The sequence below is a fragment of the Uloborus diversus genome, chromosome 1 (genome assembly GCF_026930045.1).
Source record: "Uloborus diversus isolate 005 chromosome 1, Udiv.v.3.1, whole genome shotgun sequence".
In the NCBI taxonomy this organism is placed as follows: domain Eukaryota; kingdom Metazoa; phylum Arthropoda; class Arachnida; order Araneae; family Uloboridae; genus Uloborus; species Uloborus diversus.
This window is the reverse complement of record NC_072731.1, coordinates 68456087-68744444: the sequence shown is the minus strand read 5'-3', so window position 1 is coordinate 68744444 and position 288358 is coordinate 68456087. Positions and strand designations below refer to the sequence as shown.

General features: G+C 33.1%; 3 protein-coding genes across 3 annotated transcripts; all 3 read right to left on the bottom strand.

The window, feature by feature from the left end:
- Positions 1 to 65862: 65862 nt before the first annotated feature.
- LOC129224301 (motilin receptor-like) lies at positions 65863 to 76976 on the bottom strand. The gene is made up of 3 exons (XM_054858773.1): positions 76944 to 76976; positions 66674 to 66843; positions 65863 to 66313 (listed from the first exon to the last, which is right to left on the bottom strand). The coding sequence occupies exons 1-3, from the start codon at positions 76974 to 76976 to the stop codon at positions 65863 to 65865; spliced, it is 654 nt and encodes a 217-aa protein (XP_054714748.1).
- A 37998-nt stretch (positions 76977 to 114974) lies between these two features.
- Positions 114975 to 224259, bottom strand: LOC129224203 (uncharacterized). The gene is made up of 4 exons (XM_054858657.1): positions 224033 to 224259; positions 124268 to 124401; positions 117637 to 117694; positions 114975 to 115099 (listed from the first exon to the last, which is right to left on the bottom strand). The coding sequence occupies exons 1-4, from the start codon at positions 224073 to 224075 to the stop codon at positions 114975 to 114977; spliced, it is 360 nt and encodes a 119-aa protein (XP_054714632.1). The 5' UTR covers positions 224076 to 224259.
- Positions 224260 to 258073: 33814 nt separating this feature from the next.
- On the bottom strand, positions 258074 to 282392 carry LOC129224001 (uncharacterized). The gene is made up of 7 exons (XM_054858431.1): positions 282374 to 282392; positions 282045 to 282305; positions 280835 to 281072; positions 278074 to 278218; positions 272070 to 272261; positions 260987 to 261148; positions 258074 to 258209 (listed from the first exon to the last, which is right to left on the bottom strand). Exons 1-6 carry the CDS (start codon positions 282390 to 282392, stop codon positions 261056 to 261058), a joined length of 948 nt encoding a protein of 315 aa, XP_054714406.1. The 3' UTR covers positions 258074 to 258209; positions 260987 to 261055.
- Positions 282393 to 288358: the final 5966 nt, after the last annotated feature.

Genomic DNA, 288358 nt, shown 5'->3' with positions numbered 1-288358 from the left:
CTCGTGCATCATGCGCAGTCGCTGTGGCAAATCTGGGATATCCGCCATTTGACATCGAGTACATTTATATAGATCTTCTGACACATTCAAATTTAAAATATTTAATGACTTAGTTTTCTTTTTTTTTTTTTGCTTGGTAATAACATGCGTTATTTTGTCGTTTTAATGAACTTTTAATCAAAACTATGCATTAAACAAGACAAAGACCTCCATCAAAAGAAAGATAAATCTCCAAACAATTAAAATCATCCCATAAAACGTAAAATAATATACGATTTAGGAAAAAAGTCATTAAATAAAAAGTGAAAAGCTAGATTAAAATAGCTCGCAAGCTGTAAAACAATTTAAAAAACCTTCATGAAAATGTTGAATAATCCGTCAAATATAGAAACTAATAGAATGTAATAGTTGTAAAATTCTCGAAAAAAAATGATTTAAAATATAGTATTTTATTATCCAAGAAGAAGAGAGGATACAAGGATTGCAATAAAATTTAAACGACCCAATTCTCGTAAAACGAACATAGAATGATGGAATGGTCAGAAAATAACTTGACGTAAAATTAGGCTTGCCATTATTGTTCCTTAAAATGTTTCAATTGAACATTTTCTGACTTGAAGTTCTCAATTCTAAAAATACAGACAAAGTAATAATATCAATGCAAAAAGATGTGATATCTCATCATAAACAATCCTGTTGTTAAAAATTTCCCCGCCAAGAAAACCTTTAATTTTTCCGCACAAAAAAGGTATTCATCCTAAATCCAAAAACCCTCAGCCTTAAAAAGGTAAGGTATCTAGTTTGTCCACCAAGTATCTGCCAAACTATCATCCTCCCTGTTCTCCTCTTTCATCACACCTTCGAATATTTTATACATTGTCCAAAAAGCAAGATGTCTATTTCTGGACTTCATATTGATCAATATTTAGTTTGTTTCTGAAGAAAATGTTTCAAAATGTAGAAAATTGTGAAAAACCCTCTTTACCGAGGTAGTGGGTTTTTTCAAGTATGCCTGCCTGAAAAAAACCGGAATGATTTTTTCAGACTGGTCCCGGTTTGACGAACCCCGCCTTTGATATTCTAATGTGTTTTTGGAAAAGGAAAATATTTTAAATATCAGTAGATATTCCGCTCTAAATATCTCTCTAATTGATAAATAATTATTCAAAGTGTTTATTCCTGTCGAAACATGACAACAGAGTACTGAATAGATTTCTAAATTGAAGTAGGGGATATTTCCCCATTAAATCTGAAACTAAAATCATTTCCGTAAAATCAAAAATTTTAAAATACGAAAGCATTACAAAACTTAAGATCCAAGTCTTTCCAAAGTTTTTTTTTCCTGAATTTTATGCACAAATAATTGAAGAGATAAAAATTGGGAGGAGAATCGAGTAATTATGGTCAACTCGTTACTTTTCGGAACTAAAATCAGTAACCTAAAATTATTATTATTGTCTACAATGTATAAATATTGCCCATATCTAAGTAATACGCAAATTTGCTTACTATATTTTTTTCATGTATGATAACATGAAGTAGTAGGACAACAACGAATTAAAAATCACAAAACGTCAATGACTGCACAAATTATGATACAAGATGTTCACCGCAAGAACCGAAATGGAGATAAGCAAATTTTTTGTTTCTCGTGTGCTCAACCTTGTGCAATATAGACATACCGAAATAGCATTCAGAGCTCCACATTAAGAAGGAAAATGCTAATGTATGCATTAATTTAAGTCAATTGTTTTCAGTGTAAAAGATAGCGCTTTTGAAGAGCATGTTTAGACACAACAAGTCAATAATTTTTCCTTTTAGATTCTCAGCAAGACGGATTAATTGTTTCAATGAGCAGTATAATTTCACCGCCACCATAAGATGTAATAAAGAATTCCATATTCTTTTTGGTCAGAATTTATTTTCCCTTCATTTGAAGCATTTTTGACCAGTAGAGCTTGGCACCTTTTTAGCTCTGGCGCCGTCGTGCTTCGCACAATCTTGCACATAGGGATGGCGCGACCCTGGAGATATATTTCTATTAAGAATTAGTGCACAATTTCACGTATGTTCAATTTTGCAAATTTTCTGACATCACAAACAGTTTATTTTTTATGTAGTAGTAAAATTGAACAACTTAATTTTGTGACATACTGAAATGGAACGTGCGATTTATGGAATGGAAAGCCTATTTTAGCATTCTGCAACTGAGAAATATCTTACGAAGTGAACTATAATTACTTTATATATCTAAACCCGAATAAAGTTTTTTTGATTCATTTTACATATGCATATTTTCTTACTTTTAGATAATTTTAATAATTTTTCCTTCAAGGAATATTACTGATCTAATGAAACATTTCGAATGTACGTGAGTATGTCACGCAGAGAGAGATCCTGTAACAACTGTTTTAAATGAACGAAATTGAACCTCTGATGAACGGATCATTCAAAAGAATTCGACATTGCCCACTTCTAGTTGATTGGGTAGAGTGGTTGGATTCAACTTGCTGCCACCGCTACCTGATTAGGCCCGTCATTTAGGGATTCATGGGGTGGTTCGTTGCCCCCCCCCCACACATCACGGTTTTGAAAAGAAAATGCATTTACATTTGGGTGGGAGTGAGTTTTGCTGTTTTCCGTTGAAACTTCCATTGAATTTGCACTCTTTGCCCCCCCCCCCCTGGAAAAATTTGTAATCGAGGGCCTGCACGTGGTGAGTCCTGAGTCATTTCAGCATAAGAGAAATGTATGTAAAACGTTAAAACGGATGTTTAATAGTACACTGTTGTGCAAAAATTAAGGACGAGACGGTTTTTTCAATATAACTTTGTACAAGAGCTTTCCAAATCAACACCTTTAATACCGTAAGATCCCCAATACGTAATGACTATTTTTCCTGTAATGTAAGCAACACTTACTAAAAGAGAAATCAGAGGGATAAAAAGAAGTTTTATTGAAAAAGTAGCATGGAGCGCAATGCGACTGAAGGCCGAAATATCCCTGTGATGGGTGTCCAACAAGAAACATCCGGTCTTTAGTAGGGGATATGATCTCCCCCGACTGCTAGGCAGGTTTCACAGCGTCTGCCCATGCTGAGAATGAGGGTGTCAATGAGTTGTTGAGGCATTGCTGCCCATACGTCTTGCAGCGCCAATCGAAGCTCCCGAATCGTTACTGGTGGTAAGGTACGAGCTGCCAAGCGTCTGCCTAGAAAATCCCATACATGCTCGATGGGATTGAGATCCGGAGATCGTGCCGGCCAATCCATACGTTCAATATCCTCACTCTCTAAGAGCTGTTTGGCAGCTACTGTGCGATGCCATGGTGCATTGTCGTCCATGAAAAGGAACTGCGGACCCATAGCGATTCTAAAAAGACGCACATATGGAAGAAGAATCTCGTTACAATAACGGGTCCCGTTGACTGAACCTGCGTCGAAGATGTGAAGGTCTGTACGACTACCAAGCATGATGCCTCCCCAAACGAGAACCCCTCGACCTCCATACCTGTCCCTTTCAATGATGTTCGAGGGATGATTGCGGCTTCCCCGCTCTCTCCAGATGAGTATGCGATGAGAATCGCTACTCAGACTGAATCTGCTCTCATCTGTAAAGAGTACTCGTCCCCATCCATTGTCTCTCCAATTCCGGTGTTCCTGGCACCACAGAGAACGCCTTCTCCGATGGGCAGGCGTTAGAGGTACACACCGTATAGGGCGACGTGCAAACAGACCACCACTATGCAGTCTTCTGGCCACGGTAAAACGTCCAGTCACCTGTGTCGAGTATCTAGCGATTTCTCCCGCTATCTGCCGCCTGTTTCTTCTGACCTGTAAGACAATATACCGGTAATCTGCGGGTGTGGTTCCTCGTGGACGACCACTACTGAACCCCCGATAGCTGTTCCTGTAGTTTGAAATTGTCTCCAAAGTCGTGAAACGATGCTGTGAGCAATTCCGAACTCTGTAGCCACACTTGTCACACTGCGGCCTTCCTCCAACTTCCCAATGATTCGACCTCGGGTAAAAGCATCCAAATGTCGTCTAACAGATTGATTATTCGCCATTTCTTGCTGAGGCAGCAACTCGGTGTGATTTTAACTGCTATATGGCGTGCAATCTCTTTGCCAGAAATACTGATCTTACAACATCGACAACATGCTTTATACTACTCAGACACTCCCCCATTACGTCTGCCTGCATATCTGCGCATGTGCTACCGTACATCACCTTACTTAATCTCCTGATTGGTCTTTCTGTCCGCTCTGCCTCTTCGTTCAGCTGATATGCTAATTTTTCGACTTCGTCCTTAATTTTTGCACACCAGTGTATATTTTTACAGCTTTATGTCAACTTATGAATTTTTGAAATATGACTTCTACTTTAACAATGGTATTTTAAGGTTTTCTGCGCGAATACAAATGATCTACAATATGCCCTCAAGTTTTTTATGTACATTTCGAAAGCTACAAAGTGCATCGTGATACCATTAGAAATGACCTAAATTACTTTTTGAAAAATAAAAAAATTTTGAAAAAAAAATAAAACCGACTTCAAAATTGCTCTAAAAAGTGAAAAATAATTTTATTCTTTAAACACCATCGATAATACTTTTAAACATAATTTTTGAAGTTGGCGCAAAAACGATCGATAAAATCATTCACAGCCATAACTCAACTACAAGTATAAATTTAACCACGTCCAGTTTCTTCACTACCACATGCATTACGCATTGATGACAGCATATTTGAGTAACGATATAAATGTTTCGTTCCTAAGTTTAGGATGATTTTTTGATAAAAATGTGAACGAAGCATGGTTACAATGGATTTTACTTTTTGTTTTTGCGCCAACTTCAAAAATTATGTTTAAAAGTATTATCGATGGTGTTTAAAGAATAAAATTATTTTTCACTTTTTAGAGCAATTTTGAAGTCGGTTCTATTTTTTTTTCAAAATTTTTTTATTTCATTCTTTTTAGTGTAAATGTAGATATTTCAGTAAAAATAAGAAGTTACCTAGTAAGAAGTGCGGATCTATATTACTGTATTGCTTTAGAAAAGCCTTTATTCAAAATTATCATTACAATTACTATTAATGTTACAGTTATATGGCAGCAAACTTTTGTAACAATGGATTTCATACTGTCGCGTAGATGAAGATAGCGAAGACAATGTGAAAGCCAAATGAAGCGAATACTCGTTAGTCTCAACTCGATATCTTTATTCAGAACCACGAATGAACGTTACATCTCCTTATATGCAACTTGAAAAAGTACTGGAACTTTCCAAACTTGAAAAGATACAGAAATTAATAGAACATTCGAGAAAATACGGGAAACAGTTGAAACGAAATTTTAGTAAAATTCACGTTGTCCTAATCGGGATTTGAACCCGGTTCGCTCGTGTGGGAGACGAGAATTCTACCACTGAGCCACCGTTATCCAGGATGAAAAGTGCGAACTTCGCTACAATATCATTTTAATCATTTAATAGGGAAATTTACTGTTTTTTGCCCAGAACAAATATGGTCAAACAAAGTAATGGGACCTAAGTTGAGCCATCCTCTATCCATTAAAAAAAAAAATCATCGAAATCGGTTCACTAGGTGAGACGCTATGAGTGGACAAACAAAAAAAAAAAAAACATACATACGGTATGAACTGATAACCGCCTCCTTTTTGAAGTCGGTTAAAAAGATATACGTCTTTAAAAATTGCCGATTTTTTCTATTTTTCCTCAACTTGAGGGCTCTTGCGCGATTTCAAAAATTGTTTATAATTTTTTCAATTATTTTCTCCGTTATTAGGATGCCAACGCGCAAGTTTTCCTAGCTATTAGAAATTGATTAGGGGGAAGAAAGGTGTTTTTCGACCCATCCTAATGTTTACTCTTCATGCTTTGATTTGAAACTTAAATGGAAATTTTACTGTTTTTTAATGACTTGATATATTTATTTGACGGATTATTTCCATTTTAGTTTTTACTTCTAATGTTATTTAAAGGTTTGTTTTATTTATTGGGGGAATTGGTTTACATTTTAATGTCTTTAATTTATTTAACGGCATTGGATCTTCAATTGTCTTTCGAGTCGTCACATTTTTGCTCACGAATGGATGGTTTATCACCAGTTACGCCGGCATTTCAAATTTCCTCCCCCCATTTACTATATACGGGTATGATTGAAACTTAAAAAACAGGGTGGGGGGGATTTTGGAATCGGCGAAACTGGGGAGACATCGAATGGATTTGTTCTTCAAACCAATTCAATTTTGGTGTGTAAAACTTAGAAAAAAATTCAAAGCTGTATTTAATCAAATAGAATATTTTTCTATCTTTTGGAGCTGTAATCGAAACGCATGAAGGTTTAAAAAAAAAAAAAAACATTACATTGTTCTATGTCGCGGCACTTCATTCTAGTTAAAATTCAAACCTACGGGAACAAGATCCTAGATGTTAATCATTAAAATTAATTCATTTTTCTGCTTTTCAATGCATTAACATTCGGATAAATATAAAGGAAAGCTTTTTCCTTTCTCCATCTCATCCCCAATAAACTCAGCTGATTTAAAGCCCTGAATTGCTTTTACTACAAGGGGAGGAATTCCAGACATCGAATTCTTTGTGCGGGTATCTGTTGTGGAAGTGGGCTGCTTTGTTTTTGTTGAACTTCTACGTCATGTAGGCTTTGATAGTCAAATATGACGATAACGGACTATACCGATGCGGAAAGGAAATGAGATTTTTTTTTTTTTTTTTTTGCTTTGTGGGTAATATAACTCTACATTTTTTTTTAAATCCAATTTTCACTTTCTAAAAGCAAAAGTAATTTTTAAAAAAGTGCATGCTATAAAATCAAATAAAATCAGAAATAAACATTTTCTTCCGTAAAAACGTTAGAAAAGATGAAAAATTACCAAAAATAAATATATATGTAAGAAATTCTTTTAGAAAAAAATAAAACTTTGATATACGGGTTCAAATTTTCTTTTTCATTTTTTAAATATTTTGAACGAGTTAAATTCGCAAAAGGATACTTGAGTACTATCTAGGGGACTTCACCGTTGTTCTACAACAATTTCTCTGCAAGTTTTAGATTTGGGTATGAAAATACGTAAAAAAGTAGGGCTTCTCCCGAAGTCCTAGGGTTAATCCGAAGCATTCAGCTTAGTTTTGTTGAAATTTATTTTTGAATTTTTAGAGCTGCCATAAATTAAAGGGTTGCTTAAAAAACCCATTTTTCCAAATACCTCTAAAATATCTTAAATGAAAAAGTGGAAGCTCTCCTTTTCAGGGAACGTAGTGCCCAGTGGTACTAATAAACTGTAAAAAAATGAAAGTTTTTGAAAGTGGCATTTTTGAAAAAAATAAAAAAAAAAACTTTTTTTTAAAAATATTGCGGAAAAAAAACTAAAGCACAAATCTTAAAAGGTTGCATATTTTTTTTAAACACGAAAAAATATCTTTTTAATTAAAACAAACCGCAAGAAAATTTTTTAATGAATTTTAACATATTTTATATTAAAAAAATGGAGACCATCATGCTACGCCCCTTGTTGAATTGAGATAGATTATACCAAGTGAATAAAGAAAAATAAATGATGTTAAATGCATATGGTCATTTTTCACGTCAAATTGTCTAATGCATGTGCCAATGTTTTTCCGATTTTGTCCATTATTATTATTATTATTATTTTTTACAAATAGATGTGCATGAGATGAGCCGAAATAATTTTTTTTAATAGATTTTTTGAATAAAAATTACATACTGGAGAATTTTTTCTAAAATTCGAATTTTGATCTTTTTTTTTTTTGGAAACACTGTATTGGCATGAATTTAGAAAAATCTCTATTTTCTATCTCTTTATTTTTCAACCAATTAACCTAAATTTGGTATCAATTTCAAGCAAATACTTTTCTTTTTTAGTGTAAATAACAGAAAGTGTTTTGTGAACAGTTGGGTGTTCCAACTCCTTATCTAAAGTCACTTTTTATGATTTTCGCTTGGGAGATTAAATAAGTCATATCTCCGGAGTACCAACTGATCTGCATCAACTTTATATTGTAGCATATTTAAATCATTTTTTCGCTATGCTGAAAAAAGTAGAAGAGTGTTTTTTGTTGTTTTGAACTTTAAAAAAAGTTTGTTTTGCAGAAAATACAAGTTTTCTATTACTTTAAAACCCTTTTAAGTTTAAAAAAGCTCAAAAACTTTCAGAACGATAAATACTGGACTGTCAAAGGATAAAAATCGATTTGTTTCAAAAGCTAAGCCCTAAAAAGATGTTTCTTGCAACTTTTCTTGCATAATTCGTAACGGTAACAACATATTGCGAACGACTAAATTTATACAGATGCAATGATTTCTGAACTACGAGTAGGTACTTGGGTTGAGCTTAGAAAATAAATTTTCCAAAATGACACGATTCTTTCCTTTCTTATTGAGAAGAAATTGTAGGAATACGAAAATTCACAATAGCGGGATGTTTGCAATCTAATTGTTTTGCCTTTGTTGACAACAATGGTACTGATTTTCCACCGATTTCTCTCGCTTGAAGAAGGAGTCAAACCAAAGTAGTCAACCATCCTCCTCGCAAAGCTATTTGTTGTTATGGAGTTTTCTAACTTTTCTATAGACTGTTTCGCTATACCCATTAAATATACATTAGATCAGCTGTTTTTAAATATGCATTCCTCTTAAATAAATAATAACGGAAATATTTATTCGATTGATAATCCGTGGAACAAAGTTTTACGTACATTTTTTGTAGATAGTTAAAGATGTTAAAAAAATTACTTTCAAATAATATCACCAGAAGTACAGCTAAGGTTTGACGAGAAAATAATGATTTGTGCATATAAATCTCGATCTTATTTTCAGGATGAAAAAAAGTGATTTAACCGTAAATAAAGATCACATTTAAGTAGAAAATATTAATTCATCCGCAAAGAAGGATCATATTAAAGTAGAAAATAGCAATTCAACCGTAAATAAGGAACACATTCAAGTAAAAAAACGCAGTTTAAACGTAAATAAGGGTCAATTTTTAAAAAGAAAATAACAGTACAATCGTAAATAAGAATCACATTTAAAATAATATAGCAGTAGCAACGTGATATAAGACCTAATTTGCACAGAAAATAGTAATTTCAACGCAAACAAGGCACGTTTTATCAAATAAAATTGCAATGTTAAATAACTAAAATTAGGATTTGAAAAGCAAATTGCTATCAGAACTCAAAAATGAGCGATATTGTGATGGTATAAATATTTTAATTTTAATTAGTTAAACGTACTCACGGTGTAAAAGTTGAAACTTAAATTCACCTTTTAAAAGCTTTTAATTTTTTCAGGAAATCATTAAAACGCTTTGTAAAAAGTATCATTTAGAGACATTTACTTTTATTCATGCTGTTTAGAAGTTAGGTACAAAAAAATATATTCATCATATCTGCGAATGGGTCAAGTATCCCTAGAGCTAGGGAAACTTGACCCAACACCAAGGGAAACATGTCCCTCCTCATGAATGTTCGAAAACTCATAGATATAGAAATCAAAAATGCAGGTTTCATGATGTTTTTTGCTTTAATAAGTGATACTTGAAGTGAATAAACAAATGTTCACTCCTGAGTAGAGATGTAAAATTTCCAGAAATTTTGAAGAGGTAGAAAAAAACCTGTTTTTTACCGGTTTTTTTTCGAAAAAAAATGGGAAAAAATGGAAACATTGATTTTTTTATGAATAAAAATAGAGTTTCTTAACAGCTCTATGCTTCTTGGAACATATAAAAGGATAAACATTAAGAAATATATTTGTACTCCACACATATTCTTTTTCTGCTTGACAGAAATACACATAAAGGTAAGTTTAATTAGAAAAAACTATTTTGTTTGTTCTATGACTGAGAGCTTTCTTGTCCAAACACCAGATATAACTCAAGTCATCGTTCAACCAATAATATTAAATAAGATCTGTCTAATCATAACAATTATGTACATTTCCTATTTTAGATTGCCTTTGAAATTTGAAATAATAATTGATTTTTTTTTCTTTCAGACATGTTTATTATTGTTTGAAAGAAAAACAAGTATGCTTTCCCTTCCTTACATTGTAACTTTACTGTCTGAAAATGAGAGTTATTGAGTTTTGATTTTTTTCAATCCAGTATTAGACCAAATCAAAACTAAATTGGATTTTCTTTTCCTTCCAACAGAAACCCCAAACCAAAACTGTGTAATGGTTTCTAAAGCTGAACCAAAACTTAAACTATAGTTTCGGTTCATTCATACGGCCGTGCTAACCACAGTTGTAAAAGTAGTGATACCTGCACTTTTGAGTAAAACTGTTAAAAGTTATTATAACCAAGTTTTTCTCTGTTTCGTATTTTACTTAATAAATGAAATGTTTTAGGGTCATTTGATCAGGAACTTTTTTTTTTTAATTCTGAAAAAAAAAAAAGACATCTGAATCAAATATACGGAAGAGCCGAACTTTAAAACACAATATCTCAGCTTGAGCTCAACTGCAGATTTCACTTTTGTGCTTAGCACGACAGTATACAGGGTACGAAAAAAAAAAAAAAAAAACACTCGGACAAAGATTGCATCACCGAATGGAAGTAAAGTAATTTCATTTTAATAAATGTCTTATTTATTTTTATCTCTCACTTTATAAGAAAATAATTTACAACATATCTCCTAGTTTATGTATTGTATTTCGGTTTTCTTACAATTTTAAGCAAAAGACCTACTATTTTAAAGTTGTTTAACCAAGTAGAACGACAGTTCGTTTGCTTGTTGTGCCTCGACAAACGGTATTTGAGGCTGTATGCCACTTCAGGTGGCTTGGAAATGATAGTCGATATCCGAAAAGTACAAAACCGAGCAGTGAACATTTTAGTTAATCGTCAGGTCATCCCAAAAGTGAGTTCAATGAAATCATTGGGTTTCTACGAGAGAAGTCGTCCGTAAGATGGGTATTTGTGACCGACAAGTGCGACTATGGGCAATAACAGCTCGAACAGAAGTTTTACGAGTTCCAAAAAGTTCAGTTATTCGTATGACTCCAAAGATGCCAGAAACGTTTGAGACGGGACGCTGGAAGAGATACCTTTCACTGATTTACCGTTCAAGCAGCTCATAACCCCAAGAACAATAGGATTTTCTCTGTAGACACTCCAAGCACCTTAGAAAATTTCAAACATTGCCAAAATCCGAAGTTAGGATTTGTCTGTGATGGAATCAGCACAAGCAACAAAAAATCTTTTTTTGTGGATGAAGGCCATTAAATGAATCAAAAAAGTGTACCAGAAAGACATTTAAGAAGCTGCTGTACTTCTGTGAACTTAAGAGCACTTCAGCACAGCAATGTAGACAGGACATTTAAATTTGACTCCCCACCAGTTCATACGGCCAAAAAGACAAGAGTGGTGCAAGGCGCCTTGTTTTTGACATGTTATCATCGTTAGAGTGGACGCTCTACTCGCTAGACCTCAGTCCCATTTATTGCACTGTATGGCCTGTTTTAGAGTTAAAGATATACCCTAAACTACACCTAAGTTTGGACTCTCTAAACCAATTGCTTTATAGGGAATAATTAGGATTGATTAAAGGATTTGCGGCCCTTGAATGAAAATTGCAATAAGCAGTAGCACCTCTGTATTACTTCAAAAGACGGCAGTTTGAAAACAATTAATTTATTGATTGCTAAAGGTCTTCGCATATTATTATTTTTTGTGATTTGTTAAATTATTTATTTTTAATAAAGTTACATGGCAAATTGCTTGCAGCAATGCAGCACCCTGTACATTTGGTTCGCACAGTCAGCAGAAACACAGTTCTGTGATTAAATTTATGCTTGTTTATTTTATGAAGAAGGAAAATAAATTCATCACAAAGGATATTGGTTTAATTGTTTTTTCAAAAAGTATTAAATGCTTTTTGATCTACATGCAAATTATATTATCACACAACAACTTGCATTATCAAAGTTAGACAGTATTCTAACATACAAGGAGGGGGTGGGGAGGAAATTGCATCAGAATTTAAGCATGAGAAATTTCTAATCACTTTTTGCTGAAAATTTCAATTAAAACTCGCTGAAAGGTTGAAAAAAATCAGTTTTTTAATTTTTCCATAGTGGAAATCTACTCCATCGGAAAAACCGTTTTTTTTTTCGTTTTTTCCGAAATTTTCCGTTTTTTTTTCCGATTGTTTTCATTTCTACTCCTGAGCTGAAGTGTTACATTTCTTTTAAAATTTATCTTATCATCAGCAGAAAATTAGATGTCTAATTCAAAACTTTATCAGCTCAGACCTAAAAATTATTTCAATTATTTTATTAAGAAACAAATCATTGGGCTTAAAGATCATTATTATTTTAGTTATTTGTCAAATAAAAACAATTTATTAAACCAAAATATTTTAGTTATTTTTTAAATAAAAAAACTTTTCCCATCATATTCACAATATTAAAGTTATTGCTTCAACAAAAGCAAATCATTAAGGTCTAAATCACAATATTTTAGCTATTCATAAGCAAAAATTCATTGATGAAACATCAAATTATTCTTTGGGTCAAGTCTCCCTAGTTAACTTGGGTCAAAGCTCCTGAAGTAGCTTTCTCTTGTTTACCTTAAATTTTTAGCAACTTAGATCAATAAAATCAAGTTATTAGGCCTAAATCATAACATGTTATCGATTCAAAAATAAAAATTCATTGAAAAAACATCAAATTAAAAAAAAAAAAAAACAATAAATTAGTCTTTGGGTCAATTCTCCCTAGTTAGTTTAGGGTCAAAGCTCCCCAGTTAGCTTTCTTTTGTTTACCTTGGATTTTTAGCAACTTAGACGGAAGTCATATAAAACTACTGTAGATCAATAGATAGCTAGAAAAGTGACTAAAACATGTCTACTTTTAAAATTCATTTCTCTCAAAACTGGAGGATAAAATCTAAAAAATTCCAAAATCTTCAAAATTTACTTTTTAGGTGCAGTATCATTTATCATTGAATTTCTTGAAAGTCACTGACAATTCTGAAGTGACTTATCTCTGTAAAATACTGTTGTGTAACTGGTCAACCAATAATATGGCTACAATTTTTCCTAACTATCCTTTTCATAGTAAAATACCTCATGGATCAAGTCTCCCTATGGGGTTAACCTCCCTAGTTTCCCCTACGTAACAACCATGAATAAGTAAAATTGGGTAGAAAGTGAAGAAGGGCGCATATCTGTATTTAAATTAGAATTTGAACTATTTTATTACTACTAATACACTTTTGTATTATAATTACCTTGAAAAAATACTTCTCTGGAGGAAAAAAATTTATCTTTAGTTGCTTAGGCATAAAAATTTTTACCATTCCAATGTCTCGGCGTTAGACGAATAGTGTTATTTTGTCTATTGACATTTTCTGGTCGCATTTCACAAAGTCAGGCCATCTCGTCGTCGTGATACTATAGTTCACTTTAAAAGCTAGCTAAACAGAGAACAAAGAGAAACAAATGAAAGCTAACCAGTTTTATTTCAAAGCAAGTTAAAATGTTTTCCACGTTTACCTGTGTTTTACATCATTAAAGGGGAAGGTACTGAGCACTTTGGTCAATTCTAATATTTTCTAGCTCCGAAACCTTATATCGATAGAAGAAATTATCTTATATCTATAAAACAATTTCTTGATGGTTTACCTTTTCCTTGATTATTTTTCTGCCAACTCTTTTTTTATATGTTGACTGTCGTCAACTGCCATGGCCAATAACAAGTTCTCGAGACTGGGCAAAGAAGGCATTTCCTTGAATCACTGGATTCACGATGTTTAAGAGATCTCGTTTGGTAAATGATTTGTAGATTGTATACCCTTTAACAAGTGTACATGTCCATGTTTCACGGAAGATGTTTTTTATACACAGAAACAGGATGAAGCACTCTTTTTAAAGATATAACTTACAAGTATCTTCATTGCATTAAGAGATTCTGTGTGAAAAAACTATGTAGTTGTAAAACTCGTTAAGCGCAAGTTAACCAGCACTAAGACTTAAACCTCCTGGATTTTAGACATCGAGATCAACGTTACAGTTTTTTCTGTATTGTTCTGAAAACATCCATGAAATAACGAAATCATTTTTTTTTTAATTTGTTTCTGTAACTTTTGATTGAATTCTCTACAAATTTAATTGTTTTATTTTTCAAAGACAATCAAACCTTTTTAAATAATTCGTAAAACAGCCTGTTGTTACACTCAAATTGATGAAAGTATTGTGAAATTTGTTTGTGAATCAGCAGAATATTATTTCGTGAAGAGGCAAGAGAGGGGAATAATATGAACAAATTTATGCTCGGGTATCTCAACGCCGAAGAGGCTCAAGAAAACCTAATTCCATTACATAGAAGAGGAATCTTTGTACTTCATCAAGTTCATGTAATGATACAAGGATCTAAAATTTTATGCAACAAGTGATACGTCTGCTACTGTGGAATTGCCCAATATCAATTGCAATTGCACCTTTCATTCCTTCAGCGAGTCGATAAAATGAGTAACAAACGGGCTTAGGGACTAAACCCTACAGGTTTCGCGTTCGGTTGCTCACCTAACCGGAACATCTGCTTTACACCCCAGAGCCCCCAGTCTTGTAAACTGAGATGGGCACAGTAGGCCTTGGCTCTTATGTTCTGTTGCGCTACTGAGTTCAGTTTTAGTTTTAGTTTGCTATTACTGTGATCGAGCAGTTAACGTCACTTGAAGAAAATGTTTAAGTGAAAAGTATTTTAATTAACAATTCAAAGAAGACAAGGTAAGAAAGTGAATATGACCTTTGAAGTATTATTTTCCGTGATCCGAAAAATAGATTTATTTTAATCTTGAAAATCACTGTTCATATGTGCGTAACATAATTTTCCCAATGTCGTTAACGATTTTTCTCATGAATAACTGCTTCATTTCCGAATCTTCTGACAACGCTTACTTTAATTGATTCTGAAATATCCCTCATTTGCATTTTAATGGCAAAGGAAGGAATTCAAATTTTAAAAACACTTCTAATCGAAAACGCACCTTCTTTATATCCCTCCCTATAGCATTTCGATCGAGTAGAACAATATTTTCTGAGATACAATAAAATGTTCGTCGTGAGGAACTCTTTTACTGCTGTGGTGAATAGTCCTTAAAATGAGCGTTCAAATAAGATTTTATACTCAATCAGTTTTTTCAATGGTAATGATGGAAGTTTATTTTACTTAAAATTCAACTTTAACAATTCAGAAATCTTTCTAATCCTTCTTTCCTATGCTATTGTAGTTAAATTTAATGGAAAACGATTGAAACATAAATAAAATGTGAGCATAGTCTGGCTTAAAATCTCCAGGAGGAGCACCAGAGGAAGTATAGGTTTTTACGTTCGATACATTTTTAAAACGTTTTCTTTGTTTACTAAATTTTAAAGATACTTAAAGACAACTCGACCGAAACAATCATGTTATCTGGGGAAAGACTTTTTACAGAAATATTGAAGGAATAGATTTATGTGTTTTTTCTTCTTGATAAATGATGAATGAAATATGTTTGCACTAGGCTTCTGCAAGTTTGTTTGTTGTAACTTTTGTGGGATGATAAATTCCGAAGTTTTATGATTTAAAAATCGCTCGTAATATAAACCATCTGATTTTTTTTTTTGCACTTTGAAGGAAATCACATTTGATAACAATATTTCTCGTAAAAAAAAAAATCTGATAATCTGAAACAAAAATGCAATAAAATTTTGAAACTGAACTTTCATAATAGTTATTTTCTTTTCTTCACTAATAATAAAGCTGAAAATCGCTCGATCTGGATATCAGGAGGATGTCTGGATTTCTGTGACGCGCATAGCGCCTAGACCGTTCGGCGGATTTTCATGAAATTTGGCACAAAGTTAGTTTGTAGCATGAGGGTGTGCACCTCGAAGCGATTTTCTGAAAACTCGATGTGGTTCTTTTTCTATTCCAGTTTTAAGAACAAAACTATCATAAGATAGACGAGTAAATTACGAAATTATCATAACGTGGAACCGTAACATGGGCACAAGTCAATAGGCGAGATACGAAATTATCATAACGTGGAACCGTAACATGGGTACAAGCCAATTGGCGAGAAAATTCACCATACAATATTTGTAAATATAGGGGAGACCGGGGTTAGTTGTTACACGGGATAAGTTGTTACATTCGAATTTAAAAGTAACCGCCAGGAGAAACTGACTTTCCTTGCAGTAGATGATAGATCTCACCCATCTGCATTCCCTGACAATCACTGGAACGCTTGCAGTCAGTAGCATGGAGTGCTCAAGGAAAACGGTTTTTTGAGTCTGGAAGTAACTTTTCTTTCCGTTGTTATTTTTCTATTTCTGGTGAAACCGTTGCAGATAACGAATTTATTTCTATACCACGTGCAAGCGTACATTTTTAGGTAAGTGATAACATATTTAAAAGTTTTGGACAAAGATATAATACCAGTAATATGTGCCAAGAACTAAAGTAGCGTCGTATGGGGCAAGTTGTTACAATTTTGATGGGGTTAGTTGTTACAAGTAACAACTTGCCCCATGCAAGTTTTAATTTAATATTATGTTTACTTTTTAAATGTGATATGGTGGGGGACTATAAAAACAAGACGGACAGGGGCAAAACACCTAAAGAACATACCTGGATGTGACTAAAGAAGTAGTTGCAGGTAGTACATTAGGAAAGGCAGCAGCTAAATTTCATGACACTAGAGAGATTCTGCAGTAAGATGAAAAATGCTAGTGGTGGTAAGTAGTATTTCTGATCTGTTTTATTGCATGATTTAATTCATATAAAGTACTGTAGTTGGATGACGATACTACTAATAATAATAATTCTGATCTCTTTCATTCTATTATTAATTTACTCTTAATATGTATGGTTGAATAAATATTAATAATAATTACAACAATGATAATAATAATAAATAATGTATTGTTCGAATGTAGGTATTTCTCCAACGCTGCAGGCAGTGCAGAAGTGAAGACGGTTCGCAAGCGGAAACCACAGGTCAGCGCCATTTTAACAGATACACCAGAAAAAAATGTTTTGCAAGCCGAAGCTGGGAAACAAAAATCTGTGAAAAGGAAATTCTGTCTACCAGAGAAGAAATCAACAGACACAGAGGCCAAAAAAAAAAAAAGGAATACAAAAAGGTGCGTCCAAACAGTGAATCCTTCGGATGAAGATTATGAAGACTCGTTCTGCATAGAAACTGGTTCCAAACCGTACTCAGAATCCAAAAAACCAACTAAACGGCTTCAATGTCGTAACTGACAAATGGGCACTTGACCGATGTGCTAAGTTTAATAAATTAGCTTGTGAAAATTGTAATTCGCGAACAATGATAATGATGATGATAGTTTATTAGAATAATTCATTAATGAAGTAAATTTGTAAAGCCAAAAAGTTTTTGATTTTTAACGTGGTTAAGAATTTTTAAAATTTAACAGAATAAACCAGAAAATGTGTAAAATTCATTTCATTACTAAATATATCTCATGTAACAACTAACCCCATATACTGTAACAACATGCCCCGTGGTAGGGTAAGTTATTACAATCTACATCTCTTCAAAAAACTTGAAATATTTTGGAGTAGTGGCTTCTAATCATTTTTAAAAAAATATGTTATGAATGAAAAACAACTGAGATGTATTTTAAAGTTTCCCCATTGTAAATAATTGAAATAGTTTAGCGTAAAAAAATATTGAAAAAATTGTAACAACTAACCCCGTCTACAGGCAAACCAAAAGACTTTTTAATTTTTTATTACGGGCAAAGCCGTGCGAATACCACTTGTTATGAATAAAAAATCACTTGACGTTTTGATTACAGTAGCATGACCTATAGTTGAAAATATTATGAACTGACTCAATTCTACAAAATTCTGCATAATACCGCTTTAGAAATTCAGAAACGGAATTATTATTATTATTATTATTATTATTTTGAAACTGATTTTTGTACATTTATAAAAATGACGAAGAAATACCAAAAACAATGGAAGCAAAATCTCAATCATTAACTTGGGGGTGGGGGGTGTAGGAAAATAGCTCTGCCGTTTATTTTATAAGAGGGGCAAGTTTGCTGAGACAGTTTATTCTCGGGAAACTCCAGATCTACGGAATCAATATCTTAGATGTTTATCGTTAAAACCAATATGTTTTTCTCGTTTTCAAAACATCTCGTTTTCATTTCTCCAGTTCATCCCCTAAAAAACGCTGCCGGTTCAAAGCCTGCGTTGCTCTTACTACCAAGGAAGGAATTCCTGCAGATATAATTCTTTGTGCTGGTGTCTGCTGCGGAAGTGAACTGTTTTGTTTTTGTTTAACTTCTACGTTATGTAAGTTCTGACAATAACGAACAGCGCCGATGGAGAGATGAAATGTTTTTTTTTTTTTTAATTTTGCGGTTTTTTTTACTTTACCGTTTTTTTTTTTTTAAATCCAATTTGCTCGTTCTCAAAGCGAAAGCAATTTAAAGAATAAGTGAATGTTATCTTCACTAATAATAAAGCTCAAAGTATCTCTGTCTGTAGGATGTCTGGATCTCTGTTACGCGCATAGCGCCTAACCGTTCGGCCGATTTTTATGAAATTTGGTACCAAGTTAGTTTGTAGCACGGGGGTGTGCACCTTGAAGAGATTTTTCGAAAATTCGACTTTGTTCTTTTTCTATTTCAATTTTAAGAACATTTTCCGGAATGAAATTATCATAAGATGGTAGAGTAAATTACAAAATTATCATGACGTGGAATGGGCGAGCGAATGAACATAGCCAATTGGCGAGAAATTCGTCATCCATTAGTTGTAAATATACAGGTAAACCGAATAACCTTTTAATTTTCAACTACGGGCAAAGCCGTGCGGGTACCACTAGTAAAAACATAAAATCAGAAATAGACATTTTCTCCCGTAAAAACGAAAGAAAAGATTAACAAAAAAACCAAAAATAAATACATATAAATAAGAACAATTTTAAAAAGAAATTAAGTTTTGATATACGGTTGCCCGTCCATCTGTTAATTACATTCACAAATTTTTAAGTTTTTCTTCTCTTTTTTTCATTTTGGACTCGCAAAAAGGGCACTGTAGTACTATCAAGCTGGACACCACCGTTGTGCAATGACATTTATTCACAAGTTTCAGATTTGTGCTTAAAATTACAAAATAAACTAGAAATTCTCCAGAAGTCAAAAGGGCAATCGGAAGCATTTAGCTTAGTATTGGGTGCACTTAGCCTAATAAAAAGTAACTTTTCTTTCTGGGTTCAAAAAAAAAAAAAAAAAAAAAAAAAAAAAAAAAAAAAAAAAAAAAAAAACGCATCAAACTTTATTCCCAAAAAAGAATTTTTGCGATTTTGTTAGGGAATAGTTCTCTTTGTCATTGTAGACTAGAAAATCACCCGTCAAGGTATGACGGGTGAAAATTGCTTCTACATTTGAATGAAGCCATTGCCTATTCGGTGACATTTTGATAGTTGAAATTTCAACCCTAACTTCAGTGGATGAACTACTCTAAACACCAGTTGATATCATTAATTGTTGAGCACTTTTTTTGTTTTTTCATTCTCCCAAATTTAGTTTTACCAGTAAAACAGATAAGTTACCAGATCCAGTTCAGCCTTTTCAAAATAAAGCATTTCCTTGTGTTTTAAACTTTGTTAAACATAAATAACTTAATTTTCGGCGCTTCAACAATGAAATTATGCCGTCAAGAATGCAATGGCCCAAGTTTCATTGTTGGTGACGTCAGAGCGTTACTCGATCACTTATTTTGACTAGCATATATATATGAAGAGTTTAAATAAATCTGGATATTTGTGAAAATATGACGAGAAAGTAAAGCAGTGAAGTGTTTTGAATTTTTCCTTCTGGTGCTTATTTTTGAAGCAAATTAAAAAATAAATTACATGTAGTTTTCATCAATGAGTTTTAGTCAAGATGTTATGTAACCGTTGACTATGATCATTTTCAGCGTAACTTGGTTCCTCAGAACAAATTAATAATGAATATGAGAGTAATTTTATGAAAAGAACTTCTGGGCAATGTTGTTTAATGCATTAACTTTCTAGGTTTTGGACGATAATATCAAATAAAGAAATAAATATTTATTAAAATATTAAATGATAAAAAAGTACTGTTAACATTTTTGCAGATTCTAAAAGAGTGGTTGAAAGATTCACCTAAAATTTGAATTAGAGCTATTACTAAAAAAATATTTCCTTTTTACGAAAAAAAAAAATGTCTATGATGGCAACCTCCGCAAGAATTTTTTTTTTTCACAACCCAGGTACCAAAATACTATGCGTAGCAAACTGCCGTTTTTAACAGCATCATAAACCGCAGAAGCTTAAGTATAAACTAATACAAGGTCCGGCTATTAATTTCCATGACTGACAGGACTGTAGGAGAATGAAAATCCAGAGAATGGCACTATGGATTGCATAATGAAAAGCGTTTTCTTGCGCATGTTCTCTCATGCAGTCAGCATCATTCTAAAGCAAGTAGTTCTCGTGGAAAGGCGCATGAAATGTAGCTCTCAAATTCTTCTCGTCAAAGTGAAAATGGAGCAAAGAACCAACTTTAAATTTTGCTTCAAATTGGGCAATTCAGTTGCAGAAAGAGACAAAATGTTGAAGCGTTATCCCCAGGTTGAAGCGTTAGCTCTATGCCGCCCCTAGAAAGATTTGAAATATGCCGTCCTCTTCCCCAATTAATAATGTAAAAAGGAAAATAAACGTCAATCACTCAAGAAACCAGTACTGAATAAACTTAAGTATAGTACAAAATATCTTGGTCAAACTCCAAGTTGCGATTTTGCCCAAACGCAACGACACTTTCTGAAATCGACATCCGCTTTTCGTCTTCACCTACTGTTTTAGGCTGGTCCATTACCATGATTGAAAAACATTTGATCATAAGATATGTGAAAGTAATTATTATTAAATTACAAGAAAAAATTGTCTTCGTAGAAAATGAAAGAATGGAAATATTTTACTTTCAAGAATAACAAATTAATTTTAAAAATATGTGGTTAAAGCAAAATTGCCACCCCAGAAAATTTTGTCGCCCTAGGCAGCTGCCTACTCTGCCTGTTGGGAAATCGGATCGGGCCATTAATCGGATCGGGCCAGCGAATAATGACCTGACAATTAAAAACATGATCAGGGGTGAGTTGTAAATGGAGACAGTGCATGCAGATGGAATAGGATTTATTATTAGTTGGTAATATCTTCATGTCCTTGATATGACCAGTGCGTAGCCTAGCTATTGTAGAAGAGAGGTTTCTTGGGTAGTGAAGGTCGGGGATTATTGCCTTGATGAAAAGCCGATCGTAGTTCCACCATCGCAATGAATACTTAGCCAAAGTGACTGGAATCATTATGTAAGGTTTCGTGTGTATTGTCGTGGGAAAATTTCTCTTTACTAAAAAATTCATTTTGCCATTGAAGTCAATTGTTTTCTTATAGATATTTTGAACTTATTTTGAATTCGATTCTGTCATTATAAACCAGGACTGAGGAGTCGGAGGTAAAATGACCAGCTAAGACTCCGACTCCTGCAATTTTAGAGACTTCAATTCCGACTCCTTTACCATAAAATCAATCCGGCTTCAAAACTGACTTCGCAGCTCCGGGATAGTAGCGGACTCGGAGAAGAAAATGACTGACTCAGACTCGAGGAATTTTAAAACCTTTGACTCCAGATTCCAAAATGAGTTCTACCCCACGACTCCTACTCCGACTATGCTACCCTGTTAGAAACCAATGCTCTGTTTTACTTTGTTCAAAATTTGTTTCCCTGATTAAGTTTTACATTTTCTTAAGCTGTTTAAGCGTAGAAAGATTTCGCAAAACATGAGGGAAAGAACATATAACTACATATTTTCTGTGTTGATCAATTGTTCAAAACTAATTTATTCACATTTTTAAGGAAAATAATACTTTTTTGCACTCTACTTCTGTATAAAAATAATCAAACAAATCTATAGATAAATAAACTATTCAGTTTTTCAGTAAAAGCTTACCATTTTATTAATTTTTAGACTTTTAAAATTCATCCATACCTGCGAAAGAATTTATGAGGATTTTTAAGAAGTTGATACATTTTAACGTACAAATATCACAGCATCAAGTTTTTGTAGCATCATTTGCTAAAATATGTTGATATAAAAATGTACGTAAAGTTGCCGAAAATTATATAGATTCTCCAGACAATTTTTACCGAAAACGTCTTCTTTCATTGCATTTTTTAATAATAAAGTATAGAATCGTTATATTTTCAAAAAACAAATTCTAAACAGGAAATTATATAGCTTTTCTGCTTAATAACTTCCTAATTGAAAAAGAAAAATTAAGTTTTTCACATTTTAAGGGGTCTAAGGACCCTTAACCTTCAAAATTTTCGATTTTCTGAAAAAAATATATGTTATGCATAGTTTATTTCTGAACAATTGTATGTTTATCTGGTTTATATTTATGAGCTGAACCTAAATTTATTTATTTTTTAAAATCATTTATTTATTTATTTATTTTGAAATTTAATAAGTTAATATCGAAAATTTCCAAAATTTTGTGAAAAATATATATTTTTTAAATATTAACTTTCATTTTTATTTGAAATTTAGGTTCAGATCATAAATATATACTAGACAAATATGCATGAAAAGTTTCACGGAAATATATAAGAAACTTTTTGAGATATCATGCGCGCAAAACGAGAAAACCAAAGAAACCGGCACCTGAGAAAAAGAGGCTTAAACAGCTGCTGTTAACATAAATCTCTATGGGGAAAGATTACGCATTTTTACGATAACTTGAAAAGATTGTGGCTTATGGTAATAAATAAGGTATCAAATTGTTCAGAATTAAACTATGCATAACGTATATTTTTTCCAGAAAATCGAAAATTTTGAAGGTTAAGGGTCCTTAGACCCCTTAAATTAGGTGCAGCTATATAAGATTCAATGTGTCTGTGCAAGGTAGATATATAAATACGAAGTACCTAGCCGTGTAATTTTATTTCTAATGTTCTTTTCCGGCCAGAATTAAAACTTTCCATTCCAAACTTTTCGAAAAAAATATTAAAAAGTTAATTCTGTATTTAAAAACACTAGAAATGCTTTTCATTCGACGAAAATAATACCTTTCAAAAAATTTTCCTATATTTACACAAACATGTTTTAAATTGATATATTTTTTTAGAAATTAATTCATTTTTATAATTAAAAAAACAACTAAATTACCAAGGCGTTATTTGTAGAACAAAACAATAAAATTGTTTATCGTTGCCTTAATTAATCTAAAAATTTTACAAATTCGTCAAACTTAATTTTTACAGTTAAAAAACTAGATTAAACTACTTTTTTTTCTTTAGTTTTATAATCATATTCTGTCATAGAAGGATAGCAATGGATTTAAGAGGAGAAGTAATCTATTTACAAAGAACTTGATGAAATGAAATAAGAAATTTCTCTGAAGTTTTTTTGAAAGAAGTTAAGTATTCTTAAAATTGCTAAAAAGAGATGTTTGTTTTAAAGCAATGAATTTCTAAAGAATTGATAATTATATTTTACACTAACAAATTCGTTTGGTACTTTTTTACTCACTTTTGTTGACTTATTTATTTTCAATTCTGAGTTCATAATTGTTGTTGATTGTTTGAAAAAGTTAGGAGAAAAACATGTTTAAATATTTGGTCCTGCTTTTCGAATGTCTTCCCGTTTTACTTCCTTTTACAAAAAGGAAGTATTGTATTCGCAAGAAAAATTTCACTCAAAAATCGGCCTTAATTTCCATTTTGCTCGCCCCCGAATGAATATTGAACTTTTTTTTCAACCCAACCACACGTGGATATAGGGGTCTAGTTGTGCACCTCCCCTTTTGTGTGCATTCGGATTTTTCTAAGGGGGTCTTTACACCTCTTTGGGGTAAAATCATTCTTAATTTCAATGCAAACTCAAGTGGTGTTATAATTTGGCAAACACAGGGCAATATATCGCCAAGCTATTAGTTGCCAAGCTTTGTCGCCAACTTGGTGACACATTTGGCGTTTTTTTTTTTTTTTCAAGTCCGTTTTCAATTTGGCCATATTTAGAGAGTTAACCATTGAATCACATTAAAACTGCCAATATTGGGAAAATTTATGTGTGTGAAACGTTTTCTTTGCTCCGGTTCGCAGCAAACTTGGGGTGAAAATATTTAAAGTGTTTCTGTGCTATCTCCAAGGCCCTATTATCATTAAATTGGAGTAAAAAGAAGTCATGTGATGCACACATCAGCTCGTTTATAATTAAGTTCTTATACTAGTTCATAGGTTATAAGAAAGAAAGAAAAACATTTAAATAGCATGAGATTTTTTTGTTAAATGTACAATAAATCAAGTTTATTATATCTTATAAAATGATTTTAAAAAAAAAAACCTCTCTAAATATAGCATGTGTATTAGAACTTAATATTCTGGCTTAGAGGTTTAAAAATATTTAAATAGCATGAGATTTTTTTGTTAAATGTACAATAAATAAAGTTTATTATATCTTATAAAATGATTTAAAAAAAAAACCTCTCTAAATATAGCATGTGTATTAGAACATAATATTCTGACTTAGAGGTTTAAAAATGTTGAAAAGCATTCAAGATTTCATGTTATTTTTTGGAACACAAAGTACTAATTTACAGCTATGAAAATCGTTGCTCGTATTGATAAAGTATGTTTTGCAATGTCGTAGAAATTTTTTTTTTATTAATAACAATATATTTTTTTTTCAATTTTTATTTTGCAGCATTTCCGTGACCTAATAAGTCCATTTCAATAGCGAAAGAACGAGGTTAAATTTACAAAACGTTTCCAATAGAAAACGACCCTTCTTTTACTCCACGCTTTTAGTAGTTTTATCGCGTAATAAAATGGATAAATTATTCTCAGATTCAATAAAATACTAAAAGTGAAAAATTCTTTTATTGAAATACTGAGTAGTTTGGCAGTACGAGTTTGAGTAAGCTTTTGTACTCTCTCTCTCCGTTATTCTAGTTCTCTTTATTTCCTTGAATGTGCATTTTATTTAAAATCGAGCTTTAAGATTTTGAAAATCGTTTCAAACTCTGTTTTACTGTTGTAATTAATTTTAATGGGAAGCGATTGAATCACGAAGAAAATTTTAGAATCGGAACGCTCTCAGAGTTTTGTTGGAAATCTTAACTTCCTTCGGTATGGAAGAAGTCAAGATTTTTTTTCCCCGATTCAAATCGTTTTCACAATGTTAACCTTATTTTCCAAATGTTTTAGGCTCTTTAAAGTAAACTATTTTGAAACAAGCCTTTCATCCGAAAGTAGTTCTCTTTAGATAATGGTTAAGGAAAACGTATAGATTGTTCCAAAATACTGAAAAAAAAAAAAACTATTTTAAAAAATTATCATCGTTATTGATTTTGCATTTTTATGGGGAATCCAGAGAAACCCTTTAGGCAATTTTCATTTTAAAGGCTGTTAAGTTATACCACGCAGCTTTTTTTGTGTAAATTATAGAAACATTTAAAAGAAAAATTGCAATTATCCCTTGTCTCAAGCTAAAGATGTTGTGAGTCTCCGGCTTGAATACTATTCGTAAAATGAAATTTCTCGGAATCTTGAGAGCTCAGGTGCTTCCATTCTGTGGCAATTTGGGTACGAAAATTCTGGAAATGGTAACGGCTGTTCGTCGATAAACATCCCCCCCCCCCTATGTGTGTGTAATCATTCTTTTACCAAGAAACAATACTTAAATCAAAAGCAGTGTATTCAAGTTTCGAAAGACTTGTGTAAAACTTCTGCTTTTTAGTCGTTGTTTTGAGAGTAAGAGATGAAAATAATAACGAAGCACATATTGTGACACGTATCGAACAGTTATCAAGCTAACTGGTAAAAATTTCCTTACGTTTTTCCTACTAGGGGTTTTCCCCTTTCAGTGCCAAATCTCGAAAAGAGGGGGTGATACTATATGAAGTAACAAGGAATGATGAAATCTTCCCATTTCATCCTATATTATTGCACAAAATCTCGACTTCAACAGCCGTGACTTCACAGTTAGCCAACCATTGCTTTCATGCAGTCATGACTATTTTTGTCCTTTTAAATTAAATCTTATGATCATTTCAAACCAAATAATTTTTTTAACCCGTTTTCACGGAAAATCTTTGTTTTCAAATGTAAAACCACATTTCAGTATTAACTTTTTTTTTTTTTTTTTTTGCAATTGTTTTTTCTTGACCTGATTGTCACGGAAAAATCTAACGCCTACTTTTGCTTACATCTCAGTAACTAGTCTATTTAGAGACTTCGGGACTTTACTAAATGATTTGCTTAACTTTAAGGTACAACTTAACGTTAAAATAAAATTATTATATTGGTTAGAATGGAAAACAGCAAATTTCATGTAATTTGCGCATTAAATGTTTAAATATAAAACCCATTGTTACAAATTTTGTTGTTTTATAACAGCAATATTAATAGTAACCATAATAAATTTTTTTTCAATGCATCTCTGGAAGAAGCATGAAATTTATCCACTATCATTGCCTTCTTAGGATTTTTATTTCCATCTATGCTAATAATCGAAAACGCGGCTAAGTAAAGAGACATATTAGGATCTTTATCACGAGTCACTTTTATGTTTTGAAACATAAATTAGTTTAGTTTGAGAAACCTTTAATTTTTAAATGATTTTAATTAAATTAGTAAACAAATAAATCCACGAGAAGAAGAAGGATTAATTTTTAGTGCCAATTGCTTAAAGCTTTAGGCACGTATATAGCTTTTTTCTTTTAGTGTGGAGCATTTATATGAAACTTAAATTAAATTTAAAAAAAACCGACTGGGCCGCAAATGTAGAATTAAGAAGGAGAATTAAAAACCCCTTTGAAAGCCTTGAACTATTAAAAATCAATTACAAGTATTTTATATGTTGACAAATAGAAACTGGCAGCAGATAAAAATTTTCAATCATTGAGTTTAATTTCCTTGTCGGCCAACAATGAATCCAGTTACCAATCGCATGAATAAAGGCTTTGCTTTATTTAAAATCAACTTTAAAAAAACGTTATAATTCGAATTCTATATAACATGGAAAATCTAAACTCATTCTGTCAGACACAGAAAAAAGTACTCTTTATATTGGTACTAAATTTTTTTTAAATTTTTAAATATGTTTTCATAGCAAAAATCGCGAAAAACCTTTCAGAGGTTTTTAATTAATATCTTCGTTGATTAATGTCGTCCAAAGACGCAACCTAGCTAAGAACACTTTCGATCAACTCTCCTTTCAAACAAAAAAAAGTTTTTCAAAATCGGTCCATCCGTTTAAGCACTAGAGTGCCACAGACATATAAACAGACACGTTAACCCCCTTCTTTTGTATGTCGCGGGTTAAAAAATACTAAGCACTTTTCATTTATGCACTCAAAAGGACACAATTACTTTTCTGTGTCAGAAAGTACAATATTTAAGTATCCCTGTAGTTTTCAATTTTTCCAAGAAAATGACTTCACAAACGAGGAAAAGTGCGGCTCAAGTCATTTCAAACCAAACTTTCCCAGAAAAATATGCATGTTTCAACACTCAAATTTATGACAGTAAGTTAGATAATGATAAGGAAATTATCTACCTGACTTGAGCCACACAATTCCTCGTTTGTGGAGTCATTTTCTTGAATAAAATGAAAACTACAGGAGTCCTGGACTGTCATTTTGAGTGCATAATGAAAAGTGCTTAGTATTTTTTTTTTTTTTAAATCTGTTATTTTGTTTTATTTGATTACTTTTCCCAAAGTTTGCGATAAACTCCTTATTAAGGGTCAGCAGACCCCCAAAGGGTCCATGGGTCATAATTTGGGAAACCCTGATGTAAAACATGCAGAAAAACAGAATGCTTTGATTTGATTTTTATGGGTGTTCTCGAGGACAATAAATAAAAAAACAAATAAGCAAATACAAGAGACAATCAAGTATTTTTTAAATCTTAAACAGAGCTTATTACTTAAAAGTTTTTATTTAGAAAAGGAAAAAAAGAAAAAGAAAACGGATTGAAGCCTATATTTATACAGTTGCATTATATCTACTCGTTTTGAAAAGCCTTAAACTGAACAAGAAATTCTTTGATTTTTAATTTTTTATTTAACTTATCTATTTATTTATTTTTCAACGGTTGAAGTTTTACAGTCTAAGAATTTCTCCTTCTTTTGTGCTTCAATTTTTAGTTCGGTGATTATATTTTTTTCCTGACGACTGTGATTTTAGTTTTTCTCGTACTTCTATTTTTTGTCTATCTATCTATCTATCTATCTATCTATATCTCTATATCAATGTCTATCTATCTATACTGCCGTGTGCAGGTAAAGGGCAATAACTGCAATTATTTATTTATTTATTTTTTTTTTTTTTGCATTTTTGTCATCTATTGTACTTTAACTATATTGTACAAGCTCGCTTATTTGGTTTTCTCTAAAAAAACAGCGCGAAAAAAACGTCTAGTTTCAACATTTTCCTATTGTTAATATTGAATACCCCACACATTTCTCCAAATATCTCGAAAACTCATTTCGACAGATACTGCCGTTTACCTGCACACGGCAGTATCTATCTATCTATCTATAAATATATCTATCTATCTCTATATCTATTTCAATGTCTATCTTTATCGCTATATATATCTCTCCATATATAGCTATATATCTCTATATCAATCAAACGATCAATCAATCTATCTATTTATCTATTTATCAATGTATCGATCTATCTGTCTATCTGATACGGTGTTGAACATTATATTAGTTCGACACTTACATTTTTTCCCTGACGACAGAGATTTTAGTTTTTCTCAGGCGTCGGGTGTATGTCTATCTAACTATATGTATGTATCTATATTTATCTCTATTTCTACAGATGTATATTTATCTATATCTATACCAATCTCTATATCTATCTATCTATCTCTATATCTATTCATCTATATCTATCTATAAAATCTCTGTACATCTATTTCTATCCATCTACCTACATCTATCTATCTATCCATCTACCTATCTATCTCTATACTTATCAATCTGTGTGCTCGCATGTTTGGAGAGAGTACAGAATTTCAGAGACACTTGATTTATGAAAAAAATAATTCCAGTTACTCCTAACTTAGCTCAAACTAATGATTTTCGTTTTATTAGTAAAGCTAGATATTATTAAAGCTAGATATTATCCAAAGTGCAACCGTCTTTTTCCACGATCGTGGGACATTCACTTGAAATATTTGAAGCGGAAAAAAAAAACATATTAAGCTATCTTATTTTTATGTGTTACTCAATGACGCGATTGCTGTTAGAAGCAAAAACTTCAAAAGTCTTTTCATCGAACTCAATATAAAAACAGTTTAGGTGAAAACGAAATGCATTCCCGAAGCGAGAAACTGCCAAAAGCAGCTGACCAAAATAACAAGCATACAACAAAACGCGACAGCAGAAAAGCATCTTTCCAGATGCGAATGTTGTTTAAGCCCTATGAACTGCTAAAGACCGCCTTCGGTAGAGAAGTCAGAATCAGTCGTTATAATCAATAAAACTAGCCAAGGACATCCTTTTTTCGTTCTTTTTTGCTGCTTCTCGCTTTAGCTTTGTATGATATAAATAGGTCCTTATTCTAAAGGGGAGAGCTTTTTTTTTCTTCTTCTTTTGACCACTGACAACAGCGCATACCTTTTATGCCATTGATTTGCTTCAGAAAAAAAAATCTTTTTGAAGTATTCTTCAGCACTTATTCCTGTGTTTGTACCATCAAGTTTTGATTTATTTTTAATTTGTCGTATTGATGCATGTACATTTAGAACTGCTTACTCTTAAGTTAGAAAAGACGGATAGTTATAACTGCTTGTTAACTAACTATTCAAAGGTTTAAAGATTAACGTCTATATATAGTGCCTCCCAAAAGTGTTCGTACACTTACGACTTTCAATGAAATAGGACCAATCCATTGGTTAGAATTAATATTTCGGAATAGGTATTTAATTATAAGATCTATGATCAATTTTCAGCAAAACTACATGAAAAATTTTTTTTTAATATTGAAACTTAATTTTAAAAAATTAAAATCCAAAAAGTGTCGAAAATTTTTTTTTTTACAAAAGTCTTCGTACACTTTCAAAAAATGTCTGCATGTTATTGAATAATCTCACTTTTTATTAAGTTATTATTTAGTAGAATATCATGCAGTATCAACAACACCTTTTAAACGTCCGAGAATAGATATCATTCTTTTTTCTTTCTTTTTTGCGTAAATTCTGTGTTCAACCACACCACACTTCAAGTCTTACTGTTTCTAACTCTATTTTTGTTTCAAAGCCGTATTTTCGTAATCTAGACTCCAGATATCTCTATATGTGTCACATTAAGTTCAAATATGGAGATTGAAGGGTATTTCTAAACTTTATGACAATTTTTGCGGGACTAGACGCAAACAATAAAAACCGTGTGCCTCTTATCGTTATCTTGATAAAAAATAAAGTTGTTTCAGATAACCTAATTTTTAGCTAACAGTTTAAAATTGGTTTTTAAAATATTTCAATGAACAGCATAATTCATTACTTCATCAAAAAATTCCAAACTATCAAGTCCTGATGCTGATATGCACCCTCACACAAAAACACCTTCACCGTCCTGATCAACTGGTCCAACTAAGTTATTAAGATTAAGTTCCTAATTTTTTCTTCTGTTAACAATTATACAAAAATTTAGCCAAAAATGTTGAATTAATTTTCATCTGTAAGTAAGACGTAATTCCAAAACGTTTTGAGCTTATTTATGATTGATTTAGCGACGAGAAGCGTAAGCTTCCTATTTTTCGCACGGTCAAGGATATTTTTGCGGGAAGAGGTCTCATTTAATCCAGCTAATCAGAGAACTTGGTGAACAATTTTAGGGGAAAATTAAATGCCAAAAATTTTAACTTAACTTTGCAGAAATTTTTTACAGCACTCAAATGTGTATTTTTCATAAATTTTTTAACTTTAAATCTCCGATCACACTTTGTCAACTTTGCCGGTTGACCTTTTCTTACCTTGTTTTCGGTTCGATTCTTTTCTTTAAAGAATTTTATCAAGCACTTTACTATAGAATGAAATTAATTAATTTAGAGACATTTCAAACCAATTTACCACTACTGTGAGGAAAAATTCAAATTTCGAATGGTGTTTGTGTTTTTTTTTTTTTTTTTTTTTTTTTTTTTTTTTTTTTTTTACGAATACCAGCCATTTTAAAGTAATAAACAGAATATCAAGGAATAAATAAACAAAAAAATTAAACTTAAATGACTTTTAAGGGTCAACAAAATGCAAAAATAATAAAAAGTGCCATATGATAATTTTAATCATGATTTTATTCGAAAATATTTGAGTGTACGATGACTTTTGTGGCTTATTATTTCTGTGTTTCTTCGTATTTTGACCCATTTTAAAAAGAAGATCCGTCAATATTTTGAAAAAACTACAAGGTTTTATTTAGAATGACAGAGAATGATGTGAAAAAATATTGGAATTTATATTCGAATTCAGTTTTGCGTTATTTTGGTTCCGCTAAAGAATTTCAAAGTGTATAAACACTTTTGGGAGCCACTGTATGTACAAAACTCGGGAAAACTGCAAACCATTTTAGAGAAAAAAGATTATTTGAACGTAAAGTCTTAATTTTGACATCGAATTTAATAATTGCTATGCTTCATTTTGTTTCCGGCAACGATTAAGTAGTAAAGGTCAAAATTCTTTCAAGATAAAATTTTATAGTTGTATTATTATTTTTGTTTAGCAACGATGAAAAAAAATTTTTTTTTTCTTTTTTGCATCATTTGGTTAAAATTGCGTAATTTTATACAATTTTGCTTAGAAAAGCACAGATAAATCATGACCCTAGGGCAATGATTGCGAACCTGTGACACTCGAGCTCATTTTAGGTAGCGTGAATTGCTAACAATACAAATTTCCATGGTTGCGTTTGCAAAATTTAAATCGTAAGAATAAGGCTTAAAATATGAATACAAAAATTGGACTGTTTGCATAACGACGCGATAGTAATCGTAATATAAGTGATAATTATGCCACTTGAGTTTCAAGTGTTATGCTTTTGAATAGTTATATTTTTTTAAACAGCTGTATCTAAATTCTGAGAATCAGAAATTTCAGAGTTGAAGGAAAAGATATTAGCAGCAGCAAAAATTTAATTTCAGTTACTTTATCCCTTCACAAGCGAGAATTTCCTGCCTTTTTCCGAGAAGTTAATTCCACCTACAGTGTATAATGTGAAGTGTCGGGGTAATGTATTTGACTGATTTGTGAAGTGCTCTTAAGAAATCAAGGCATTTATAGAGTACGGATTTTTGTACTGTAAAGCAGTTTCGAAACGTTACTGGTTATTTCCGTGAAGCGTTTCGAGCGTTCACAGGTTTTCTCCTACTTCCCCTTAAAATAAAGTACCTTTGAAAAAAAGTTTCTTGAATTGCTACATTTTACACGAATGCAGACTTTTCACTTTCGTGAAAAATATTTTTAGCTACCAGTTTAAAGATTGAATGACCGTATCATTAAGTCTATCAGCTTTAGCTCGATTACGGCACTTCCAGATTGACTACGCTTCCAATAGGAGCGAATGAGTCGTTGGATATCTGCAGTTTTACAAGGCAAGGAGATATGCTTGGTTCTTACTTGCAATTCTCTATTAGTTTTAGCCATGGTTGCTTTAACGCTGCTGTAGCTTTTTTTGGTAAACCAAGAAAGTTTCTTAAAGGTTCCCAGAACATGACTGGCTTTAACTGGAGAGATTACTGAATTCTTCAGAACTATTCCAGGATAATTTCAGGAAGGTTACTGAATTTTAGTGGAAAACATTCCTGATTTTTGCAAGAAATGTTACTGACGGAAAATGGGCATATCAACTGCCTAATATTTTCCAGGAACGTTTTTGAATTCTATTTACAGTGTAAATATTTCTTCATATCATCATTGTGAATAAAAATGTTTCGTATTAGTGCATATTTTTAGAAAAATCAAATAGAAATTTTTGTATCGTGGTGTTCTGTGTAGCAGGAAAAACAATCTAGTAGTAAAATTTTCTTCGCAATTACTGGTATCAGTAAACGTTAGAGGAAAAAGTTCTTTTACAGCGCTATTGAAATGATACGTTCCAATTAGCAAATGCAAGAAAGTCATAAAATCTGCTTCATCAATGCTTTGTCCGCCGTTGATAATAAATCTTTTAATGAGGTAAGAGCTACGTCAAGTTCTAGTGCTTCTTAATCCATTCATAAAAATATTCATAAATGTTCTTCTTCATTTATTTTCATCCATCAAGAAAATGAATGGATGAATAAGTCTTTTCTCATTGTAATTGTAAATATTTCATCAAATCAATTTAACACGTTTTGAGTGTAGCGTTTGATTATCGCTCTAATTTTAGCAGCAAAACATTATACAAAATTTGTTTAGTTAGTTTATTTAATATATTTATTGACGGCTAGTGACTAGGGTTCGACCAATGGCATTTTTTGGGCGATGGGCCGATACCGAATGTTAAGCGATTCTTTAAAGACGGCCGATGGCCGATTGTTTTTTTCCAAATGGCCAATGGCCGATTGCCAATGCCAATGGCTGATGGCAAAAAAAAAAAAAAAAAAAAATCGAACGGAAATAAATTGCTAAGATTGTGCAGTGGCGGCTCTAGGTTTTATGGGGCCCTGGGCAAAGTTAAAAGATGTCAATGATTATATTAATTATAGGGATGTCCATCGAAAAAGTAATGTACCCCCCTCCCCTCCTCCACTGCGAATGAGATCCCTGAAAAAAGTGAGAAAAAAACCCTAGAAACAGGCTCTTACAGATTTCAACGACTCAGTTCCAGCCATGCCTTCCACCTGGTTTCAAGGACCACCTTAAATGCGATAAAGAATAGCCTTAGTTTTAGGGAAAATTTTTGAAACATATATAGATGTAAAATTCTGTGCTTTGAGGCCTTATAAAGCATAATTCAAATTACAAAATATCAGGGAAAAAATAGGTAAACCAAAATTTTTTTATAAGTTTCACACTCTTTTGCAAATGAAGAAAATGCAAAATGTAAACGTTTCGTTTGTTCGACAAATCGTCGACACTGACGACAAAGAAGTGAGAAAAGACAACGCATCGTCATTTGCATTTTGGCCAAAATCGATTTGAATTACATTTATGGTAATTAATTTTACGCTTTGATGTTAAAGTGCATAAGATGATAGTCTTACATGCTGAGTTACGTGGCTGTAACTTAATGATTAAAATAGTGGCAACAGGTTAAAGTTCAAGATCAAATGTAATTTAATTAATTTAAATAATTATTTAATGTAATAATGTATTAATTATTTAATGTAATAAGAGGCATTTTTGAGCTTTTGCTCTGTTACAGCATCTGTAATAGGGTTTAAAATCCCGAAATCCAGATCCCGAATCCCGCGGAATCCGGCATGATATTCAGCGGGATTAATTCCGCGGGATTTTCACTCCTACAAATTTTTCCATGCAAACGTTTTCCAATTTTTGCCCCTCATAAAATGATTATTTTCTCAAGCATCATCTGAAGTTTGAAGCACCTTCCTCTTATATCTGCAAGAAGAACAAGGAAAACTTTGTGTCTCACATGATGAACGGGGATTTAACAATTAAGAACACAATAAAAATTGAGTATATTTTTCTGAGATTGAATTGGTATTCTCATTGGTGTTCTCTGTCATGAGGATACATATTTCATACGTTCAACAGTTAAGAAAATGCATATAATTTAAAAACATTTTCGAAAACCATTACTAAAATTTAAAATCCAAAAAATAACGCTTTAGAAAAAGTAAGGAAAGTGTATTACAGTTTGCAAAACCCGCTGGGGTTTGCCTTAATGCAATATTGGAAAACTTCTGTAAGCTTAAAGAATGCACTTAAAACTTTTAGCTTAAAAAAGTGCACAATTTTTTTCTCCTAAGAAGAAAGCAATGTAAAACCTACCTAATTTATATATTCGGCACGACTCTAAAAGAGATGACATAAACTTGGATGAAACACAGGAGGACTCGAATGACAGTGCAGCAAGTTAAGCTGCTCAAATTTTTGAATGTCTCTTTAAAGTGAGAGGTAAAATTAGCGAACTTATCCAAAAACTTTTACAGAGCCTACGACTGGGTGCAACCAAGAATCACTCACCCCTTGCTGTAATGAACCAAATGCAATAATTCAATGACCAACGTTCATGAAGAAACAAAGATATTCTTAATGCAAGTTAAACTGGATGCCACAAAACACACATTCAATAGCCATTGTTCTTCTCCGAAATTTGCAGTTCTTGAGCAAAAACATATTATAAGAATAGAAAACTCTATTTCAGAAGGTGGTGCAGATAATGGGGATCTTTTGCAAACTGTCCACAATTATTTAATCTCAGTAAAGTCAACTACAGTGGAACCCACATCACGTGTTTTCGTCAAGCGCATTATATTTTGAGCAAAACTCCTTTCTCATCCTATACGAGCGATGCTTTGTTAAGACGTATTGGACTTTTTAGGGCACACTTTTGAGTACCAAACAATAATTACTAATTAGATTGTGATTTTGTAGTGCTCTTCAGTTGGTGTACGGAATTTAAAGAAAAAAAACGAGAATTTAAGCAGTCCTTCCTAAAAAGCGTAACTTTTTCTATTTTTAGAAGAATAAAGTCAATCCCGCGGGATCCCGCGGTGACTGACTCCTTACAATAGCGAAATCCCGCAGCGCGGGATTAAAAACCCTAATCAGTAATTGTATTTGCATTTCTTTTTTTGCCTCCGAGAAATCAAAATGACATGCCTACACTTCTAAGTATAACCTTTTAGTTCGGGTTTTCAAAAAATAGTTTTCTTGAAAACTTTATATTGTTAAACAGTACGATGATTTAGAAAAAGTCAAGGAAGAATTATGGTATTTATGAAAACACATAGCAGCAGTTATATATAACAAAAGTTTAGCAAAAAAAAAAAAGTATGTTATTAATTGCATTCCATCCACCTCACCAGTCACATTACGAGTAAAAACCATCTCATCAGTAAGGGTTAATGTACATATATTTTCTTTGGCAGAGGTTTTCCTCAAATAATGTTCATAAATAATCGAACACTTCCCTCAACAATCCACATTTTACCTGTAGAGAAATAACTAGCATCTAACTATTCGAATCTGCTCAATCATATGGAGCAAAAAAGGAAAATTATTAACTGGACGAAAACCGCGACGCTCTTAAATTTTTTCCAGAACTTCGTTAGACGCTAGGACCGTATTCATTTCATTAAATTCTTTCTTCAAGTCATTTATTAGTCTGTCTGGAGAAATGCATTTTGGGGAATTCATGATACCGACAAATGAATGGGTAGAATAAACAATGAAGTAGAGTCTTATATAAGTAATTAATAATAAGCAGTGGTTAGAGCAGAGGAAATGACAGGTTCTTTGCCATGGCAAAAAACGGCAGTTTTGATCATAAGATGAAATCACTTATAAGCATAAGTGTTAGTTTCAGATATAATACCAGCTGAATATGTAAATGGTGTCTTAAAGTGCTGGGAAATACATTAAAATACCTAAAAGTAAACAAGTTTTAGCAAGTTAGTTATTTTTATATTTTATCGTTTCTAATTAAAACATTGACAAATGATGCAGATAAAATATGCTAATGTAGTGTTTCGAAGTTTCAATTTTTGCTGTGAATGTATCGAATCTTGAAAATGTCGATAAAGCTTGTATTCGATTTCTTAAAATTGTTCATTCAATGTGTATAATGATGACCTCGAAAACAATTTGAAGGAAATCGAATAAATGAAATATGAAGGGTCCGAAAGGTTAATACTTTTTTCCTTACTTTATTTTTATTTATTTTTTTTTCACGTTTCATTTAAAAGGAAATTCTTTTAGTGTGAAAAAATTTCGGTCCCTTCTGTTTCGTATAGCGTGCTCGTTTGTACAGTTATAAACGTTTAACACAAATGCAAAACAATAAACAATAAACAAAATATTAATATCTCAACAGGTTTAGTGACAATTATTCTAAAAAGTAGACAAAGAAATTTTGTTAAAAGTTTTCTTTTGAATATTAGAAAAACTCATACATATGATTTATCATTGTTATTTTGGATTACGTAAGTTATTATATTTCTTTCTTTATTTATTTATTTTTTGCATGACAACAACAGTTTTGAAGTTGAAGAAAAGCAAATAAATTTCCTTCCATTTTGATATGTCAATTACTAATGCGAAGGAGCAATCTGTGCTCATTTCAAAGTGCTAAATGTTCTTAAATGAACCATAAAGCGATATTTCTATCTAAATGTAGTTTTAGGCTTGGTTCATTTAACAAAGTTCTACAAAAAGGCTTTCAAAACAATTTAATTACAGAATTTATCTGAAAAATTGCCTGCCATTTTACTTACGTAGTAAAGTTGCAGTTAATAAGTTTCCCGGAAAAAGTACGAAATATTTGTAAGATGATTTAATGTTTCCACAAATTCTCGGAAGACAAAACCTTCTTAAACTTACTGATTGCATACAATTTATATTTCAATTTTTAAAACCAAGTGTTATAGTAGCGAAAAGATAACTTAAAAAGCAAAGACTTGGGGGGGGGGGGGGGCACAGTTTCTAATTTCGGAGCGAACCAGTTTTTTTTTCATTAACTACGTATTTTGGCTGCCATCGTACTTTTTATTTATGCCTGACGCTTCAATGGATTAATTTTTGTTTCCTGAAAGCAAACGGTGACAAAAGAACAAGTATAAAAAAAAAGGCGGAACTGGGGGGGGGGGGTGGAAACGTTCTTTATATTGAAATAAACTAGTATCTTTAAAAATAATTCAATCTTTTTCTATTATTATTTTTAAAAGGATGCTTCCGCACCGAACCACTAAAAACATAATCGCATAAAAAGATCTTTTTCGAACGGGGGAAAAAAACTAATTACTCATTGGATTTTTAAAATTGTATTTCTTAAGTTTCCTGTTTTTCAAATAAATGACTGCTTTAAAATACTGAAGATTAAAATCATTAACAAAGGCATTTCCTTGCTTCCTCAAGCTCTTTTAATATGATTAAATGTAATAGGGATTAAAAAGAGATTTAAAAATTAAAAAAAAAAAAAAAAACATTTAAAATATTAAGAAGAAAAGCTATTTTCAAATGTTTTTCAATGTAACGGTGTAGCACCATTTCTGAAACTAATAATCCATGTGTGTAGGAAGAAAGCTTAAAATTGTTAAATATGCTCGAAAAAAAATTCGAACAACTTTCTTTGCATAACTTAAATAATAATAATGTAAGGTATTTGATCAAAACTGAGTTGTTCTGTTTTTAAAATCAAAGTAAAATCTTTTTGTCGAAATATACGTGTATGTGTGTGCCTAAAGACAGGGGAAAAGAAATAACTTGGACACATATCATACATTACAGTTTTAATGCTAATAAAAACCTTACGAGCAAACTTACAAATAAAAGCCGTGCGGATACCGCTAGCATTTTATAAAAGAGCACATTTTTGGCAATTAGGAACTGTTTTCTTTTTATGATACCTTCATTGGGGTTTGAAACACAACGGAAATCTCGATAAAAAAAAGAGAACTTCTGAATCTCAAAGTCACTCAATGAGCTCTTCCAAATTACAAGAAAGGCAGAAAAGAGCTCTTAAAAGAGTTTAACGAGAGCTATGAAGGTCGGACAGGATAAAAGCAAGAGCATTTTAGGTACCTAGCTAAATTGTTCATATATAACGCATAAAATTCAGTTGAAATCTTAAAAATGAATGTTCTGTAGAACTGTATTTTTAATAATTTTCCAACCCTTCAGGCAAAGTAGCAAAATAAAAGAAACACTTTTACTGTTTTTTCATTCTTTGAAGTTTTGTTCTTATGTTTTCTATTATTGCACTTGCTGATTCTAAAATGTAAACAAAAAGAATTAAAAAAAGTAAGTTGCACGGTTTTTTTTAAATTTTCACCACATGTGTGTTTATAATTTAACATTTTGCATGCTTCAATTTACTACTTTTTGCAGGTACGCCATGAGGCAATTCTTTTTGTTATTTAAATTCTGGATATTCTGATTGCTTGTAGAAATATTAAGTAAAACTTAAAGAAACATCAACACCATAAGTATTACTTGAGCAATTGTGTTTTTATTTTGGTTAACTTTAAAATAAAGCTTCTGTTCTTATTGGTTTTTTGAGCAATCACGATTGCTTTATTGCTTTCATTTGACTGTTTTTGGCGTGCTATCATTTTTCCCACCGGCGCGGCACCACCCTCTGCCAGCATCACCCGTCGCGTCGGCCGGCCTCACAATACTGCTCCTCTAATGAAAACCGTCTCTAGGCTGCGTCCATATCCTACACACACACGCATACATACACGCACCAAAACACATGCACACACAAACACATACACAAACACCACCATACACACACATACCCCTACACACATACACAAACATATACACACACGCATGCATACAGACACCTACACATACACACAAATACACACAACTGCCCACACATTCATGCCTGCACACAGACACAAACACATATGCTTACACACACATACACATACCCCGCCCCCACGCACACAAACACTCATACACACAACTACCCACACACTCATGACTGCACACAGACACACATGCCTACACACATACCCCCCCCCCGCACACACACACATACAAACACACACTCGTGATTGCGAAAAACATAATTTGAATTCAAGATGACAAAGTTCAAATTAATTTTTTTTTTTCATTAATTGATCACAATTTTTCTACTTCCATTTTTAATGCATACATCATCTTGATTGCAACGCAACTCGTAATGAAATACTGTTTGACCACGGATTGTATGGAATTGGAAAACATCCAGTTAAGGCGACTCCATCTGAATGAGGGAAAAAATAAAAATTTTATGCGCGTATTCGGGGCCATCGCGAAGTCAGTCGGTTTCCCTCTTTCTACCGGGCCTGCTTCAAGATTTAATTGCGCAATCCACGTGATCCCATACTTTTAAGCGCTTCATCCCTTCTCTTCAAACTTACAATTCGATATGGAGCACGAAAGTCTTAAAACTTCAGTATCTTCAGTTGATTTTGACATATACACAGCAAACAATAGTTCTCATACATATTTCATTGAAAAAAATCAGAAAGCAATATAAATAGTGCAATGGTATTTTTGATTATCATCATACATTTAAGTATTTAACATATGTACTTTTTATGTTTTGAATTGTAATTATTCTTTTAAATTTTAATTGAGTGCGACAAAAATGCTGTAAGTTCAGATTACTGCCGTCAAAACTTAAATAAAGAAAACAGATTATTCATTACATTTTTGAAATTTGTGAGATACAATAATCTGAAAATAAATCTTTTGGTAGTTGATCAGTTTAAATTTGGTGTTTAAAATGACCAACTTCGAAAATTCTGACCTTTTAAAATTTATTAACATTTTAGAAGTAAGATCCTGATTTTACAAAATTTCGTCTTTTTGCTTATGATTATGTTAATCTTATTTGGTCGAAATAATCTGAAAATTTCAACCAGAACGTTCAAGAATAGAGTAAAATTCAGTGAGAAATTTTTTTTTTTCAAATAATACATAACACATTTCGAGAGTACACACTTTATTTACAAACACAAAAAATAGCATAAAACAGCTTTAAAATTGAACAAATTCAGTGATAATCTGTTACTAACGATGTGACAAAACTAATAAGCACAAAAGTTACTAATGTACCCATAAGCTACAAACTAAGGGTTTGTGTTCTAAAGTTTTCAAAAATTTGAATATTAAAAAACAATAACAATGATCGTAAAAATGTAAGTTCAGAGGAATTTGAACATAATTCCCCAACACATTTATTAATTGCAATAATGGTTGTTTATGTGAACTCCAGCCAAGTTTCATATGAAATCTGAGATATAACTGCCTCTTTAACTATTTTATGGAAAAAAAAAATTCATGAGAAATTAGAAATGTAATCACATGAGGTTTCTAATTAACCAATTCAAATCCTTAATATGACACTTGAGACAGTCACTATGATACTTGAAAGTTGTTAAGAATGAAATTCGTATTTTTGTCTTTAAAGTACTTTTAAGTTTTTAATAGCAAACACTTGGATGAAATTATTTGCGATACACAGTACATTGTTTGAAAAATTATGCTGTGTAAACCTGTTGGCTTATTATGATTATATATTTAATAAATATATAACCATTGTATATGTTCATATTTCATAGTAAACTCAGAAAAATTAGAAAACGCATTTTGATCAGTTTAAAATATTTGATATCTATTAGGACTTTATTTTTATGAATATATTTCAAAATCACCCCCTATCGATTTCGTACATTCAACACAGTACTTTAAAACTATTGAAACTGAAAAGGTCTATTTAAACATACTTGTGCTTTAATGTGTACTATTTACACATCGTGTCACACAGGTACCTTTTTTAAAATCTTTCCGCATAAAATTAGTTAAAATAAATTCAATTAGACTCATCTTTAAAAATGACCTAAATCTTACATTTTCAAACATACCCTCACACGTTTTTTACGAAATATAGAATAAATAAATTAAATAATACTATAAAAAGAAAAATATTACTTACTCAATTTTTAAGGCATTATCTCCTGTTAGAATTTTGAATTTTCTAATTCTCATCCAAGTCTGCATGTCTGTAACGGACAGCAAACTCGACTCGAACTAAATGCTCTTTGTAAGCAAACGCCGTGGGATCACTTGGATGACTCATCCCAGGAATTCGCTCGCTTGAAGCAGGCCCGGTAGAAAGAGGGAAACCGACTGACTTCGCGATGGCCCCGGCGTATTCCACTCACTTGAATGAGACTCTGGTTAATTTAAAGGCTAACATACATCTGCAAAATCTGACATCCCTGAAAACTAATAGATGCTTCCATTTCCGCGTGTGAACCGGATGTTTGCCTTTCCATACAATTCGCGGTTAGGCAATAAATGTGACCACTTTTGATGCACAATGAAATAAATGCCATCCGAGCGGGTCAGTTGCTTTTAGAGGCGTCAGAATAACCTTAATTAATGTGTTTTATATTTTACTAGTTGCGTTGCCCGGCTTTGCCCGGTCTACCTTGAAAATAAAAAATTGTGTCAAGTGACGTATATTCAACAATCAGGCGTAAAAAATAAATAAATAAAAAAAAACATCATGATTTCCCTTCCAAACAATGACGACAGATATTAAAATACTTTTAAGAAATTTAATCCCGAAAGATGGATTTAAAATGCGTAACCATGGAAACACAAAATAAAGGAATTAAAATGCGAAAGAAATAAATGGTTCACAATTTTAATGGAATCGAGATTTCTTAAACTCGATTTAAAAAGGCTTGTAACTTTTTTTCCTTTCGAGATAAAAGCTTATTTTTTTCGACTATAGGTCGAGTTAGATCTAGAGTAAAAAAGGTCGCTTTTTCTGATGGAGGCTAAAAGAAAGCTGTGGGACAATTCCTCCACTTTTTATTGATTTATTTAATGAAGAAAATAGTGCCTAAATTTCAGCTAAGCCTAAAAAAAAATTCGAGCTAAAAACGCAAATAACTCTCGCCGTAAAAAAGTTAGAGCATTGAAACAAATTGCGTAGAACGCGGAAAATTCTACCCTTTCTAACGATATGTAATATCGTAATATGTAATATGTGTGTATATGTATATGTAATATGTGTGCAAGTAATTTTTCACTCCAATATTTGAGAATTTATGTGAAAATTGGACGTAAATTGGAATAAAAAAAGAACTATTAATCGAATTTTATTCGAACTGGTCTGCAAACCTTTTCAGGACTTAAAGGAACGAACTGTGAAAATTTCAGCACAATCAGCCGGGTAGTTCTTGAGTTTTGCGATTTCAAACACACAGACGCTTTTTGGGGACTTCATTTTATACTTTGTAGAGATGATGCAAGGAAAGGAGGTTTCACGTATGTGAACCTCAGGACTGAAAGATGTGGTACGCCAGATCCTTTGTCGTTAGAAGAGAACATTTACCATGGTTGCCTACTAACCAAAGAGGGAGAGAAAGTCAGGAAAAATCCTTTCAACCAACTCGATACGTGTTAGGCAATATATTCCGAAAGTGTTCTCAAATTCTCCTCTCAAAGCCTCTATTGTAAAGCCGGGATTTGAACCCGTGACTTCTGGTTACATCTAAGTACGTTAATGCTGAACAATAACTCGGCTTCATTGAAACTGATTCTGATTCCTCGTTTCAACAGTAAATTTTTCTCTAAATCAACTGTTGAAACGAAACGTTTTGTCAACCACTTTTTTCAGGTTTTCTTAGATCTTCTTTGCATGGGTATAAACGTAAAATATTCACCATAATTATAATAAAAAGAAAACCTCCAATTTTTTTGCATTTCTCTTTTATTACAAAAAAACAACAATCTTGTTTATTTTCGAACATGAAAATATGCATAAAAACTAGGTTAAAATCACTTATTACAACCCTAACCGTTTCTCTTCTCTCTCTCTCTCTCTTTTTTGTTTCCCAAATATTGAAGAGCCGAAAGAAAATATTTTTAAAATTCCTAGCTGCAGCTGAGTAAGATTTACAACTACACGCAATATACAAGTTTCGTTCATCTAATTCTGCCTTAACCCTGCCTTAGAGACGGAAACTCGCCGCTAAAAATATCCAAGCTTTGCCTTCAATTCACGAGTCGAACCGCACCATGCTGTGGACAATCGCTGGTGAGATAAATTCACTTCATAAATTACCAGTTTGTTGGCACTCTCAGCTTTAATAAGAGAACATCTGCCTGTGGCTTTGTTATTCACTATTCCTAACTGAGGAGTTCTAATAAGAACAAAGTTGCCGTCTCAAGATATTGTTACAAATTCTGTAGATAGTAATTATTTTTGTGATTAATTTGTTTAAACTTGGCGTTTACTAAATTATCTGCCATCTAAAATTATTGTAGTAACGTAACCTGTAAATAGTTTCTTGTAATGAGTATACAGCCCCTATACATTCAGCTGAAGTATACGGTCCCCTATTTTTCATTGATAAAATTTGAAGGAAAAGAAATAAAATAACGGTCTACGATTTTCGAGAAGCATTTGGAATCTTGTGGAATATTTGAGAGCTCTTTTTTCGGTGTGTATAAAAAGCCGTTACGCATGATAAAAAGTTCAGTTTCAAGTTAGTTTTTGCTTGTGAATCGTTGCAGCGGAACGCTGGAGAGCATTCATTGCTCTGTTTTATGAAGCCTTTTGAGCTGTATTTTTGCGTATTTGGAAGTAAATACGTGTGTAACCGTTGAGTTTACGATGTTGAGAGATATTTGCTTAATTGCTGATGATTAATTTAGCAGTTGTTGACGATCTTTCCTGTACATAGTGTAAATAAATTTCCTGTATTTTTCTCACGAGCTGTGTCGTCCTTTTAAGAAAGTGGAAGTCGCACCGGATCCGTTACAATATGGGTAACTGGGCTTTCTGATATATTGCATGCAATAATAATAATATAAATTTTCTTTTATTAAAAAAAAATACCAGTCCTCTTTATTTCCCGAACATGAAAATATTAATGAAAACTGGTTTAAAACTACTTTAAGTAACATTAATAACTGCTTTTTTAAACATTGAATTACCGAAAGAAAATATTTTTTAAACTTCTAGTTACAGCTAAATTTGTTTTAAAGAAGGCATATCCATTAACTACTGGTTTTCTTTTTGAAATAATTTTTCCTCGAACTTTTTTTTTTCTCGTTTGAAGATAAGTTTTCTTATTAAATAAAAATAATATTTAAAAATGCTCGAAATACAAACAAAAAATAATTTTATAGAAATTTTCTTTTCATACATGTCATTAGGCTACTTTCTTAACTCATATACAGACATTAGGTTTTTTCGGCTCGAAATTAATAAAGCATATTTCTTATGCTATACGGAGAAGTACTGAATCGTCTTCGAAAATATTAAGGAAAAAAATTAAAGTGTTTTATTAATGCCTTAGTTGACGTTTTAAAATGATCGTAAAATCATCTCATTGCAATAACTAAATTTTAAAACTAGCTTAATGTTATTTTTTGCAGCAATTAAATCTCTACTTTGAGGCAGATGAATGAATTTATGAGGTGAGGTTAGCGATTTACTTATTCAGATTGTAATTAAAGGCGAACTTTCATTGGAGTGTTTTAAAATGGATGGACAATTTTTGCTTATGTTTAAAGACTACATTTGATTTTAAATATTTCGTTGCAACTTTACTGCATTAGTTGAGGATTCATATAAAATATTTCGTTTCAAAGAGGTGGCAAACTTACACTTCGAGGGCAGTGGAAAATAGAATGAGGGCTACTGGAGTTGGATGTTGATAAATTCTTATCCCATAAATAAATGTAAATGCTATGACAACAATGTGACTGCTACAACTGGGTAAAAAGTGAAATATTTATTACGTTTTCTTTACCTTTTACCGCCCAAATTGTTGTCTCTTGTAGAAAAAAAAAATTATAGAGTAAACCGACTAGTGAATAACCATCTCATAATTTATTTGGAAAAATAAGGTTTTGAAGCAATTTTCTTTGATTAATTAGCAATAGTAACAACATTCTATACATTTACTGAAAGAAAATGACTATTGTTCTTTCCTGTTCCAAAAGACCAAAAGTAATCCAAAGTTTATCCAGACTTAATATTGACCAGTAAAAAAAAAAGGATATTGCGAAAATTAAAACATCTGTATCAACAGTGCGAATGACAATATTCCTGAAACCGTTTTCTACCAATTCATCCTTCTCGAGCGTGCTTCCTCTTGGCCAGCGCAAGTAACATCAATGAGGGTAGAGCTTGCACATTTGTTATGGTACTTACAGCTAACGTACCTAACAGCAGTGCGGCGATTGGGGCTTCATGTTTTTACCTTTGAACATCGGTATTGGTGAATTTTGTGAAATGGCTGCTTGATCCCTCACCGCGCAAGAAAGCATTGGTTATATGTACGTTACACCAAAATACCTTTTCACAAAAGGAACTTGCGATAGAATTTTCTATTTCCCCAAAGACTGTCTGCAGAATCCATGTTTCTGTGAAAGAAAACATACTCAAAAGTCCCAAAGAAGTTGAGAAAATGTGACAGAAAATGCAAGAGGTCTCCAAGAATGGAAAGAAAACTTATTTGGATGGTCAAGGCCAACAGAAGAGCAACTAGTGAAGACCTCACTAACAGTCTGAAGCATATGGTGTGGAGGTGGACTCACTATTGGTCCAGCAAAGACTCATCACCAATAGGATGCCTGCTTGAAGGCCACGCAGAAAGGCCAAAATCATCCTAGATAAGGAAAAGAAAAGGACTTAGTGGTCTCTAGAACATCCCTTGCACATATTTGTCCCCTATATTTGACCTTATACATTGAAACCTTCTAATGGCAGAGAACTGATTTTATCTGAGACAGCTATGTTGCACTAAAGATTAAAAGTCAAACTAGAGAGAAGTGGGGAGCAAGAATAAGAAGACAAATACTTTCACACGATACTTTACTTAAAAATCAGGGAGGTTTTGTAAGAAATTCAAATAACAAAGAAGGGTTCTTCGTTCTGTTTGGTACGTTAGTTGTAAGTACCATAACACATGTGCATGTTCTAACGACTTTTGGTGAAGATATTAAAGGAAATAGAGTATTGCAAAAACTTCCCTCATTGATGTTACTTGCCCTGGCCCAGATGAAACAGGCTCAAGAATGATACTGCATCTTGAAGACATGGTAGAAAACGATTTCAGGAATACTGTCATGTGCATTGGTGATACAGATGTCTTAATTTTAGCAATATTCTAACTTTTTTCCCTTGGGTGGTTAAACTTTGGATTACTTTCGGAACAGGACCCAGCAACAAATTCATTACAGTTCATGCGATACAAAACGCTATTAGAAAAGAAAAGGAAAAGAAAGGCTTTACCAGTATTTCATGCCTTCACAGTTTTGTGACAGCATTCCTAGCTTCAATGAGAAGTCCAAAAAGTCAACTTGGAAGGCATGGATGATATTCAAAGAAGCAACTGTGACGTTTTTCAATTATTTTGCAACCTCAAAGTTCTATACCGAGCAATATTTTTGACATTTTAGAAAGGTACGTAGTAGTACTACTGTACTATTCCACTAGTAATAGCGTAACTGTAAATGATGCAAGGAAAGAGTTGTTAATGACAAAAAATCGGCCACTTGAAAGTTTGCCACCAACAAAGGGTGCCTTACACACAGCAACAAGTATTGTGTAGTGCTTTTCAGGCTGGACACATTTGGGGACAAGCTCACAAACCTATCATACGGGCACCATCTCCAGGTGAATAGGGTTGGATGACAAAACCGGGCATCTGAAATGGTCGGAGTAACCGGGAATTTCTGATTCATGCATTGAGCTCATGAAGTGCACCTGCAAAATCTGCAACAACAAGTGTAGCTGCAGAAGAGTTGGTCTGTCCTGCACACTATTATTGAAAAATTAATGCAAAGATGAAGTAGTGTTTGACTAACGACATAGTATTCAGTAAGTTACCGCCCTATAGCCAGGGCTAAGGCAGAAATACACGATATACACCGCCAGCTCAGTCAATTCCAGCCGAGGACTGCAGTTTCGTATTTATTAGCACTCATCAGCCCGGCATAGGAAAGAGACTGAGCTGGAGGCGGAAAACCTCTTAATTATACTTACTGAATATAATTGCCTTGCCTTCAATCTTCGAGTTGAACCGAACCATTGCTTCGGACACTGGTCTGGTTAGTGCTAATTCTGTATTAGCTACCAGTTTGTTCGGCACTCTTGGCTTCCTTAAGAGGTTTTCCACCTCCAGCTCAGTCACTTTCCTATGCCGGGCTGATGAGTGCTAATAAGCACGAAACTGCTGTCTTCGGCTGGAATTGACTGAGCTGGCGTTGTATATCGTGTAACGACATAGTACTAATATTTTTGTACATATTTGAATTCAATATTTTTCCTATTTTTATATTGGTACTTTGAAACCACGTAATCTCTTTTGTAAGTAATAAAATTATATTTAAAAAAAATCACCAAAATGAACAGTTAGCTTATTTTTAACATACAAAATGAAATCTGTGATCTGAAAAAACTATAATTCGATATAAAAACCTCTTTTGTACGACATATGTTTAAAAAACTCTAATATGGGTAGTCATTTTGAAAAACGCCACCATCTTGGATTTTAACGGTTTTTGAAAGTGCCTCTAGGCCTTAATTTCATTTTATAGTCATAAATAACGTTCCTACCAAGTGGCATCTTATTATCTTATTTTGCAGTTTTCCATTGATTTTTTTCATTTAGCTCCCCAGCCATTATATAAATAGCAAGATATGAAGCATGTGTGTCACAAAATTTTGTAATGTGTTTCAGAAACGCGAGAACCATGGTTTTGACACTTTTGGTTGCAGGATGCAGTAAAGAGCTGAATTTGACAAATATTGGCATTCCTTCTCCCTACCCTCTCTCATTTGTGGTTTGTAGCCACACTTTTCAAGATTTTCAAGCGCTAGAAAATGAAATTTATTTTTTCAAGTGCTTTTCTCTTTTGGGAATGAATCATGCTAATTTCCGAGAGTTGGGGGCCCCTAAAAAAGCGGGGGACCTAAACTATAGCTTGCTTAGCTTGTAAGTAAATCCAGACCTGCGGCCAGTAGAGGGTAAAACTTATCGGATCTCCCCATTACAATTTGCTTATGGACTTCATGAGCTATTTGGGTTAACAACATGAACATACACCGCCAGCTCAGTCATTTCCAGCCGAGGACTGCAGTTTCGTGCTTTTTAGCACTCATCAGCCCGGCATAGGAAAGTGACTGAGTTGGAGATGGAAAACCTCTTAATCAGACGAGTGACTACTCGTCTGGTCTGCTAATTCTATATTAGCTACCAGTTTGTTTCGTTCTCTTGGCTTCCTTAAGAGGTTTTCCATCTCCAGCTCAGTCACTTTCCTATGCCGGGCTGATGAGTGCCAATAAGCACGAAACTGCAGTCCTCGGCTGGAAATGACTGAGCTGGCGGTGTATTTCTGCTTTAACCCTGGCTAATGGGCGGTAATTTATTGAATAAACATAAACATAGTTTTGAGAACATACAGTTAACTGAATGTGCTGATGCTTTAATGTCTTATTATTCTATTGTCTAAGGAAAGGTTGGAAAATAAAACAAAATTTGAATAAATCCAAAAAAAAAATGAATTCTGACATTTTGAATTCAAATTAGGCATTTCGTAATCCCGAGTTGCGACAGGGTCCTATTCATTGGAGTTATTGTTTCTAGCAACGGCTCCTGTCCCCCCAAGCTTGCCCTTCCTCCTGGGTGGTTACGTTTGTATAGTTGTGTATGTGTTCGCGTAGGCGCGGGTGCATGCATGTGTAGGCTTGTGTGTGTGTGCGTAGACCTGTGTGTATGCACGTAGGCGTGTGTATATGTGAGTGTGTATGTGTGTGAGCAGGACATGGACGCCTCCGACCAGGAAAAGTGGATTCCGACGCGCCTGGAGGCCGGTGGTCCAAGCTGAAAAAGGAACCACAACACCAAAAACGATCAAGTGAGAACAATAAGCAATCGTGATTGCTCAAAAACCTTCAATTTTTTAAAAGAAATTAGATAAACTTGATGGTTGTAGTTTTTTTGCTAACATCTTAACTTTTCCTCGTAGAAGATGTGCTTTAGTAAAGATTAAACCAAGCTTACTAAGCAAAATATTGACAAAACAGCAATGACCAAAGATAAGCAGAGTGATACATGCCATAACAATCCTCATATATTAGTGAATTCACTAATTGAGTAACTTTCTTGACTTCGCCAACAATGAAACTCGCGCCACGGGATGTTAATTTAATAATATTTTCCAGGAATGTTTGACATGCAGGGAAATGCTTTATTTTGACAAGGCTGAACTGGATTCGGTAACTCAACTCTTTTACTGGTAAAACAGACATTTTAGGAGAATGAAGGAACAAAAAAAAAAAAAATGGTATCTGCTGTAGTTTATGGTTAATTCATTGGAGTTGGGGTTAAAATTTAAACTATCAAAATATCACCAAACAGTCATTTGCTTCGTTCAAATGTGGAAGCAATTTCCCCCCTTCATGCCTTGACAGACGATTTTCTAGTGTTAAGAATAAAGGTCCAACATTTTACCAAGATTTCTATTGACCCCACGACTTCTAAGTAATGTAAAAAATGTGCTTTGTAAAGAATTCAACTGCTTTTTAGAAATTATGGTAATTTTTCGAACGCATATTTCTAATTTTTCTTTTGTAAAAAAAATATAAAACAACAAAATTCTTCCAAGAAACATGCTAGAATATTTTAAAATTATGGCGTATGAATACATTTAAAAATATCTTCTGAAAGAAATACATAATGCTGATGCATCGTTTGAGAGTGTAGATATTTATAAGTATCAATTCTAACAATTCAAAATGTATGAAGCGAAAAGCAATAGTTAGAAAATTTATGATTCAGTCAATTCCTATCCAAACGAAGCGATATAAGAAACAGAAGCAATGCAATTTCAGATTCAGATAGTGTGATGAAAAAATATTTCAATGCACTTCAAAGATGAAAGCTTTAGAATATCATTCTCAACTAATTCAACCTTTTGGCTGCTTTCATCTGAGATGGCACTAAGAAAGAACTTTGAGTGAATTACTTTTTTTTTTCTTTTTGCACTTAAATTTCGAATTGGAGCATCTTGAACTGACGTTTTCTCCGTTTTGCTTCTCCTTTTTTTGCAGGTGTAATAATTATCAACTAACTCATTTTAAGTGAAAAAGGATCAACAATGCTATGTGCTAAAATGTGCAGTGGCATGAAATAGTTAGTAAAATAAAAAAGTTTTAATGTTCCATGTTTTTAAAATGAACTGAAAAGTACACTCATGTTTGTGAAAATTGCAACAACATGAAGGACTGATTCGAAAAGGATAAAATTTATCACACATATTACTCATAGTGCTACAAATAAACGATCAAAATTACAGATCACTGAAATGAAAATAACTGGCGTAAATTAATATCGAATGTAGTTACCCCACGCAGTTATGCGAGCCCGTACACATTTGGTATCGAATCATAGAGGTTCTCAATGTCACGATTGGGAATAACATCCCATATGGTTTTCATCTGAAGCCAACTGCCGGACGAGACACATGGGGCGAATCTCCGACCAACGCAATCTGAGACATACTGAATGGGCGTCATATCCGGAGAACGGACAGGCCAAGGAAGTAGCGTAATCTGTCGCGCACCGAAGAACACTTGGATGTTACGTGCGACATGTGGACATGAATATTCCTGCTGAAACACTGCACATGGGGAAGCTCTGACGAAAGGGTAGTACTTCCGGCGTCACAGCGTCCCTGAAGCAGCGCTCGCTATTGAGGTTACCCGTAATTCGGACTAGATGGGACTGCCCTTGATATACAATAGCGCTCCAGACCATGACGCCTGGCGTTACGCCGGTATGATGTCGGAATACACACTCTGGCAGGTGACGTTTTCATGTATAACGTCTGACGGGTACACGTCCATCGTTATAGTGCAGATCACGGAAACGCGGGAGCGTCCCGTGTAAGTTTAGTTACTTTAAAAAAAAAATAATATTATTTATTTTTTTGAAATTTTATAAGTTAACATCGAAAATTTACAAAAATTTTGGGCAAAAATATATTTTTTTAAATATTAATTTTTATTTTTAGTTAAAATTTAGGTTCAGATTATAAAAATATACGATACAAACATGCATGAAAAGTTTCACGAAAATATATAAGAAACTTTCTGAGATATCATGCGCGCAAAACGAGAAAACCGAAGAAACTGGCACCTGAGAAAAAGAAGCTTAAACAGCTGCTGTTAACATAAATCTCTATGGGGAAAGTTTACGCATTTTTACCATCACTTGAAAAGTTTTTGGCGTATGGTAATAAATAAGGTATCCAATTGTAGTCAGAATTAATGTATGCATAAACATATATTTTTTCCAGAAAATCGAAAATTTTGAAGGTTAAAGTTCCTTAGACACCTGAAGTTAATAGAATGAGGGGGAAAAAAGAAAAAAGAAAAAAAAACCAGAAAATACTTTCAGTTTCTCAAACAGTTATTTTGTAATTATTTTTTTTTTAAATGTCCGATTTTTCAAACAAGGCTGTGGACTTTATGACGTCCAAAAATGATGTGCTTTGGCGCGTTTCACTGGCGCCCTGAATGTTTACTCTTGCTGCCTACCGTGTTTCAAGGCTATGATAATTCACTACGGAATTAAATATTGCGCTCCACGTTTGCTATCAGCCATATCGTTGCCCTTACATGTGAGTAAAGAAGTGAATTAAATATAGCACTCTTCGCTAATGGCAACAGTAAACGGCAGTTCATCATTTGTAATGTCATGCGCTGAAGGGTAAAAAGGAAATTCATTTTTATGAGAATATTGTTACGAGTTCGACTACTTCAAGAAATTCTTTAATGACGACACAGTTCGTGAGAAAAACACAGGATATTTATTTACAGATATGTACAAGAAAAGTAGTAAACAACTGCTAAATTAACCAAAGCATTTGGCAAACATCAATGAACACCGTAAACTCAACGGTAGCACACGTATTTACATCCAAAATACGAAAAAACACGGCGCAAAGGCTTTACAATAACAGAGTTAAATGCTCCCTTTCCAGCGCAGCGGTTAAGACCCAGACGATTAAAAGCCAAACTTACTCTCTCTCTCTCTCTCTCTCTCTCATTCACAAGCCGCCCGGCCTTTTATACCTAGCAAAGAAATATCCAGAAAATCCTACTACGTTCTACCAATTTCTCATATTTTCTCCTTATCCATTCACGAATCTTATCAATCAGAAATGTGGGACCGTGTACTGCATTCAAATGTAAGGAGGATGTTTATTCCTTACAAGAAATATACAACTGCTAAACTAACCATAGCATTTGGCAAACATCAATGAACACCGTAAACTCAACGGTAGCACACGTATTTACATCCAAAATACGAAAAAACACGGCGCAAAGGCTTTACAATAACAGAGTTAAATGCTCCCTTTCCAGCGCAACGGTTAAGAACCAGACGATTAAAAGGCAAACTAACTCTCTCTCTCTCTCTCTCATTCACAAGACGCCCGGCGTTTTATACCCAGCAAAGAAATATCCAGAAAATCCTTCTACGTTCTACCAATTTCTCATATTTTCTCCTTATCCATTCACGAATCTTATCAATCAGAAATGTGGGACCGTATACTGCATTCAAATGTAAGGAGGATGTTTATTCCGTACAAGAAACTATATACAGGTTACATTACTAACTAAGATAATTTTAGATGAAAAATAATGGAATAAATGCCAAATTTAGCCAGATTACAACAAATGAATCATAAAAATAATTACTATTTACAGAATTTGTAGCAATATATTTATGAAAAATAGCGTAAAATGTGACAAAGGGGAAGGGAAGGGGAAGAGTGAAGTGTGACACTTTGTAACAAGGGGGGGGGCAAAAGTGCGGAAAAAAGTGTGACATCATTTATGGACCGCCCCTATAAGATTTTCCCCGACATAGCGATGAAGCGTCTGATAAAATTAGTTTCACCTTTGCAAGCGGAGTTAAAACCTCAAAATAGCTTTGCATAGAGGATGCGAGGGAAATGCACAAGGTTTCTCTGTGCTGCATGTTTGAAACTCATTGTACTTCAACGCAAATTATGCAGTTACTTCAAGCAAGCGGTATTTAAAAATTAATGCTTTTACCTAATATACGTATTCTAGAACTAAGTAACGAAACTGTTGGCATTCCTTTGAAGACCTTGTCGTTTCGTGTAAAATTTACATCTATTAAACAGATAGAAATTTTGTTTCGTAGTAGATGCAGTTATAGAAAATGTACGAATTTTACTGTATGAAATATTAGACAAAACTCTAATTAAGAATTCAAAATTTGGGAGACTGGAATTTAATGCATCAGAAATATTTAAACTTTTGAAGAATACTCAAGAACGCTTCTATAAATATCTGAATCAGTCTTCGATTCGTATTGTATGTTTATGTGCTATATTTGAAGTAAATTTTGCTAGAAAATTGCTTGTTATCTGAATATAGACAAACGGTTTTGCATCATAAGATTTCTAAGTACTGTCCGACCTCGAAAGCTGCGACTAGCACCGTTGAACGGTTCTATTTTAAAAAGGGGTGAGAGCTTGATTGTGCCATGGCAGCATTTCTGCTTTACTGATAAGGAAGGGGAATAAATTTAAAAAAAAAAAGCCTCAACTCAAACCAATACATCTAATAAACGAATCCAACGGAAAACAAAACAAAAATAAATAAATAAATAAATCCCCTCACACATTCGTTATCTCTTATCAATATCTCCCCTATTTTGATAAAATCAAAAGCGACCTGATGCATGCGCAAATTTGATGACGGTCGCGGTTTGAAATATCAAACAGTAGCTCAAGTCCGAAAAATCTTTCTAAATTTTTGTTTCAATCAAGAAAATTGCCTCTTTCTTTCTGTTATGGTACGAAAAATTTATTAACGGCGATGTGCAGGGAATTTTTTAAACTTTTTGCACTTTTTCGTAAAAAGTCTGAATCATAATTGTTTTCTCAATCGTCTTTGTTTTTCATTTTCTTTCTTTGCTCTTCATTTCATTTCTTTCTCTTTATATATCCGTGAATATGAACTTCATCAGTTTGGCAACCTCCCCCGCCCCTCCTCACTTAAAAAATTACTTAATGCATAAATTAGTAACAGGGACAAAGCGAGGGTGTTGTTAGGTTGATAAGAACACCACATCCTTGATTTTACGACATATTATCAATGCAAGTAACATCAATATGTGTTCAGTAACTCTCTATTCATTCGCAACTTCTTGTTCCAGGTTCATAGTAACCTTAGAAAAGTGTTTCGCATTTCTCTTATTTTTTATTTTCCAACTTCTAACTAAGAAAGTAATGATCATTTAACAATGCTAAATTATTTATGTAGAGGTTTAATATAAGAAATAAAATGTTTTTATCACCCGTTGTCCCCGAGCGAGCCAAATTTCTGTTTTTAATGGTCTGCCAAGACGGAAAAAAATGCCCTAAAATTCCTATTATCCTGCAGTATTAAAAGGTAGAAGCCAATATCAATAATTAGTGGTTGCGATTCGGGGGAGGGAAGGGGGGGGCAACATTTCCCGCTTTTTTTATGGTTTATTTATTTATTTTATTTTCTAATTTAGGAACCAAAACTAAAAATTTTGCATACAAAAAAAAAAAAAAAAAAAAAAACAGAAATGTCAAAATTTTCAGAACGTAATTATTTGTTTTTCTTTGTATATCTGTTTACGAGACATTTAACGCAATCAGTAATTTTTAATTTATGTACTCATTGTTTAGATATTAGTAAATTAATTGTTTCACTTAAAAACAAGCCCTACTTGTTCAATAAATTATTACCAAGTGTTTGTGACATCTCAAAATACTTTAGGGCAAATAATGTAAGCCTAATTCATGTCTAAGTGTTTCTTCGAGAAAATGAATTTTGTGCAAAATTCGTCAAAATCTTAATAAAAACGCGAGTTATACTGTCTGACCATCGATTACATGGAAAGGCTAATATCCGGTTTATAGGCGGAAATGGACGTATCTATTAGTTTATAGGGATGTTAGTTGGTTTGCTTCAGATGTACACTTTTGCCTCTCTATTATTTAGCCTTAGTTTCGTAAAAATGAAAATTTGATCACAGCAACACTTTTTAAATCTTAAGTATATTCGATCTATATTCTCACGGCAAAAATTGATTCATTTATTCACAACAAGGTTTTTGAGCTTACCATTTTGCTTTTACGTTCCTGAACGAAAAGAAAATGTTTTCTTTTCTTTTTGTTATTTCCATGGTAACTATTTTTGTTTCCCCTTATTTTACTTTTGAGAATGCAATAAATGAATAAGACACTAGTGACATTATAAAACACGTGCATCAAAATCCCATTGTTATTTTCCCTTCTCCCCTGCTAGATTCATTCAGATGGAATCGTCTTTACTTGGCAGATTACCAAATTACATACAATCCATGGTCAAACAGTAAGTAACTAGATTTGCATCTATTTCCACTCATCTGCTCTTAAAACCAGCAATAGCAAAATTTTGTACTTTTCTTTCCCTTTCTCTCTTTTTTTTTTCATTTTTATTTATTTATCTTTTTTTGGTACACTAAAAATCCCATGGCTTATAGTTGTCGTTTTCTTCTCTTTTTTTTTTGCCCCCCCCCCCCACTTTTCAGTCCACAGCGCCGCCTATGTCAATAATGTTTTACAAATAATTGATCCCAGAAATGTCGTTTTATCTATTCTTCTATCATCACCATGAATATTTATTATCGAATCCGATCAAAGAACAGCTGTAGATGACACAGCTACGGTACACTTACGAATCGCGTATGAAGTCTTTTCAGAGCAGCTCAAGCGATACATTCTTACTAGTGACAATATTTTTTGTATGCAGAGTTCGATAAAAGATGGTTGCTTAAATGAGACACCATTTTATTATTATCTCATTTGAAATTTTCATTTTCGTAAATCTGAAAACTGCAATGTTTTTACGACAAACATGTACCTTTTTAATTTCCTGCACTTACAATTAGTTACTCAAACGATTTTCATTTTAATTAAATATTCGATGACATCCGTACTTTTTGGTTTAATTACATAAATAATTTTATAATTTTTCAAATGTTTTAGCGACATAAAATAAAGATTGACAAAACGCCATGGTATTAATGCATTAATGAACGATATAGGTGAGAAGCGTGTTCTATGGGATACTCGGGAAATATCGGATACCGAAGGATATTTTTGGCTCCCTTTCAGAGCAATTATCACGTAAAAAAATAAACTATTCATAAAAGACTCCAATGACATCATACTGCTGTGTAACGGTAAACGGCAGTATCTGCAGACATATGTTTTTGAAGAAATGCGTTATGGACTCAATACTAACAATAGAAAAATGTTGGAGTTGAAAGTTTTTTTTAGCCATTTTTTTTTCAGCGGAATCCAAATAAGTCAGCTTGTGCAACAAAGCTAACGTACAATAGATGACGAAAATGTAAATAAATGAAATATATGAAAAATTTGCAGTTACCGCCCTTCTCCTGCTCACGGCAATAAAGTTAAGTAGTAGCTAACCGCTTGATGTTTTTGTAGCACTAAAAAGAGAAAACTGTTTTCGGATTCTCAAAAGTTTCTACAGGCAAATTTTCAAGCATTTTAATCTACTACACGTGTGACTTGAACATTAATATTGAGCATAATATAACACAAAGAAAAATTTATTATACTGTGATTCTATGCAACAGCTTAATGGTTTATTTCAAAGACAGTTTGTCGACAGTGATGTTCCCATACACTTAAAAATTCAGGAAGATTTTCTGGTAATTTTTACTGTAAAATGGTGGACTTATAGCATCGCTGATTTTTACGGAAATTTATACCGGAGAAATAAGCGATCCCAACTCCAATTGGTTGCTGTGGCCTACCGAGAAAACCGTAACGTTTTACTGTAACATTTGATTTTTACAGTAATAGTTACTGGCGATATGGATGCCATTAACAATTACCGTAAATTTTCCGGAAAAGTTTTAACAGTGTAGGGTATACTCCATATACGCACTATACTCTCAAACATTTTTTAGACACATAACGTATACCCTCAAACTTCAAAAACTTTCATATTATGACGTATTGTGTATATGATCACAAACACATATTGTGTGTAATCGATTGCTGAAAAAATACTCTCAGAAAAATTGATAGGAACATCACTGTTTGTCGGTTATTATGGAAGGCTAGGAACTTCTTAATATCCTGCGTAACCCTGTTCGTCCAAAATTCCCGAAGGGGATTTTCCTCACGCATCTTATGTAAGCAAACATTCTCCTACCTACACACGCTATCTCCAACAGCCAGAAGTCAAGAAAGTTGAAATGTCTTCTACAACAACCAACTCCCCGTGTACAAAAAGAGCTAGAGGATCAATTGAGAGGTTTCGAAAAATAGAAAGAACTAGAAGTTCCAACAGCAAAAGAAACCGAACCTTAGAAGTTTTTCAATGGTTTGAACCCCAAGGATTTCATACTAACCTCCATTTACAACTTTTTTTTACATTTTTTTGAGCAATCACGATTGCTTATTGCTTTCACTTGACAGTTTTTGGCGTCCTATCATTTTATTTTCCCATCGCCACCCTCCACACCATCACCGTCGACCGGCTCCTCACGGTGCTGCTCCTATAGCGAAAACCGTCTCCAGGTTGCATCCATGTCCTACACATACGCGCAAACATACACAACTACACACGCACACACAGGCACATATACACACACATACACCTACACACACATACACATACACACACGCATACACACAGACACATACACACACGCATACACACAGACACCTACACATACATACACACACACACAAACATACACGTACACACAACTACCCACACATTCATACCTGCACACAGACACAAACACATATGCCTGCACACATACACATACCCCCCCTCCACACACACATTCATACACACCACTACCCACACACTTATGCCAGCACACAGACACAAACACTCATGCCTACACACGCATACACATACCCCCTACACCAAACACACATACCCCCCCACACACAAACACACACGCCTACATACAAACTCTCGTGATTGCGAAAAACATAATTTGAATTCAAGATGTCAAAATTCAAATTATTATTATTTTTTTTTTTTTTTTGACAACAAAACGAAGGATCTTTTTTGCGAGTGACGGTTTATAGCAATTAGTTGTAGTATTTCCTCATTGTGATTTGGGAGTTTTGGGCTTAGTTAAAATAAGAAATAACGTACAATTGCACAAAAATTTTAGATTACTGCATATGCACATGATTCGGGGTTACGAAGAACACCTTTTCCAAATCAAAATAAGTTAGCTTACGAATGATTGGAAAAGGGGCTCCGTGCAGCCCCAAACACGTGTATGTAGTAATTAGCAATTTTGTGCAGTTATACGCTATTATTTCACAGTTTACATTTTTATGCACAAAGGTATTTATTCAACTCATTTATATTATTGATAGAAATGTAAATTGTCCTCCATAGTATCCTCCTCTCATCTGCCTAATTTAACCATTTAATCAATATTCTCACACGCATCAACTTCTCATAAACCTAAAAAACTGCGTTTTCTGCTGCAAGAGAAATGTCCTCCATTAAAGAAGCCAATTCGTCATGTTACTCAACTGCCATAAACTTTCTCACTCTTACTCATCACATTAGATGCGAAAGTGGTACCAGAGAAATCTTGCGAAATTTTAACTCAAAATTATTCTACGCTAGGCAAGTATTTAAAACAAGGACTTTTAAAGCAGTAGTAATTACCCCGTACAAATTTCCAAGCGTACCCTCGTAGGTCATTAGGCTAGGAAATGTAAAACACAGACACTCGAGCGTAAAATGAAAGCTTTGCTCTTTGCAATCCCAGGAAAGAGACTTTTAAGTTGTTTTTCAACGCCACATTAAGTACAAATATAGCGTAAAGGCTGTTTGAGTTATTGTGCTTTCAATTGATTTATGCAGAACTTTAAGCGATATAAAGTGTAAAATTAGAATATACTCCAGCTGATGTGTTTTGTTAGCTGCTGATCTGGTACTTCTGTGTATAACTTAGTTTATAAGTTTGAAAAAAAATTGCTAGCTAGATACCTGGCACTGTTTCAAAGTGGTTAGACTTTGACCTCTTACCGATAATCAGCGGGTTCAAACTCGGTTTCAGTCGGTAGATTTTAATAAATATGAAATTAAAACTTAAAAATTCACTGTCAAAGTTATTTCTGCAAAAATACAAATATCTGCTGCAATTTTCACGACGTATCGAAACCTTTTGAGCCTCAGCAGTTCACTTTTGTACTACACCCACCAATTAATTCGATTTGTAGATTTGTTTACTTGCTTATTTGCATTTTTCAAACAACTTTTCCTATCGTACTTAGTGCTTCGACAAATACCTTTAGAACACTAAAGTTCCTTCCCATTATATTAAGCAAAAAATAAATCATCAAAGGCAAAAAATATTTTTTGCAAACAGATAAAACAAAACAAAAAAAAAACAATAGAAAAGAGAAAAAACTCTAGTATTTAGATTTTTTTCTTTTGAATACTAACCTAATCAAACACAATAAAAGTTACCCAGGGAAGACGAATAGGAGGGAAATGAAACTTGAAACTTCAGAAATGAGGGGATTTTTTTTTTTTTTTTTTTTTTTTCAGAAATACAAACATAAGCGAATATGATAAGAGTTATTGAGGAAAGGGAAAACGAAACATGAAATTCTAGAAATGAGAGATTTTTTTTTAAATAATTAAACAACATAAAAGTTATTTAGGGAAGAGAAAATGAAACATGAAACTCTAGAAATAAGGGAAAAAATATCTTTTTTTTTTCAAATACAAACATAATCAAACATAATAAAAAGTATTGAGGAAAGAGAAAATGAAACATAAAACTCTATTATTGAGAAAAAAAATCTCTCTTTCTTGAATTCAAAACATAGTCTGTCTAGTCGGACACAACAAAAGTTGTTGAGAAAAGATAAAACAAAACATAAAACTCTAGCATTGAGAAAATTTAATTAAAATCTATCTTTTTCTTAATGTAAATAATCAGACGCAATACAGTTACTGAGGACAGATAAAACGAAACATAAAACTCTAGTATTCAGAAAAACACATTTCTTTTTTTTTTCATTTTTTTAAATACAAACATAATCAAACTCACTAAAAGTTATACAAGGAATAAAAAAGAAACATGGATCTTCTGGTGTCCTTTCAAATGTTTTCTACATTAAGCGGAACTGAAGGAAAAATAGTTTCGTTGATCAAATTTTAATGGAAAGATGACTTGACACACCAACTAATTACAACACATTTTCCTCACCTCTGTCCCCTGCTTTAAACCCTTTTCACTTTTGATTTTAAGAAAGTTATTTCATTATTTTTTATGCTTAGTGATATTATATCACAGAAACGTAAACTTATTTTCACATTTTCATTGCTATTTAAAAACTCTTACATAATTGTACAAGAAAAAAATCAATTTTCATAAGCTTCTCGGTAACATAACTGATGAAATGCTTCTAGACAGACTTTCTTGTGGCGCATAGCAAAGTGACCGTTTCTGAGACTTTTTGTTTTTAAATATAAATCTCAAAATAAAAGTTATTAGCATACGTGGGCCCCATAAATGCAGTTCCTTACTCTTATGAGACACACCCACGGGGCAAAAAGATTGTAATCACAGCACGTAGTGGTACAATGTTCGTGCCTTTCTTTGAGTATTTCCAGCAAGAGATTTATTCGCATAAAATAGTTTCTCATAATTATACAAAGTTTCTTTTTGAACCAAAACGTTGTGTGAATATTAACTACGACATGGTCACAAACTAGTTTAAATACAGTTTATTTTAGAAACTGAATTTATTTTATGAGCAAATACGAAACAATACTAACAAGAACAGCATAAACGTTAAAAAAGATGCCCGTGTAATGTCTTTCCTTCTTCTATTACTCTGGAATTTTTAGAACCGCGAACTTCAAAAGTTCACAAATGTTATTCGTTGCAACGGGACTTTGGTTATAATGCAATTCAAGCGATGTAATTGAAAATAAATCGGGAATGAAAATATAGTTCATTGAAACTGATATTTTGTTGTATTGGTATTCGTTGTTCCGAGATTTCTCTGCATTTCTGAAAGAACAAGAAATGTGTCTAGATCTAATAAACAACGTTGCTCTTCTATATTTCTACAATTCACATTCTTTGTATCAGTTTTTCTACAAGCTATAACATTTGTTCAGCTTTTCAGAGTTCATCTAGGCGTACAACGGTCAAATTACAACAAAACATATTTTTTTATCTAAAACATAAGTTGTTAAATTTAAGAATGCCAGAAATTTAATTTTATTTTTTAAATTTACCAGAATCGATATTTTAACTTAAGTTTAGCACCAATACTTTTAGAGAACCATTTAAAAATAATAAGGTTAGCTATTTTAGAACATTTACACCTTAAAAAACAATAAAAAATACGAAAAAACTTGTCTTTCTGAAAAATGCCACCATTATTTTAATAAAAAAATCATTGAACACGGTCTTCTTGATTCATTTCTTGAATCATTAAACTAATTATACTGATTGATTCATTTGAATCTTGATGAATTGAATGTCGTAATTACAGTAGGTAAAAAGTCTTTCTTTTTATACAAAAATGCTAATCTGCTTCAAAATTATTTTTAACAGCAGAAGAATTATTGTCAGCGTTATAATATACATTGACAAATATATATTAACTAGAAAATCACAAGTCAAGATGTTACGGGTGAAATTGCTGCTACATTTGAACGAAGCCATTGCATGTTAGGTGATATTTTGATATTTGAAAATTTAACCATAACTTCAGTGGACTAAACCTAAAACCAAGTAGATAGCGTAAATTAATTAAGTTACCGGATCCAGTTCAGCCTTGTCAAAATAAAGCCTTTCCCTGCATGTCGAACATTACCAATAATATATATATATATATATATATATATATATATATATATAGCGTAACTCGATCAGTGAATTCGCTATTATATATTTGAGGATGTTCAGTGAGTATGTATGCTTAGTTCTTGAATTTTAATTTTTCGAGAAAATATTTTGAGTTTTGCCCAGAACTTATGAAATCATTATTTATTTATTACGAATCGAACTGATTTTATTCTCTCAGTCTTTGATTTCTTCAGTTTTTTAAGCGTTCTTTACTTAAAAAAAAATTAACTTAAAGGTAATTTTTCAAGCTGTGAATGAAAAAGAAATACCCCATTTAAAAGCTGAATAAATATGCAGATTAAAATGAAAATTAGAAGAAATTTACCGATTGTTTTTAGTTTTGTTTCTTTTTACAATTAAGCAAAAAAAAAATATTGCCTTTTGAATAAGAAATCTATATTAGCTGTATTGAAGTGCATCAAAAATAATTTTAGAACTTTTTAAAGCTTGAATTTAGAAAATATACTTTTCTCTTTAATCTAATAAAACTCATTTTAGCATTATTTACTTTAAAAAATATTTTTATAGGACATTTTTAGTAAAAGAATACTGTGCAAAGATGTTTCTCATGAATCATTTACAATTTTATGAAGAACGAAAAATACTTTTTTTTTTTTTTTTGAAGAGATGAAAGAAAATAACGGAGATGCACAAAAAAAAAAAAAAAAAAATAAATAAATAAATTTATTTAGTAACGAAAGTTTTTTTATTCCCAGTTTGTAAGTGTTATTTTCAAATTGAAAGCTATGACAAGCAAATAACTTACAATGACATCAACAACTTGTTGGTGATAAGTTGCTTTCGGACTCCTAAACGGGTCATTATACGAAAGACATAGGTTTTTGAAGTTGGAATTCATGAAAAAAAAATTCTTCAAGTTTTTTTTAAGTTAATTTATATTGTTCCTTTTTGACACCTTTTTACTCTCACATAGTCACATTCTTTATTGGTTATTTTGTAACTTTCTTTTGTAGTTAAAATTTTGGATGTGAACAGAGGGTAACGGATATAAATATATTTTTTAATGTTATTTTTAAACTTTTCATTTAAATAAACTTGCATCTTGTATGAAAAACACGATTTGAACTGATTAAAATGTACACATCTTTCTAAAAATGGATTTTTAAAAAACATATATGCTCCATTTCTGATGGTATATCCTCCGTTACATCTATACTGTAACGGAGGATACTGAAACGGAGGATACAAATACATATGTTTTTCTATGCATATTGTGTTGATTTAGGATTAACGCAACATGTTATTTAGAATTTACTTTTAAAAAAGTGATTCAATTTTAACTATAAAAAATTTTTTTGTACACAAGCAGTTCTTTCCTTTCTTAATCAAGAATGGAGGATACACAAAGTTAAAGACCTATTTGCTTTCAAAGAGAATGATGCTGAAATTCTTTCACACTTAGTTGTTTAGCTTCACTAGGAAGACCTAGAGTTGAAAAGGGCTAACTTGTGATTCTAAACCTCTGTAATAATCTGCCAGTACTGCCATCTATAAGAAATTCTATTACTTAATTAAATCCTAAACGAAGGATACAAGAAATACTGTGACAGTGGTTCTAAAGACTATTAATGTTATATATGTTTTTATTTTATAACATGATTCTTTTAATTTATTTTAAAAATATATTAAATGATTCAAATTTTACTAGTAAATCTGTTATATTTTTTTGTATTGAGTAAATAAATTAAAAAGTACATGGGAAGAAATGTGTTGAGACACGTAACGGAGGCATACAAGTATCCCTCCGTTCAGTGAAAAAAAAACATTTTAAAAATGTTATAACATTATTAATTTGTATTGATCACTTTCAAAATTTGTTTTTTTCTAAATCTCATAAAAAAAGTGTTTAAAAATAAGCGTTTTTGAAACTAACTACCCTGGACCTAAAAAAGCGCGTTTTTTTGTAGAATGACCCAAACCTGTCACTCTTTCATAGCAAATGTGATGCCACATTTCCTTAATTTTTCTTTGAAATACAATTTATAATTCGAGCAGAGAAGGTAAAAATCAAAGCCTTCACTCTTGACTGATCCGATATTGACCCGGAGAAGTACCTGATTGTTCGCAATTGGTTTCTATTGTTTGCGATTATTTGAAATCAATAAAGTAATTTAAGACCGATAATTCTTAGTATTTCCAGTTTCATCAAACCGCGGTTTTTGACCAGTTGTGGCTTTTTTCATTCTCAGTAAAGCAGTTTTATTGCAATAGTTTATACATACGTATATTAATATGAAGGTATGTACATCAATATCCTGGCCAAACTATGGTCAACTTTCTGGTTATGAAGGAGATACTTTATTGATTATTACACTTATGCACTTTTAAAAGTAGTAATGTTTCCTCGAGTTCAAATTTTTTATGAGATTATAATGAATGATAACAACATTCTTCTCAGAAATTTTAATTCAGTATTGAAAACGAAGCTCACAAAAAATATTGAAAATACCTTGGGGATGGAGCTTTTCGGTCCTCTCTAAAAGCAATGACGGCAATCCTCATATACTTATATGCATATAATAGCGAATTCACTGATTGAATAACGCTCTGACGTCATTAACAATGAAACAAGCGCCATAGAACGATAATTTGATAACATTTTTTGGTAAGGTTTGACATGCAGGGAAATGCTTTATTTTGAAAAGGCTTAACTGGATTCGGCAGTTTTTCTAGTAAAACTGTAATTTAAAGAGAATGAAGAAACGAAAAAGTGGTCAACAATAGTCGCCATCTATTGGAGTTTAGGGATAATCAACGAGGGTGAGGGTTCAAATTTCAACAATCAAAATATCGCCAATCAGGCTATTGCTTCAAATGTAGAAGCAATTTTTACCCGTCATATCTTGACGGGGGATTTTCCAGTTGTGTGATAACGATAATTTTCTACAAAACACAAACATTCGTTGTCACATTCGTAATGAGAACGTTTGTTAACAATTGAAGGGATTAGGTACCTATTGGAATATTTTATGAATACTACTTAGATACTAATAATAATATTTGATACTGATAATGTTTACTACACACCATTAGTGTAGTGCCTAATAAAGCTTTCTTGTTAAATTTAGTCAGAAAAATCTTTGGGACAACATTCGGGGGATTGTCTTGAACGCTGCAGTATAATCTTTACGGAGAATAGCATAAATAAACGGATTTACCGCAGACGACATGTAAAAAAGTACTGTACAAAAAATATTCCATAATGGTGGAATATTCAAACCTGTAAGTATGTAAACATTTTTCGATACAACGTAGGGAGACACACACACGTAGTACGTTATAACGAGAACCAATGTGGTTATAATTGTTTTCTTCATGTTCTCATTGTTTTCAGATGACTCATTCATTCGCATGACAAATACTTTTTTTCTCTCCCATTTCAAGGCTGTAGAAATAACTAACGCGTTGCAGATTATCATGAACAATCCGGGAATGTAGAAGCCGACAACAATTGACGGAACTGAGAAAAACCGAACTTCATAAATGCGCCAATCAAATGCGCATTGTGCTTCTTCATAACTGTAATGGGTCCAGTTTAAAGAAAATGCCAATATGAATGAAAAAACGGACAAAACAGAAACAAACCCGCACAAGGAATACACTCTTGAAGCATTCATCAAGTTGTGATATTTCAGTGGACTTAGGACAGCAACTGCTCGGTCAAAGCTGATAAGTGCAATAATGGAAACAGAAGCGAAGCAGCACGTGTAAGCCACTCCGTTGTGGAACTTGCAGAGGAAGTTACCAAACGGCCAGCTGTCAGCAGCGACAGAGATACCAGAGGGAATGATTGCAAAAAATCCGGCGATCGCATCGGCCATCGACATGTAGACGATGAAGAAATTGCTTGTTTGACTATGAAGAGTCTCGTCTGCATACGAAACGAAGACCACAGCCGAGTTTCCGACAATGCTTACCACACCCACCAAAAGGGTGAACACTGAGCTGATCACCCTTACTGAAAGAGACCGCCGTAGTTCTTCGGGAATGGTGTCGTCGTCGAAATGGTCATAGAAAAATGTGACGTTTTCCATATTGATGTCTATTTCCTGCAAAGGAAAGAATACGTTAGAAGTATTACAGATTAAAAAAGCAAAACCGCGTAACATAAACCCTCGTAAAACAAGGGTCTCTGCTGTATTAAATTTAAAGATAAAACTTTCAAAATGAAGTTTTAAAAACTTTAAAAAAAATTATTTATTTATTTATTTGTGATTCCTGAAGGTTTTTAAGAAGTGGAGTCTTCGCCTTCTTGCACCGGGATCTTTAATCCTCACATATATATAATAGCCGATGATCGAGTAACGCGTGTGTTTCAACAATTAAGCTCACGCCACGACATGATAATTTTATAACATAATTTGGTAATGTTTAGCATGCAGAGAAAGGCTTAATTGTGACAAGGCTGAACTCGATCCGGTTACTTATCTGTTTTATTGGTGAGACTCATTTGAGGGGAATGAAAAAACGAAAAAATGGTCAACAATGAACGCTACCTATTGGAGTTTAGGGTTAATCCACTGGAGTTAGGGTTACGATTTCAACTATCAAAATAACATCAAACAGGCAATGGCTTCGTGCAAATGTAGAAGCAATTTTCAAATGTAGAAGCAATCCGTCAAAACTTGATGGGTGATTTTCTAGTTTAACAGTAAATACGTATCATTACCTGTTTTATTACAGCCTCTCCCTATAGATATTAGTTACAGCAGAAAAACGACTTTGAATTGTTTCAATTAGAAAAAGAAACTTCACATTACTTTCTCCGAGAAGAATTTAACCACGATTAACTATTACACACGAGCTTTTATAGTCGGTTATGAAATCTACACGCAGGTGGTTTTAAGAAAACGATGTGGTTAGGGTTGCAGATGTTCATTGGATTTCGTGAAATTTTAAACCAATGAAATATTTATATTTCCTGTTATTTTCATGAATCTAATGTTCGAATATCCTTTTTCATAGCACTAAAACTAGAATGATTATTAAAGACAGTTCTTACATTTTGCAACATTTGTTTCCATTTTTTTTTCTGGTTTAGCAATTATTTATTTCTTTTCGTTCTGATTTTCAGATTTCCTTTAAACATTCCGTACCGGAAAATGTATTTGAAATGTCAAGACAAATCGATTCAGTTTTCGATGAAATACGAATGTAATTACCTCTTTGATTCATCAATATAAATTCAGATAATATTTCTCAAAACGTACAAAGACTTGTTCTCAGGAAAGCAGTTAGTTATAATAAATTTCTTTCAAGAATTCTGCCATATCTATTCAACTATCATTGTTTAAACGTTCTCACAGTTATTAATACATGAAATAGTTAAAAGTATACTTTTTTTAAGTTAATTTTTTCTATGATCTAGCGATGGGCATACTTAATTTCACACGTGTCAGTAATATGCCTTATAAATTGGGCCAATTAAATATGGATACTTATTCCGGAAAGTCGCTGCTTTCTTTTTTTCGATGTATTTAAATAATCAAGAAGTACAATCATCATAAAGGTTATTAGGTCTTCTACACACGAGGCGTTTAGTTGAATCACCTTTTCGAAAAAATGTGCCTGTCAACTAGTTGACTGACATTTTTCGTCGTGTTCATACGAGAAGGGTTGTTTGGTTTAAACCACGATTTAAACCAAGTGTTTTTTTTTTAAATCACGTGGTTTTCTTTCCTTTTTTTTTTTTTTGAAAAACTGAATTTTTTTCCTCCAAATGTTTCCATGAATTTTATGTATGATTGGAAGATTTAAAATCCAATTAATGGATAGTAACCGGCAAAGCTTTAGAGATAAATTACATATTAATAAACTTGCAAACTTTTCTTTTTAATGTAATGCAAACTTGCTAAATAGTTTTTCTTTTCGTTCTTAAATCAATGCAACTTTTCTTATTATATACATAACTATAAGGCAGACCAACTACGTTTATCTAAATTAGATAGGTAAAAAATCCTAGTAGTTAGTTGTTTTTATCGATTCAATATTTTTTCTTTCATTTCTCATGTACATTTCGAAGTAGCCCAAAAAGCATATTTTAGCCAAAATTTCCTTTTACTCCCTAATTCGCTTGATTGCTTAAGAGTTATAAATTCTGAATCATTTAAGCAATCTGTAGTCTATTAACCATTCATTAACAATTAAATCATTAAATGTTCATGAATTTCCAAAAATAAAATCGTTCAACTTACAAATGTTGCTTAAATACCTAATAAATCCGATTTAAATAAAAAAAAAAAAAAAACTGGTTTAAACCAAAAGACCGTTTTTTTTTTCAAAAAATCAGTTTTTTTTTCCAACCTTGCACACGAGGCAACTTAGTAGAATCAATGTTTGCTCTAATAAACCGAATTTATTCGAGCAGCTGCTCCACAACACTGTTAAAACTGAACCGAGTTGACTCAACCAGTTGACTCGTGTGTAGAGTAAACACGTGGCAATATCTCAAGTTGAATCAACTAAAAAGTTGATTCAACTGGCCTTGACAAGAATGGTAGCGGGAAGTGCCTGACGGAGTTGACTGTTTGAAAGACCGGGCGATTCCTTCACTTTTCTACGTGGTTACAAGTGACGGGCACAATCGAGTTCTAATAATCAAATCACTCAATTATTCCAGATCATTGGAGAACTCGATCATCACGAGTTCTCGATTATTGGATCTCGCATTCTCGATTATAAGATCTAAGATTCTTGATTATCAGATCTAAACTTCTCGATTATCACAACTCGATTTTCGTATTTCAAGATCTTGATTATCATATCTCGAGTTCTCGATTATCACTTTTTTTTTTAAATTTAATACACCATCCCTTTGTACATACTCATTGTTGAATATGTACAAAGGGACTGTTAGAGTTCTTGATTATCACATCCCGAGATCTCGATGCAAAATAATCGAGAAGTTAATCGCTCGAGATCTCGGTTTCGAAAGGTCTCGATTGTAAACTACTCAATTATGAGAAGTACTGGATACCCAAGTTCTCGATTATGCCATCACAAATGGTTACACATCTGGATAATCGTCCATTCGAACGGCCCCGGCGTTGCCTCTAGGCTACAATAAGCAACGCCAACAAAGTATGTTAATTAAAATGCATGAATTCTGCACAATGTTCTTGCTATTTGATGGCAGTACTTAAAAAAGGATCTTTCATTGAATGATTTTTTATTCATAGCTTGTTTAAAGGCAACTAAAACTATCATTTTCTGAAGAGAAAAAATTGCATACATCGGAAAGTGTGTGTGTTCCTACTTTTAATTAATTCTATAGTAGAAAACTATAAAACATTCTGCTGAATTCCTTAAATATTTTGCTTTTCCATGTGAGCTTATCAATTTCAACTCAAATCTTTCTTTTTCTGATTCAGGACACTATCATTTTAGTTTTGCTTCTCCGGGAAACACTCATTAGTCCAAAAACAGTTATTTTTGCAACATTTTTTTCTGTACTATGCCACGTGTTTAGAAGCAATTAATACAACTTTTTAAAATTTATCATTCAAATTTGGTTTTGCTTCTGAGAAAGTAAAGTAAACCCCTTTATCTTATTAGTAATTTACCATTAAGGTGTCTGTAATGGCCCTCAAGTGTATTATTGATGGACCATTTGACTCATAACTTGTTCTTATTATCAGGTAACTAATTTCAGATAAAACATGTAGAAAGTCTATCGAAGCATAAAACAAGCTGCAGAAACAAACTTATGGCCAATTTGCACCCGAATACTGATCATAAAGATATTTACAGCGTATATCGTTGTGGTATTTTTATTTCTTACCAATCTTAAATGATGAGAAATGTAATAATTTCTGAAATAATTACGCAATACTGCGTACAATAGAATACTTTATCTAAAAATTACTTCATGAACAGAACATTGACGAACACAAGGCTCAAAAGAACAAACCTCTGATTTGATTTATGATAATACACATTGGGGTATACAGCTATTCTCAGCGGAGAAGCTCGTACCTCTAATAAGCTACAATCTTTTCCCATATTTTATTTCCAGGACAATACACATGAAAGATGTACATTACATAAGAATGAAGGAACACACAGGGCTACAGGCGGGAATCGAACCCGCGCCTTTCTGCTTACAAAGCAGTTGGCGACACCACACGGCCACCGAGGCCCCAACAAGCCTTTATTTACAAGAACGGAAGCTTAACTGAACCAGTGTTGGTGTTGCCAAACTAGAAGTTTAAATCAAACATCACAAATACTGATACTATATAAAATGATACAATATATTACAAGAAATAGTTATCTGGAAGCTTTGCTTTTTTAGTTCATCTATGAATGTTTTTTCCTTAAAAAACGTGATTTTACAAAAAACCAATTTTTAATGTAAAATTCGCTTGAATTAAGCCTTGAAATTGAAAAAGTTAATGAAACAAATTGCAAACGATTTTTAACCATGATGACGAAAATTAGTGCCTCTAAATAGATATTAAAAACAACGAAATAGACTCTCGTCGTCATAGTAATTTGAAAAATCAGAGGAACATCGAGAAAAAAAATATTAAATGAGGATAAATAGAAATTCGCAATTACTCAAAGTAAAATTTAAAAAAAAGAAAAAGAAAAAGGTCACGCAAGAATAGAATATAGTAAAAGCATTTCTTAGGGCTGTTTTCTTGAAATATATAACAATACATCACAAAACATTTTGAAGGGTATTTTGTTTCGGTTACATGATTCAGTTGTCCTATATTCAAAGACAACGTTCAATTTGTCTGCTTTATCACGTATGTTTCGACGTTTTATTCCCGCAAAGCTGAAGATTTAATGCTAGTTATTTTTGTTCCTCAAACTTAGTAGTGCATACTAACTACACGCAATGTGCAGCACTGCAGTCACGAAGGCTGAGAAATGACTTCGCAGAAAAAAAAAAAAAAGCTTCTTATGAGATAAGCAACTTCACTTATTTTTGTAAAAATGTGTATTCTTCCGCGGGCAGGTAAACGGCAGTATCTGCAGAAATGAGTTTTCGAGATATTTGAAGAAATGTGTATATTTAATACTAACTATAGGCAAATGTTGGAATTAGACGTTTTTAGCGCCTTCTTTCAGCGGAAACCAAGTAAGCAAGCTTGTACTATTAATGTAACGTAACACAGAAGGCTAAAATGAAAAAAAAAAAAGAAAGGAAAATTAAAAACGAAAAATGTTCAGTTATTGCCTTTTACTTGCCCACGGCAATATTACTGAAAATCTGTAAAACTCTCTAAAACGTGTAATGGAAATGGGGTCGTTTCCAAAATTTTAAAAGTATTTTTTTCTGAAAGAGCATGCTTAAAAACATAGGATCTGACAATTTTTTTGATAAATTTGTTTATCTATACATATAATAAAATAAGATGTTTGTGTGTGTGTGTGTGTGGCGCGCATCCCGGGAAAACGGTAAGGCCTAGAAAGATGAAATTTGGTATACAGATGCAGTTTTTGCTGAAGATGTGCACCTCGGGCTTCGATTTTTGATATTTTAATTAGAAAAAAAGTTATTTAATGTTTTATGTGATTTTTAGCACTTTTTAGCACTTTTAACCTCACAGACCCCGAAAAAACCACGCCAGACGAATATTTTTTATACTATAGTGTAGGAAATTTAATTTTAAATATGATAAATGAAAAATTTTTGAAGGCAGAGCAATTTTTGTATTTTTTATAGATTTTTGAAAAAACCTTTAATTTGCATTTTTTTCTGGGTTTAGTTTTTTCGAAACCCATCCTGCGAAAAGTATTGAACCCTCAATTCTAAAATTTTATTTGGTAATAATAAAAACACTCTGCTCCCTTCAGAAGAAAAAAGTTTTTAAAAATACGCAATAGTTTTTTTTTTACAATTTTTTTAATGCAGAACGCAACGCGAGCTGTTCGCTTGCCGGCTGAGTTCCGAATTTACCTCATCAGGTGATCCAACTGAAATAGTTTGCTTTTTCTTCACCTTTTTTTAAATTTTTTTTTTTTTTTTTTTTTTTTTTTTTTTTTTTTTTTTGCAAGCGTTACTTTTTGCCACATAGAGCCTTTTTTTTTTTTTTTTGCGGGCTATTTTGATTAAATAAATCAAGTACGCGACTTTTTGCATGATCTGTGTTTTTGTTACGGATTGGTGGTTATGTTAGATAGATACAGAAATAGAGATTGAGTGGACAAAAAATGCTTTTTTTTTCGAATTAATACTTATTTAAATAAAAAAAGATTGTTAATTACTGTCAGAGGTAGATATGCATAAATCGTATAGATAGATAGATAGACAAATATAGAGGTCGATATACAGATGGACAGCAAGAAAGAGACATGCCCGTCATTTAAAAAACTTCAACGGGGTGTCAATGCCCCCTCCCTCACACACCATGACTTTGACAAAACAATGCTTTCACATAAAAGTGGGAGTGCTTTTTGTTATTTTTCGACAAAATTTGCATGAAGAGTACGCCGTTTGTGTCTCCCCTCCCCTCCTTTAAAAGTATTCCAAACGACGGAACTGGAGATAGGTCTAGAAAATATTTTATTCAAACTACCAATGATATAGACAGATATAGATTGATTGATAGAGCCACGAAATTTATTTAAGCAGCCGCCGAGGGCGGCAACATTGGCGTAAAAAGGCGAATGATAATATCGATACATAAAGAAAAGCATTAATACCGTCGCTAAAATGTCTAAGCAGCCGCCGAAGGCGGCAACACTGGCGTAAAATGGCGAATGTCGTAAAAAGGCGGACCAGCTGGTCGCCGAAGGCGGCTAGTGTTTAATATTTTTAAAAAGTTACTTAAATCGGAGCGCTTTCATTGCTTACGGCTTCTGCCGATGACATCACAAATGATGAAATGCCATTCTGTGTTGCCATTCACAGTGCAAAATATTTAATTTGCATCTGTATTCACGTGTATTGGCAACGATCAAGTTGGTAGCAAGCGTAGAGCGCAATTTTAATTCGCTGCTTGATTATCATAACGTGGAAACGTAGTAGAAAGAAGCGGCAAAGTGCATCACTTGTGATGTCATAAATACCACGCCTTGTTTGAAAAATAGGACATGAAAAACTGTTGGGAAAATGAAAGTATTTTCTCGGTCTAAGTTTTTTTTTTTTTTTGCTCTTTCTATCCATTTTAATGACTAAAAGTAGTACTTTTGACTGACGGAAATCATCCCATTAAAACAATAGCACGGCATTTTGTATGATGAAAAAAAAAAAAAAAAACGAAATAGGTAAGAGAAGTTGGGGGAGTGTGAGTTTATCGAATTGACAATCGAGCTGTGTGATTGCACTGCCGTCGAAGGGTAAAATGCAGTAACTGCCACTGCTTCTTTTGTTCTCTTTTCTTTTCTTTTCTTTTTTTTTTTTGCATTTTTGGTCATCTATGATATTTGATCTTTATTGTTCAAGCTTGTTTCTTTGGCTTCCGCTTTAAATAAAGAGCAAAAAAAAAAAAAAAAGTTTTCCTTTTGTACGTATGGAATTCAAAACGCGTTTCTTCAGATGTCTCAAAACTTCATTTCTGCAGATACTGCGATTTACTTTCCCACGGCAGCATATGCTTTACGATGCTTGCTTATGTGATTCTTAAATACGAATAGAAATGTATTTAATAGGCGCATCAGTTCCGACAGCATTCCTTTAGGTTTTCTGCTGATCATAATGGGGATATTTTAATTAAATTTTGTTATTAAATAAATCCCTATTTAAGAGTATATTTTCTTTTTGATTTATTGTTTAAAATTTTTAGTATATACTTGAGCTCAAAAAAAAAAAGCTTTGAATGTAAATTACAAGCATGAAGTTTATATCAGTCACTTTAGGTAATACAAATGGAAGTTAACTAGACAAGCTGAAGCAACTCTGAACCAAAATGTGCATATTATGTGATTAAAACACTGCTTTTTGAATGGGACATTCTCAAAAAAAGTAGGATATTCATGAATGATGGTTTTAAAAAAAAATCAGATTTTTTTAAAAATCATGTTTATATTTATTTCATAAAACAATCCTAGCTTAAGTAGTAACATGTTTGCAGAGCTAAGTAAAGAATTACCATTGTGCAGGAAATTAAAAGAAAACAAGGTGCGTACCCAAATAGAACTAGGAAGACCCTCAGAATTGCTGATGATGAAGTGTTATTATTATTATAGACACGTTTAGTGTGACGTCAGGGGTTGCCAGAACACAGCCTTCAGAAACACGGGGAAGTTTCCAATCAAGCCGTTGCTATGTGCGTCGCTATGGGAGAATCAGCATAAGATCTTCGTACGAATAGGGGAAAGTGATGTCTAATTGATGGTTTTTTGCCAATAAAATGCTTTAAATATTTTTTTTAGTGGTTTCAAGTTACATATAAGCCACCCGTATACATCATTTGGAGAGTATCGATAGTTTTTACATGTGAATCGGGTTAAAATTCGGCAAAACATAGACTTATGTGGAATACAAGTGTTTTTTCTAGAGTTATACACTCTTCTTATTGTTATTTCTTTTTCTTTGGGGGGAGGGGGACAGGTCCGCCATTTGAGAGGGTCAGGAGAGGCACTGCCCCTCTCATGCTTTTGGAAAATAACTGTATATCTATAAATTTGGCGTAATTTTTGCTGTTTTTCGACGCAACATACATTGACTATTTGCCTTTTGCACGTACCCTTCTAGAAAATTTGAAATATCATGCCTTGGGGGGGGGGAGGAGATTTTTCTTCTAAAATTTAGGGCAAAATTTTATTATTATTGTTATTATTATTTGAGGAAGAGGAGTAGTTTTAATTGAATTGTATGCATTCTTTTCTTTAGAAGACGAGAGGCCACGTCAGCCTAGTCAGATACCTGGAAGGGGGGGGGGGATTTTTTTCCATTTGTTCCAGTAATAATGCATTTTTGTTTTATTCGTATCTTTCTCGCGTGCTTTTTTTTTTTTTTTTTTTTTTTGTATTCCCACGCGGGGGATTTTTACTTGACTCTACTTGTTATACAAATTTTGTATATCAATGTACATAAATATATATTGAAAATTTCAGTTTTTTCTACTATTTGCAATGCATAGTTCAATTAAATTCTTTTTTTTTTCTTCGGGGAGAGGGGATATTTCTTCTTGCCGTGCGTAATTTTAAGTAATTGCTCTTTGGGGTGCAAGGATATACATCTTAGTTTTTTTCTAGTTTCAATGGGAACTTTATCAATTTCTTCAAGCTAGTTTTTATTCCTATTCGGAATAGAGCTCAATTGGAGTTTAGAGTTATGAGGGTTCTCGCAGAAGAAAAACTTTTAAATTAAAATATCCCGATCAAACACGCATAAGGTCAATGTAACCTCCCACCCACCCGAAAAAAAAGTAATTTCAATGCAAACAAGCATCATTATCGAGAAAAGTAAAACTCCTCCTTCCCCCAACAAAAAATAACTTATACCTTAAAAAAAAAAATCCCGCCCGAAGAAAATAATAACAATCAAATTCTTACTAAGCTTTAAACAAGATTAAAAAAAAAAAATCCCCCTCGTCCAGTCATTTCAAATTTTTCTACAAGGGGGGGGGGGCAGGGCCGCGCCGTCCCTATGTGCAAGATCGTGCGACGCACGACGGCGCCAGAGCCAAAAAGGCGCCGAGCTCTACCGATCAAAAATGCTCCAAATGAAGGAGGGAATAAAATTCAAACCAAAAAAGTAAGATGGAATTCTTCATTATATCTAATTGCGGCGGTGGAATTATACTGCTCATGAAAACAATTAATCCGTCTCGCTGAGAATCTAAAAGGGGGAAAAAAATCTTGACTTGGGTCTAAACATACTATTCAAAAGCGCAATCTTTTACACTGAAAAGAAGTGACTTTAATTGATACACGCATTAGTAATTTCTTCTTAATGTGGAGCCGTGAATGCTATTTTGGTATGTCTACATTACCCAAGGTTGAGCATATATGAGGAGCAAGAAATTTGCTTATCCCTATTTTGGTTCTTGCGGTGAATATCTTGTAAAATAATTTGTGCAATTATAGTTTTTTCTTGTGATTTTTTAATTGGTATTAATTTACTTCGGCTATTAATGCATAAAATTTTTTATGCATGCTATTGCACGCATAAAAAAAATACGAGAGCCACCTTTGCATATTATTTAGATGTGCGTCATATTTAGAAATAGTAGGTAAAAATTTAGGTTACCTTTTCAGTTCCGAAGAGTAACGACTTGACCATAATTACTCGATTCTCCTCCCAACCCTCTTTTATTTCTTTAACTATTTGTGGATTAAATTTAAAAAAAAAAAAAAAAAAAAAACTTTGGAGAGACAATGTATTTGTTGTAGATATTAAATGCTTCGTATGCCTTTTGTAACGGTTTCATATTTTAGAACTGTTGATTTTACTGGAAATGTGTGTGTTTGTGATTGCAGTTTCAGATTTTCAGTGGGAATATCCACTACTTCAATTTAGAAATCTATTCAGTATTATGTTGCCATGTTTTGACAGGCAAAACTTTGAATTATTATTTATCAATTAGAGTTTATAGAGATGTTTAGAACGGCGCTAACTTTGATATTTAAAAATATTTTCTATTTCCAAAAACGCATTAGAGACTATCAAAGGCAGAGTTTGTCAAATCGGGCCCAGCACGAAAAAACCCGTTCGGTTTTTTCTCGGGCAGGCATTGCATGAAAAAACCCACTACCTCAGTATAGTGGGTTTTTCATAATTTTCTGCGTTTTGAAACTTTTTTTTCAGAATCAAACTAACTATTGATCAATACGAAGTCCAGAAATAGAAATCTTGCTTTCTGGACAGTACACTGTAAAAAAAATTCGGAAACGTTTCTGAGTATATCGTGCAGCTGCGGTTCATGAAATTTTCGAAAACGTTTCTGAGTATTTCAGAATTCTCTTTCTGTAATGTCCGGAAACGTGTCTGAGTATTTCGGAATCCTCTTTCTGTAATGTCCAGAAACGTGTCTGAGTATTTCGGAATCCTCTTTCCGTAATTTTCAGAAACGTTTCTGAGTATTTCGGAATCCTCTTTCCGTAATTTCCATAAATGTTTCTGAGTATTCTGTGCAGCTGTGGTTCATGAAACTTTCAAAAACGTTTCCGAGTATTTCGGAATTCTCCAAACAATTTTCGAAAACGTTTCCGAGAATTTCGGAATCCTTTTTCCGTGATTTTTTCTAAAATAGAATTCTTTATTATAGTATTGCATACCATATCAGTTTCAATTCTTTCATATCTAAGAGCAATAATACAAGCAATTTTAGAATCATTCGTGGATTTTTTTTTTTGGAATTTCTAATGACAAATAGCATGGTTAACAGCATAACATATGCACAGTTATAAATTTTTGAAAAATTATGAAATAATCTACTAGTTTCATTCCTAATCACAAAATCGTCGGGGAATTGGAGTGGGGGTACCTTCTGAAAAGTGGGGATTGTTTGTTAAACAATCTTAAACTTCAGTTTTTCTCTCAATATTTTCAAGACAAAACTATCAACATATTGTATTTTTAATGCAGAACTTAAAAACATATCTTGTATCAAACTTGATAGCTTTTATCTTCGGATAAAATTTGACAGGACTTACCTTTACTGTAAAAAATCTCGGAAAACTCTCTGAATATACAAAAACGTTTTCCGTAATACACAAATTCGTACGCCCTCAGCAGTTTACTGCTATAATCAAAAACCTTTCCCGTTTAGCAAGAAAGTAAGAGTCGACGCATGCGCAGCTCACACGGCAATTTTATAGTCCAGCAGCAAATCTAAACTGAAACTTTCGAAAGCACGCAATGAAAACAAGTGCTGACTCATGTATGCGAAGTAACACTCATCAAGGGGATTAGTAGAAGTTTTGTTCCTCGCATGAATTCACTGAAGATAATTTTAAAGTCTTATATTTTCTTGCTTATGTATTGTCATGAGATTGAATTTGAAGCTATGTCACTTATTTTTAAGTACGAAGTGCAAATTCTCGACGCATGCTCGCGGAAGGAATACAAACTGAAATCAAAAACCAAATAACTGCCGAGAGGACGCCATGAAAATAGGTTGCGTCGCATAACTTGTGTAGGTAATTTACTTTTTTCTTGGATACTTTTCTTCTTTCTACCAAATGGGTAATTTTTGTTGGCAGAATTTTATTCTGTCATAAAAATCACCTTTTTGGTGACCAAAGCCTGCAAAAGACCACCACCGACGAATAGGTAAGTCGCTTTGCAACTCTATTACTTTAAAGAGATTTAGTTCATATAAATCTCGTTAAAAAAAACTATTTTCCTCAGTATCATTTTTTCGTTGTGAACTATTGCAATTTGAAAATATTTTACATTACATAGAACACATATTTAAAGTGCAAGTGTGTCTAGTTTTATTCTGTAAAATTTATGAATTGAAGATTATAAAAAACTTTAAATAAGTGTTATTGTGTACTTTGTTTTTATGTGTCAATCTCAGTCATATTTGGCTGAACATTTATGTATCAAGCATTATGAATTAAATGTTATAATATGCAAATTGTCAGGTTTGATAGTTCGTCTTTAAGGTTGCATGTTTTCATTCTCTTGTAAACAGTGTAGCTAGATTGTATGAAGTAAAAAAAAAACTATCTCTTGTAATTAGGAACATAGTGCTTCAGTATTATCTAAATGACGATATCTCTTTAAATATTTGCATTAGCGAAACGCTTTAAATTAGTTAAATGTGTATTAATTTCTTTAACAAATAGATACATATCTTCTATATATATAGAAATGGAGTTTGGTAAATTTGTTCCCTAAGATCTCAAAAACTACCCGGCAGATTTGGCTGAAATTTTCACCGTTTGTTGTTTTTGGTACTGGGGAGGTTTGTAGACCAGTTCGAAAAAAATCCGATTGATAGTTTCTTTTTTATTCTAATTTGTTCAAATTTTCGCATAAATGCCCCAATATGACGGTGAAAAAATACGTGCACATATTAAAATTGTGTGTCCGTCGAAAGCGCTTATTTTTCTGCTGAAGATGGCATCTGTTAGAAAGTTCTAAGTTGTATGAAAAACGAGTTATGACCTTTTTTTGGTCCATGTTCGAAGGCTTTCCTCAACCCAATTCATTATTTAGTGTATCATCTCAACTCTCAGTTCATAGTTAGAATTGTTGAATGTTTTTGTGTTTCGTCTGACTGTTTGAGGCTTTTCTCAAGTCAAATCTTAAAGTAAGGTTTTTTTCCCCAAGATTGGCTAATAATACTAGATTTGGTTGATTATTTTCCATTTAAACGGAATTTTAGTGTAATTAAAGGGTTTTTTCTTTTATTATTTGTGCTGATTGGAATTTTTAATCACTATCCGATCCAACAGCAGAAACCTCGCCAAAATTTATGCAGAAAGATTTCAGTAGCGGATGCATTTGGCAGTTTTTTCAACTGTCGCGGTTTTTGAAGTCAAAGACTACGTAATAATGTTTGTCAGCTTTCAATATGTAAACAAAATATCGTCAATCAAAGAATCTTTAAAAACTTTTTTTACTGTAAAATAATCCAGGACCTAAATTGGACAAATCCATTAAACAGCACAAAAGCTTCAATTAATGTGACTTTGTGCTTTAAATTCAAACCGTCGCCAAATTTCACTACTTATTTTGGAAACATTACGGATGAAATTGTTTAGCGCCATTTTATGGTGACCAAAAGTATCTTAGCATATGGCGATAATCTCTTTAATAAAAATTAGTAACATACCGTTTTACAAAGTAAGGAGGGGGAGCATTATCCAAGGTATCCCAAAACGATTCCCGCAAATTCGGTAACATTTTAAATCGCACCAAGAACCCACAATAATTGAAATTTTCCAAAATAACTAAAGCACGTTGAAGGGGATCACGGGCGCGCGGTTACATTTTTTTAAACGTTCGTTCTTCAATAGACATACAGAGAAGGTAAGACTCCATGTAAAAAAAAAATAAGTATTAACTGATAAATCTTTTTAAACATGTGAAGTTTAATTTCATATTTCGGAAATTCTTCAAATTTGTATACGCTTAAATTTCGTGTTTTTGTTTCTAAATGAACCATATTTTGCTCTTTTTACTTACTGCTACTTTAGTTTTATAAGTAAGAAAGAAGCTAGATTTTAAATCACGTCAAAAAGGTGTGTTTTATGTTCTTTCACATAAGACAGAAAACAAATGCAAGTAACGATTGTTTCTCATAATTATTGCTGACCCAGGCAACGCCGGGTATTTTTGCTAGTATGTATTTAAAAGTGTCTTCATTTTTTTCGTTTTACGAGCCTCAATTTTACCAAAAGCAAAAAAAAAAAAAGACTTAATAAAATTATTTTGTATTTTTACACCATATTAAAGTATTTGACTTATAATTTATATGATACTTTGATTTATAATGTATATGATACTTTGATTTATAATTTATATGATACTTTGATTTATAATGTATATGATACTTTGATTTATAATTTATATTATACATGAAATATTATTTATCTCAGCAGAGCTTCATTAGTACGATTTATTTTAGTTGCAATGTACCTGCCCTTAAGGGAAAGAAGCTGCAAATATAACAAACAAGAATTATTTCTCAATAATATATTTTTGTATATATATGAAATACACAAGCATTGAATAGCAATGAGAAAAAGAAAATTAAAAGTAGCAATTATTAGAATAAAGTTGAAAGGTTGAATTCGGAGCTCATCAGCCGTGGAAGATTTGATAAATATGGTCATAAGACCAAAAGACATTAAACTATTTACTAAATAGAGAGTTTTTAAGCTCTAATATATGCATTACATTGGGCCAAACGCACCATATGCTTAACTATATGCAATAAACAAGAGCTTAAACCTAAAATTAAAAGTAGGGGTTTTTTACCTTGGCTAAATTAAGAAATAAGTCCCTATAATTTGTCTTCCTCAGGACAGTACCTACTGCATGCATACTAGTTTAATGTAGGACAGTCAGGAAGAATGAGTCAGTGGCAAAAATAGAACAGCTGCATTTACATGCCAAAATAAAAAGTAATATTATTTCGTGTCATTGTTTTAAAAGTGATCATTTTTAAAAAACTATGTTATTAATATACAATGTACATATATGGGGAGAAGACGAGGAGCGTTCATCACGCAGACTGTGCCATTGACATTTTCAGGGGGTTGCTTTTTCAAGGGGGGGGGGCGCTTCATAGCATTTTATGGGTGCACCATCACTCTTATGGGGGGGGGGATTCTCGTATATATGAAATGGAATAATCATGTAATAGAGTTCAATGTTTTAATAAATAAAATGTATAATGCATTTTGCGCACACTAAAAATAAAATCAGTAACCTATTTTGAATAAGTATTTATATTTGTGATGAGCTGGAAAAGGGCAAGAACAGAGGAATTAACCCGAATGGTTCCAGCAGGGGGACTTGGTGTCATATTTAAATTCATCAATTTCTCTGTTGGTACTTTTCGGTACACTTTGTTCGTCAGAGAAATTGACTTGAGGTGAACGAATTCCGGAACGCGAAGGGTAGGTAAGTCCTGTCAAATTTTATCCGAAGATAAAAGCTATCAAGTTTGATACAAGATATGTTTTTAAGTTCTGCATTAAAAATACAATATGTTGATAGTTTTGTCTTGAAAATATTGAGAGAAAAACTGAAGTTTAAGATTGTTTAACAAACAATCCCCACTTTTCAGAAGGTACCCCCACTCCAATTCCCCGATGATTTTGTGATTAGGAATGAAACTACTAGATTATTTCATAATTTTTCAAAAATTTATAACTGTGCATATGTTATGCTGTTAACCGTGCTATTTGTCATTAGAAATTCAAAAAAAAAAAAAAAAAATCCACGAATGATTCTAAAATTGCTTGTATTATTACTCTTAGATATGAAAGAATTGAAACTGATATGATATGCAATACTATAATAAAGAATTATATTTTAGAAAAAATCACGGAAAAAGGATTCCGAAATTCTCGGAAACGTTTTTGAAAATCGTTTGGAGAATTCCGAAATACTCGGAAACGTTTTCGAAACTTTCATGAACCACAGCTGCACAGAATACTCAGAAACTTTTCTGGAAATTACGGAAAGAGGATTCCGAAATACTCAGAAACGTTTCTGAAAATTACAGAAAGAGGATTCCGAAATACTCAGACACGTTTCTGGACATTACAGAAAGAGGATTCCGAAATACTCAGAAACGTTTCTGAAAATTACAGAAAGAGGATTCCGAAATACTCAGAAACGTTTTTGAAACTTTCATGAACCACAGCTGCACGATATACTCAGAAACGTTTCCGGATTTTTTTTACAGTGTACCCTTCGCGTTCCGGAATTCGTTCACCTCAAGTCAATTTCTCTGACGAACAAAGTGTACCGAAAAGTACCAACAGAGAAATTGATGAATTTAAATATGACACCAAGTCCCCCTGCTGGAACCATTCGGGTTGATTCTTCTGTTCTTGCCCTTTTCGAGCTCATCACAAATATAAATACTTATTCAAAATAGGTTACTGATTTTATTTTTACAGTGTGCGTAAAATGCATTATATATTTTATTTATTAAAACATTGAACTGTATTACATGATTATTCCATTTCATATATACGAGAATACCCCCCCCCCCACCATAAGAGTGATGGTGCACCCATAAAATGCTATGAAGCGCCCCCCCCCCCCTTGAAAAAGCAACATCATATACATTATAAATCAAAGTATCATATACATTATAAATCAAAGTATCATATAAATTTATAAGTCAAATACTTTAATATGGTGTAAAAATACAAAATTATTTTATTAAGTCTTTTTTTTTTTTTTTTGCTTTTGATAAAATTGAGGCTCGTAAAACGAAAAAAATGAAGACACTTTTAAATACATATATGTATTTATTTGTTAAACAAATTAATACACATTTAACTAATTTAAAGCGTTTCGCTAATGCAAATATTTAAAGAGATATCGTCATTTAGATAATACTGAAGCACTATGTTCCTAATTACGATAGTTTTTTTTTTTTTTTTTACTTCATACAATCTAGCTACACTGTTTACAAGATAATGAAAACATGCAACCTTAAAGACGAACTATCAAACCTGACAATTTGCATATTATAACATTTAATTCATAATGCTTGATACATAAATGTTCAGTTAAATATTAACTGAGATTGACACATAAAAACAAAGTACACAATAACATTTATTTAAATTTTTTTTTATAATCTTCAATTCATAAACTTTACAAAATAAAACTAGACACACTTGCACTTTAAATATGTGTTCTATGTAATGTAAAATATTTTCAAATTGCAATAGTTCACAACGAAAAAATGATACTGAAGAAAATAGTTTTTTTTAACGAGATTTATATGAACTAAATCTCTTTAAAGTAATAGAGTTGCAAAGCGACTTACCTATTCGTCGGTGGTGGTCTTTTGCAGACTTTGGTCACCAAAAAGGTGATTTTTATGACAGAATAAAATTCTGCCAACAAAAATTACCCATTTGGTAGAAAGAAGAAAAGTATCCAAGAAAAAAGTAAATTACCTACACAAGTTATGCGACGCAAAATGAATTTACATGGCGTCCTCTAGGCAGTTATTTGGTTTTTAATTTCAGTTTGTATTCCTTCCGCGAGCATGCGTCGAGAATTTGCACTTCGTACTTAAAAATAAGTGACATAGCTTCAAATTCAATCTCATGACGATACATAAGCAAGAAAATATAAGACTTTAAAATTATTTTCAGTGAATTCATGCGAGGAACAAAACTTCTACTAATCCCCTTGATGAGTGTTACTTCGCATATATGAGTCAGCACTTGTTTTCATTGCGTGCTTTCGAAAGTTTCAGTTTAGATTTGCTGCTGGACTATAAAATTGCCGTGTGAGCTGCGCATGCGTCGACTCTTACTTTCTTGCTAAACGGGAGACGTTTTTGATTATAGCAGAAAACTGCGGAGGGCTTACGAATCTGTGTATTACGGAAAACTTTTTTGTATATTCAGAGAGTTTTCCGAGATTTTTTACAGTGTATATCAAATATTAAAAATTTAAGTTGCGTAATAGCCGTTTCCTATTTTTTTTTTTTGTTGAAGTACTTATTAGACATATTATTGCTTATTTTAATAAGCAATAATTATTTCAATGATTTTTTTTTTAATTGTTGGGGTAAAATGCTTTGATTACTGAAACTGGACATCTCTCTTTTAACAGCAGCTCAATGCAAACTTTCCAAGAGAAAAAGTCAGTTTTCAAAAGTGAGTTTTGATCGCCCCTACCTTACATCCACCCTTACTCGAAATAACTTCGAGATATGAAGTAAAAACGTACTGTGCTCCAAAATTAAAACTTTACAGATTGCTTTTCTTTTATAAATTGAATACTGAACGTATTTTTTTTCATATTACATTTGTCTACAAAACCTCAACGCAGGCATTAGCTATATTTTGCTCGAACCTTAATGCATAAAAGCGCTCAAAAGACATTGGCACGATGGCGCCGATCAGGCTTGGCACGGGCCTGGGGGGGGGGGGGAGTTGCAAATCATATACTACAGTCAATTCACGTTGCATCGAAAAACAAAAAATTACGCCCAAATTTATAGAAATACAGCAATTTTCTGAAAGCGGGGGAGGGGGGCAATGTCTTTCCAGACCCTTTCAAATGGCGGAACTATACTCCTTGTTCTCCCAAAGAAAAAGAAATAACAATAAGAAGAGTGTATAACTCTAGAAAACACACTTGTACTCCACATAAATCTATGTTTTGCTGAATTTTAACCCGATTCACATGTAAAAACTATCGATACTCGTCAAATGATGTCTACAGGTGCCTTATATGTAACTTGAAACCACTAAAAAAAATTATTTAAAGCATTTAATTGGCTAGAAACCATCAATTAAACATCGCTCTAACCCTATTCGTACGAAGATCCTATGTTTCTTCCCGCGCATAGCAACGGCGTGATTGGAAACGTTCCCCGAGTTTCTGGCAACTCCTGACGTCACGACATCACCACTAAACGTGTCTATTCCCAATACAGTGTAGCAAATGTTATTTTAGAAGAAAGATGTCAAAACTACTTGATCTTATTTTTACAGTACTTTTTGTTGCCTCATTGTTCATTGTAGTTTACTAGTAGAAAAAGTTTTTTTTTTTTGTTTTTGAAGCTCAATTAATGTTATTCACGAATTCAAGAAAAAAAATGTGTTGTGCACCGTCTTTTTTTTTCTGTGATTTGATATCCTAGAAAAGAAAAAGATTGTGGCGCAATACGGTCATGGTTCACATTGTTAGCACTACCGTATCCTTAATAGGACGTGGTGGCTATGATTTTGTTCTGCAACTGTGCACGAACATGCACAGGAGTGATCAAAACGCATAAAATAACGAATTATCTCGGCCCCGAATCTGAGTATTGATTTTCCCCCTATCCATTGAAGTAAACATGGCATTTTTAGGCGATAATTTTGAATTTATCAATTGTGCTTAATATTGATTCTATATTGATCTGAAAGATTTATTTTTTTTCGTTTTGTTTGACAGTACTTTTTCTTTCGTGGTTGGCCTTGTTAGGGATTGAATTGTCAATGAGCGTCATAGTAAACTTTGAACGATAGGGTGACCTTATTTGTCAAAATTACTTTATTCAACGTTAAATTGCAAAAACTTGCAGAGAACTGCATGCACGTATTTTGGGGTAATGTCGTCAAAGCAAAGGAGCTGGACTTTTGGATAAAAAGAGAATTCATTTTCCGTACACTGTTATAACCAGGGGTTCCAGACGAGTGAAAATATTCCCTCAAAGGTGAAAGCATAGTGCCTGAAGGAACAATGCAGGCCAGAAAATAGAGCAGAGGAGCCAAAACAGCATGCAATCGCAGAAAGACTCATTGCGCATGCGCTTTTTGCCTTAGACATACATTCAACCACCTCAATATGGCGGGCAAATAATGATTGCGTTTGTGTGTCTTTCACATTGAATGAAGTACACTATTGGATTAAAACACAAGTTTCCTAGGATTAATTATCCGAAATTACAAGTAAGTACAGCTTCTGATCACTTTGTAGCTTTTAGGGCTTTCAAACATAGTTAAGTGTTTAAAAGTGCATTTATTGCTTTTCAGTAACCGTTAGTCTCAGAGGCGTAGCTAGACCCGACTTTCGGGGGGGGGGGGGTGACTTATTTTTTATATATATATATATAACCCAAATAAGCCCAACTCTTTTTTTTTTCAATGTTTTGGAAAATTTAACTTTTTTTTCTTTTTCCTCCATTTAATTTAAAGTGAAACTTTCTAGCAACGGGTCTAGTCAAAACCAGTCTATCCAAATAAGGGGGGAAAATCAAATATCTGATGAGCGTGTTCCGTTCATTTTAGTGTGACTGCTTAATTTAAAGGCTAACACACATCTACAAAAGCTGGCCTCCCTGAAAGCTAATAGATGCATCCATTTCCGCCTGTAAACTGGATGTTTGACTTTCAATATCATCGGTGGTCAGACTATTTTTACTAACTTGGTTCGCACTAAAAGCATGAAATAAAATTTAAAAAAAAGACTTCTTGATTATAACCTGCAAAAAATGAAATGTCTTTGATATCGTTATATTTATATGTTGCTTTTTATATGTATTTTCATTTATGCTGATTCTAAAGCAGTTAATAATAAAATTTGAATTTAAAAAAAGGGAAGAAATGTAGGCCGTACAAAGTTATTTGCACAAAGCTGCATACCATCTGTTCTCCTCTCAAGTTTTTATTTGTAATTTTATTAGCTGCTTTAGAATTTACATGAATATCTATTTGAGGGAGCAACAGCAATTTTCGAGTGTTATAAACAGAAGTCTTGTTTATTTTCTACTTTTTAATGCGAACCAAGCTAACAGAAATAGTACAGAACAGTCTAGATTCATTTCGTTATTAAAAATTTTATTCCTGTACTGCTATGCAGTTTTTCTTTTAAATTAAAATAAAATTTCCTTCAGATGGGTTCGATGGGATTAATGCTGCTTCAGCAGTTGTACTCTTGGCTTCCTTAAGAGGTTTTCCATCTCCAGCTCAGTCACTTTCCTATGCCCGGCTGATGAGTTCTAATAAGCACGAAACTGCAGTCCTCGGCTGGAAATAACTGAGCTAGCGGGGTACTTCATGTATTTCTGCTTTAGCCCTGGCTAATGGGCGGTAATTTACTGAAAAACCTTATGCCTCGAATTCCGGCTATGCTATCATTTTCGGATTCGAAGCCCAATGATCTTTAAAGCAGCAAGCAAAAGCATGTTTTTCAACTCGAAACAGAAAGGGCTGAGGGGGGGGGGGGGGCAAAAAAGGGAGAAATGCGTTCCACGAATAGGTTTTCTAGGAAGATTAACAAAAGGACAGACGTTTCGAGCACTTTCTTGGATCAAGAGTAAAGGGGTTAAAATCACAGGTTGAGTATTAGTTGCATTATGCATGAGTATTTCAAGTTAATAGTTAAAGGTCATTCAAATTAAAAATTATTTTGCTCTGTTATCTGGTTAAGTACTGTTCTTTGGTTGCTCACTTTCTTAAAATTATGATTCTTTATAGAAAACCGAAATGATAGGAATGAAAAGAAAGTTTAAGATTTTTTCAAGTAAAGAAAAAAGGAAAATCCTAGAATATTGGCCAGGTTAGATTTGCAGCAATTGCTAACCTCAAAAAGATAAATAATTAATAAAAAAAAAAAAAAAAAAAAAAAAAAATCAGGCACCAAAAAAGCAATAAAAGACATTTCCTTGAAAAAGATATGCTTAAAGTTTCTTTTACTGTCAAAATGATTCCTTAAACTCGCAATGAAACACTTAATAATGTAATAATAGAATAGAGACCTAACAAAACTAATAAAGAGGAATTTTGATCAAAAGCCCATATTTTCTTTAGTATCGATTCCAAATTTTCACCATCATATTCCAAATTTCTATAAAGTTTCTTAAAGCCCCCGTATTTTTAAAACCTCTTTATCTCGATTTTTTTCCTTCCTGTGAAATTCGAAAAATACAGATTCAATTGTATGTAATATTCCCACTGCGCCGCTCATTAAATTAAACATATTTAACAATTTGCAGAATTTATGACAAAAAAGGCTACATATGTGTGGATTTTACAAATCAATCTTATTTCTAAAGCGAAGTGTGAAATTTCACTCAATTATCAAAAAAATGTCACGGCGGAGTGAGGCGTCTTTACGCTTGAGAGTCACTCATGGAGCTGATTTTCAATGGCATTGGGGGGGGGGGGGGGGGGCGAAGTGAATTTTTACCCATAGCTATTCAGAAAAAAAGCTGTTTTGATTTTTTTTCTTTTTCTTCTCTTTTTCTTTTCTCTTCTTTTTTTTCTCGTATCTTTTTTTCTCTTCTCTTTTCTTTCTCTTCTCTTTTCTTTCTTTCTCTCTCTCTCTCCCTTTTTTGAGACAAACATTTCGGGGGGGGGGTTTGTCCCCAAACCCCCCCCCCCTTTAGCTACGCCCCTGGTTAGTCTTCTAGTTCCCGTTTACCGTTACTATCGTGAAATTTCTATCATTCAAAACGCTACTAAAAATATCTGTCATTACTTTCTTGAATACTCGATAAGCAGCTTTTATTAATCACCAAAAGAACCTTAATAAAAATGTTTCTTGTGCTTCGTAATTATAACAGAAAGCTAGCGAGAGAAGAAAATATCTCTCAGTCTAGCTTTTTTTTTTTTGCTTTCTCATTCAAGTGTTAGAATCATTTTCCTGTTAGCGGTTGATGCTCGATAGCGTTAGAAATTCCTTTTGGTTTTTTATTTAACTGGTTGAAAAACTTTATGTACATTTTACTTTGTTACTCTTGATTTACGTTTATGAAACGATTTTGTTCTTCCGTAATTGTAATATCCCTGAATATTTTTGGCTCATCATGTAAATAATCCATAAGTACAGTTATGTTTCATTTTCGGAATGCGTCATGTTTTAGTAAATGTACAATTTCTCACTATGTTTTAAATAATTACTCGTTTTTAAATTATAACGTATTTGTGACAGATCTTTGATACCAAGTGGAGGGGTAGATATTTATTGTTTTATTAATTTTTAACTTTACTTTTTGTTAAAAAAAACCATCAGAACCCTGAATTTTTTCACATGTTTTTTAACGGCCCCAGAGTTATTATTCATATTATTTATTTTATGAATTTTTAAGAAAACGATAAAGATTTCACCGGTCCGCAAAGTTTTTCATTTGCTTTTACCGCTCCCGTGGGTCAAAAGAGGTTGAGAAACACTGAGTTAGAGCACGATCAGATGAATTAAAGCTATGAGCACTTCTTAACTATGTTGAAAGCTCTGAAATATGATCAAATGCTGTAATTACATGTTTTAATCATTCCCAATACCGAGTTCAATGTGAAAATGTCCAAAACGTAGAATAACATAAATCAAAACAAAACTTAAAAAAAGAAAAAAAAATACACAACTGTATTCAAAAAACGCACACAATACGGGGGAGGGGGTAGGAGGATCTATAGTAAGGGTGCCATTTCTCTCTCCGAAGGTTCCTTTTTTTCACTCCGGCTGTCTAGTTTTTAAATGGTGCCTGTTTTTCACCCTATTTAGAGGTGCGATTTCGGCTCCGTATTGGGTGCCGCTGGTGAACAAGCGTTTCTCCCCTGAAAGGTGCCGAATGCATCCTGTAGTTTTAACAGTGTAAACTGCAGCTAGTACATCGATAATTGTATTAAAGAGTAGCGAATGCAGGTGGAAATGCTATGAGCTTTTGTTGAAGTGAAATTGAGTGATGATATAATAGTTATTTCGCCCTATTGAGAAAGCAGGCCATATCTCAAATAGCATCTAATTTTATTACACTACTAATTAAATTAGCAAATACTAATTTCGAGGGCGAAAAAAAGAAACTGATTTTTCGGGAATCGCAAAAATCATTATATAATATTCGTTTATAAAAATAGCCTGTTTTTGATCCGACGTATTTTTTCGGGGAAGGCAGTGTATATATTTGAAAGCGTATCTGAACAGCCAACTTTTACTTCACGTAGGCCCCTTTTAAATAGCACAGTGACTAAAATGGGCCACATCTGAAAGTCGAGAGTGACGATAAGGGTCTTCGTCGCGTGACGGTCACGAGCAATCACTGTAAAAGCATTAATAAGTTACAGCAAGCTACAAGTGGGCTGTTACCTATTGATTAACAATCTACCTGTAGAATTAACAACCTTGAATTAATAGCAAATCACCCCGTGGTAACGTCATACCTTAACGTTGCAGTAAGGTAGAGCCGCTATATAGATAGGCCGACGCATCAGCTTGAGCTTAGCCATTTTGGATCGGATTTTTTCATTGTTTCACTGCTTGGGTTACCACAGCAAAGTTTTGCATTTCGCCAAATTTGCCGAAAATAATATTTTATTTTATAAACAATTCATGTGCCATTAATAATTACTCACAGTGAGCAATCACCAAACACGATAACTCTCCAGAAAAGGCAACCACTCAAACACGCGCTCCGATCCAAAATGGCTAATCTTAAGCTGATGCGTCTGTTCGTATATATAGGGCTCTTACAGTAAGGTATCCATAACGTCAGAAAGTGACCAGTAGCAAATTAATTCTTGCATTGAATCATTAAAAAACATGTAATAACCATCACTGCGTAACTCCTGTGTAAAACTTCACAATTTTGTCACATTATGAATGCAACCATAGTCACTCACAGAGGAGTTTCAGTGACTTACATGTTGTGATAACGGGGTGATAGAGGTGAGAAAATATCATTAAGATTCACTAATTTAATATGTTTCAGACTCTCTTCGATTTTAAGCTACGCTGCCTATTTCAGCATTCTTAATTTGGCCCGTCATTTAGGGAGTCGGCGGGATCAGCCCCCCCCCCCCCGCCCCCGACTTTGAAAAATTAATGTTTTTACACAAATGTGGTTTTTGTTGTTTTCTGAAAAAAATTCTATTTACCCTCCCCTAGAACAAATATAAATGAGGGGCCTCTTAGTAACATTTATACATTAAATTTAAGGACTTCTATGAGCTATATATAAAACGAGTAAACTTCGGCATCTCGAATGTTACAAACAGCCATTTTGAGTGAAAAGTTTGGGACTCAAACTGAAGTCGGGAAGCTCACAGCTTTTTTTTTCATTAAAAACATGCTCTCAACCCTGCAAAATATTAGCAGCTGAGAGCAAAAATGGTGAAGTTAATAAAACAAGATTTTGAGTAATTGAATGATTAAGTAATCACTTTTGCACAAAACATAACTCGATTTCGTGGGTTGTGGGTTGAACTTAGGTTTAAGTGGTTGAACCTAGACGTACACCACATTCGCATGAAGATGAATGATGTTAAAACTAAAACCTGACGGCGAAAATACAAATTATCAAAAAAAAAAGAATTACACTACTTTTTCCTCTTAACTTCTGATAAATTTGCATGCAATTTCCCTTTAAACCTACAGAACACATGATGAATTTATGTTAAGCTAAACAGCATGAAGTGGCGCTAAGGACCGCTGCAGAACCTGCAGCTTGAAGTAGATTCTGAACAACAACCATATGATTGGATAAGTACTAAACCGACTAATAATATCCATGGTCTTAACGGGATTCCAAAAAGGCTTGATTGTCCAATAATGCATGTATTTGCGTTCTACCGTTTGTGTCTATTGCTATCTTTTTTGAGCAATCACGATTGCTTATTGCTCTCATTTGATTGTTTTTGACGTTCCTTTGATTTTTCCCACCGCCGCCCTCCGCACCATCACCGTCGACCGGCTCCTCACGATGCTGCTCCTATAGCGAAAGCCGTCTCCAGGTTGCATCCATGTCCTACACACACACGCATACATACATACACAACTACACACAAACACATACACACATATACACCTACACACACATACACAAACACATACACGCATACAAACACATACACACAGACACCCACACATACACACACATACACACAACTACCCACACACTTATGCCAGCATACAGACACAAACACACATGTCTACACCCACATACAAATAACCCGTACACACAAACACATACCCCCACACACAAACACACACGCCTACATACACACTCGTGATTGCGAAAAACATAATTTAAATTCAAGATGTCAAAATTCTTTTTTTTTTTTTTTTTTTTTTTACGCCATTACTATGTTTTTTCTTCTTCTCACCTCTATCAGTCTTGTTTCGGATGTTATGCCTGCTATAATCACGTTTTGCTTAGCGGAAATACTAATGATAAAAAACCAAGCACATCGAGTTATCTACACCCGATAAAATCAAAAGGAAAGAAGCGCAATATATTGACTGCGAAAATATATTTGCACTGACGGGTTTTTGTCTTATACGCAAGATTTCTGTTTCAAATACTATATGTTCAGAAACTTTTGAGAAATTTGTTGGCTGTATGTTGATTTAAGCCTCTGAAAATCAAGTCTATCATTGAATTATCTTTAACCACTCACTTGACTTACGCAAATTTCTACTAGAAAGAAAAATACAAGTTTCCCTTTTTTCCCTTTCAATTCATTACTTTTGAACAATTGCTCTGTGCCGAAATCTCCATCACCCTTTTCTAGGGAGAAGTTTTACTCGTACTCCCCCCCCCCTCCTTTTACCGATTACTAGTTTTATATTAAGAAATTTTATGTTTTGAAGACAGGAATGCGAGTATCAGATTTTGATTTTGCTTCTGTGCAAAATTATTGAGGAAAATATTATGTGGCTACTCATACAAACTCACTCACACAAACAGTTGAAATGATTTTTTCTCTCGTGAAAGAGCTTAGCCTACTTTCAAATGAGAATTACTTAGTACAACTTTATTTTTAAGAAATATCTCTGGTACTGAAATATCATAAACAAAGTTCAAACCCTAATACATGAAATGTTAGTATGCTAGGGAAAAGGAAGATAGTACTATTGCACTGTCTAGTAATCTCTAGCTTTGAGAAACACTTGAAACATTTTTTGTGAGCTAAATGAAAAGTTTGAGAATAAAAAAACTAATGATAAAAGTAATCATTCATATTTGTTGCTGGGTTTCATTGAGTTCAGAAATACAGTATGAAGTAAAACAAAGGAAAAATAAACCACAAAATGTCACTTTGAGCTCTAACATAGAGGAAAGATAATGTTGAAGTAGTGGAAACTCTATTCAAATTACGAGGGAGAGATAAAAATTGGTATTATCTGAAAATTCTTCTGTTGAGTTTTTAAATAAAGCAATCTCTTAAATAAGACTAATATTTACATTGAAATAAATTGTTTATTTGGCTTCAAATTTTGCAGCCTTTGTAGTGCTGCAGTTACTTTATCGGTATATTTATTATTTTTTTTTACTTTTTCAGATTCGAAATTATATGTTGGGAGAGATTTTTTTGCAATTATGTTCTTCAAATAACTTCTCGTAAAATTAAATGCTTTAATGTAGACAAAATAGCTTTACTTGAAGTTTTCCAGATAGTAAACTCATTAATAATTCAAATTTGCGAAAAAATAAACCTTAACTTATTTGCGAAACTGAATTTGATACTGCATATTCTATATCAGCAATCTCTATTTTGAGATGCATATTTTGTTGTTTAAAATCAGTTTTAAATGTTAAAAAGCTACGTTTGACATAATTGCCACCTCAACAGATTGAGAAAGTATTAATATTATGCTAGAAAATCCATGTCAGTTTATGTAAAAATGGACTTTTTGTTATCTGTTTCACAACATATTTAATGAAACAAAAATTGTCTTGCAAATAAATCTTTTAAGTAAAAAATATTTAGAAGTACTTTGCACAGGAAAATTATTTGTTTAGTTCACAAATGCACACAACACACAGCGCTCTACAAAATGTTGCTCTCAATTAATTTTAAATTGTTACTGAGACACACCCAAATGGGCAACTGAGTCACGCAAATCTTGTCAAAGAAAATAATTGCGTCAATTACGACGGTAAATCTACACTATTAATAAAACATGGCAAATTATTGCTATCAGTTTCACACAGCACAACGAATTATTATTGCTGAAACACAAGTTAAATCATAAAAACCCGAAAAAACTTTCATCATCAATATTGATGAAAATTTTACAGAAAAAACCTACATAAATTCACTAAAAAAGTAATTTTGTGGCCACAATAATGGAAGGTCAAAACGAAAATGTCACTGCTAAATGAAAAGCGCAGTAAAGAAGAAAGTAGGGCAAAAATGTTCTTAAAAACTAGAAAAATTCTTTAAATTTATCGTGGTTTTTTTGAAAAGCATTAATTAGAAATCTGAAACCACCATATGTTTTAGCAAACTTTCCCCATAACTTTAACACGTTTAGGACTCGCTGCCATTTTCAAAGAAGCATGAAGTCATTTTTGTCGAATGTTTTCCCCCTCGTCTTAAAGTGCGACAAAAAATTGACTCAAATTCAATGAAAAGCGTAATTTCTCATTTTTAATGTTGAAAAAAAAAAAAAAAAGGACTCGATTAACTGAAGTGACCATCTTCGGTAAATCGGAAATTCCGATAAAAGAGGTAATGAAAAAATAGCTGTCAGAGCATAGCAGACGCTTTAACTCTGATCTGAAACATGTTCACGTTTACAAAATAACTGCTACAATTTGATGTTTTGGTATAAATTGAAATAATTTTAAGCAAATTTGTGCAGTGCATGTCACACACTACAAAACATGTACTGTAAATTTAATAAGACATAATATAGGGTATGTTCGAATAGAGTAGTCGGTCAGTCGTGTTTAACCAGTGACTAACCAGGTGCATTATAAGTGAAACATCCTATGGGCACTCACCGCACTAACCACTGACATCATTAAATCAACCGACCGGTGCAACAGGTTGCTCTATGCGAACATATCCATAGGAAACAATACTTTGCTTTCACATTCGATCTCCTTCGGCTATAATGACATTTTAAAAAATATAATTATTTACTGTTCCAAAAATTTACTGAAAAAAACAAGCAACCAAGCAGCAACCAACAAACTCGGCAGGCATGTAGTTTCGTAGGAAATGATTTAAATTTCGTCGCCAGTGACGAAAGGGTAAACGCGCTATGTGCATACAAGATGCGCAGATAGGTACGATTGAAAGTGAAAATTTGTGTCGAAGGGTACTCTTCAAACGAAAGTGTCCAGTTTTAAGGACTTTTTAAAGGGACGTACAGTAGGCCTCAGAGAAGCAGGTTGGTTGAACGCGCGTATATGCCGCCACCTCGGTCAGAGCAATATGGTAGTAGCTTAGTGTAGGTAAAAATAAATGAATCACTCCATTGCGGTTGGTTAAGGCATTCTAGAAACAGAAATGAACGCGAAGATCGTACATCATAAGAGCGGCCACTACCGTATCAACACGGTCGCTAACATTTTTTCCATGCCGTTTAACACCTTCAGAAAAACCGTTGGTATCAAGAAAAACACTCCTGAGTAGACTGAAAGACGCTGGTATCTCGCACCGGCGTTCGATGCGATGGAATGGATTTTCGTCGATTGGACTTCCGCTGCAGTTGACTAGCTGGGTTGCGACAGACAGTAGGCATGCTATCTTCAACGATGAATCCCTATTTAGTCTCAGTGGTCATAGGTAACTTATTTTACTCCATATTACGCCGTGTTGTTGCCTTGTATAGCTGCTAGAGGAGGTTATACAACTTACGGTTTTGTCACCTTTTTTATGTCATAACTTCTTAATAAAACACTCTTTTGTTCTGAATTTGGAATAATTTTCTTATCTTGTTATAGACCACATTCATTTTAAGTTTTGTGAAGATTCATCGTTTCCTTCTGGGCTAATGTATTTTTTTTTCATTAAACCAGAAGAAAACATTGTAATGTATTTCAGCTTCTGAACACGATTCAGTTTCGCGACTTAATCACGCCCAAAGATTCTGATTTTGAGCTGCAAATTTAAGTTTATCTCCAAGCATTAGAAAACATTTAATGAGATTCAGAAATAGCGGTAAAAATAGCTGTTCGTAGCTCCAAAGTCTAAAGCGTCCTCTATAAGATTTTTTTAAAACTACATCTTCAAAATTTATTTTCAAGAAGATACTGATAAAAAGAGTAATTTTTAGCAAAAACCACAAACGAATCGACTAATTTTTCCGTTTTTTATGACAATTTGAAGTTTTGGACAATAACTTTAATGGTGCTTATCTCCTTCGGAAGATGTTTAGGACCTTATTTTAGCCATTATATTTTTTGTCCTGATATGTACTATCACCCCTTAAAGATTAGCCCAAGAGTTCAGAAACACCCTGTATTATTAGTAGATTCCTGATTCATTGCGCAGTGGAGAACATTCGCAGCGTTCTATGCGACTTGGAATAACTGATTTTTTTTTCAAATTTTCATTTACAATAAACGCAAAACAAGAATGATTTACAGCAGAAGTAAAGGAAATCAAGCCCAGGTATCGGCAGAAAAACTCTTAATTCATCTATTCCTCCAGCTCAGTCTCGTTTCTGAAACTTTACAAGAAAGTGCCTCAAGGTATAGATAGCAGAAACAAGGATCAGGGGCCTTACAATGATTCTATCTAGAAGGGAGTCGTTAACGAGAAACCAGTCAGGAAACCAGTTTTTCGCCGTGCGTGACGTCACTTTCCGTGACGCACCATTTCTCCCTACCATGAAGCTATCCTAAACGTCTTGCTGCCGACTTTAGCTGCCGAGAAGGACCATTCTCGTTTTCACCCGGGTGGCAGGTGGTGAGTTGGCTTTCTCGGGAGGTGAGAAGTGCTTCCTAGTCAAGATGGCGGTGGCAAGAGAAGCGGTGGCTGTTTACACTTGCGTAGTGATGGAAATTTTACAATTGTTGGATTTCTAATGCTCGTAATTTTGCAAGAGGAAGAGTCTAGGAAATATTGCAGCCAAGTTACTTTTGATAATAGTAATATTATTATAGGAACATGGTTTTCATTAAACACTGACGCATTGTTTAAATCGGTTAGTAATTTAAATTAAATATCTTCGGTTTCAAAATACTATGAACATGTTTTTCGTTATAAAGTGGTACGAACATGTTTTTCTTAGGCTCATTCCCCGAATATGGATGTTTTTCAATGAACATTAATAATGATGAGGGCAAATAGATACACTTTTTAACAATTTCGATCGCGAGAAATGACTCATTTCTTGGTTTACATATTGGTGTTTCCGCCTTTAAATTACATGTTTTGATAGTTTTGACATGCATATTGCTGGATTCAATTTTGCGACGTTAAGCAACGTTGCTCTACAGATAGACGTTTTCTAATAACTGAGAATATTTTTACAGACCCCCCCCCCCTTTATTTTTTGTACATGTAATTTTGTCTTAAAAATAGTAGGGGGTCATTTTAATAGAACCTCAAGATCCTCAGAAATTTTTCACCAACCAAATATCTTTTAATTTTACATTTCATAAAATATCAAGCTTTATTTTTCGAATTAAATTGCATTCAGTTTTTTTTCCGCAGTAAGTTTACGCATTGTTTTGTTGTAACATCAGTACAAAATCAACGTGAAACACTTTTCATGTAATTAAATAAAAGAAATAAAGTTTAAAACCCACAGCACTTTTCATGTTAAGTTATAAGTTATACACTATTCTAGCCAAATTGATTTGCTGGACCACTGTTTTTTCATTAGAAGTAATGAGAAAGGGCATTGTAGTCCATTCAAAACGATCGTTTTTGAATTCCGCAGCTTTATTATTTATCCATTATTCTTCAAATTTGCATTAAATAAAAAAAAAAGCTTTTTTTCTTTTAAATATATTTCACTATGTCTATTTGAAAGTCCCTGATTGAGTAGATGGGAGTAAAGGCTATAACAGTAGCCTGACTAGCTCCCTCCACTCAGAAAAGAGCTTAATTTAGGGCCAGTTTATAACATAAGATAGAATTAACAAAAAATAAATGCATAATCATACAAAGAACACATCAACATAAGCAATGCAATAAAGTACGTCCAATTTTATAACGGACCCAGATATACTATTACAATTATGCTACTTTATCCTAAATTGACTGCAGTAGAATTGAGTATAAAATTTTTTAGCCTTCTCTTAAACAAATTTCGATTATTAATGGTTTTTAAAAAATTGGGTAAGGTGTCCACAATCTTGGTCCGTAAGTGCTAATGCCGTAAAACAATAGATTTGTTTTTGCGTTAATAGGTATAATGTTTTCACGGTTTCTAGTGGAGTAATAATGAACCAAAAAGATTCTGTCAAATGGTTCTTAAAAGCCCCCCTTTTTTTTTTTGCTTTTCAAAGATAATCAAGAGAGAGTCCATCGTTTATTTTTTCAAAAATATACCAATTACTTACAGTTTTTTTTTTAAATTATTAAACAGATTCCACCTAAATATCTGGCTCATGAAAGTTCATGCCAAAAGAGAATTCTTTGGTGTACACGAAGATTAACAATCGCTAATTTCAAACCAAAGCAACCGTGCTTCGCAAACGCAAATCTGCATTACTAATTTTACGATACATAACCGTAAGGATGAGACTACATTATCAACAATTTACGGAGGGGGGGGGGATAATCTTAAAACTAGACCATTGTCAAATTTTATTCGGTTACTTACCGTGAAAAGGTTTTGAAAGCTGATGTATAATAAACAAAAGGCAAACAAAAAGGCGCTTGGCATTTTAAAGTATTGTTTCGAAGGAATATTTTTAAAAGAAAAAAATATGCCAAAAATAAAATTAATAAAATGCAAAATGCGTAAACACAAAAGAAAAAAAAGTTTAAAAAAAAGTTGGTTATGACATATCAAGAAATGTATCTGCCAATTTGTTTGGCCATTAGGTAACTCCTCGGATCCCGAAACGCCGTGGAATTAGAAGTTGCGGATCCCCATTGCTGTGGATGAAAAAACTCAATAAGTACGGGAAACCGCAAATGCCGTGGGAAACGGAGTTGCAAGCCTCTTTTGCCGTTGGAAAAAAGAACCCCAGTCCGACTGAAGAGATTCCTTTCCCGCGTCACGAGTAGTTCTCGGAACGCTGGAAAAAGAGACAAAATACTCACTCGATACAATGGTGGTAAAAGCAAATGGGAGGAACCGACTATTTTCTCGGTTGTTCTCGCTTCTCGTGAGGGAGAAAACGTCGTCACCAGAATGGGCCGTTACTTACGTTGTAGGGCCCCAGGTTTCGTACCGGAACTGTTTTAAACTGTTAACCGCACTGTTAAACTACACTAAAATGTTTATGTTATTCTATGAGAAGCGAATTTCACGGCAAGTTTGTTTCAAGTGCCAAAAAAGTCATGCTAGTTTATCATGGACGAAGCTCGGAGGTTTAAAAAGAGGTATGTATGCAATTTAGTTTTTTTCACATTGAAAACTCGAAACAAAGTAAAAGTTATGTATTAATGCCCCCCGTTTTGCCAAATGGGGATTCTGGTTTCGTTAATGAGTTACTTACTTTTAACTTCTAACATCTTTTCTTTTTAGTGAAACGGAAACGCATTTTTGCTTAGCTGATTACTTGGCCTTTCAGCGATTTTACTTGCTACTCTGAACGTTTTTTCCTTTAAAAAATATTTCAATTTTTGTCAATGTGTTAGTGATTAACTCCTTGATAATGAAGGAGAAAAATTATCCATATTTAACCCTAGAACTACAAATCCATTTTTTTTAACCTGTAAACTACAAAATGTTATAAATATTTACCCCATGGATATTTTTCTCGTACAATTGTTCTGAAAGCTGTAATCTGACTCACAAGAACATGATTTTTTTTTTTTTTTTTTTTTTTTGCTTTTTCGTGTTGAAGTAAATGGTGAAAAGCGAATTCAATTTTATCGAGGTTTAGTGGGTGGAAATACGATTTGAATAGCTAAAAGTGCTGACATCTTGGTTAAAAGTGCCGAGAGCCCAGTTTAACTGGGATACATATCCACCCCGGTTTGTAGTTCTGCAGTTAAGTATCTCTCATTTGAATTTGTGGTAAGATGTTTAGAGGGTGAAAGAAAGATAAATAAACTTATCGAAAAAACATCAATAGGACATTTCATTTTATTCAGCGCAATTAAAAAAGTAATAGAAGTTACGCATCTCAATCTTATGTCTAATCTGTAAAAATTTAGACAGCGAAATTAACCAAAACTTTTGAATAATGATTGTGTTTTTATAATCGTTAATCATAAACCATGTTCATGCATATCATTATTTAAAGTGAAAAGAATGGGTATGTAGATAAGCGATGTTTTATTTCTTTTGAGTTTCAATTACTAAATTCATTATTCAAGAATGTGGGAAATTTCAAAAGGAAATGCCCTTACATTTTTTTTTAATGACCGTGATAAGGTTGCCAAATAGTCAAATGAATTCTTGTATGTAAATCAAGATATTTGCGACGCAATAGAAAAAATACTGGTGTAGAAACGAGATTTTGTTAATAAATACCAAATAATCTAAAAATGTAATTTTTTGTCAATGAATTGTTTTATGAAATATCAGACTTATTCATGGTGAATATAAAGTACTTTTTTACTTAATAAAAACAGCATTGTTTAATTTGGTTGAGTAGTTTCAAATACAGAGAAGAAGAAATTTTTAAAAGCTCTATCAAGTGTATGAGATTTAGCATCGAATAATAGGAGTTTAGATGTTGTTTTTTTTTTTTTTTTAAATTATTATTATTTTCCTATTAGGAAAAATAAGCACGCCCGATAAAACCAAATATATTCATAAATTCAGCAAATTCAATTTTAATGACACTTTCTCCAAGAATGAATTCAGAGAGTGTATTTTGTTCTTCCATTTGCCTTTGGTGGAAAAATAGAGAATATTAAAAACATCTTTTTAAATGTTGTAGCAGAAATATTCTTTCATTTTATGATTTCTTTCATGTACCTTGTGTAAAGGCACTGCATATTTCAGTTTCTGATATAAATTTTGCAGAAACGCATTTATTGGATGCAGGATTTATTATCAGAACGTGAAGTCGAAAGCTTTAAAAACATTTGCATAAACATAAAAGAATCCTTTATGCATTGAAAAATATTGCGTAATATTATTGAATTTTTTAAATATAGTTATAATTTCAACCCATATACTAGACTTTTTGCGTGATTTGTCTAGTTGGCAAAACTTTTTTCTTTTCAGAAAAACATACTTTTTTAATCTTAAAACGGGAAAGAAAGTTTTTTAGATCGCAATAAGGTATCCTCTTCTTGACATTCTCACAGGAAGTAGTGCGGCCGACCAACAGATTGTTTTGTCGTGCTTTGCAGCAGCGGCTTTCAGCTACTGAATATACAAGACTAGCACGAAAGGTGGACCACATTATGAGAAATTATATTTTCAAAACTATTTATCAAAATAACTGCTACATGAAATTAACGAACCAAGTTTTTTTCAACAAAGTTTAATTTAAAAAATTATAAATTTTTGAACGCGTAGTGTAAGTGTACAATGAGTGAGCTTTCTGTTAGACGACAAACAGCTAATTTGTAAAATCAGGCCCTGACTACTGAATAGGCAATCAAAAGCGTGATCAAGGGCACCCGCTGTTTAGGGGTCCCGGCTAAAATTGTGTTAGACAATGGTTGATATTGTAACTTTGACGAAAAGAGGACTTCAAGAAAGCGATTCTCCTCTAGCTTCCCGATTTCTTAATCGATCCCTGTTTGTAATTAATTTCTTTCCACTCATTTTACAGTATCAATTTGTTAATGGTTCTTAATGCTCTACAACTGCGTTTTGTCATCGTGGTAGTCTTACACGATGTTACAGCAGTCTTTACGAAATCACCGAGCATGTAAAATGGACTGGACTATCGATTGGTGGCTAATCATGTAACAAAGTCATACATTGAGCACTTACAACCAAAAAAATCATAGTGAATTTTACTTTAATTTCGTTTATTAATTACTTTAATATGTGTGATAGTTTTGAAAATATAATCTTTTAAAATCTGATCATTCTTTTCTGTTAATCCTTTTCTCGCGCTGGCAATACAACAATAACGCAAGCATGAGACAAAAACATAAATTCAAAATTGATTTAAGGTGTAACAGTCAATGACATGTGCGTTTCCTAATCCTTTACAGCTTTAAAGAATAAGCTACTGAGTTTTTTTCCTTTCTTTTTTATTTATTTTACGTTTTTTTAATCTTATTTTTTGCTGTTGAAAATTTTTCAAACGGCTCCTAAATTTTTTTTCCATAAACAAAGATATTTTGGATCGCAATAATTTATTTATGAATGTAGGGGAACCCAGGGCGAGATGACGATGCAAGGCTAGATGAATAACGTCGTATTTAAATTCTTAGAAAATAGGTTCTAGCTCTATGCATGTACTGGTAGGAAAAGAAATGCGAGAGGCCCTACTAACTAAATCAAAACATTCGTAGAGAATTTCATCCATTGTTGATCAAGTGTTTAATGTTTGAAGACCCTGCGAATCTAATTTTTGTTCATGGTTTAATGAGGTCACAATAGTTCAAATTGAGTCACTTTTTCTTTCTTTAACTGCTTTAAATCATGTTTAACATAGCTTACTTATGCAGTGTACTGCATAACTGATTGAAGTTCAACCAAATTAAGTAAAATGACGGTTCGTAAATCTCTGTCACGTGGGAAAAGATGACGAACTCGGCATCTATTGCAGAGAAAATTATACTGCCGCTTTAGGATTTCCAGAGCACATCACTCATCGATTTCAATCATTGTAATTTACATTTTTCGGACCATAAAAAAACTTTTTTTCGTCACGTCCTCGATAATGCTTTTGCATTATGTAGAAACAAACATTTATGGCAAAACATATTTCTCATCTTCTTAGTATTACTTACTGCTATTTTTTGTTAGGTAATAAGCAAAAATTGTAATTATGCATGCTAAATGCTACATTATTACATATATATATTTTTTATATTACCGGTCTGAAACGAAATCGTCATCTTGCCCGTAATAAAAGTTATCTTGCACCGTATTAGGGGCAAGATGACGAATAATATCATTTTTCAAAAATGTCTCGATATGTCATGAAATTTTAAAATCATTTTCATGTTAATCACGACGCTTTATAAATTAAGAATTTCAGATAACAAAGTATCAGTGTACTTTTTTTACGATATGGGGGAAAAATGCTTATGTCGTCATCTTGCTCCATGTTCCCCTGCTACTGTAGCATTTAAACGATTCTTGTTACTTCACGGGAAGTTCTGCAGCCCTATAGGAAAATGTTTTTTACTGTTCTGCCCCCCCCCCCTCCTTCCGCCTCCGATCATTTCATACTGCACGTGTGATTGTCTGCAGTAAAATTATTTTCATAAGTTCTTCTTTAAGGGAAGTGTATTGATCTTGTATTTTGCAGATATTTATGATGAACGCTTAGTGTTTTAAAACCATTCATTTGAACTCAGATCTGTCTAATCTAAAATAATCATTTAGGTTATTATTTTTATTCACTTTTTGTGTAACTGACATTACGCTGTCTTCTAAGTTTTTAGATGCATGCATGAGCCATTTTCCTTACGGTTTTTTAAAACGGGAGATGATTTTTATCAGCTATATAAATTCCAGGTTCTAGGTTTGAATTTCATTTCTGCTTCACTCGCCATTTTACATAATTCTATTATGCAGCTTCTTTACAGGTCATGTAAGATTACCTCGTCGTATGATTTTCTGTTTTCATTTCCACCGTTTGTCACTTTATGATTGCTTAAGTTTTCATTTATATTTTATCTCTTTTTCATTTTTTCGAGGGATGCTGACATGGGCAGGTAAAGGGCAGTAACAGAAGATCTTTCTTTTGCATTTTTGTCACCTATTGTACGTTATCCTTATTGTACAAGCTTTCGAATTTGGTTTCCGTTGAAAAAATGCGTAGAAAAAAAACGTCAAATTCCAAAAATTTTTTACACTTAGTATTGAATCCAAAACGCGTTTCTTCAAATTCCTCCAAAACTCATTTCTGCAGCCGTTTTACCCATAGACTAATAATAAGAGTAGACCGAGCTATGGCAACCCTTTTGCTGCTCATTAACTAAACCATGTGACTGGTGGATATCCTAGCAACAGCGGGCGTTGATCGTAGCAGACGATCAACACCCGCGAGAAATAAAATAAATAAAGTTGATGGAACACGGAAGAATGATCTTTTATGGAGTCCGATTTGTAAATTTGTTATTCTAAGATGTAAATATTTTGTTAATGTAGTGAGTTTTTCGTTTTGATAGTACTGTGCACTTTCTTTAGTCAATTTCAATAACTCTTTTAGCAGTTAAAGATGCAAGCGCCGAAAAAGAATCGGCAAACGGTAAGATTTTTACCTACAATTTCAATTTAAGATACCGATTACTACATTTTTGCGTTAACGTAAAACGTTCACGCCATTCCATTCACGCCAACGCTGACTTAGCACTTCCAAATGAAATAAAAGTTACTGAAAACTGTGATCAAAAACTAATTACTAATGTCAAAATAATGCAAAACTAAAAGAAAAACAGTTCAATCTCTGCACCTTTCCAAACTAGAGATAATGTTGCCATCTAGCAACCATGCCGCCAAAGTTTTCGCCAAGCCTTCCACCAGTCACATGATGTATCCATGGACCAATTTTTTCATCAGCAAGTCTGAGAAAGCTCGGTCTACTCTTATTATTAGTCTATGGTTTTACCTGCCAAAGCAGAATAATTCTCAAGATAAGCTGAAGTATATAAATATAAAAATAATGATAGATTTTATCCCATGTCTTATATAAATAGATAAAATACAAGAATTTCTATGCAACTCCGTTTTTATTCTTTAAATCAAACACTTTCGGTCCAAAAAATTTTACGGCATATATTCAGCTTTTCTTTTTTCTCCAAAAACCGGTAAAGTGTTTTCAGTTAACCATGCATAACTTTTGATTTTTTTCATCTAGACACTGAAACATTACAACCATTGGTTTCAACTAAAGTAAAAATGCTGTACCATCCCGAGCTCTTAAGAGCGGACTAATACAGCGTTTAGGGTTTTTTAGTGTGTTGCGAGAAAAAGTCAACCTTTTTCTATTTTAGCCCACGAAAATAGTAGTCTTTCAAAAATTATATTGTCCAAATTCTTGAAATTTTCCTGCTTCTGTAACCAAGGAGCATCAAGGCTCTAAAATCTGAGGACGCATGTTCTGATATAGATAGCGTATCAGGCCTTTTAAGTTTTCAATTGTCTAGAGCATCTGGTTTTCAAGTGTCTTCAGAAGACACGTCGCTCCGTATCGATTTTCAGTTCTTGAAACTAGTAGTTTCACACGAATTTCTCGGTTCCAAGAGCCAAAATCAAGGTGCCAAATTCAGAACTTTGAGAACAAATGTTTTTAGAAAAGATTATGTATCAGACAGTGCAAATAACGCTCCCATAACAAAAATTTTTAAACTAATACCAATACTGGTGTTATATAGAAAATACTCTGAGATCAGTAAAAAAAGTAAAATAGTTTTACGGGAGACGGAAATGGGTCACTAGAGCCCAAATTTTGGGAATCTAAAAAAGTACCTAAAAATATCTTTAAAATTATTTTTAGCTTCTCTAAAATGTTAGTAAATGCCATTAAAACTTTTTTTTTAAATGCTAATATAAAATCTTAGAGCAGAAATTAGAAACTGGAGAGAGCAAGTAGAATCATTGCCTTAGAAAATGCTGATACGAAGGTATCAAGTCACATGGTTCAGCTTCGACGAATGGGAAGCACGTTTTGCGAGAAACGAGTGGAAAAAACCTTATGTTTTTCAATATTTTAATCAAATATTGAAAAACAAAATATATCTAAAAAAATATATCTATCTTTCAAATATATCTGATGACTTGGGATACAGTCTTCAAGATTGGAAGCTTCACTCTCTCCACCTTTTATACCTTCTCAATGAGTAAAATAGGTCGATGTATTCAACAATTTCTTTGACTTGCTCTTGTTGCTTTCTCGGATCTCAGATATGCTCGCTCTTAACTTATTCCACACTGCACGCTTTGAAGATCTCAAAGAAAGAAAGAAAGGAGAAAAAAAAATCCAGTACACAATATCTAACATCCAACCTCTAGCATTACTTTCAGTTTTGATCTCATGAATTCAAATTATGTTTTTCACAATCACGAACTGCGATAGAACCCTACTAGTTGGATTTCTTGTTCCAACAAATGGTTCCTATGACAATCATAACTGCGAAAACATAATTTGAACTAAATGCGTCAAAATTCAAATTAATGCCATGGGGTGAATGCTAGATATAATGTTCAGGATGCTAGATGTTATGAGCTGGAGGCTAGATATTATGTGCTGGATGCTAAATGTTATGTGCTAGCAGCTAGATGTTATGTGCTGGAGGCTAGTTATGTAATAGATGCTAGATGTTATGTGATGGTTGCTAGATGTTATGTGATGGTTGCTAAATGTTATGTGATGGATGCTATATGTTATGTGATGGATACTAGATGTTTATGTGTGATGGTTGCTAGATGTTATGTGATGGTTACTAGATGTTATGTGATGGATGCATATGTTATGTGATGGATGCATATGTTATGTGATGGATGCTGTTTTCATATATAGAGGATTGTGTAGAGTCGAGAGGGTAGGGTATAAATAAAGTCGATTCCGGAGGGCATGTATGCCTTTGCCTAGTAGGAGCACCCACGCGGCGAACCTCAAAAATGACTCGGAACCCCAAATCCATCAAGTGAGGACAGTTAACAATTCGTGATTTCTCAAAAAGAAATTCAAATTCTGAAATTAAAAAAACGCAAAACGAAAGAAATATTTTATTTTGAAAGCTCCTAATTTACTACAAATGAGAGTACAGCTAAAATGCACATATTAGTAACAAGTGAAAAAATTAAAATGCCATGTGTATTACATACAAACTTTCACAATTTTAATTCACATATAATTCCGGGTTGCAAAAAAAAGTGACTTCTGAAAAATTTCGTTTACAATGTGAAAGGAAACTTACCGTGAATGATAACAAATAATTACTGAAAAATTGCACAAAATAACAAAATACATAGATCCACTTTTTGGCATAAGTCATGCCAAAAAGTGGCATGCCAAAAAAAAAAAAATTAACTCATATCGTTAAGAAGTTTGATGAACGTTGAAATGAATATAATGTGAATGAAGAATAGAGTGTTTTTTGTTTAAGACGGAAAAAATTTATTTAAAATTAATTGCTTTGTAAAAATTTTAAGGAAGAGTTTCTGATTCTTTGGCTAAAAAATGAGACAAATTTGATGTTAAATATGGTCCTATGAGCGTAAAAAATTTAAAAGGAAAATTACAAAATCATCTAGAAATGTAATTCGGTTAAGAAAAACTCTTGTTTGCAGTGTTAGAATTCTGTACTATAAAATAATACATTAAGACTATAAAATTATATTTCAGTCGAAAGATAACATTTTATCCTTTAGCGCCAGACATTATTAATAACGCTTAGATATATAGCGCCATGCACTATTCTTACTCCGGTAAGTAATGTTATTGTTATGGTAGTATATGTGTTTCTGAGCAAATGTTTTAAAATGAAAAGCTGCCATAAATTAGGAATATTTACGGAATGAAAAATTGTGTAAGTTTTATTTGAATTTTGAAGGCTTTCTTTTTTATGATGATTTACCCTTTTAACGAAGATAAATGAATCTGGCAACTCAACTTGAATTCCTAGCCTTTACTGTTTAAAACTTTTAAAAATGAACGTAAATTGTTCTAGTTTTTAATTTAGAGAAGGTTCTGCATTTTTATCTTAAACATGCGTAAACATATTAACAATAATAGAAACATCCCGACGTTTTTAGCTGTTACAATTTGATTTTAAATGACATACAATCTCGAAAAACATGTCGATATTTATTTGGTGAAAAGCTATTATTTTTTCAAACACTTGAAAGTGAAACCACTAAACATTAAAAAAGTTTCAAAACATTAAACAACTGAAGCGAAAATAAATATGTTTATTGTTGACGCCTATTTTTAAATGAAAAAAAATAATAAAGAACACATTTTTTTTTTGTTGTAACTTTGTGTTACAAAACCATCAAATTAATATTTTACCATTTAGCTAAAGCACGGTACTTTCGATTCAGAAAAAAACGTAATCCTCAAGATGTCAACAACAATTCCATATACTCTTAATATTTATAAATATATAATGGATTAAAAACATCTGAAGACATTTAATGTGATTTAAATTATGATTATTTAGTTTTGAAAAGCAATCGCATTTTCCGACAGTCAGTTGACACCAAACGATTTCATCATAAGAAGCTTTTTATGGATTACATTTAAAATAACTTCGAAGTTTAGAACACCTTGAATTTAAATAAGTGCTGTAATGTTATGCAGACATGTCAACGTACTTTATTTTTAATGCAATACGTATGAGAAGTTTGACTTTTTTTTTTTTTTTGAAAAATTGAGAGGAATAATGTTACATCAGTGAGTAAGTAAATAACGTTAAAAAAATTTAAAAGATGAAGGAATATAATTGAAAGGAATATACATCGTGAATAAAATACAAATTTTCAAGGAAGACAGAAATATATTTCGATGCTACAATAGGGCATTTCCATCAGTATAAAAGTGTTCAACACACTTCGTTGCTGTAACCCACTCACAACTGTTTGTTGTTTTGAACACTTTTGAACTGATGTAGAGGCTCTATTGTACTCTTAATTTTTGCATCTTTTGACAGTTTTTTTTTTTCATTTTTCAAAATTTTATTTTAAACATTTTAGCAGAAATCATTTTTCACCATTTTTCATTTAAATGAAAGAATAATTTTACAAATTTCTAGTAACGTATGTTTTGCTTTCGTTACATAAATCCGAAAATTTTTTTGATGTGGATTATCAATCGTATAATTCAAGAAAACTTTTATTACTTAGCCTTAAAATATTTCATAAACGACTTTTGACATTGCGACCTCTTCTTGTGATCTTCAGACATTCTAACAAAATATCCTCTCATCGGTTTAGATGAATCAAAAATTCCAATTTATGAAATTCATTTTTGTTTCCGGAAAGAGACTACAGTTAAATCGTTCTAAAACATTTAATGTTAAAGACCACGAAAGAAAACCTTTTAAGATCGTGCAAATAGTTTTTAAGACTGCACTATTTATTGCTCATAAAAGCTGTAATAGATTTTAAATCTATCATTTGAAACTATCATTTTATTTTCGTAGTTTTCCTGACTTTCAAAGTTGATTTTCTTGCAATCTATAGTTTATCATACTCTAATTAGTTATTTTCTCATTCTTAAACAGATTACATCTTACTAATCAGTTTTAAAAAGTTTATTAAGCAATTTGAAATTTGCACTAATATTACTTTACATGTTTCTTGGACTTAGACGGATGTGTTTACGCCAGACGGTACTCACATCTTTTTACATTGAAAAAGCAAATCTTTATAAACTCGAAACACGAGTAAAAAAATTTACAAAAATTTTGTGTTTTTTTGACATTGTTCTTTATGTTCCTTATCATAATCACCATGAATTGCCAATGTAGAAGGCGTAAAGCTTGCTATATTCATTTTGTAAAACCTTCAGATGGAGATATTTGGCGTTATTTTTTTATCTCAATTCTCTTTTGGCAATAATTTCGGTTTCGGTCGACGGGATAATACATGAGTGCCTATCAAAGACTGTCTGAAAGCTTGATTTTTACATTATCACAAGTTCCTTTATTCCATAAATGTAAGCACATTAACTTCGTATAACAATTTTATTCCTTTGGAGCAAAAATTTTTATAATACATGCATGTATACATTTTTTTACATAGATTATAAGACATTTATATGAAATCATATTGATCAATGAAATTGTAGAAATACAAAGTTATATCCTCACATCAGTTACATAAATAATATTCAGGGGAGGGGAACAATAATAGGGGAAATAAATAAATGCATTCCAACGCAATCATAGGAAAAAGTCATGTAATGAATAAAACTTCAGCTCTTATAACAATAAGTTGAATACAAAAAACGTTTTGTTGTCCACGAAAGATTCATGCTCCACACTATTGTGGTACTATTGACAATTTGGTATCCCCACACCGGTGGTAAAAAGTTTTGTTATTCTGAAAATATAACACTTGGTGTTAAGCACAAAATTTCCCCTCGTTTTATATCATTTTATCCTTTCCGGTACATTACTGTTAAAGGTAACTTCACTTGGTTTGGCTACTTGTTAACTTTCTACCTTGGTGACAACAGAAAAGTGGTTGGCGATATCTACAAGTTTGTGGAAACTCTATAATTTGGAAATTGCAGATGTTTGAATGTCGCCAACTAGTACATTTTTCGTTTACAATAGCGATAAATGAACTGAAATCTCCAAAAGTAAAAAAATGTGCCAAGTGACGTACCTTTAACAGAGAAGTACCTCTTTTTCTTGGGAAAAGATTCGAGAAATTTATTTTAATTTTTTTTAAATTTCCATAACTAAAATATTTTACTCCGTCACAACTTAAAGCCTTCTGCTATAAATTTTCGTTGCAGATTTGTAAAAAACCAAAAAGCACGTCTGGATTAGAGCAGTAACTCGGGAAAATTTGCAACAACCTTACCCATAAATCTTCAACACCAAGTCAAGAAGGAAACGAACTGTGCATGGACTCGACTTTGATTATAAGAGCTTTAAAAATTACTTGATGCAATTTTATGTAACTCACGTTTAATACTTCTACAGCAATGTTTGTCGTCCGTAAGAACTTGAAGTAAAATTTGACGTGATGAAAGTTATAAGACAAGTTTATGCATTGAGAAAGCTGAGCTATGATGTAATTGCAATGAAAGAAATTACGTGAAATTCCTTTCAACACTACTGATAAAACATTCCATAGCACCTCATTAGACATAAAAGCTTATTTTCGACCAACCGAAAGTTCATGATCATTTTTCCGTCTTTTTCATTGCTGATGGAAGTTTCTTAATTCTTGAAAATATAACGTGTAATAATGGCTTATTTTTCTGTTTTGTTTTCATTTTGTTATTTGGTATAAGAGTTACCGTTAATGTGCGTAAAAAAAGACATTGCATCAATTCTCTAGGCAATGTAATGAAAACATTATATTTAGAATAATTTTTCGCAAAAAATCGCTTTAATATTTGAAATACTGTAAAAATTAATCGGAATCCAAAATCGAGTTTGGCTAATAGATATGTCAGTGCAATACGAAAAAATATATGAAATCGAAAGTGATCAAAAGAAAAACAAGCTTTGTATTCAAAAAAAAAAAAAAAATCTAAGATCCGTACTGACATATGCATATGAAACTTAGTTTATGTACCGTTTAGTACATAAGTATGTTCGAAAAGATGATTTTAAGAATTATTTATGGGGGAAAATGGCACAGGGCGAAGATCAAATTTATCTTTCATATACTGAATCTGATATCGTTACCTTCACCAAACTACAACGAATTAAATGGTGTGACGTACTCCTTTCCACGTGTCCCTACTGCTGGTACACCTTGATAGGTCACCAAGATTTACGTACGGCGCCGTCCAGTCTGAGTAGTGAATAGGCTGGGACACCGTTAGGTCCTTTGGTGGTGTCGCACCTTTTGAATACAAATATTCACGGTCGCGTGTGATCTTGTGCCGTGATGCCGAGTGCAGTGGGTGGGTGTAAAATTTTTGGTGCCTGTGGTCAAGCAAATGAAATCGTTTCCTGATTTAGCTACGATCGTAGCGCCAAGAAGTCCACCAATCAAAGAAAAAAAAAAATTAAAGATGGCACGGGCACGCCTCTTGTTGGTTCCGGTGCCAAAAAAATTTTTGTGGATCGAGGAGAGGACACCAGGACTCCGTGGTGTGGAGTTGGGAAATACATCAACTGTCTCATGGGGTAAGGGACAAAAATCTCTACAAGTGCGAGATTGTGTTCCAGAGGCTCAATAGGGTTGTTTCCTTCAGTCAAAAGTAATACTTTAGAGGTGAAATTGATAGAATAAGCGAAAAGAATAGCATGGTTCCAGAAAATACTTTTATTTTCCCAACAGATATTTTTCAATTATTTTTTTAAAATGTCCAACTTTTCAAACAAGCCGTGGTCTTGACTACGTCGCAAATGCTGCTCTTTAGCGCATCTTCCCACCGCATTTCCACGTAATGATAATCAAGAAGCGAATTAAAACTGCGTTCTACGCTTGCTATCAACCATATCGTTGCCAATACACGTGAGTAAAGATGCGAATTAAATATTTGGCTCTGTGAATGGCAACATGAAATGGAATTTCATCATTTGTGATGTCATTGGCAGAAATTTAAACAATGAAAGCGCACAGATTTAAGTAATTTTTTAAAAATATTAAACTTAAACAAATTACTTAAAAAAATGGTCAGATCCTATGTTTATAAGCATGCTCTTACAGAAAAAAAAAACTTTTAAAATTTTTGAAACGATCCCATTGTTGTAGTGTCGCATTGTTATTACGTACGAACTGTTCGTAATTTCCTACAAAGTTCTCCGTTTGAAGCAAAGTGTAGCCGAAGAACCGTGTATGTTCATTTTGGTGAATACGACTGTAAATAGCGTAAATACTCACATATGAAAATAGTCCAGATTGCACTCATAAATTTCTAGTCCTAGAAAACTGTGTTGTTACTTGGCAAAGCGTAATACAACCATTCCACTACGCCACAATGGGCAAACATGTCAGCATTGTATAAGTATTTGCGACCATATTACACAGCATGATTCTTGCTTTTTTATCGACTGCACCAGTTATCTACAGGTTATTGAACAATAGTTCTAGCTAATCCTGTACATGACTTCGATAGGACAGTTTATGAACCAAACTCCGTCAGAAAAAGTACCTGTTTGTGACCTTGGCATCAATTTGAGAAGCTATTTAAATTATAAAAATGCTATGCTGAACGTCTGCCTATTTTCTTATTCGTCACATTGCCTAGTAATCTATAATACAATGCCTTATTATTTACATTTTCGGTAAAACATAAACCATCCATCACAGTTCATCACAATAAAAGTACATCACATCAAGTATATTCTTTTTCCTTTTTACAGATAGATTGTTAACACTGCTAAATGTATCACAAACATATGTGTGATATGTAAAACATAAATAAAGGTTTGAAAGCTAAGATTATTTTATTGTAAGGTATAAATGCAAGATTAGAAAAGTTTGATCTTCTCAAGTATTTTAATGAAAGCTGAAACTGATGCAACTAAAGGGTACATAAGTTCATTCTCATGTTTAAAAACTTCTACTAAGATGTTTCTTAAATTAAACACATATTTCCCATATAAATGAACTGAGTTTTTACAAATACAGCTGAAGTATGCATTTTTATGTTAGATAACAAATTTAGGTAATTTACAATTTCTATAGATTTATCCAAAGTTCATCAAGTAGAGCGTTCGAAATTTGTAGTTCAGTGCCGTGGTAACGTAATTGCTAATATACTCGTAGTACTACAAATATTTTCCCAGGCTGTTATTGGCACAATCTGAAAAAAAGTAATGGTGTTTTTTTTTTTTTTTTTGTATTGTTCAGAATTCCCAATACATTTTGGGGGATTTGTGTCCCCCATTGTGTGAGAATTCATATTCCCTTTTTGTTAATTGTTCAAACTGTTGCTATTGAAATCAAACCGTTTCAGGGATTCTACGATCCTTCACGAGCCCTCCCTTAAAATGTACACTTGGTTTTTGCATGCCCTCCGAAAATATTGCAGCAAATAAAAGTTTCAAGCAACCGTAGATCTTAATTTGTTTTTCATCAATGATTTTGAGGGGAAATGTAGACGAAGTAGTTTGATGATACTGTCAATATTTATTCAAAAATGTTAAGTTGATTTAGTGCGCAAATTGGGGCTTGTAACTGCATTGCAGCAGAGAATTTATTTTTTATCTCTCTGCTGACAGCATTTTGTTAAATCACAAGAACAAACTTATGAGCACCTTAGTTTATATTGTTTATACTTTCATTGTTTTTTAACAATGGCAGCTGAACTTTTCTCTACAAGATTGCGATCTATTGAAACAAAAAATAGATGAAGCTACTGAATATATACCACAGTATACATAGTTTATAACAAAAACTACTATTTGTAGTTAATATCATGCAATAATTTTTATGTTTAAACGCACTGTACTGTAAGGAAAGGTGGTGGCACTTGTGCATTATAAGTCGTGTTTTGCTCATACCATGCTTTTGTTTGTTTTTATATGACGTCATATTCTACGTCATGCACCATGTTAGAAAGACAATAGATAACATGTGCCACAATGTCCATGCTCGACCAAATTCAGGAGCAGTGTTGCAACCGTCTTCTTGACAGCAGAAAAATTCTGACAACTCTTGAACTGCAAAAACAGAAGAAGAAAGAAGCCGCTATTATTTGTTGTTTAAATAACTGCAAAAAATATTTCATCACGTAATATTAACTAAAACAAACAGAATTAAATATGCAAGCAAAACCAAAAAGCTCAGTTGCAGCATCCTGAAGGTACAGCTTCGGTCCTGTTTTGGGCTCATCAGTCTGGAATAGCCACAACTGAGCTTCAGGCAAATAACCTCATATACAAGCAGAGCAACTACTTAGAAAAAAAGTGTAAAATGTTCTTGTAATAACTTGTAATGTCATGGAAAAAGTGTCTCATCATTTATCATCTCGAAACAAATTAAAGTTAAAGTGATGTCGCAATGTATAGAACACAAGTTTGAAACACCTTCTTATCAGCAAAAGTGCTCTGATAACGCTTGTATTGCATTTCAAAAAAGACATCTACATTATTTGTAGCATATCAGAATCGTGTCGACCAACGCCATATGGTCGCTGAGTGGTATAATAACCGAATCTCTCATCATCTTCATCTTTACTAATAAAAAAGCTCGAAGTTTGTCTGGGTCTCTGTCGGGATATCTGTCCAGATCTCTATGACGGGCATAGCGCCTAAACTGTGCGGCCGATTTTCATGAAATTAGGTCAAAATTAGTTTCTAGCATGGGGGTGTGCAGTGCACCTCGATGCGATTTTTTGAAAATTCGATTTTGTTCTTTTTCTATTCCAATTTTAAGAACATTTTACCGAGCAAATTATCATAACGTGGACGAGGAAATTTCCGTAACATGGGCGAGCAAGTGAACAAAACAAATTCGAGGGAAATTCATCATCCATTATCCGTAAATATACTGGCGAACCATATGACCTTTTAAATTTCTACTACGGGCAAAGCTGTGCGGGGTCCTGTAGTTAAGAATGTAATTCTCCACACAAGACGACGATGCTCACTGCCTATGCTATTGAAACTACAGAAAATGACTCGCTCACTGCAGTGGATTGATACTCTTCTCCGTATTTCCAACAAAACTCACACAGTGCCTTCTCCAAATACAGGAGGTTGATTTGCCAGATCATGCAGCATTAGCTCAACTTTTTTTTAATGCCACAAATAGTGCTTTAGGAACGTTATAAGTAAGAAGAGACAATACTAATAAAGTAAATAAACAGCTTAACACCAGTTACAATGGAATTGTCATTAACTCAGAAATTCGGGGCCGTTGTGAAAAGAGTACATCATACGCAACATTGCCTCTAAAACAGCGCAGCGAAACGCTAGTAAATAAGACGCATAATAGAGGTAAAAACAAGGCATTTTTAAAAGAACATATTAGGTCCATTCTACCGTCGCATGCAAAACAGTCCGACTCGATAATTTCCCCAACATTTTGTTGCAGATCTTAATATTTTAATTAAATATGTGAAAGCACGTTTTTTTATCTTTACATTTGATAGAAAGATACTCGTAACACAGTATTATTTTGTCATTAAGCTACTTTGTTGCGTAAAATGCAATTTATTTGCATGCGTGACGAGCTGGACATCCAAAGTCAACCTCTTATTGTTTGCTTTATGAGCTCATTAATATTTTTACTCAATTAATATAGCAATGACGAAACAAATTGTAGGTTTTGAAAGCTAAGGTTCCAAAGTAAAGGAAACATGTCTAATTTGTAGAGAGATAATGATTTAAACCGTTGTGTGAAAAAAAAAATGTGTATGGCCATTCCATTGAAAACGGTCGTTTTGTCCCGCACGTTACGGTTTTTTATATTTCATTAAAAAGGCAATAACGACATTTTTTGCTCAAGAAATCACACATACGCTTGTGATATCTTAAGCAACTAAATTTTGTTCATAACCTCTTTTAAATGATTATTTTTAATGAAATGTATCAAGCGTCACGTGCGGGGGACAAAAGAACAGTTTTCCGTATGAGAGTTTCTAAATAAACTTAAAAAAAATTGTTTCAAGTATGTATACTAATTGAAAACTTGTATTCCTGTACATAATAACGCGGAAGGAGACTATTCGGCAACAATACCTTAATTTTAGGAATTATGTTTTGGGTGTCAGCTTTAGAGCATTCTACCTTAATTCCTTTCTGAATGCTTTTTATTGTGCAATTTCACGAGAGTTTCAATTTAGATATTCATTTCTGAGTTTAAAGCAAAATATTTAAAATATTACTGCACTGCTATATGCATAGTACTGTCACGCGATGCAAAAGTATTTTACCTTCAAAACTATTACGATTGATGCAAAAACAATTCTTGAGATGCAAAACCATTAAAACAAAACAAATTTCTCTAGAAAAAGATAACGTTTGGTTTCTACCTCTGAAGGCTGGTACACAAGACAAAAACTCTTTTTTTTTTAAATACATGTCTGAACTTATATTTTATTCCATTTTAGGTCAGGTGGAAAATATTCCACTTATCTCGCTTTAAATTGCAGTTTGTGAATGTAAATAACACTAAAGTTAAAGGGCGTACGAAAAATAAATGAAACAAGCATGTATGGGATTAGCAATAATTTAGTAAGAAAACAGTCTCTTACCTCCCGATTTACACTCATGAGCACAATCTCTGACTACAATTCCTTCATTTAGATACTTCTGAAAAAAGAAAAATTTTCCATGCATAATTCATTTGAATTATCTACACAGACTAGAAAAAATGAATGAAACTTTTTTTACAAGTGTAACTGGCGCTTACTGCTAACTTTATATCATGCTCTGTCTGTTGCTTCATTCATGCGGGCGTTCAGTGGCTATTTTAATTTAGCTTGTTAATTTTATGAGGTTCTTCATGTTTTCAGAAACATCTCCTGTGCTTTACTCACTTTCGATGACGGTATATGTAAACTACTTTTGACTTAAATGCATGTGGAATATTTTACTCTGCTTCGTGCTTTTAATTCTATTTCCTCAATTTCCTTCATTTTTTTCATAAATTTTTAAATCTTTTCAACAAAAAACTCAAGTTTTTGTACTTAAAAATAAATCACCCACTAGTAAAAGGCGAAAGACAAAATCTTGGATATGTCTAGTGCAAATGGTAATACTATTATCTGTTTTGAAGAAAAAAAAGATGCTCATGCGTTTACTGGATTGTAGTCAGCTATCTATGAACTGGTACGAAATGCAATCCATACTGAAATTGGTGGTTTTGAAACAAGTTTGAGACTTAGCAGCCATAAAATGCACTTTGTAATTGGTTCAGAAGTAAATGAGTATTTTTTTAATTTAAAATTTTTGACTAACTAGCGCTTTATTCTCTGTAGTACAGTGTTGTACTATTATGTATGTTTAACACAAGAACAGTCAGATTGCTCATTTTGATTGTAAAAAAAAAATACGCTCAAAATTTTTTGGTTTTAATTAATTTGTTTGATATTTTTTTTTTTTCTAAAAATCAATAAGCATCTTCCAGAAAGAAATTCATCCATTTAATCTTATTTTGCTTCTATGAAATTTCCAAATGTACCTAGAACGGTCAACAGCGGTTAAAATGACCATGGGTTACTTTTTTTAAAAAATTGGATTATTTCATACGAAAGGCAGCAAGATGAATGATTTTTGATGTGGGACCTTTAAATACATATTTTTCAGAGAAATATTCACTTGCGCAGAGTTTTAGAATTTTTCTCTTCTTTTTTTTTCCCACGGCGTAAGTCCCATTTCTTCTACTGAATTTGAACTGAGCCTACGTGAAAGATGTTTGAAATGTACTCTCCATTTGTTTTTGCAATTTGTTCCAAGTTAAACTGTATAACTTTTAATTCATATTGCATCTAACTTAAAATGATGCTACATCTTTCTTAATTATGCATCTTTCATACTGCATCTTTTGAAGAACGGCAATTTTGACCGTTTCCAGCCGTTCCCGGTATAACGGAATATCGGTCTTCCGATTATTGTGTTTTCTTATTTTCTGCTGAAATACTGTTTATATTTGGGACATTCTATATAAAATCAACAAATTTCCATATATTTTCATGCCGCACCATATTTGATTTTGATGAAATTTGGTAGGTTATATGTACCAATATTCTGTACTCCTAAACTGTTATATTTTTTCTTGGAAAAGTTTTTTTCCTGGTAGAACCCATGTCAATTCTAAAGGGGGCGTAACATAATGGTCTCGGATTTTTTTAAATTCAAAATAAGTCAAAATTCATAAAAAATTAAGAAATACATTTTTTTTTCTTTTTTTTTTTTTTCTTTTTTCCAAAAAAATTTCTGGGTCGAGATACAGGACGCCAAAGATGGCGGCCCTGTCATGATTTCTCACTTGGAATTTTCGTCCAAATTTTTGAAGTCCATTATCTCAAGAACGGTAGAACATATTTTGTTGCGGTTTGTTTTATTTAAAAGCATATTTTTCTTGTTTAAAAAGCATATGCAGCATTTTGAAATATGTGCTTTAGTTTCTTTTCTAAGGTTTTTTGAAAAAAAAAAAGTTTAAAATATTTTTTTTTAATTTTTCTCGAAACTGTCAATTTTAAAAAATTTTATTTTTTTAGTTTATTAATACCACTGAGTGCTACGTTCCCTGAAAAGGAGAGGTTCCACTTTTTCGTTTTACAAATTATAGAGGCATTTGAAAAAATGAGAGTTTTTACGGAACTCTTTACGTGACGGCAGACCTAAAAGTTCAAACAAAATTTACGCAACAAGTGGCCAGAGATCAATCACTTTTAATTAAGTTATATAGCGAAACTCTCATTTTGAGTTGCCATTTTATCCAGGATATTGAATTTTTGCGTTTTACGATTCTTTCGGCGCTACGCTGAAAGATTGCGTGGGGAAATGCAGCGAATCGGTTGGAGGCCGCGTTCTTATTTTCATAAAAAATAAAACTTCTGGATAAAGTGGAGACTCAAAATGAAAACGTCACTATGTAACTTAATTAAAAGTGTTCTCGATCCACTTGTTGCGAAAAATGTTTTTGAATTTTCTGGTCTGCCACTACGTAAAAAATTCCTTAAAAACCCTCATTTTTTCAAATTCCTCTAAAATTTGTTGAACGAAAAAGTGGAAGCTCTCTTTTTCAGGGAACGTTGTGCTCAATGGTACTAATAAACTAAAAAAAATGAAAAATTTAAAAATTGACATTTTTGAGAAAAACCAAAAAAAAAAAAATATTTTAAACTTTTTTTTTTCGAAAGACTGTTTACAGAAAACTAAAGCACATATTTAAAACTGTTGCATATGTTTTTAAACAAGGAAATATATATTTTTAAATAAAACGAACCTCAACAAAATATGTTCTACAATTCCTGAGATAATGGATTTTAAAAATTTTGACGAAAATCCCTAGTGAGAAATTATGACAGTACCACCATCTTTGGGGGACTGTATCTCGGACCAGGAATTGTTTTGGGCGAAATAAAAAAAAAACATATTTCTAAATTTTTTACAAATTTTAACATACGTTAAATTCAAAAAAAATCCGAAACCACCATGTTACACCCCTTGTTGAATTGACATGGATTCTACCGGTTTTTTTTTTTTTTTTTATCTTTTTTTATTTGCTCCGCGGATGAGTAAAATTTGGTATTTTCGATCCTTTTTCAAAAAGCTCTATTAAATTTATTTAAATTAGTAAGAAAATCAAATACGTCTTATTTTAAAGATGAAAGAATGAACTTTTATGAACTTTTATGCAAAAGAAGAAAAGCTTTAATTTAAGCCTAGTTAAAAATTTTTGGCTCTCAAATCATGGTTGAAAAAGTGCCGTTTTCGTCCTTTTGAGCCTAAAAACGTCGATGAGGGACTTACAGTAGGAAGCTAATTTTTTTCCTGTTGTAGTTAGTTATGCATACTAGAAGCACAGAAAAAATAGGTTGATACTAGTAGTCCTTCATAACGAAAAATTGCTTAAGAAAAAATGAAAAATGGGCTTTTTCACTCCCCAAAAACTGGATGTTTGTTAGGTGAAAATTTTTTGAAAATGCTAGAGTAATAAGCCGTTTCATTGCCTTTTAAAACGCAACAAACACTGTCTTGTTTTTTTTTTTTTTTTTTTTTTTTTTTTTAGATGCAGAACAGATGTAAACCTTTAAATGAAACATTTGTTTTTGGCAAAAAATTATGTTTTGTAAATATAGTTCATAAAAATTGGAAGCAATTTGTTGTTTAAAATTACATTTTGCAAATATATTTCAATGAAACATGATTATATGGAATTTTTTTAAAGTATTTATCCATTCTAGTTGGCTAATGTTAAGTAATGTGCAAAAGTTATTATTGTATTACTTTAAAGGCTTATATATCTTCTACGCCCTAGAGAAACGAGACAGTTTTTGTTTTGTTTTAAAGGACAATGTAACGGCATTTTACCCTATCATTTTCATATTTTTAACACTTTTTCGACAGGTTGCTTTTGGGGAGTGAAAAAAATTTTTTTTTTTTTCATTTTTCTTAAATTTAAGCAATTTTTTAATATTCTTTTCTGTACTTCTAGAATGCACAATCAACTACAACAGGAAAAAAATAGTTTCTCACAATAAGTTCATCATCGGCTTTTTTTTCTCGAAATGACGAAAACGGCCTAATTAGAAATTTTTCGTTGTCAAATCGTGGTTGAAAAAGTGCCGTTTTCGTCATTTCGAGCCTAAAAACCGATGATGGACTTACTGTAGGAAACCAATTTTTCCCCTGTTGCAGTTAATTGTGCATACTAGCTAGTACAGAAAAAAATAAGCCGATACTGGCAGTCCTTTATTATAAAAAAAAGTGGTTGAACTTAAGAAAAACTGAAAAAAATGGGTTTTTTTACTCCCCAAAACCAAAAGCGACCTTTGGGGAAGGAGATAAAAACTTGAAAATGCTAGAATAAGAAGCCGTTGCATTGCTCTTTAAAACAAAACAAAAACTCTCTTGTTTTTCTAGGGTGTAGAGGAGATATAATCCTTTAAAGTAATACAATAATACCTTCTGCACATTACTTAAAAGAGACCCAGCAGACTGGATAAATACCTAAAATATACAATATAACCATGTTTCATTGAAATATATTTGCAAAATGTAATTTTAAACAACAAATAATTTTCAATTTTTATTAACTAGATTTACAAAGCACAATTTTTTATCAAAAACAAATGTTTTATTTAAAGATTTATGTCTCTTCAACGCCTAAAAAAAAAAAACGAGACAGTTTTTGTTTCGTTTTAAAGGGCAATGTAACGCTTCTTACTCTAGCATTTTTAAGTTTTTATCACTTAACAAACATCTCGTTTTTAGGGAGTGAAAAAGCCCATTCTTCCTTTTTTCTTAAGTTTAAGCAATTTTTTCGTAATGAAGAACTACTAGTATCAACCTAATTTTTTCTGTGATTCTAGTAAACATAACTAACTACAACAGAAAAAAATTAGCTTCGTAAGTCCCTCATCGGCGTTTTTAGCTCAAAATGACGAAAACGGCACTTTTTCAATCATGATTTGACAACTGAAAATTTCTAATAGGCTTAACTTAAATCTTATCTTTTTTCAAACTAAAAGTTCATTCTTTCACCTTTAAAATAAGACATATTTTATCTTCTTACTAACTTAAATAAATTTAGTAGAGCTTTTTGAAAAAGGATCGAAAATACCAAATTTTACTCATCCGCGGAGCAAAAAAATAGCTATATCTCAGGAATAAAATTTTTTCAAGAAACAAATATAACAGTTTGGGGGTACAGAATATTGGTACATATTATCTATCAAATTTCATCAAAATCAAAAATGGTATGGTACGGCCCATTTGTTGATTTAATATGGAATATTTACTTTTTAAATTAAAGAAAAAAAAAATCTTTTTCTCTTTTCTGGTACATTTTATCCACCTTCTAGCTGTTGTTACATACAGGACATGTTAAAAGCACAATTTGTTCTATAATCCGAACGATTTGAATGTCCGAACACCACCAGGTTCCAATTAGTTAGCATTAAAAAGGTTGTACTGTGGCAAAAATATTTTCATTTTGTCTTAATAAACATTTTGCTCCATAGCTATAAAATTCGGAAAGCAAACTTTTAAATTGACAGAATTGTTCATTATAAGTGTTTTGAGTGACATAAGACGAGTTCTTGCTTTGAAATCTCATTAAATCAAAGCAAACCTTCACTAAATACACTCACAAATGTCAAATTTATACATTTATACGGCTGTTTCATTAAATAGAAACTAACTCTGTCTGAACTGCTGCCATTTTAAGAGTGTTTTAGGGGAAATGCAGTGTTCATTAAAGTCGAAATATCATTATGTTGAAAAGTTTAAGAAAAGTGGATTACTTACTTCAGAGGTTATAATACCGTCGGACTGTCGGGATAAGTACGACACCTAGATAACTGCAATTTGGGAAAAACAGAATGTTTCCCCTTCTTTTATATTTTTTTTTTTTTTTTGTTCGAAAAAAGACGTAAATACTTTTATTAATAAATGGTAGTTTGACTTTTAAATCAAGTCTTCAAATTACCCAAGTATTGTTAAAATCCGTTATTTTCGTTCGAGTTTTCTTGGAAGCAGTATGAAATAGAAACAGGATCCGTCGTAAAGACACACATTGGAGGTGAAAATTTTGTTTTTCAGAGAAAAATTTTAAGTATTTATCAACCACTTTTGAATAGCATAAATTGTTTTTATCATTCATTTATGTACATAAAATTATGTACGTGCATCACTGTGCATCATATTCATCCTGAAGAAGAGAAGTTATGTGTAAAAATGTATATATACCCTTAGGAAGAAAATAAAAGCCAGGATGCTAACAAAAACTAATTCTGCTAAGAAATATTTTTTTTTTTTTTTTTTTGCACAGAAGTAACGGGAAAATAACCAACGTTTTGTAGCACAAATATACAAATTGTTGCAAACACGTGTTTCGTGGTTTCAAGGAATTGCCTTTTCAATACAAAGTAGTGAGCTTTTGGATGGATGGTTTCAAGGAATCCTTTTTCAATTCAAAGTAAGAGCTTTTGGATGTAAAGACGTCCATCCAAAAGCTCACTACTTTGCATTGAAAAAGGGGTTCCTCTAAAACCAGAAACACGTGTATGCGTTAATCTGTATTTATGCTATATAACGTTGGTTATTTCCCTGGTTGGTTGGTTTCTGACTCTGCTATTTGATATATTTTAATCAGGCTTATACATTTTCTGATACTTCTTTATGTAACACATTAGTAAAGATATAGAAACTTACTAGACAATATCTGTCCTTTTTGTGGCATTCTTTAAGGTCAGTTTCATTGTAACTGTAACAAGGGATCACAGAACCAGCGCCATCTGGCGTGTACTTTCCACATCTGAAACACTTGAGTGCAACAGTCATGGATACTGAAAAATATATAAGAATTTTTATTGTTAAAACGAAAAAGAAGAGGAATATGATAGCTGAAATATTATAAAAGTAAAAATCAATAACAGTTTCATTTTTCCTGAAAGAAAAGGAAATTAATTTGGATATGCCGTATGAATGGGGAAAAGCAGAGTAATATTTTTATTGTACTGTTGACTTAATCCCAGAATCTTGTCTAAATGCAACAAATATTCTGGGCAGTAACCAGGCGGGTGAAGTGGAACCAGGGGAGAGATAGTGGTGAATAGAATTTTTTATTTATTTATTTATTTATTTATTTATTTTGGTGAAACTCAAAATTTCACATTGATGAGAAGGTGTCCCCTAAACTAGCATAAAACGAAAAGATATAGTATATGCATTGCAAAGATGGTCAAAAAAAGATACAGAATAAAGCTATTGGAAAATAAAATAAGAAATAACAACATTTAATTGCACAAAATTGCAAATTATGGCATAAACGTGTTTTTAGTTACGAGGACTTGCTTTTGAATGCGAAATATGTGTGCTTATGGATAAAAAGACATTCGACAAGAGCAAAATCGGATATCTTCATTCATAAGCTCACTTATTTTGAAATGAAAAGAGGTTCCTTGTATTCCTGAAACACATTTATGCAGAAATCTGCAATTTTGTGCAATTAAACATTATTATTTCTTATTTTATTTTCAAATACCAAGGTATTTATTCAACTAAGATATTGAATGTTTGAACTGAAGAAGAAAGTGAAACAATATGAAATCTAACTTTTTATACGAACCCTAGGTCCCCTAACTTATATTTATGGAAACAATCTCCCTAACAAACACAACACAACACAAAACATTTGACATTAGTACGACAAATATTCATCGAGATATAAAACGCCGCGTTTTTGTTCCTTACACCGCTTTAACGCTATAGCTATAAATAACACTTTTTATTGGGAAATATAGAGGCTGACAAGGGTGTAGAACTGTATTTGTGAATATAATGTTTTTCAAATTGTTACGAACTTTTGTAGTGCGTTTTTACGTATCCTAGCATAATATGGTTGTTGTTCTTTTTTTTTTACTTCGTCAACTTGTCACTCTTTTTAAAGGACGATCAGTTTCTCTCATCTTCCGCGCACAGTTCCTCAAAATTTTAAACCAAAACATCTCTTTGAGATTCGCTGCAAATATTTCAAATTTTTTGTACTGAAATTTTTCTGTATATATTTTCTTTCAAATGAAATATTTTCATTTAAATAAATGTAAACAATGAAAAAGGAAATTAATGCTTAAAAAAATTTTGCAACCATGTAATACTTCTATAGTACTAAATGATTAACAACTAGTTAAATTTTCTCTTATTATAAACAGATTCACTGGTAAACAAAGATTTTGTCACATAAAACATTTATAGTGTTTCTAGGGCAATTTTTGACGCTGATTCCAAACATTCAATCAGAATTTTTCCATCATCCACAGTTTTCGTGTAATCATAGGCTTTAAGTGATTTTTTCCGGTGTTTTCCTTTATCACGTGATGATACAAACTAATAAATAACAATTAAAATCTTGTCATAAAGACTAGAAATATGGAGATAGGTTTGCTAGTGCTGCAATGGTAACATGGTGGTCCGTCTTAATGGCACCCATTTTCATGATATACGCTACTTGAATTGAAACATTTTCAATATTTTTATATTTGAATGCTAACAAAATAGTTAATAGATTTTTACTCTAAGGAAAATGCTTTAGTATACCCTAATAATATTGACTCTATAATGGATATGTTCATATTTTAATATCTAACTGATGTGACTTGGTATTAACTCTTTTGAAACTAGTTTAAAAGAAGTACTACTGCATGATTGAAACACGTAGCCTTCAGTATCACCAGCATATTCAGTCAAAATGAAGGAAACATAAGGAGATTTGTAAGTTTTCTTAGATAAAATTTTTGAACAACACATATCATGGGGCAATTATTTCTATCTAAAAATTGAATTAAATAAATTTTATGAACAGTTTGGTTTTAACACAATGCTATTTTCTCCTAAGCAAATGGGAAATCAACGGCAAGAAGATTTTTAAAAAAAGACTGGACAGGCTTTTTATATTAAATTAAGACATTAAAAACTTTGTAAAGACTTTGCAGCACTGGTGCTAAAATTGAATACTTAAAACCAGAATCGTGCAACGTATTTTATTGCTGTAAAACTAAATAAACGTATCTTTGGGGGATCCCCATTGTCCAAGTAAATAAAATTCTTGCTGATTAATGCTAGACACTTAATAGGGATGTTTCTGATGCCAAGTATAGAAAGAAATGAACAATAGCTAAGTTTTTAAACATCATTTTAGTATTAATCATGCAATTAATCATGCATGAGAATATGCGCATTTCTTTCAAACTTCAGTACAGTGTTACAAAAAATCTGCGGGTGACGGAGAAAAACTGTTGGCATATTTGAATTCAGCGCATCATTTTACTCATCAAATATTTTTCTCCATGTGACAAAAAAAGTTTTTTTTTTTTTTTTTTTTTTTTTTGTAGACTAGTGTTATTTTTTATTTTGGTTCAAAAATGCGTTCGCTGATAAATTACTGTTTATGCAAGTTTCGTGTTCTTTTATGAATGCAAATTATTTGAATTTCTTTTATAATCATACTGTAAGATAGTTGGACTTGAAAAAGAAACAGAGGCTTTAAAATAAACTTTTTAAGTATAATTTTTGTTTATCATTCAGCAGCATATTATTGAAAGAATTATGTATGCAAAGCATATACTGACGCACTTTTCATACTATATACATTAACTCATTCATTAATTCATTAGGGTCTGGTGGGGGAAAGTGGTCAATGGGGTAAAGTGGTCATACGTCAAATAAATGTTCGAATGAATGTGAAAATTTTATTTTAGAGTAGGGCAGTTAGAAACTACATTTTGAATACAAAATTTTGCAACTGGCAAAATTTTATTGGGTAAAAAAAAATATTTTGTGTGAATATGAAAAATTTTAAAATCTAAACACCTATTTTAACTTCCTTGGGAAATTTTGTTTGTTAGAATTAGGAACAGATTGACTGTACAGGAAGCTTCCTACATGTCTCAAGAACTCTTATTCATTAGTAGTTAGCTGAATCTATTTTAGGTAATTTTTTAGAACAATTTAAGTAAGATGGGGTAAAGTGGTCATAATATTAGGCTTAACGAATATTGTTCTTCTAATGTCACTTAATCTTTAAGTATAAGGCCGATACAGATTAAATATTAGTTTTACTTAATATGTATTGTTTTTACAGTAAACGGGGTTAAAAATACGAGTAAATGCTTATATATACGCATAAATACTCGTGTAGGCACGTACATAGGCGTATTCACATAAATGCGCCAATAAATACGTGTATGGGTATGTCCAAGTATTTTTTATCCATACAGATATACATTCTACTATACATGTATATGCTCACTTATACTCATATATACATGAAAACTTATATACTCAGGTAGACACGTAATATACGCGGTCGTACTCGAGTAGACATTTACATACAAGCATAAGAAATACAAGTATACAGGGTGAGTTTAAACTCTTGAGCAAATTATTAAAAGGTGTTAGAAGGGAGGATAAGAAGCAATAATCATAAGGAACATATAGTCACAATCACAATGCTGACGCGCTACATGCACGCAAAGCCAGAAACTGATGGATGCAAAAAAAGTCATAAATTTATTACACAAAGACAATTTTACACAACATTTTTGGTCTCAAGAAAGTTTTAAAGCGATTGATGAAATTTGCGGCCTGCAGCTGTAATAAATGTGTTCGCAATCACAAAGCACTCTCTGTTGCAATAACGAGACTTTTGAAAAACTTTCATCAGCCGCTGCGCCTTTGTTGCGATGCTACTACAAGCCGTAACTTTTAACAACTGCTCTAAATATTTCTTAAAAACTAAAATATTAGGTAAAATCATCTTAGTGCAACAAATTTGTGCCCTGCTTTGCATCCATCAGTTTCTGACTTTTTGTGCATGTAGCGCGTCAGTGATTATAACTGCCTTATGATTCTTAACTTCCTATCCTTCCCTCTCACACCCCTATGATTTTTGCCCAAGAGCTTAAATTCACTCTGTAGGTCGACATGTATATAAGCGTATATTCTCGTGATACACACATGTACTGGTGCATGCACGTAAATGTACGTATATACGTCTATACAGGTATATGGTCGTGTTTACGCGAATACATGCATATATACTCGTGCTTCCATATATATACGTGAGTAGATACATACTCCAAAGACGCACTGGATGTATCCACGAATTAACTCGTGTATACCCGTATATGTATGTATGTACACTTATATATGCGTATATACGTCTACTTTACACATATATACTCAAGTATGCACGTATTTTCTTGAGATACAAGTGCATACGAGCATATGATGTTCGTTTATACGCGTATATACTCGTATACACATGACACGTGTATACACGTGACACGTATGTACTCATGTAGACACGTATACACTCCTGTAGGTAATCACGTATACATGCTTATGTACTCGTATATATACTTATACTCGTATATACACGTATATACTTGAGTAGGCACGTGCATGCATATATCTGATGTATACATGTATCTGCTCATATAGGAACGTGTTTACTCGTTTATAACACGACACGAATATATTCGTACACGCATGTACTCGTGAATATACTTGTAACTATAAAAGCAACAGAAATATACAAGTTTTAGGGTTATTTATAATGATTTTGCTTCTATTTTTAAATATAACCACTTTACCCCATGCTATGACCACTTTCCCCCACCCCATGGGGTAAAGTGGTCATAAAAACATAGGGAAAAGAAAATGCTATAAAACTACTAAAATCAATGTTTTTCTTCCTAAAATTCAATGTACCGTGTTCTTTAATAATGCAATGTAAAATAACAATTAAAAAAAATTGAAGTGTTTAAAGAATTTGTTGTATTTATTATCCACCTAAGTTGAAAACCTGCGATTTTATGACCACTTTACCCCACCAGCCCCTATGCAATATACATTCACCTTGTAAGTAAAATTTATCTAGCTACTTGAATTAAGTTCTGAAATGTTAATTGAATTTTTGGTTACCCTTTCGATTAAAAAACAGTGAATGAAACAAATTGAAAAACTGTTAAAAGCACTAAAACCGTCGGATTCTTTTATGTTTTAACCGCGATGGTAATAACAAGACCGATTTTTGAAAGGGGGGGGGGGAGGCTGATAGAAAGAGTCCTTGAATATATCGTCGCCTCAGAACAACAGTAAGATGTCTTACTGTTGATTCCAGTTTTAGATGTTTTAACTGTTGCTTTGAGGCGACTATATGTAAGAATTAAACCATTTTTAGAGGGATGCTACATCATCACTGCACTCCTGGTGAGGGGTCAAGGGAAATAAATAAGAACCACTAGATATATGGTATAGTTAGGCTCTTGTAACTTGTTGCCTCACTGATGAGCATGGACGAGCTCATTTGTGTTTCGGCTAAAAATGAAGAAATTCTTTAGATTGTCACGACGCCAGTAATAGTTATCGCAATGCAAACCGACTGTTCTCACCCTCGTCGTAACAGATGGAGTCGATAAAAAGCCGGTTCTGCTTCCGCTTTAAAAGAGAAAGCAGATCGAAAGTCAACCCATCAGAGCCCGGCTGCATTTTTTGGCATTTTTAAATACTTATTGCAACCAAATTAGTGAATTACAATTAGGTGATTCTTCTTCTTTTACATTACATTAGAATTTTAATAGCAATGAGATTTTAAGAAATTATTATAATGTTTCTGTCATTAAATAATTTATTTAGTATTTTCTGATTGCAATGTGCAATTAAAAAATATATTGAAAGCATTGTTATATTTCTCCCTGTTCCAATTTCAACACGCATAAACGAAATATGGACTTAAATAAACAAGCGTTGTCACCGCACTCTTTGAATTGAACTTAGATAGATCCCTGCACTCATATCTTTATTTTATGTCTCACGCATTCTTTGACGGTAGAGAAAGCTAAGTATCGCCATTTCTTTCTTCCAAACTTGAATGGACCCTCCCTCGCTTGCATTCTAAACAGAGAATGCGATTTAAGATTGCTATTTTAGGAAACTCAAAAAGGATATAAACAGAAATGATTTCACGTATGCGAGTCTGTCAACTATATTTTTAAACATGACTTGAAATATCTATCTATTGTAAAACTATTCATTTAACATCCATAGTTTACTCCCTAACAAATTCATAAATCCATTACATTGTATGTGTACAAAGTGCAACTGGAGTGCTTCAACCAATTTAGAAGGATGATAAAACCCATGTAGACAATCAATAATTACATAGGATAGGAACATATGATCTCAAACGAAATGCTGACGCACTGCATGCATACGAAGTTAGGAGCGGTTCCAGAATTTTTTGTAAGAGGGTTAATGGCCAACGTGTTATACCTCCCACGTATAAAAGGATGATGGCATACTCCGTAATGTGCTACAGACCCCCCTCCCCCCAGCTAAGGAGATAAAATCCCTTTCAAATTTCTACCTCCCCCTAAATGTTTCAATGGCGCAATCTGTGCCATGGATCATATTCCCTCACATTTTCATCAAAAATATCTCTTTAGGCCGACAAGTATACAAAGTTATCGTAAGCTTTGTATATATGAGATTACAGCTATAAAATAGTTGGATACATCTACATAAACATTTTATAGCACACAGAAAAGTTTGAAGTGAAAGAAAGCTCTGAAAAAACTTTAAACTCATTAGAAGTGATTGCTCTTTTGAAAATGAAAAAAAAACTCAAAATAGCTGTAGCTCATTAAACGAACCCTGTCATATCTTTTGAATTTTGATGCGCTGAGAAGAAATATCTTACAGGACGAAGTGAAAAAAGGATAAATATTAATGCCATGTACTATTTCTTCAGATCTAAAAATTTGAAGTGTGATAAAACAAATTCTTGTTACGGGGTTAGCTGACCTTTTAACCCTCCTCTCCTGCGTCTGCTCTTGTACGAACTCAGGTACTGACGGGTGCGAACTAGGTCAACAGTTTTCTATATAAAGACAATTTTTTCATTATTTTAAATTTTGAGAGAGGTTTAAAACGTTTGTCAAAAGTTTCGGCTTATAGGTGTAATACATGCGTCGCAACGACAATGCAGAGATCGACGAAAGCTTGTCATAATGGCTCGTCATTGCGACGATCGGTGCGTTGTGTTGTCATTCCAACTAGTGTATTGCAGGTGAAATGCGTAAACTTTACCTGCTTTCAACCCTTTTCTAAAACTAAAATGTTGCCCAAAACCGTCCTTGTGTACTTGTCATACTTTTTTACTTTTGTGTTTATAATTCTGTCTAGGTTTCGCGAAATGATGTACGTAATATTTAACTTGCATCTTTTGTAACTTCGTAATTTGTTTTAGTTAATTGATGAGGTATGCTTAATTTAGGACTATTTATCTCAATTATTCTACTTTATTTTTATAAAGAAAAGTTAAAACTTTTTATAGTTATGATTAAACGAAAGTCAAAATAATAACAATAATAATAATAATAATAATAATAAGTAAAAAAAAAATTTTTTCAGCAGGGAACCTGGAAACTTACTGTATTTCAGAATGGTGAGGATCCAATACTCAACCACATCACAAACAAAACATAATTATCTTCCCAGTAAAATTTTAAAGTTCAAAACTAAACTGCAGCACTGTCGCGTCTATCATTTTGCGTTTTTTTTTTCTCATATTAAAACTTAAAAACCGAAAACCAAATTGCAGCACTGTTACAGTGTCATTAGTAAAATTTCATTTTCACGTTTTATCAAAATGCGTGATTTGGAGAAAAGTGCCGGTATTTTTAAGTTTTAAGAATTTAAATCTGTCCCACACAATTAAAAATAAAGTAAATTAAGATTTTTCATCATTATGCTATTAAGAGGAAGTTTAGCGGAAAAGATCCATCCAAAAATAAATAAATTAAACCATGGATATTTCTTTTTGATTTTAGGCGAATCAAGTTTAAGAAAGTTAACTGTTACTGGGAGTGCTATTTAATTAAATTTCACTTTCCCGCTTCCTCTTTTTCCTTCTTCTTCTCAGAATTAATTCGGTGTTAAACTTCACCCGTTAATTTAGAAGTTTTTGATTCACCCCCCAGCAGTTGTAAAACTCATTTTGATTCCAGCTCAGACTTTCCCTGAATTAAAGGCTTCCAAAATCCTTAGAGTATGAAGTTTAAATTAAATGATTTAAATTGCGCTGAAAACAATCATCTAAATCCTGGTTTAAAAATAAAAAAAGGAAATTAATTACTTTATAGATAACAACAATGAATTTTTTGAATGAGAAATTGAAAAATTATGCGTCATCATCCTTAACATCCCCCCTCCCCCTTTACAGTTAAAATCTGTACTTCTACTACTTAACCCTCCAGCGGGCGCATGTTTTTGAGAGATACACTGGGAAGTAATTTCGTTTCATGACTTAACGCGAGATGACGCTACGAACGTCTGACTTAAGTTGTTTTTTCCCCTTCCTTCGACCAATTTTTTCATCTTTGTAAATTTTCCAGACTTCAGTAGGTGGTATGCAAATCTGCTATTTGGGTAATTGAGAGATACGCGCGACTGCTTGGGTAAGTTTTTTTTTTTTTTACATATGATTTTCTATTTATTTTCTTATGTTTGGCTTAAATTTTATCCGTTTTCCCGGAATGGAAATGCGTTTAAACGATGCTTCACAGCAATTAAAACTTGAAAAAAAAATGTAATAAAAGCTTATTTAGACAATCATACGTATTTCTCAGATACACTGCAAATATTCTATCCTAAACTCAACTAAACATAAAAAATCCCAAGTCGTAATTCAACATGGTAACCTCACTAGACTCATTACGATCAGCTGCGATCATGCCAAAAATTTCTATCTATGGAATAGTGTATCTGAGACATACACGCGGCCATTCATGTTAGTATAAATGCCGCTCCCGTTGGAAGGTTAAGATCTAGATTAATTTCGGCATTTATTTTGTTTGTCCATCTATGTTTCATGATAGCTGAAAATTGAATTTGAATAACACTTTTAGTACCTGTGATACAGCTCGTGAGCTTTTGAAGACAAAAAAAAAAAAATATTTACACATAATTGTATGTGTAAATGCATTGTTACATATTGAGACAGTGCAAAGGGAATACGAATTGAAGCAAAGGTATAAGCGGACATTTTCAAATTTCGAGTAAAACGCGTTGAAAGATAACGTCCTAGGTAGGCTTTCATTGATTTTTTTTCTAAATCATGCTGTATAACAACTCCTACCACTATATCTCTTGCCCCAAGGCAGAGAAGAGTTCCCTGACTATTTGTACGGATTATCTCCAAATTTTTAATTTTGCCACTTACACCCCTTTGTTTCTCACTGCCTCAGATGTGTATCATCTTCTTCGTTCTGAAGAAGATAAATTATCATTTTCATGCACATACTAATATTTCCGTACAGCGAAACCTCGCTGACAAACACAGTGACTTAATCGCCAGACCGCTAAGCTTCGAACCCCAGCGGACTCCGTATCTAGTCCCGAACAAGACGTTTCAGGCATATTCACAACAAAAGTGGACATTTTAATGAAGAAAATAGGTTATAAACAACGAGAACACTAACAATACACGAAATGCTTTGATTATACAACGTAATGCGTTGATTGTTTCAACCGGAAGCTATAACCATTGAGAAAAGATAAAATGGAGAGCGTGAAGATCAAGCTTTAAGATCCAAGAAGATTCAAGAAACCAAGACCACAAGTCACGTGAAAGATTTTAAAGCAAAGATGTGGAAGTAATCCGGTTTCTCTTGCTTTTTCCCGCAAACGCAACATCCATTCGTCGTTGTTGAGTCACGTGACTTAGGGTATTTGGGTCAGCTTTTGCTAAGCCAATGATTGGACTTGCTCCCTCTATTTCAATTCCTGCTTTAAGGCAATAACCAACAGCTGTACTCTGCACATTACACGCAACCAGGATTTTTAAAAAATCTTGAAATTGTACGGCAAAACTGATTGGCATCCATGTTGCGAGTAACTTTTACCGTAAAATCAAATGATACTGTTAAATTTTACGGTTGAATAAACGAGAGTTAAAAAAGCAATATGTGAGCAGGGGTTCGGCAGGGACATTCGTATCAGCAGGCGGCTTTGCAGGCCACCATACCAGTTGGGTACATCGAGTGAGGAAAAATCAGCTAAAAATAATCTTCAGAAAATCTGCAGAAAAAATTTTTTTTTGAAGTATTTTTCAAGATTTCTGTAGATTTTTAGACAACAAGCAAAATCTGCTTTTTGTCTTCAAAATAATCTGCAGAAAATCCACGCAAAAAAGTTTTCTTTTTAGTCTTCTTTTAATATTCTGCAGATTTTTTAAAGGTAAAAAAAATCTGCAAATTTTCTTCAATTAGATATACAGAAAATCTACACAAAAAATTCTCTTACAGTTTTCTCTAAATAGTTCGCACGTTTGTAGATATTTTATAGTCACTAAAAAGAAATCTGTATTTCAATTCAAATTATTTCTTAAAGTTTTATTACAGCATAAAAGTTTTTCACACTTTAATTTTTTTTTTTTTTTTTTTCAGTTTTTAGAAAAATAAGCACATTTCTTTGTTTTTCTTATTAAAATCAGTAATAAATTACTTAAACTTTTCCCCCCAAGAACTTTTATTTATATTTTGATAACTTAAATTGAAATTTAAAAGCATTTCAACACGTTTGAAACATTTACCAAATAAAAAATGTCTGTTTATTGTATTATACAAATAATATGACATGAAAATCAATTTTAATATAAGTGCATGATTCAAATCAAATAAAAGTGAAATTACAATACATCATTTTTTTTTTTAGAAAACAAAACGATATTGAATAACGCAAGTTATTACATGATTTGAAAGGGCTTTCAAAAATGTCATTTTCAAGAAGGATACGGATTAGAACAGAGTCAAATTTGTCTCACTTGGAGAAAAATCAGGAAATTGAAATTAAATAAGAACAAATATGACTTGAAATAATGTTCTCGAACGGCGCGCCGTTCGAGTACAAACGCACCGAACGCCAAGCCTCTTACCGTCCACGGAGGCCTCGGTCCGTCCCGCAATATTCGGGTGCCACAAGCACAAGGCTACGAGAGTAGATTACCCCTCGACCAGGTGACGCGTATTGTTTTTTTGCTCCGTCACGGAAACAAATAATTAGGGAAATTTTAAGTTCCATCATTGGAAACCCATAAAAACATATTGGATTCATGCCTCGGTTCACAAAAAGGTAAGACACTTTAAAATTCACCAATTGTTATTTGATTAAATTAACTTTTATTTAATAAGTATATTAGGGTTAGTTTGAAATGTTATGCCTAATCGGAGGTTTTTAATTTTTGAAATTTTTTCTTTTTCACCGATTGACTTAAAATTTTGAGCGAACAATTACGTTGTCAATATCTATTAATTAAAAAAAATGTGTTACGATGTCTCAATAATAACCAGCCTAATTAACTTAATTACTTTCCACCACGTGGTCGATTTGGAGGAATTTTTCGAAATTTTTAATTTTTACAAATTGTTCTATTTATTATTTCGTCTTGAAACTTTATACTAATTTTACAATCATAGCGATGTATTTTTGTGACAAATTTGGTTTAATTATTTCAATTTGCATAAGCTTAAATTCAATAAAATTTAAAATTTCATTTTGGATGTGTAGTTCAAGTTTTAATTATATGTTTTGTTAAACAAACATGAAACACCACTCTGCAGTGAATTTACTCATTTTTATTAAAGAAATGTCGAAACTTAAAATTAAAAATGTTTTCGGATTTTTATTGCATTAATTTCATTTGTTATTAATTGTTATCTACTATTTTTAATTTGCTGGGTACATTTTTTGCGGTTTATCTACAGATTTTCTGCAGAATATTTAAGTATATTTGAGACATGCTTTCTTCACAAAATCTGCAGAAAAAAATCCGCAGAAAAAATCTGCAGAAAATTTGAGCATATTTGGAACACGCTTTCTGCAAAAAATCTACAGATAAAATCTGCAGATTTTCTTTAGAAAGCATGTTCCAAATATGCTTAAATTTTCTGCAGATTTTTTTAAAAGATTTTCTGCAGATTTTTTTTAGCTGGGAAATACGGTCTTATGTGCTTCGCACTGTAAGTCACGTGGTGTATCAATTGGCGCTGCAATCGATTTTTTTCGGCGTAATTTACTGTAATTTTTTTCTGTACTGTAAAAACTCCATTTTACAGTAATATTTACCGTAAAAGTTTTCTAAATTTTTACCAGTGCACGGATATCAAGAAAGAAAAAAAGCGAGTCGAGCGCATGTGCGACTTTTTGTCACGCAAATAACAACATAGCGGAAAAACAAGTCATTTCCGAAACACAAAAGTTTGCAGATCAGAATTTGAGAGCCCTCTCATAGAAGTTTCACCTGAATAACATGCTTCATGATTGCAGCCTTCTTTAAAAGAGCAAAACTAAAAACGTTGAGAGTAAAAAGATAGGTCAGAATTAGAAACGGAAATAAAACGCTTACACAACGATAGCTGTAAACGCATTCTTGCATTTTCATTTTTTTGCGAATAGCAAAGAAAATTTTCTCCGTACGCCCAGAAGAGAAAAAGTGGAGACCAAAAGGAGAAAATCCTATTTGAGAAGAATTTGGGAGTTTCATGCTTGAACTCGGCCCGAGTAAAGCTGCTTAACAATATATAGCTAAGTTATTTTGGTCGTTCTGCCCTTTTAGCTAAAGATAAAGTCTTTAAAAAACTTTCTCAACAATTTTCAGGAACTTAAAGCAATTGGAATCACTGTTGCGGGAATTATGCTGAGCTTAACTTTTAAAGCATTGTGAGTAAGGTGACTTTTCTTTGAAACTTTCTGCAAATTTGGCACAACAGTCCAAAGCAAACGATATTTTAATAGCCAACTATCTGCCCTACCTAGTTTTAAGTGCAAGATTTTTATATGAAAAAAATGTCATGCTCGAATTGATGCCTAACGAAAGAAAAAATATCAGTGTTCTAAAAGCAATATAATATGCATAGCAATAGTAATAATATAAGGGAACGCAATAATAAATATTAAAAATATTAACTCCATCTGGACTTATTCGTTTTTAGAAAGAAGTTCAAGTGTTTGAAAACAGAATTTGTGAGTTAAATATGCAGTTTTTCAATCACTTTTAGTTTATACGTAGATCGTTTTCATATATACGTGTGAGTTTTCAGTGTCCACAACCTATAATCTGTTTGAAATGGTAGGAAAGGGTTTGAAGCGTTAAAAGAAACCTAACATTATGTTTATTTTGACCTCGTTTTACGCAAGGAGCTTCTTGAGCTAACTATCTTATTCGATCAGAAGATACACTCATGTAGGTGAAACTTACAGCACCAAGAACGAATTATACAAAAGAACCGAAATTCACAGGAAATGTATAACAGGATAAGATATGCAAATGATTAGAATTAGAGACGCCGCGCTTCCTTGGTCCGAGAAACGCCCTCTGAACTCCGGCGTAGACTCTAAATATAAAGGGCTGCAAAGGTTTTTCGATATCATTGTATGATTATCTGCTGATGGTAGATGATTCTCTAGTACTCAATATGACTCGTCCAAAACGCAGAGCGTCATACGAACGAGTAATGGAGTTCGAATGGAGCCGCATGATCGGCAAGCGTGAGGGTGAACTTACATTTTAGATGAACCAGTGCCCGCACGGGGCTTAATGTGGAACTCTGATGCGTATTCGTAAAAGATGGACAGAGGACAATAAAATTAGCCAAAGAGCTCGCCCCAAACCGTACAACCAAACGACGCCACGGGATAATTAACACCTCACCCACCTAGCTGTGATGGATCGTATAGCGTCCTCTCTTACCCTAACACAACGTTGGAGTATGGCTACAGGTGTCACACTTGCTGTTCGTCAACGACTGCTGCGCCAGGGCCTGTATTCAAGGATTCTCCTATACAGGATTCCCTTCACCCTCAACCATCGTTACTTCCGGCTTCAATGGACCCACCAACAAGCCCCATGGCGTGCAGACTTGGAACAGGTCGTCTTCTCGGATGAGTCCAGATTAAATCTGCACTATAACGATGGAGGTCTATGCGTCAGACGTTACACATGGGAACGTCACCTCCCAGAGTGTGTAATCTGACGTCATACCGGCATAACGCCAGGCGTCATGGTTTGGAGCGCTATTGAATATCAAGGGCAGTCCCATCTTGTCCAAATTACGGGTAATCTCAATAGCGAATGCTACTTCAGGGACTCTGACGCCGGAGATACTACCCTTTCTTCACAGCATTCCTGGTGCAGTGTTTTAGCAGGACAATGCACGTCCACATGTCCACATGTCGCACGTAACGTACAAGTGTTCTTCGATGCACGACAGGTTACGCTACTTCCTTGGCCTGCCCTTTCTCTGGATATGACGCCCATTGCGCATGTCTTAGATTGCGGTGATCGTAGACTCGCCCATACGTCTCGTCCGGTAGTTGGTACGGATGAATTTTGACTTCAGACTGAAATTATATGAGATGCTAGTCCCAATTTAACATTCAGCAATCCTTGAATTCGATGCCAAAACGTGCACAGGCTCGCATAGCTGTGCGGGGATGCGACATTCGATATTAGTGTACGCCTGTTATTTTTGTTTCATTGAACTGTAATTTTAATCGTTTATTTGTAGCAATATGAGTGATATGTGCAATAAATTTTATTCCTTTTCAATAAGTACTTGATATTGTTGCAATTTTCACAAACATGAGTGTATCCAAAAAAATAATAATAATGAAAATAAAAAATCGCGGTGTGTGAACATGATGATACGTTTTTTAAGCTGTTCAATATTGACCAGATTTTTTTTTCAACTCAGAAAACAAATCATGAGAGGGAGGAGTCCCTCCGAAAGTCTTCCAAACTGAAAAAAAAAGTTTGAATCAGATTTTGTCATAAGGGAGTCGTCTAGAAATGATGTCACGCTTTCAGAGGAATGGAGGTTTGTGTAGTTGTGACATTTTGTGACAATGGGGAGGAAGAGGATAACAAAAAGCGTGACATCGCGCATTCTTTGATAACAAAGTACTTATGAAAAACATCGTGACATGCGACAAGGGGAGGGAAGTGGGTAAGGTGAAGTGTGACACTGTATGACAAAAGCGAGAATGGAGTCGAATATGAAGAAAAGTGCGACATTTTTTATGGACAGCTACTTAAGTTAGTTAAGAAGAAACGGGCAAACAGACATGTTTTTCCATATAAATGTCTACTAAAGTGTGGGGGGGGGGGTATTATGAGATCGACGAATTTTGTTAAAAATCACTTAAAAAAGGATCTATAACTGCATATATTCTCATTTAAGTTCAGCTTGGCACCATGAGAGATTGCGCTGACAACACAGTAATGTAGTTAAGAAATATTTACACAATATTTAATGTAGTTAAGAATTGTGAAGTTGACAGCGACTAACAGCTGATAAGAAAAATACTTACAAATGTTTCTTTTTTTTCACAATAGTTTTTCCGAATATAGGAAGTAGTTAGAAAATGTACTGATAGCATACCAACGTAAATAACAGCAAAACAAAGTCATATAAACTTGGGATTTTTTTTTTTTTTTTGTAAACAATGCTGTGGTATATGATGTTGTTAGACCTGTGAAAAGAATATTATTTATATCCTTAAAATGTTAATATGGCGTTATAAGTAGTATTTAAGTACTATTTATGGAATTGTGAAGTGTAAAATAAAACACATTTTATTGACTTAAAGTGTTTTGTCATGTTGCAAAAAACCAACGGAAAAATCCGTTATTTACAAAAGTATTAAAAATTTTCGCAACGTCTTTTGCTGACATGAGAGCTGTTACGTGTGATGTGTTATCTGCGAAACTTTTAATAATTTCCTAGATTAAAAAAACTCAAGTCAAAGAAATAGACCCTTGTCGCTCACGTTCTTTTCAGTTCTAAGTCACTGTTAACTTCATAATTCAGTGTAAATGTTTCTTAAGACTATATTATAATTTTGTCAACACAATAACTCACAGTACTACACTGGAATGGAATGAGTACATGTATAGTCATTATTCTTTTTTAAGTAATTTTATGTGTAATCTAATAATACGGCAGACTATTTCAACATTTTCAAGCTTAGAAGATTTTAAGAAAACTTGTTTAAGATTTAAAAAAATCAAGATTAGAATCACGATTTTTAGATTTGAATCACATGATGCATTTAAAAACTCCTAAAACATTGAACTTTACTGTTCAACTAAAAACACTGTTATTTGCTAACTAAACATTTATTAAAACAATTTGCAATCCAATGCTTATTGACGCATTACATCTTTATTTTTATTTAAAACATTGGAGAGAGTGATATTTCATGGTGTGGCACTCTCTTGTATACTCATGCACTCTCGTTCAATATTTTTCTCTTCTTTTTTATAACTCAAAGTGAACCAAATCGAGAACGATGTAAATTTTGACAGCTGTGACGAGCTTAAAGTAATGAGCCATTAAAAACAAATTTCCAGAGATGAAGAAATTTAAAAATTGTTTTGCAGATGTTTAAAACAAGACTTACTAGTACGTGTTTTTCCGAAAAATGGCTTCCTGTTTTTTTTTTCTCCAAGAAACTTGGATTTTGATCGAAAATATGCAGCAATTTTTTAACACAACTACGTCATATATCCTTTTATTTTTATTTGTTTAAGGAGAAAAGACATTAAAAATAAATGCACGGAGCTGCCCAGTTATAAATTGAAATGTTTTTTTGTACTTTCATTCCACTTTCTGCCCTTAAGTATTGATCGCTTTTAGGATTAATTTAAATAACTCGCTTAGCCGTAATTTTAATAATGCGTACTCATGCATGGGTAAATTAAAACTATATTTTATAATACACGTGTGAAAATAATACTGTTTTAAATTGATTAAACAATACAAAAAAGGTGATTAAACCGTGCTTAAGAGTCATTTTTTTTAAAGCTGGACACTTTTGATAGTTGATGTCTTCAATTTTCGTAAAAATTCCAGAATATGTTAGTGGTAATATGTTAAGAAAAAGTGGAGTTTATTTTTCTAAAAAACTGATTCATTTGTCTTTGAGTAGGAGTCAAAGTTTAAGGTCGTGAAAAAAAAAAGAGCTAAATATATGATTGCTTTGCTTCAAAAGCAATGAATGAACCTAGCCAATTCTTTTAAATGTGGATACTACTCCACACTATGTATATGCTAGCATAAATACTTTGGTGGATCATTCATGGCTTTGAGGACAAAGGTCAATTGAAACTGCTACTTTTTATACTTTTTTTGCCTTGTTTAGGCCCGGATATCTGCTAAAGCCGTGAGTAACCCTTGGAAATAAGTATATGATTAACTACACACCACAGTATGATACTAAGAAAAATATAAAGTAGCTTTTGTTTCTCTTGGCTTTAGTAGTTAAACGGTCTCAAACTCGATGATTTTCTTTTAAATGGTCAAGTTTAAAGGTCAATAACTTTAATCGCGACGGGTCAACAACTTTGGGACACATCTGTATTTATAGTCCGAGTGATGTAGTTTAAGTTGATAATTTGAAACAATAATAATCACAGTTTTAGGTCAATTACTCTAAAACACCTGAGTCAATAACTTTGAGCAAGAGTTGTAATTATGCTCTATACGTGGTGTAGTTTTAGATTCATGACCATGAGATCTAATCATCTTACTTAATTAAACGGTCTTAAAAATGATGATTTCAGTATAAAAGAGCGTTTTTTTCACGAGTTTATTTACGTGCTACGCAAAATCTAATGAACTCAAACTCGCATAAATACTGAAATGATTCAACAGTCTAATGTACTTTAAGCTCCCAAAATTTCGTGTCTCCAGTGTGATAAAATTTTCTGTTACCTTGACCACAACATGGTGATTCTTCTCACAAATCTGAGTCGCCATTAGGAGCACTGTGTTTTGGATATACTAGATCCTCAGGGTTCGGCTCTCGGAAGCTGAAAATTAGCATCAGGTTAGTTTCAAAGACATCTCTAAGCCTCTATAAAATTTCATCCCATTCGGGGATGATCGAGCGGGGATAGTTTGAAAAATCAGCTCAGTTGACGTGGAATCACTCTGATGTAATCATTATGCACATTTCACATGCATCTTTTTTATTGTCTCACAAACCTGTTTTTTTTTTTTTTTGACGTTATATTTATATATTTACTTTTGAGCCTTATTGAATAAATTTGTTTATTTATCAAAGTTTATTACTAAGCAGTGCATATGCAAATTCTACTGTAATTATGAACTCAATCTCTTACACAATTGCAATCCTCTTCCTAAAATATATCATTGATTTATGATCATTATAAAGTCAAAAATAACGAAAGAGACATGTGAATTGTCACAATGTTACACAGGGTGATTCCACGTCAACTGACCTAAATTTCTCAAACTGTCCCTGGTGGATCATGGGATGAAATTTTGTAAAGATGTAGAAATGTCTTTGAAACTTACCTATGCAATTTTTCAGCTTCCGAGATCCAAATCTTGAGTATCTAGGATCGCCAAAATACAGAGCTCCAAAATGGCTGATCAGATTTGTGAGAAAAATTGCCATGTTGTGGTCAACGTTACAGAAAGTTTTGAAACACTGGAAGCATGAAAGTTTGGAAGTTTGAAGTACATTTGGCTGTTGATTCGTTGTAGTATTTATGTGAGTTTAAGCTTATAAGATTTTGAGTAGCACACATATAAGCTCGTGAAAAAACGCTCTTTTATGCTGAAATCATCATTTTTGAGATCGTTTAATTAAGTAATATGATTAGATCTCATTGTTTGCTGACTTGAGCCTAAAACTACATCACGTAGAGTATAATTACAGCTCTTGGTCAAAGTTATTGACTCAGGCGTTTTAGAGTAATTGACCTAAAACTGATTCTTTTTGTTTCAAATGATCAAATTTGAGACCGCGTAATTAAAAAAGTTCATTAGTTGCCATGGGACCTTACCTGGACCTTAAACTACACCATTCTGACTATAACTACAGCTGTGTCCCAAAGTTGTTGACCCGTCGCGATTAAAGTTATTGACCTCTAAACTTGGGCATTTTTTAAAAAGCATCGACTTTGAGACCGTTTAACTACTAAAGCCAAGAGAAACGAAAGCTATTTTATACTTTTCTTAGTACTATTTTTTGGTGAATATTTATTCATATACTTATTTCTGAGGGTTGTTCACGGCATTAGCAGATATCCAGGCCTAACCAAGGCAAAAAAAAAGTTAAAAAAGTAGCAGTTTTAATTGACCTTTGCCTCAAAGTCATGAGTGAGCTACCAAAATATTTATGCTAGCATGTACCTAATATCAATTAGTATCCTTATTTAAAAGAATGGGCTCGGTTCACGCATTGCTTTTGAAGCAAAGCAATCATATATTTAGCTCTTTTTTCTCACGACCCCAAACTTTGAGCTCCACTCGAATGCCAACCAGTCAAATTAGAGAGGAAAGAAACTTCATTTTTTCTTATCACCATACTAGTAAAATATCCTGAAAGTTTCAAAAAAAATTGAAGGTGTCAACTATCAGGCTCCCATTCACTTTGTCCAGCCTAAAAAAAATGATTCTTAACTTGCTTGGAATCTTAAGTAGCATGCAAAATATTTTGCTGTGGTGCGCAGAAGAGGTGGGGGATTATTTTTGGGAATTTTTTTTTAAGATTGAGCAATTTCTTAAATCGTTTTCGATGCATGAGTAAATAAATACAAAAACGAAGAAAAAAATAAAGAAATACGCACACTGAAACAGTAAAAATCTATGCTCTCATCTGCATAAATCAATTAGTATTTGCTTCCTTCTCATCAGTATGCATTTTATTCCCTTTTGTAAACACGTTGTTAGAGTCAACTTATTTTTATGAAACTAAATACTTTTGTGTCCAGAACTATAAAAGCAAATGGCGATTCTTTGCGGCAGTTTTCTTCTCCAGCATCATACTCTATTTTTTTTTCATTCCTTTACAAAATTTCAGCTTGAACTTTTCCTTCTGTGACCTTATTCAAAGACTTAACTTCGTTATTTTTCAAGAAACTAAGTATCGTTTTCACTAATCTCGTAGGAATCAAAAAGTCCTGAGATGATGTTCCCCTGATCTCCACAGTAACTTTTAGTTACAGCTGCCATTTTATAAAGCGAAATATTTCTTGGTTGTGTCCTTAAAAGAACTAAATTAAATTTGAATATATTACATTTCAATATTTTATTTAATTTGAAAAAAAAAATCCCATCATAAATAAATTTTATTTCTACTTCTTTCAGAATACATTAAAATAGGTGAATAGAAAAACACTTTATATATTTTTTAAATATACATTTTTTTATAGCAGACAACTAAGAGAGGGTATGTTGGAATAGAACAACCGGTTGCACCGGTTGGTTGATTTGATGACGTGTGATGACGTCAGTGGTTATCTCGTTGAGTGCCCTTCATGTATTTCCTTTCATATACGATTAGCTAACCGGTAGCTCTAGTAGAACGAGCCTGATTGGTCACCGGTTAACCGGCTGCTCCACTCGAACGTTCCCACTGACTGATGTTGAATTTTCATTTGATAACGTACTGTTTTCAATTGATTTAATACAAAACATCTCAAGTGCGCAAAAATATAAGGTGAAATACCTGGCCCGTTTACAGAAGTTATAAAATCCCTCATAGTTTCAGGCTCAAAATCAAATAAACTCAAGTTGTTTTATTAAATAAGTAAATTCATAAAATGATGATGTGAAAAAGTATTTGGCAGAACATAATTGCAATTTTAAACTTTCAAAGTTCTAACTCAATCAACACATTTCAAATCATCTTTTCTTGAATTCCTACAACCTTTGAATTTAGCGATTTCGCTATTAGTCGACTCATTTGATGTTGCAAATTATATAATTTTACTTGTGGATAAGAAGACTGTTATTAAAATTATTACCCAAAATTAGAAAGTAATATGAGGGCAACATTTAACAATAATAACAGCATTTTTCAAAAGTGTCATTTTTTGTTTAATCAACTCATTTAAAAATATTCTCAAAATGTTAATCCATGATGAGCTTTAACCATAAAAATGATTTACCTTTAAGCCATCTAATCTTTTCATGGGGCATACCGTTTACTAATCCCATAGCTTATGCAAATTGGATTTTTTAATTAAGCAGATTTTAAAAAGCGAAATGAGGAAGAAATTTTTAATTAATCTTTTGACGAAAGTGCAAGGGTTTTTAAAGGGAACGTGCAAGGGTTTAAAAGACTCGTAAAAGTTATTTTCCTTTTCTTAAATATATATATTTAACTAAGAGGGTCTTTAGTGTTAAAGCAACAGCATGTTGAGCGCTGAAAAAGGATGCGCTTAAAAAATTGAAGTAAAAGAACACAGCTTCTAGATCTTTGAAAAGATTGATAATTTTACCTAACTAGGTTTTTGAAAGAAAACACGAAAAAGAATCTTAAGATTTGAAAAAATGCTTTTTAAATATTAGTTACAATATGCTGTAAATTAAGGTTGTATTTATGAGAAATAATTGTTTTGAAAACAAAATAGGTTTAATTAGTAATTTTAAAGATGCCTACGATACTTTTAAAAGTTGGCAGAGTGAAACAGTTTGTAAAAATCTCACACATTAAAAACTGGTTTAAACTATACTGCTGTGGCCAGGTAAAGGGCTGTAACTGCAAAATTTTCATTTTTTTTTTTTTTTTTTTTTTTTGCAGTTTTGTCATCTAACGTATGTTAGCTTCATTGTACAAGCTTGCTTATTAGTTTTCCGCTGAAAAAAAGCGCGAAAAAAAATGTCTAGTTCCAACATTTCCCTAGTGTTAGCATTAAATTCAAAGCACATTTCTTCAACTATCTCAAAAACTAATTTCTGCAGATACTGCCGGTTACCTGCTACGATATTTTTTATGTTATTTATCACGCATATAGTTATTTATGTGTATGTACATATATTTCTGGCATCCACACACATTATAGTGATTAGAGTGTCTTTCAAAAATGGTTTTTGGACATAACTTTTGCGTATTAAAGAAACTTCCGGTGGAAACTTTTGAAAACGTACTTCGCTATGTCTTTATTGATTTGACTGGAAACACTAATGATTAAAATAGAACAAAATGCACTGAAATTTACAAAAAACAAATAATGACTTCACGACCTAATATATTAATATTAACTAATGCGTTCGGGAATGATTTACTAAATATCAAAATCAAACAGAACTTTAATATGCAACAAGTATATTTACGTAAATACAAAATTAAAATGCATCAGTACATTATCTAGTTACATTTTACACAGTGATACTCAATCTATTTTACATTCTTTTGTTGATGTCGCTGCGCATTAGTTTGATGATGGCTCAATATGTTGATAAAGTTTGACCATGGAGAGACGGCGGACGATCGGGAAGCGGAAACATTTTTTGTAATAGGCTGTTTGTTCTTAAGCGAGAACGCGCCTCTCACTACTCGTGTCTTTCTGACTGATCCTGCCTATTACAAATGACAGAAATAATGTTTCCGCTTCGAAGTCATCCGCCATCTCTCCGTGGTCAAGGTTTAAGGCCGTTGTGCATTATTATTTTGATGTCTCTGCTCAACTTTGATAATGTCGCTATGCGTTGTTTTGATAACGTCATTTAATATTAAAAACTATCTATGTCAATTATTTTAGTGTGCATTACTTTGGTAACGCGTTCGCTTAGTTCCATTCCAACTTCATACAATTTTTTATAAATAAAATGCTCTTTATGTAATGTACTGTTACTGTACTTTGTAATGTACTGTACCAGAGGCTTTTCAACTGGATGCCGTAGAAGAGGCGAGGGGTGCCGTGAAGTGTTTACGATACCGATATATTACATATTTATAGTGCAAAATGAGCTCATATAGACCAATAAGGTCATCCTGCCATTGTTTGATGTAGCCCGGTAAAAATTTGCTAGTTCTTGTCTTCATTGTCATCAGAAAAATTATCTGATGATACAGTTTTATCCACAAGCATGTAATTACCAGGCAACAATGTAGTAAACGTTATTTCAGAAGAGTGATGTCAAAACTACATGATCTTATTTTTCGATATGTTTTGTTTCTACATGGATCGCTGTACATTACTAGTATGAAAAATTTATTAATTGTTTTTGAAGCCTAACTTATGTAGTTGACAAATTCAAAAAGAAAAATCCCTTAAAATAAGTCCCCAGAGTATCGGATGAAGGGTTATGATCTTGTGTTGTATGTGCAGAAGTGACCAAAAAAAAAAAAAAGTATCAATTGCCCCGAATTTGACGGCTTTTAAGGTTATCAAATGTGTTTAAATGTTTATGTTTTTGCTAGTATTAAGGTTTTTTTTTTTTTTTTTTTTTTTTTGTCTTCAACTCGGCTTGAAGTAATCCTTGTCCAGAATTTTTCTTGGAAGGAACCCATGTTTCGCCCATATAAATCGTCTTTCTTTGCTAAAACTGCTAAAAAACATAATAAAAACTTCAATTTCCCCTTGGTTTAGTTGATTTCTAGTTTTCATGAGTCATCTCGTAAATATAGATCCAATTCAATTATAAATGAGCAATGTACTAGTTTATGAACCATAAGGTAGCCTCAATTTTCACACTTACCTTAAATAATAGAAATAGACTGGAGTGCCGTGAGAAAGTTCTTAATATTCAAAGGGTGCCGCGAGTTAAAAAAGTTTGAGAAACTATGTACAGTACAGTTTTAAAATACAGAGAATTTTTAATTTTCTACAAACGTAAATCGGATTAAATGAGAGTAGTATGAGTAAGTTTTTCCACTAACTTCTTTAAAATTCCAATATAGGACATGTTATTATTTTTTACGGAATAAAAACAAATTGTTTCTGTAAAACGAAAAAAAAAATACATTCGTGAAAGAAATGCTCCCTAAAACTTCTCTGTTACAGGAAATATCGATGACGCACCGCACGGTGTTGAACTGTCCTAAGCCAATTTGCATTGCAATGAAAAAAGTATAAATTTGCTTGCTTTCTGAAGAAAAATAGGTTGTAATTTTTTTCTATTAAACTCCCGCCCTTATTGCCTTTTCAATTTTATGTTCTGATATTCTTCCTTCTATCAAAAGTTTTAATAACTCTTGGAATACGTTAATCCATTGAAGAAAAAAAGTTAGTGTTGATATTAGTATTACGCATTTCTTTATCAGTGATATCAGTCAGTATAAAATCAATAATTCGCGAGAGTAGAAGTGATAGTGAATGCAAAATCTGAAATACTTCAAAGGTATTGCTCAAAAGAGCTCTCGTTGTTACATATTGAGTTAGCAGTTGTTCTTTTTCGATGTAAAGTTCTAAAAGAACAACAAATACAGCTGCTATTTTGCTAAAAAGAACTTTTTTAAGTCAAAGGTGAAAGTGGGTGTCTAAAAGAATGTCTTCCAAATGGTGGATTGTCTTCCAAATTAAATTGTATTGAAAATTCAAGATTTTTCGAATTTCGACACCATTTTACCATAATCACAAAATAGTATAGCGAAATCATTAATAGGAATGAATCAGAAATGTAATATGATTTAAAATTAAGAGTGTTGAGAAAAAATTTTGAAAAGTGTAACATTTTATTTATAAAAAAATATAATTTAAAATAATTTTTGTAAATTTGATAAAAATTTCTACTGACATCAAAACACTTCTTTTCATTTCATTTGATTACTAATTTCAGTATTTTACATACCACTTTTACCTTCTTTTATACCTAATAAAAGAAAAAAATATTGTTTTCGTAAAAATTTTCAAATTTCGAAGGATTTGCACGTTTTGAGATGTGCTGAGTCCATTTTGACCATTTTCGGAAAATGTTTGTCTATCTGTCTTTGCCTAGTTTTTTGAGGCCGCTCTAGAGCAAAAACTACTACATGAAATCGAACGAAATTGGGTACACTTATTTGAATTGGTGCTCATTAGGTTTTGACACCAATTTCTGCAAGGGGGATGGAGCAATTGAACCTGTTTTCCGTTATGCATGACTACTATATCTCAGGAGGTAAACGGTGGAATCAAGCAAAAGTTGGCCCACGGGAAGACTCGAAAGAATGCAGGTGCTACTTCAGACTCAATATTGGTGCTAATATGTCAAAGGGTGGTGGAGCAATCGAACGTTTTTTCGTTGCTTGTGACTGCTAAATCTCAAAAAGTTATGAACAGAGTTTAGCAAAAACTGGCCCACAGGTACACTTAGAAGGTGCAAGAGCTGATGTGATTTGGCGCCAATAGTTTCAAGGGAAGTGCTGCAATCGAACGTTCTTTCGTATTTATTACGATTGAATAAAAATAGCTTAACTAATACAACAACGTGAAAGAAACATCACTTTTAAATGTTTTCCCTTCGTCTGCCCATGCAAAACTTTCATGCGATTCAATTGTTGCAGACGATCAGAGAAACGTCAATGATTTGAAATTTTTATCTGTTGCCATCTTCTATTCGTTAATTAATAAAATACTTGCAATTAATTTAAGCAAGGCTTATCAAATGATTTTCAGTTTTCGCTCATAGATTCTATTTTTGCGAACAACAGATTTTTGTTGTAGTGATAAAACGTTAAAACCAAGAATTTAAAGTTAAATATAGAAGAAAGTTCCACAACACACTAGTTAATTAAACGTGTTTTGTTTCAAGGTGGCTGTTTAGAAGGAAGAAAATACTGCTTTGAAGTAGTCGGTTGATCCCCAAAAACCTAAGTATTAATAATAATAATAGTTAAATTATGTCGAAGACGGTATACAGAAGTATCTCGCCAAGTTCTGGATAAACTTTCTTTCGACAGTGTATGAGCGATCTATAGCAAAATTCAAACTGATTGAATTGAATAGATGTACAGTGAAACCCCGATTTTACGTCCCCCGAATCGACGTTTTCTCGCATTTTACGTGTTTTTCATCAGGTCCTAGTTTCTTCGTATAAACGGTTTCTTTCCTATTCCTAACCAGTTTCTTCGTATTCCTAAACACCAGGATTTGCAACTTCATGTTAAAATGACCTTTGAATGGTATCTCAACTTAGTATAAAATGAAGTCTCCAAAAAGCGTCTATTTGTTTGAACGCACTAAACTCGAGAACTACCCGGCTAATTTCGCTGAAATTTTCACAGTATCTTTATTTTAGCCCCGAAAAGTTTTGCAGATCAGTTCGAAAAAATTCGACGAGTAGTTCTTTTTTTATTCCAATTTAGGTCCAACTTTCATATAAATTCTTGAATATGGGGGTGAAAAACTACTTGCACATATTGATGTTACATATCGTTAGAAAGGGTAGAATTTTCCGCATTCTACGCAATTTGTTCCAATGCTCTAACTTTATTACGGCGGGAGTTATTTGCGTTTTTAGCTCGAATATTTTTCGGCTTAGCTAAAATTTAGGCACATACTTTCATCATTAAATAAATCAATAAAAAGTAAAGGAATTGTCCCACAGATTTTTTTTTGACACCATTGGAAAAAGCGACATTTTCACTCCAGATCTACCTCGACCCTAGGTCGAAAAAGTAAGCTTCTAACTCTAAAGGAAAAAAAGTTACAAGACTTTTTAAATCAATTTCAAAAAATCTCATTTCCATTCAAATTGTTAACCATTTTCTTTCGCATTTTAATTCCTCAAACTTATTTTATTTTGTGTTTCCATGGTTGCGCTTTTTAAATCCATCTTTCTCGATTTACTTTCTGTAAGGTATTTTAATACCTGTCGTCATTGTATGGGAGGGAAATTTTGCATGGTGTTTTTTTATTAATTTATTTAAGCCTGATTGTTGAATAGACGTCACTTGACATAACTTTTATTTTCAGGGTGGACCGGGCAAAGCAGCTAGTGTATAATAATGTTCTTTTATAAAACATAGATTATACCTTTTGAAAAAATCATCTGTACCACCTTTAGTTTTTTCCTATTTGATTTTTGCTTAATGTGTATTTCCCGTCATTATCGCTTTCCCGTATACTACATTTTTCAAATCCACTCCCTTGAGAAACGTAAAATTGGGGATTCACTGCAGTTTAGGTTGAAGGACTAGGTATTCGCTGAGTAAATAACTGCCTCATAGTAAAATCATTACCAACATTGATTTCCGCAATCCCTTAAGCATTCGTTTCCTGAACTGCAAAGAATGATGACTGATCAGAAAAACTCCTGTCATTAGGCATATTGAGTGGTCAGTCCGGCTAAAAATATATTCATCACCGAAAAAGAAAAGCACCAAAAAGCACTGAATCACAAGCATTGATGGTTGGCGCAATGCCCAAGCGAAATGATGGTGAAACGGAACGCTTATGCTCCATAAGAACAATCGTTATCAATAATGGTGCTGTTAACACTAATGCCAGAAAATTGCACATATCATCAAGATATCGCATTTAAATGCTTTCTGATAAAATGGACCTGTTAGTCTAAGCTAGTTCGCATTTTCTAATTTCTTAGTAACTAAAAAGGCGAATGGCTCTGTAAGTATGTGCCATCAGTGGGTTTTCCTATAAAATTAGTTTGTCTTTGCGTGCAAAATATAGAAAAAAAAAAGTTTTTTTTTTTTCTTATGTTAAACTAGTGGTACCGCACGGCTTTGCCCGTAGTAGAAAATTAAAAGATCATTTGGTTCGCACGTATATTTACAAATTATGGATAATGAATTTCTCGCCAATGTGTTAATATGCTAGTTCATGTTATGGTTATTTCCGCGTCTATGTTATGGTAATTTACTCGTCCATGTTATGATAATTCGCTCGGTATTGCTGCAGAAGAATGAAATCCACCAATGGTGGTTTAAAATTGGAACAAAAAAAAAAGAACAAAATTGAATTGAGGTGCTCTATGCTACGAACTACATTCTAGCTACAGTCTATGCCACGAAATAATTTTGTGCCAAATATCATGAAAATCGGCCAAACAGCCGAGGCGCAATGCGCGTAACAGACATCCAGAAACAGAGACTTTCAGCTTTATTACTAGTAAAGATGACGTAGGAAATTCATCGAGATATTAGTCTGTTTGCAGTACCAGACGGTCCTATAGCACATGGGTCAGGAAATTCGGTTCGAACAGGAAACTAGGTCGGACCATAAGTGACAAATAGAAAGAGGGTTTTTTTTTAATCGGTAATGTTTTCTTATTTTAATTTTAAGCAATATAAGTGGCTTAATATGAAGCTGAAAAAAGGCTTCCATATTTTATATTTTTATATTATTAGAAAGGGCCATTTTCTTTGCATCATATGGCATAAAAATTTCAAAGTTGGTGAGGAAAAGTGCATTAGTTGTTTTATAGCGATTTTTAAAGTCGTTTTAATGGAACGATCTTTGATTTATTTATTTCTCACTGTCTCTATTGCAAAACAACATTTAACTGAAAAGTATGCCGAACCATTGATCAGTATACTAATTAAAAAATCATGAAAATGCAATATTGGTTTTAAATTCCGCTGTTTTTCAAGTATTTTTAATACACTTCATGGGAAGCTAGAATGTACTTGTGTTAGTCTCAACACGGAACCATAAAAATAGTGTAATAATGAAAAGAGTTTAAGCAAGGAGTAGCAATTCAGAAATCATGTTGAGACATTTTTGAAGCAAAAATTATTTGTTCTCATTTCTCTGTTATCTTTATACATAAAGGGCTAATCTCTGTCCGGATGTCCGGGGTAAACTTCAAAACTACTTGAGGGATTTTAAACATTTTTTCACCAGAGATAGATACATAATCGGAGAACAACTTAGGCTATAATTTATTGCTAAAAAACTTAGTTTAAGAACGTCGTGATCGAAAACACTAAACGTCATGTAATTTCCACATCAAATGATTAAAGATTAAATCCATTGTTTCGAAAATTCGTTGCCTAATAACAGGAACATTAAAAGTAATCATAATGTAAATTTTGAGTCAAGGCCTCTCTGGAGCAAGCATGATATTTATTGCTTTCTTAGGAGTTGCATCCTTATCTTTATAAATAAAGGGCTAATCTCTGTCCGGATGTCCAGGGTAAACTTCAAAACTACTTGAGGGATTTTAACCATTTTTTCACCATAGATAGCTACATAATCGGGGAACAACTTAGGCTATAATTTATTGCTAAAAAACTTAGTTTAAGAACGTCGTGATCGAAAATACTAAATGTCATATAATTCCCACATCAAATGATTAAAGATTAAACCCATTGTTTCGAAAATTCGTTGCCTAACAACAGCAATATTAAAAATAATCATAATGTAAATTTTGAATCAAGGCCCTTCTGGAGCAAACGTGAGTTTAAAGTCATTTAAATATTTGGAAACTCTACCTTTTCGCACCCTGAGGGAAACATAGTAGAGAGCTTTTTTTTCCTTTTTGTGTGTGTCTGCACTATATAATTAAATGAAGCAAGCGCACGGTTTTTTTAGTGATCTTTGTCTTTGTTAGTTCATATTGTGGAAATTCTTCAAATTTTTATATGCTTAAATTCGTGCTTTCGTTTCTAAAGGAATATTCGTTGGTTCTTTATACTTATTGCTATTTCACTTTTATGGGTAAGGAAGAAGCTCGATTTTTAATCACGTCAAAGCGGTGTGTTTTGAGTTCTTTTAGATAAAACATAAAACGAAAGAAAGTACCGATTGTTTCTTACAATTATTACTGACCCAGGCAACACCGGGTATTTTTGCTAGTCGAGATATAAGATCTTAATGTCCGCCAAAATTTTAAGAAAAGCACCAAGCACAGAGATTTGGGTAGAATTTGAAATTACTACGCGATTCCACCCTCTGCAGGATCCGTTTGCAAAGTGTCTTAAAGATGTCTTCCATTAATCCTGGAAACAGCCAAATTTGGCAATTTTGCTTAAAATTTCTTTAAGACCTTATATTTCGAAAGCAAAAATGCGGGGTCAAATTATTAATGCTTCTAGAAACATGTTTGTTATGTTCTTTAAATTGCCACTACTTATTCCAGTTTTTTTTTTTTTTTTCACTATCACATGGTTTCTGGTCAGGAGTAGGCAGGAGCAGGCTATGATCTGCAGTTAAAAGGGTTTAATTAAGACAACTAAGAAAACTTCCTATCAGGCACCAGTATGTGCATGTGTGTTTACAAACATGAACCTCAAAAATATTTGTTAAATATAGTTTTAAATTATAATCGAAAAACATGTACAAATTTGAAATCTCTATCTAAGAGTTAGAGTGACGTAAGTCACATAATCGCTACTTTGCAGGAGAGAGAGAGAGAGAGAACGTTTTTCCTGGCGCATGCAAAGGATGGGACGCGCGCTCTTTTAACACTCGTTAATGATAACCAAAGTATTTTTTTTTTTTTTTTTGATCTACGTTAGCATAGCTCGATGCGAAATAGGATTCTACATGCACTGCACTAATAAACTAAAAATCACAATTTTGGACTTACGCTAATCAGGCTCTAAGTTACGGAAATGATGTTGAAAAAGACGTTTAACAGTGATTCATGTGTCGAGGGTCTCCAACCTTTTTTACTCGAGGGCCACATTGTACATTTTTGAAGGCGAGGTGGGCGAGCCATCCACCGATATTGGTTCAATTTAATTTTTCAGTGTTCGCTCCCTTCCCCCCTACACCCATTTTTTTTTTTTTTTTTTGAATAAGCGCTTAGTAGCATGGGCAAAGCCAACATTCACATTAAGGAGGGGCAAACCAGGGCTCAACAAGATGGTGGTTTTTAGCTGCCTCCTCTTGCCAAAAGATACATATATGTAAGTATAAGTCCTTAAAAGTTTTAGACTGTCTTTGAATAAGAAGAGGAGCGGAAGTGATCGGATCAAGTGATATCTCCCGGAAAATTTTCCGAATAGAAGTCTTAGAAACGCAGTTTTTGTCAATCTTTGCAGATGTTAGAGATAGTCGAATTACAAGTTTCAGATTTCACATAAAGAGAACGAAATAATGAAATAAACTTAAGGTTATCTTTGGAGACGTCAAAGGGTTTCCCCATTGCAAATTAGTTTTAAAACTGAGTTTTAGATTATCTGTTGTGATTTGTGACATCAAAGAAATGACAATTTAGATACTTTCTCGGAAATTTTTTGGGGACAAAGTTCTAGAAACACATTTCTGGACATCTTCAATGATGTTAGAAGAACATTCAGAATTTTGGAGCTGTCCCGGAAATTTTTTAATACCGAAGTTTCAAAATATCAATTGTTAGCAATATACTTGTATCTTGAGGCGTTCGGGAAGGGGTTGGGGGCTATTCCCGTATACCGTTTGCAATTCGTCCAGAATTATTTTGAAATTGAAGTTCTAGAAATGCAATTTTGAACTATCTTAGGTGACTTTGGGGAAGAAAGTGAAATTTGCAGGACAGACAGTTGCCCTTCGCCAAGCTTAGTAGTGGTTTTTGAGATTTTCTGGGATTAGGTTTTTTTTTTTTTCCAAATTGTTTCAAAGAAAATACGTTTTTCAAATTAAAAAAAAAATCCAGTTTGTGAGCTTTTCGCGGGCAGGTTAAAATTTGCTCTCGGGCCGTAAGTTTGAGATCCTTGATCGTATGTTTTTCATTTTCCCCCTTCATAGCTTTTGCTGACATTTTCATTTGAATGAAAATGTAAGCAAAGGCCAAACAAGCTGTTTTTCTTTCGTTTTTAATTTAGATGATCTTGCATTAATTCCATAAGAGCATACGTTTCCAGCGAGAATCAATTAATGTTATTAGAGACTTATTTCTGTTCCAGACAATTTTCCTGGGCCATTAATGACATATTTCTGCTAGATTACATTCTGCAAATGAGGCCACTTTTGTTTTGACCTTTAGATACTTTTTCCTTAGTCTGACGGCGACCAATATTAGTTAGACTAATATTTTATTTTCGTTTAATTTACTAAACTACTCTTCATTGCTATACTGTACTAAACATATACAGAAAGTTAAAATCAGGAATATTTCCATTTTTACGAAAGCGAGACAGTTTAACAGATTATTATCCTTCCTGGAAATGATTTATCACGTTCTATGGTAGTTTCGAGAAAAGAGCTTCCTGTTATTATGATTCCAACTTAAGTTTCAGCTGTGGAGAAATCCAAAGAAATATTACTCAGTAAATATTTTTCAGGGGAGTAGCGACGGTTAGAAGCCATTTATTATGGTTCAATGAAATATAACAGGAACTTCCAGGTTAATGAGCAACGAATAGAGACTTTTCTATTATCTCTGATATGATAAATTTATGTTTCGAGCCATTGTTTTTCTTTTTCGACGATTCATTATCCAGTGGTCTGGTAAAACATAATATTAAGTATAGATGTAAAAAAAGTAAACGTTGCAAACCATTTTCAAATCAACGCGATATTTACCCAGAAAAGTTACATGAAGGTTAAAAAGATGAGCATAAAAGAGTCTCTTTCCCATTAAAAAAAATGTTTTTTGAAGGCTTTGATGTTTTATTTATTTTGTAAATGGCAGATACCAAGTTCATTGACTGATTTTTTTATTCTTTATTCCCGGCCAATTTGGTTTTCCGTATTCACACCCAAACAGTTCTAGGAATTTTTCGTATCCAAAACATTATGCTATTTTTCGGCATGAGCCTCCCTAAAATGCGAGTCTGTATCTGCCCCTGCATGGATACCACATTCAACAAAATAAAACGACTGTAAGCTAGAAGTCATCATCAAATTGGTATTCATGTTTTATACACTGGGTTGAAGAAATCTCATTGCGCACATATACTTGGAGCTTGACTGCTATATACCCATAGTTACAAGAAAAGCAAGGGGTACATCATCTATTTTATTTCATATGCAGAGACTCAACATAAGTTTACCGTAAAGGAAATGTTTCATTAACCGCCGGGCATAATTCCTGGCAAACTTTGTTCACTACGTCTGAATCCCTATTTAATGTGTGTGTGAGTGTTCGCACTGATTTGTTTCCATTGAAGAAACTGAAGCTGTCAGATGAGGGGAGGGATGTAGAAAACGAGCTGATGTGTGCATCACATGACTTCCTTTTACTCCAATTTAATGTCATTTCCCCATTAGCAGTTTTAATGTGATTCAATTGTTTACTCTCTAAATATCACCAACAGTGGCCAAATTGAAACCAAATTTAAAATTAAAAAAAAAATCACCAAATTTTCGTCAAGTTGGCGACAAAATTTGGCGACCAAAAGACTGGCGATATATCGCCAAGTGTCCGAAAAATTATAACACCACTTAAGTTTACATCGAAATTAACAATGATTTCCCCCCAAAAAGGAGGTGCACAACTAAACCTCACTAGGAGTCTACGTACCAAATTTCAACTCTCTAGGACATACCGTTTTTGAGTTATGCGAGATACATACACACATACGCACATACATACGGACGTCACGAGAAAATTCGTGGTAATTAACTCAGAGGTCGTCAAAATGGATATTTCGAGTGTCAGTAGGTTACTAGGCATATATCCACGTGTGGTTGGATCGAAAAAAAAAATTTTTGCTCACCCCCAAAGGAATGTTGAGTTTATTTTTCGACCCGACCACTCGTACATATGTACCTAAGAACGTACAGACGTCCGAAATATCCATTTTGACGTTTCCCGAGTTAATTACAACGAGTTTTCTCGTGACGTCTGTATGTACGTATGTATGTGCGTATGTACGTATGTGCGTATGTGTGTATGTATGTCGCATAATTCAAGAACGGTATGTCCTAGAAAGTTGGAATTTGGTACGTAGACTCCTAGTGGGGTCTAGTTGTGCACCTTTTCTTTTGGTTGCATTCGGATGCTTCTAATGGGGTCGTTTGCCCCTTTTTGGGCGGAAATCATTGTTAATTTCGATGTAAACTCAAGTGGAGTTATAATTTGTCGGACACTTGGCGATATATCGCTAGTCTTTTGGTTGCTAAGTTTTGTCACCAACTTGGTGACAAATTTGGCGATTTTATTTTTAAAATTTGGTTTTAAATTGGCCACTGTTGGTGATATTTAGAGAGTAAACTATTGAAACACATTAAAATTGCCAATAATGGGGAAATGACATTGAATTGGAGTAAAAGGAAGTCATGTTATGCACATATCAGCTCGTTTTATATCAAAGCATGTATCAACTACTGAAAATAAAGTTGGTGAACAATTAGATGTTCTCGTTTCAGTTTAATGTCAACTCCAACCCAACGTCTTTTTGCTTCCTTTTACAAAAAAGGAATTATTGTATTCGCAAAAAAATTTTCACTCAAAAATCGGCCTTAATTTCTATTTTGTTCACCCCCGAATGAATGTTGAGTTTATTTTTCAAACCGACCACACGTGGATGTATGCCTAGGAACGTACAAATATCCATTTTGACGATCCCCAAATTAATAACAACAACATTTCTCGTGACGTCTGTTACGTACGTATGTATGTGCGTATGTGTGTATGTATCTCAGATAACTCAAAAACGGGATGTCCTAGAAAGTTTAAATTTGGTACGTGGACTCTTAGTGGGGTCTAGTTGTGCACCTTCCCTTTTAGGTGCATTCGGATGTTCCTAAGGGGGTCTTTTGCCCCTTTTTGGGGGGAAATCATTGTTAATTTCGATGTAAACACAAGTGGTGTTATAATTTGACAGACACTTGATGATATTTCGCCAGTCTTTTGGTCGTCACTAACTTAGCGACAAATTTGGCATTTTTTTTTTTTTTTTTAAATCTGGTTTCGATTTGGTCACTGTTGGTGATATTTAGAGTAAACTAATGAATCACATTAAAATTGCCAACAATGGGAAAATTACATTAAATTGGAAGAAAAGGAAGTCATGTGATACACACATCAGCTCGTTGTAAAAGGAAGTAAAAAGGAGTGCTTTAGTTTAAGCCAGTTTAATTATAAAAGCTAATTGCGTTTGCTTTGCTTCGTTGGCGGATAAACGACAAGAACTGAACCAATATTTAGATACTGGAGATGTCATTAAAAAGTCAATCCACGGAGAATAGGACATCAGCGTCAAAATGTAAAGCACACTTTATGCCATCATGTTATGTCATTTTATTCACGAGAAAGTATAATTTCCTAATTTAATGTATGAAATATCACAGTTCTTACAGTAAATATAGTTTCAACAAGCAAACATTTTCTTTTTCAGACTCATTTTTTTTAGTTAGAAACTATCAGGTTTTCAGTCAAGTATCTGGCAACACCAGATCCAATGTGGAAGATATTGCTTAATAGTGTTATAATCAGCACCGACTTAGTCATTTTTCAGTAGTCAAATTTTTTGCAGGTAGTCTTTTCTATCTACAGGTTTTAACAAAATAATCTAATACAGTAAAACCTGTAAAGTTGACCACCCTTGTAAGTTGACCACCTGTCTATGTTGACCGCTTTTGTCAGGAACGGAATTAGCCCTATCTCATATAATGAAGGAAAACCTCTGTAACTTGACCACCTCTCTATCTTGACCACCTGCCTATCTTGACCACTAATGTACGCCAAATTTGGTCTGGAGTATTGTAAAAAACCCTTTGTAAGTTGACCACTTGGTTTATTTTTTTTAACTTTCTTCAGCATATTATTTTAATATTTATTTATTTATAATAATAATAATATATATATATTTTTTTATAGCTTTCAAAGAATGTTTTTAATGCTTTGATGACATACTAGCATTTTACTAACTAAACAGCAGCATAAAGCTTATGCTGCTTTTTGTTCTCCAAACTTGTTTTTCATTTGTTGTTCTATTTGAGATAACTTTTTGTACTCTGTTCAATGAAAATAGGTGTCAGTAGAAAAGTTCAAAGTCTTTTCTTTCAGTTTCAATACGTTGCGGCAACACAGGAATTCTGTTAAAAAGAGCAGGCCCGGATCTATACATTTTGGGCCCCCTGGCAACAAAATATGTAGGGCCTTTCCCTAGTGGCCAGCAGTGTCTATTTGAAAAGCGAATAAGCCTCAGTGCTAGTTTTTTTTTCTATTTTTTCATCAATTTCTAGGGCCCCTCGCACTGCGGGTACGCAGATCTGGGCCTGCTAATGAGTAAAGTTACATGTTTCTGGTGCAAGGGATTAAGAGATAAGACATTTCAATTTTGCCTTTATGAACTGGGAGAGTTGAGCTCTTTGTGCTATAAGTTTTACGTAAAAAGGTTTCAAAAAGAAAGTTAGTAGAACTTGAGATTAATAAAAAGTATGAAATATTAAAAGTAATTGAAAATGGAGAAATCCAGAGAAAATTAGCTGGCATATATGGAATTTCTAAAACTACATTGTCTAATATAGTTAAAAACAAGGAAAAAATCACAAAAGTATTTGAATAGTATTTTTAATTATTGTTTCACTTTCAATAATGTTAAACAATGAAAGTGGAGCTGAACAGAAAGAGTAAGGGTGAATTCCTCAGAAAATGAATATATGGTGCAAGAAATGACAAAAAAAAAAAAAAAAAAAACATTACCGCCCTTTATAAGTTGACCACCTGTCTAAGTTGACCACCAAAGTACTGCACCGCGGGTGGTCAACTTACACAGGTTTCACTACCTTTTTCACTATCGTAACCAAAAACAGCTAATCGTTATTATGAAACAATATATATATATATGTTGTAGACGTTTGACATTTTATAGGCTGTGGGACGAAGGCATAAAAGATGCTTAAAAACATGGTTTCGTTTGCCAACTTCGGGGACTACGAAAAGTGATATTTTTCTGAATCCTTAGTGTCTACAGATGGAAAAAACCCAATGTTCACAAAAAAATAGTGTCTCATAATTTTTTTACAGACCACTAGAGATACATGAAAAGGAGTAAAACTGACAAGCAAGAGGCAGACAAATTTTAAATACATAAAAAATGTTATACATGTACATTCAAAATATTATGCATGTACGTTAAAAACATTATGTATGTACATCAAAAAATAGTTTTTTTCAGGAAGCAAACTCTTCATTCCGAAGTATCATCGTCAGAATCACTGAATTCATTTATCCTGTTTTTGCGTATGGAGTTATTTTCCTCCTAAGAGTTTATACAGCTACAGTCACAAGAGGAAAATTATGTGCATGAACAATTTTACGTCTTGCATGTACTACATCTCTTCGAAGAACACCGAGTTTTCGCGCATGTACAGGAGACTAGTTTTTGAACATTATCTGATGCAATGGAAATAGTGCTAAATTGTATTTCAATACTGCCCGCATTTTTAGTCCATCCTATGTTCTGATGAACTGGGAGCATTGATTAAATCAGTGATGCTCAACCTACAGCCCGCGGATCAAATGATGACCCATGTGCCCCGTCGTTGTATTCAGTGTTAAGAAACGAAAAATATATTCTAAAACCTTCCAAAAATACTAGTAATCTTCTTTCGGTGTTATGAATTTTGAAGTCAAGTAGTCATAAATTGATTTCTGAAACACAGATGCAATAAAATAAGCATGTAGTAATTAAGACAGCAATTTTGGTTTGTAATTGTCTTTTGTTTCCCTTGTTTTCCCATGCTATCTAGAAAAACTTAAATCATATAAATATATTTGATATTTGTTCTGGTCCACGAGATTCCTATTAATGTGAGTTGTCGCCCGCAGGTAAAAAAAAAAAGGTTATTCACCACTGGATTAAATTAGTCAAGCATCAGCAATGAATATTTGCTTGATAGTTAGTGCACAAACCAGGGGATAGGGTAAGAGTCACAGTTCGGAATTGGTTCTTTTTCACTCCAGCTCCGCAGCCCTGGTAAAAAACATTTGCGCTTTAAATTCATTTCATTTTGATTCAGTCATATTAATCTCTGACTTTCATCAATGTTAAGGCTATGAGATATGATATTTCTACATTTATTAATAACTTTCATTTTTATTTCTTTTCACCAAAAATTGAGAATGTATTCAGAATCTACTCCATTTTGTCAATTTTTGGTGACATAAAATAATTTTTCGCGTTGTCTTTATATTAAAAAAAAATAATAATAATTGTTGAAAAATTGCCCTTAAATGGCTAAGTAAAAAACTTTTTGTAAAAATATTCTCATCAAGAGCTTTTTCCAACAAAGTTTTTCTTAAACAAATCCGTCTTTAAGTTCGCATTTTATATTTGCCTTAAATTTTTCCCGCAAGCGCTAATATAAAGTGCTTTGAACTGTTCAAAATTGAACGAAAAAATATTCAAATCAAAAAATAAAATACCGGGATGAGGAGATCTTAAAAAAAAAAAAAAGAAAAGTGATTCAGTAGTTTACTCTCTGAATATCACCAACAGTGGTAAAAGAAACCAGATTTTAAAAAAAATCGCCAAATTTGTAAACTTGGCGACCAAAAGACTGGCGATATATTGCCAAGTGTCCTCTAAATTATAACACCACTTGAGTTTACATCGAAATTAACAATGATTTCCTCCAAAAAAGTGACAAAAGACCCCTTTAGAAACACCCGAATGCAACCAAAAGGGAAGGTGCACAACTAGACCCCAAGGAGTCTACGTACCAAAGTTCAACTTTCTAGGACATACCGTTCTTGAGTTATGCGACATACATACGCACATACGCACATACATATGTACGTACGGACGTCACGAGAAAACTCGCTGTAATTAACTCGGGAATCGTCAAAATGGATATTTCGTGTGTCTAGGCACTTATCCACGTGAGGTCGAGTCGAAAAAAAAAAAAAAAAAAACTCAACATTCATTCGGGGCTGAGCAAAATGGAAATTGAGGTAATTTTTGAGTGAATTTTTTTTTCGCGAATTTACTTCCTTTTTTGTAAAAGGAAGTAAAAAAGTTTGTTTGAATCGAACGATTTGTTAATTTTTTTTTTTGGGGGGGGGGGAGGGAGCACATAGGTCGACCGACAGACACATATTTTCCCCATCTCAAACCCCTACTTTTAAATTTGATATTTATTTAATTATTTTATTTTATTTTATTTATTTATTTTTTTTTTTTGAGTTTTTTTTTTTTTTTTTTTTTTTTTTTTTGTACTAAGCAATATTTTTACGATACATTAACCTTAGCACAGTAAACCACTTTTTATGTCCTTTTTTATTTTATATTACTTTGACGAGAAAGTAGGCTAAAAATGAGCTCAAAATATCGTCTGTAATCAAAAAGCAATATTATTAAAAAAGGAAAAGATAAAACATCGTGAAATGAAATATACTTTTTAGTTTTTAATTTACCGTCTGCTATTGTTTAATTTTATAATATTTTTTAAACATCTATTGGCATCTGTTAGAGTTGTTTATGTTCTTAAGATTTTGTAGGGCAATTATTGCTATTCGGTGATTCATTAAATCTTTTTTTGTGAAGTAAAGTGCCTTCTAATTTTTTGTACTTAACAATGTCTATGTGCGCTGGCTCAGTTGTAATAAACGAAATCTTGAGATGAAGATCATTCAGAGCTGCGGATTGATACAATTTTTGATTTCCTTTTAGTTACAAAATTACTAAGCGAAAGTAAGTAATTTAAAACGGATTAATATATTTTGCAACGAAAAATTGAACAAAACAGTAAAATTTCGGTTGGAAAACTGTTTATTAAATTTTTAGATTATAAATATTGTGTTTAATAGCGCCATCTAGAGACAAATGTTTTTGTGTAAGTGCTAACAGTTCACGGAACATAGTTCCTATTTCAATTACTAATTAAAACTTAATGAGACAATTCCAGCTTGTGAACATTGTATTTTTCTGTTGAGTTCATCATTTATAATAGATTTCAAGCAAGTTCACGTAGTCCCTAAGATTGGTAAACGAACTTGAATGATATTTGCACTCGGCCCATAGACTATTTAGTTTTACAATGAACTCGATCATTCTAATAAAGCACACTACGAATTTCACAAAGAAAAAATATTGTTTATGAACTATGTTGGTTACGGGTATGACAGTTTTTAGGTTCAAATACTTCGTTGGATCTTTGCCAAAATTGGCACAGAGGTTCTCTAATACTTAGAAATTCCCATAAGGGGTTTTCCCCCCTATGGGAGGCGTCACCCCCATAGGGGACTTTCCTTGTGTAAACAAACAGTTTCGTCTGATATTTGCCAAAATAGTTGTCAGTTCTTTTATGCTCAGGAATGGCGATTTTGGCCTGAAAATCCGTAAAACGAAATGGTTACGCCGATGAATAACAGTGACTAAATTTTTTGAATTTAAAAAAAAGGTCTGAACTGAAGTTTTGAGTCATAAAACTGCTTTTTACTGCACATTGACGGGAAATTTTACCCTTTTTTTTCAGCCTTAATTGTTGAACATGCGTTATTTGAGACAACTTTTATTTTCGAGGTAGACCGCACAATGCCGGGTAATGCAGTTAGTATTAAAGGGAAATCATTGCAGGTTACAATGTTGTTGACATTGAAAGAAAAAGTTTCGTGCCAAATTAAAGCAGCATCGATTAAATACAGGTGACATTTCGTGAAGGAAAGAGTACGTAATACGGAAAAAGAAACAAAAAAAAAAAAAAAAGAAGAGAAAGACAACCTTTATGTCGTTTGCGAAAGTTTGCTTAAGGTGTCTGTTACTGATAATATTTTGAATGTAGGCTTGTAGAAATTTCCCTTTACAAAAATATAATCGATAAGCATTAGAACTACAGACCCCAAGTCCCAGATAAGGAGTTGGGTTTAATGGAACTGAAATATTTGCAGAGACAAGGAAAGCTGTAGGTTTTTTTCTGAAGAAGTTTCGTGGAAACCCAAAACTTAACTGATTTGGAAGCTTCTACAGTCTACAATGATGAACTTGAGAGGATTTCTTATCTTTAAATAAAATTATCGGGAAAACCTTTCTGCTAAAAATTTCATGATTAGAGCTTCTATATCTAAAAATATATTAAAACTATTTCTTAACCGTCAATATATATTGAAAAAGGTCATACATGTCGCAACCGTAACTGATTTTGTCACAACCGTAACCGCAATCAAAAATTCATAAAATTCAATTTTTTATCAAAAATGCTTAGTTTTTTTTTTTTTTTTTTTGTATAAAATAGGACCTAACTCGTTGAGAAATTGTTTTTTCAAGATCCTGTAGATCAGTAGTACATTAGCTTCACAGAAAAGTTGCCTCGTTTCATGGCATTAAAAAAACCAACTTTTTTGGTCACGACAGCAACAGCTCTTCCAATCAACCGACAAACAAGTGTAATAAAATAAAAGTATATATTTAAAAGAAAAATGTTTCAAAATATTTTCTATCGCGGGACATTTTCTGGTCTGCTCTCACACACATGTGCTGTGATATCTCCTAATATCTCCATGTGAGGCCAACCAATGTGAATTTTCCAGCTCCAATTAAAAAGGAAATGAATTTTTTCAATTGTTGCTCTAAATCACTTTTTTTGCTTATTATTTTTTTATTTTTAAAATCTTATTTAAACGCTAAAAAGGTAAAACTTTAGTAATTATTTGAGATTAACTTATCTTTTAATATTTTCTTACCTTTCGTGATTAAAAAATGTAAGTATAAATTTCACCAGATGAAATTTTTAATCATCTATAATACTTGGATGAAGAGATAAATGGCAAAATGTAATGGTCCATTCGTTAGACTCATCCGTTTGAAACCCCATTAGTTCTATTAAAAATGGATGCCATAAATTGAATTCTTCTGTTTCAAAGGGAAGGATTATAAATGCATCAATGCAGTTAATCTCCAGTTGTCATTTTAATTTATGACATATTCATCCATGATTATTCAAAGGATTTTCGCGATTTAAGTTTTGTCATGGTAGTAGGAGATGACACAATGATTAGAAATAATAATTGGTAAAGTTTAATTAGAAGTAAAGGGTGAAATAAAAAAACATAAATTAATTTTCGAATTAATTTAAAGAAGTGTTATTACGTTTTATGTTTGTAATCTTTCTGTAATTGATCATTAAAAGTTATTATTTTTTAATATCTGCTTCCAAAAGTTGTTACAAAGTTTCATTTTTTAAGAATGAAATGTAATAGCTTTTTTTTTCTTTTTTTGTTATGGAGAAAGTTTTGCTTGGTTTTTTCATCTTTCATTTAAAAGATGAAAATGACAAAAAGTAATCCATTATTCCCCTCGAATAAAAAAATTATGCATACATTGAAAAAAAAAATCTTGAAAAAAAGATGTAAAATAGTTTTTGAAAATATAGATTATATTTTCTGAAGGTGTTTTAACTGTTGTATACATTCGTATATTTTTAATTTCTACAGCAGTTAAAAAAACGCTTAAGGATTTTTTTTGTGCACAATGTAAAAAAATGTTGAGGTTATAAACTGAAGCTGAATTAATGAAAACATGTACAAATTATTTTATTAAATTATTTTAAACAAAGCAATGAAAATATAGCGCAAAAATGCTTATGGTAAAGCTACGTTTCTTTACATTTTTTTATCAAATTTTTTGTAAGAGAACTCGTATAACACGAAGCATTACAGAATTGACTGATGAATGATTTAGTTTTAGAGTAAAAGTAACTAATCAATTTAATTTTTTTTTATTTCAAGTTAGACTACAGTAAATTCAAAATAATAATAATAATAATAATAATAATAATAATAAATAAATAAATTTAAAGTTGTTATATCCATGTTTGTATTTGAGCTGGATGTTCGCCAACGTCATCAAGAGATCATCTTAATAGTGTTTGACTGAGTTACAATGAGTTGTGACAAAATGGTCATTTTTCTCTTCTTCTCGTGGAAAACTCTCATTTGACTTATTTGACAAAATGTATCTCGGAAAAAGAAATAAAAATTGGTGCTTTCTCACTGGAAGCACAAATAAGATGAATAACTGAATGTGGTTTGCCATTGCATTTGCACTTTCATATCAGGGGTTACCCGGGGTAATTCCTGGACAAAAACCAAATGCATACATTACAAGTCCCATCAAGTTTTTCCTGCAGGCAGCACTCAGTGCGATCTTTCTAAAAGAAATGAAGGACTCGGCGCAAGAATGTGATATGCCACTTGATGCGAATTTTTTCAGTAGGCCAATTTCCAACTTATAAAAATACTTGTAGAATTTTTCCAAATTATTATACATTTTATGTTCTGCAATCGAAAGACATAATTCATTTTCATGTTCATTTCAATTTTAGTTGTGAGAAATAATAATCGATAAAAAAGCATTTTTTAAGTTTGTCATCAATATCTCTGAAAAACACTGCGATTTTTTAACCACCGGAGCCTAATTAAGCATTATGTATGGTGATGATGATGTTTCTGGGCTGTAAAAAAATTTGTTTTACTCCCAATAATTTACTATTCGATATGTCTTAGTGTATGTTTGTCCCTATGTTTCGTGTTAAACTTGTTTGTTTATGTTCAGCTGTCTGAATCTGTGCTTTACACAACCTTTCAAACAAATACAAAGTTTTATGTTCTATTGTCTTCATTTAAATTGGAATTTTCAAAACCGTTGTGCATATTCTGAATTTAACGGGAATTTTGTTACGATATTATTTTTTTTTTTTTTAGTATTTTAAACGAGATCGATGGTGATATTAAGAAATTGTTGACTTCCTTTTGATTGGGATTTTAGCGGGCTGATGTTCTCACTCTAGAACATTTTGGGAATAATATTCGATTTTAGGCTTTGTAGTGAGTGTTGACGCTATTCTGGGACTGTTGTCTTCCATTTTTCAGGCATATTTCTCCTTATTTTTTCAGCAGAGATATATGACCACGTGATGTCCTTACCTTCCTCCAACAAGAAGCTATGCAATAATTAAGATAGCCTGCGTAGCACCGGTCACTCAGGTCGGGGATCGAGGTTTTTAACAACTCTTGATCTTATTCGAATGGAAATTTTTAAAAATTGCCCAAGGTAGCTCCTTTTTTGTCCTAATATACATATTCCCGATTTATATGGTGTAGGGTTACTTATATTTTTGTAACAATTTGGCCTCTGATTGAAAAAAGCTACTTCCACGCGAGCGAAGCCGCAGGTAAAAGCCATTCTAACACACACACTGTACTCCCGATTATCCGTACAACCAAAAATTTAAGTTAAAAAATTTAAAATTAATTCAAGCTAAAAATTAGGCCAAATTTTATTGCATACTTCATTATTAGTACTAATGTATTACATTTTGTATCAGTAGAGTATCGTAATTAAATCCGAAGTATTTTATGTACCACCGTGTACTTTACTTATATCCTCTTTATACACACTTTTCAGCGTGCTTGGTCATTTTCAGATTGTCCGTGCTTTTCGATTATCCGTGTACACCCTAGCATTGCGTAGCACGGATAATCGGGAGTACAGCGTACTAAACGCAAAATTTAAAAGTTCAAAAACAAACCAAGAAAGGCCTTTGTTTTTCAGTGTGCTGATTTTAGATATCGCTGACTGCGGGTTGCAATTGGTTAGTTCGTCATCACAGATCGGTGATATTTCTCTCTGGCAGGTGGCGAACTAAAGGGGAGAATAGTTTTTGCGTGACGTGGATTTTTAAAATCATTTTTTTTTTAACTAAATGAGCTTCATGCAACTTTATCTATAAACACAGTGCAGTTATGCTATTCATTTTGAAATTTTTTGCGTTACACAAATATTCTCAGATTTGTTCTTAAAAGTCTACTTTTAAAGGAAGTAACAATTTTTACTTGCTCCATAATCCGTCACCAAAAGTGGTGTTGTCTGGAAATAATAAAATAATATCTGATTTAAAATCCACTACGCATTCTTTATAATAGTATATAAATAAACTATTTCGAGAAAAAAAAGAAGAAAAGTTTGCAGAATATCGAAATCGTTCTAGAGTGTAAAACTGTTCTAGAATGATATTTTATTCATTCTTCAGTTCAGAAATGAATTTTAAGGCTGCATTTGACTTTCACCCATTTTTCAATCTCGTCAGACTTGTGAGTGTAAGTTGAGATTTGTTACGCGAAACCTCCAACCATTTTCTCGCCCAAAATAAGATTCTAAAATAAAGGAATGATACAGATGCGTTTCGGATTTTGTGCCATGCTTGAAGAGCAATGTGAGAACCTAGACAAATTTGTACGACGCTTTATGCAAAAGGGAAACATTAATAAATAAAACTAAGCGAGATTATGTTCTAAAAGATTGAAGAGTCTATTTTTATTTTGTAAAAGCTGTAAAATAAGAGCAGATAAATTTCTCAAAATGGGAAACTACAAAAAGAACAATATATAATATAGATAAGTTGAAAAAGTCTTCTTCTTTTGTCGTTTGTTTAATATAGTTTAATGCAGACTTAACTCATGGAGTGTAGCGCAGTCATTCAGGGGAGCTTACTGCTAGGCCGAGTAACTTTGTGTCTCCTCAAAATTTTGTAGTGTAGATAAATTACAAAAAAAAAAAAAAAAAAATATTACAGGTGTCCTGTGTTACACATGCACTTTTTCCACAAGTTTCTGAAATAAGTCTTCTTCTTTTTGTTTTACAAAAAAATATTTTTGGCAATATTGTAAACAGCTCAATGCATCATTCAATAGCATAGAAGTTACTCTTTGGAAGATATCATTGAAGTTGCTAAAAATTCTATAATGTAACATTATATGAAATATTAATCTCTTGAGGTTGTGAACTACAAGAAATGTTGACATGATTTGAGGATTGCATCGAAATTCTAGATTATGTCCTAAGCTTTGCAAGCTGTTTCAAGGTGTCACATATCTATGCTTGCTTAGGTTTAACCTTGATATTAATTTGATAACTTTATTTGCAATTAACTTTGCAATAGCGATTTGCAATTCAAGAGCTGGAATGCGCCACCTTGTAGTGATTCGAGAGAAAAGCAAAAGAGGTAAAACAATCCATAGGTAAAATTAGCCTTTTATGTTATAAATCAACAAGACTTTAAAAATCCGTTTCAAAAGAATACATATGAGAAACAGTATAAAAATAAAATGTAATAAAAACAGACTCTCATTAACAAGTTAAAAGTAGGTTATAAGTTACTACATTTGCTTGTTTTACCTATTTCAGTCGCCATTAACCAGTGATTGCAATGCCTTCTATAGTTAACTTACATAGTGAGTTATTCATGTTTGATTCATGCATGGTTTAAAAAGCTTGTCTTAACAGCGACAGAGCAAGCATATCAAAAGCGTTATAATAAAGTAATACTTATGAATGCAGGTAACAGCACGGTTGAACTGAGGAACCATTGTATTAATACTGTGCACTGTTATTTTTCAAATTGTGAGAATGCGAATATGAATTCAAAACTACTCCTTACCTCTTTTTATTCACTGATTCACTGGCTACTCATAATATAAATCAATACATCTAAAAACAGTAATGTAACAGGAATAAAACATTAGAGGAGCGACAGCAGTAGAGTACTGAATTCGATCGAACTGTTGATATGCTGTTCATGCACTTAGTGCACAGTCACTATTTATGCAAAGATCAACACTGAATCGCATGCTAACTCTGAAAACAAGTTATTGAATCGTTCTGCGCCTCAAAGACCAAAGCGCATTACGATGAAACACTTCGGCCTTTCAATTACGAAATAGAGCATGATATTGTCATATACAAAGTATGTAAAATGATTCGGCAAGATGTAAGTCATTACAATTATTGGAAATCTAGTAGTGTTCCAGATTGTGCATGTGAATGCCAGCAAATTTGCAACATAAAAGGGAATTGCTAAAATCCGGAATCTTTTATAAATATGCGTACTAATTAGTAGATGAAGATTTGTAACTTTTATTTCGAATTCTAGTTCTTCGTAGCTTTTGATAATTTCTGTATCATTTTCCAACAATCGTAAAATATTTTATAGTAGACAGATAGTGGCAAAACTGAACCTGTAACTTACTACAATCTTTTAAAAAAAGAGAGATTTATCCTGAATATTTAATTTTTAGGAAGAGGAATGTTCTATACCTCAGCGGTGACTATTCGAGAGTGGACAGCTAATCTTACTGAGTGAAATTCTGCAATTAATCATTCCTACTCATAGACAAAAACATTTTTGTACTTCCTATGCTAGCGTGTTTCCCCGAAAATAAGACTTGGTCATAAATTAATTTTTGTTCCAAAAAATACTGTAGGACTTACTTTCAGGGGATGTCTTATTATTTTTAATGCACAATAATTTGCATTTGTTCGTGAAGAAAAGTATATTTATTTGGGTTCAAGCACAACATTTATTCAAACCTAAGAAGTATTAGCTTTACAATTGTTTCCTCTAGCAGGGTAGACCGGGGCAAATTTACGCATTGTGTACGTTTACGCAGTGCCCTTTTTCCAAAACGAGTTATAACCCGAGAGCCAACAGTCATATCAGATTGAAGCTGCTCCCTAGCCAATATTCTCACAAGTTTTTGAGCATCAATCGAGCTTCAGTTTAGCATGCGGATAGAAAAATCTGTATTCTACCAAGTTGAGTAAATTTTGTGTTGAACGTTTTGAAGCTTATTGTGAGTAAATAATACGCAGGTAAGAACAAATTAATATATAAAACTTAGCAGAGTTTTATCCTTTTTTGAGAATTGTATTTCTATGCAAAGAAAAATTATTAAATTTTCTTAAACGTTAAAAATAAATCCAAAGTTGCCGACGGAGCACGTTTACGCATTTTCATTGGGGCACATTTACGCACGTTCTTACTGTGTGTGTCTCACTACTCTGTCCCCTTACTTCTAAACGTGCCTCGGGCGCTTTTTTCGCTCTGTATTGTTTTAAATCTTTAGTATTTGGGATGGGGGGGCCATTTCAGATCAATCATTTTGACTTCACCATCTCCGATTTTTACGAAAATTGGTGTGGGGGACACATATGTCAAGATAAGTTATCCTGCCAATTTTTAGAATTCTACTTTAAAAATTTTGCGAAATACGGGGCTGTTGAAAAACTGAAAAAGTACGAAAAAAACGAACACTTGTGACATTCAAATGACTGTAACTTCTCTCCTAATTATTGTAGAATAAAAATTCAAAAACCATTGTAAAGCTAAATAATAGAGTTTTCTATTGATATAAAACATGACTTTCTTACGACAGGCTTGTTTCAAGGTCGTTCACGTGACTTTTGACCTTGAGTATCTCAAAACATGTCCCCTTAGAATTTCTTCCAAAAAATATATTTTATAGCTCTAACACTATTCTTCCACTACACCAAAACTTAGAAGACTAGGAACGCAATGGCAAAGTACTGAAAAAAAAATCAAGAATGTTCACATGTTTTACATTGTGGAATTCCATATGTCAGGTCAGTCATCTTCTTGACCTCCTCACCATTTCCGATTTTAATGAGATTTCGTGTGAAGGACACATACAACACGGTAAGTAATCCTGCCTATATTCGGAATTCTACTTCAAAAATGTTAAGCAATACAGGGCTGTTAAAAACTTTAAAAGTGCAAAATAAACGGAAAGTTGTGACATGCAAATAACTGTAACTTCTATCGTTCTATTTTAATTGCAGTAGAATAAAAATTTGAAAACCATTGTAAAAGTAAAGGATAGAGCTTTCTATTGGTAAGAAACATGGCTTTTTCGCGACAGGTTTAAATTTCAAGGTTCACTATGCGTCAAAGGTGTGGACGTTTTCATGTGTTCACCATGGTATAATTCACCGTGAATTTCGACCTTTAATGTCTAAAAACACGCCACCTTAGAATTTCTTTAAAAATATACATAGATTGAACATAATTAAAACAATAAAATTAAAACAATAACATTAGGACATAATTAATGTAAAACATGTAACAGAAATACGTAAATATTTCTGATTTTTTTGCAGTCCCTTACCATTGCGATCCCAGCCTAAGTTTTGGTGTAGTAGAAAAACAGTGTTGGAGCCATAAATGTATTTTTTGGAAATATTCTAAGGGGGCGTGTTTTGAGATATTCGAGGTCAAAAGTCAAGCCGAATGACCTTGAGTCTGAAGTTAAGACTTTTTATCTAAAGATTTCTAATGTAATAAATGTTAAAGATTAACATTGCTCTGCGCGAAGAACAAAAATGCATTCCGCAATTCGAAATGTAAATATATCCTCCCTTATAAAGTAAAAGCAAGTAAATGGTAGTATATCAAATAAATGTGAGCCCTAATGGCTCTTGCCTGCCATGCACACACAAAAAAGTAAAGTATATTCAGTAACGGAAAAAAAAAATAATCCGCTGAAGGGAAGAAAAAAATAAATAATAGATTCCATTGTTCTTGCGCAGGAAAGTTTTGTAAAGAGTAATTCTATAAAAAGTCACTGTAAAGCTCTTCTTTTCTTATATAATCTTAGCCGAAGATATTAACCAAGATAAGAACAAAAGTAAATTTAAAGAGCTGAGCATTAAAAACTCAAGGGAAAAAAAGCTCTCATTTTCTCTTCCTTTTTTGAATAAAAGGGAGTAAAAATTCAAAGCAAATAACGACGAAAACGCTTGATTTTTATAACGGTTATAAAAAAGCGCATAAGACTCCTGTTCGAGTATTTTCCTTGAACTGCGAGTTTATGACTTTGAATGCTCCAGTAATTGAAAGGAGAAATGGTACCATTTTCCTTCCACGTAATTCCATTAGTATTGGTGGAGTAGCAAACAACCCAAGCCAACGAATTTACATTTCTCGCTTATGAGTAACTCGTTCTTTGTTTGCATTTACTCTTTGCCTTTTGATTATATTTAAAGAACTGTGGACGGTAGGAAAATATTATTTGTTTCCAATGTTCCATCAACAATTATAATTTTCGGTCTTGGGTAAAGCAATGTTAATAATTTGTATCGTTTGTAATTATGTTTAATTTTGATATGACAGCAAAATTATGTATTAAAAGGGAAAGAAACAAGTTTTGAGATATTTTCCTTATGCTTCTAAGAATTCCAAACGTGAAAGGTTGTTGTACTGATACTCCAAATTCACGTGTGGGTTTGGCAAAGCATTTCTTAATAAATTTCCTTTTTCAGATATTTAAGTATTACAGTTATGTAAATGCCTTTTTAAGCAAGAAAGGCTTTAAAAGATGATGCGGAATTTAGAATTGGAATGTATATATATTTTTGATGTGTTGGAGTTGAAAGCAGAACTGCCGTGGTCAGGTGAACGGCAGCATCTGCAGAAATGAGTTTTTCAGAAATCTGAAAAAACGCGTTTTGGATTTGATGCTAACAATAGGGAAATGTTGGAATTAGAAATCTTTTTCATGATTTTTTTTTTCAGCGGAAACCAAAAGCAAGCTTGTTAAATAAAGCTAATGCACAATAGATGGAAAAAAAAAAATTAAAAATGAAAGATTTGCTGTTACGGCTGTAATTTACTGTCTTATGATGTTTTTTAATGAGAGAAGGGTATTATGGAACACACACACACACACACAACGTGTTTTTGGCTCTTCTCTAACAACCTACTCCTATCTAAAAAAGAAAAAAAAAGAGTTAAAGCAGCGGTTCTCTACTTGAGAGGGGGGAAAAAAAGAGCTTCAAAGGGGGGCGTGAGTGCGTAAAAGATAAAACAAAAAGTAAAACAAATTGTAATGTTTCCTACATTTTTAAACTAAATCTAACAAAAATGAACTCTTATTGTTTACTGAGCATAAAGGAAAAATGAAAAATATTTACAGTACTGTATATATAGACCGGGATCTGAAGGGGGTTGAGCATGCATGGAAAGGCTGACGCAATATTATTTCTGATTATTGTTACAGGCACGATGGTGATTATGAAACCACATGTCGTCGCCCCCCTGGGTGGTCGACAACCCCGGGGGAGGGGGGGAAAGCAGTGGGGGGAGTCGTTTGCTAAAACACTCATAACTCGCGAACTGTTTGAGATAAAACACTGAAAAAAGTGGCAATCGACGCAACAAAACAAGGGCTTCATAAAAGCTAAATATTATTATGGACCTATCTTTGTTGGTTTCTGAGTAAAATTCCATTTTTCATAAACAAGCAAAATTTTTGAATAAAATGCGCAAAACAAACTTTTTTTGACCAAAATAAATTCCAAATCAAAATTGGTTGATTATTTTTTCAAATGAAGTCCAAAATATCATTATTCAGTTTGTTAAAATCATTTAAGTACTGTTAACGCGTTGAAAAACAAAATGACAGTAGTAAGCTCGAATACGATTTGCATTATAGTTCAGGATCTGAAGGGGTATTTTGAGCATGCATGGAAGACCTGACGCAAAATTATTTCTGATTAATGTCACAGGCACTATACTGATTATGAAACCACATGTCTTCGCCCCCCTGGATGGTCGACAACCCCGGGGAGGGGGGAAGGCAGTGGGGGGGGGAGCCGTTTGCTAAAACACTCATAACTCGCGAACTATTTGCAATAAAACACTGATAAAAGTGGCAATCGACGCAATAAAACAAGGGCTTCATAAAAGCTAAATATAACTATGATCATATCTTTGTTAATTTCTGAGTAAAACTATTTTTCGCAAAATACGCATTTTTTTTTTTTAAATTATCAAAATTATTTAACTGTTTAAGGAACCAATAAAATCTGAAATATCATTATCCAGTTTGTTTAAAATTGCTTAAATATTATCAAAGCGTTGAAAAGTGAAATAAAAGCAAGCTCAAAAAGCATTTGAGGTAATTCACAAAAGGAAAAAAAAAACAAGTTTGCGGAATGTACCTTGAAGACTCGACATAAACCAAAGTAAATTTTGTAGCTCTCCTGTTTTGGTGGTTTTATTTCGTAATATTATCAAAACAATGTCCCAGTTAAGAATTTACTTAATTACTTAACCTTTAACGCATTATAGCTGCTTAGTATGGGTCACAATGGAACTTTTTTAAAAATTAAAACATGCAAGTTTGAAAGTACGAAGTAATTACGGAAAGGATAAATGATCAGGATAACCCTTTTGCAGATTTTACATCTGAGTTATGAAACATAGTGAGCGAGGCTATTGCCACATAAGCAGCATCAAAATTTCAGTGGAACGTTAAAGAAAATGTGAATAGTCTCTTATCCAGAGAAGTTCTACAATGGCAATGTCTTCAATAGCGACTGCAAAACAGCAAAAGAAAACAAAAAAAAAAAAAAAAAAACCTGGGAAACGTTAGCTCAAAAGTGATGTTAGTACATCTAAAAATCATTCCGATACAATAAGCCCAATGCTAGGTTAGGTTCGTCAGAATGGTTCACTGAAGCAAAGCTCGAGGTCCGATTTCGTGAATGTAGTTGAAAATGATACTTCTTGCAGCAAAACTCTGGAAGAAGCACTCTATTTTAAGAACAAAGGTCAAGTTATCGATGGAATAAATGACTCTGGTCCATAATGTCCCAAACACTACTTTCAAATGTAGCAAAGATTTTGCAGGTCTCCAAATAAAAAATAATAAAATTTTCTCTCCAATTGTCAAACTACACGAGAGGACCTTAAACACGATCGGTACATCTCACTGTCGTTTTCATAACTTGAAAACCAGAAGTTCCGGAAAGTACATTACAATAATTTCTTGTCATTTCCATCAGAAATAAATATAATATCAGCTCTTTACCATGCTCCTGCAATTCTTTCCAATATGTGCTAAGAAGCATTGCTCAATACTGTACTATTGAATCAATTCCCCTGCAGTGCCTTTAGATGTAACCAAGTTTGGGTTTCACTTGAATGAAAATAAATCAATAAAGCCCCACACCTTATGATACAACCAGTGTTACCAGATAGTTTAATTCCACCCTGCGCAGGCAAAAGCTGTAAATAATCTTGTAATTGTTTTATTAATAATTCATCTTGCTGTAAATACTGTGCTTTTAAGACTAAAGCAAAAACCCATAAACTACAAAATACTCGGAAGTGAACGATTCAATAGAACAATTACAAGTCAACAAAAAAGAGTATGATCCAGCTTTCAGAATTTCTGATATATTAATGCTTTATGTATGCATATTGATATTCTACAATTATTTTTTAATACGCATTATTTTACTAATTTTATTTAATTAGTTTTTTTAGAACTTTAGTGTATAATTTTATATTTATATTCGTTTTCATAAAAGCTCAAGCTTCTCATTTTTTATATTTATTTAGTACATATTATTTCTTGTATCATTGTTCTTTGTTGAGTAAATTATAAAAAGCAATATCCGCAAAACAATACCCGCAATATTCTTTTGTGCAAATGCAAAACACAAATTAATAGAAATAAATTAAAATTATATTTGAATTGAAACTACTCTGGGCCTGGTTCCCTAGTTCCTCTCAAATTTAAAGCAATATATAACAAAATTAAAGCCATAGTTAAATACTTTGCAATTAGAATAAGTTTGTAAACTGAAGAATGAATAGTTCGTCATAAGGATAATAAGGCTATTTTTTTCTCCTTAGCATACTGCCGTTTTATTCAATGCGCTAACTTAGGCAAGTGCTTGCATTTTCTATTTCGCTTTTTAACGCTCACGTTGGTAATAATTAAGTAGTTTTAAACAAACTGAATAATAAAATTTTAGGTTTTATTGATTCCCTAAACGGTTAACTAATTTTAAAAAAGAACTTATCTTTGAAAAAAAAAAGCGCTTTTTGTATTTTATTCAAAATTTTTGCACGGCTGCTAAAAAATGGATTTTTAATTAAAAACCAACAAAGATAAGACCATATACATATTTAGTTTTTTCAAGCCCTTGTTCTGTTGCATCTTTTGCCACTTTTTTCAGTGTTTTATTTCAAATAGTTCGCGAGTTATGAGTGTTTTAGCAAACGGCTCCCCCCACTGCTTTCCCCCCCTCCCCCGGGGTTGTCGACCATCCAGGGGGCGAAGACATGTGGTTTCATATTCACTATAGTGCCTGTGACATTAATCAGAAATAATTTTGCGTCAAGTCTTCCATGCATACTCAAAATACCCCTTCAGATCCCGAACTATAATGCAAATCGTGTCCGAGCTTGCTACTGTCATTTTGTTTTTCAACGCGTTAACAGTACATAAATGATTTTAACAAACTGAATAATGATATTTTGGACATTATTTGAAAAAAAAAATCAAACAATTTTGATTTGGAATTTATTTTGGTCAAAAAAAGTTTGTTTTGCGCATTTTATTCAAAAATTTTGCTTGTTTGCGAAAAATGGAATTTTACTCAGAAACCAACAAAGATAGGTCCATAATTATATTTAGCTTTTATGAAGCACTTGTTTTGTTGCGTCGATTGCCACTTTTTTCAGTGTTTTATCTCAAACAGTTCGCGAGTTATGAGTGTTTTAGCAAACGACTCCCCCCACTGCTTTCCCCCCTCCCCCGGGGTTGTCGACCACCCAGGGGGGCGACGACATGTGGTTTCATAATCACCATCGTGCCTGTAACAATAATCAGAAATAATATTGCGTCAGCCTTTCCATGCATGCTCAACCCCCTTCAGATCCTGGACTAATACTGTGTAAGGAACTGTTCAACAGCAATTAAAAAAATGAATGAATTCGTGATCAATACACCGACCATACACAAAAAAAGTTGAATTATTTTATGCAGGAAAAACTAAAGTTATTTTTAAAAAATGACTTGTCAGCTGAGAAAGCTTTAAAATTCATTTGCTACCTGCCAAGTTCTGCACTCGCGTTAGCAGGAACACTTTTTTGTGTGTGGGGGGGGGGGAGGGGGGGAGGGGAGACTCGAAAAGTTTTCACTATCGAACTCTATTTATTTTTTAATTATATTTCTTTCCCATGTGATGAAATCCTTACGGTTTTGCATCGTAAATATGATACTCCGCCTCCATTATATGAAACAGTGAGAAGCAAAGGGATGTAAGTGGACATTTTCAAGTTTTGAGTACAGTGCTGGCCAAATTATTAGACTAAGACTGTTTTAAAAGCAAATTCTTTATCGATTACATAACTATAGACACATTAACGAACAGTGAAATAATTATTTAATATTTAGTATGCATTGCCTTGTTCTTGATGAGCATTTTAAGTCTTTTTGGCATACTTTTCACAAGGTTTACACCATTTAACTTTTTAAAAAAGGAGGTAAAAAATTGTTAATACTCACTATTATATATACTCACATACACATACTCACTAATTACCTAAAACTAACTTTAAATATAACCGAACACACTAATAAAAAAGAACTAGTGAACTGTTTAAGCTGATTGAGGTTACGTTCCTGGTAAGTAGATAAACAAAGAACATAAACTAGGCAGACAGTGCTGCCACCTGCAAACATTAAATTATGCTAAAATAACGTAATAATCAGTGTACAGTATGTACTGTACTTTAACAGTTAAAAAATAGTATTTTAGTACAAATAGTGTACAAAAAACGAAAAAAAAATTTCTTTAGTCTAATAATTTGGCCAGCACTGTAAAACGCGTTTAAAAATAACATCCCAGGTAGGCTTTTATTGATTTTTTTTTTTCTAAATCATTCTGCATAGCAGTAACTACGAGGGTTACTAGTATCATATCTTGCACCAAGACAGAGGAGAGGTTCACCTACAATGTGTACTGGTTATCTCCAAATTTTTAATTTGGCCACTTACATCCCTTTGCTTCTCACTGCCTCATATGTAATAGGAGTAGGGGAATGTTGGTCAAAATGAAATAGTAGAATATTTACTCTGTTTTTAGCAACGCCAATTTGGTAATATTTTAACTATGTAGTAGCACAACATGCAGTCTATTCCAGTCAGGGAAAATTATTTCTGCATATCAAAGCATATAATAAAACATGCAATTTTCAAAAATTGATACTCGAATTTGAATTAGTTGTAATATTTTGTTGGAAGTAAAAAAAATTTTTTTTTTGTTATAATAAAATGATAAAGTTCTTCTTATCAACATTTTAAATATAAATTATTAACAGCTAATATTCAGTTCAGTATTTATTTAGTTAATATTAAAATTATTTGTATTTTAAATGTTTTGCACAATTAGTCAAGAGCATGCGGGCAAGTGGATGGGCGAAAGCGAGATAGCTCATTTTTTCTTTACTTATTCAATAATTTATTCAATCACTTAAGTATTCATTTATTAATTTATTCATTTTCATTCCTTCGTTTAATAATTCACTCACTTATTCATTAACTCGCTTATTTTCTTAATCATTCACTATTTTACTCATTCATTTCTTTTTCTCAAACATTAAATAATTGATTCATTTGTTCGCTTATTGTTACATTATCTTTTAATTTATTCATTCATTCTTTTATTTACTCACTCATTTGATCAAAGACATATTTTATAATCAATTATAGAAGATTTCATTAAAAAAAATATTTCCCACTTTGCCCCATAAAAGAGGGAGTACTTTCAAGTTTTTTTTAAGAAACAAATTTACTGCTACTGTTTCAGTGCTAATTTTATTAGAAAATACTTTGGTCTTCATTTATGCACTGTAATTTTCCAAACGAATTTCCAATTCGCTCATTTTGAAAAAGCTAAGTTGTCTCATTTATTTCACTTTGCCCCACATTCCCTTACTTTGTTTCGTTTCTTTTATCATTGCATGCAATTATTTATTTATCTAAATGTATCGGTTCCTCAGCACTTAAGAGCAGTTTATTAAAACTTCATGGAACCGCGTTTGGATTTTTCACGCTCTACTGTGTTTTTATTTTTTTTCCCTACGACGCAAAACAAGTCTTACCTATTTTTTTACTAGTTGCGTCGCACGGCTTTGCACCTGATATTTCTTCTCAATGATTTTCTACCGCGACAAGTTTTAATGAAAGTATTTTTCAACAATGGCCGTGATCAACAACGGATTTCTAACAGAATGCTTAGCTACATTTGAGAACAATATTGTTAAAGATAGTTATAATTCATGTTCTTATATTACCTTGGTACATTGGAACAAATTTTATTTGATGCAGAAAAATCGGAGGTTTTTATGGATATTTAATTCTAATTTTTGCGATCATATATTTCCACCCTCATATTACAGAAAAACACCATTTTCGGGACTTTAAATTAAAATTGGAACAGTTCGGTTCTTTTTTGGCATTCGAAAAACCCCTTACGTTCCTTCTCGGGTGCCCAAGAACCTCCCTGCCAGATTTGGTCGTGATCCGACGTAAACTATGGATTTGTATAAGGAACATACACACATATATACTGCCGTGTGCAGGTAAAGGGCAGTAACTGCAAATTTTTCATTTTTAATTTTGTTGCACTTTTGTCATCCATTTTACGTTTCTTTATTGTACAAACTCGCTTATTTGGTTTCCTCCGAAAAAAGGCGCGAAAAAAACGTCTAATTCCAACATTTTCTTATTGTTAGTATTGAATGCACCACACATTTCTTCAAATATCTCGAAAATACATTTATGCAGATACTGCCGTTTACCTGCACATGGCAATATACATACATGCATACATACACACATACACATATATTCTTTGCTTTATTTATACAGATTGCATTTAAAATGCGTATAATACGCAAGAATAACCAGCACTTACGCCTCCCCTCTTCTCCACAAAACCTTAAACAATTACATATTGATTCCTCAGCAATTTAAGTAAATTCTTGGGTGTGACCAAGGGGGTGGGTAACATGACTCTTGGGGGTAAACCATGTCAAATCATCCAGGATTTTTTGAAAATGCCACCCACCATCTCCGATTTCATTCAAATTTGGTGCACTTGTAGACTTTTTGATGCTGATAATGAAAATATAAATTATCATTGGAATGATGAAGGGGTTGAAAAGTTACGGGCCTTTAAATATATGCCAAGATGATTTTTTTGCCGCCGTTTTGATTGACACAATGCCTATAACTCATTAAGAAATTCTCGCAGAGCTTCGATTTTTTTTTAATTTTGTTCAGTATGATGTAAATTTGAATTTAAACTGGGTTTAACTTGTATAACTTTTTTAAATTTTATTCTGTGAGGGTTAACTTTTAATTTTTTGACTCGAAAACGGAGTAATACTGACAGAAATTTACTTGAAGTATATTCCCTTCAATTTTAACCAAATTTTGTGCACAGGTGTAATATATTTTCTACATATTTTAGCACATTTTACAGATATTTTAATACATTCTAAGAGTGTTAAAATATCAGGTAAAAAAATTCTCAGTAGGCCATTTTTAAGCAATCGTTAAAAACACATTTTTTTTTTTTTTATTTTCAGCTCAAAAAAAAAAAAAAAAAACTCCATTCAAGAATAAAGCTATTAAAATGAGTTTTTCCTAAAATGAAAGCCAACACATGTAAAAGAAGCCTCAACATGAGAGTTTAGATCTGTACAAAATAAATACAAGCATCAGAATAAGACAAGATTATCCAGTAAAGGTATTTACTACTTTGACTTACAGTACACACCGCAAACATTAAATTTGAATCCGAAACCATTATAAGTATGTTATAAAATATCTATGAATAATCTTAGTAATAAATAAACTATAAATGAATAATATCATGAAATATTACTCCATGTATTTGGACTTACTTCAGCTGGTGTATTAGGAATTCGATAAAGGTAAACATCGCTGACTGTTGCATAAATTCTCTTTCGTGTGAAGTGTAAGATAATAATTGCAAACATTATTGTCTTGCACTATATTTTACAAAGTGATCAACTTTTAGAGCTACTTACAAAATTTTATTATATTGATAGCAGATTATGTGTAGGGGAAGCTGCTGTACCCACGGACAAAATTTACTTTTCAATTTTTGCTGGTCTCTGGGAATAGATAATCGATTGGTAAAATTTTCTAGCAGAATCTACAACTTATCATCTAATTTGGGAATTTTTGTCAGGTGAAAATCTCAAAGCTTTCAACTTCAAAAAAAAATTCTAAGAAACCATCTTTTTTTTGTCCGTGAGTAAAACACCTCGTTCACCCCGCGGACAGGTGCCTTTGTACCCATGAACATAAAAAAATAATATATAAATAGTTCTGAGGAACTCAATTACTCTCAATACGTTTTCATAAGCCACTTTATATTGAAATACTTCTAACATCCATTGAAAATAACATTAAACAAAATATCCAACAGAAATTAAACTTTAAAAATTAATCGAAGATTTTTTCCCTTTTTTTAATTTTCCTTAACTTTTAACATCAATGAATTCTTTAAAAAAACTATTACTCTTAAGAGAGCTAATGATGTTATGAATAACTAATATGTTTTTAAACGAAAAAAATAACTAGATTCATGATAGTATGGCTCTCTATGTACCTTCATAATAACTGCAATTTATATGCAAATTGAAACCTTTAACAAAATTAATCCATTACAAAAAACTCAGTTTAAATAAAACTAGAATAAATTATAGATTTAGATAAAAATCTAGAAAAATCGACTTCAAATGAAAACAGGTGGGATTGACGGTCTGTAGATCCTACAACAGGGGGGGGGGGGGTATTTCAACCCTATATCTTCAAGCCCTACTTCAAATTCATCATCATTGTTGAAAGCAAATTTCGGACGTTGATGAAAAGGCACCATTTTGAGGTACTTCACATTATAAGAAGACTCAGGTGTGACCCAAGGACACTAAAAATTGTCGTCAGTAGGTACATATGGTTATGTGTCCTTGGGTACAAAGGTACGCCATTTTGGTTTTGCAAGCCAGTCACATCAACAAAACCACAGTTTCACAACATTAAAAATCAGAAACAAAACCTTCAAAATATAGGAAAACATGATACCTACAACGAAAATGAATGATACAATCCACGACGGACGAAAAAAAAAAGAAATTGCTCATGTTTTTTTTTACTTAAATGGACTCTTAAATGTTCGTTCGATGGCGTTGAAACCTTCTAGGGTGCTGGAGAGGGCAGTGACACACACGTTGAACCCCAATTAGGATCTCTCTGGACGATACACGGATTTTCCCGACCAACTTCCGTACGTACAACCGTCCGTGGGTACAGCAGCTTCTCCTATTATATAAAAAAAATAGCAGTAATTTATGAATTTTTGTTCTTTATGTATAGACTAGTTTCCAAAATTAGAATTTTCCACTTTTAGAAACATATTTTATCCTCACAGCGCAAACTAAAATTTTAGACCCATTACCAATTCTATAAGGCCTGTGCTTCGGAATTGATATCATCAGTACAAGGAGTAAGTAAAAGCAGCCATATTCCCGCCAAAGTAAGAAGGTGGTGAACAATGCAGATAAGTTGTTTCATCACTTTTCTTCGATGTGGTTTTCTGGAATTATATTCTTTTTCTTCAGTATAGGTCTAACACTCCTAACTCACAAGGACTTTTTGTGTTCAACTTGATGTAAAATCTACCTTTCATCGCAATACATCGAATTATATTATTAAAATAATCCGTCAAATTGAGGAATGGATGTGACTGAGCAGAAATTAATCTTCTAGCAAATAATTTAAATATTACTGCTAAGTCATCAGTAAATGTTTTCTATCAAATGATCTAACCATAATTGGATGTCAAGAAATATCTGTCTTATGTTTTTTATTATCTTTTAAACTTTTTTACACATCACTAATAAATGTTTTAAAACATTTTGAAACATTAAAAATTTTAGATTTAAAAAAAATCAAACATCAAAAATTTTTTATCAGCTTTTAAAATGCACTCAAAGATACTTGTCCGTGCATCTTTGTTGCAGTTGAAGAGGTGGCATTTTGAGGAAACGTCTGTTAAGAGAAGCAAACAACTTGCAGGAAAAAATGTAAAATATAACAACCTTCGTCGACTGATAATCATAAATACGTGTACTTGTGTTTGGATTTATTTCGTAAGACACCTAAACTGTCATGATGTGGCTTCTTGTAGAGAAACACAGTATAATAAACATGGTTTGAAAGGAGTTCCTCTTTTTTTTTCTTTAATTGAAGATTGAAAAAAAATTTCTGGTGAATTCCACGAAAAAGGTGACGTGACACTTGAATTTTAAAGCGTAATATTCTGTCACTTGCCACACACCATTTTCTTCTGAAATAAATGAACTTCTTGAATCTTAACCTGTTTTTCCCAAATAGTTTGATGACTTCCAGAAAATCAAGTGCAAAATCATGTTTTCTCTTTGTATTTTTGCAGTGCAAAAAATCTCTTTTTTGTTACACACAGTAATATCAATAAATTTGTTATCAGCATATAATATTTAGATTAACTTTTATCTTTTGAATGTCTAGTTAAACTTTTTGGTAAGTAATTTAATTTTTTTTTTTTTGACCCATGAAATAGGTCCATTACTAAGTGTTGATTACCTAAAAGAATTATCCAACTTTCCTCCCGATATTTGTGCAAAGCCTTTGCATTTATTTATTGTTTTTCTTATTACCGATTGGCAACGAACTGTAAGAACTTTTTCAGCATTGCAAGCCATGTGTTTTGTCATTCAACCATTATGTTATGTGAAATGCAGCTGTGTCTTCTGGTTTCATGTTAACTGAGCTAATAGTTTTTTGCTTTAAGATAAAATAGTTATTTAAAATTATACAGTCCACGCTTATTCCTTTGCGAGCCATCGAATTTACATGGACCTTCGCAGCCGGATACTTGCTCGTTTTCAAAATGGAACTGTACACACTCAATCGCAAACGAGGTGTACTTAGAACCAAAATCGGCAAAATTGCCTCATTTATTCAAAGCTTTGAGCCAACAGAAGACAAAAACCAAGACTTGGTTATTATTGGAACTAAATTGGAAGCTGTGTATTCTGCAAAAACCGTCGCTACAGAATTAATCGACGGATATTGCAACCTTCCTGATTCCGTGGATATCAAAGATAACCTAACTTTAGCGGAGGCTATCGCTGAAGAACTTGAAGAACTGGAGGTAAAATATAAAATTTTACTTTCTAAATTGAATAATGGAGAAGTTAAAAATGGAAACATTAAAGCTAATATGAAAATTCCTGACCTTCCTTTACCAACATTTAATGGTAAATATGAAGATTATCAGAACTTTAAAACTCAATTCACTACCGTTATAGGAGAAAATAATGCTTTAAACGATACTCAAAAATTGTGTTATTTGAGGGCTTCGTTAAAAGCCGATGCTAAGCTTATTGAAAGTCCCCAAGACACCTACGATTCGCTATTTAAAGCGCTAGATAGTCGTTATGAGAACAAACGTGCTATTGTTGATGCACATATAACTAGCTTAATTAATTTTGAAAAGGTTCATGAGAACTCCTACCAATTAAGATTGCTTGTTGACAATATAAAAAGACATCTTCGCTCACTTCAAAATTTGGGTTTCGATAGAAATAATTTATCTGATGCGTTTCTATTGAATGTATTAAGTCAGAAATTAGATCGAGAATCCAAGAAAATATTTGAAATGTCAAACAAATCAACGGAAATTCCCACTTTTGATAAATTTCTAGAATTTTTAGAAGAACGAGCTAGAATTTTAGATGGGCTAAAAAATTGTTCTTCAACTAGTAAACAACCATTTCCCAACAAGCAAAAACCGAATTTCGATAGCAAATCCAAATCGGTTGTAACAAAAGGAAAAAATAATCCTTGCGAGTGTGCACAAATTATACCGCTGTCCTAAATTCAAGGCTAAGTCTTTATCGGAACGTATTGAATTTGTGAAAGCGCATAATATATGTCCTCGATGCTTGAATCATACCACTGATTCAAATTGCAGATCTGAATTCCGCTGCTCAAATTGTGTTTCGCAAAATAAAAACGCGTTACATTCGTCACTTCTTTGCTGGTTTTCGAATGAGAATCGAAAAATGTTTGCTCAAAGGGAAGACGAAAGAAATTCATCCAATGAATCTGCAGTTAAGAACTCGTTTATTTCAGCTGTGGAAAAAAATTCCGTCAATGAACCTTCAGTTACGAACTCGCTTATTTCAACTACGAAAACAAAAAGTAGTGGTTTAATTAACTCGTGCGTAATATTTATTGCTGATAAACATGGCAAGAAAATTCCAGTTAGATGTACTTTAGATTCAGGTTCTGAAAACTCAATTATATCTAAAAAGATTGACGACGGTCTAGGATTAGTCAAGAAAAAAAAAAATATTCAAATTACTGGTATTAATAACTCATTTTCAAAAGTTTCACATTTCGTTACTGCTCAAGTCTCTAACCTCTTAGGCAGTTTCAAACAAAATGTTGATTTTTTAATTGCTTCAGAAATTATTAAATGTCATCCTTCGAAAAGAATTGACATTCGTTGTTTAAATATACCTTCTAATATTACACTTGCTGATCCTAACTGGTGTAATTGCTCGGAAATTGATTGCTTGATAGGCTGTGAATTTTTATTTGATATTTTAATGCCTAATAAAGTTAAAATTCAGGGAAGTAATCTACTTTTGCAAGAAACAGTTTTTGGTCACATTGTTAGTGGTTCCATTCCAAATTCAAATGAAAACCCCAATCAAGGCAATCACTGTTTTCTAACTAAAGGTATGGTCTCTTTAGACAACACTTTAAAATCATTTTGGAATATAGAACATGTTCCAGATAGTGAAAAACCTATAAGTGATGAGCTCAAGTATTGTGAAGATTACTTCACGAAAACTCATTATAGAAAACCCGATGGTCGTTATGTGGTTTCGTTACCCTTCAAATCGGATATAAACGCAATAAATTTAGGCAACTCAAAACAAATCGCTTCCAAGAGATTCGATAAATTATGGCGAACTCTCGAATGCGATCCTAAATTAAAAGCTATGTATACTGAATTTCTAGACGAATATCAAACTTTGGGTCACATGGAAAAAATTGTCGATTCTCAGGATATCTACGATTCTGAATGTTTTCTTACTCATCATGGGGTACTGCGTCCTGAAAATGTTTCAACCAAACTTCGCGTAGTCTTCAATGCAAGTCAGAAAAGCAATTTAAATATCTCTTTGAACGATGTTCTTTATAAAGGAGGTGTTATTCAAGATGATATCTTAGCTATAATGCTACGCTTTCGTAAGCACCGGTTTGCATTTACCGCTGATATTAGCAAAATGTTTCGTCAAATTGAAATCAACCCTGATCAAACTCACTTTCAAAAAATACTCTGGAAGCAAGATATTAGTGAACCTGTATCAGTTTTTAGTTTAAAAACTGTTACGTATGAAACTGCTCCTGCAAGCTTCTTAGCAACGCGAGTGCTAAAGCAATTAGCATTAGACGAGCAAAAGGAATTTCCTCGTGCGTCTGACGTCCTTTTGCACGACTTTTACATGGACGACTGCTTGTCTGGCGCTTCTAACGAACAAGAGCTTAGGACACTTCAAAATGATTTAGTTGAGCTACTTCAACGGGGAGGCATGACGCTTCATAAGTAGTGCAGCTCCAACGTACCTTATGGCTTTGAAGTTTTCTCATTCGACAAGGAGTCTGAAGCCACAGTGAAAACTCTAGGAGTGTTATGGAACAATTCTAGTGATGCCTTTTGTTTCAAGGTTGCTATAGCAACAAATACAAAGCCTACAATGCGTGATGTTCTTTCACAAATAGCTCGTCTTTTCGACCCACTTGGATTATTGGGACCCCTCATCAGCAAAGCCAAGTTTTTTATGCAAAAGCTTTGGCTCCTTCAGCTAGACTGGCAGGATCCTTTGCCAATTCCTGCTCTGCAAGAATGGCTCCCATTTATTGAACAGCTCCCTACTATTGAATTTTTGAAAATACCAAGATTCGTACTAACTTTAAATTATAAAATAATTGCCCTCAATGGTTTTTGTGACGCATCTGAAAAGGGATTTGGTGCAGTGATATACACACAAGTTTACTCAGAAACCGGTGAAAGTTCCAGCCGACTTCTTTGTAGCAAATCGAGAGTGGCTCCTATCAAAACTCTAACCATTCCTAGGTTAGAATTATCCGCCTGTCTGCTCTTAGTGAAACTTATGCGCAAAGTAATCCAGTCTCTCAAGATCCAAATAGCTGAAATAAATCTCTGGTCGGATTCAACGATCGCTCTAAACTGGATAAAGACATCACCGCACTTGCTCAAAACTTTTGTTGCAAATAGAGTAAGTAAAATTCAAGAGCTATCTGCAAACTGCAAGTGGAAATTCATTCGATCTGAACTTAATCCCGCTGATGTTTTGTCACGTGGTTTAGACGTTTCATCTTTACTTGACTGCCAACTGTGGTTTAATGGTCCTGATGTTTCATCAATGCTCAAAAATGATGACATCAGTTTCGATGAAAATTTCGAAAAACCATTTAAACAAGAGTTTAAGGTTAACACTTCTCCTAGTTTAATTTCAAGTAATGAATGTGATTTCTTTGATTATATAGTAAATTTGTCCAATAATTTTGTAAAAATAATTCGTATTGTAGCATTTATTTTTAGGTTTGTAAATAATTGTAGAAATGTAAGTAAGTTAAGTGGAGCTCTGTCTACTGAAGAATTTAAATATGCTAAATATGCTTTAATCAAACATTTTCAAGGTAAGAATTTTCCTGCAGAAATTAAAGCTTTAAAGAAATCACTTCCAGTACAGCTAAATTGTCGTTAAGGTTTCTTAACCCTTTTCTAGACCAAAATGGTTTATTGAGAGTTGGAGGACGATTGTCCAATTCTGATCTTGCCTATGATCAGAAACACCCTCTCATTTTGCCTAAAAATGAAAATTTTACTAAGATCATATTTTTGCACTTTCATTTATGTAATTTACATGTTGGTCCGCAGGGTCTACTAAATGCCGTTAGACAACATTATTGGCCATTAAATGGACGTAACACTGCGCGAAAAATTGTACATGAATGTGTAAGATGTTTTAAAGTAAAACCCTCTAGTGTAAGTCAAATCATGGGAGATCTTCCAGGTGAAAGAATAAAGCCTAGTCCCCCATTTACGAATGTGGGTCTTGATTTTTGTGGCCCCTTTCAAATAAAGTTTAAAGGGCAAAGAAAGGGAACTTATCAAAAAATCTATGTTGCAATATTCATTTGTTTGGTAACTAAAGCGGTTCACTTTGAAATTGTAACCGACTTGACAGCTGATGCTCTTATGGCTACTTTGAAGCGATTTTTCGCTCGCCGTGGAAAAAGCTCAGTCATTTTCAGTGACAATGCCACAAATTTCAAGGGTACATCTTCGGACATTAAACATTTAATTAAACTTGCAAAAAATAATCAATGCTTTACTAATTTTGTGACAAGTGAAGAAATTAGATGGGAATTCATTCCTTCACGTTCCCCCTCATTTGGAGGATTGTGGGAAAGAAGAGTTCAGAGTTTTAAGTACCACTTGAAACGAATCATAGGTACATCTAGATTAACCTTCGAAGAATTTTTAACCGTTACTATACAAATTGAAGCCATCTTAAATTCTCGCCCCCTATCACCTCTTTCTTCCGATCCTGAAAATTTTGAAATATTAACACCAGCCCATTTTTTAATCGGTAGGCCATTGACTGCCCTTCCTGAACCACAGCTTACAGATGTGAATGAAAATTTACTTAAAAAATGGGAAAAATTACAAAAAATGACGCAAAGTATCTGGAAAAATTGGTCAAATAATTTTCTAAGCCATATGCAACAACGATCTAAATGGTTATTCAATAAAAACAACATAACTGTCGGAATGATGGTACTTTTGAAAGATCCTGATTTGCCTCCATTGAAATGGTTTACAGGCCGGGTGACGGAAGTTATACCTGGGAAAGATGGTAAGGTAAGAGTGGTCATAGTGCGTACATGCAATGGTTTATTTAAAAGATCAATTTCCAATATTTGTATACTTTCAATTCAAGATAATGCTCAAATAACTCCTTCAAATTAAAATTTATATCTTTTGAAATTGAATATTTCAAGGCTGCCCGGGATGTTGATTACCTAAAAGAATTATCCAACTTTCCTCCCGATATTTGTGCAAAGCCTTTGCATTTATTTATTGTTTTTCTTATTACCGATTGGCAACGAACTGTAAGAACTTTTTCAGCATTGCAAGCCATGTGTTTTGTCATTCAACCATTATGTTATGTGAAATGCAGCTGTGTCTTCTGGTTTCATGTTAACTGAGCTAATAGTTTTTTGCTTTAAGATAAAATAAAATAGTTATTTAAAATTATACAGTCCACGCTTATTCCTTTGCGAGCCATCGAATTTACACTAAGGTGATAATTTGATGTCCTTCCGTTTCCAAAATACTAAATCTCATTTAGTTTACCAAGAATATATTGGGCATAGAAACTAATGTTTTTTATGCAAAGCAGAACTATGCCCCTCGTAAAGGAGGCATAGTTATAATTTTTAGGGATATTAAATTTATTTGGATTTTAATGATAACGGAAGGACAAAACAATACGGTAACGAAAGGACATTTAACTATAAGCTGATACAGGGTAAAATTTTAGAATGCTGTATAAAACAAACTGTTGTTTAAAGTTAGTAGTCACATTTAAAACATATATAAATAATATTTGTGTGCAAAAATTATGTGTGCTTTTTTAATAAAATATTTTTAATTACTTTTTTGTTTAAATGTTTCGTGATTTTATTTCCTCTATTGTATGTGATGAAAATCACGAAAACTACACTTAAAAACTCCTAAGCATGTGAAAATCATTTAGGTATGACATGTTTGTGATATGACAAGCTAATTCAAGCAGAAAAATTGCTTAAAAATTTTAAATTTCTGTTGGAACAGTACAATATTGGAATTGCTTCCAGGTTTGTTGCCACAAGTCACAGGAAAGGACTGTTGAGAGCATTGATTTAACCGTTAAACACAATGCGAAGAGATCCGTAAATTCATAAATCAACTTTCAAAAAGATGGAGAAAAAAGGATCCAAAAAGATCCATTCTTATCCTGACACACAAAATATGCACTGTTTGAGTACTGTAACAAGTTATGTTATTGAATAGAGAAAATACTTCAACAAACCAAAGGAGATTTCACTTCAAAGTCAACAGACTCTCGGTTATAAATAATGTTAAAAATGAAGATACTGCTGAATCAAAAACACCAAATTATAAGAATATGTCAAAGCATTCATTAATGTTTGGACAAATTTTGTTAGCTGGATGGAAGGGAAAGAAATTATCAAAGAGCAATGTTGGACAGGTACTTCATATAGAAGATGATGGAATAGAAATAACTTGCTTGAGAAGGTATAATAATGTGGAAATGGTCTTCGTGTTTGCTGAGAAAGAAGATAAATGTTCTATGGATTATGATAAAATTATTTAGTATTTAAAGAATTCAAAATTGTAGCAGATGGCTCAGGCATTAGATATCATTGTTTCAGACTGCTGTATTAGGTAAATAAATATGTTCGTAAGCAGAAATTTTCCAAGTTTAATCGTTTTGGACTTCTTGTCCTTCCGTTACTCTTAACAAATACATAATTTATGTGCTTAAAATAATTATTTTTTAAAACTAAAGGTGGAATTGTAATGAATGAACACTCCTGTATGTGCTCTAATTTTTATAGAATTTTCCCTTTTAACCCATTCTTTGCCCCGGCCGATACAGGATCAACCGCGCAGTTTGTGTTAATACTGCCCCGGCCGATTCAGGCTCGTCGCAAGAAAATGGTTCCTAACTGCCTTCGACGAACCTGTGTCGTCACGGCGTTTCGAGCAGTTTTTGCTTCGGCCGAATATGTGTCGGCGGTCCTTCCAGGGGCAGAACCCTGTTATTGCGCTTCTCTGTTGGGTTCTGGTGCTTTTAGGGGAGCAGTAATCAAGCTCTTTTCCTTAGACAAAAGGGATGTAACTTATAGTATTTCACGAAACCTGTTGTAATTTATTTTATTTTACTAAGTTTCTTTATTTTATTTTACTAAGTTTACTTACTTTTATTTTACCTTTCAAGTACTCCTGGATGGGACACGTATAATGCTTCAAATAATCAGGCATTATATTTTTCTCTTTTCGTGGAAGCTTTGTTTTCTTAGCATTCTGGCATTTGAACTCCTGATGAACAAGTGTGAAAATATTTCCTTACACATTTAACAATATTTCTATGCCTGAATAAAGCAAATAAACATAAATATTTTTTTCTTGTTATCAAAAATCCACCTTCTTACACAAACATCCTTCACTAAATTGTTCATAATCCTCAAATTTTATAATTTATTTTACACAATATTTTTATTAAATTATCTTACACATCTTAATTTTGTACGAGTATGTTTTTTTTTAAATTATAATGTGTTTACTACGCTTTTTATTTATTTGTATACTATTATTATTGTTTATTATTTATTATTTTTAAATCGTGATATTTTCAAACTTAAATTTCAACTTTATATATTCGCGGCATCCTTTGATGGATTTTTAGTGATACAGTTTTGAATATTTTTAATTTCACAAACAAAAATTATGACGACCGCATTGATTATACGTAATAGTTGACCATGCGAAACATAAAATATATACTACAGTACGAATGAAACGATAATATCTTGAGATCTTTTCGCTTTACTCATACGAAACGAAACATTCCTTTTCTCCCTTTCTTTTTCAGATTTTATTTATTGTTTTTAAATAGCTCCAATGTTTTAATTGCACCTTTTATGAGGTTACAATTGCAATCTTTTATGAGTTTTTAAAAATAGAAATAAAATATTTGGTTTCTTTTCAATAATCAAGTTGCCTTCATTAGTAAATAATCCAATGAAACTAACTAAAATTTATCCAAATATGTTTTAAAAAAAGAAAAACAATCCGACTGGATTTCAAGCAAGATTTCCTTTTTTTTCTTCTGAAGACATGTTCTCAAATACAAGCAGTAAAGCTTGCTTTGAAATTCCTTTCTGATTCAAACTGTTTTGTTGTAAGAAAATAATGCGGAAGGGTTGACCACAAGACACCAAGGGGCACACCTCCTTAGGGAATCCGCCCAGGCAGTCTCTGTTATTCCTCTCTCAGCTGGGGGCTTTTAGTTGCAAGCACAAAAGTACGCTTTAGGGAAATAGGGGATTAGCCGCAAGTTTTGATCTTTTGTAATCATTTATCTTTAAAATACTTCCCACGCTTGAGCAACTGATAGCTGGACACTCAGAAGGGATTTAAAAGTCATCGCAATTACGATAAAAGAACCGAAAAGCAAAGAGATGTCTCTGTGTTTATTGGTCGTTTTGAAGGGTCACAATGTATCAAAAGGCACCGAAGAATCACCGAAGAATACTGTTTATCCTCTTAGAAAATCATTCCCACAGTTACAGCGTTTTTGTCTATTCAATTCCCTTGCTCATAGGTTGGATCGATCAGTCAATTGTTTGAAGAATGTTTTGTTGAGCCCTTTTGAAAGGTAGATCATCTTTCATTTAACAGTTTTGATTTCTTAAGTCTATAAAAAGAAAAAAAATGATATACTGAGATAAAAGCAAAAAAAAAATAAATAAATAAATAAATAAATAAAATAATTAGTGTTGTAAAAATAATTGCTTTTCGTCCTATTCTCTATTGTTTATTTTCCCGTTATGTACTGTGTAAATTTAATGAATATTTCAGTACATATTAACAATCTTGTATTTTATTGCACTATTTAATTCAGTGCCAAAAAACTAATAAAGCGAAGCGATTTTCGAATGCAAACTGAACAGCAAAAACAACATTAAAATCCCGTGAGCAAAATGGGGAGAAAAGCGCCATTACAACGTAGCAAAAAGCAACTCCGTTCGTTATCTGCGGCATGCGAGTTAAGGGGTTTCGGGCTGATCAGGGAATGGGTACCTAAACTTTTGGGGGGAACATGATAGCGTGAAAATCATGTCGCAAAAATGCCCTTCCGTTACCATTTTTTAAATTTGATCCAAAAAAAAGTTTTTAAAATATTCGGCTTTGCCTTTTTTAGCAACTAACAACGATGCGTATAAAAGTTTATGCATCATTTTTTGAAAAAATATGTACTTTTATATGCTCACACACAGAAATGCATCGATTTGTTTTGTAAAACTGTCATTCCGTTACCGCTGGAATTCACCTGTTTTCAATAATATTGTTGATAAGTCTACAGTTTTAGTGAGCGCTATGAGGATAAAAAATGCTCCTAAAAGTGGAAAATTCTAATTTTGGAAACTAGTCTATATATAAGGAACAAAAATTTATAAATTCCTACTGTTTTTTATATAATACATATAATCTGAGCTCACTATTTAATTTTTTTTAACAATAAAGTAACTCGAAAAGATATTGATCACTTTATAAAATATAGTGCAAGAAAGTAATATTTGCAATTATTATCTTACACTTCACACAAAACAGAATTTATGCAACACTTATCGGTGTTCACCCTTATAGAATTGAAAATACATCAGCTGAGATAAGTTCAAATACATGAAGTAATATTTCATGTTAATTAGCATTTGAAGTTTATTTATTAATAAGATTATTTATAGATATTTTATAACATACTTACAATATTTTGGGACTCAATTTTAATGTTTTCGGCGTGTACTGCAAATCAAAGTAGTAAATACCTTTACTGATAGATAATCTTAACTTATTCTGATGTTTGTATTTATTTTGTACACATCTAAATTTTCATGTTGTGGCTTCTTTTACATGTGTTGGCTTTCATTTTAGGGAAAACGACGTTTAATAAACTTTATTTTTTAAAGGAGTTTTTTTTTTTTTTTTTTTTTGGACTGAAAATTTAAAAAAAAAACTGCCTTTGAATGGCCTACCGAGATTTTTTTAACAGATGTTTTTTCACACTTATAAGCACAAAAGTTGGTTAAAATCGAAGGGGTAACTCGATTACTTTGAGTAAATTTCTGTCAATATTACTCCGTTTTCGATTCAAAAAAATCAAAAGTAAACCCTTACAGAAAAAAAGTTATGCAAGTCTAACCCAGTTTAAATTCAAGTTTACATCATACTGAACAAAATATAAAAAATCAAAACTCTGATAATTTGTTAATGAGTTACAGCCCTCTTATACACGTCTTTGTGTCAATCAAAATGGCGGCAAAAAAATCAGCTTGGCATATATTTAAAGGCTCGTAAATTTTCAATATCTTCATAAATCTCAAAATAATTTATAGTTTCATAATCAGCGTCAAAAAATCTACAAGTACACCAATTTTGAACAAAATCGGAGATGGTGGGTGGCATGGCCTGGATGATTTGGCATGGATTGACCATGATTGTCTTTCTTCGAAACGATAATTGAATGGGGAAACTAAAACCAAAAATCCTTGTAACCAAAGCAATACACGGTTCAAACAAAAAATATTCATCAATCTAAAATCTTGATTACTCCGTAGACTAAGCATTGTCTTACACGAAACATAACTCGTGGGTAATAAGAACTTTTGCCACAAATTCACGAAATTCCGTCTCTAATTCCCCCGCATTGTATGCTTTCATCGAATGGCTGTTTGATCCTATTGTTCAATTTCGGAAACTTTTCGCCTCTTTGCGAGTTTTATTTCTTCTGGGTAGTGATAAAATGTCTTTTCGCATTTTTTTCTTTTGAAGACTAGTTGTTTCACGTGAGATTAGCGTTCGATAAAAACCCGTTCCTTAGTTCGGAAGAAAATTTTCGAATAAAGTTTTGGGAACACAAACCCAACTTTGCGAGTCAAGTATCAATATCTAAATTCCACATGTTTCTCTGGCACTTCATTAACTACTCATTCACTTAAGATGCCTATTTAGGGGAGTCGGTAAACCTGAATTATGTTAAATTGCTAAACTTTGTGTACCTTTTTCCCAAAAAGTTTACACGAGAGAAACTTACAATTTTCAGCGTTTTAAAGAGATGGTTTTGTCATTTAAAAAGTTACCATGAGTTAAAATTGCCTAAAAAATTCACTCTGGTAAAACTCTTTCACAGTGTTTTCAAGAGATAGCATATTCACTTTTGTAAACTCTTGGCTATCTTTTGAAAATACTGTGAAAAATTTATCAAAGTGAATTTTTTAGACAATTTCGTTAATTTCATAATTTATAAAAAAATTTTAACAAATATTATCTTTTTAAATAAAAGATTAATATTTGTTAACTTAATAAATCATGAAATACTCAAAGTTGTCTAAAAAATTCACTTTGGTTAACTCGTTCACAGTGTTTCAAGAGATAGCAAATTCACTTTGGTAAACCCAGTGATGTCTCTAGAAAACTCTGTGAAAAAGTTTACCCAAGTGAATGTTGTACACAACTTTGCGTATTTCGTGATTTTTTAAAAATATTACTTCAATGTACTGATGGACGCATAAATAAAATTCGATAAAAATATCAGAGCAGTATATAAAGTAGTTTTCTAGAAAAAAGAACATGAGATTAAAAATTGACGATTGGAGAAAATCGCGTTTGAAATGTTGCTGTTAATCACCTAATCACATATCTGTTTTTCTTTTCAATATTTTACTTTATTCACTTTTAGTTTAAATAGAAACATGAATTCGGTTTCGTTAGCTAACTCTTGTTTGAATATTTTGAATATATAAAAGCTGGAAAATTATTGTTTTTTTTAAGTTTTATGTTAAATTTCTCTTAAAATAAAATTATAAAAAATAGAAGCCCGAAAAATTAAATTAAAATCTTAGGTGACTGTTCTGTTATCGTTAAACTAAGTTAAGTTCATTTCCCCAAGCAGGGTTTCAGTTTTACAAACATGATTATTTTTGAATGTATGATTTGATTAGACTTTGAGCAAAATTTCAACGTTCATTGCCGTTCAACGTATGGCACAACATTACACTTAAGATCTCTTGTATCATCTACTAGACTTTGTTTAACCGGGTAGATGGGACTCTGAAGACAGCTCTGTTTTTTATTCCAACCAGGAGCCGAGAAACCTTGATCTAGCACCCTCAGTTGAATAGGAACTTGGTGGATTCAGTTCCAACGACAGATTTCACATGCACCAAACATAGCAAACATAGTATATTTTTACTGGCTGACATCGAACCCGCGACCTTCTAGTTAGGAATCAATTCTTAACTGATTAATCTCTCTCTCCCACACACACACACACACACACACACAATAGCGTGTGAAGTAATTATTTTTCGCCGTAGCTTCAGTTTCAGATGAGTGGTAATCTATTTTCGTCTCTCTGTTGATGGAACTAAACATGATTTGTATTGAGGCTGTTTTTTAAGGCTGAAGACTTTCTTTAAGATTAAATTTCAGAATGTATTTTCCGAAAAGTTTCAGTATTAAGTTCATCATTTAGTTTTAAAGCACACTTTTTTACATACATAATACTGCTATTGCTCTTACGTTGTTCAAAAATGTTAATCCTATTTTATTGAAAACTTCGTGTAGTTATCTCGATAAAAGTAATTTACGTTTATAGATTACAAATTTGCTCTTTCCCAAGTTATAGAATAAGTATAATGTCTCGTTACCAAATTACAACGCTGTCCCAAATGTATAAGAAAATATTGAATTATTAGCGCTATCATTTTTCAATTAGCTACATTTCTTTTAAAATCAAAGCAGATTTTTTCTAGATATAAAAGGAAAAAAAAGACATTTCAAAAACAAGTTTCGCGTAAGATAAGACTTTTAAAGACAAAGAAAGAAAAACATTCTAAACTGTGAAAGCAAGCTCAAATGAAATCCAGGTGTCAAGATAAGTTTTTTTATCTCAAACTTTTATAAATTAGTTCTTCAGTTTCTATTTAGTTTGATCCATAATTATAACGAATTTAGTACTGTATTTTTCAAATGAAAATGCTCACTAAGAATTAATCGAAATTTTTTGCCTATATCTGTTTCTTTATCTTTATTATTATTATCTGTGAACAGTTACTTGAGAAACAAAACTTTATATCCATTTAAGTTTTGTTTTTATTTTATGCATTTTATTGTTTACGTATTTAGTCTTTCAAACAGCAAATGAAGTTAGCGTAAATGAATTTCGTTTAAAATTAATTGTAGTTTGAGGAGATAACATTTCCGGGCTTATTGGCCGTGGTCTAATTGGAGTAGAAATTCCAGTCTCAGGAGTTCAGTCTCACCAAACTCAAACCACTGATGATGGCTGCAGCAAAGCAAGCCGAAACGTCTGGAATTTCTACTCCAATTAGACCACGGCCAATAAGCCCGGAAATGTTATCTCCTCATATTGACGCCGGCCGTAAAAGCCTTAAACAGTAATAGTAGTTTGTTATGTTTTCTAAATATTCCAAACATTTTATCAGCAAAACGTATTATTCATTTTTAGTAACGATAATTAAATTATCTTGAAACTCCTTTGAATAATTTTTGAACTGCACTACTTTCGTTATCAGTGTGGGACAAACGTATTGAACGTAACTCAAATGTTTAGAAACGGTAATTAGTGAACTTAAACGAATTCCATTTAATTTGTGTGGAAAAAAAGGCTGAAACGGTTATAGCTTAATGTTTTTCCTTAATAAGATCAATCTCCATAGTGCCAAAAATTTCTAGGGCTAAGCAGATTGAGAAAACTAAGATGATGTTAAGTGAATATTGAAACACAAAAAGATTTTGGGGTCACCATTGAATTGATCAAAAATGAAATTGAAAATCAATTAAATTTTTTTATAATTAACAGATCTTTGATGGTGGAAAAATAAATTGTGCGTACTGTAATTAAACATGAATTTCCTGTCATAAAAGCGATTATTTGCACGGATATAAGTTGTAGTAATTAAAAATAGAATTGAGAAAGTGAATGCTTGCTCGAACCCAACGTCAAAATGGGACAATGGCCGAATAAACACCATGCGAATGTATGAGGAGATAACATTTCCGGGCTTATTGGCCGTGGTCTAATTTGAGTAGAAATTCCAGACGTTTCGGCTTGCTTTTCTGGAGCCATCATCAGTGGTTTGAGTTTGGTGAGACTGATTCCTGGCTTCGGTGGCTCCGGTATTTAAGCAAACTGTTGCTGCGCTGTTGGTCCTGATTGGGAGGCGTTCTCAAGCCGCTGGTGGAATAAGGTTCCTGATTGGATGAGATTCAAGCCGCTGGGTGATCCTGGTACCTGATTGGATGGGATTCACAACCCGTGGTGGCTACCGGTTTCTGATTGGATGGGACCACAGTATGTTTTAGACTGTTGTGGCGAGCGGATCTAAGGGCAGGGTGCCATGTTTTTGGTAAATTGAAATTCTCCTCTTTTCAGTTGAAATTGAAGGGGTGTTTGAAAATTTCTATAGCTTCGCGATGAAGACGGGCAAAGTAATGAGATGTTGTAGCCAAGATTTCTATGTCTTTAAAATTGATGTTGTGGACTCCTTCTTGTTGGCTGTGTTCGGCTACGGCTGACTTATCATAGTTTCCTAAACGGCAATGACGAACATGCTCAAAAAGGCGTGTCTTGATGCTGCGCTTCGTAGTTCCGACATAAACTGATCCACAGGAGCACGGAATTTTGTAAACTCGAGATGTGGAGAAAGGGTCACGGGGGTTTTTCACCGGCCGATAACAATTCCTAAGTTGAGTGGTGGACTTGAAAATGGTCTTGATGTTGAGTTTTTCAAGGAGTTTTCCAATTCGGTCAGTAACTCTGTGTAGGTAGGGTAAGAACACTTTCCCTAATGGTTCAGATGGGGTAGGCTTCTGTTCGTTATTTTGGGACCTCCTGGGATGAAGGGCTCTTCTAATTTCTCCTCTAGTGAATCCATTGGCTTGAAATGCTAGCTCAAGGTGTTTCAGTTCCTCCTTCAAATGTGTCTTTTCGCAGCTTCTTTCTGCTCGGTGCATCAGGATATTGATGACAGCCATTTTTTGTCTCGGGTGGTGGTTTGAGTTCTTATGAAGGTAACGGTCTGTGCGTGTGGGCTTGCGGTACACTTGGTGGTCGAGCGTCCCGTCTTCCATTTTCGTCACAAGAACGTCGAGGAAAGGCAGCTGATTATTGCTCTCCTTCTCCATGGTGAACTGAATGCTGGGATGAATGCTATTTAGATGTTGAAGAAACAACTGCAGGTCTTCTTCACCATGGTTCCACACCGCAAAAGTGTCATCGACGTAACGGAATCAAACCTCGGGCTTCTTTGTGGCGGAGGCAAGGGCTTTCTGTTCGAAGAACTCCATGTAGAAATTGCCGATGACAGGGCTTAAGGGGTTGCCCATGGCAACTCCATCCCGTTGTTCGTAGAATTTTGTGTTCCACTCGAAATAAGTGGTCGTCAGGACGTGCTTGAAAAGGGCTGCGATGTCGGGAGGGAAAAGTGGAGTAATCAGCTGTAGTGCATCTTCAACTGGGACTTTTGTGAAGAGTGAGACAACGTCGAAGCTTATGAGTAAATCGGATGGCTGGAGAGAAATTGACTGGATTTTTTGAACGAAGTCACTGGAATCTCTAATGAAAGATGATGATAATCCAATAAATGGTTTCAGAAAACCCGTGATGTACTTGGAGACTTCATATGTCGGTGAACCAATGGCGCTTACAATGAGTCGAAGGGGAACTCCCGACTTGTGGAGCTTCGGTGGTCCATAGAGCTTCTGATTTCTTTATTTTGCGTTGTATCTCGGGTGGGATTGACAAATAATTGATGAGTCTGTTTGTCTCTCGTAGAATTTTCGCAGTTGGATCTTTAGTTAGGGACCTGTAGATATCGGGGTCTAACAATTCTTGGATCTTGTCCTGGTAGTCCTTGGTGTTAAGGACGGCGGTGGCATTTCCTTTGTCAGCAGCTAAGATGACAATATCTTGATCTTCACACACATAGCCAACAAGGAGTCCACAACATCAAATTTAAAGACACAGAAATATTGGCTACAACATCTCATTACTTTGCTCGTCTTCATCGCGAAGCTTTAGAAATTTTCAAACACCCCTTTAATTTCAACAGAAAAGAGCAGAATTTAAATTTACCAAAAACATGGCACCCTGTCCTTATATCCGCTCGCCACAACAGTCTAAAACATACTGTGGTCCCATCCAATCAGAAACCGGTAGCCACCACGGCTTGTGAATCCCATCCAATCAGATACCAGGCTCACCCAGCGGCTTGAATCTCATCCAATCAGAAACCTTATTCCACCAGCGACTTGAGAACGCCTCCCAATCAGGACCAGCAGCGCAGCAGCAGTTTGCTTAAATACCGGAACCACCGAAGCCAGGAATCAGTCTCACCAAACTGAAACCACTGATGATGGCTGCAGCAAAGCAAGCCGAAACGTCTGGAATTTCTACTCCAATTAGACCACAGCCAATAAGCCCGAAAATGTTATCTCCTCATATTGACGCCGGCCGTGAAAGCCTTAAACAGTATTTACCATGCGAATGGATCACTGAACAAATGTACCAAGTCCGAAGCATAAGTTTATTTCGTAGTTGGTGCACATGAATTTGATCAATCCGTGATTTGACAAATCAATAGTGATCCAGCTCAGGCAAGTTAACTTAGGGGATCAGAGGGCATTTCCCCCTTCCCTGGCTTTGAGAAGTTAATGTATTTACATATAAGTGGGGGAGGTTTTGGTTATTGTTCGGTATTATTTGCATTGAGCGTACACCCTCCCCTCCTTCTGAAAAACATTGAAGTGAGCGGTCTGATTTAACACTAGTAAGTATGCAATACACCCTTGTGCAAATAAATTGAAACAAAGTTTTTCTTCATTAATTTTGAAAACAATTCCTGGTATTTTTCATCAATCATACTAAAATTTGTAAAAATATGGATGAGATGAATACATTCTTTACCTATCACCAATTTTCACTAATCAGAAGACACCGCACACAAGGATTGTAGTCTTTCCGAATTGCACCCTCAATCAATTTAAAAACCCATTCATGAATAATAACTACATGTTCGTGGACATTCAGTTCTTATCGTGGCTGAGAACAGATTTTGCCGACTGCGCCAGTAATGTTATTTAAGCCAGTAAAGTTATTTTCAATTTGTATATGCAAGGGATATTACAAATCTTCGAACTTTCAATGTAAGCGAGGTAAAAAAATCCAGTTCATTCGCAGAGAAATACATGTATGATATTTTTTTATATTATATACCATATTAAAAACATTCTACTTGCATTGATAGAACTTATGTTTTACACAGAACTTAAAAATGAATCTGAATGTTTTTTTAGAGTTACAATGGCAATTATGGTGCAGTTTATTTTTTAAGCTTATTTTGTCGACTGAATCAATTTACCGAACTGCGTTATAGTCAATTTAACCGTCTGATTGAAACATTCTATTCTATTTTGAATACTACGCACACACAATACTAAAAGCTGAAATTAAATTATTAGTTTTTATTTACCGTGTTTTTAAAATGAACTCAAAGGTATAAAATAATTTCTCTAAGCTTCATGTAGATTTAAAACCCCATACGGTTTCAGAATTTTTTTACAAATTGCTGAAAAATTTGTCATTGTGAGTTTTCAATAGCTATCAAAATACGCGTAAGCAGTAAAAGTGAAAACATTCGATGCATGTACTGCATAAGCTATAAGTGCAATGACAAACTATTAAAAAAAAAACTTACACCTCAGTTTATACCATTTGCAGAGTGATAAAATTTTTAGTTAAATTATAAATGCATGAATTATTGTTGCCTGCGACCCATATCTTCCTTTTGAAACTCACAAGTATTTTGATAACTATTAAAAACTCACAACCACGAATTTTTCAGACAATCTGTAAGAAATTCTAAAATTATATGGAGCTTTAAATCTACATGACGCCTGATAAATTATTTTATACCTTTTAGTTCATTTTAAAAACATAAGTTAAAAAATTTTTATATCATTAATCATCCCTTATTTTTCCTTCATTTGAACCTTTTTGCATTTTTTTCTAAATTTTATTATCTGCGGCACTTGTGCCACCTAATTCTGCGGAAATGAGGCTCATTTAGTTCTAAACGGAAGTTGTATTTATTTAGAGAGAATAATTTTCGTCATCATGGTTACAAATTACTTAAATTGGGAATTCGTGTATTTTTTTCCAAGGCTTAACTCAAGAAGTTTTAGTACTAAAAACGTAACTCAGTAAAACAGATTTTTTTTTCAGAAGAAATACCTGTACAGATGAACTTAAAAAGGAAAACTACATATAAGTAGATATAAAATTTCCTCAAAACCGTTCGAGCCGTTTTCGAGATACGTAAAGTATAATAAAAATAAAAGAATTGCCTTTTTAATGATACAAGATTATGCAAAGCTAAGAAAATAAACTTAAAAGATATGAATGAATAAAAAAAATGTGAAACCATGAAACAAAACTTTTTTTTCTTCTAAAAGTTATCTAAGGAACTTATTTTTTAAAAAAAACACACTATAGAAAACTTTTTTAGAGATGTAAAAATACGTTGCACTTAAATAATGTTCACAATTACAATAAATAAATAAATTAATTAAACAATGTATATAAAAAAAATTCATTCACTTTTTTCATTTTTTATCTCTTTATTCATTTTTATTTGTTTGTTTAACAATGGATACTTTATATTAAAAAGTAAATATTTTGTTAAAAGTCAGAGCACAACGAAATTATATTTTTTGAAAAAAGAAGAGAATAAATCTCTCATTATACGCATAAAAGTATTTTTAACGTTGTAAACATAAACTACCTTCTGCATCTCCTTTGTGACTCTCTCCCCCTCCCCCCTTTCCTCCTGCATGCTTTTCCTTCCTTTAAGCAAAATAATGTGGTACTGTACTTTGATCAACATCAAAGGAAATCATAATTAACAACTTACACATAATTTAACACTTTGAATGGATAAATTACCTGAATAATTTGATTAATTAAATGGGTGCCGAAATTTATTTTTTGAGAACAACTAGACAGCATTTAATTGTTTGTAATCTAATTCTAAACAAAATATTTTAATTCTAAATTAGCTTTAAATAAGCTTGTTAAAGCAGTTAAGCGAAAAGAGAAGTACGTCATAACTTATTAAGTATACTAATGTGTTCTCTTATTATTTGTTTATTTATTTATATTTTTTTTTACATTATTGTGGGATGTGGCATTTCCCTATTTAATTACGTCCCAAAATCGTCTCCAGCTGATTATGTCTTCAGCCGTATTAATGCTATGAACCTGTTCACGTCGGCCAAAAAATCGTCTCATTCCAGGTACTTTAAAGCGGAGGAACATTCTCGAAATTCCATGGTACTTGATGGTAAGGTTTAGGACATACTCCTTACCAGGTGCAAAGAGGTGATTATTCAGAGAGGGTTTCTGATCCCGCGGGATTACAGGATTGTAAGAAGGCCAATCCCTTAGTATACCGGGGCTTGACTTTACTCTTCTAAAAGTTAATTTTTAATGTCAAGTAGAAAAATTTGCATTTTATGAAATCTTTTTGCTACCTGAATTATTTGTTTTCTCGAATCCCGTACTCTAATAGTAGAGAACAGCAAAGTCACATCATAATTAGCAACTATCGGTTGATACGCAAAAGTGTTTCCCAAAAATTTTCCAGTGCATATTAACAAAGCATCGCTCGTATGGTATGGGAAAGGATTTTTGCTCAAAAAATAAAGCGCTTGATGAAAACCTGTGCTGTGTCACCACTGCAGTTGGTTTTACTGAGATTAAATCAATACATTTGGTTTATTACAGCAGGGAGTGAATGCTGATTGGTTATACCAATAAAAGTAAAAGCATTTGGATAACTTCGCTAATTTTACCTCTCACTTAAAAAAGACATTTAAAAACTTGACGTGCTGCTCTGTGATGCGAGTAATCCTGTTTCATCTAAGTTTCTGTCGCCTCTTTTAAAGAGTCATGCCTATCTATTTTAATCTGCCTCACTGATATTTTAATCATACTCGGTAGGAATTGTCTGTAGCACTATAGGCCTAGAAAGAGTAGTGTGCTGACCGGCACACGGTGGTGCCAGAGCGGAAAAAATTCGATTTTCGAAAGCACTTATTTCGATTATCTGGTTTGTGATTCTCACACTATATTAACTATAGAATCAAGGAACAGCATGGTTTTTTCCCATGTTTCAAAGGTATTCCCATTAATTTAGGCGCAAAGTCAGAAAATGTAAGTTTGACCAAATTAATGCACTACTCAAGATGAGTGATAAAAAATTGTAAAGGAGTAAGAAAAAAAATATCGATTTTTTTCCCCTGTTCTACAATGGTCAATTAAACCACACATCAGTCAAATTGGGCAAAAAAAAAAATTAAAGCGCTTTACAACGTTATAAGTTACGAATATTAAATGAGCATTGAGAACAGCTAAGATAACAAAAAAAAAAGCTCCGGCTTCCTCTGAGATGGGGAAGGTCACTTTTCAAACTAGAGGTGCCCTAAAGTAAACATTAAAACAAAAATCATCTGCCTTTTTCTGCCCATCCGATTATAACACCGCAAAGAAAGGAAAGGCTTGGAGCAGGGCTCTCCAACCTACGGCCCGCGGGCCGGATCCGGCCCGCAAACAGGTTTTGTCCGGCCCACCGGAAGCTTACAAACTCTTTTTTTTTTTTTTTGGAACAGAGACAGCCTCGTTGTAAATATAATTCAGATATTATTTTTAATTACAAATAATTATTTAAAGTATTTTTACCGTTAATTTAAATCATTTTTTATCGTTAACTACTTGAGCAGAACCCATCTCTCTTTTTGCTCTTTTCGAGAACAAATCTCTTTTCTCCGGACCACATCCTCCCGTTAGTCCCGTGGCATTTCCTGGCCCCTGAGGGAAAACATTCGCTCACTCTTGTCTTTACGTGTTTCATTAGTGGTCAGCTCAGCCACCAGAGAGGGAGGCTGACACCAGATTTAAATGTTTGTTGTCAAACTTTAATGCTAGATTCTGAATTTTACGAAAAAACTTGATAACAGAAATCGAAAGTCTCCCACAAATAGCGTTTTAAACAGAACATCAACCATTGTAGACTAATCTACTTCGCTTTTCATTTCCATGATTTTATTCCTTTATGTACATGTGACTTTTTATTTAGCTAAGAAATATGGGAAAGTGGATTCCCAACCCCTTAAGAAAGGAGAACGATTTTCGCTCACGTTGACTTTTTTTTACTAATACCACGAAGCGATTTGGCTCTTTTTTCTAAATTTTACCTACTTTCATTTTACAGTTCTCTAACAGAAAAAGACTTTACGAACTTGAAAAATCATGCTAGAGCGATGTTTTCTCTTTCTGCATCCACTTACAAGTGTGAACAGACGTTTTCAAAATTGAAGTATATTAAATCTAAGTTTAGATCTTCTTTATCAGACGAACATTTAAAATCCCTCTTAATGATTGGAAGTACGAAGTTTGTCCCTGAATGGAGTGAAATTTTAAGTGGTAAAAAAATGCAATCTTCTCATTAATCTTTCATCTTTTTAAAAAATTTTAAAAGCTTTACACGTGTAGCGTTCTTCTTTATTTCCAAGTTTTTAATCATCATCAATAATAAATTTGTAGTACATTGCAATAGTTTTGTCTTGTATCAATCACTCATTAGCCTTAAAAAAAAATTATTTTGTTACAAAGAATACTTTTTATTTCAGTTTTCTGAATTATTCTAAATTTTACAAGATTCCCAATCGTTATAGTATAACAGCTTTACGGGAACTGGAAATTTAATTTAGCTAACAGCAAATATGCATAAGGAAATATAACTTAGAAGCAAGCACAGAAATTTTCGAAAACCACCCATGAGAGCTTAATTAAATATATATATATATATATATATATATATATATATATATATATATATATATTCGCGATGCATGGGGGAGGGGGGGGTCTGGCGCTAAATAGACCATCTGAGCTAAAATATTTTTTGACTGACCCGCCTCACCTCCAAAAATTTGCAATGTAGCCCGCGAGCGAAAAAGGTTGGAGACCCCTGGCTTGGAGTATGCATTTGTTTGATGCACTATCTTATTTACCTAATTGGCTCAGGCAAAACATTTCCCCTAACGTTGTCTAGTCATGAGCTTTATCAAAATTAAATACTGTGATTTATATAAGTGCTTGTGGAGTGCTACAAACTTCGACAAAATCACCCTGAACTTGACGAGAGAAACATTTCTTTAATACAGACAACTCTAAGCAAGAGTTTTTCGCCTCATATTAATTAAAATAAAAAGATAAGGTAAATTGTAGTCGGGAGAGGTCCAAAAAATATATTCATTGAGTGGATGGAAAATGAATATGTTTTCAACGTTCCAGACCGGGAATCCAAAGGATGCGTTGGGAGTAGTTTGCAAGAGCCAGAAAAAAGTTTTCCCTCTCTCCTGTAAAATTACCATAATGTGACTTACGTCCTTCTGGCTCTGAGATACAGAACTATAAATGAATTATTCGACAGTGTTTTTCGAAAATTGCAATAGTTTTTACTTTTACGTTTTACTACACTTTTGATACATGAATGATGACAATAACAAAATTTTGTAGTTTCGTTGTAATTTAAAATGTATCCCCATTTTGTATTTTACCTGATAGTTAACTTTGACTAAACTAAACAATAAAAAGCTTTTTGCTGCGCTGTATTTGAAAGAAATATGCTGTCTTGGTAAAAACTATATTTGAAAGATATACTGTTTCGGAAAAAGCTGTATTCGAAAGAAAAATGATATAAATGAGACACAATGACGATCCGACAAATAAATACCCGACGACCGGTCACCCGAACGATTAAAAAACCCTTTGATGACTGACTCTTTCAGAAAAAGACTTTTCCTATTAACTCTGGGAAATAATTTGTCTGGTGGCTAACATTTGTTCCTGTCTCTTAAGACTTTAAAAAAAAAAAAAAAATAAAGAAAAAAAAATCGCTCTCTGCTCATAACTAGAAAAAAGCGAGGGACATGCAATGATTTATTTAACTTTTAATTGAGAATTTTTATGACTTGACATAAAAGTCACACTACATTTTAAACTTAGATAAACTTTAATTTGCTTTTCAATAAAATTTGATCTCTAAAGGTTTTTTGATGTACAGTCGAGTCCCGACTTACCCGAGGGATGCGTTCCAAGACCCCTCGCGTAAGTTAAAATTTCGCGTTGTGAAAAAAGGGTATGTGTACGAATTTTTATACACATGCCAATTATTTTTGACACTTGTAAACACCATTTCAATCTCTTTTAAACCATTCCTTAACTATGCATTACCGTGTCAGTAATCCAACGTTATTAAGCACAAAACTTGCAAATGATTGCAGACACGTGTTTCGGTGTTACAAGGAACACCTTTTTCAATGCAAAGAAGTGTGAGCTTTTGGATGAAAAGTCATCCGAGAAAAGCAACACGGTTAATTGCTGTGGGATCTATAAAATTGTTTGCAATTGCGGACTCGGATACATCGGACAGACCCGCCGTTCTTTGAAATTTCGGTTAAAAGAACATCAAAGCTATGTGAGAAAACAACAGCTGAATAAATCCAGTATTGCTCAACACTGTTGGGAATCGAATCACTCTTTTGATTTTAACTCTTATCAAATTATCCAAAAATGCCCCAATTCGTTGGATCTTGATTTTTGGGAATCTTTTCACATCCTGAGGAACCGTTCTAATTTAGTTAACGATCTTACTGCAATTCCCTATTTTTCTTCTGTGTGGACTCCTTTGTTAAAATTGGTTTAGATTTTCTATTATTTTTATGTAAACGTCGTACACTTCTTACTTTTATTTTTTCATTTTTTGCTTTCTTATTTCGTTTTGTGATTAACTAATTCCAATATGTTTATCCTTCACTCTGTTTTTTCTGCATTTCTCCATTTGATACATTGCTTCCATACATAGTTTTTCCCGCTGGTAAATTTATTGCTAATTTATTCAGAGTGGTTTCATTTTTGGACTTTTTGCATTGTTTATGGGTTTTCTTTTAAAATTTATTACTTAACGGTTTTTTCCTGATGGAATTATATAGTAAATTTTGTCTCCATGTGTCATTTTATCTTTTTTGTTTTGTTTAATTTCTATTTTTTGATATTTATACTACCTCCTGTTCCACCGTGTTGCTTTTCTCGGATGACTTTTCATCCAAAAGCTCACACTTCTTTGCATTGAAAAAGGTGTTCCTTGTAACACCGAAACACGTGTCTGCAATCATTTGCAAGTTTTGTGCTTAATAACGTTGGATTACTGACATTTTAATTTTTCAGCACAAAGGTATTTATTCTTTATATGCATTACCGTTTCTTGCATAAAGAACTGAATTTTAATTGTACTAAAAAAAACCGTTTAATTCTGCATAAAATACTGTTACGACGCACAAAATAAATGATCAGTGGGAGAAATAAAAATAAAATAAAGCAGTTCGATACGTAGTAATAATGAAATGCAGCATTATAATAGTACGGTACAGTAAATACAGTAATAACCTATATTTATATTTTCAAATGTGAAGATGATGAGGATTTATGCTGCGCAATTTGACTGTTCAGTCTCCCCCTGATACCGCATTGGCGTCAGGAAACTCGCAGGAGAATAGGAAGAACAGGAAAGAGTAATGATTTAATCTTTTTTCTGTTGAAAATTTTCGCGTTGTGAGCGAGCTATTCGCCTTAGTTTTGAAATTAGTTACTCCTGAAAAACTCGCGATATTGCCATTTCGTGTAAGTCGAATCGCGTTGTAGCGAGAGCCGACTGTAATATTTTACCCCAATGCTTGTTTCTTTTTGAAGGATGATCATTTAAAAAAAATTAATTTCTCATAGAACTCCATTTCCATGCATTAAAGAAAAATTCGTCTCAAAAACAAATGCATGCATTTTCAATTGCATTTGGGATTTAAGAACGTTCTTTAAATTCACGTTCTACAAAGATCAATTGCACTGTCAATGTAGGAAACATTTACGTGCCGTATCAGATGAGTCAACTTGTACACTACACAACCGAATCTTTCTTGCCAAAGAACCAACAAAAAATAAAAAAAATCTATTGAACATCGAATGATATTCTTTACATTTACTGCCCAATCGAAAAGGTCCTAGTAACAGACAAACATACTAGTGCATTTTTTCTGCAAATTTGCGTGTTACAACGTTAAATTTGATCCATTGTTCAAACTATTCACTTTTTACAACGACAAAGTAGAAATACTGTAGAACATTAAAAATTTGAGCATCGAATATCCGAAACTTTAAAAATCCGAACGCGTTCCCATGAAGTTTTAATAAATTTCCCTTAACGTGCAGGCGAAAAAAAAAAAGAGTTAATTTTTGTTAATTTCGCAATAAAATGTTATTAAATGCTGTAATGTTATGTACTGTATAGCAATTTGTTGTTATGTACAAACATATTGCTTAAATCACTTTATTTAATTTAAAGTCATGCTTTCTTCCTAAATGATATTTTCTTGGTTAGTTTCCAAAATCAGAACTACCTATGGTCCCCAATTAGTTCAGATTTTTGATATCCTGTTCAATGCAGTCGTATCTGTTCATCTAATAATCAAGAGGTTAAAAAAAAAAACCAATGTAATTCTTAAATCATTTATATAACATTATAAGATGGTTGAGAATATGTGTTCATGAAAGAGATTTATATCGTAAAAAAGTATTGCAAAACATTTCTTTTTATGTCGATACATTCAAGCCCCAAACTGAATTATTTGGTAAATTGATCATTGAGAGCGCTCATATTTATGAAAAATTTGTGAATTGAAGAGTATTTTTGCTCTTTTCAACTTTTTAGGAGGTCATTGAAAGTCGCATTTACCACTTTTGTAGCTTGAACGCATGCATTTTACGACCTTTAAAAGCCATGGAATGAGCAAAGACAGATTTAAAGCATGTTTTATGAATAAACAACTTTGACGCATCAAATATTTCACATTTATAAATACTATAGATAAAATGCTTAAAAATTTCATTAAATCGTTTTAAAATGGTTTAAGTGATTAGTTCCTGCTGGAAAAATACATTTAAAAACAATGAATTATATTTAATAAAAGGATTCACATCTACTAACATATGATTTTCTATATGAGGAATAAATCAAAAAAACAAATTATTTTTTACGTTTGCCAAACGCAACGAATAAAGTAGCATATATTGTTTTCGAAGAATGCTTTCATGTTAAATGTATAAAAAATGCTTGTTAATGAAAGATAATGAAACAGTGCTAATTTACAAGCACAAACGATTTTTGACTATGAGATATAAGAATTTCCGATTTGCCCCCAATTTCGCCGACATTTAACATTTTCTCCCCCTCTAACCTGTCAAAAGGTACATTTGGAACTGAAAAATAGGAGGGAAGGAAATTTCATGTCGGCGAAACTGGGAGAACACCAGATTTTTTTTCCGTGTTGCTAGAACGGATGATTTTGCAATGCATGTGTGAAAAATTTATTTTTCAAATTGATAAAATCAACAACTGAAATATAATGAATAAAATGCAAAAAATAAAAAAAATAGCTTGAAAATGCGACAAATCTTCAAAATATATCCAAAGACTGTTTGCTCTTAATTTCTAATTTTATGAGACTTTCTTTTTTTTTTTTTTTTTTTAATTTTGAAATTCAAAATATTGCATATAAATACTTAGAAAGAAGCTCCAATTGTTAATTCGAAATCTAAAAAATATGAATTTGATTGCTCAAATAAAGTACAAAACTATCATGAAATTAGATGTATAAAGCGGGCAAAACCTGAATTCGATGTTAATAAGTTTACTAGATAAAAGTGTTTTAGATAAGAAATAAAAAAAAGTTTTTACTTTTTGTCAATTTCAAAACACTTTTTAGGACGACGGATTTGTACACACATGTTTTACGCCTCGTAAAAGTTTCGTTAAAGAACAAAGCCAACTTTTTAATTCCCTTTGAAAAATTTAAACAATTGTTTTTTAGTGTAAAAAGTAGAAAATAGCGCGTCAAGGTATGATGGATGAAAATTGCTTCTACATTTGAACGAAGCAATTGCCTGTTTGGCGATATTTTGATTTGGAATTTTGTTCTTAACGCCACTGGATTAAACCTAAACTCCACTAGATAGCATTCATTGTTGATTACTTTTTAGTTTCTTCATTCTCCTTAAATGAGTTTTACTAGTAAAACAGTTAAGATTTGTTTTCAAGCAATTCTATTCTTAACTGATTTCAAAAAGACGAGGTTATCAGTTCGTAACTAAATTTAAGTTTTTAAGTTAAATTTAGTTCTAACTCGATGGGGATTCACCTTAGATTTATATTTCAGTAACACTTAAGGTAAACACACCAGTAGTGGCGAATGCTTAATAGTGCTTTAGTAGTGGCTACTTGAAGATTTATATTTGAAAAAATAGGATTCTAGATTTCCTAATGGATTCAAGCGTTCAGGGGGTAATACTTCCTGCATGTTTGATGAACTTATTAATCCATTGGGAGACTTGGAATCCTATTTTTTCAAGCATAAATCTTCAAGTGGCCACTACTGAAGCAGTGGGAATTGCTGTTGCGTTTACCCTACTGCATACGAATAAAAAACTACCAATAAAAATTGCAGACACGTGCTTCAGGAGTTCCTTTGTTTTCGAATTTAAATTTTCTTATTGTTTATGTCTTAATATTTATTTACCATCATATGTTTTCGATTCTTGCTTCGGCTTTCGTTACTTGTGTTTTTTTAAATTTGATTATTTCAAAAAAGCACAATATAAATTAGATGCTTAAAAATTACGTTCAGTGGGAACAAAAGGAGATATAAAACTCTAGATCTAAAAAAAGGGAGGAGTAGAAGATATTTTCATATTTTACGAAAGAAAGTTTCGTAAAACCTGTTTCGTTTTGCGTAAAATATACAAAAAATAAAAACGTAAGAAAATTTGGAACACAGAAATGTACGGACAATTTTTCTTCGTTCAAAAATATTATTCACATATTTAGTGGCGTCGCTATGGAGAGGGAGATCCGCCCCAGGTGTCACCCGTCTGTTGGTGACACCCCAAAGTGGAATAGTAAGTTTTTGAAAAATATAAAGCAAAAATGCATTTTTAAGACTACAAACTTGAAAATTTACCGGAGGAGGGACGCCCCCGAACCCCCTTCAACCCCACCCCGCATCATGGTGTGAATATTACGTTCAGGATTAGGGTCATATTGTCAAAAACCAGACCTAATAGTAATTTCCTCTTAAAACAAAAACAAAACAAAAAAAAAAACCTTTCCCTGTGTTTGAGATACATTTGAAACAATTAGGAGGTTATCAATTTCATACACCTCCTTTCTTTTTAGACGTCGCAAAGGCTCTGCACGTATGCGTCTAGGGCAAGTCATGCAGAAAGTGTTCAGTTTTTATCTGTCTTTAGTACATTGACCCACTTAAAATTTCGTTATGACACAAATGTAGTTGGTTCTGAAAATTGTATAAACTTCATGTTTTCGAAGAAAATTAAAAAAATTTTTCCTTTGCGTTTATAGGGGAGAGGAAATGACACCACAAATTACCGTCCTGGGTGTCACCTATGCTAGGTACACCACTGACATATTTAATTCTACCGTGCAATGTGATTAGTAAAATACTAATTTAAAAAACGAAATGTAAACGTAAACCATGTGTCTTTGAAACTAAAGCTGAAAAACGCTCAATTGATGGTTGTTCCCGCAAAAATATCCAACCAGAAACAAAGAATTATAATCTGTGATGCCAATAAAATAAGAAAAGTGGGTAATAAATACATATATTCTTAGCGTGAAAACAATTTAGAAAATTTATTAGTTTCCTCAAGGTAAAAATGCTCAAGATTTAACAGCTCTCGCATTTAATAACACAGGGGAACAGTCATTTTGGTGCCCGGATATTTGGAACTGATTTCGTGTGAATTTGGGGCCCTGAGTTCAAATATGATGACATTAGTTTTTGCTCAGGAGCGCACATTTATAAGTTATAAAACATTGAAATATACGCGACACGGGTTTAAATTACATCCATGGATCAAATAAAAAACAAAATATGGATTCTTTATTAATATTGTATTATACAAATAATCCGAACTCAATTATCAAACAGACCAATTAGGCTGTTGACCATAGGCCCCCGACATTTAAGAGCCCAAAAGGACTAAAATTGTAGTAGTCTATTATTCGAGAAAATGAAAAGAAGAATCAGGTATCCTCCATTATTTATTTACGTCTTTTTACAAGTGTGGGATGATCTGTTTCCCAACAAATATTTTGAATGAGTGGATCAACATCCCTGAAACCACACTTCCTGGTTTTCCATTAATGTTTATGTTTATAAGGTTTGACTGCAGAGGACCCCAAACTATGTTTATGGTCACCATCTATTTTAATCGGGCCTTGAAACTATTATATATACAAAGATCCAACTCGTCAAAGATCCAAGCGAATATATACAAAACAAGAACTTACAAGTTGACCTTAATTCGTTGAAGCGTTGTTTCTGAACTTGCCAGTTATTTACTTTTTGCAGTGAATATTCCTGAACATAACTGGGTTGCAGACTGAAAATAGGGCGAAAATGCTGGAAGCAATCTTTATTTTAGAAGCTTATACTTGCTTTAGTATTGCATAAAACGGAATAGTTAAACCTGCATATTTTGTGTGAAACAGCAGTACATATTTGAAAAAGTAGAACTGCTAGTGAAAAAATAGTTTCATATTTCAATTAAGAGCCTCAAACATATCTAAAATCCATTCTCAAACTCTGAGCACCAAAGAAAAAAAGTTATTTTGTTAACCTGTAATTGTACTGTTTTCGATGCTAACTGACGCAGTGATTAATAATACTATTTTAATGAAAGGAAAAAGAAGAAGTAATAAAATAAATTAACAAAACATTTTTTTTAATTCAAAGGGAATATTTTAATAAAATATATCATAATGCGTAGGTTTTTATAAAAGTCGCTTTTATAGTGTAAAATTTATGGAACAAGAGAATAAAAGTCATTTTACAAATGAAAAAGCGCATAACCATTGTCCGTACAGCTCGGATGAAATTTAGTAATTGACGCTAGAAAGAAAAAGAAAGAAATGAACAGTTATACTATCTCCATGTGATCACGAACAATAATAACAAAAACCATACATCATTTATAAGCTTCTTATGCAGAAGATTATCAGCTTTGAGCAGAATTGATACTTAATTCATATAAAAGAGAGGCCAGGAAGAAATATTGGAAGGAATTGCCGTGAAGAATCGCATCAGATAAAGAATAAATTGTTAGTTTGTTATTAGTATTCACGGATCACGACGAAAATAGGTATCAGGAGAAAAGGAAATGACCTGACACGTTTTGAATATTTAACTAGACGTTCTCATCGCTTTAAGTTACGTTGCGAGAGCTGAGGCAATTACGAATAAGGAAAAACACAAATTATTTATTTCACTGAATTTGTCAAAAAATAGCAGCAAGCGCTATGTTACCGTGGGCAGGTAAAGGCAATATCTGCACAAATAAATTATCGATATATTTGAGGAAACGCTTTTTAAATACAATCATACAATACTAATACAGAGAAAGCTTCGGAATCTTTTTTTTTTTTGTTTTTTTGAGCAATCACGATTGCTTATTGCTTTCGTTTGACTGTTTTGAGCTCCTATCATTTTATTTCCCGCCAGTACCCTCTGCAGCATCACCGTCGACCGGCCGCCTCACGATACTGCTCCTCTAGCGAAAACCGTCTCGAGGTTGCGTCAGTATCCTACACTTACACACATACATACACGCACGTACACACTACCACACACACACACACTCAAACACATACAGACACCTACACATACATCTACACACAACTACCCACACACTCATGCCTGCACACAGACACAAACACATATGCCTACACACACATACATATTCCCCCCCCCACACACAAACACATACACACACTCAAACACATACAGACACCTACACATACATCTACACACAACTACCCACACACTCATGCCTGCACACAGACACAAACACATATGCCTACACACACATACATATTCCCCCCCCCCCACACACACACAAACACTCATACACACAATTACCCGCACATTCATACCTGCACACAGACATAAACACACATGCCTACACACACATACACATACCCCCTACACACAAACACACATACCCTCCCCCCCCCAACCACGCATAAACACACACGCCTACATACACTCATGATTGCGAAAAACATAATTTCAATTCAAGAGGTCAAATTATTTTTTCTTGTTCAGCGGAAACCAAATAAGCAAGCTTGTCCAGAAAAAAACTCTCGCTCGACGAACAGTTACAATTTGCTATAAATAATAATGATAAAAAAACTACCCACAATAGAAAAGAAACACCCACACTCACAAAAAATGATTTTTTCCAAAACCAACAAGTTAAAGACCGAATTATTTGAAGATGAGGGATTTTCGTGCAACTACAGGAGGTGTGACGCGCCTTATTAACAATTAACAGGTCAATGGTACACTGGGCTGCGTAAATTCAGAAAGAATATTTTCAACTGCAGGAAGTTTGTTCATTAAAATGAGTTCCAGACTTAGTGAAAATTAACATGGTGTTTCTTTGTTATTATTGGTTTTTTATTATGATATTTGTTCCTTTATTTTATATTTGTTCACAGTAAGTAAATAATGCACTTTTAAACGAAATAGTGAAATATGGCAATGAAACATTACGTTTTTCAGTATTTATTGGGAAATGGCTAACACCGGTATTCCGGTATCACGTTAAAAAAATACCGAATGCCGGTATTGCATTTTTGGTCCGGTATTTGCAATCCTTACATATGTGTCATCGAAAGCATCGTACATGTAATTTTGTAAAATACTGTTTATTATTACCTTACCACAATTTCTATAATTCAAAAAGTAGCCTTAAACTAACTTTTTCAACTGTAGTTTGATCATTTATAGTGTTTTATGAATAATCAGGTATATAAACGGGCATCGCGATTTTCAAGTTGCAAGGTTTAAAACTTTTCTTCGTGACGTGACATTTAAACCAGTTAGTATGATGGTACAAACAGAAAAAACTGTCAAAATATCTTTCCTTCTTTTTATCAATAAAAGTTATTTCTGCCAATAATTACACAGGGTGCAAAAATATATGAAAGAAAAGAAAAAAAAAAAAGGTAACGAAAACCTATTCTTAGGGCCATAATTACGTAAGTCCAAGAAGGTTGATTTTCAGGTTTTTAATACATTATATAGCCTTGTCAACGTAATTATATTGAAAAGAATCCATCATATTTATTAATTAGTGTTATGAGTTCCAAACCTTTCACGCATCAAACAAACGTTTTTACGCTCTCCAGAAAAGTAGTGATAGTATGACTGAAGTTAGTCATGCTTTGGGGTCCAGAAATATCATCATACTTCGTTTGTACTTATTCAATTTGAAGAAAAAAAATTATTTATTGCACTCTATTTAACTATTTTTTGTAATTTCACTAAATGAATTTATTGACAAATTGCTAAGACTAGGAAAAAAAGGTTCCTCGAAAGTTACCGAACCATTTTTTATCATTGGCCAGGCCAAATCTTTGTAGCAGAATAGTATATAAAATGGATATGATTTTCAACTCAGAAAAACGGTATACTATAAATAATTAAAGTGACACATCGACAGTAATTTTATTCACTTGTTTAAAATTCTTAACATAATAAATGATACACTTTAAATTAAAGTCGGTAATGGAGTCGTTTCCAAAATTTTAAAAGTATTTTTTTCTGAAAGTGCATGCTTAAAAAAATAGGATCTGACCATTTTAAAAATTATTTGATTAAGTTTAATATTTTTAAAAAATTACTTTAATTGGAGCGCTTTCATTGTTTACGCTTCTGCTGGATGACATCACAAATGATGAAATGCCATTCAGTGTTGCCATTCACAAAGCATAATATTTAATTTGAATCTTTACTCACCTGTACTGGCAACGTTATGGTTGATAGCAAGCGTAGAGCACAATATTTGATTCGCTTGTTGATTATCATAACGTGGAAATACGGTAAACAAATGCGCCAAAGTGCATCATTTGTGACGTCATAAAGACCACGCCTTATTTGAAAAATCGTACATTTTAAAAAATTAGTTAAAAAATGACTGTTGGGAAAATTAAAGTATTTTCTGGATCCATGTTTTTTTTTTTTTTTTTTTTTGCTTACTCTATCAATTTCAGTACTTCAGTGACTAAAATTAGTACTTTTGACTGATGGAAACAACCCCATTTGTAACGTCCGTAAAGCGAAAAATTAAGCTTTCAATGTGAAAAAGTTGTAAGTAAAAAAAAAAAAAAAAAAATTATAGCATGTGTTATCAATCATAGTTTTATGTGTATATTTCAAAATATTAAAGAAAAACACACATACATTTAAAAAGTGTAGACTTAGATAATTTTCATAATTTAAAGTTTCAAAATAGAAAATTTTATATGCGTCTAAATATTTTACTAGGCTAATGGCAGAGAAATATAATTTTATGAATCTATACTAATAATATAAAAGCTGTAGAGTTTGTTTGTTTGAACGCGCTAATCTGAGGAACTACTGGTTTGAATTGAACAATTATTTTTGTGTTGAATAGCCCATTCATTGAGGAAGGCATATAATATACAACATCACGCTATGACTAATAGGAGTGGAGCAGCAATAGAAAATGTTATGAAAACTGGAAAATTTATATTATAATATAAAATGCTTGGGGTGCAGAATATGCCTAGCCACGGTGGCTCGGCCTGAAAGTGTGAACTTCGCGGTCCAATGGTTCGAGTCAGCCTTGAGACAAATCTCGAGAGTATTGTTCCATGAAAATCCTAAACGATGCTAAAAAAGATTTGTAATATATATATATGTACACGTATCATTGTCTTATTTTTCTTATTAACTAAAAAAATAAAGCTGAAGAGTTTGTTTGTTTGAACACGCTAATCTCAGGAAATGCTGGTTCAAATTTAAAAAAATCTTTTTGTGTTGAATAGTCCATTTATTGAGGAAGGCTATAGGCCTTTTTTTTTTTTTTTTTTGAATCAGATCGACCGAAATATTTGTAACAGCAAAATAATGTTTAATTAATTGTTTAGTGCTATGAATTCCTAATAGATGATGGGGTAAGTAAAGTTCTATGAATTCCTAATAGATGGTGGCGTAAGTTAACTCGTCGAGAGGGCGCTGGTCAACAGTGTCGATAGCTGCGAGGAACCATGCCCATGCTACGCTGTTGTGACCAGCGAACAGATTTTGGAATGCGTTTTTTTTCCTTTCGATGTTCAAGCACATAATTTGACTTTCTAGGATTTTTTCTATTAGGTTTTGTATTCCTTATTTCTTCAACGTTTGTGTTTGTTCTTTTAGTTGAAGACAGTTACTTATCTAAACAAATAATTTAATTTGTTGGATTATTCAATTGTGAATGTTTTTTATAACGTTTTTATTATAGTATTGTTTATGTGGCGAAACACTTTAAATTGCAAGGGGAAAACCGCTTCACTCGCTAAAGGGCAGGGTTACGGTAGCGTTGTTTCTCGGCGCGTTAAGCGACGAACTATGTAGTTGAAGGATTATTTTGAGTTTTAAAGCTACTGTTTATCTTTTTCTGTGTTTTGGCGAATAGTTTAAAATTCCAAAAAAACTTAAATAGGTCTTTTGAAAACGTGTGTACGCATTTTAGTTGAAGAAAAATGATCATTTCACATCAGAAGAGAGGCGGGGTTTTTTTGTTTTTTTTGTTCAACGGACTTTCTTTAACTTCTTAGCACGGGCGTCGCCATGCGTGTACTGCTAGTACTGTATAAAGTCTAAGTTGAAATGACACAAAGTACAGAAATAAAGTAACAGATACAGGAAGGGAAAAAAACGCAATTCCATTGTTCACCGACTAAATAATGATTTAATAATAAAACTTCTAAATGAATACTATAGCATCCATTGAGTATAATGCTTTAAACTTATTTTGTTTGAAAGTAAATCCATGTTACTTTATATAATCAGAAAAGTTTTACATTTGAACTGGTATTTTATCCGACCTTGAAGCATATTTTGTACAGATTCTTTGAGGACAAAATGCATATAATTATTCAATTAAAGTCATTTTCTAAAACATATTTAACTAAGTAAGTACACTGTAAAAAATCTCGGAAAACTCTCTGAATATATAAAAAAGTTTTCCGTAATACACAGATTCGTACGCCCTCCGCAGTTTTCAGATATAATCAAAAACGTTTCCCGTATAGCAAGAAAGTAAGAGTCGACGCATGCGCAGCTCACAATTTTATAGTCCAGCAGCAAATCTAAACTAAAACTTTCGAAAGCACGCAATGAAAACAAGTGCTGTGACTCATGTATGCGAAGTAACACTCATCAAGGGGATTAGTAGAAGTTTTGTTCCTCGCATGAATTCACTGAAGATAATTCTAAAGTCTTATATTTTCTTGCATATATATCGTCATAAGATTGAATCTGAAGCTATGTCACTTATTTTTAAATACGAAGTGCAAATTCTCGACGCATGCTCGCGGAAGGAATACAAACTGAAATTGAAAACCAAATAACTACCGAGAGGACGCCATGTAAATTCATTGCGTCGCATAACTTGTGTAGGTAATTTACTTTTTTCTTGGATACTTTTCTTCTTTCTACCAAATGGGTAATTTTTGTTGGCAGAATTTTAATTCTGTCATAAAAATCACCTTTTTGGTGACCAAAGCCTGCAAAAGACGACCACCGACGAATAGGTAAGTCGCTTCGCAACTCTATTACTTTAAAGAGATTTAGTTCATATAAATCTCGTTAAAAAAAAACTATTTTCTTCAGTATTATTTTTTCGTTGTGAACTATTGCAATTTGAAAATATTTTACATTACATAGAACACATATTTAAAGTGCAAGTGTGTCTAGTTTTATTCTGTAAAATTTATGAATTGAAGATTATAAAAAAATTTAAATATGTGTTATTGTGTACTTTGTTTTTATGTGTCAATCTCAGTTAATATTTGGCTATGTATCAAGCATTATGAATTAAATGTTATAATATGCAAATTGTCAGGTTTGATAGTTCGTCTTTAAGGTTGCATGTTTTCATTCTCTTGTAAACAGTGTAGCTAGATTGTATGAAGTAAAAAAAAAAAAAAAAACTATCTCTTGTAATTAGGAGCATAGTGCTTCAGTATTATCTAAATGACGATATCTCTTTAAATATTTGCATTAGCGAAACGCTTTAAATTAGTTAAATGTGTATTAATTTATTTAACAAATAGATACATATATGTATTTAAAAGTGTCTTCATTTTTTTCGTTTTACGAGCCTCAATTTTACCAAAAGCAAAAAAAAAAAAAAAAAGAAAAAAAAAGACTTAATAAAATAATTTTGTATTTTTACACCATATTAAAGTATTTGACTTATAATTTATATGATACTTTGATTTATAATGTATGTGATACTTTGATTTATAATGTATATGATGTTGCTTTTTCAAGGGGGGGTGGGCGCTTCATAGCATTTTATGGGTGCACCATCACTTTTATGGTGGGGGAGGGGTTATTCTCGTATATATGAAATGGAATAATCATGTAATAGAGTTCAATGTTTTAATAAATAAAATATATAATGCATTTTGCGCACACTGTAAAAATAAAATCAGTAACCTATTTTGAATAAGTATTTATATTTGTGATAAACTGGAAAAGGGCAAGAACAGAAGAATCAACCCGAATGGTTCCAGCAGGGGGACTTGGTGTCATATTTAAATTCATCAATTTCTCTGTTGGTACTTTTCGGTACACTTTGTTCGTCAGAGAAATTGACTTGAGGTGAACGAATTCCGGAACGCGAAGGGTAGGTAAGTCCTGTCAAATTTTATCCGAAGATAAAAGCTATCAAGTTTGATACAAGATATGTTTTTAAGTTCTGCATTAAAAATACAATATGTTGATAGTTTTGTCTTGAAAATATTGAGAGAAAAACTGAAGTTTAAGATTGTTTAACAAACAATCCCCACTTTTCAGAAGGTACCCCCACTCCAATTCCCCGACGATTTTGTGATTAGGAATGAAACTACTAGATTATTTCATAATTTTTCAAAAATTTATAACTGTGCATATGTTATGCTGTTAACCATGCTATTTGTCATTAGAAATTCCAAAAAAAAAAAAAAAAATCCACGAATAATTCTAAAATTGCTTGTATTATTGCTCTTAGATATGAAAGAATTGAAACTGATATGGTATGCAATACTATAATAACGAATTATGTTTTAGAAAAAATCACGGAAAAAGGATTCCGAAATTCTCGGAAACGTTTTTGAAAATTGTTTGGAGAATTCCGAAATACTCGGAAACGTTTTCGAAACTTTCATGAACCACAGCTGCACAGAATACTCAGAAACATTTCTGGAAATTACGGAAAGAGGATTCCGAAATACTCAGAAACGTTTCTGAAAATTACAGAAAGAGGATTCCGAAATACTCAGACACGTTTCTGGACATTACAGAAAGAGGATTCCGAAATACTCAGACACGTTTCTGGACATTACAGAAAGAGGATTCCGAAATACTCAGAAACGTTTTTGAAACTTTCATGAACCACAGCTGCACGATATACTCAGAAACGTTTCCGGATTTTTTTTACAGTGTAATACCATTAATCTTATTGTAATAAATGCATGCGTTTAAGGCAGAGAATACAGTAAACTCCCAATTATCGATGGTCGGATTATCCGCGGCTCGGATTATCCGCCGGTCCTTTCACATTTTTTTTTTTAAACTTACGATTGTGATGTTGTTCGCTTTTAAATTTTACATGTATTTTTTACATTCAATGTTAGTAGATGTTAATGTAGCAATGATTTTAGTTATAATTTAAATGAATGTATGAGTGTCATTAATATTTTTTATCTATTGCATACACTAAGTATCGTTTTTTACCTATTATTCGGATTATCCGCTGTTTTCGATTATCCGCAGTTACCGTGCCACCCTATTCCACGGATAATCGGGAATCTACTGTATAGCAAAATATGCTTGATACTTTGCATAACTTGCGTAAAATAACGCACTGTAGTTAAAATTAGTACTTACGTGCAGCACAGAAACACACAACAACAGAAAACCTCTGAAACATTTTTTTTTTCTGAAATTAGTTATTCCTTCTTTTGGAACATTTAACGGAATTGAGCACTCTTTTACGGCACTTGCCTAGTCTCACAAGTGTGCAAAAGTTTTTTTTTCTTGAACTGCTTTTACAATACTCATACACTTTCAAAAATTATAATGTATCATCATTCCTTGAAATTTTATAAACACTCTCCACAATTTGTAAAAAGCAATATTATGAATATTTCACTTATGATTGAATCTTCCTCTTTAAGCACCTCAGAGATTCGAAATTGTTGAAACTACAACTGAGCAAAATGTTTCGGGAAACGTTTTTAAAGAGGTATTCATTAATAAACACATAAACACCCGTGATAGCGTAGTAACTTATATCGTGTCGAGAACTATTGGGAGAAAGTTATTTCTCCAAGAGAGTCAGTCATTCGTTCGCAAGAGCAGTTTTGCGCTGAAATAAGAGATTCCGAGAGTTCGCGCGCCTAAGTTGGCATTGTTACTGCCATCTGGTGAGGAATTTTTTTTTCCTGGTCGATGGAATTGAATTCTTATGCTAAATGAACGCTTGTGAATCATGAGTTTCAGAAGTTCACTGCACTAGGTTTATGTTGTAATTTGTCGATTCGTTTCTCTTTATATTCTGCGTTTTTATTTGTCGCGGGGAGGGGACGAAATTTATCTTATCAGTGAGGAATAGTCAGCAATATGAAGAGATCGTTTATTTTCTCCCCCCCCCCCTCCAAAAGGAAGCTAATTTTGAGCAGGAGCGCCCATTCCTCTCAAGTTTAATGGCGCAACTCCCCTCCCACCAAAAAATTTTTTAACCCTCTTTCCCTTTTTATTTTTTATTTATTTATTTATTCATTTATTTATTTTTTTCAATTTTTGCTCTCTTTTTATTTTATTTATGTTTTGAAAATATTTTTTATTTATTTAATTATAATTTATTTTTAATTGTTATTATTATTTTATAAGAAACGTTCTGTGCTACATCAATGACAAGCACATACACACTTACTAAATAAATAAATAAAATAAATTATAAACAGTATAAAATAAAATAATTACTTAAAATGAAAAATAAATCAAAAAATAATTTAAATAAATAAACACAAAATTTAAAAAATCCCCCTCCCCCCCCCCCAAATTTTTTTTTTTGTAATGGCGCCATAATCCCCCCCCCCCTGTGGGCACCCCTGATTTTGAAATACTCCGCTATATTGTTCAAATTCTAAAGCTCGATTTATGTCGGCCGCTCTAAAATATTCATGAAAAGAATGGAAAAAGAGTCAATTAGAACCGGGTAATGTTAAAGTTATTATCCCCTGAAGATTTTTTTCGTGAAAAATATTATTTTTCATAAAGGGCAAAACTAGGATTATTCTTTAGTCACCAGTGACCACCAGTAACAATTTCATCAGTAAGCACTTTGTAGAAATGGTGGACACTTTTTTTTTTTGCTGAAAGGGCAAAACAGTTTTTTTTTATAATTTGTTTAAATTGATAAACTTAAATGCATTAATTAATGCAAGTAATTTCAATATTTTCAAAGTTTCTTCAATGAATTAGTTCATAAAGGCTGCCTAAGGCTGCTTCTTAATTGTTCTTTTTTTTTTTTTTTTTTTGGAAAAATATTATAACAGTTGCTGTCAACTCTCATTAACTAGTAAGTAAAACCTGCGAGTTATTGGAAATTCCCCTTACAGACTTTTCATCGTCTTTTAGAAGTATGTAGTGCGTAAATGATAGTCCTAAAACTCATAATTCATGTTAAATTAGTTACTAATCCTACATAAAAATATCAGTTCAGTGATTAAAATAGAGAAAGACTGCTATTATTTATCGACTGCTTACGTTTGTTTTGTGTATCGCGTTTTAAAATGTCATTGGGTTTGTAAACACAGCTAAGCAACGACTTATCCGCTGTTTCAGAATGTTTTAATTTTCATGTTTTCGACAGCTAATAACATTTGCAAGAGTTCAATTTTTTTTATTTCATCATTTTTTGTATCAAGTCATCATCATTTTTTAATTCATCCGTTATATGCTTAACTTTGTTAAATTATTTAAATTATGCACTACATATGTATGGAGACAACTGTTTAAGAGTCTTATTATGTGAATAAAGGTTAGAAATGAGCCATGTATTTTTAAAATAATAAAACACAAAATGTAAATAAAAGCTATCTCTTGGGCGTTTTTCCAAATAATCTAAGGCTTTTTTGCTAATTTTTAAACTACTTGGAACGTTCAGTGTAGAAACCTTGTAGACACACAGAAGCTTAGCCGATCTGAGACTTTTAAACTGCATGCTTACGAATTGACCCTTGCTCAGAAAAATCTTCAGTAATTTCAATTCTGCCTCTAAAGAGACTCTCGATTTTTCCAACTCTAAGGAATGTGCTTCTCTGATAATCCCCAGTTGTTAAAATTGAGATTAAGGAAAAGTGGAACAAACCCTAACAACTCCCCTTTGGCCTTCTTATATTTGTAATTTGAAAACACAGAGTTGCACTTGATCAAATCTTTAGATTCTTTGTTAAGAGATGGCTTTTGCATATTCTCACTCCCTCGCCATCCCTCTTGCTTCCCAATGGACTGAAGAATGCGTTCCCTTTATTTGGAAAAAACTGGGAAAAGAATAGAAATTGTTACGCTTTACTACAAAACATCTCATTATTGAAGTAAGTTATAATTATGACGAAGTGACCGTGTATATATACAGGGTGTTCCCGTTTAAGCTACAAGACCTCAATTTTCGCAACCGTTAGTTCTACATGAATACTTACAATTGCAAAAATGCTCAAAGATGCAGAGATAAGATATTGAAAGTTAGACGCGAAAAATAAAATAAGTCAAAAAATACAAAATTGACCTTTTTATACGGACCCTAGGTCCCTTAACTTATATTTAGGGATTTTTTTTCCATTGAAAAATCATTCCAACACGAAGATTGATATTAGTACGACCAATATTCACCGAGCTATGAAACGCAGCGTTTTGTGACTTACACCACTTTACCCTCGCCTTCAATAACACCTTTTAGGGGAAAATATAGCGATTAACAAGGGTTTTAAATTATATGTGTGCATAGAATGTGATTTTTAGAATTGTTCGAGGTTTTGTAGTGTGCTTTTGCGTATCATGGCGTAACATTTGTATTTGTTTTGGAATTGCAATAAAAAATATAAATACTTCGTTTTTTTACTTCGACAACTTGACATTCTTCTGAAAGGGATTATTCCTCTGAAGGGATCTCATTTTCTGTGTAGTCCCTTAAAACTTCGAACTCGAATATCTCCTTGAGTTTTGGTCGCACAAATGTCAAGTTCTTTGTGTTAGTAATATTTTTCAAAGGAGATTATTTCCCTATGCATAATTTAGGGGACCTAGGGCCCGCATAAAAAGTTAAATTTTTCTGAGTAAAGTATTTTCTGACTTATTTCAGTTTTTGCTTCAAATCTTCAACACCTAAACTGCATCTGATTTTGAACATTTTTGCAATTGGAAGTATGCATCTAAGACAAACGGTTGCAAAAATAGAGGTCTTGCAGGTTAAAGCGGAACACCCTGTATATATACACAGGGGCGTGCACAGAGGTGAAGAAGGGATACCAGTTGGCCGGGGCCCGAGCCTGGAGTGGACCCGAGATTTTTAAAACTAGGGTTAAAGTATATGAATGGACGTAGGGTAAACAATATGGAGGGAGCCCGTTAAAGACATTTGTGACGGGCCTCAAAACTTCTGTGCAGGCCCCTGTATAAACAAGGAAAAATAAAATTATACATTCATACACAAATAAGATGTTTGACATTTATTGGGTTTCCAAGCATTTCGAATTTTGCACCAAATGTTCTTTAGAGAGCAAGCAGGCTGTTTCTGACCATAATCTCGCATGCTTGGGACTCTCCAAGCAGAACTTAGTCGAAAATCCATAGTTTCAGTTGGATTACTGTTGGGTGCGTGGTCTTGTTCTAACTCTGCTGGTCTTAGGGAATGCCCAATATCAACATACACAAACAAGTACTTGTTTATTCATTAGAAAAGGAATGCATGCATGAATAGGTGTGAAATACTCAAACGAAACGTTAATGAAGAGACTTAAATTTAAAATTATCTAGTAATATTAAGCTTCTAAAACTATCGTAATATGTTTATGAGTTTAAAACGAAAATCGCTATAGGACTAACACTGTCCCAACAGCAAACTGAACCCTAAAATCATTTTATTTAAAAAATCCTTTTAGTATATATGTTTGAGAACATTTTCAACACTCACGGATGAAGTGCATTCAATAATAAAGTATCCCAACATAAATACAGAAATATTGCTTCAGTACTTACATTTGCGCAGGATCATTTATTAACAAAATAGGGGAAAATATCGATGATATAAGAGAATGTTTCCAAAAAAAAAAACTTTAAAACAAGGTTTTGAGCACTAATATATAAACGCGATAAAAGGAAAAAAAAATAGTCACCTCTCTGACCTTCTATCAATTCTGGGTGGCATTTCCATTAACGAAATTGCACGAGTGTTTCAGAAATCTAATATGTAGTGTAAATGTATAAAAAACGAAAGTCGTTGAGTAAATTAACTTCACTATTATTAGTAACTATGAAATAACTCCTATGCAATGAATACACTCTTAACTAATATGATGAACTGCAGCAATTGCTTCTTGTTATTTTGCTGTCTCCTAAAGAGCCATACAGTGAGCAAAAAATTAAAGTATTTCAAACTGTTAGAGTTAAAAACATGTATGCACAGTAGAACTTCAATGGGGTGGTTTCCTTCAGTCAAAAGTACTACTTTTAGTCATTGAAATGGATAGAATGAGCAAAAAAAATTACATGGACCCAGAAAATACTTTCATTTTATCAACAGATTATTTTAAATTAATTTTTTTTAATGTCAGATTTTTCAAATAAGGTGTGGTCTTGGTGACGCCACAAGTGATGCACTTTGCCGCATCTTTCTACTACGTTTCCACGTTATGATAATCAAGCAGCGAATTAAAATTGCGCTCTACGATTGCAATCAACCATATCGTTGCCAATACACGTGAGTAAAGATGCGAATTAAATATTTGGCACTGTGAATGGCAACACAATGGCATTTCATCATTTGTGATGTCATCGGCAGAAGCCGTAAACAATAAAAGCGCTCCGATTTAAGTAATTTTTAATTCCTTTTACAAAAAAGGAAGTATTGTATTAGCGAAAAAATTTTCACTCAAAAATCAGCCTTAATTTCCATTTTTCTCACCCCCGAATGAATGTTGAATTTTTTTCGAACCGACCACACGTGGATATATGCCTAGGAACCTACAGACACCCGAAATATCCATTTTGACGACCCCCGAGTTAATTACAACGAGTTTTCCCGTGACGTCTGTATGTACGCATGTATGTGCGTATGGTGTGTATGTGTGTATGTATCTCACATAACTCAAAAACGGTATTTCCTAGAAAGTTGAAATTTGGTCCGAAGACTCCTAGTGGAGCCTAGTTGTGCACCTTCCGTTTTGGTTGCATTCGGATGTTTCTAAGGGAGTCTTTTGCTCCTTTTTGGGGGGAAATCATTGTTAATTTCGATTTAAACTCAAGTGGTTTTATAATTTGTCGGACATTTGGCGATATATCGCCAGTCTTTTGGTCGCCAAGTTTTGTCGCCAACTTGGCGACAAAGTTGGCGATGTTTTTTTTTTTTTTTTTAATTTTAAATTTGGTTTCAATTTGGCTACTGTTGGTGATATTTAGAGAGTAAACGAATCACATTAAAATTGCCAATAATGGGGAAATGACATTAAATTGGAGTAAAAGGAAGTCATGTGATGCACACATCAGCTCGTTTTAAAATATTAAACGTAAACAAATTTATCAAAAAATGTTCAGATCCTCTGTTTTTAAGCATGCTCTTTCAGAAAAAAATACTTTTAAAATTTCGGAAACGATCCCATTGTCCGAATCAATGGGAACTGGACCCGATTCGGACAACCAAAAATTCGAATAATTATATTTTTTCCAAAAGGGGATTTAATGAATTACTGCATGTATGCTGAAAATTGGAGAAAATAACTATTTAAAAAAACGAGCTTTTGATTATTCAAATAAAAAGACAAAACTTTTATGTATTAAGCGTACTTACAGGTGCTTTACACGAGCACAGTATATGCGTATCCTACTTGAAATAAAAGACATTGCTTGCTGAATGTCTCGGTCAAAGTAAGCTACTTGACTTCGCAGAGGGAATCATTTGTCTGTGAATCACAGTGCGTTTAAGTCTTATTATTTTTTTTTCTAAAATTCTAAAAACGATTATGATAATCAGCCGATTCGAATAGTAGGATTTTGGACAGCAGGAGTTTGTGTAAACTCCTACTATCCGAGTAAATTTCCTTTTGGTAGTGATTTTTTTACAGAGTAATTCTGCCATCATTTGGGGTAGCGAAAATGTTTTACTTTCATTCAAAGGGGTGAAAATATTTCGAGACGACTTTTAAAGGAATAGTTCAAGTCTGACCACGAAGCGTTGACCCTTGGCTCCTCCTTGTTTTAGAATTGTCCATTTTTGTCAAGAAGTGATATGGAGAGGAAAATTGGAAGGGAATTTGCAAGTATGCCATTGGTTCTAGAACTTGAATGCGTCATCTTGGAATTTAAGAAATTAGCCAAAGATGTAAAACGATTAAATTCTGTGCGGTCAAGGCAGATGTATCATTGGACAAGTCACATCCTATGTATGCAGGTGGGTCTTGGTTTCACTTCATTCATCACCCATTGGTCAGAGATAACAACGCCTCCTATAATTAATTTCAATTGAAAATTGGCAAGAGTAGGATTGCAATAAAGAATTCAAAAAGTAAAAACTGGTAATTCATTTGCATCGGTATACCGTGATACTTAAATAGTAGCACGGTATAATGAATAGTACGTTTAATTCAATTAATGACTAGATAGATATAGCATTTGTGTAGTTACACAAGAAAAGTCATTCATTTTTATTACATTTAAAAAAGAATGCGTTTTTCTATGTATTTGCAACTGCAGCAAATCTTTTGTTTTCGAAGAGGGTCTATTATTAATACGGTAATCCAATTTTATTTCTGTGGTTAGGCTGAAATCTATTAGTTTGGTTTCTTTTGAAGCATTTTAAATAAGTATCCATACCATTGTCCATTTTAAGCATAGGAACAAAATGTATTCTTCTTTTAAGCAGAAGTTGCATACCTTCAAAACCTTCTATTGATTTCAGTAACGCACATTGATTTTCAAATGCCTCTGCTTCAATAAAACCAATGTTTATTGTCTTTAAGTCTAAATGAGATTTTGTGGAAGACTGAAAATGTGTAAAAGCACAGAAAAAATCACCGTTCTTTAATGTTCTGCAAATAGCTATGCTACGCAGAAAGTTTTCTAATAATTTCTAATGAAATAATTCCTAGTCTCAAAACAAATACAAGGTTAAAACAACATTAAGTTTAAACTAATATTAATTTTGCAAAGTTAAAGCCAACTTTAGGACTCGTAGAAATTCATTCAATGTGACTATTTTCTTCAAAACGAAATTAAATTTCATCATCCGCAATGACGAACTTTTATACTTAATTAGATATACAATATACCAAATGTCACTCTCTGAAAGGAATAAAATTTAACACATCGAGAGAACACTTCTTTGTTTTTCTTTTTTTAATTCGCAATCAACACTTTTAACAGGTTAAAATTAAACCTTAAATATTGGGTTTGTGGGACATTAGAGGATGCAATATGTTCGTTTATTTCGTTCGTTATTTACAAAAATTCATATTTTTTTAAAAAATTTGTTGTTGTTTTCCAGTCTGTATTTAATAAACATTAAGGACAGATTGGTGCCTTTACCTCGAGAGGTTGGGCCTATTTATTTACAGATAAGACAATACAAGGAATATTGTAGCACATAGACAGAAAATAACACGCTGGGCGCCGATGGGAATCGAACTCACGACCTCCGGCTAAGGAAAGGAAGCTTTCCCTGCACAGCCACGGGGGCTCAAATTTTTGATTTAATTACGATGATTAAAAACTAGGAAAAAAATTATTTTACAGTGAGAAAGTAAGCCGAAGTTGACATGTTAAGGATTTCCTCCAAAATCATTTTCCTCTTCACTAGTTGGCGCAGCTATGATTGTGAACGACTTTTTAGCCCTATAAGTTGCATTTCCAAAACATCCTACAACACGTCCACTTTTTTTTTCATTTGATTTTTTTTTTTTTTTTAAGTTCATTGCTTGAATTTTTGTGATGAAAGTTTAAAATTAAAAACTATATATATTACACCTTATCATATCCTACTAACTCTATGTTTAGGGGTTAGCCGGTTAAAAGTTTTTATCAGCTATAAATGCATTTTGGAAAAAACTCATGTCCAGTGTTTTTAATTGCTCTATCAATGTGCAAAGTTTTACTCCGATAAGTTGGGTAAGGTTACTTGTTCGTGAGAAATCCTACGGAGTTAATGTTTCGCCAAAGAAAGCGTCAAATTTTTCGTTTGGAATATTTTTATTAATTATAGGTTATGTTTTTTCTACTTATTAAGAATTTTCACTATTTCAAAGATCTTCTTTTGCTTTACATTTAGTATCACTGGGACCATCTTTTGATTTATAACATGTTTTTTAATCCATTAATTGTGCACAAAAATGAATGAAAGAGTAAAATATAAAGCTTTTGAATGGAAGGTTTGAACTGAATTCATCAAAACATAAGAACATGTAGTTCATGTAAATTAACACAATAAATCCCTTCCAAGTCAAGTAATTAATTTCAAGAAACATATAACGGACTTTGTATTACTTTTATTCTTTTTTACAAATCTACATAGTTTTTGCTCTGATTTCAAATAACTTTGCCAAAAAAGTTGGACACACCAGGAAGGTACTCCTTCATCGCTAATAAACTGATATCATATAACTAATAATAAATCGATGCCCTTCAATTTTTGCATCCTTACACACTTTTAGGTGTCGACGTGTTCAGTTCAAATCTTCGAGTCTGAAACATTTAAAGTTAAAAGAATAAAGTTAATTTTTGCTTTTAACTGCAGTTATCTGTGTGTGTGTGTGTGTGTGTGTGTGTGTGTAACCGCGTGCTGTAACCCTATCTCTTCCGGGCTGTGAATGTTTACCTAGTCAATACTGATGCCAGAATGTCCTGAGGACAGCCGTTGTTAAAGCATCTAAATCGTCAATTGTCATTCGCCGCAACGGCATTAAGCTTCCACATGTGACGATCCGGGGATTGGCGAGCGAAGCAGGCAGGAGTCGGAGCCTTCTAGTACATATAAAAGGATATTATAAAAACAATTTAAACTATTTTTAAAGTTTTTTTTTTTTCTTGTGTTTCGAAACTTGGCTGCAATCCTTGATCGAAAAATCCTTTTTTTTTTTTTAAGTCAATGCTTACACCTGAAGAAACTCAGAACATCCTAGAAATTTTGATTTGAAGACATAATACAGGATCCTACTGACTGGTCACCAAATGCGTTGTGGCTTACCTTATAAATAATCTTTCCCCCTCAATATATTTAACAAACATAGCGATTTCAATAAAAATGTAATAATCCTTGAAAATCAAACTTTTCAACTTCATGCGAATCAGTTTTGCATCTAAAAAAGTATTATGAGCGCTTTTTTTTTTTTTTTTTAATGTGGAATAACGCTTTAAAGTTTAAAGTTGTCATGGTCTTGAAAACCGACGAAGCGAGGTTTCCGCAAAGCATTATTAGATTTAAAGTAGCTTCGAATCTCCCGAGATTATTTCTTCTGCGACAAATCGTACTTTTTTCTGCTTATTCATCTGATATTGAGTCTGTATCAGGAATTGAAATCCGAAGCTACGACAGTAAACAAATTCCGGGGGAATATTTCCTAGAGCGAAAGAATGCATTAATAACAGATTGTTGTCAACGGGATGTTGTATAGGATATTAAAATTCGTCACATCCTTTTTTTTTTCTGGAAAATACAATTTTAAACAGTCAAAATTAGAATTGAGTCGCTTGAAGTTTTTTTATATGAAAGTAGTTTTAAAACGCGCTTTTAAAAGTTTTGTTGTGAATAAAAGTGTATGAAGTAAGTTTTTGAAATTAAAAAAAAAATAAATTTGCGAAGATTTGAATAAATTTGACACAATAGAAAGGTTTCAACCTAAAATATCAAGTTTCTATCTCAAGTTTTTTGAAATATTGGTTTCGAATTTCGCTTCAACACATATTGAGAGTAACATTTAAAAAAAAATTAATTCTTATAGCTATTTTTAAAAATAGTCATTTTGAAATGCATAATCATTCATTTTAGAATATTAATTAACGGGTGCAGTTTTAGAAATTATTCTAACTGAGTTAAAGATTTATCCGGATGAGGGACAGTAGCTTAAAGTTAGATTTTATAAACATTAAAATAATTACTTTAATAACATATCTAGTAATGCTCAAAACAGTATTAAGGATCAAGCTGAAAATAACTGAAACTATATCATTATATTTTAGTTGTAAGGAAATAAATTGAGAAAGTGTCATTAAAGGCAAATTACATTAGCTGAAAAACTACCATTAAAATTTTTTCAAAATAAGCAAAAAAAAAAATAGAAAACACAATAATTATTTTTAAGGTTTGAATCGGTGAATCTGCTAGGCTTATGTCTAGTGGTTGTAGTTACATTAAAACAATCATTACCAGTCAGATAGTTATTAATTAGCGATTTACCAAAACTTCAGCAGAAAAAAGTTGGAATTTCACGTTTTATTTGTGCTTTATTTTCATAAGCCAAATAAGCAAGCTTCAACAAAAAAAGACATAGCACAATAGATAAATAAAATTGCGCAGCTCTGAAAATCGGAAAATCTGCAGATACTTCGTTTTACCTTCCCACGGCAGAACTGCTTTTCTATTGGCTGATATAAATCTCTTTAAATTGATATAAATTATTCATTTTCAAAAGTATTATTGTTGCCATTTGCAACAAATTTTAGTCCACTTTTTTTTCACGGCAAAAAAAAAAAAAAAAATATATATATATATATATATATATATATATATATATATATATATATATATATATATATATATATATATATATATATATATATGTGTGTGTGTGTGTGTGTAACGAATATGAAATGATTCCAGGTCCATTACAATCATCAAGTTTTTTTTTTTTTTTTTTTTTTTTTTGTACTGTGTGTGCGGTTCATGTATTTACTGCTTACTTTTAAAATATTTTCTTTTTTCCTGTCTTTTTTGTCTTTTTTTAAGAAGGTCCCACATTATCGAAATTCGTAGCATTGAGCAATGTGTAGTTTAAAAACTCAAAGTGGTGAACTAAAATTGGGTACGAAAACTGAAGAAATGAGTAATATTTCTAGGTGTTTCATCATTATTGCAAAAAACATTTAAAATTATATGAGGCAGTGAGAAGCAAAAATATGTAAGTGGATTTTACAAAGTTTCGAGCAAAACCCGTTTAAAGTTTAGGTCCTAGGTAGATTTTTATTGATTTTTCTTCTAAATCATGCTGTATAGCAGCACCTACTTGAGTACCATCTCTTGCCCTAAAACAGAGAAGAAGTTACCCTGCTATATATGCTGATTATCTTCAAATTTTTAATTTTGGCACAAACATCCCTTTGCTTCTCGCTGTCTCATATGTTTACTGTATATAAAATTTCGGAGGAAAAATGAAATATTTAGCCGATACTTCGTACTGCTATTTATTAATGTGGATACGTTATTCGTTTCACAGTGCTTTTTCTTCATTTCAAATTCTCTTTGTATCATATTATACTTAATAGTAGATTAAATTTTGAATTGACACAAGTAATGTACTGTAAATCAAAATTTCTTATTTTTTCTAGATTAAACAGATTTTTTTTCACAGTTTGTTGCATTTCTTCTGTAGCCTAAATTTTATGCATGAACCGATTGAGAAGGAAAGGGTGTACCTTCAAAAGCCACATTCATGTAATTTTCCCAAATACGATCGTCTGTCAAAAAGGCCTAAACGCCTGTTTCCAGCGAAGAAATAAGAAGACACGCGTGAAATATTCAACGCAATATTTCCCCATCCGAAAAGAAATTTGCGCATATGAGAATAAGTTTATGTATTCAAACGAAAGGTATGTTAAAACGACATGAATTCCACCCTCTGGCTCCAAAAGCGAGAGGAATCGCATATGGAAATAGCGCTGTTGCTCCGACAATGATGACTTATTGTCCCAAACTTAACATCAAGAGCGGTAAACATTGTGTGGGGTAGAATAGGAAGTGATAAAATGTTTTGTTGTATGTTTTACAGCTCGTGCGTGAGTGTTATTTTGCAAATGTTCATGTACTGATGCTATCCTCTTTCAATTTTAAATAAAAAGTACATTTGCCTAAATGTTTGACAATTGAACGCTGGTGCTTCTGTCGACTCGTGGAATAGTTAGAACTACAAAGTTTTTTTTTCCTGAGAACCCTATCTTGCACTCAGAATAATCATCCTCATATAAATAATAGCCGATGATCGAGTAACCCGCGTGTTTCAACAATGAAACTCGCGCCATGGCATGATGGTTTGATAATGTGTTTTGGTAATGTTTAACACGCAGAGAAAGGCTTTATTGTGACAAGACTAAACTCGATTCGGTACCTTACTACTTTACTGGTAAGACTGTGTCATTTCAGGAGAATGAAGAAACTTAAAGCTATCTACTGGAGTTTAGGGTTAATCCACTGGGGTTAGGGTTAAAATTTCAACTATCAAAACAACTCCAAACAGGCAATTTCTTCGTTCAAATGTAGAAGCGTTGTCAAAACTTTCACCCGTCATACCTTGATGGGCGACTTTCTAGTATATATATAACTAGCAGTACCCGCACAGCGATGTCCGTGCTAAAAATTTAATGGAAGTCCGTTGAATAAAAACATTGACGCCCCCTTCCTCTCTGATGTGGAACGATCATTTTTCTTTGTATAAAATGCGCACACGCCTTTTCAAAAAAAAACCTATTTAAGTTTCTTTGGAATTTAAAACTTTTCGTCAAATTATTAAATTAGATTTACAGTTGCTTTAAAACTCTATTTAGCGAGTGAAACGGTTTTTATTGCAACTTAAAATATTTCGCCAAATAAACAAAAAAAGACATCAAATAATATCTTTCAATTGCAAAAATAGTTCCGCAACTCTATTGTTTATCACCAAACTCGCCCAGCAACCACGCTATCATAATCCATCCATCTAACGAAGAAAAAAAAACATCCAGTGGAACATTCAAAAATCATCGTCAGAAAAAAAGAAGAAAATGTCGTACATTTCAGTCGGATAAAAACAAATCAAAAGTTTCTTTTCCTTCAAAACAAATCGCCAAAACAATGAATTACATTTACGGTTACTTTAAAACAATAATAGTAAACTGAAATTCTCAGCGCTTAACGCGCCAAGCGACCACGCTACCGGAACCCAGCCCTTTTGCGAGTAAAGCGGATGTTTTTTCTTTGGCAATAATAAATGTTTCGCCAAACAAACAAAAAAGTATAAAATCACATTAACAGTAGCTTTTAAATATTTATATATTAAGAGCTGCGTTGCCCGGCTTTGCCCGGTCTACCTTGAGAATAAAAATTGTGTCAAGTGACATATACTCAACAATCAGGCTTACATAAAAGAAAAAAAAAAAACACCATGCAAAATTACCCTTCCTTTTTCATCCGCCATCAGACTGGCTGCAGCGCCCCCTTTAGTTTATTGGAATTGCAAGTTTTTCCATTAACACATACCTATTTAAAATCGAATGCACGTTGAATTGAGAAGTTTCTTTTAAATTTGTAATCGCACTAAAAGATGTAATAATGATTTTTAAAAATTAAAAAGGTACATGATAAAACGCATAAATTCTCTATCCTTAAAATAAAGACCTAAAATAATTCAAAGAAAAATAAACCGAAGTTCACCTCTTAATAGAAAGCAATGAAGACTTCTTAGCGAACAATTTTCAAAGCAAGTGTGGCATCTTTTTTTGTCTTAGAAAATTTTAAAATTATGCTTCCCGGAAGGAAGACAAGGAATTTCTAAGAAAATGGGACAGTGAATCGAAATGATAATATTTGAAAACTTTTTAGAAACACTAATTATGATTATTATGTTGAAGATATAACTAAAACAATAACGGTTTTCAGGTGTACATGCAAATTCCATTTTAAAACTGAAGAGAAAGGACTTAAGTTGACTGCTTCCTTTTACCCTGAAATTGCTTGTGTCACTTAAAACTGTTGAAGCTGGCCCGATCAAAATGCTTCAAAATTAAAGTAATTAATCATTGTGAATAAACTACAGTTTAAGTTGTTTCGATCTTTTAAAGTTAGATCCAGTAAGCGATCTTATTCTTCCACGCTAGAAAGTAAAAGTTAAATGTTTGAAACATGTTTGTGAAAATAAACTCGAACTGACTTTAATTTCATTAAAGTTTTTTAAAGCAACGATTTTTGACGGGCAGAAGAAATTTATTTTTTAAAAATTCAGCAGTAGCTCGCCCTTTACCATTATCGATGTGCGAATGATCTTAAATTAAAATATTCGCCGAAGAAAAATTTTTTAACGTTCCATTTTTTCTTTTATTTTTAAGATTTGTAATAAGTCGACTTGAAGCTTGTCTTTTAGAGCTTTAGAAGGTGGTTAATGTAATAAGGAAAAAGGAGCAAATTTTATAACGCAAGCGAACGAACATAAGTTGTTATATAAGAAAAATGCTTTCAAAAACTTGTTGCCAATTTTTTTCTTTTCTTTCCTTTTTATTTCTTTTTGTCTAGTTTTTTAGCGCGTTCTTATTTGCTTTTCATTTCTATCTGCAAAAGTATTCGATTGCATTTAGCATGCACTCATCACTCTAGCCTCTCAGCAGGGAGGAGGGGGAATGCAAATCAGTTTGTGACAAGGGGAGGAATGAGGTGACAATAAATGTGTCATCACGCATTTTTTATGAGAATACGCATATGAAAAGTAGTGTGACATGTGACCAAGGGAGACGGAAATCAAAAATTGGAAGAAAAAAAAAAAGCGTGATATTATGTATGGATAATACTGTGCCATAAATGAAATTCATACCTCATTTCCTTGAATTTAATTACGAATTTCACACTTCTCAATGGGTTTACTTATTTTGCTGCTACATTTCGATTCTTTTTTACTGAAACCGGCAAAGAGCTTTGTCACTAACATGGGTCAACCACCTTTTCGTCTTTCTCTATTGCAAATGCTTTTGCAAATATTAAAAGGTTGATCGGAAAATTGTTCTAAATAATTGGCAAATGTGGAAATGGGGTATCTTCGGCGAGATCTTTCAAATAAAAAAAAGTTTGCTCAGATCTGAATATTCACTCAAAGTTATAAGGAGGGGGGGACAGGCAGACAGACAGACACATTTTCCTCATTTCAAAACCCTACTTTCAATTTTTAATTTTTCTTTGCATTACATTTTTTTTTTTCAGTACATAAGATGCGTTAAGCCTTCTTTCATGCATTTCTCTCTTCATTTACTTTGTGTAGTAGGCTAAAAATGAGCAAAAAGATCCACATTAGCGCCAACATGCAAATAAATAGTGCTGAGGCTTTGTTTTCTTCTTCTCTAAACGTTAACTACGGATGTTCTAATGAACTTTAAGGGGAGTCAGTACCCCCTATACCGTCAATGTTAATTTGCACAGGTTCATGTACCTTTTTCTGAAAAAATGTTAAAGATACAATTAGGAAAATTTTCCTGTACTTTGAATATAGACTCTTTTCTCTATACTAAAGTAAGATTTTACAGAAAAAAAGTTTTTTTTTCTAATGTGTAATTCACTGTATTTTTTTCTTCAAAAAATGAATTTTGCAACACCAAATCAACTCTATAAAAAATATTTTTTGATTGTGAGAAAAAATTTACTTCAGTATATGCAATTAGATGTATGGAATAGGTGGTAAAAATTTTAAAGCCTAACAAAATTTAGTTCCTGAGAAAAAGGGACATTTAGTTTTAAAAATACCGTTTCGAGATATTGCAATTTAAAGGAGAAAATCATACCTTATCAAAATAGGTTTACACTTTTTTAAAGCTTATTTTTAACTTATTTCTAATATGAGCACAATCAAGAAGTTTGTATCATTAAAAAGGTATTGAAATATAGTTTCAAAATATATAAAAATCAAAAAGTTGAATTTTGAAAGTATTTAGGTTACTGACTCCCCTTAAAAATTCTAACAATGCTCATTTTGTATTTGAAAAAATAGGAAAAAATTGACTTTTTTTTTAGTATGAAAAACTTAAAGCATACAAAAATTTTTTGCTCCCGAATTACATAAAAATTAATGCTTAAATTTGGGACAAAAAAAAGGAACACTATCGAATGTTAAAGCAATTTCTCTTTTGTACTTAGGCATCTGCGGCACACTACTACTCGAATGATATAAATTTCGATCCCCTCATCTTTTAGGGGAGAGTAGGGAAGGGTGGGCACTGAGAGGGACGGGGCAACAAGCATTATGCTAGAAGCAAATATTGATTTAACTTTATGACTCTTCTACGAGATGCAAACAACCATGGCACCAATATTGTGGCAGTAAATTATTTTAGCTGCTGGATTCTGAAAATTTATGCCAGATTAGACTTCTTCATATCTCCAAAAGTAATTAACTACATCTCATTTATTAATGTTAGCCCAAATTTAATTTACTGTTTTATACTTCTAATAGCGTAACTCTTATAAAATAGCAAGTATTAGTAGAAAAACATTTTATTGAAATGTTAGGTGGATGGAAAAAAGTCATTTTTTTCAACCAAAACTTGCGATGTCACACTTCTTGTTAACTCTCTCAATCCCCGTTGTCCCAAACTGTCACAATTCCATGCCCCTTCCCCCTTTCAAAGCGTGACATAATTTGTGGAAGACCCCTTTCAGCATTGAAAAGGACTTGAAATAATGAGACACGTTCTTCATTCCTTAGATTAAGATTTTCTAGTAAAATATAAATTGCTATAAAATGTTAAACAATGGACTATAAAACTGTTTCAAACCAAACAGCAGCCGAAAAAAGAAAAAAAGAAAGAAAACTTAGATGTGCGACTTCAAGTTGTCTCTTTAGAATAAGAAAATTGCGTTCATAAAACGCTTTGTAAGTAATGACAAGAAAAATAAATGAAATCGGGCAAAAATAATAAGAACGATTTTAACAAATCTATGCTATATTTTTGAAAAAGAAATATTTTCGAGATTTATAATGTAAAAATAAAATTTTTACTGCACTATGAAACTAAGTGCTTTGACAATGGCTCATTAAAAGTCTTTCTAAATTTGCATTTTGTCTATATATATGGGTCATTCTTTAAAAAGCGTAACTTTTCTGTCACACGCCTTTTACAGTAAAAACTTTAAGGAACAATTCATTTAACAATAATTTTTAATTTCATCAAAAATATATCTATTTAAACCTGCCAACAATTGTTTAACAATGATTTTTATTTTAGTATATTTTTGGTTCACAACATGTAAATTCTCACCTCCGTTTATGCAGCGTGCAAAAGATGCCTTGAGTATTCATTTGACCCTGAGTACTTTGGGTCAAAATTAAATTCTCAGTGCAGTTTCACATCGTAAGAACCTAGTTGCCTCCATTTCGTGAGAAAACTGTGCGCGTTAAAATTCTTATGGTAATGGCAACCCGCTGATAGAGCTGCCACAAGAAAAATGGATGCTAGGTCTCGGTAAATGTACTAAGGCCGCAAAAGATGAGAAACCAATACATAGACCCATCATAATCAATGCAGTATTTAGGGCAAACGCCATTCCCCGAAATATTTGGTCTATTTTTCTAAAAATAATGCAAATTAAAAGTAAATTAGTTTCAATGCACTTTTTTAATAAAGTTAAAGTCTGCTTTTTTGATTAAAGCTGGCTCCAGTAATCTAAAGTAATCCTTCATGGCCTTATAAAATTTCGTGAACCAATACATCTACTCAGGGGGGTGTACAGAAATTTTGGGGCCCGTCACTAATGACTTTTTCGGTCCTCCCTCCATATTGTCTACCCCTACGTCCCTACATATTTCAGCCCTCATTTTATAAATCTCGGGCCCCCTTCAGGTTCGGGCCCGGGCCAACAGGTGTTCCTTCTCATCCCCCCCCCAGTACACACCCCTGTCTCTACCCTGTACAAAGGTGCTTTTCCCCAAACCTAACACTTATTACAGCAAGGAAACTACCGTAGATGCGGTAAAGATTGCTTTTTTATATAAAAATATCTCTTTTTAATTTTTATTTATATATTCAGTTTTTATTATTTTTATTTTCAATGACACATTGATGAACAGTTCTGAAAAAAACAAATGAATCTATAAATGAAAACGGGCAGTCCAGTAGCGTTCCCAAATTGTTGACTAAGGAAGGTCTGGACAAGTTCATTGAAGCAAGCCAACTTCCTCGTGAGTTCGCGAACCGTACAAAAGGGGTCAGAAACCACTTTGATGCGACACAGATGCTTTCTTAGGCAATCATGGCCAGAAATTAGATGTAATACGGTGGCAGACTACATCCTAGGCCACAAAAGGACATCGATGGTTTATTCGGATTGCAATTGTTGAATTCCTCATGGAAAGAATCCTTGAAGATGTTCTTTATCAGACAATTGACGTTATTAAAAGGAAGTCTTGAGTTATATATCTGGAGAACTCTCTCCCTTCCCCCACCCCATTTACAGTCGGACCTCCATATATCGAAGTAGCAAATTGTCGGAAAAAAATTCGATATATAGAAATTTCGATATTTAGAAACAACCTTTGTTTATCATGAAAATCTCATAAAACAAAATTAAAGCTAATTTTCACCAATTGCAATACAGTTTCATATTTTTGAGTGAGTTTTCTGTAAGTTTCAGTACTTTGATTACGGTTTTCCGATTTCTCATAATAGCAGGAACTCTGCTAGTGAAAATACTAAATTTACTAGAAATAACATTTTTGCGTCTTTATACATCTTCATTCTTCAGCAATTTAACTTGATCCGCAACATTAGGGGATTTTTGTTTCAACAATGTAATTGAGAAAGAGTAAAAAATCAATCTACTTAACTTTTTGAATGATATTTCACTGAAGCTAAAAAGACGAGGAATGATAATCAACAGACAACAGGGATAACTTGAAACTGATTTTACTGTATTACTGGTTATAAATAAGATTTCAAATAAACTTTAGGGAATTTAAGAACGGAACAGTGACTAATCTATACACTCCTCAAGCCCAGAATCCTAGTGAGTTTCATAGCAACCTTTAGTGAACATAATTTTCTCCCCTAACCTTCATTTTTCATGAGACAGTCTAAAGTGAAAAAAAAAATATACTAATGTCTCGAAAAAAATTTCGATATATAGAAATCTTTTCGATATATAGAAACAATTTTTCTATATAATGGACATGGAAATTCGCTGGGACTTCGATATATAGAAAATTTCGATATGTGGAAGTTCGATATATGGAGGTTCGACTGTATTTGCTAGGTAATCCGCCACATCATTTCCTTGAATACTACAGTACCGGAATCCACTGGAGGACTATTGCTTTACTATTATACTGGTAAGCCAGTTCAAGAGACTCAAACATGAATCGATGGTTACAGTTCGTAGCTCTCGGGTGCTTCAATTGCTTGAAGTGAGATCTTTGAATCAGATAAAAAATCAACGTAAAATACCAACCCGTAGATAATACACCATTTACGACCCCAAAAATAAAAAATAGCTTTTTTATGAGCTATAAACTTATGTTTCGAAAAAAATTTGAACTGAAATCAAATTATATTTTAATCAAAATATAATCTAGAAGATCTTTTATACGGATATCTAAAATTTGAGCTCAAAATCTCAGTAGTTTATATGCTATGGCTTAAAAAACCATTTTTCAGCCGTTTAAGGGACTGTACATGTACAGCTTTGAAAACTACAACAATAATTCGCTCTTTATAAAGAAGCACAACGTATAATGTTGCTTAAATTTTCCTTTTGTCGTTTTTACTAATGAATTATGTTCCGTAGTGCGCAGAAAAGTGGTCTTATATCTCGTCCATGGACCGTTTTTTATCTACACTTTCATATACTATCTTTATGCACGATTTCACTTTTAAATTTCACTTAGCTAAATATTGTAGGCAGACTTTCAACTTAAAAAAAATTTAAAAATCTTGTTTTTCTTACATTTTTTTAAAGAAAATTAATTTTTCATCCTCCATTTTTTTTTTAATAACTCTTCTAGCCTTCTCTTATCTACCTCTCTTTGCATGATCCGGATTTTAATTTTTTTTAAAGCCCTGCCTTAGAATTGATGCATAAAAATGTTTCATTGATCTGAAAACGCTGTAAATATTCCAAGATCTTGAACAGTAAAGAGCTCTAGATGCCCTTAACGTTCTGCTGAAATTTTTAATAGTTCTTTTATTATTATTATTATTATTATTATCTTATCTCTTATTATTATTATTATTAATGGTCCATAATTAACTCTGGGATAAATAGACAGACTGCTTTCAAGCGTGTAAAGGGGAATAAAAAACTACCATTTTTTACTCACAATAACGATCAACTTTGTACAAATCTTACTGTTATTTTTTTTTAAAATCAATATTTGAGATTTCCAATGAATGAGTTTGTGATAACAGGCATTTACTGTCTCAAACTGTTATATTATTCTCCTCAGACAAAGTCTTTTTCTGCCGATTTGCAAAATGGGCCTAGCTCAAATTTTCTTTAAATGTTTATTTTTCGTCTGAGAAACCTTTTTACTAGACTTGCAATATAGTCATAAACACAATTATTTTACAAACAAGCACACAACGATAAAAATTGCAAATAATAAGTAGATTTGCATGCATATGTTTTGAAATTACAATAGGAAAAAAAGAACTCATGAATAACAAGACATCTACCAAAAAAAAATTTTTTTTTTTTGTTTCAGCAATGTTTTAACTGATCAAATGAAATGTATCGTCTTTTCCTTCATAATTGCTTTTTTGCGCTGAATGAGAGGTTCCTTGTGCCCCCGAAACACAAATCTGCAATTATAATTGCCATTTCTTGATTTTTTTATTTTTTTTTTATTTGTTTGTAATTTATTGAATAGTAATAAACTTTCAAATTATATTCGATTCGCCTTAATTAAAGAAATTGATAGAATTATTCCTTGCTGGTAACAAAAAAAAAAGTGTTGTAAATGGAGGAAAAATATGCATTGAAAACGATGCTGATGATCGAAAATTAAGTTTTTAAAATGCACATTTCTAGCTTAAGAGGGCACAGTTGGGGATTTTTCTTTTAATGGTTTGAGAATATGTATTGCATTTGAAATTAAAGCGTTAATATTGTACCTTTACTTCTCTGAAAAATTGTTGAGAGTGCTTTGACGCCTAAAAATTTCAAGATTAACTGCAATTTATATTGTAGTTTAGACATGTAACACTTATTTCTCTCACATTTAGTTTAAAACTACTAGGAATTCCCTGTTTTTCTTTTTCTTTTCAATTTAAACTCTGTTATTATAACTGAAATACAAGGGTGTAGGAAAAAGTAGTTTGTTAATAACTCCCCCTCCCCAGAATCCTTAATTTTAAGCCACATCCACTAATCTTAATTTGGTAATTTCTTTTCTTGTTAGGATCAACCCAAGCCCCAAGAGAACATTCAGACTCATTGTTCTCAACAGCTTCTCTCCCATGGGAAAAAATTCTGACGGAGTTAGCACTTGAAGTTAGAAGTTTCGTCTACATTCGACAACATTTCCGATACACGAGACTAGGAAGGATTTTTGGGACAATAAATTTAGAAATGTTTTTTTACAATGAGATTTTTTTTTTTTGGTATTGTGTGTGTCTTCATAACTAAAAGTAAAAGCATCTATTCGATTTCGATTTCGATTCCGAGTCACAACTGACTACAACTGTATTTATGTCGAGGACTGCATACTAAGTGCCTTGCCTCCATTATTTTTTATACCGATAGATGGCAGCACCATCACCGGATCGAACAGTTAATGAGAATTTAGAACTAGACCAGGAGCTAATAGCTACCTGGTGCTAGCACCCCCAGAGGTATCGTTTCACTTGGAGGACATTGAGACCACGAGCATATTTAACGTCGCCCTGTCCCCTTTAATGACGACGGTGGGTCTTCGACTATCGAGGTTCGAACTCAGGACCCTCCGGCCCCGAATCCGACACTCTACCGATCGGGCTACCATGACCCAGTTAAAGCATCTAACTCTTCATTTTTTGAACCATACTTAAACTACTATAATTTTGGCAACTGAGATAATACATCTATTACTTTTTATTTATTTGATTCATAACTTGCAACGGTATTGAAAAAAATAATTGCTCATCTGATTTATTTGTGTTGAGGATTTAGCGAGAACTGAAGCCCCGTCTAGCATTGATCAACACCACGCAGATAATTTTCAACCTTTTGCACTTCAAATGAACTGCAGGAGGCGCTGCAGTCTCTGACTAATAGCTGGTAAAAGAGGTAAAACAGACAACTCCAGTAACTTTTAACCTGTGTTTAAGCGAGGTGAATATTTGTTCTTCGCGTTTATGAGGTTTCTAATTTCAATTCTTTTGAAATTATATGTACATCATTAACTGTCTAAAACGTATGTCTTACTACAAAGGAGGAACGGAATGTTTGACTAACTTCTTAAGTCACCGCAAGGTGGCGTCTTCAAGCTGTAGAATGGCGTGTTTTCTTGATGGTTCTTTTGAATTTTTATTTAGAACGCAACAAACGGTTGAACAAATACCACGAAAAATACTCTAGAAAAATATTTCTGTGATATTTATCTCATTAAACTGTGTTTTTAAGTACACTTTTTAATAGAACGGTTTTTCCCCATTTTGTAAACAACTGTGTTTGAGTCTCCATTAAAAATAACGAAAAATAAGGAAAGGAGAGTCTAAATCGTTGAGTTTAAAAAAGAAATCATGAAAATTTTCATCAAAACATTCATAAATCTTCCGATAAATACCCTTTTATTGATGAGTAAATACTAGCCTCAATTATACTGTAAATACTATCGACCGATTTACCATACAGAAGAAAAAACAGCTTTATTTAAAATGTTCTGAAGCGTTAAATAATTTCGACTTAGAAAACTTTTAATGTCACTTTACAACTGCGTTGATTAATGATTAGCTTATTTGTCGTGAAAAACCATTAAACTCTATTTATTGGATATTCTGATGTCATTAAAGTAGTATTTACATTTTTTTTTATTGAGTGTTTGTAGAATAGAGATTAAGCGCTTTTCTGATTATTTTTAAAAACGTTTTTCTAGAAAAAGGTTTATAAATAAAGCATTGTTTATGCAATGCAAGCATAAAATAATACATTAAAAAATTAAGTTCTGTAATAGTGTCAGTGTGAACATACACTCAGTGGCCAAAAAATTAGAGACACCCCCGGTGGGAAAGCAAACCAATCCGTCAGTGACGTAGAGTGACGGCACGACGAAAAGGTGACTAGAGGACCTTTAGGGGAGACCGGGGCTAGTAGTAACACTTGTTGTCATTTTTGATATTACTTACCGTAAGATTTTAACTAATGTGAAGCATTTAATGCACCATATAACTAGAGTAAACCTTGAGCAATACAGGGTACGGAGAAAGTTCCCACAATTTTATTAGATATTTCAATAGGCTGTAACTAACTCATAATTCAACAAATCAACATGTTAAAGCAATAAAAACTCTTTATTGAAACAATACTAATAACATTAAACAAAAAAATTATAACAATTGTTCAAAATTGGCTCCTTGGGCTTCTATACATTTACGGAGTCGCAGTCTGAAATTGCCGACGATGCTCGCGCACGCATCCACCGTTATCTCATTCCAGGTACGCCTCAGAGTCGTTTTGAGCATGTCGACCGTGGCGTATCGTTTTCCCGAAATTTTTTCCTCCGATTGAATACACCGAATATTCTATCGGATTGAGGTCCGGTGAGTTAGGGGGCCAAACATCCGTGCCCCAAAAACCTGGAAACAGATCTTCGCAGATGGCAATCGTCGATCGGTCCGAATGCACAGAAGCCCAGTCTTCTTGGAGTGTGAATCCATCTTGGCCAAAGTGTTCTGTTGCCCATGGCCTCAGTACATCGTATAGAACCCGCTGTTGATAGCTCGCAGCATTAATTTTGACGTTTCTGTCAATGAAAACGAGCGGCGTCTTCCCAGTGGCACAAATGGCCAGCCCAGACCATTACGGAGCCTGGAAAGTGACTGTGTCCGATGATTTTTGCAGCAGCGGTCTTCTTCTAACCCTTCTTAAGCAGTTGGCGATGATTTTGACGGTTATGTGTGGGTGATGGTGAAGATCTTCTCATCGGTAAAGAGAACCTCCGAAAGGCGAGCACCAGCTGTCAAGCGAAGCATCCGTCGAGCTTTTATCAATCTTTTCTACTTCATTGTGTCATTGAGGAAGTGGAGGCGATTGATCTCGTAAGAACGAAGTCCCAACTTGTTTTTCACAATGGTTCGGACGCTTTTTTTCACTGAACTCCAGTTCTTTGGCCATCTTTCGCATTGAGCGCTCTGGATTGTGACGAATGCGACAATGGATCTTCTGCACATTCGCTGAAGTCGTTGCAGTGGTTGGACGACCACTCCGTGGACGGTCGGCAGTCCCTCCAGTCTCCTTGCAGCGTTTCACAGCGTCATAGACTGTTTTACTCTTGAATTCAGTCGTTCGAATAACATCAATTGTTTTCATTCCCTTCTTGTGTAATCCAACGAGAGTAGCACGCACATCTTCACGATTCATAATTCCCTAACTCAAAGATCTAACAAAGAACAAATGATTAAACCTCAAATACTTTTAATGCCAATAAACAATATGTGCCAAATAAATCGCCAACATACGATTTTAAAGCTAAACAAAATTGTGGGAACTTTCTCCGCACCCTGTATATTTATAAAACAATTACCAACATTTTAAACGTTTTTCATGATATAAAATGGAATTAGCGTAGCATCTAAGTTTGTCTCAACTTTCCCCGTAGCGGGGCTAGTAGTGACATGCTTGAGGCACATTGTGACACCAAAAGATACGTACAAATACGCTGTAACATGTACAAATTATGTAAGAAATGCAATTAAATGGGAGATTTTAAGTTAAGAATGAAATAATTATTCATTTATAATACTCTGAACACAAAAAAAAACACCTTCATGTTTTCAATAACACTTTAAACGAAATGAAAATAAAATAGCTAAATTATTAACGCTTGTGAACTCCTTTTTAGAGACACATTAAAAACTACGTTAGTTAAGAAAGATAAAACGTAGACCAGCATAAGTTTTTGGCCTTATTAATATTTTACTCGGCACAGTGGTAGGTCCATATCCTACAGGCCTACCTATTTTTAAAATCATTTACTATTAGCGCTTGGTTCAACATCCGGTGTGCTGTTAATGTGTGAATAAAATAAGTTTTTCTTTTTTATTAGTACAAGTGTCATGAATTGTACCCAGTCGTCTACGGGTCTAGAAACTTTGTATTACTCCAAGCAAACTAGACCTAATCAATTTTTATCATCTTTAAAGCTATCCAAATCTTTTTTCTTCAGTTTTTTTAATAACGTTGATGTAATTTTGTGTGCACTTTTTGGCATTTAAATGCAACTTAAATTTTGCTTTTTCTTCTTCAATTTGTTTCTTGCGTTCTCTTACTTTTGTTTTGCTCGAATTTTCCCTTTAGGTGCGATTGCTAGAATAACAGGTTTTAAACATTTACGAGCGGAGTGTTTGCACTTTCGATTTCCTGCTTTAGGTGCCCCCCCCCCTCGTCTTTTTTTCTATAAAATGCACCGCTGTTGCAAGGCTAATGTTAACTGCCGTAGACTAGTCTAATTCAATGAGATTTGTCCTTTCTAAAGACTGCTCTGAATTCTTACTATCATTGACTAAATTTATTGCTGAAATGTGGGACTTGATAACAGCTTCATATATATTATTTTCACTATCATATTGGTTATCAACGCTCTCATATCTGATGGATAACGGACAGGGGCAAGTTGTGACACTGTCACAACCTGCCTCCTTGACTTTGTCACAACTAGCCCCGTGTTACACCATTTTGAACTTTACTGAATAGTTTCCGAAACAGTATCATAATCAACAAATGAAATGCATAGAATAACAGCTTGAAACATTGGTATTTAAATAAAGTTAGGAAAGTTGTCATACCTCAGTGTCCTTAGCGGCAATGATAGTTCCAGCGCAGGTCACAAAATTTATTTTTGCTGTAGAAAACACAACAAATATTTTAACTTGAAAACAGTCCAACCCTATACTTCTAAAATTACACAAGACACTGAGACCATCAACCTTGCTCACTCACATGACGCGACAGGTGTCAAAACCTATATTGGCTCAGTCAAGAGGCTCGTTGGCGCAACTTACCCCAGGCACAACTAAACCCGGTCTCCCCTATATAAGAAACGCCTAGCTTCAGACGACGTAGTTAGCACGAAACTTCCGAGTGCAATTGGTGCAGCAAAAGATTTAAACGAGTTTGAAAGAGGCATGATCGTCGGGCAAGAAGAGCCGGGGCGAGCATTTCGGAAACGACCACGCTTTTAGGATTTTCACGTCTAACAATATCGTGGGTGTTTCGAGAGTAGCGATTAAGCGCAAAAACTTCCAGCGCTAAGGACAATGCAGGTCGTAAAAGGCTGGTGAACGGTAGAGGTGAAAAGCGAGTGGCGCGTATCTTCCACAGAAACCGAAGGGCAACAACAGGGCAAATTACAGCAACATTCAAGGCAGGTGAATTGCAAAACCTATTCCAACGTATAACACGACGTACATTGGAAAGTTTGGAAGCCGGAGACCTGCACGTGTGCCTTTGGTTTAACAGACCAACCGGAAGCGACGCCTCCTGTGGTCCCAGGAGCGTCGAAATTGGTCACTTGAGGACTGGAAAAAGGTAGCTTGGTCCGACGAATCCCGTTTCCTACTCCTTCATGCAGATGGCAGGATCAGAGTTTGGCGTAAACAGCACGAGTTCATGAGTCCCTCCTGCCAAATGACAACTCTTCAGGCTGTTGGCAGTGGAATCATGGTGTGGGGAATGCTTTCCTGGTTTACTCTGGGTCCTTTGATATCTGTGGGCACATCTATGAACAGTACCAAGTACATCAGCATAGTTGCTGATCACGTTTATGGCTATAATGATCCCTGATGGAGATGGTCGCTTTCAGCAGAATAATGCACTATGCCACCGTGTTCGAACGGTCTTCCAGTGGTCCGAATAATATCAGTCGGAGTTTCACCTATTTCCCTGGCCTGCTCTGTCCCCTGGTTTAAATACTATAGAGTATTTGTGGAACCAAGTCGAAATATCAGTTCACAAATTGGAAACGTAACCATCCACTCAGGCCGAACTGCGAACTGCAATTATGTCGGCATGAGCCGCCGACATTCCTCCACAGTGGTGTCAGCAACTTGTGGAGTCCAAGCCACGAAGAATAGCGGCAGTTATCAAAGCTAAAGGTGGACAAACACGTTATTAGGTGGGTGTCTCTAATTTTTTGGTCATTGAGTGTATATACCACAAAATTTGATGTGACTTTAAAACGATTTTCGAAAGATACTTTTTTATGAATAATTTTTAAAGAATGTTTTTCAGAATATTTGCAGAGCAATATACTAAATGCTTTTTCCCGCATAATGTATTAATTTCTTTCTTTACGGATAATTTTTAAATTAAATTTCATGTTTAAAAAAGCTGATGTCTATCCCTCACTAGTTGCTTTTGTTTTTTCTGTTATCATATTTATAGTTAATTATCCCTATGAAGGTATGGGGTTAAACTGCCTCAACAAGCTGGACTCCTTCATTTACCTATAAGGCAACACAAGAAAGATGGACAGCAGGAAGACAGAAAATAACACTCAGAGATCCGGGGGGAATCGAATCTGCTACTTCATGTCCCAAAAGAATGGGTACTTGTGCTCCGGTACGGACGTTAGAAGGTAAAATATGGTAAACATAAGAGCATGCTAATGAAAACAAAGGCGATTTTTTTAGCATCTGAAATCTGAGTTTGGAGCAACAAAACCTAAATTGATCGCGTAATGTACATTTATAACAGCGCCTTAGAGTGAATAGAAAAATATTTAAAATGTGAACACCTTTGGTTGGTTGTCAACCGATGCAGAAAACATTTTTGCAAAGATAAATTTAAAAAAAAAAGACAATTTTCGTGTTGATTGCATGGAAATTTCGTCAAAATTACTACAAAATGTTGTCTAAATTACGGTTATTTACTCATTCGGTGATAAACATTAATTAGAATCGCTTTATCAAAATTTAAGAAACATGAAACAACTGAAATTTTACAGCTTAATATTATCATATAAAAATGCCTTACAAAACATTTCGTTTTATGACATAAGTTAATGATTTTCCATGCATTAATAGCCTTTTGCGCTAAGTCCAGGGACAATCAAATGAAACACTATGCGGAATAACATCTAAATATCACGAAATTTAATAAAAATAAAAGCTATCTCCTAAATCAGCGATTAAAATCATCATTAGAATCGCTTAATCAAAATTTAAGAAACATAAAGCAGTTCAAATCTAGTAGGTGTATCTTATCATACAAAAATAGCTTACAAAACATCTTGTTTTGTGTTTCAAGTTATTTTTTTTTTTTTTTTTTTTTTTTTTTTGATGCATTAATAGTATTTCGAGATTTTAAAAGAATAATGCATTTTTTGATAAACCCGAGGATAGTAGAACCAAACAGTAAGCAAAATTAAATCAAAATACCGCAAAATGTCCGCTTAATGAAGGTTTATTACATTGTTAAAAATTCAGGGTAGAAAGATTTTCTGGTAATTGTTACTGTAAAATTGCATCGTCGACGCATCGCTGATTTTTACGGTAATTTATACCGGAGAAATAAGCGATCCCAGCGCCAACTGGTTGCTGTGGCCTACCGAGGAAACCGTAAAATTTTACAGTAACATTTGATTTTTACGGTAATAGTTACTGGCAACATGGATGCCAGTAACAATTACCGTAAATTTTCCGGAAAATTTTTAACAGTGTAGTGATTCAGCGATAAGAAATTCATTAGAATCGCTTAATCAAAATTTAAGAAACATGAAACACTTCAAACTAGCAGGTAAATGTTATCAGATAAAAATGGCTTGCAAACCATTTCGTTTTCTGCTACACAAATTTATGATTTCCCCAAGCATAAATAGCATTTTGGGCTTTAAAAGAGCAATTCAATTTCGATGTTTCACAACGATGTTAAAATACCCGAAATGGGTCGTGAAACGAAAATGAAAAGTAAGCATTTTTCCTGGTAAGGATTATGAAAACAAGTATTTAGGTGGATGCGGTAGTCTGGAGTAAAAAAAACCTATGAAAAATGAAATTCAAAAAGCGTTCCATGCATTTTCTTTTTAAAGTACCACAGCTTTGAATAATAAATATTGCGCATTGTAGCAGCAAATTCTTGAACGTTGGGTTATTAACATTCACAGCTAAAAGAATTTAACTATAAAAATTCGATTTTCAAACTAGAAGAACAGTGTTTTGTTCACTAACTTCAAAAGTTTATTTTTATTAGTAAACTTGTTGTAGAAATTTGATGATAACATTTTTATTCCTAATTGAATTTTAAATAGAATTTTACTCCCATAAGTCAAAATAATAATGTAAGAAATGAAAACCAGACAAGAGCTCTGAAAAATATACATAACAATTTCTAGTAATAATAAAGCTGAAAGTCTGGATATCGGAATGTCTGGATGTTGTTACGTGCGTGGCGCCTAGACCGTTCGGCCGATTTTCATCGATTGATTAAAATTCGATTTTGTTATTTTTCTGCTCCAATTTTGAGAACATTTTACCAAGGAAATTATTATAACGTGGACGAGCAATTACCAAATTATCATGGGCGAGCAAATGAACATAGCAAATTGGCGAGAAATTTATCATCCTCCATTATTTGTAAATATACAGATATACAGGCCAGTCAAATGACATTTTAATTTTCTACTACTTTCAAAGCAGTGCGGGTACCGCTAGTGAATAAATAAATTTAAAGGAAAAAAGGCAAAAATAAATTAGAAAAAAGATAGATGTAACTGTGTCTTTTTTTTTTTTTTTTTGCGCTCGCCGGGAAGGAGGAAAGGTTGTGAAGTTCGTAATTTTTCCGGAGGGGGTCCGCTGAAGTTTGGGAACCTCTGATGTAAAGTATACCTTAAAATACTGTTTCTCAGTCTCTGTAGTTAATTTATTGAAAGAAAAATAAATTCAACAAACTACGAGTATATTCTGATGTAGTAAAATATAAAACACATAACAATAATGATATAATATAGGTATGAAAAAAGTGAGCTGCATCAGTGCATTTTTTATTTAAATATGCCTCTTGAATACCAATCAATGATACAAAAATCTTTATCCAATTGTTTTTTTTGTTTTTTTTTGAAAATCTTTTATATCATAGTATTGTTAGTTCTGCAATCGATATTTCGTTAATGGAGTTCAAATTATTACTTACATGAAAGCCTAAAAGAGTTAAAATAAATAACTAATTTTGTACAACGTTAAATTAATATGATAAAGCATTACATTATAACTGTTTCATGTCAAACATTTGTAATAATTAAGGTTTTGTGAACAGATGTATTGCAGTTATTTAACTATAAGGAGTTGAGGAAAAAATACTGAGCTGAAATGCCATTTATTGAAAGTAATGGGGAATTATTATTTAGTATGAAAAACGAATGTCTATACTTTAAGGAGGCACGTCACTTCGAATTTTTCCAAAAGAAGGGTGGCAAAGGATTTATACTCAATACAAATTTTATCGGAAAACAGCAAAACACACTCCAACTTATGTAAAAAAAACATCATTTTTTTCAAAACCATGGGAGGCAATTGACCCGCTGGCCCCCTTAAATGACAGACCTGAGTTTAAGGGCAGATTTCAGTTAGGTCACAGTGTAACTTTAACATCAAAATACTCAAAATGCGCAAATATTAAAAGGTTGAGAGACATTGCTTTGAAACATGCTAATCCACCATAATTCAAAAAGGAAAAATTTTTTAGGAATCCGTAACTTTTTTTTAATGTATAAAAAAGTTCAAATACCATTGCTTCTCTCGGAATTTCATAAAAAAAAAGCTTAACTTTCAAATTTTTGGTTAAATTCGTGAGAACTTGTTTGCATCAATTCTGTTGCACTCCTCTAAACAGCGCTTAGGGTTAACCACACAGCTGTGAAAGATTCAATGTTGAATAGCATTCTGAGATTGACTAATAAATTCCTTGCTCGAAAACAATCTCGAGAGTTTTTTTGGCGAAAACTGTCACATAAACTAATCTTCAACTAGCATTTGATTATATTTTCCTCATTGTGTTCTTTTGTTTCTTGAAATAAATAACAAGTAATAGTTTTCGTACATTATTTTATTCTATACGATTGTGTTTTATCGTGGCTTAAATATGGTAACAAACATTAAGAGAAAATGTTTTTTCCCCCTAAAAATGGAAAACATAAATTCCTGATTTTGTGGAATGAGTCGCAAAACTTTGGATAGAGTACAAAGAAAACCATGCCTCTAGCTCTAAACAAACAACTGTCAGACAATAAAGAGCTGCATACTTATGGATGAAAATAATACTGTTAAACAAAAATATTTTCTTGGGAAATTTTAACAAATTTAAGCTAGCTAAGGAAAAAAAATCATCACAAATTGATTTTGGTTCAATGGGTGACATATCCGGGGAACATGCAGGCTAAGGAAGAAGCTGTACCTGCTGTGAATCAAGGTAGGATTTGACAGTCCTGGCGACATGTGGACGGGCATTATCCTGCTGGAATACAGCCCCTGGCAATCCTTGCAGGAAAGGAATAGCTTGGGGCTGTAAAACTTCGTTTATGTATCGGGTACTGTTCAAATTACCCACAATTCGTAGCAATTGTGCTCGTCCATGATATGCTATGGCACCCCAGACCATAACTCTGGGTGTTCGTTCACTGGCTTTCGATAATGCACTCCGGAATGTGCCGTTCACCGGCATAGCGCCTGACACGAGTTCGGCCATCATGGTACCACAAATTGAAGCAGGATTCGTCAGAAAAGACGACCTGCTGCCAATCAGCACGCCAGCTCCTATGCATATTGGTCCATTGTAGCCGCAGGCGGCGATGGTTTTGCGTGAGAGGAATCCTGTATAAAGGAATCCTTGCGCGCAGCCCACGCTGCAGCAGACGTCTCCGAATTGATGAAGCACACAATGAAACACCTGTAGCTGTTGACCACTATGCTGCCAATTGTCTAGAAGATGCTATGCGATCCGTCAGCGCCATACTCACCAGATGACTGTCATTGCGAGCTGGCGTCACATTTCGGGGTTCACTCCCGGATTTCCGAGCTGTCGGACCCTCGTCCGTCCACTGCTTCCAAACATGCATGATATTACTGCTGTTACGCTGCACACGAGTGGCTACTGCACGATAACACAATCCAGCTTCACAAAGGCCTACGATTCTGCCCCGTTCAAAAAACGAAATTTGCTCAAATTTCGCTTTCTTCCGTCGAAGAGGCATAGTAAAGATTCAGTTAACGTTTACTCTAGCATATAACCACCGATAATCTTACACGCCTCGCTACAGCTATTTATTCGGTTCGATCCGCCGTTCAGAGAGCGCTGCTCCGCATACGCATGCGCTACCGATCTGCAATTCTAATCATTTGCATATCATGCCCTACTTTACATTTCCTGCAATTTTCAGCTCACTCCCGTAAGTCATTCGTGTTGCAATTTTCAAACAGGAGTGTATAAAAAGCTATTTTTTGGCTTTTAGAGTGCTTTGTTTTGGCAGAAAAATGATCATGAAAGTGAAGAAATTTAGATGGGGTTGGTCGGAGACTATAGCGCAAGCTGAATTTTATCGTAGACTTGAAACAATTAATTTTTTTGCATTTCATAACTTGTAGAGAAAGTAACTCTTTAAAATGTATTTTTAGGACGAATTACTCACAGAATAAAGTTGATTAAGATTGAGGCAGTGAGAAGAAAAATGAATGTAAATTACAAAATTAAGAATTTGGAGATAACCAGTATAAATGATACATGAACCTCTCCTCTGTCTTGGGGCAAGAGGTAGTAATAGCATCTTTGATAGGTTCTGTAATGCTGCATAATTTAGAAAACGTTTTTATTGAAAGCCTACCTAGAACGCGTTAAACGCGTTTTACTCAAAACTTGAAAATATCACTTACATCCCTTTTCTTCTCACTGCCTCGATTGTCCAAAAAAAAAAAAAACCGTTATTTTAGACATCAAATTGGTAAATGAAAATCTCCATATCGCAATTTTCGGCTTCATTTGATCGATTAAAGGAGAGGGATCATGACCTCCATGGAATTTTACTAATTTAAAGTTTTATTGCAATGTGAAGCCATTTTTTTTTTTAATCCCACTCTTTTTCATAAAACATTGTGAGAATAAATTCGATGTAGTAGATCATGCATCTCGTCTTGACATGAAATATCCACTAAATAATAAGAACAAGATACAATTTAAATTGATACTGCATGTTTAATTTGACAGTGCACTTATAGTTACTTATTTACATTAACTAGTGTATTTACAGTACAAATGCGTTACATTGCAGTTAAACTGCAAAAAAGCACTGAAAAACAAAATATTTTTAAAAAGACTTTACAAATTCAGAATGAAGCTTATCATTCTTGCTGGCAATCGTAGAATTTCTTCGTTAAACGGGAAAAGGAAACTTTTCTAATTCATGTTGGCAAAAGTCTTTAATTCCTTCCGTCATTTTATCGACTACAAAGTTTTCGATCAGTTTCGATACTCCCGTTAACATGTATTTCATAATCCAGGTCAAAGGCCCAAGACCAGAGAGTTCTATCCAGATGGTTGACATTTCGACGATTTCGAATTCCTTTAGGTTAGGCTTTGCTCCTTTGTAATTGCTTTGCTCGATTTGGAAATAGAACGATACTTTTTTTACGCTGCCTCCGCATAGGATTTTTGGACCCCATGACATGAACTTAGCGTGTCCTGTGAAAGAAACAAAAATTTTCTTAAGAAAACTGCAGTTGATTTTTGTATTTTCTGTTATTTTTTATACTTTGACAGTGATTTAATTTTAAGGCAAGCATACATTTGTGAGTGTTTTTAAAAGCCTTTGTTTTTCACCACACTTGCTCAAAACTGGTATTAAATTTAAGAATAAAATCGTCAATATCGAAAAAAGATTACTACAGTGAAATCTCTTCATAACGAAAACCAATACAGCGAGTTATCCGTTTCAACGAATTAAATTTTTCAGTCCTAATTCAATTTTTATTTCACTGCTCGAAATTTGTGGTTCCTTGAAGTTCGTTATAACGGGATTTCACTGTAGTAAGTATAAGCTGTTCCATCTTTATGTACTAGGGTTTCCAATCCCGAAATCCCGTTCCAGAACCCCGCGGGATCCCACATGTTATTTAGCGGGATTAATCCCGTGGGATTGAGAGCCAAATCCCACGGGATTTCCAATCTCGCAATTTTTTTTCCATGTAAACGTTTTCCAACTTTTGCCGCTCATAAAACGACTATTTTCGACTACTATCGTCTGAAAGTTGAATCATCTCGTATATTTTTGTGTGATATATGATGAACTGTGGATTTACCACTTAGGAACCCAATAAAAATCGAGTGAATTTTTTTGAGTGGTATTCTCATTCGAGGTTTCAGTTTTCAAAAGTTTAGCAATTGAGAAAAAGCGTAAAACTTATAAATACTAAAGAATATTACTAAAATTTAAAACTGATTTTAAAAAAATAGAAAAAATTGTATTGCAGATTCTAAAATCCTCTGGAATAGACAGAATGCAATGTTGGAGCACTTCTGTAAGTTTAAGGAATGCACTCAAAACCTGAAACTTACAAAAAGTTCACGATATTTTTTTTCAACGAAGAAAGCAACGAAAAGCCTGACATTGTTTATACATTCGGCACGACTCTAAAACAGGCGACAGAAACTTGGATGAAACACAGAATGACTCGCATGACAATGCAGAAAGTTAAACTGCTGAAGGTTTTGCATGTTCTTTTAAAGTGAGAGTTGAAATCAACGAAGTTATCCAAAAACTTTTACTGAGAATGCGACTCGGTATAATTAAGCAGCATTTCACCCCTTCTGTAATGAATCAAATGCACTGATACAATTACTAACATTAATGAAGGAACAAGGGTATTCTAAAGACAAGTTGAATTGGATAGAGCAAAACACATGTCCAATTGACATCGTTTTTGATCGAAATATTCCGTTCTTCAGCAACAAAAACCCAGCATAAGAAAAGAAAAATCTATTTCAGAAGGTGATGAAGTTAATGGGGATATTTTGCTAAATGTCACAATAATTTAATTTCAGTCAATTGCTGTGGAGCAACAACACGTGTTTTCATCAAGTACATCATTTTATGAGCAAAAATTATTTCCATTCCATACGAGTATTTTTAAGACGCATGGGACATTTTTAGGGCACACTTTTGCGTACTAAATGATAATTGCTAATTGGGAATTGAATTTGTAGTGCGAAACAATATATGTACGGGATTCGAGAAAACTTCTAATTCAAGTAACAAAAGCAGTCCTTCCTAAAGAGCACAACTTTTTCGATTAGACACAAAAATTTAATTAATCAAGGTAATCCCGCGGGATCCCGGGATCCCGCGGGATTGGCTCCATACAATCCCGAAAACCCGCGAGACTGAATTCAGAGCGAGATTTGAAACCCTATTATGTACAATACATTTATATTAAAGTATAATTTAGTACCTTTTTCCCCCCTTAAAAAAGAATTGGTAACTAAATATGTTTTTAATTTCAAAAAGTCACACCTCAAATAAATTTTAAAACGTAAAAACATTAAAATAAAATATAAAGATTTTTTATTATTAATTATAATTTTATTTATTAATTATATTTTTATTATTAATTATATTTTTTATTATTAATTATATTTTTTATTATTAATTCTAAAGGTTGTTTCTATAATTTTGGTTCACAGTAAAAAGTATGAAAAAAATAAGGCTATGGTTTCTTGATTGCAACACTCAAAAATTGAAGTCGATCTTAATATCTTTCAGCAGTCAATAAAATTTAAATTAGAAATTGAGAGAAGAAATATAGGTGGTAGAGTAAAAGCTATTCGTACAGAGACGTATGAACATTATCTCTCCCAAATTTTTAGTTTTAATTTTATTGGCAGCTTTAGAATCAACATAAACATAAAGATATTAAAATCAACTTCAATTTTTCAGTGTTGCAACCAAGAAACCATACACTAATTTTATTTCATGCTTTTTAGTGGAAACCAAACTTATGGAAATAGTCCTTAGATTAAAAAAAAAAAAAAAAAAAATTTTTTTTTATTTGCTACCCATTTTAATTTGAGAGCAAAATCAAAACCAACTGTTTGATAAATGTGCTGATATCAGTATATTGAACTACATGTGAAAGCATTTAATGTGTACAATCTTACCATGTGAGGTAAAGTTAACCATGTGTGGTTAACTTTATAAACCTTCATATAATATCTCTCTTAATGTATAGAAGATCCATTGCAGCACTCTGCTGGCAAATTTATAAAATAATCATATCATAGGTTTCAATAGGCAAGTTTGATATCAGTATCTATAAATGTCAGTACGTTTACCTTTTTTCACCTATAAAAAGTGATGACGGTTTTCTAGAGTTTTAAAACAATTTCAAACTCTTCATTCTCTCTGAACATTTTTCTTGATGAATTTTATTAAAATTGCGCAAAGAACTCAATTGATCCCTAACCTTTGTAGCTGAGCTGCAAATCCTTGAGACCAAGTTGAGCTGTAATCGTAATGGTGGTCTTATTTGAATCTAACTGGCATTCATCTGTTCGGTAAAGTGATGATATTCCAGAAATCCATCCATCGTACAGTTTGGCTTCACCTTGAAATTAATATACATTACCTAAAAACATATTTAACTCTTGTTACTAAAAAGTGCAAAATTAGTCTGAACAAAAAGAAAATCGTTTAAACATCATATGCAAAACACGTATTTTTATTATTATTATTATTATTATTTTTTTTTTTTTTTTTTTGTACCTGATAAAAACAAAATCTAGTGAACAAGTTGCAGTTTTTCTGTCGCGTCAAACTAGGAGCAAGACATAAAAATTCTTATGTGTCGTATACCTGAAATTGTATTTGGTCTAAATTATTCTCTCCTGAACAGTGAACGAAGTCTAATTTCGAAAAGAGTTTTTAACACAATCATTGGTATGGGTAGCCTAATTTCAAAGAGTTTTTTTTTTTTTAACACAATTATTGGTGTGGGTCTCGTAGTGTGGGACGGCACACCACTGAACGAACATGTAATGTCAGATCGACCTGCGGCCTCCCGAATCGAATGTGACTTTTTTTCACCGAGCTTTTAAGGAGGCGGTTTTTTAGAAAAGGTGCCTCTCTATCTCACTTTCTCATACAGCATTCTGAGGCCCCACGTTCTCGAATGAGTGCTCCAGACATCATGACGATGTTTGGAGCATGCGCTTGTGACCTCAGAGACTGAAGAAAGCTTGAGAGAGGAGCGGAATGCGTAAGTGACGTCCCCGCGAATAACGAATGACATTAACGTCAATCGGTAACAGAGGTGTGGTTGGAAGACGACTAGGTGGCGTATAATACTTAAATTTTTAGTCACCTTTTTCATTTAGTCAACCTGTGATAAATAGCGACCGCTAATCTTAATCTTTAACGGTACAGCAGCGCAGGTTGGGGCTACAAGAGGTCGCCGTGCTGAAGATTAATATACTGTTCATTATTAATGTACCGCCGCAGGCGGCAAAAACAAGAAAGTTCCCGAAGTACACCAGTCAGAAAGAAGAAGGCGAAGCCCCCAAAGTACACCGCCAAAGGCCTTGTACACTAATCCGCCATAGGTGCCCTCCGCAGTAGGCAAGAACGGGGCAAAGCCGCGAAGTACACCAACCTACAGGCGGTCCGTACAAGCCTTCGAAGACGGCTAATCTGATCGCCCTGGCGGCTAATATCGATATTGATCGCTGTGTTTATACAGAGCCGCGCTATGCGCAAAGTGTGACTGTGGTTAATTGAGCTAGCATTTACCTGTTTTGGGAAAATTCAGTGAAAAGAAAATTGTTAATGGCGCAGATTTGAGTTGAAATGTTTCTGCAGTTCTACTACGGAAGTAACTCATCTCAACTCAATGCCTATCACCCTTTTTTATAACACGGCACAGGAGTAAACACTGTGAACGTTGCAGCTCAACTTACCACAGTCGCACCATATCCTGCGTATAAAATATAATACAGTGGACCTCCACTTATCTTTACTCCAACTATCCAAATAGCTGATTATCCGAATGCTTTCAAAAATTCAGAAAATAAATTACTTTTAAATTTAAAAAAAAACCGCCTTCAAAAAACACCTAGGAACTGAAAATCAAAAAATGTCTGATTACACTTACATATCATTTCCAACCCAAACCTAGAAATGGAATTTATTTTACAATTCCAGTAATAATCAATTAAACTAAACACACAATTATAAAATATAACTGATTTTAATTACTGTACAGTAAACTATTTTAATACCTAACTAATTATGTACTATTTCTTCATTTTTATTCACCTTTTGAAGTCGGTGTGTCCTAAAAACTGCCTAACCAAACTGACGATCCATCGAATCCTAAGTTTAACACTAAGTGAACTAAACACGAAATTAGTTTTTAAAATCAAACTTATGCAGTTACGTTAGGTAGTAGTTTATTGAAGGCACCGACTTCAAAAGGTGAATAAAAATTAAGGAATGGTACATTATTAGTTAGGTATTAAAATAGTTTACGGTACATTAACTAAAATCAGTGTTTATTTTATAATTGAGAGTTTAATTTAGTTGATTTTTGTACTGGAATTGTAAAATAAATTTTATTTCTAGGTTTGGGTTGGAAATGGTAGGGGAAAGTGGGGTAAAACTGGGAAGTCGAGAGCAAATCGGATATCCCCCCCCCCTTCCCTCTAGCCTCTGTAAGCGCTGCAATCTCGTGGACAGGAGAGGAACTAATCTTCCACCTTGATAAAGAAGCAGCGGCCATTAAATTAAAACGCAATAGACTCACTTCTTTCGTTCCTGTGACGAAAATTATGTTTCAGTGGTTTTTGCTTAAAATTTTTGAACAAAACTAGACGGATTGTACTACGTTCCTGTTTTTGTAACAGTAAAGGTATGTAGCTCTCTTTGTACATCAATTAATTACCTTCACTATCATTCTAAGTAATTGTCTGTAACGTTCTGTATAGTCATATGACGGCATTTTTATGAAAGCTGTATGTGCGTGGCAAAACCGGGTACTATCCGAGGGGCGAAGCCGGGTACTACCCCCATACACTGGGAGAAAGATGCAGCCGAAGGAGAACAAGAGAAAAGGAAAAACTGTCATTTTGACCATACAAGCTTCATCTTCAGGCAACATTAGAATAAAAGAAAAAGAAAAATGATGGAAAGAAGACCAAAGATGGTCGGAAGAAAAAAAACCTGAAGGAAAGATAAATGAATCAAAGAAAAGGCAACATTATAAAGATGCCAAAAAGACACAGACAGAAAATAAAGCGTCAAAAAAAAAAAGAAAGAAAAGAAAGACCGAAGAAGCAAATGAGGGATGAGTCCAGTATAGAGGATGACAATACTGCCTGCATTTACTGCAATGAGCTTTACTCGGACTCCAAGGGTGGTGAGGGATGGATCCAATGCATCCAATGTCGTCGTTGGGCCCATGAAAGCTGCTCTGGGGCCTAAGAGGAAGATAACGATTTTACTTTCGACTTGTGTCAATAGGCCTTATATTACAGCTAAAAATTAAAAGTAAAGACAACTAAATTTAATGACAACTCAACAATATGTGTCCTTTTATACTTATTCTATTATGTTATGACAATAGTTAACATATGTCTCTAAATAAAACTTGAATTTTGTGGAAACTTTTAATTTTTTATCTTCTCATAGCAATAACATGTCTACACTGTTTTACCCCACTAGTGGAGCAAATTCGGATAAAATGACTTTTTTTACAAAACATTTAACAAAAATTTAAAAGAAAAACACTTATGTTTTTGAGACTGTGGTTGCATTAATAGATGAGTAGTGCATACTTTTGCAAAATTTTGTTCCTTTATGCTAAAAACTCTGATTTCTGGAAGCCTGCAAACCTTAGGGTCCCGGTTTTACCCCACTTTTCCCTATTTAAGTGTAATCATTTATTTTTTGCTTTTTAGTTCCTAGGTCGTTTTTGAAGCCTTTTTTTTATTTTATTTTTTCAATGTAAAAGTAATTTATTTTTTGCATTTTAGTGGTGTAAATGTAAAATAAGTACCCAAGATACAGTATGTGGTATATGACGTTGAGGCCTTTCTTATGTGCATCTCGAGTAAGAAAGTATCGAGCACATCATTAGTTCGACTTTATCAAAGTTTGCTTTCCGAAAGCAAATGCACGAAAAACTTAAAAAAATCAACAGAAATCGCTTTTAAGTTTAAAATTGTAGTAGTTAAATTTTAAATTTAAAAATTGTAACACTGTTATTTGAATTTTATAATTCAAAACAATACGTATCACACAACTCCCGATAAAGCTGTCATAAATTAAGGAAAAAAACAACTTTGCGAAAGGACGAGTATACGTAGCTCTCAGCAGAGTCAAGCCTTGAAGGAATAGATCGATCTTATTTAAAACTCTTTTACCTTTTGACTAAACCCCACGATGAACGAGCATTAGCAGATATGCAACAATTGACATCTCATTTCTGATTAAAAGTAGACTGTATTCTGTATTTAGTTAAAGCCATTTAAATATTTTACGGTTTCCCAAACTGCAAATAAATTGCAAATTGCAAAGTTGTAAAATTGTAATTTTTTAAATTGTAAAATTGCAACATCGTAATTTATGTTTCACAACAATACGTGTCATGTAACTCGTGATAAAAGTCGCATGTTTCTTCATCTGGCCCCATTATAGATGAAGATAAAAAAAAAATCCACTAGAATGAATTTTATGTTTGCTTCAGAGAATTCTTGATTCAAAATTTTCATTGTGATTACTCTTAACAATAATGTGTTTTAATACTTTAACTATGGGTAAAGAAAGTGCATACCTTTGTTTTACGGCATTTTCTTTAACAATGGGTTTTATATTTAATCAATTGTTGGGGAAATTTCATGAAATTTATTGTTTTTGACTCATAACATTTTTCTAAAGACCAATATGGTCAATCAAAGATTTCGAACCTAAATTAGACCACCCCCGGTACAGATGTGATATCCCCCCCCCCCCCATTTGGCGACATCCGATTTTTTGCACAAAATTGAAATATTTTTCTCGCCAATGGGGCGATAATTTTTTAAGCATGGCATCCCTGGTGAAACTAACCTGTGTTTGGCAACGCGAAGGCAATCTTGTTTACTTGGTTTTACGCAGGAGAGATAAGTGTTGTTTCGTGCAATATACCTTACAGGAAATCTTATTTTGTGTTAGTTTAAATTCAGTAGTTGTGTTTTGAAGTAAAAACATTAGAAAATGCCAGTTTCTACAAACTTTAACATTAATTAAAAGTTAACTCCTACGTGGTGTGTATCTGTAACGTGCCATTGTCATATGATGTTTTGTTTTGGACTGAGTGTGAGGACTTATACCATAAAAAGGTAAGTTCTTTATTTTAGAATTCAAAAAAAAAAAAAAAAAAAAAAACCTCTCATTTCCGAAATTCTTTGTTTTTTTACAAATCCTTGAGGGGTTCTTGTAGTTTTTAACTTTATTTTTACTGTATGCAAATTAATTTTGCAAAAATAGTACGGTTATTTTGTTCTAAAAGTTAATTCTTATAGATGCCACGAATTATTTAGACATATTCTATAAACGTGAATCCTTGAGGTACTGATTTTCTGAAAATCAGTTGACCCCAGCATTTTATAAAAATATAAAGGTGTTATTTTATGTAAAATATAATAGGTATTTTGAGAGCATGTCTGTATAGCAAATAAATGTATAGTATTTTTGTATTGTTTATGTTTAGGATGTTTTGTTGAGACGTTTCTACTTTTCATACATCGAAATTTGAGTAACTAAGCGCTTTTTTGACTGAAATAGTTATGGATTTTGGGGATGTTTTCCGCTTTAAACATCGCTATTTGAATCGCTTTGCTCTTTTTTAGCAGAGTGTGAGAAAAGTTTTTGTTCGATGAAATGCATGTTGGAAAATAGCTTTCATTTCATTGGTGAGCTGTTATAGTAATTTGTCAATTTAAGCATTTTAAATACTTTCTAGTAATTGTTCTTTGTGTACAAAACCTTTCTAGTTTCTGGTGTTTTTGAAGCGTATATTCGTGATGTTTTTTGTTGTAGTTTTATGTTGTTTTTATATATATTGTGTTCTGAAGTGCTTTGATCGTGTTTTTTTATCTGATTTTTTCCTGTTGGCGCTAAAAAAAGCATCGCTAAAAACGATGTATGACACATGTCGTCATACATCGTTTTCTTGGCGACGCTTTCTTGGCGCCAACAGGAAAAAGTCGCCAAGGGTGGGGTATATCACATCAGTTCCCTACCCCCTATCCACTAAACAAAAAAATCATAATAACCGGTTCATTAAGTGAGACGATATACAAAGTTAATAAAGTACAAATCGCTTTAAATGTGAGTATGATATTTGAAGAGTTTCCTCGATTTCATCAAGCCCCGACTTTATTACCATTTGACCGCCTGGGATGTTTACCGTTTCAAACAAAAAAAAAAAAAAAAAAAGAATTTTCCTAATCGGTACAGGTGTCTTCGAATTTTTATGGGGCCATTCCACGAAAACAAGTAACTCGATGGTTAATTTTAAAACTAATTATTCATGAAAATTTTTGGTTTTAATGAAAAGTTAAAATGTTAAATTTAATGTTTCGAGTAAGATATCAAAATTTCTTTTTTCTGGATTGGCAACACAGTATTCTAAAGATAGAGTCCAGTTGCGAGCAAGCGTGCTGCATTTCAGAGTCAAATTTGAAGCTCTGATTCGGTTTTAAAAATCGATTGAAATTTTTAAAGTCAAGTTTATAGGTAGGTCTAAACTTTGATGTTTTCATATTATTAAATATTATGATCCAACATTCGTATAAATAAATATACTAGCACATACAAAAACCTTAATTTTTGTGTCCCGCACGTGACGCAAGAGATGAATATTTGTAGTTATAATAAAAAGATTAAAAGGAAAATCATTTATTTTGAGTATTTGTTATTTCTAAAGCTAATTATTGCAGTCCTCTTATGTTATGACAGTTTTAGAACTTTAAATAAATATGGCTAGAGAAAATTCTGAAAACAAAACTGTCCTGCACGTGACGCGTTATACAAACAGGTGTAAAATAAACAGTTACAATTTGAAAATATTGGATGAAACATTTTCCACATAGTTTAATGATTCTAAAATATATTATTCCGGAGTTAGAACTAATTTTTATTTTACGCATATACGACTATTTTTATGCACTAATCAATGGTTCATGAGGAGCACACTTTTAATCTTGAAAATGTTTAACTTCATTACGGAATACCCGTAGTACTTCAATAATTATTTTTGTTTTAAGAATAGAGTACTTAAAAGACACATCCATATAACGCCGAATGAAAATAATAATAACAAAATAAAACTATTTTTATATTTTCTATGTAAGAACTTCTTGCGAAACAAATATATTTTGTGTTTTAAATATTAATTTTTCCCTTTTCATTTTTTTTCTTTTTTTTTCACTATTTAATATTGGTTTCTGTAGAAGGCAGACGATAATTTTATTATTTACTAGCTGGTTCTCCAGGCTTTGCAAGGTCTACCTCGGAAATAAAAGTTATACGACGCGTGTTCAACAGACTTGAACAAAAAAAAAAAATCTGCAAAATTTCCCCGACAGATTGCGAAAAATAACTAAAAAAGAAGAAGATTAAATCCCTCGGTTACAGGAAAAGCTTCCAATGCATAGCAGGCATCGTAATGCTGCGCTGGGATTTTGAGGAATTGTTTTCATTATCCTGATAGAATATTTGTTCAAAATATGCCTTTATTATTAACTTCTTGAAGTTAGAACTAAATATTTAATTATTTACAAAGCTTTTACTTATTTGACAGAGATGGACGGATTTAAATCTATTACAAAGAATGTGTGAAAAGGAGAAGAAAGAAAGCAGCATTAGAAAAACAAACTTTCTAGAAGGAAGAAAATAAAAGTGTTATTGAAATAAAAAGGAGGAAGAAAGAGAACATGGCAAAGGATGAAAAAAAAACAAAACCAAACGAAGTATATATGAGGGTGACAGGAAGAGGTTGCAGCGTGCTAAAAAACGATGTTCTGTTTCAACTTTAGCATCCTCACAGTCAGAACCATCTACGAGTTACTTGTATTCTTTCCCGCCCCATATCACTCATTACAGTCTTTTAGCAAAGCTATACGCAAAACACTTACAGCTTTGCCCCGCTCACAACGAAAACAGTGTGCTGTGATACAAGGCTTACAGAAAAGAGTCTGTTCTACTATGACAAATCCTTAACAGATGCACAGTTACACCCAGAAATTGTCCTGTCATGTTGTACAATAAGAAAATTAAAAAAAAAAAAAAAAATCCTTTCTCAAGAATAATATAAGCCATCCAGAGATAAACTTATGATGTAAACCTCGTCAGGAATGGCTACTTCTGTGTGAAGTTTTGTATAAATGCCGGTGAAATTACAGAAGAGCAAATCTTCAGAATATATTCCATTTCATATTCATTAGCAGTCCATTTAATAGCTCACTAATTTGTAAATACGCTTCACTAAAATACTTTTTTCTTATAAAGTGTTTAGCAAATACTTTATTTTGTGCACTTCAGTTTCTGACATAAAAAAAATATGCTCTTGCATAAAATTTGAAAATATCCCGAGCTTGACGCTATGCATCATAATTATTTTCAACAGTTTAAACTATCATTTCTTTGGAAATTATAAGTTTTTCATTTCCATTAGAGCCTTGACTTTTAAGACCTTAAGTTTGTTTTCCCATCTCATTTTTATTAGAGCAGAACTGTTAACTAAATCCTGCGACATATGGTAAGAGGTTGACTTTAGATGTCCCGCACGTGACGATTGCAAATTAATTTTTTTTTTCAAGAAACAAAAAAATGTAATAAAAATATCACTACGTCTGACGCCTCTTTGCACTAAATGTAAAGATAAGAAAATGTGATATCTCCATTTTTTAAAAATATAAAGCTTTAAGGCAAATTTTTGGTAAATAATAGAGTCCAAATGTCACGCACGTTACGGTGGAATGGCCCTATGGAACATTGTACGAAGAAAAAATCAAAACCGACGAGTTCACAACCTTCTCCTTTCTTTGAAGTCTGCTAATTAGTATAAGCCTTATTTCAAATTAAACTGGCGGCATCGTGAAATAGTAAATCAAAAATACTCGTCTAACTTCAGAAATCAGACACAAGTTACAATATATTATTATCTATATATATAAAAAAGGACTTTGGTAAATTTGTTCCCTAAGATCTTAGAAACTACCCGGCAGATTTGGCTGAAACTTTCATCGTTTGTTCTTTTTGGTACTGGGGAGGTTTGTAGACCAGTTCGATAAAAATCTGATTGATAGTTCCTTTTTTATTCTAATTTGTCCAAATTTTTGCATAAATGCCCCAATATGACGGTTAAAAATACGTGCACATATTAAAATTATGTGTCCATCGAAAGCGCTTATTTTTCTGCTGAAGATGGCATCTGTTAGAAAGTTCCAAGTTGTATGAAAAACAAGTTATGGGCTTTTTTTGTTCCATGTTCGAAGGCTTCCCTCAACCCAATTCATTATTTAGTGTATCATCTCAACTCCCAGTTCATAGTTAGAATTGTTGAATGTTTTTTGTTTCGTCTGACTGTTTGAGGCTTTTCTCAAGTCAAATCTTAAATTAACGTTTTTTCCCCAAGATTGGCTGATAATAACTATAGATTTGGTTGATTATTTTCCATTTAAACGGAACTTTAGTGTAATTAATGGGTTTTTTTTTTTATTATTTGTGCTGATTGGATTTTTTAATCATTATCCAATCTAACAGCAGAAACTTCGCCAAAATTTATGCAGGTTGATTTCAGTAGCGGATGCATTTGGCAGTTTTTTCAACTGTCACGGTTTTTGAAGTAAAAGACTATGTAATAATGTTCGTCGGCTATCACCATGTAAACAAAATATCGTCAATCAAAGAATCTTTAAAAACTTTTTTTTACTGTAAAATAATCCAACAACTAAATTAGGCAAATCCATAAACAGCACAAAAATTTCCATTAATGTGACTTTGTGCACAAATTCAAACCATCGCCAAATTTTACTACTTATTTTGGAAACATTACGGATGAAATTGTTTAGCGCCATTTTATGGTGACCAAAAGTATCTTAGCATATGGCGACAATATCTCTTTAACAAAAATTAGTAACATACTGTTTTTCAAATTAAGGAGGGGGAGCATTATCCAAGGTATCCTAAAACGATTCCCGCAAATTCGGTAATATTTTAAATCGCACCAAGAACCCACAACAATTGAAATTTTCCAAAATAACCAAAGCAAGTTTAAGGGGATCACGGGCGCGTGGCTACATTTTTTTAAACAGTTCATTCTTCAATATACATACAGAGAAGGTAAGACTCAATTTAAAAAAAAAATAAGTATTAACTGATAAATCTTTTTAAACATGTGAAGTTTAATTTCATATTTCGGAAATTCTTCAAATTTGTATACGCTTAAATTTCGTGCTTTCGTTTCTAAATGAATACTATTTTACTCTTTTTACTTACTGCTACTTTAGTTTTATGAGTAAGGAAGAAGCTAGATTTTAAGTCACGTCAAAAAGGTGTGTTTTAAGTTCTTTCACTTAAAACAGAAAACAAATGCAAGTAACGATTGTTTCTGATAATTATTGCTAACTCAGGCAACGCCGGGTATTTTTGCTAGTAGAATATAAATTAAATCATCGGGGGAAAGGCTTTCTGTATTCAATTCTCCTTAAATTAAGCACTAAATACATTTAAAAAAGTTACATTTTAGTGACTAAATTAACTATTTATTAGTAAAAAAACATTAAGGTAAGTGATTCAACTATTAAAGTAGCAAAATATATTTAATTTACTGCTTTGGCTACGTAGTAATAAATACATTAGTAACACCGATAGTTAAGAAGTAACAGGCGGTGTCGCAAAAATTAATCATCCATATGCCGCGAGAATTAAATAGCGTTCAAGATGAGGCAAAACCATAGTTATGAAAATACACCGGTCACTGCAAAACCACATGATCAGTGATGACTCCGCCCGCTGACGTAAGCTGTACTACGTAAGCTACAACGCGTGAAATTTAAAGTTTCTTGGATTTCTCCGGAACCTCTTATCCGATCCAGACCAAATTACCATGGGACCATCAGGGAAGTATAACCTTCCAAAGAAAAAAAAAATTTCAAATCGGTCCTGTAGTCTTGGAGTAATTAAAGAACATACATAAAAAGCCGCAGACGAATTCATAGCCTCCTTTTTTGAAGTCGGTTGAAAAGAGAACGAAACGAATTGCGAAGACTTTCGTTTAAACCAGTTGTAAGTACACTTAAAGTGTTGCCATTCATTTAATTATTTAGAAGCTTTTTTTTAAACATGCATACCGTAATTAAATAGAATATTTGTTTTTTAAGAAAAAATCCAACTATCTGAATTTCGACTATCCAAATGGGGTCCAGTCCCTATTGGTTCGGAAAATTGGAGTTCTAAAGAAAAGAGAAACAAATGAATCAACAACAGAACGTTTTTTCTCTACGAACCTCTTTGGAGAAGTTATACATGTAGTCAGGAAGTTGCATGGGTTCCAAACTATTTTCTTTAATGTACGTCTGAACGTTGTGTAAAATCTGATCCACGTATTCGTTTGCATCGGAGCCCGGAATAATGGATGTGATAGGCAATTTCGCCAGGTGCTGGTTGATCACATGAAGCAAAGACCTGTTCAACTCCCCCTTGAAAAAATAGATAAATGGAACTTATTAATTTATAAAACGAAAGGTGTCCACAAATTACCTTCAAATATGTTTTTGATTCAATGAAATACCTTTCGTGCAAAAAAATGTCATAAAAATGAATTTGTGAGTGAAAAATATTTGAAACATACTAAAAGAGGAAATCACTTTTTATAATAAAACAAGCTTTCTTAAATAAATTACTGCAGAGCGACATACAAAGGCAAACCAAAAAGTCTTTGCGCCTATTTTTTGTTTGCCAAAAAAAGGTACAGACAGGTATTTACAAATATACGCAGTGTACTACGTACCTTACATATTTTTCCACATTGTCATCACACCGGTTCAGACATTTGTACCACCGCAGCACTAAATTAGAGATCCCCCTGTGGTAGAATTATTCCGCTGCCTGTGGAACCACGTCGGGCCGCGTTCTTGGCTTCTTCGTCACATGTGAATCTCTGTCCTGCCAGAAACTTCTTCAGTGGACCAAAAACGTGAAAATCACTAAGAGCAAGGTCTGGACTGTAAGGTGGATGTTCCAGATTCTACCAATGAAATGACTGAGGCTTAGCGGCGGTCTGGACTACCACATGGGGCCTTGCATTGTCGGGGAGGATAACCTCGTTATCCACCTCAAAGAGATACACTTTAACTTGTACGTGGGGTGTATTTCCCTGTTGATGGTTAAGGACATTTGCTCCTTGCTCCCATAGAAAACAAATAACACTTCGCTGCTCATAAGCTGTGGACGTCTGAAGAACAACCGCCACCTTAAATAACTGATAGCAGCTTCAGGAGCATAAGGCAGATACGGCAGTTACGGTTCAAGGAACGTTCATTGTTGGGAATGTATAATTTCGCTTTGTATTCACAGTCGTAGTTTGGCGAAAAAAAAATAGGCGCAAAAACTTTTTGATTTGCCATTGTATTATTATAAAATAGCATATGCATTATGTACACAGGATGAACCAAAAATGTGTTGTCAAATTTTGAAGGGAGTTAGAAGGGGACGATGACAAGCAGAATCACATGCGAACATATGGTCACGCACCATATTCTGGCACACTACATGCACAGAAAGCCAGAAACTTTCGGACGCGAAGCAGGACGGGTCACAAATAATGCTCAAACATTTCAAAGACGGTTTTATGCAACATTTTAGTCTTTAAGAAAGGTTTAAGCAGTTGTTGAAAATTGCGCCCATCAGATGTAAAATATGGGTCACTATTTAGCAATGCACCAACCGTCGCAAAATGACAAGTCAATCTGACACGCTTTCATAGATCGTTGCGTTGTCGTTGCCGACGGTGTGTATTAGAGCTACAGGTCGCAAATTTAAACAATCACTTTAAGCCCTTTCTTGAAATTCAAAATGTTGTGTAAAATCATCTTTTGTGTAAAAAAAATGTGTGATCCATTTCATTTTGAATATTTTAGTCTCTGGTTTTGTGTTCATGTAACACCTCAGCAGTGCGTTTGCGGCCATATATATTTTGGCCGAATGTTTGTTTTGGACGCCTTACTTTTTATAAAGGTAATTGGCTGACAACTGTATTGCTAATGGTTAAACCGATTGCCCTGTATTTTATTTCGATAAGCGCTAATGAAAATAGGCATGTGTGTTCACATACATAAATCAAAATAACATTGCCACTCTTCTAAAAGTTTTCAAAAGAAATCAGTTTTCAATAACTGTTCAAGTACTCATTCATGTTTTTGTCAATCAAGTTGTACTGTTTTAAGATACTATGTAATAAATACATAACTATGGTAACATTTAGCAGTTTTTCACTCTGCCTAAGCACTGTGTGTCATTATAAAGTCAATAAAAATTTGCAAAGTGGCATTGACACCTAACTTTCGTATTCAAACTTTAAGCCCTTGGTTGTAATTTCTGCAATAAAGGTGTTTCTTGCTACCCTGTTGGATTTTGAATCTTGCTACTCATTCATCACGAGACTGTTCTCCCTCTTTCCATCATGCCAACTTTTCCAACACTTGCTAGGTGCCAATGACGCCTATATATAACTTCCGTAATCTAACTTCAAACCCTTGGTTGTAATTAATGGAATGAAAGTGTTTCTTGTTACCCCATTGGATTACGAATCTTGCAACTCATGCATCTCAACACTGTTATCTCTTTCCATCACTCCAAATTTTCCAACTCTTAGTCTATCCATCGCATAATAGTTTGTTAACTGAAAAATACAAAGCAGCCTGCATTGCAGAAAATTAATAAAAATCGAACATCTTGAACTGCTTTTAAGGAATTAGGGGTGTAATTTTGCATAAAGACCGAAACTTATTTCATCTGCCTTAGATTTTTTTTCTAGTTAATGACGCGTTAAAGGTACATTAAATAAGCTTAATACATAAAAATTAGCCTTTGACCCAGAAACTCCATAAATATTCCTGCAGCTTGAGACGAAAGGTTCTTTTGATGCTTGGTACTGAGTGCTTTGTTCCGACCTTTAATCAATATCTTCCACCTCCAATGCATAATTAACCCGGGACTCAATTTGCCCCAGTGCTTTCTTTTTCTATAACTATACAGTCCAATGAATAGGGAGATTTTTTCTTCTTCTTTTAAAGCCCCAAGTCAGGACGAAATTATTTTGGTCTATTTGCTAGAAGTAATTATTTTAATTTGTAATTAAAATAGGATTGTTATTCATTTTTTCAAAGCTGAAGTTGTGTATCAATTTGTACCATTTATATTGCCTGCTTGGGGCATTAATTGGAATTTTTTGCCTTAACTCTTATACGTATTGCTTATTCGTAGATTATTTCTCTGCAGCAATATAAATCTTGGTGAAATTATTTTTTTTTACATATAGCTTTGGAATTTCAATAAACAAATTTGTTTTAGCTCAAGATTTTCCTTGATTAAGTTGGGCATTTTTTTTTAATACAGTTTAAGGTTCGGTTAGTTTTCAATTAATCTAAGCAGCCTTTTTTAATATTTTCTACTTTATTGCTTGAAGACTTCTACATCAAATTTAAGTTTTTATAAATTTGAAGACTGTGAAGAATAATATGAAAAAAAAAAATTAAGCCTGATTGGCTGCTTTAAGAGAAGTGTAAAATAAAATTATTCTCTTAAACTTTTATGGGTGTTTTCAGTTTCTTTGAAATTTTTATTGTATGTAGATGACATTTTTAATGCGTTGAAAAAGCTGCCAAACTAGAGAAAATATGTATCGAACTTTGCACACATGCATTATAGCATTTACATTCATCTAGTAAAAAAATGATAACTCGGTTTAGTTTAAAGGATATAAACGCTGGGCCGTAATCCCATAGTGGAGTTAGTACAATGCGTTGTGTTATGATTTGGTGGACTTTTGGACTGTAGAATAGAGTAGAAATAATAGTTGGATTCATTATAGCACATTGAGTGTTTATTAAATAAAATAGTACACATACAATTCTAAACTAAGCTTAGATATTTAGTCAGGAGTTAAATATTTATATTCAAAACATTAAAGATTTCAATAATTAAGTACATCATGATTCTGCTCTCCAAAGGAATTAAACTTTAATCTACTGGTTTAAATTAAGTAGTGGGAAGTGGGAGCTAGTATTGTACGTACCAAGATTTCGGTCCTTTCTCCATTAAGTCATCCAAAGGCACAGCGCGTTTCTATCATGACTCCGGACAAACGTCTCGGAGAAACGCCGAGCTCTCGAAAGATCTTCTGCTCTCAAAACTCTATCTTCTCTTCTTTCCAAACTGTCTCTTCTGTTCCTGAAAAATCTTAACTCCCCGTTTTATACCGGGGGATGCTGTTCCCTGACCCGGGACACATTCTCTGAGGATCATAGTTCAACATCTGGAGAGCCAGCTTCCAGGAAAACCCTATGTTTTATGGGGTACGGAGTGTCAGAATGGAATTTTGTTATTTCCAAGTCTTCTATTTTATGGGCTCGAAAATGTCAGAACTTCAGAAGTTATATCCTGCAGCTGTGACTCGGGGACGGGGAAGCGTTTGAAATCTCCGAAAGAAGCTAACCCCTTTTAACCCAAAGCGGGAGTCATAGAAAATTCCAAGTGTCGCTTAGTCAAATACAAGCGGTGGGAAAACTTTCCCGCCAAAATGCGTTTACTTCGAATTTTCTATTTTATGAGTTGTAACTGCTCGGGGGTCTGAACTTATTTCCTGCACGGGAAAATGTACCGCAGCGCCGCGACAAAAAAGGTCAACTCTTCTTAACCTAAAAGTCGTTCAAAAATGCGATGATGTGGGGCAGAAGGTCAAAATCAGTCCCACAATCCTGCCCCTCCTCCGGGAAAAGAAAAACTGAAGAACAGATGTAAAGATAAACCCATTACAGTTTGGAAAGAAGAGAAGATAGAGTTTTGAGAGTAGAAGATCTTTCAAGAGCTCGGCGTTTCTCCGAGACGTTTGTCCGGAGTCATGATAGAAACGCGCTGTGCCTTTGGATGACTTAATGGAGAAAGGACCGAAATCTTGGTACGTACAATACTATCTCCAACTTCCCACTACTTAATTTAAACCAGTTGATTAAAGTTTAATCCCTTTGGAGAGCAGAATAATGATGTACTTAATTATTGAAATCTTTAATGTTTGAATATAAATATTTAACTCCTGACTAAATATCTAAGCTTAGTTTAGAATTGTATATGTACTATTTTATTTAATAAATATTCAATTGTTATAATGGATCCAACTATAATTTCTCCTATATTCTACAGTTCAAAAGTCATCAAATCATAACACAACGCTTTGTACCTAACTACACTATGGGGTTTCGGCCCAGCACTACGACAACACTCTTCTGATAAATTTTGAACTGTTCAAAACTCAACAAAAAGCCATTCAAATAAAAAAAAATGGAGAATAGGAATGCAATGTCGTGGCTGAGATCTTACAAGCAAAACAAAAAACGAATCCTACTATTCTATCAAAAGTTATTAGAGGGGGCAGACAGACAGACAAATCGACCGACTGACAGACCAGCAGACACGCATTTCCTTCCATCAATACCCGATTTTCAAACTTTTAATTTTTCAATATTTATGTAATTGAATTGTTTATTTCAAAAAACAATCAAGCACCTAGCTGTAAAATTTTGAAGAAGCATTTTTAGTATGATACTAAAGTTTCATCTAAGGATTACAACATTTTAAACAGAAAATGACATGCAATTTTGCGATTTGATTTTATTCATATTTTTTCAGGGCTTAACTCTAACAGCCTTTGCATTAAAAAAAAAGGTCTTTTACATTAATTACGTTTTTTTAGCAAAAAAAAAAAAAAAAACGCCTATATAGATGAACTTAAACAGCAAGATTCCATCTAAATACAAAATTTCCAGATTACTAATTACCATAATTTATGATCGATAAGAAAAAAAACTGCACAACGTTATACACTGTAAATAATCTTTATGATAAGTGTACTGGTGGGTGTCCGCCATAAAATCTTTATCATGATTACCACATACTAATCACCATTCCTTTTTTTTTCTATGAATATGCCTCGTATTACCTATTCTGAAAACATCAGTCTTAATGTGGCGGGTACAAATTTCTTAGCCATTTCTATTCCACTCTATTTGCAGAAATCAGAACCACAACGGGTAGGGTTTTATCGCAATTCGTGACAGCGAAAAACGTAATTTTTATTCAAGACGTCTAAATTCAAGTGATTAATTACTTAATCAACTAAATTTTTATCGTAATACAGAAGAAAACAGGACGAGGTCCTGTATCACTTACAACGGAAAAGTATCAACATAGGCGCTAATATCTAAATCGGGTGAAACATTACAAAATTTGACTTACCTTCAACAAGGGAAGAAATTTCCTGAAAAGATCTTTACTAATATCGCTCACAATTTTCAGCAAGATCTCTGTCCATCGACCACCTCCTAAGAAATTCTCCAGATCGATTTGAACTTTGTCAAAATCAATTTCCACGTCAAAGTCGCTTTTCACAGGGAGAAGGAATAAAGAAAGACCCATCAGAATTTTTATCTAAAATGCTTATCCTCATTTTAAAAGATGGTGGTTTGAGGAAAGATGCATTTGGTCACATTATTTCACTCGAGAGTGGAAAAATGTTTACAGAATTTTGTAAATTGGTTGCCTTTAATGTAAAAAGAAGCCGGCGACATTAAATGGAAACTGAAAAAATGGTTTACAATGTTTTGTTTAATTATCTTAACTGTTTAAAATAATTGCAATACGCTGTAAACACACTGCATGGACGATATGAGGCACAAATTTTACCCCACTTAGCTTCACTAAGAGTAAGTATTCACAACGATATGAAAAACATTAAAAAGACACTTGGTTCATTTTGCATTAACTCATCCTATTGTACTTCATGATTTTATAGTTTTAGATATTGAAATGTATCAATAACGTATGAAAGAAATAATTTCAAGACTTTGAAATTTACTTCTTTGCCAATAAATTAGATTGCGCATTGAGTTTTAAAAAATAGCATAGCATCACAAAGGTCCGTTTTAAAGAAATAACTCAAACTTTTCGCCAAATTGGGCCATTAAACGGAAAAGAACGACCGTTTTGACAACTAATCGACACGTGACAACTAACATATTGAGATAAAAATTTTAAAAGATAATTAGCAAAATTTTGTTTCTTGAGGAATTACAGAAGTATGTATGAAGGCTCAAGTAAAAAAAAACGTTGTTTACATTTTTAAATTATTATTTTCAATGAAATGTATTACCTGTCACGTGCGAGACAAAATGGCGGTTTTTCCGTGGAATGGTCCTGTTGTTATTTTGTCGACGCACAAAGTAACTAAGAATGTAAAAAAAAGCTAGTTTTATACGCCCAAAACTATTGTAACAAACCGTCAGAGTATTCCTTTTATTGTTACCGTGAAAATAATAGCTTAAGAAAATATAAAGTATATTTTGGTCAAAAATCCTTTTCGTATACGTTTAAACTGACAAGTTAAAAGATGTATATTATTTAATTATTGAAGTTTACATTTCAAGTGCAAAAAACGAATTAATTTAACTTCCTATCACAATCAATCTGGAAAAGAAAATCATCAAAAACCAATCACAAATGGGCTGCTAGGTTTAAGAAAATGGCACGAAATTCAAACCTGCTGAACTCCCATTTAAGTCCATCTACACACCATAATTTACTCTAACATTTACATCGATTTATGAGATTCAGCAATTCACGTTCAGTGAAAAAAAAAAAAAAACTTGTGCCGCACCTCCCTTTTGGTGCGGTTAGTGATAAAAACCAATCGGCAAATTAATAATGAAATGAATATCCATACCACTTTTTGTTTGAATCATTGCAGCAGAAGTATAGAAGTGATTTTCAACTAAGAAACATTCGATTGCCCCATCCAGGGGCGTCCCAAGCATAAATTTGGAGGGAGCGGAAATTATCGGTTTTCTGAATCAATTCCAAATTTTACCGAATGGAACTCCAAACTTCGATGACTGATGATAATTTTGCTTAGTAGAACTCCAAATTTTGTCGAATGATGATATTTTTGCCGAATCGTTAAACAAAATTTGCCGAAGAAGGAAATTTTTGGAAGGTCACAGTGGCCTCCAATGACCTCTCATCGGGGTAACCCGTCCCCTCCTCCTTGAAACTTTTAACACTAAAAACTTATCGACACCTTTTTTTTTTCTTTTTTTCAATTATCATACTTCATTTATGTGTACCAAATTTTGTTAGATTCATTGCATTATTTTTTGCGTTAGAGCACTCACTAAAGCGCATTCACATACTGATTACATACACGTGCAAAATCATTTTTCGAAAATGGCCAAAATGGCTCTATTCTTCTTGAAACGTATAAATCCGCTAAAAAACAAAAATCTTTTACGCAGTACTACATTTTACTTTTGTTTTTAAATACACACTATATGCAAAAGATTTCAGATATTATGTCCACCTGTTTTTGTAGTCCAAGTTGTTAACTATTTTGCAGTCTATTGTTACGTTTTTCTTCTAAATTTCAAGACTAATTCTACTACTGATTATATCTTTTATACGCCCCACGCATCAGTTATGTAAACTAGTATTGTGCTAGTACTGTGAAAAGAAAGGATATTAAATTCGGATTCTTGATCAATACGTATCTATTTTCTCTTTTCAGATTTTTAAGATTTACCACTATTGGTGCATGTGAACAATATGTATCTTGGGTATATAAGAAAGCTATAAGAATAAAACTTAAAATAGCTAAGTATTTTAACGAAAAGCCTGCCTTGGCAACAACTCTGGATTATTTTCCTGTCGTCACAAAGCTTTTCAATGACGTAGTATTTTACTCATACATACTATTGGAGTGTACAAGAAGTGAATAATTTTACTACAGTAGAAGCAAGTCTAACCTGGCAGCTTTGTGGCAAGTCGAACCTGGCTACGCAGATCCTAATCACAGCATTGTGACGCTGCCAGGTTAGGTTTGCTCCAAGTATAGTTTCAGCCTTGATTCAACGAATTTCTGTTCAACGTTCTGTTGCAAGTTCTGGAAAAGAATAAACAATTAAAACATTCATCTACTATTTCAAGCAGAAAGAAATCGTTGCTATACCTGGATAACTGTAAATGATTGTCTTTTTCAGATGTGTCCATGGATGCTTTAGCTGCAACGCTCAGGTTGTAAGATTCGACCCAAAAGCTCCCGTTGCCTCGAACAGGTATGATCTTAATTATTTTTCCATCCAAGGTATAGTTGCCTACTGCTCTAATGTGAGGAATGGTCAGGTTGAAACGAAGAGATAGATTTTTTATGTCTGCATTCATGTATTCCAACACAAAACCAGACAAACCTGTTTTAACAAGTTAAAATAAGAACAATATTGTAAAACTTTAAACAAAAACTTGTTTATGTATATGTTACCGGGAAAGAACGAAATTAAAGAATGCCGACTTTCACCGGTGATTCACCAAAAATATTTGGTCTTCCTCCGATGTCTTTGGTTCTTGAATGTTGTTGTTCTTCGGCTACTATCCAGATTTCGGACTCTTACAATAAGATATGCAGAGTGATCAAGTTATTAAGACCACTTGTTAGTATATTTTGTTCCACATAAAAATTTTCATAGAAATTTAATATTAAAACGGAGAGGGGGGGGTATACCCATTGCATTTGAAATTTTAAAAACACTACTCGTCAAGTTTTTACTAATTCTTCTTCATGCAGTATTTTGTATGGAGTCCCTATCCACACCGCACAAGAACAGGTTTGCATGTACAGTAGAACCCCGCAAATTCGGACCCGTTAGTCTGGATCTCCGGATAATTCGGATCGATCGATTTGATCGATTTTTCTTTTAATTTGGTGAGCGATCGTCAAATTTCCATAACATTAATTTATTTAACCCTCTCACGGGCAAGACCGTGTTATGTCGTTGATTCAGTTCCCTTTTCTTGGCAATGCAACTTTTGAAACTATTTTTTTTTCCTTTGATTACTTTGTTATTATAAAGATTACAGACTTGATAATGACAATGTAAATATGTTTACTGTTTATGTGTAATTCTATGTGTTTCATATAAAGGTGATTTTCAGAAGTGGTATGTTTTATTTATTTATTTATTTATTTATTTCATTCTCCGGATAATCCGCATTTTTGATATTCCAGATTGGGATCCCAATTAATCCGAATTATCGGGGTTCTACTGTATAGCAAACTGAAAACTGAGTTTAAGATGCTACAATGTGTTTTTTTCCCCCATAAAGGTTTCGATCCACTGTGCTGTGATACAGCATGCTCAAAGAAGTAAACTTAAGAATTTTACCTTCGACTGTAAGGTCGGTAAAGTTTCCATGAACAACTGCTTTGCTGTCATCCACGTCGACTCTGATCGGTTGCTTCGCATGGAAAGGGTCCAATATCGGAACTTTCAGCTCTTTAATCCCAGTGAGCATGTCCTCCCTGAAATTTTCGATGACGCCAACGAGAAACTCGTTGATGTCAACCTTTGACTTTTTGTTGGAAAGTTGCAGCAAAGCTCTCTTTAAAGGGGAATCTTTCTGAAAACCATCTTGCTTGAACTGAACTGCGAAAAGAGAAATTTTTCTCGCGAATTATTTTCCAAAATGCTTATCGCCGTAATAAATATCACACTAGACGTATATTGTTTCATTACCTTTCTTGGTCAGTTCTAAACTTCCTTGAGTAATGAAAGCAACTCCAAAAAGTGATCCGACTATAATAGCAATGATACGGGGATCCATGCTCTCTTATGTCAGTTCAAAAAGTCTATAATAAAATATTTATTATTGAAAACTTTTCTCTTCAAAATATTTTTGATTTCTAATATACAATTCTATAGAACTTTATGAACTAAACATTCGTTGATAAAGAATATAAGTTGATATAGGAATGTTAAGAATCTTGGGATTACGATTTGCATTTTGTAAAAAAAAAAATGCTTGGTGTCACATTTTTTGTTACCCCCTCCCATCTCTTGTCACAAACTCACAATTCCACGAAATGTGAGTTTGTTCCCCCTCCTTCCTCAAAGCGTGACATCATTTGCGACGTGTCCTTCACATTATTTTGTCGGTTTAAAGTTAGTTACTAAAAATTAAAATTTTTTAAAAATTTCGACTGAGTCGCAGATGTAGAATTAAGGAGGAAAATTGAAAATCCTTTTAAAAGCCTTATATTATTAACTAGTGGTATCCGCACGACTTTGCCCGTAGTAGAAAATTAAAAGGTCATTTGGTTCGCCGGTACATTTACAAATAATGGATGATGAATTGCTCTTCAATTTGCTATGAGTATTTGCTCGCCCATATTACGGTTCCAAGTTATGATAATTTCGTAATTTACTCGCCCACGTTGGGATAATTTGCTCGGTAAAATTTTCTTAAAATTGGAATTAAAAAAGAATAAAATCAAATTTTCTAAAAATTGCTTCGAGGTGCGCACCCCCATGGTACAAACTAATTTTGTGCCAAATTTCACGAGAATTGGCCGAACGGTCTAGGCGCTATATGCGTCACAGAGATCCTGACAGACAGACAGAGAGACTTTCAGCTTTATCATTAGTAAAGAAAATCAAAAACAAGAATTTCATTTGTTTACAAATAGAAACTGACAACATGTAGAAACTTTAAATCATTGCGGTTAATTTCCTTGTCGGCAAACAATGAATTATGTTACCAATCGCGTGAATAAAGGCTTAGCCGTATTTAAAATCTGCTTTTAAAAATGTTATGATTCGAATTTTATGTAACATGGAAGTTACAAACGCATTTTATCTTTCTATCAGACGCAGAAAAAAAAAACTGTTTATTTTGGTACTAAATTTTTTTTAATTTTAAATATGTTTTCGCTGCAAAAACCGAGAGAAACCTTTTAGAGGTTTTAATTAATATCTTCGTTAATTAATGTCATCCGAAGACGCAACCTAGCTAAGAACACTATCGATCAACTCTCCTATCGAACATTTTTTTTTTTTTTTTTCAAAATCGGTCCACCCGTTTAGACACTAGAGTGCCATAGACAGATACACAGATTCACAGACACGTCAAACTTATAACCTCCTTCTTTTGCGTATCGGGGATTAGAAATCAGCATTATAGTCTGTTTTGTTACGAGTTAAAGCTGTACTTTGAATCCTGAATTTAATCTCAACCATGTTATACATCACTCCAATCCCGCATAAGTCGATCTTGGTGTTCGCCGAAATCGGAAAGTAGATCGCCAGCAAATTTATAGTTGCCAACCGCTGTCTTAATAACTTGAAATCCATAGGAGTATACATATCTCATGACCTGACTGGGTGCCGATGCCTTTCTCTTGTCAAGTCATTTCAGGAATTTGGGTTCTTTCCATTTATACTGTCGCTCTTCAATTACCCAGCTTAACAATTTCCTTTTTGAAAGCCACCTCTGATGGCTTACTTTAGCCCAACGTCGAGCATCAAAGCATGACTATCAATATTAATCCATAGATATAGTTATGCTTAAATGTATTACTCCGTAGAGAAAGTCACTGCCCGCCATTGAACTAGCTAAACTTGAAGTAAACGGACAAACGCGTTGCCTATGGAGGATGCATCTCAGTTTGTGTATCTAGTTAGTACTACATCTACTTGTCTTTAGAGGGGTTTTTTTCCGAAACCAACTTATAACAGCTGTCGATCTGATATTCGAGTTCAAAATCGTCAGGGACCGCGTAGAAAATGAATTGAGAATATATCGCCCTATCAGAAGAACAACGATTATGGCAACTGTTGTAGCAAAACAAAAATAATAACTAATAACAATACACATTTATCTTTTTCATTACTACTGAAAATAAAAGAAATACATACTATCTTTACTAATAATAAAGCTGAAAGTCTCTCTGTCCGGAGGATGTCTGGATGTCTGGATGTCTGTAGGATGTCTGTAGGATGTCTGTGACGCGCATAGCGCCTAAACCGTTCGGCCGATTTTCATGAAATTTGGCACAAAGTTAGTTTGTAGCATGGGGGTGTGCACCTCGAAGCGATTTTTCGAAAATTCGATGTGGTTCTTTTTCTATTCCAATTTGAAGATCAAAATTCTCATTAGATGGACGAGAAAAAAACGAAATTATCATTACGTGAAACCGTAACCAAGCCAATTGGCGAGAAAATTCACCATACATTATATATAAATATACAGGCGGACCAAAAAATCTTTTTAATTTTCTATTACGGGCAAAGCCGTGCGGGTACCACTAGTGATAAATAAAAACACACAACAAAAACTTCTGAAATTTGAAAAAGAAATCAAATATATTTAACCACTTCAACCTGAAAAACACGATTGTAAAGTAGTATGAGTCACAAAACGGTGCGTTTCATAGTTTGGTGAATATTGGCCTTTCTAATGTCAATTTTTGGAATTTGAATGGTTTTTTTATACTTGTGATTTGCCTGAATATAACTTTATGGAACTGGTAGCCATATAAAAATTTAGTTTTCCTACTTTACCAAAAGTTTTCTTTTCACTTCAAACTTTTAATATCTTAACTCTGTATTCCAACCATTTTGAAATTGGAAGTATGTATCTAGACCAAACGGTTTTGCAGGTCAAACGCTGACAAGCAATATATTTTATTATAACTGAACTAATGTTTATAATACAAATTAAAGATGAGAAAGAAGGGAAAACCATATGCTCACTGTTACTACAGTCCTATAGTACATTCTGAAACTTTGACAGTAAATACTAAGTGCAATCCTCATACTATAAATAATAACTGATGATCGAGTAACCCGTGTGTTTCAACAATGAAACTCGCGCCACGGCATGATACTTTGATAATATGTTTTGGTAATGTTCAATATGCAGGGAAAGGCTTTATTGTGACAAGGCTGAACTCGATCCAGTAACTTAACTACTTAACTGGTAAGATTGTGTCATTTCAGGAGAATGAAGAAACTTAAAGCTATCTACTGGAGTTTAGGGTTAATCCACTGGTGTTAGGGTTAAAATTTCAAGTATCAAAACAACACCAAACAGGCAATTGCTTCGTTCAAATGCAGAAGCGTAGATGGAATGTTCACCCGTCATACCTTAGCGGGCGACTTTCTAGTATACCAAATAAAAATACAAATGTGACGACCAGCAATAGGCTCTTGGCCCAGCTAGGCTGGTCCTAGCGAATTTATTAGTCCCCAATGAAGATCAATGACCCTCTTTAAGCTGTCCACCCCCTTGCTCATTAGCACCTCTTCCGGTAAGCTGTTCCAAGTGCCCACAACCCTACTAAAGTAGTAGTTTTTCCTTATTTCCAGTTTAGCCTGAGATTTGAATAGCTTAAAACAATGACCCCTCGTTTACTAATAATATAATAGCTGTAAGCTCTGGCTTAAGGGCGGTAACTTCCTGCTTGATATGTACTATGGTTTAGACTTGCCATGCGATAACACATGAAAACAAAAATTTGATACAAATTCACAAAATTGTTCGTTTTGAAGCAAACGCACCGAAAGTTATCTTAATTTCATCCGCCGACTCTACCGATCAGAACTCCGTTTTCCAAAGCCTGCGTAAATAAGTCAATAACAAGAAGATTACATCGAATTAAGATCACTGTTCGATATTATTATAAACAAATTACCCTTACAAAATCTAGTTATTCCCACCGACAATCGATTTGCGTAATCGAGAAATGTAATAAAATAATAGTTCAAATCTGACATCGAGTTCTTTAATCTAATAATGCCAAAAGTTTCCGAGAAGGGACATCTCCTGATTCAGTACAGAGAAAGGAAAGGCGACACCTCCAGTGAAATGAATTAAACCTTGCAATTGTATTATTTCCGATTTTCTCTCGCCTTTTGAAAGGGAAGTAGCTTTTTTGTGTATTTCCACGTATAAATAACGTCAAACTCTCTTCTTCGTTTTTTTTTTTAAATCATTAAAAAAATTCTTCCTTTACATGATTTTTCGGAGATTTTATTTATTTATTTATTTATTCATGCATTCTAAATATTTCAAATATTCCTTGCATTGTTCAGTTTTTTGCAATACGTTTTTTCTATTCTATGTATATCATCACCTCAGAGCAACAGTATGACATCTAATCCCAGGAATAAGAGTATATCCTACTCTTACTCTGAGGTAACGATACATGCTATGTGTATGCAAGCGAAGAAAGGAACTCTCTCAAGGTTAGGAATCTTCTTATCAGATCCAGAGTATATAAACAAAGAAACTAACAAAACAAATCAAACATTTTTAAATAAAATAAAGTAGTGTTCTGATAAAAATTTGAATTTTAATTCATCGTTTGATTCGTACAACAGGAGAGAAGGAATATGTTCCATACATCCAGAATTACTCAGAAAATTATGTGCACCAAAGCATCTTTTAGCCATGACTTTAATTCAGCAGATGCAAAAATTCCCTGGGGACAGAAACATAGTTTCAGAGACTGCTGTTGCATTTCTGCATTTCTTCCGTTTGTTTTATCAGTGATTAAAACCTTCGCGAAGCGAGTTTTATGCTCCGAACACATTTCGCATCTTAATAACGTGATTGTTTGCTTCCTAAATAGAACATTAGGAAGATAAATGGCGGGAATATTTTGCGTTAAATCCACGAAGGATATTTTACAAGAGATATTAAAGTCTCTATTAAATAAATGATTGTAGTTTTTTTATTTGTTTGATCGAGTGCAGAAATGAGAACTGGTTTAAAATTAATTTCTTGGAATTTTTAATTTCTCAGGTATTTGTAGATTTTTTTTACATGCAACAACATCATCTCAGGTAGCAAATTTACATTTCCGCAAAATACAGAAAATTATGTTTAAAGATAGTTAATCACTTAACATTTTGACTAGAAAATACCAGCCGAAATTTGTGTTTGAAGATATTTCTCAAAGGCTGAAAATGTATTCAAATGTATTTATTCACTGAGAAATAAGTAGGTATCGTTGTGTTGAAAAATAAGTGTAAAATATACACGTTACACTCGCATCAATTTTGCAAAAAATTGCAGATGAGTTTTCCAGCGTTGCAAGGAGGGAACTCGTCACAAATGACATATAAATAATGAACTATATGATGACTATAATTTAGGGTATCAGCTGGTGTACCTCCCTTAAAATTATTCTATACTTTCCTAAGGAATTAAACTGCCCCATAGATTAGAAAACACTGAAAAAAGTGATATGCCATAGACGTTGATGGCTTTGAAGATATTTACAGAAAATTGCAAGGCATAAATTACTCTTCATAACTTTATAGTTCACATAGTTCATTTCTTCTTTTCAGAAGTTGTTGTAAATCATGCCTGTCAGGTTGTCCTGTGATGTACATTTGAAATAACGTCATTCATTGGTACATTAAGAACACTTTCAAAATGTCCGGCTAGTAGAAGGAATGTTGAGGTCCGTATGAATGTGAAAACTTCATCTCCACTGCTTCATTTTCTTCATCTGTGTCAAAAATACTCAATAGCAACCAAGCCTGCCATTTCAAATTTTTTCCAGGGGGTCAAAGGTTATATAACTAATGCAGATTTTTCGAAAAAGAGCAAAAACCAAGCCCACATAAATGGAATAAACATTGATCATTTAAAGTCATCGGGTCAATTGCTCCCTAAATTACGGGCTTGCTAG

Excerpts from the sequence above, each read along its gene's own strand:
- LOC129224301 (XM_054858773.1), bottom strand. The coding sequence starts at position 76,976 with ATGGTCAAGTCGTTACTCTTCGGAACTGAAAAG. Across the intron at positions 66,844-76,943 it reads TACTCTTCGGAACTGAAAAG|GAAATAGACATCAATATGGA; the intron begins GTAACCTAAATT and ends TTTCCTTTGCAG. Across the intron at positions 66,314-66,673 it reads TCGGCTGTGGTCTTCGTTTC|TTATGAAGAAGCACAATGCG; the intron begins GTATGCAGACGA and ends GACCCATTACAG.
- LOC129224203 (XM_054858657.1), bottom strand. The coding sequence starts at position 224,075 with ATGTTTCAGAGGTTTTCTGTTGTTGTGTGTTTCTGTGCTGCAC. Across the intron at positions 117,695-124,267 it reads AAAAGGACAGATATTGTCTA|AAGTATCTAAATGAAGGAAT; the intron begins GTAAGTTTCTAT and ends TTCTTTTTTCAG. Across the intron at positions 115,100-117,636 it reads TCATGAGTGTAAATCGGGAG|TTCAAGAGTTGTCAGAATTT; the intron begins GTAAGAGACTGT and ends CTGTTTTTGCAG.
- LOC129224001 (XM_054858431.1), bottom strand. Across the intron at positions 281,073-282,044 it reads TACCGACCTTACAGTCGAAG|GTTTGTCTGGTTTTGTGTTG; the intron begins GTAAAATTCTTA and ends TTGTTAAAACAG. Across the intron at positions 278,219-280,834 it reads AATCATTTACAGTTATCCAG|CGACTTTGACGTGGAAATTG; the intron begins GTATAGCAACGA and ends CCCTGTGAAAAG.